The sequence below is a fragment of the Magallana gigas genome, chromosome 5 (assembly GCF_963853765.1).
Source record: "Magallana gigas chromosome 5, xbMagGiga1.1, whole genome shotgun sequence".
Classification (NCBI taxonomy): Eukaryota; Metazoa; Mollusca; class Bivalvia; order Ostreida; family Ostreidae; genus Magallana; species Magallana gigas.
In genome coordinates, this window is record NC_088857.1 from 52,736,546 (window position 1) to 53,024,903 (window position 288,358).

The 288,358-nt window shown below is 32.5% G+C and overlaps 11 protein-coding genes, 2 long non-coding RNA genes and 1 pseudogene across 25 annotated transcripts in view; 9 read left to right on the top strand and 5 right to left on the bottom strand.

The window, feature by feature from the left end:
• Nucleotides 1-6,923, top strand: part of LOC105327079 (uncharacterized) — a 19,478-nt gene extending 12,555 nt beyond the window's left edge. Inside the window, exons 9-18 of one of the 3 annotated variants that reach the window (XM_066086385.1) lie at nucleotides 244-322; nucleotides 409-530; nucleotides 1,660-1,732; nucleotides 1,877-2,043; nucleotides 2,335-2,407; nucleotides 2,627-2,782; nucleotides 4,092-4,184; nucleotides 5,424-5,477; nucleotides 6,320-6,396; nucleotides 6,513-6,662. In XM_066086385.1, the coding sequence (XP_065942457.1) occupies nucleotides 244-322; nucleotides 409-530; nucleotides 1,660-1,732; nucleotides 1,877-2,043; nucleotides 2,335-2,407; nucleotides 2,627-2,782; nucleotides 4,092-4,184; nucleotides 5,424-5,477; nucleotides 6,320-6,396; nucleotides 6,513-6,533 (915 nt within the window). In that variant the 3' untranslated portion in view covers nucleotides 6,534-6,662. Of the gene's footprint in view, nucleotides 1-243; nucleotides 323-408; nucleotides 531-1,659; nucleotides 1,733-1,876; nucleotides 2,044-2,334; nucleotides 2,408-2,626; nucleotides 2,783-4,091; nucleotides 4,185-5,423; nucleotides 5,478-6,319; nucleotides 6,420-6,512 lie in introns of all 3 variants that reach the window. The other 2 variants (XM_034447073.2, XM_034447081.2) reach the window with 2 other exon arrangements.
• A 7,851-nt stretch (nucleotides 6,924-14,774) lies between these two features.
• On the top strand, nucleotides 14,775-35,633 carry LOC105320569 (uncharacterized). Of its 5 annotated transcripts, XM_034447158.2 has the most exons (22): nucleotides 14,775-14,892; nucleotides 15,527-15,685; nucleotides 18,539-18,850; nucleotides 19,942-20,067; nucleotides 23,872-24,159; nucleotides 25,107-25,382; nucleotides 25,472-25,786; nucleotides 26,023-26,148; nucleotides 27,344-27,646; nucleotides 27,818-28,117; nucleotides 29,901-30,161; nucleotides 30,271-30,294; nucleotides 30,524-30,630; nucleotides 30,718-30,782; nucleotides 30,868-31,097; nucleotides 31,635-31,737; nucleotides 32,010-32,032; nucleotides 32,375-32,501; nucleotides 34,638-34,810; nucleotides 35,041-35,099; nucleotides 35,188-35,226; nucleotides 35,360-35,632. In XM_034447158.2, the coding sequence occupies exons 2-22, from the start codon at nucleotides 15,568-15,570 to the stop codon at nucleotides 35,375-35,377; spliced, it is 3,393 nt and encodes a 1,130-aa protein (XP_034303049.2). In that variant the 5' UTR covers nucleotides 14,775-14,892; nucleotides 15,527-15,567; the 3' UTR covers nucleotides 35,378-35,632. The 5 variants fall into 5 exon arrangements, 4 of the variants coding, with proteins under 4 accessions (XP_034303049.2, XP_065942458.1, XP_034303041.2 ...); XM_066086386.1 differs by having other exon boundaries at nucleotides 35,188-35,633; XM_034447150.2 differs by lacking the exons at nucleotides 35,188-35,226; nucleotides 35,360-35,632 and having other exon boundaries at nucleotides 34,986-35,057.
• An 11,281-nt stretch (nucleotides 35,634-46,914) lies between these two features.
• On the top strand, nucleotides 46,915-134,171 carry LOC105320587 (uncharacterized). 2 transcript variants are annotated; one of them, XM_066086388.1, is made up of 51 exons: nucleotides 46,915-47,065; nucleotides 47,201-47,512; nucleotides 47,820-47,945; nucleotides 48,188-48,475; nucleotides 48,600-48,875; nucleotides 49,051-49,365; nucleotides 49,913-50,038; nucleotides 50,733-51,035; nucleotides 51,358-51,654; nucleotides 51,780-51,922; nucleotides 55,017-55,180; nucleotides 55,299-55,449; nucleotides 56,480-56,675; nucleotides 57,490-57,740; nucleotides 57,865-58,090; nucleotides 58,294-58,536; nucleotides 58,657-58,785; nucleotides 58,944-59,147; nucleotides 59,236-59,484; nucleotides 59,591-59,792; nucleotides 59,876-60,039; nucleotides 60,131-60,292; nucleotides 60,390-60,515; nucleotides 60,663-60,791; nucleotides 60,908-61,030; nucleotides 61,556-61,678; nucleotides 106,826-107,077; nucleotides 107,279-107,407; nucleotides 107,601-107,726; nucleotides 109,018-109,143; nucleotides 117,256-117,375; nucleotides 119,086-119,334; nucleotides 119,461-119,694; nucleotides 120,054-120,176; nucleotides 120,462-120,722; nucleotides 121,216-121,464; nucleotides 125,274-125,396; nucleotides 125,651-125,911; nucleotides 126,429-126,677; nucleotides 127,233-127,493; nucleotides 127,606-127,629; nucleotides 127,719-127,825; nucleotides 128,151-128,212; nucleotides 131,001-131,191; nucleotides 131,310-131,409; nucleotides 131,733-131,749; nucleotides 131,873-131,999; nucleotides 132,365-132,480; nucleotides 133,323-133,387; nucleotides 133,684-133,725; nucleotides 133,842-134,171. In XM_066086388.1, the coding sequence occupies exons 1-51, from the start codon at nucleotides 46,957-46,959 to the stop codon at nucleotides 133,848-133,850; spliced, it is 8,760 nt and encodes a 2,919-aa protein (XP_065942460.1). In that variant the 5' UTR covers nucleotides 46,915-46,956; the 3' UTR covers nucleotides 133,851-134,171. The 2 variants fall into 2 exon arrangements, with proteins under 2 accessions (XP_065942460.1, XP_034303078.2); XM_034447187.2 differs by lacking the exons at nucleotides 106,826-107,077; nucleotides 107,279-107,407; nucleotides 107,601-107,726; ... (20 more) ...; nucleotides 133,684-133,725; nucleotides 133,842-134,171 and adding exons at nucleotides 62,236-62,487; nucleotides 62,865-62,993; nucleotides 63,121-63,246; ... (15 more) ...; nucleotides 71,603-71,644; nucleotides 71,804-72,156.
• Nucleotides 82,442-88,672, top strand: LOC136275336 (uncharacterized). The gene is made up of 7 exons (XM_066084162.1): nucleotides 82,442-82,688; nucleotides 82,918-83,229; nucleotides 84,552-84,677; nucleotides 86,719-87,006; nucleotides 87,144-87,416; nucleotides 87,525-87,839; nucleotides 88,668-88,672. The coding sequence occupies exons 1-7, from the start codon at nucleotides 82,541-82,543 to the stop codon at nucleotides 88,670-88,672; spliced, it is 1,467 nt and encodes a 488-aa protein (XP_065940234.1). The 5' UTR covers nucleotides 82,442-82,540.
• On the top strand, nucleotides 98,522-103,221 carry LOC136275337 (mucin-like protein). Its single transcript, XM_066084163.1, has 12 exons — nucleotides 98,522-98,816; nucleotides 98,933-99,075; nucleotides 99,534-99,697; nucleotides 99,828-99,978; nucleotides 100,108-100,303; nucleotides 100,544-100,794; nucleotides 100,889-101,114; nucleotides 101,277-101,519; nucleotides 101,601-101,729; nucleotides 101,923-102,126; nucleotides 102,220-102,468; nucleotides 103,178-103,221. Exons 1-12 carry the CDS (start codon nucleotides 98,804-98,806, stop codon nucleotides 103,219-103,221), a joined length of 2,013 nt encoding a protein of 670 aa, XP_065940235.1. The 5' UTR covers nucleotides 98,522-98,803.
• Nucleotides 134,172-134,845: 674 nt separating the features above from the next.
• On the bottom strand, nucleotides 134,846-147,365 carry LOC105341934 (tectonic-1). 3 transcript variants are annotated; one of them, XM_011448701.4, is made up of 16 exons: nucleotides 147,080-147,365; nucleotides 145,230-145,350; nucleotides 145,003-145,109; nucleotides 144,660-144,796; nucleotides 143,282-143,378; nucleotides 142,843-142,964; nucleotides 142,454-142,574; nucleotides 141,622-141,726; nucleotides 140,829-140,888; nucleotides 139,952-140,097; nucleotides 139,460-139,585; nucleotides 139,085-139,191; nucleotides 138,453-138,593; nucleotides 138,020-138,221; nucleotides 137,713-137,874; nucleotides 134,846-136,424 (listed from the first exon to the last, which is right to left on the bottom strand). In XM_011448701.4, exons 1-16 carry the CDS (start codon nucleotides 147,339-147,341, stop codon nucleotides 136,170-136,172), a joined length of 2,271 nt encoding a protein of 756 aa, XP_011447003.3. In that variant the 5' UTR covers nucleotides 147,342-147,365; the 3' UTR covers nucleotides 134,846-136,169. The 3 variants fall into 3 exon arrangements, with proteins under 3 accessions (XP_011447003.3, XP_011447004.3, XP_011447005.3); XM_011448702.4 differs by lacking the exon at nucleotides 140,829-140,888 and having other exon boundaries at nucleotides 147,080-147,364; XM_011448703.4 differs by lacking the exons at nucleotides 140,829-140,888; nucleotides 141,622-141,726.
• A 269-nt stretch (nucleotides 147,366-147,634) lies between these two features.
• Nucleotides 147,635-153,805, top strand: LOC105341933 (bromodomain-containing protein DDB_G0270170). Of its 4 annotated transcripts, XM_034447240.2 has the most exons (8): nucleotides 147,637-147,777; nucleotides 147,871-147,980; nucleotides 149,585-149,700; nucleotides 150,054-150,242; nucleotides 150,579-150,710; nucleotides 151,118-151,269; nucleotides 151,512-151,552; nucleotides 152,818-153,805. In XM_034447240.2, exons 3-7 carry the CDS (start codon nucleotides 149,590-149,592, stop codon nucleotides 151,516-151,518), a joined length of 591 nt encoding a protein of 196 aa, XP_034303131.1. In that variant the 5' UTR covers nucleotides 147,637-147,777; nucleotides 147,871-147,980; nucleotides 149,585-149,589; the 3' UTR covers nucleotides 151,519-151,552; nucleotides 152,818-153,805. The 4 variants fall into 4 exon arrangements, with proteins under 4 accessions (XP_034303120.1, XP_034303111.1, XP_034303131.1 ...); XM_034447229.2 differs by lacking the exon at nucleotides 151,512-151,552 and having other exon boundaries at nucleotides 147,635-147,777; nucleotides 150,057-150,242; XM_034447220.2 differs by lacking the exon at nucleotides 151,512-151,552 and having other exon boundaries at nucleotides 147,636-147,777.
• A 2,583-nt stretch (nucleotides 153,806-156,388) lies between these two features.
• On the top strand, nucleotides 156,389-160,075 carry LOC136275926 (ras-related protein Rab-11A-like). Its single transcript, XM_066086397.1, has 6 exons — nucleotides 156,389-156,647; nucleotides 157,364-157,475; nucleotides 157,829-157,912; nucleotides 158,798-158,991; nucleotides 159,133-159,213; nucleotides 159,650-160,075. The coding sequence occupies exons 1-6, from the start codon at nucleotides 156,548-156,550 to the stop codon at nucleotides 159,781-159,783; spliced, it is 705 nt and encodes a 234-aa protein (XP_065942469.1). The 5' UTR covers nucleotides 156,389-156,547; the 3' UTR covers nucleotides 159,784-160,075.
• Nucleotides 160,076-166,000: 5,925 nt separating this feature from the next.
• Nucleotides 166,001-173,363, bottom strand: LOC136275923 (uncharacterized). Its single transcript, XM_066086391.1, has 5 exons — nucleotides 173,231-173,363; nucleotides 169,204-170,308; nucleotides 168,902-169,007; nucleotides 168,633-168,818; nucleotides 166,001-168,228 (listed from the first exon to the last, which is right to left on the bottom strand). Exons 1-5 carry the CDS (start codon nucleotides 173,257-173,259, stop codon nucleotides 167,591-167,593), a joined length of 2,064 nt encoding a protein of 687 aa, XP_065942463.1. The 5' UTR covers nucleotides 173,260-173,363; the 3' UTR covers nucleotides 166,001-167,590.
• A 19,190-nt stretch (nucleotides 173,364-192,553) lies between these two features.
• LOC117689647 (uncharacterized) lies at nucleotides 192,554-193,461 on the top strand. Its single transcript, XR_004601851.2, has 2 exons — nucleotides 192,554-192,800; nucleotides 193,247-193,461. It is a non-coding gene; the product is annotated as an uncharacterized lncRNA (long non-coding RNA).
• Nucleotides 193,462-224,375: 30,914 nt separating this feature from the next.
• Nucleotides 224,376-229,788, top strand: LOC105341931 (ras-related protein Rab-11A). Its single transcript, XM_066086398.1, has 7 exons — nucleotides 224,376-224,510; nucleotides 226,096-226,344; nucleotides 227,067-227,178; nucleotides 227,528-227,611; nucleotides 228,492-228,685; nucleotides 228,827-228,907; nucleotides 229,345-229,788. Exons 2-7 carry the CDS (start codon nucleotides 226,245-226,247, stop codon nucleotides 229,476-229,478), a joined length of 705 nt encoding a protein of 234 aa, XP_065942470.1. The 5' UTR covers nucleotides 224,376-224,510; nucleotides 226,096-226,244; the 3' UTR covers nucleotides 229,479-229,788.
• Nucleotides 229,789-235,871: 6,083 nt separating this feature from the next.
• Nucleotides 235,872-258,487, bottom strand: LOC117692413 (uncharacterized). The gene is made up of 6 exons (XM_066086395.1): nucleotides 258,174-258,487; nucleotides 242,418-242,447; nucleotides 238,661-239,765; nucleotides 238,359-238,464; nucleotides 238,090-238,275; nucleotides 235,872-237,683 (listed from the first exon to the last, which is right to left on the bottom strand). The coding sequence occupies exons 1-6, from the start codon at nucleotides 258,200-258,202 to the stop codon at nucleotides 237,028-237,030; spliced, it is 2,112 nt and encodes a 703-aa protein (XP_065942467.1). The 5' UTR covers nucleotides 258,203-258,487; the 3' UTR covers nucleotides 235,872-237,027.
• LOC117681798 (uncharacterized) lies at nucleotides 249,010-251,074 on the bottom strand (annotated as a pseudogene).
• A 7,821-nt stretch (nucleotides 258,488-266,308) lies between the features above and the next one.
• LOC136275285 (uncharacterized) lies at nucleotides 266,309-280,152 on the bottom strand. Its single transcript, XR_010713840.1, has 4 exons — nucleotides 279,838-280,152; nucleotides 271,571-271,645; nucleotides 269,976-270,062; nucleotides 266,309-266,507 (listed from the first exon to the last, which is right to left on the bottom strand). It is a non-coding gene; the product is annotated as an uncharacterized lncRNA (long non-coding RNA).
• Between the last annotated feature and the right edge of the window lie 8,206 nt (nucleotides 280,153-288,358).

Sequence of the window (288,358 nt, forward strand, 5' to 3'; positions counted from 1 at the left end):
AATAAAGGGGTTTTCTAAATAAGGTTTGATTAAAAGCGTTTATAATGATCAAAATAGCATAGATTATTTGCTGTTCACCTTAACTAAAACAAATATTTATTCTGTTGTTTTCATATCATTCTAAAATATAAGTCAAGTTAATTTCATCAGATGTTGCTTAAAGAATTGTATAACTATGAAAAAACATTATTATTTTACGAAATATATACACTTTTTTATCGCCCGAATATTACCAAATTTCAGCTTATGTTTAAATTTGAAACGGGCGAAAACGAGACAGAAATTTCAATAGATGATGTCACAATGATTGCAGATTCCTGCAGTAAGTATCGGAAAATTTTGTTGATATTTGATTTGTTTTGTCCTTATGTGTTGAACTTTTCTACTGCAATTAAAAAACGTTTTTAGACAAAACAGTGTCAACTTTGTTGAACAAAGGGAATGGACTTCAGTGTACTTTTGGTGGAGAGTTTGATGTATGTTTTAGACAGGATGAATCAAATAATGACATTAACTGGAGTCTTTCAAACGTACGTATTGACACCATAGCTTAAAAATGTACATTTGTGCTAATTTAATGTTTTAAATTGTCGCATGACGTCATTGTGAGCATTCTAGAATATCTTATCGTTATCGGTTATACTATCGTTACACTATTAGTATTATTAAATGCATTGTTTTGTCAATTCTTGATTTAAATTGACTTTTGTTAAACACATTTCAAGCTATGTAAAGTGATATGATGCGATTGTTCAACAATTTATAGAGATTAGTTTGAGTTGAAATCGCTGAATTCAATGAAAAATTGATAAAACCGTACATAGGCAAATTGACAGAGACTACAATTTATAGTTTTTTTTCCCAACAAGGCAAACATTTCTGTGCAGATTTTGACAGGATACTAGTATATAATGAATTACAAATGTACCAATTTTCAGTGAGTTTGAAACATCATTACAAACGTTATACACGTTTTATGTCGCTAAACTGTACTTATTCATGGTTGAAAAATTGTAACAAAATTCACTCTTAATGTAAGGGCTTTCATACTGGCAAGTTTAAATGACCTATAAAAGTTAAATACATAAAAAAAATAGGATTGCAATTAATTTCTTTAAAAAATTGCTTTATTATATGGAAATCAGTAAAAATGAATTGGAGAGGAATTGTTGCTTTAATTGCTCTGAGAGTGAACCTGTGTTTGCTCCTACAGCATGAACAAAATGTTTGGAACATATCAATATCTAACTTTAATTTGAATGTTTACAGATTAATCTTCAAATGTAAACAAAAGTTACACGGATTAAATTTTAAAACATCAAGGGTGGAAAAACCTTAAAAATATTGATCGATCAAATTCAAATTAAGGCTTAATCTCTAAAACCCATGTTCTGTTTGCAATGACTTTTGAATGAAACACAGTATCAAATGGTGTGTTTTTCATTGTATTATAATCTGCAAATATAGTTAACTCTTTAGATGACAGGAATACGTAACAGTCGCTTAACAAAGCTAACAGAAGCTCTCGTAAAAATTAGTAAATGAACACTACACATCTTTTATGTTTCACAAAACATTAATGATTATAATGGTTAAAAGATCGAAAAAAATTAACAAATCATATGCCATAGTCAAAATATAAGAACATTGTATTTGTAGAATGAACGTTGGCTTTCCTCCTCAGTAGAAATTGAAAAAAGAGCCAGTTTGATATCCAAGTTTGAATTAAATGGTAAGTGTAACCCCTGTAATTTTTTTAATAATTGTTTTATTTATGGATAAAAAGATTAAAATATATTAAATGTTATTTATATATAGACAATATCTCTTAGTATTGATAAAATGAAACAATAATCTAAGTTTTTCTGTTTTCCAGATATAAGGATTAACATAACAATGAGATTTTCAAGAAAAAGTAATTTGAAATTGTATTGGAAAGACGAACAAGAAAATAAGAAATTTGTAAATATTAATACCAATGACAATACCAATGGTCCATTTGTGACCGATTCTAAAACGACATATGTCAATGCAAGATCAAATGTAAGTAAAAAAAAAATATATTAAATTTAAGACCATTCATTTTGACTCTTGTAAAAAACGTATCCATTTAAACTACTTTAGTTTTTACATACTCTTTTAACTACTACAAAATTGATATCATCTACATATCAATTCAATATTCTAGCCATATCAGCTCAAACAGTAAAAGTAGATTTTTAAGAAGTTTACTTTAAGCAATAACTTGTACGAATTGAATATACAAAAAACACATATTTAAGAATACTATTTATGCATGGCCACAAATATTAATTATTTTTTTCTCCATTTCAGCTTTATATTGATGGGATTACTACAAATGAAGAAATAAGGATAGCTTTCATCAAAATCAAGGTTATTAGTAATTGTAAGTTTATATATATATATAGAAAGGACTGATAAAAGGGATATTTTGTTAATTCCAGATAAAAATAGATTTCTACGTCAAATTAATAATAATGAGTGGTGTTTTTTTTTGTTTTCGTGTGTTCCTCAATATAACTTATTTTAACCTTCAGAGCAATATATATGAATAATGAACGTATTTATCCTCCTTTTCTGTATAATAATCTTTTTATAATCAAAGCTTACACCCAGGGTGAACGAGTAAATCGATCATTTCAAATCCCTGATCCATATGCCATGACAATATCTGACGTCACAAACTTGCGGTGTATAGACGGTGGAGGGATAAAGATGAGTAACGCTATAAAACTATCCGGAAAACCTCTGACTAAAAAAGGTAAAGTAGCATTAAAATTATTTTTGAGTTAAGTAAAGAAATGAAAAATATGTAAATGGTGAGAGCATAGAAATAAATCTAGTATGTATACCGGTAAAAATTTCTAACACCCCGCTTTTATTTTCTTATTATTTAGAAAACTTTAACATCAGTTTTTAAGTCGTTACCATTATCGACTGCTGTTTAAAATGCTAAACTATTCATGTCAAGGAAATTGTTTCAGGTAATTCAAGTAGGTAATCACTCGACCATGACCGTATTTATTGAAAAGCGTGGAGCGCATGTTCGATATGTTTTTCGGATGTGTTTTTCAAAGTAACTCGATTCGATCGATTTCTTTCTCTTAACTGCTTATGAAAAACGAAACCAATTGAGTACAATGCGGTGCATGTTTGCCCAAGAACCTTTAAGTGCAGTTTGCGTGGCCCAAGAAAATCGCGCTTCACGATAGGTTTGTTTTCTTTCACAGTATTTGTTTTATTTATCTTTTACCTTTAAAAAGATGTCCTAAACAATAAAACACAAATTCTAAATTAAAATTATTCATCACAGATCAACAGATTTTTTACAGACACCATGTAATCATTCTAAGGCTTGATCTGAAATCCAACGCAACCAGAAGTGTTGAAGATCTACCGTGAAGGCCAAAACGTCATGTAACGACACGTCAACATGACCGCTACATTAGGGTAACTCACCTTTCTGATACACACCGCACAGCACGCGCAACTGCACCGCATATTAGTTGCCTGTGTGTATAAGATTGGATAAATCTAAGAGTGAGACAGTTCCTCAGCATGAAGTAGGCCACAAAAACAAATGGAATAACCTTCCACAAATGTTTTTTACTCATTAGTGGGAAATCTATGACAAGTTGTTATTAGTGCGAATGGGAAACCTACAAGGTTCTAATATTGTTATTTTCATATCGTAGGGTACTTGAGCCCTCTTGATATTTTTATAAAGCCCTTTATTAAACTTAGAGTTTTATGAAAATTGGTTTGTTATTTTTTATTCTTAATATATAATCATTGCTATTGTTAAAATTATTTAAAATAAGGAACATTGTATTAAAAACTCTTGCCTGGGGCGTTAGAAATTTCGACTTGTATATATACAATATATACAGTGAATATGAATAAAATACTTCTTAAACTAAATAAATCTAATTACTATTTTTGTATATATGCAAAAACGTATTTCTATGTTAAAAATTATTGCTTATCTATATTTCTGTAGATTAAATGTTATGTTATTTAATATGTAATTAAATATTTGTGTCTTGTGTCATCAATTTTCGTTTTTAAAGGAATTCCAAGTGCTGTTCAAATATACAGGATGAATAACAGCTACTGGAAGACGTCTGACGCGAATACATTGCGAACATTTGTTTGTGAACAAGGTATAAAACTGTGGTAATGGGTTTTATTTATTAGAATATATCGTTTAACTTTCAGGCCAGAACTTTCTTTGATTAAATAAAAAGATTAAAAAATAATATCATAATACTATATGAAATATGTAATACACATTTTTGAATGCAGTAAGTTGATTACGAGTAATACGACTGACATACACGTTCCAATTAATACATTTCACTATTAATATCGTGATTTTAATAATTCAGTATTTCTCAGAATATTTAAAACTCAAATTTTTATTACAGACTAATGAAAAGATGTTTAATCAAACACAGATGTGTGTTAATGAAAACTTAGTATATAGTATATACAAACATAAAATCATATTCAAAATCACAGTTTTGTGCCATTGTGCATTGGGAATAATCCTATAATCCTCAAATCTAATAACTAGCAGTGACCGATAATCATCTCATATTATCCCTTATCATTTCTAGTTTTTATTGGGATCATAATGGTTAATCTTGTTGAAGAACCCGAACGCTTTTTAATCACACTGTACATTTAGTGTCGCTGACAATTGATGGTGGGTCCGGTATAAAATAATCTGTACTTTATATACCGGTATTATCTTATCTTTATAGCATTGAAGAAGTCTTATTTGTTTCTAATAAGTTGAATTGTATATTGAAAAAAATTGAATATCTGTTAAATGTAATGAAAACACTTGTTTGTAGATAGATTTTAAATCTTTTGATATAATCGACGAAAGAGTTTGTCACTTAAGGATAAAGATATTGTTAACATTAAAAAAATGCCGAAATAATTTCCAAAAAACTTAAAAAACATTGAATTACCTTTTTTCCAAAGTGGACATAGACTTGATATCTTTTAACTACTCTTGACATTATTGTGTCTTGTTTTTATCAATTTTGATAATATCATTCAACTTATCATTTTCCCAAAAATTATAAGATAAATAAGAAATTGAATCATACATTTTTAAAGTTTAAATGGCGGTTGTATGAAATCTCAAAAATATTTTGATCACAATTGAATTATTTGGATCCAAAGCATTAGTTTAAGGAAACGATGGCTTCAAACATTTTTATTCATCTGAATAAAACGTACCTTCATATTAATTACAATAAGTGAAAATATTGCATTTAAAATCTAAAGTTGAACAAAATGTTTTAATGTACCATTATTTTCTTACCAACAAAAAGATAATGAATATGTTTAAAAATCTTTTATTCTAGGAATATTTTTTTTATTATTAGATAATGAGTCAAACAATAGCTGTAAAATACTGGCTGATTTTGAACTACCAAGAGGTAAGGATACAAAAATGATTAATGCTACGCTCATTGAGGAAGTTTTCCGGTCAATTTTCCTTTGATACCTCGAACAATATAATCAAAGTACTGAACTACTGACGGGAGTTGATTTTATCGATTATTATTAATTTTAAAATCACAATATGTTCTTTTGCATGACAAGTAGTTTCTAATCTTTATTTGAATTACGCACATTTTTTAAATATGAATTCTCGAACTTTCGAGAAAACCCCATATGAATCAATTTGTGTAATATTTAAGGATATAATTAATTCCATCAAACTATGTATCAGTAATCGAAATATTTCTAAAAACTGTACACATGTCTGGATCCAAGCAATATTAATCTCCGACTACCAAGAGTAATACAGCCGAGCGTATGGTTGAACGAGACTAAATTTAACTCCGTCGTAGGAATACATACGACTACAAAAATATCTAGATTGTTCGTACTATTCAAAACCTGACTATTTTCAAGGTATTTATAAATACGTTACCTTGAAAATTAATGGTTCAGCATACAGTACGCCAAATTTATCTGTTATTTTTAAGATCTAAGTCTTGTAAGCGGTGATGATGTGTGCTTAGGTCCAAACACTGTTTCACTTTCGGTTTGATAGAGTAACTGCATAGGAGAGTTGATTAAAATCAACTCCCAAAAATTATAGAACTCATTTTTTAAGTCTATTAATTTTCAACGCCAGGTGAATTAATTTTGTACAAGTGTCATACTGTGATCCATGCGAGTTATGTTATACAAAACATGAATGTGTTGAGCCAATCAGAAAAGGTTGTACAATCAAAATTATATTTTTATTGACCGATTTTCCTTTGCTTAGAAGAGGTACAGAATACAAATGTAGGATGGATAGCTGCAGTCCTCGCAGGCTTGTTGGGTTTAATAATAGTCTGCATAGTAAGCATCATTTTTTACAAACGGTAAGGGAATTGGATAACATTGTTAAAATGTCGTTACAATTTGACAACTTTTAATGTCTATAGGAGTGATTTTTCTCTTTTTTTATAATTCAGAAGAATATATTCCAAAAATAATCAAAGAACAAAAGATTTTTCTACGGGTGAGCCAAATTCGATTAAATTAACAAATCAAAAAGTGGAGGGAACGAAAAATGACAATGTGGAAGAAGATTACGACCACCTTCATCAAAGTCAACCCAATGCCTGTGCATCGTCGTCAGAGAACGTGTATAGTCACACGACGGACAACCAGTACGGGCTACTCCCAGTCATCACTGATGATACGTACGACCATACTGTAGGAAGGGAAGGGGAGTATGGGACTACTCAAGTTTGTCAGGACAATGAAAATACCTATGACCACACATGAATACCTACAGTGGAAGGTGCTGCTAATTCACAACAAGATGCACTGTGAATACGATTTCAAAGGAGACAGCCAGTTTTTGAACTCAGGGTGTTTTTTGCATAAATGTCTAAATTGCGTATAATTACAAGCAAAACATGTAAAGAAGACACTGAACATCAATATTATAAAGCCCAATTAAAGTTATTCCTATATTTTGTCAAAAGTAAATGAAAATCATCTTAGCATTTTTCATATTCTTGCTTTAGGAAAAAAATCGTTTCTATTATCTTATATAATATATACATGTTATAGCAGTTTATTCATGTAAAGGAAAGAAAACCACAACACACCATTTTCTGTTATCCATATTTTGTACAAAATTAACAAATGAAGTGATGCTTGATAATATTATTTCTATCGATTGTTATTCCCCTCCATCTTCTACTTGCTTGCCACTGTCTGCAACCTCTACTGGTTCTGGACCACTTTTCGGCTAGGGCCGGTTATCTTCTAAATCGCGAATTCGGGTGTTTTGAACAAGTTTATCCAGGATATTCGGTATTTCAGTCGTCAGTTACTAGTAAATCAACTTTTACTCAATGTATAAAAACATAAGAATGTATGGTAAACATATAAGTAGAAATATTTTTATTTGTTAATCTTGCTCACTACACATTGAAAAGTTTCTAAAAAGAAACAGAAAATTACTTGATTATGATAAATAGCATGATGCATGAAAGTCAAATAGGTAAAAAAGGATGTAAAATTATGATCGGATTAAAATAATTGTAAAATTATTTCGTTTTATCTTACCAAGGGATATGATACAAATTATGATTAACTGAAGTTTATAAACCATAAAACAATGTATGTTGTCATTATAGTTACGAATTTTAATTTCATAATTAAAATATCAGGGGAAAAAGTTTTCATTGCACTTTCATCTTTTTTTACACTGGGAAGTGGTCAAGAAATGGACATTTGTTTATAAAAGAAAATCTCTTTTCTCCATTTACAACTACCCGAGACACCTTGAACGATTTTTGACGTTTTTAACCGGGTTCTTTTAAATCTGCTTCCATCTGCTTCTATAGCTCACCTGAGCTGACCACTTTATGTGGCGTCAATCTGTCTGTCCATTTGTCCGACTGTCTGTCTCTTCTTCTGTAAATGTTTACATTTTCGACCTCTTCTCATAAACCACTTGGCCAATTTCAACTAAAATTGGCACAAAGCATTACTAGTATTGACTAAAGGATAATTAAGATTGTGAAATAAAGGACCACATCATATTTTTAAAAAAGTAATAAAGAAATATTAATCTTCTGGTATTTTACAGAAATCTTTTTCTTAAAAAAGTATACATAAAGTGTGCAGCTTTCATAATGTGTCCATAATAAATGATTACATGTTTTTACATTGGTACGTCTTCAAAAGTAAGACATGCATAGCAAAATACCTTTATCATTCAAGTGTACATGTTAAAGGTAAGCGACAAGGAAAGAAAATTATTGCAGACAATGTTTTATTTATATTTGTCGTTTTAAGCCTTAAATAGTGTAGGTCTACCTCTAAAGTGCAACTATAGGGAATTAATGTCGAACCTGGGTATGGTCTTTGTAACAACTAAATTGTTCATCCCAATAAAAATCAAAGTACTGAAAGTACTGATAGCCAGAGGCTTCATTTTTGAGAAAATTAAACTTATGACAATATATAATTTTTTTTATTAAAGAAAAAAACAATGCGCTTACCGCTTATCATGTTAGAATATTCGCGAAGCGGTTTAATATTATGGTAATTTAAGGTCGCAAGGATATTTTCCAGGTTGACATCAGAGTTAGGTAGATACTATTAAAATAATTAGTGTTGTTCTCTTATTTTAACCTTATAAGCTTGTTATATTACTATATAAAGGTGTTTATTCTTTACAAAAAGGAAGTAGGAAATTATATTGCATCACAAAACAACATGGGAAACTGTACATGTTATTAAAGGCATACAACTCGAACTTGAAAAATACAATGCAAACTATTTACATGTATGTACACGTTTCTTACCATGTGTATATTTAGTTTAAGTCGATATAATAATTATTTTCCGTGTATAGTGATTTGCAAACCCAAGATAGAAAACGGCATGTTTCCACACCTGTTCAAGACAAATGATAACCTCTAAATTGCAAACAGCTTCGATTCACCATACAACCCCCCTATTCTATCTTACAGAAGGGGTTTCTTGATTAATGGGTGTCGTCGATCCAGATATTCTCTTATCATGACCATCATGAGAGAGAGAGAGAGAGAGAGAGAGAGAGAGAGAGAGAGAGAGAGAGAGAGAGAGAGAGAGAGAGAGCGTTTTAGGCGTAATTTTATGTACATTCATTTGAAATATTGAAATATACTAATATTATATATTCATAAAATTAGTATCCACAAAATAATATAGTACATTGTGATTCAATCCAGAATGCAGTTTCAGTCCGAGTCCACGTGTCACCCCTGTTAATCAAATCAACGCGTGAGGTGCTCCACTGTTCCTTCCAAGATAAGGGGGAAACAGTTTCGTTCTAATAGTTTTCATTTCAAGTAAGGAGAAAAGAAGTCTGCAGGCTAACAATAAAGTATTCTACACTGTTTGTGATGTTTTCAAGTTAAGAAGAAAGGAAGCATGCCTAACAATGAAGTGCATGTATTCTTTACTGTTTGTGATGTTTGATTCGTATACTTCTTTTTTCTCAACAGAAATCTCTCTCGTCTTATAAAAGATTTTTGTTATTTCTATCTATTTTTTTTCAAGCGCGACACTCTTATCAGCTTGTACGGACACACTGACTTCCCAAATCACTTGCAAGGGGGGGGGGGGGGTGCAGCTGTAAAGAAAGTTACTTCTCCGCGGGAGATTAATTGATAATACGCGAACGATATACAATAGAGACAAAGAAGCACACCATGTTTATTCATTGAATCTCATAATTATTCATTATTTCGTCCACCGCTAGATGGTGCTTAAGGAATCCTCATTATTTGACGTCACGGGCAAGACAATCACAATATACAGAGGCTGTTATACAGCCTCCGTCTAAAAATGACGTTGTAATAATGAAAATTCAAACCCTAGTTTCATTGTTCACCAAAATGAACATTTTTCATCGATCATAATAAAAAATTAACGACTGACTACAAAATTTGGTATTAAAATGCAATGTACAAGAAAATTCGAAATATAAATTGTAAATGAAAGCAAAATCATGGCATTTGCGATTTCACAAAAAATGTAGAAAAAAGAAAATAAAAAAATCAGTGCATCCAGACAACTACAAAAGAATAAACATGATTTAAAGTTTTTTATGAAAATTTTGGCATAGTTTTATTAGGGAGAAATGTTCGTTTTATAGTTTTCTTAGCATATGGAGACATGACTATTTAAGGCAATCGTAAGGTTTTAACAGACACAGTGTTAAAGTAAGTGTTTACATTTAGTTACTCTCCATAAGTAACATTATTGGTATTCCTTAGGTGACAAGAAAATCGAAGTTGTGCAGTCTTAAATGTTTAATGTGAATTTCTTATCAGTTATTGATTTTCGAATAAACTTGTCTTTAATAAATGCACGTGCTTCCTATTAAAAAAATAACTTTAGTTTGGTATATTCGTGAAGGTACGTTTTATGGCTGATAGCAACATTATATGTAAGCATATCTTATTTACTTTACAATAACACCTGTCAAACAATATTGACAATGCAGATGACATAGAGAATGCCATAGTTTGAATGCTTGATAAAAAGAGAAATGTAAATTTCGGCGATGAACTGTTTTAATTGATATCTTAAAATGGTGGTTAAATACCTTTAGAAGAAAATTAGGATTGCAATTTAATTTGGCCATACTAAATGTATAATTGCTGGGTAAAACGTACATCTGTATATAAATAAGAACAAAGCAATTTATGACAAGCTCCAAATTATTAATATTTCTAAAAAAAAATTTAAAGTTTTAATATCATTTGTTCACTGTTTGTTTTATCAAAGTCAAGTTGAGGAAATATTCTAGATCTATTTAATATTGCTTTAGATTGTCCCCAAGCTAAATAGAACAAGCTAACCGTAAACTTTTTTTCAGTTTTCTATGGACACTTAAATCTTGTTTCAATTTCAGATTATGCTTAAACTGTACAACACCAGAACATTTTAGTTTCGTTCATAATATAAGGCATTTAATTGGACTATACAACTTTAATTATGAACATAATAGTTAGTAGGAGTCACTTCAGTATTAAATTTCGCCATATAATCTTATGAAAACGCAATTTTAGATAAAGATATAAATTTGAAACAATCTCTTGGGAAAATTCATTCTGATATCGTTTAATAGAACACTTCATATAAGTTTTAGAAGCAAAAAACACAGGACCTTTCAACTAGGCCAGAGATTTTGTTTGAGTCGAAGTCCTGAAGAATAAATCCCGGGCCTTTTCACTACCTTCCTGAAACAACACGCATCAAAAGTTCAAAACACCTTGTTTATTTACAAATGTGGGACAGTCAGATATCATACCCGTTGTATTTTATCGTATAACAAATGAGCCCCTATCGCGGACGAAAACGACCCAAATTGAAAGAGAATTTGAGAATTGTTTGCCTCGGCCATGGTTGAATCTTTAAGTAAATACTGTTAAGACACCTGCACAGAGTGTTAACACATATTTCTTAACTAACTTAATGTCTTAACTAAGGTAGTTTTTATTTGGCAACTAATTTGTAAACTACAAACATGACACAAGTTTTGCTTTCAAACACATAGATGCACACTCATTATTTAGCTTACAGGGGATGTCCGGTCATCTTGAACATAAGTGTAACAAAAATGTGAATATTTAATAAACTATAACTGACCAGAACTGTTGTCAAAAGAACTTTTACATCTGAAGTTTTTAATGTTGTTTTGCATGCAATTTGTATACGCATAAATGAATGAATTGAAATACATGTATTCATATTGGATTATATAACAGCTTTAATGCAATACATAAATATGCGTTTGTCCTTCGATTAAAATTTTCCAACTATCTTTTGATATGAAGGATCCATAAGTAAATCAGCTATCTAATAAAATTCAGAATAAAATTTAAAGTGCAGAAAATATGACGTTGTTGGATTCTCCGGATTTGTTTTATTTTATCGATATTCAATGCATGTGTTTTTTTTTTCAAAACCTCTTTGGTTCTCTCTTTTTTTAAATCCGACAAAAAATCGATAAAGTCTGACAAAATGGAACACTTTAATCCTGAGTGATAAACCATGTTTGATAGCAATGTCTAATATATCTATAGAGTGCAGAGTGATGTGGTCTTTTGAATTTGATGCATGTTTTTATCATCGTCAGAACATTAATCGAATTTATTGTACTTTCATGACTACAAACAGTGATTTTTTACGATCCACATAGATACGCAAAAAGCATACATAGTAAATAAAAAAATCTTTTAATATTTTACAAAAATTATAACTAAGAGTGTTTTGAAAAAGGTGTATGAAATGAAACTTACATGTTTCTTCAAAATAAAACAGAGCTTTAAATAGCTTTAAATATTGATCCTTACTATCGGCCGTTATTAAGCTATGATTGATATCTCTAGGATCTATTTTTCTTATAATAAAATTAGTAACACAATGTTTCATAGTAAAAAAGGTTATTTTTCAAAAACAAATTCAGAAAAAGCTAATATTGTTGTTTTGAACTTTAAGTAAAGGATGAAAGCCAAACACTGTTCTTTCTCTCACAAAGTGTACAGTTTGAGGCTAATATTTAACTTATAAAATTACCTTATTTGTTTTAAAAATGGACAGTATTAGCTTAACTTGTGAACAATATTGAAAATTTTTTTTTTTCAACTCTGAACAATCAAACCAGTCTTTCATAGAGCTTTCTGTTGTTCAATTAATGGACAATTTCATGTATGTGCAAAGGGTTTATAAAGTATAAAGTTGTTCTGTGAAAATTTCAAAATCAATCACTTTTCTTCTAAGCAACACCATCTCATTCTCTTTTGGGGAAAGCATTTCTTATTTAACAATTTGTAAGGATGTAAAAGAGGTACTGCATATACTGACATTGTTCTAAGTGATATTCTATATATGGAGGGTGGGAACGCTGTGTTAAATTCTAATATGACTTACAAAATCATTAGATGAAATGATTCTCTCCAAAACAAAAAATGCATTGACCGGCCCAGACACAAAAACTTTTCCAGTGGTGTGGAGCAGGTTGACGGTGAAGGTTTAGTTTGATGAACTTTTTCTTTTTCAATTGCTTTCAATAGATTTAGAGAAATTTTAAGTGAGTTTTATCAATCAAGTTGAAGAATTTCAATTAGATTTTCTTAAAGACCAAGACAAGCCACTTCAATGTCGCCAAAATTTTTTTAAAAAAAATTCTACAACACTTCCTGTTTTAGATAAGGGAGTATTCAATATATGAGGGGAAATCAATGTATACTTTACAAACAAATCTGCTTCAGTCGCGTAACATTTTTTATTTTAGTAAAGAGTTTTTTTTTTTATATAAATGACATTAGATTGACCAATGTGTTTTACATATTCTACATGTTATATATTACAATGACGTAGAATCAGAACATAAAAGAACGGACATGTTTTTAGTTTTATATTCTGACATGCACAACACACATTCTGATCCCATTTGGTATGAAAAAATTAAGACTTCATATGTTTAAACGTTTTAGACGAATGCAGGAGTTGAGTCGAAAGTGTTCTACACATCTATTAAGTTAAATTATCCAGGGTACTGACTTCATAATAATCTTATATTTGTGCAATCAAACTACTTAATTCTAATTGATAATATAACAACTTCTCGTTTTAATTCATATGTATTTATTTCTATTTCCTCTATTTCAAAGTTTACAAAAAGTCTGTGATTGATTTTTGCATTCAAATAAATCCAATGCAAACCAATAAACATTCACTAAATTAAGTCAAAAATATTGTACACATTTACTTAGTTGATATATACGGGGTACTGATTTCATAGTTATATTAGTGCAATCAAACTAGTTGATAATATAATAGCTTCTCATTTTAATTTGTATTACTGTAGTAATTTGATATTGATATATCATCCATTTCAAAGTTTCCAAAAAGCTGTGACGGATTCCTGTTTTCAGATGTTTGATATTTTAATATATATGTAACTTTTGTATTTTAGATATTTCTATACACCGTGTGTATCTTTTGAGCAATATCGATTTAAAAAAGATATTTAAGATAACATACTTATGGCATACATGAGGAGCCTGCGTGCTCTGAAGATTAACATTTCAGAAAGGCTTCCGGGTTTAAAGACTTTAAATGAGGTAACTTTAAATGACAAAATAAACCCTTCTAACAATCTTATCAATACTTACTTTCCTAACTGCAAATAACGACTGTAACTAAGAGACGAAAACCAATCAGTATGTTTAATTTTCTGATCGATTACTCTGCAAATTTACTTTTTCGAACATAAATTTTTATTATAAAAACTTAATGCAACTCATGTTATCACTTTGAGTGAAAAAAAAATCAAAATTCACCCAAAATAAGTTTAGCTGCAACGAAAGTTTAACACATCTGAATGAAACGTTCCCAATTAGTAAAAAGAGCAATTTGAGTTCAATAAATTTTTTTATGAAGTATGAACGCAATGCAGTACTTTTATTTTCAGAAGAATATGATGTTGAGAGTTCATATATTAAAAATAATTAGTTAATTTTTTTCCAAATGCAATACAATACTGTATTAATAATGTAATCAGGTGTGTATACTCTCATAGAGGAAACTCAGATATATTTGCATGTATTCCAAATTATCTTAGGTGATTTCTTGGAACAAAAAAAAGTTCTTAAACTAAACTTCTCTTTGGTATCTTCCGCTTTCTTAACCCAACCTTCAAAGTGCTAGTGCCTGATTTCTGATAGGGTCTATCTTATCAGCTCTGCATTTATTGGCCAATCTTGTCAACATTGATTCTTAAAACGGACTATTTCTGTAGTTTTTATAGAGGAATTCAACTACACGATTAAGGTAGTTATTAGAGTTTATTAAATGATAGATATAGCAAAAACGTTATTCTAAAATGTAGAGTAAATTTAATTTTAAAATGATTATGATTTTTTTCAATCAGTGAATTTATTTATTATGATGAGCCGTTATGCGTTATTTTTATTTTACCGTCCTTTCAAGCATATCTTTTACAGTTTTATGCTTAATCATGATGATAAATTTAACAATATGGTAGGAGATTTCTATGCAATGCTGTGGGATTTGCACACGCAAAGTATTTTGAAATTAAGCATTCAAAATAACAAAGTTAAGTAGTAATCGGCAATTCAAATATTTTGTGGTCAGACATGAATATGTAAAATATAACTATCCATAAAGCTTGACAGATGTTTTATTGTAAACATTTCAGCACATGTTTCTAAATCTTTGAAAATGTGATTTTATTTTTATGAATGCCAACTCATTTATGATACAAATCGGTGAAATGTTGAAAAGATTATCCGTCCATTTAGCAATTGTTAAAATCAATTTAAAACTGAGTTGAAATAATATCGTTATATCATGTTATGCTAAGCTAAATATGCTTTGACGAATAAGATTTAAATGATTTCCTATGAGATTCCAAAAATGATAAACCATTTTTATTATTTATCAGATGTAAATAGATATAAATTTCATTCCACCTGGACAGCCAGAATGAATTATCATCGCATGTCAATTATATTTGTCCTCTTTGGAATTGTTTACCTTCTGAGTGTTAAAGTGACAAATGGACAGCAGACCAACTCGCAGGACTCAACAGGAAGCAATCATTGTACGATTTTTACATTTTGTTTTTTGATTTTGTTTTAATTATCAATAAATTTAGCTTACATAGTTAATTAGAAAAAAAATACATGGAACGTTATTGATTTCGCGTAACAAGGTATAAGGCTCATTATAAAAATGTGTTGTTAGCTTTTTTCTTTGAACAGTTTGATATTTCTTTCTCTATGTTATTAACATCAAACTCGTATTGCAAAATGTAAAAAAAGAAGAAATTAAATCAGGTATCATGATCAATAGTATGTCTCTATATTATGTGAAAGGAATGTTCATTTAACTAGATACGATCTCGTTACGAGTAACGAGTAGGTCTTCCGTTCAATTTTAAACGATACGATTAAAATATCAATGAAATTTCAGAATTTCACCTCAACCCCTCCCTTTCAGAAAATGTATACGATTGTCATTATCCTTTAAAATGCTTAACAAAGAGTTTTGCTTTTTTCATACAGCAAATTAAAGATGTAAGATTTTAGTCCCCTAAAATCCCTAATTACGTCATCAATGGGTTTGCCAATGAGTTTTACAAACTGATATTGCTACGATCAATAACTTTGTACAATGCATTACAAAATCTGTATCGTTTTTAAGTTAGCTGTAATAAAGTTTACGAGAGTCTTGGTCCCTAAATAAAGGGACCAGTCCCTTTTTCTTGAGTTCATTATAAAGGTCTTACGAGTAATAACATTTTTTGTTCTTACACTTATCTAGAATTGCTGTTCATTTTTTAGATGCAAATGATTGAATATTTTAGGGACCAGCCCTCTAGATCCTTAATGGGGACAGACATTGGTGTTTTGATTAATGGGGTCGATTAGAATCATCAATACAGATATTTTCTCTTCTACAATGCTTAACAAAATATGCCTCCTTCTCTAGATATATTGCGTCAAAGTTTAAGTACTCTGTCCCCTAAAAATCCCTAATTACGTATTAAATAAGCGTGACAATGATTTTTCTGATAGATATTGTAACGATCAACAACTTTGCTTCTATAATGCATTACAAAATCTGTATCATTTTTAAGTTATCTGTAATAGAGTTTACGAGAGTCTTGGCCCCAAAAAGTTTTAGTACTTTGGCCCCTAAAAATTCCTTATTACGTAATAAGTGGGCGTTGCAATGAGTTTCACAAACTGATATTGTTACGATCAATAACTTTGCTTCTATAATGCATTACAAAATCTCTATCGTTTTTAAGTTATCTGTAATAGAGTTTACGAGAGTCTTGGTCCCTAATAAAAGGGGCCAGCCCCATTTTCTTGATTTCATTCGAAAGGTCTCACGAATACTAACATTTTTTGTTCTTACACTTATCTAAAATTGTTGTTAATTTTTTTTAGATAAAAATGAATATTTTAGGGGCCAGCCCTCTAGATCCTTAATGGGGACATACATTGGTGTTTTGATTAGTGGAATCGATAAGAATCAATAATACAAACATTTTCTCTTCTATAATACTTAACAAAATATGTATTCTTTTTTAGATATATTGTGTCAAAGTTTAAGTACTTTGGCCACTAAAAATCCCTAATTACGTAATAAATGGGCGTGACAATGACTTTATCTGATAGATATTGTTACGATTAACAACTTTGATTCTATAATGCATTTAAAAATCTTTATTGTTTTAAAGTTATCTGTATTAGGGTTTACGAGTGCCTTGGCCCCTAATTAAAGGGGCCAGCCCCTTTTTCTTGATTTCGTTGGGAAAAAAAACTTTTGATTCTCTACCACTTTTGTTATATATGTTTTAACAAAATATCAACTGATAAAAAGATACAGATCAAAACGTATGAAAATTTTGAATGAAAATTCGTACCCAATTTTCGTGCCTAGGCGAGCTCCAAGATATGGCGCTACTTGCGTAAAGCAACATAATAGTGCACAACTTCAAACTATAGACTACTTATCCTGAAAGTTTCATAGTCATATATCTAATTGTTTCTGAGATCAACTCTGCACAAAATAGGTCGTAAAAATGTACAAAATGGCCGATAAATCGGTACAGGAAGTGACGACATAAAAAATCTCAATAATGTATAAAGTTTACATCAAGTCCCATCTTCTGTGAAAAAATGGTTGAAATCGGTCGAACACATTTCGAGAAAACGCGTGCACAAAATTTGTGGAAAAAAATAATAATAAGAAGAAATCGTACGAAAACTATAAGGTATAAGGTCTTCCGTTGGAAACGGAAGACCTTAATAAAAAAGAAGGGAAAACTGATTTTTCTTTTATAGGGACATCGACACAATTTGAGCTCAAAAATGTCAGATTCATTTTCAGTATTTAGAATAGTATATTTGGACATTTAAATGATTTGTCAAAATTTGAAAGTTAAATATTAAGTAATCAGCACAATACAGAGTTAGAAATTCTTTGTTATGTTAAAAATCTTAGGAACGAGTCTTTTAATTGTTTACATATGTGTGATATTGGTATGATTCAATCAAATGTTGCTTTTTTGTTCATAATATTATTTATAAACATATGGGGTCAGTTTATCTAGTTTGGCTTGAGTTATTTTGTCACAGAAAGGGTAGTTTCTGTAGTATTATTTGAAAACAAAACTCGAGGTATGTTTATATAACTATGATTTTTGACCTTTGCATCTCTCTTGTAACTTGGCTTCCAACATTCAAATATTAGTCAATTATTCAAAATGCACAAGTAAACAGTTTTAAATAAAAATATAATATGAAATTTCAATAAAAAATCGTGTGTAGGTCCCTTTACACCTAGTTCAATTTTAGCATGATATAATCAATTCTCGTTTGAATATATTATTAATCAACACTTTAAAATACGAGTATTTATGTTATATTCAATTTTTTTCTAGCGTGCCCTGTGTTGATACTTTATCCCAGTTTTCTATATGCCACCTTTGGGAAGAGAGTTAACTTTACAGGAATGGTAGAAGCAAAATTAGAATATCCCATAGAAGGACTATGGCAAAGACTGCAAAATGGCGTCCTTCTCAAAAACATAAACCCAAATGAAAAAAAGTATCAAGACACAAATGCATTGACTCCCTCCCAACTCGTTATAAACAACGTTGACTTTGATGACGTTGGAGAATACCGGCTACAAGTCAGGATATCTACCGGCTGGTGCTCAAGCAACACCGTTCGTCTGCAGCATGTCTATGGAAGTTAGTGTTATGTTTACTTACTACTACAGTTAACTCATCATAAAATAATAACACATAATGTCCTTTAAACTAAACTCATGCTTGAACAGACCAAACTTTTCAAAAAATGGTAAACTGGTACAAGGGGCAAACACTTGGTGCGGGTATTACTGTCTAATGACAGCATCTAGTATATTTTGTTAATCTTAAATTCCCTAAAATTTGAATGATGAAAGGGAACACAATAGCAAAAATTAATAGTTTACAAAAAAAACTTGGCCTGCGGATTTGAAATTGCAGTAAAGTGTGACTCAAACATTATAACCTGGGAATTAAAATAAAACTCACTTAACAGCGACCAGCCTTTTATTACTTAACACCAAGACACGACAGGGACTTTTTTCATTTTTTATGATGCAATTTCTAAGATTTCGATCCAAAAAGTCAAAGGTTTTTGAAAAGTTTAACAATATAACGCTTCTCCACATACTCCACACAATGTTTTTGATTTGATAGATGAACAGCAACTGAATGTACATCCATATTCACCATAAGCATCACAAAGTGATTCTGTACGATTCCTATTTACTCTATTGACGTCGTTTTCATTCCTCTTCTGGACACTATACAGAGTTGTAATGTTGCCCCTTAGTGAATACTGACGCGCACTCTAATGCTGTATAAGAATTTAGAATGTGTGGAAGTTAGGGGTCATATTTGTAGGAAATATAGATGGTGTTTAAATGATGTAAATGGAAATATAAATGGTGTTTTAAGAGATATTTGCGAAAATATGTCAAAAAATTCGTTTAATGGCCATGATTTAACCATTCTGACAACTTCATTTAAAATTTGTATTATTATTTATCGTTCTTGTCTTTGAAAAAAATATTCAAAATGAATAAAACAAGAGATTTACATAACTTATATAAATGTCAAATAATACAGTGTTGCAAATTGGGTGAAAGATTGATCATATAAAACTAATGGAAAATAGGATTGTATATTGAGTAATTAAGATCGATACGTTACATCCTTTTGAATAAAATGATAAACACTATATGTTTATTTTTTGCTTAGTCTTAAACAATATATATTTATTTTTTGTTTAGTTTTGGATTACAATGCCAGTTGCAACAAGACCAGGGAATGTGATGAAAGAAAACATTTACAGTGTTCACGCAAAACATGTCTATGCTATGATTCGTATTATCCATTCAACCAAGCATGTTTTCCAAGTAAGTTATAGAAACTGACTTAAGATTTATCAATCATGCATCTACTGATAAAAAAATGATAATACCAAAGACTGACTGTTAACGAAAATTCTATATTAGATTTTAAGTCTTTAAGAATATAAAAATATACTTTTACCTGTTCCATATATTCATCGGCATAGCTCGTTGGAGTCACATCTTTAATGTTTCTCTCTTATTCAATTCGATGCTTATTCTTATACGATAGATTTGATAATGATTGTATGTAAGAACACAGTAACCAATTTTGTTTATATTTCATACATGGAAACGCATCACAATACACTAAAAACTTAGGCTTAATATGGGAAAACACAACAAAGCATATATACATTGAAGTACTTCTATAATAATGTTTTCACCACTAATATTAGCTATCAAAGATGTATACCAACATTTGTTATTTGGTCATTCTTTCATTATCAGAATAAAAAAATGGTAATTTTATTGGTATGGAAACTGAGGAAAATTTTATTCGATTCTTTATCAGCTCAAATGAGTTGCTACTACAACTCTACATATATGTCGACATCATTACATCATATATCATGTTTATAATATATTACTAAAGTAACTAACCAATTAAAGAAGAAAAACCCCAAAATTAAAGGTGAATTTGATGTATGCATGCGTTATTGTGGATTTTTTTTAATATTTAGAATCAGTTTTTGTAATCAACGCACTAAACTATGCATTTATAAGATAATTAAGATAATAACACGATGGATTGGTAGCACAAACGTTTTGTTGCTGTGGAAATTCATATAATATAGACAATTATAGAAAAAGAGAGTCTTAAATTTTGAAAACTCAATAGAAACAGTTAAAATTTTAAGGAATATTAAAGTTCCTTTCTTAAGATGTTTTAAAGTTGAGCATACTTGGTTTTTCTTAAAAAAAAAGAAAATGATTAAGATCCATTTGAAAATGTCTCAAAATACTAGCAATTTCCTTTTTTCAGCTTGGTACCGTAGCAACGATTCTCATTTTGGTGTTTTAGCTCGCCTGAGCTGAACGCTCAAATGAGCTATTCTGATCACATTTTGTCCGTCGTCCGTCCGTCTGTCCGTCCGTCCTTCCATCTGTGAACTTTTTTACATTTTGAACTTTTTTTTCTCTAAAACCGCTCGTCTAATTTCAACCAAATTTGGCACAAAGCATCCTTATGGAATGTCAAATATAAATGGCAGATATGAAAGACCGATCTTAATTCAAAGTGGAGAAAACCTCAAAACAGTGGAAAAATGGGGTGCATTTTTAAAATTCTTCTTCTCAAGAACTGAGTCAAATTACGTAATTAAGCATACATAATCCTTATGGCAAAGAAAATATGAATTGCAAAAATGATGGGCTAATTCTGTTTCAAATCTGAGTTATTACGAAAATAAAAATAAAAGAAAAGCGTGTTTCAATCAGTTAATAACTTCGGGATCGGTATTCCATATTCTAAAACGAGGTGTTTGAGTCGATCTAACAAATATGAATTTGTTTTCTGTGCAACAGTTTGCGTGCGAATGAAACCTTTGAAACATGCAATATACATTGCTGCCGATTTTGTGAAGTAAATTCAGATTAAATATTTCAATGCGTTAACAGTTTTTACATTTGACGTTAGCTTGGTTTGTATTCCGTTTCATTTTCATGATTTATGCTTTTTAATATGAGGAACAATCGCCTGTAATTTTTGGGTATCAAATCAAACATAGATTTCGGTAAATCAGACAATCGACTGTTTACCGGCGCAAAACAATCTGATGCATTAACAGAGTACTAAAATACAATTTATTCTACTGGTAATTCAGTATGATCTTTTGCGTAGTGGTTGATTAATGCAATGTGTTTTGTCGAGATGATTAGCATTTTCTCGAGTTTATTCAGTTTAGGCAGACTTTAATATCGCTGAAGGAAATATGTAGGTATATATTATGGGATTCATTTTTAAAAATCAATAGTGTTCTTTATTTTTAGTGCATGTTTCTTCTATTAAATTGTTCACAATATCGGGATTCAGCTTGTGTCCACATTTCGAGGGTCCACAGCCCTGCTTGTGTTGTTTAGAAGAGGGGCGGTTCCGAAAGCATTGTGACAAATACTGTTTTCCTCGTTAAAAAAAAATGAGGGTGTCTTATGTAACAATCGACGTTCGATACAAAGTTTAGAATATTCCATTCAAACAAACATTTTTACCACTTCAATGTGCTTCATTGTAATATTACAGCGGAAAATCATCCTGGTATGTAGCGATTTGCTGTTTTTAAATAAAGATGAAAATAATGAATGGGCCTTATTAAAATAAAGTGATATGCCTGGCAATACATTGATGATAATACTTATTAGCTCTTTAATATGTTACGTAACACCAATATTCATAAATCAAGTGAGTAAGGTTATAAAACGAGTTTACGCCAGGCAAACAACAGTCGTTCATAAGGGGAGAGACCAATCAAATATTTTAAAGTTTTTAATCTGAGAAATTATGTCACGATCCAAAGAATTGGAAAGCAGGAAAGGGAGGGGGCAGGATAGAGAATTCTTAATTGATATCCTTCCGTTTATCATTCAGTATAACAAAATAAATAGTGCCTGTTTGGGAGGGTGTCAATTTCAGCTGTTACCCTCCCAAACAGGCACTATTTATTTTATTATACTGAATGTCTTAATATTAGAGAAAATTTTACTGCCTTTATATAAAAATGACGTGAATTATACAGCGAACCGTACGCGCATAATTTACGCGCATGTAACAATTCGTTGTGTTACCCGTTGCCAAGTGTGTTGCTAACGCTGAGAGTAATAGAACTGCTTCTAAACCAATCAGATTTCAGTATTTAACATTTAAGTATAATGATATTATTTCAAGCAAATAGAGATTGATTTTCATTTGTTAGAGTTAAAAAAATGCTAGAATGAAGCTGTTCCAGTTTATTCATTTCATAACACTGGGCAAAAGAAATAGTATATAGATTATAGAACTGCAAAAAATTGAATTTGGCTAAAACATTTTTTGAACATGTTGGTATTATCATACTGATAAGAATCTATTCAGAAAATAACCCGTTACCACATATATGTTTTAGGTTAATTGAACAAAATGTCATATAAATGATTTTAAAAGCAAAATATGGATTAAACCCAAAAATTGCTTGGTGAGGACTCGCCTTAATTTTGTAGATGTATACACATTATACACAAGTTTTATATACAGGCATTAAATAGTAACCCCAGTTACTTGTGTTAAGAGGTTGGAAAGACTTACATATTTTAAAGAGCTATATAGAAGCGATTCATTCTTAAGAAAATAAAGTCAATAAATCAAAAAATCAATATGATTAGTAGCTACAACACAAACTTCAAATTAGGTAAAACAATAACATTCGGACGTTAGAGGGGATTTGATTTGTTTAAACACATATCTTCTAGTAAAACCAATTCTTATAAGAACGTCCATCGTCGCGAATAATTGAGAAAAGACAAAACACTGACAACCACTTATCTCCTGACAGCCTACATTGTATACACATTTCCAAAACATAACTTATAGGTCGTCAAAAAATTTATTTCTGACTTATGTATTATAAAATAAAAAAAATAATTTCGCAATATGGACACAAAATTAAAAAATTAGCCGCCTTACTACTTAAATGATTAAAACTGGACAAAACTACGAAAACGTCCTCCGACTGTCGCGGGTAACACCCCATGCAAGCAGCCACCGGTCGGAGTTTGGAAACTGCGACAAAGGCATTATAATAACATAAGGCATAAACAATGTTTATTTTTATACAGAGTCAGACTTACGTGCACCAATTCACAATTACAACATTAGCGACTCTTCAGTCTACTTTGAATGGACACAGCCTTCGCATTCCCGTCTGATACAGAACTACACAGTCATTATTAGACACAACAACGGAACATCTATAACTAGTAAATCGGTCGGCAAACAGGCGAGCTTCACCTTCCCATATAACTTTATACCTGGTTACAGATATTATGTCAAGATTGCATCCAATGTACAGATCCATCAACCGAGTGAACAATTTACTGTGAACAGTGAACTGGGAATAGTTTTAGGTAAGATTTGTTTGAAAATATTGAGAACAAATTTTCAGAATAAAATTCGAGAACTTCAGAACAGTGGTTGAATATTGTCGAAAACACACGACAAGTCTTATATTCAATGACTGAATATGAGACACCTCCTATCAATTTAGTTCACAGATTATCAGATGTGGATACATAACAAAATTTTACCAAAATTAATAGCATCAAAGCGTACGACTTTTCTACACTTTATTTAACCATTCCCCACAATAAATTGATTAAAGTCCAGGCTCTTTGACATCATTGATAGCCGCCTCTTCAATACAAATGGATCTCGATACGCAAGGACATGCTCTACGTATAAACAATTTTAAAAAGCTACTGACAAATGAGTTGATAAAACAAGATTATCAATAGTGTCGATTGCAGTCATTAATTTTGTAAGTTCTATAGTCAATACAACGACATTGTCAGCAAATACAATCTTCCGCTACCTCGAATGCTGACTGACGTTTTTCAATTTTATTGTTAGGCCATTATTAATTACTGAGTTGCCTACGAATTTTTCATTTTTCCCGATTACGACAAAGATCACACAACGGATGTGACCGGTCAACCAAGGATGCCCACTCCTTCATGGCACCTGCTCCTACCTCTAATATTTATATCGGTCCATGTTTGCTTCGCTCCTGTATTGTGGTTTTCTTGCGGATTGTTGATTTTGAACACTGTTCGTTATCACCATATTTAATGTTTTATTTTGTTTTAAAGTGTATGTATTATACATATCTACAGATGACAAAAAGTTATAGGTTATCCAGGTATGAAGACAAAAACCATTTTAATTTATAAACATTTCCTGTTATTCATAGATACATTATGTAAGCCGCTGTTATTATTTTCATCTAGAAATTAGAATGTATGAGTGTATAACTGAATATAATATTTTATGCAGCATTTTCTTTTTCCCATCGTAGCTCCCTTACCCCCTGGTCCCATAGATAGAAACGTTAGTAACTTTCATCCAGAAAAGCTACGTCTGAAATGGGCTGTCCCTATAAACAACACAAGAGTTGATTTTTACTACATAACTATAAGTGATCAACATTCAACCATCATCACTTCCTACCCTTCATCCAATGATTTGGAGGTCTCCGGAAGATTTCAACCTGGTACAAACTACACGGTTACACTGTACGCAATAAGTTACGGAAGTTACAGTCCACAGTACACGGAGGAGATTCATACTCTGCGTAAGTATAATGCTTTTATATCTATACGTAACCTACTTGTTGATGAATGCCTAACCAATTTTAAGATGGCATATCTTTTTTGGCACAAGGTACCCCCCTACTGACAATTAGTCCTTCCGGTGCGCCTAACATACCTTATTTGTCGAACCTGGAGGTCAACTGTACAGTCAGGAATTATTCTAATTTCCCTCCAACTCTGGAAACCAAATGGCAGAGAAATCAACTTGACTTCAACATATCAGATGCAATGTACAAGGGCAGTTCTTTAGATCTGTTCAATCCTAAGCTTGTCATCAATCGAATAGACTTTGATCGAGATAATGGTGATCATTATCGATGTATGGCAAGGAATTCAGAGGGCTGGGGATCTAGTCTATCTAATATTCGTATTGATGTCATAGGAAGTATGTCATTTTGTATTAAATAAACAAGTTTTATCCATTAAAATCAGTGTATAATGTTATCTAAAATTGACATGCATAAAGAACAAAAGTTGTAAAAGCGTTATAAGTTAGACATGACCATAATTCACTAAACTGCTTTAAATTTGAAACAACCAATGGTTTTCAAATCTGAAATATTACGAATATTACTTACATTTGTATGAACGGATTACTGACATGCAGTTTTTTTCTGTCAGGTATAAAATTTCTGGAGTCCTGTAATTACAGCAGGGAATGTCGGTATGGTGCCTTCCTAACGTGTAGTAACAAACAGTGCTTATGCAGCTCCAGCTATTACCATAAAAATGAGGTGTGTTACCAAAGTGAGTATTTTCCATTTACATTGTAAGATTAAAATAAAGCACGAAACTAAACAATTTATTTTTCTGCATACCAATAATTGTAAAAAAATTTTTAATACTACTTCAACGTTTCTGTCACCAGTAACTTGGATTGTAAGCAAATACATAATTAAATCTATAATCTATGTTTCATTTAAATAAATGATACTTAAGGTATTCGTTTACTCAGAATAAAAATAAAACACTGATGATAATCAAAAACCTTCTATTATGTATTTTAGACCTATCATGGTAGTGCTATTTTTCACTTCCGAAACAGTAGGTCAATGACCTACTTTTTGAGTTAATGGTCATTGAATATTTTTTGAAAAAATAAGAAAAATCCCAAATTTTTTTACAGTGTTATTGAGATTGTCTTAATTGTAAAAATAATACAAATTGCTTAACTCTTTAAAAAATGAAAAACAGTTTATGAATGGCAGTGACACTAAATAAACTCAAAGCATTAAGTTTTCATTCGCAATTTTTATAGATATTCCAGTCCGAATTTCCTCTATCAGTTTTCAAATCTATACTCATTTTTATTCAATTTAACAAAAAACTAAATGATGATAATACTAAAACATTAATATTCATAGCATTAAACTAAGAATATTGACCTTACTCTGCAGGCATAAAACATATATATGATGTCAATGATCATAATTTTAAGATATGGTGTCTTTTATCGTTTTTAAGCATTTTTCAATATTTTTGTAGCGTGTGCCATTCGATTATTTAAATGAAAAAATGATTTCAAACCAACAGGAAGTATGCAAAATTATGTTGACTAACAAATAATATCTTCTTTTTTTTTAATATTACAGTACTACCAGGAATATTTTGGTGAAAAACAAAATCAGAAAATTTTAAATCTGAATTTCCGCTGTTTTTCTAAAAGTCCAACTTTGTTTGAGCCTAGTTCCATAATATAGTAAAAATATCGAACAGTTTGTCAATTATAATTCATTTTATAAATACTTTTAGTGTTTAGAATAAATTTTACTCATGACATTGAACTTTATAACCATCCAAACCTAAGAACTCAAATTCTGAGTGAACAACGTCCTTAACACTAGAAGTAAATATATAGACGACTCGTTATCTAATGGGGATTTTAATTTCAAATTGCATCTTATTACTATATCTTATCTCTTTGTTTCTTTTCCTTATACAGGGTATTATTTACGGGCACAAAGCATAGCCATCCAAAGTACAACATGTGATATTTCAATAACTTGGAACCATCCTTCTCGGAATGCAGATCTTGTGACCGGATACGAAGTTTATCTACAAGAGAGAACTGAACACGGTTGGAAGTCGTCAGAGAGGATTTATGCTGGAAACAGCACGTCATATAAATCACCGTGCACACTACAATCTGGACGACTGTACCGGATCTATATCCGTTCTGTAGTTCTACTTGGCAATCCAACACAAACAATAACCGTGGATACATCATTCTACGATACAATTTTAGGTATTTATACACATCTTGATTTCTATATTTATTCATTAATCTTTAAGAATATAAGAAGGTACACGTTTTAAAAACCAATTATAGAATCTCAAATAAATTTGTATATAGCATGATTTCCTTTATAACATTAACTAGTTATGCATTTGAATTAGATAAAGCTTTTACTTATAGAGCCACGTAAACCTGGTGCAATAGAAACCAATTTAAGTAACTTCTCTGCTGATGGAGTTCACCTCGTATGGGAAGAGTCTGATGGATTTGTCAACCGATATATAGTTAGAATTGATGATCACGAACAGGAAACATTAGATAAAAAACCTACGATAGACTGGGACCAACTTTTACTTCCGGACACACTCTACAATGTCACAATAACAGCGATCAGTTACGGGTTCAGTACGAACTATCATTCTTTCGGGCGAAGACTGAGTGTTCCAGCTATTTACTGGATAGAAATATCGAGTGTAATATGTAAGCTTGACTATACTTTTTTCAGTATTAAATCTTTAAGTCAGCTTTTTGGAAAACAATTAATTAGGTCACCTGAGTCACTCAGGTGACCTATTGCAAATGGTTTTCGTCCACCGTCGTGCGGTGTGCGTTAACAATTTGATATATTTAATTTCTTAAAAACTACAAGGTCAATTATTACCAGTTTGATGTGAAGCATTTCTATGGTAAGGGAAGTCTGAATTGTAAAATTCATGGCTCTACCAACCCTGGGGCTCCACAGGCGGGGTCAACCACGTCAAAAAAAGACTAATTTTCAAAGATCTTCTTCTCTATGAAGTCCTCTACCATAATTGTGAAATTCATGGCCCTGGGGTAAGTTGTCAGGCTCAAGGGTGAAACTAATATAGCCAAATAGTAAAAATGTATGTAAATATCAGGTAATCGTCTTCTCTACTCCCATATATATTTGTTAGAAATTCATTGCATTGTTATAATGTCCATGAAGAAGTGTTTTGCCTAAATTATGAAATTTATGATCCCTGGAACAGGGTTTAGGCCCTAGGGCGGGGCCAATATAACGAAAGAGTGAAAATGTATATCATCTTAGAAAACCGTTTTCTCTTCATCCTTTTTTCCCACACTGGGGGGAAACTGAATGCATGGTTATCATGTCCTCGAACTCGTCTACCCAGATTGTGAAATTCATGGCCCTTGGGTCAGGATTCAGGCAGTGGGGGTGGAGTGGGCAAAATGGTCATACAGTGTTAATTCCTACAATGTTAAAAAAAACTTATTCTTTACTCTCACAGATATATAAGGAAAACCGACTTCATGTAAACCAGGAAGTCCTCTACTAAAAGTGTTAATTTCATGGCCCCTAGAGTATGGGTTTTTACTCTAGGGTGGTACCAAAATGGATGAATAGCTGCTATGCATATAATATTTTAATATTGTCTTTTCTTCTCCAACACACCTGTGACGAAAACTAAATTTATTATTTTGTACACCAGGAAGTCCTCAACCAAATTATAAATTTAATGTCCCCGAGGTTGGGCTTCTGACTATAGGGTGGGGCCAAAAATATCATATAGTGTTAATGCATATATTATGTTTAAAAAATCGTTTTCTTTACTTCTGCTGACACTAAAAAATCTGAGTACAGATTAAGAAAGAAAATATATCTACCCATCAAAATTTTGAATGTCATGTCTCCCGATAGAGGGTTTTGAATATAGGATGAGACCAAAACACTTATATAGTGTATAGGGTAAGGTTCTTAGGGTGCGGCCAATATGATCATTTAGTGTTAATGTATATAAAATGTTTAAAAAATGTCTACTGACGCAAAATAAAAATTGACTGCATATTTAGAAAATAAAGCATTAATCTGTCATTTTTAATTATATTTCATTTCAACTACATGCAAGACAACGGTTATTGCTTGGAGGGGGTTATATATTGCACCTTTTCAATATCAGGTCATATCTTCTATTATAATCTTTAAATTTTCGCTAACATTATAGGTTTCACAGTTCTTTTTGAAAGATTTCAGGCAGAGAGCTGGTCGTCATTATATTATTGTAATTGTAATTATCGCTCGAGAATGAAACTTAATTAAATGCATATATGAGACTCCTCATCAAAATGGGTATGGGTATTCAGGTGACTGTTTAAGCATATTGCCTCTTGTTAGTTTAATACTTTCATATTTTTCTTATAATGACAATAGTTTGTCTTAATACTATTGATCAAACAAATGATAAGACATAACGGTTTATTCTTGAAATCAATTATACTTCAGCGTGTAATGGATTTATAACAGAAGACCAATGTAGAGAAGCATGTTCCTGCGATATGAACAATACCGATATATGTAATTCTGTGACGGGAGACTGTCAGTGTAAGACAGGATGGAAGGGACACAACTGTTCAGAAGACGTGGACGAATGCCAGGAAAACCTGAGAAGGTGTGACACTAGTTTGTATCAGGTGTGTGTCAACTCTCTTGGGTCATCACACTGTGAATGCTTGTACGGAGGACAGAACCTAACCCTGTGCAAACGTAAATAAGAATATTTACTTATCTTATTCACTTATTCCTGAAGATAAAAACAACCATATCTATTTATTATTTTATGACATTATTAAATGACATTTTCTTTAATTTAAAGAACCAAGACCTCCAAGTAAAACAAGTAAGATTTCAAAAATTGCATGTACCTTATCATAAAAGTGTTTCCGAGTTTTCTGTTATGAACATTGGGTGCTTTATTTTAAATAATGACACTTTCACTTTATATATATTCCTAGCAGACTTCAATCGCCTTATTAATTTATCGAATAATACGAATTCTTATTTCTAGTAAAACAAAATGGTTTGTCATGAACAATTTGCTATAATCATATATTTTTTTCTATTTCTAGACCTATCTGAAATAAAGATTAATACAGAAACTACATTTGACATTGACATAAGTCGAGAGGAGTTTTTAGAAAATAGCACTGAATGGCAAAACGAGTTCACGTCATCGGTAATGATAAGGTCGGGTTCGTGATGAAACTGCTAAATATTTTATCGTACATCTTTCTGCTTTGACACTGTTTTTTTTTCAACTTAGTTAAAAAAGTTCTACAAAGAAGAAAACGTGCGTGGGTTGATTGACATAATTATCCTGTCCATTCGGTAAGTTCTATAAAATTTCATACTTGTACATTTCATACCTTTGTTTTACAAACAATGTTGCTAATCTTTTCCATGTTAATTCTAGCCAGCTCATGCCTCTCGTTGGTGGTCAAATAAGTGGACCAGTCCATATAAAGGCACTCATCGTAAACTACGAAATTATCGGATCAAAAGGGAAATCAAGCACATTGAAAGCGGATTTAGCTACATCAATGAAAGTCCTGTTAACAGGAGAAAAGAGCATTACAGTTTTTGATAAAAAGCCAAAAGTTAACAGCATAGCAATAAAAGACCAAAATGGCAAAACGGTATCAAGTATGAATTTATGATCACGTGCTATTTTTTTTTACATGTATAATATCTTTTATATTTTAATTTACCTGTTCAAACGAACACAAACTATTAATCAACTAGAGCTCAAAACACCAGTATATAGGAACAGTTCGCCTGCGCGAGTGCTACAAACTTTATTAAATTATTAGTACAATCAACTCTTTTCGTTTTCCATCAACATTTCAAAATATAGAAAACATTTTATAAAGATCAATATCACCAATACAATAAATGGGGAGGGTCGGAGGGGTTCTGTTGCATTATAGACAGAGACTTATGTAATGACTTCTCCCACTTTAAGCACGCGCCCAGGTGACTTTCGATACGCCTGAGTAACTTAACCGACCAATTAGAGATATATCGCATAGCCCCCTACTTCCGTCACAAAACCAACTCTGTCACTTTTTGGAAACTCCTCGCCGTTTGAAATCAAGTGCGATTATAATTAAAATTATCTATGAATATTATATAGATCATATGATCTTAATTCCATGTTTGTGTTTATCATTATAATAATAGATATTACAAAATCGTCTACACCATGTGCATTATTGAAAGGCATTGGAGGTTCGTGTCCGAACGGAGAGATCTGTGACGATACCTATGGAATTGCCAAGTGTGTGTACGTATAAACATTTTAGTTTGAAAGTAATTTGTCAGCATTATTGATAAGTCATTTATTTAACTTGGTTAAATACCTTTTATTATAGCATTAATAATTAATAGCACTGATGACTTTCATTAGAAATCTGGAACTTTACTTTAAAAATTATCTTGGCTTATGATCTTAAAGTAATGTTCACTGGTAGTTAACATTACAGGATAGGTATATGCTAATTGAGCAATTATGTTTTATTTTCATTATACTAACATTATGTCAATGTTGCATTACAGCTTAGTCTCCCAAGCTTTGTCAGGTACTAGTTTAATTTTATTTCAAATTCTTTAATACTCTAAAGTAGGATTAGGACAGTATTCATTAAAAAAAAATGAATAAAAAAAATGTTTGAGCCTCTTGTATTTATATTATAATTTTTGTCAAAATAGTGAGGGTTTTTGTGTGTCTGCAATACATTGGAACACATTCTTATAAGCCCGGATTTACGGTGTATTTATTGTAGACATATTTCCTTCTTATATGTGTGGCATCTATTACAGTTCGTTGGTCATAAAAATGTGTCCTGAGATAAACCTTTTACTTAGCTGTTACAATTAAAATAACCATTTTCGAACTGACAAAAATTTTGCTTTTTTTTCAGACACATTAATCATTACCATTACGGTTGGAATTAGTGTACCAGTCTCAATAGCTGTATGTGCATTCTTAATGGTCTATCTATGTCGACAAAGAAAATCAAAGCAAACCGACGGTCATCTTACAGAAAGGTTAATATATTTTTACAGTACCTGACCATATTACACTATTTTTCTTGACAATACACGATCTTCCCCATCAGGTAACACCGATATTTTTCTTTCCGATCTTCCCATGTTTTTTATTGAATCTCACTTAGAGTTACGTTTCCACATCTTCTGTGTTTTGGTTTATTCCAATAGAAATTTTCGGCTACTAAGGTTATTCATATTGATACAATCGTTTCCTCTCTTGACAATTGTTCTATTTTCGTTCAATTTATATAACGTGTGATCTTTCCTAAGCATAAACCTATCACAGGGCGAAAAACCATCTTTAAGCAAGTCCTTAAAGGTGGCTTAAAGGTGACTTAAAGGAGCTTAAAGGCTATACAACCTTTAAGCCGCCTTTAAGTCACCTTTAAGCAAGTGCTTATAGGTCCTTAATGTCCAAACTTCTTTAAGCCACCTTTAAGCCACCTTTAAGCATCTTTAAGTGGCATTTACGCTCTCTTTACCAGGTCTAGGCAACCTCCGTTTTTGGAGGATAGATTTTATCCTCCGTTTTTGGAGGATAGATGTATGCGCCCCCTGGTGGATCTTTTCAGATGAAGGGCAATTAACTCTGTTTTTACAAAGGGAGTTAACTATGAATAAAATATAATTATTACACTATAAAAATATCACCTTATTTAGCTACTAATAATTATAATTATTGATAATATTTAATAAATATTTAAGTTTAAATAATTGCAGGGCTGATTTTAAAGAAAAATATCTTATGTGAAGACTCTCACATTTTTTTCTTCAATATTCTGGATAATTGATATCTATAAATGGTATCATTTTGATTAATAAAATTTAACAATGTCTTTTTGTGTGAAGGGATTAAATTTAAATGATACTTAATAACATGTGAATGAATTAGAATAAGAGCTACAAAGTTCCTAAGGTATATGCAAACATTTACTTTGTACATGTACAATATAGCAGATCAAGATATCTATTGTGTGTCTCTAAACGTGAATGAACTCATTAATGTTTTAATGAGTAATAAACATCACTATTTTGTGATTTTTATTAAATGAAACATGTAAATAGTCTATGTCATTTGTAAAACTGAACACAGGAAGTACACACTTTCAAAGCATATTGTGAAAATACTATACATAGAATTTCAAATCGCCGCATACAATCATTAGTTTATTCCCTTAACTTTAATTCCCATATGGTCTGGTGCTTGCATTTTCTCATTAAAGATATGCACGAAGCCTTTGAAATATACCCATGCTATCCTCCAAAAATGGAGGATAATTTCACCCACAATGCAAAGTGACTTTCCATATATGGTAAAAATCAGCAGCCATCTTGAAATTGAGCTATCCTCCAAAAACGGAGGTTGCCTAGACCTGTTAAAGGTGGCTTAAAGGTGGCTTAAAGAAGTTTGGACATTAAGGACCTATAAGTTGTTCTTAAAGGTGGCTTAAAGGTGGCTTAAAGATAGTCTTTAAGCTGCCTTTAAGCCATCTTTACGCTTTCTTTAAGCCACCTTTAAGCAATACATATAGCTTAAAGGTAGCTTAAAGGTGGCTTAAAGATCGTCTTTAAGCTACCTTTAAACACCTTTAAGCTATCTTTAAGGAGGACTTAAAGATGGTCATTCATCCTGTGTATGAACCTGTTTTTGCAAGAACCGAGAATTCGAGAAAAGAAATTCTTCATTATTTGTTTTTATACGGCCGCCAGGTTGCATACGATATTATAGACAAGTTCTGTGTATATATCGCTAAAATTGCTTTATTTCTTTAAAATCAACATGCATTTTGTCATGTGTAAGTCAATATGAGTCTGTAAGTAATTGAGTTAAGTACTTTTAAAATTAGATTCTAGTTTTGTTGTGCAATTAAATGAGACACATATACATGTAATACATGTTTAACTATATATAATGCTGAATTTAAGACAATTATTTCCAAACCTTTTCATAAGAGCCTGGTGAGAATTATCTGTCATGAAATCACAATACTTGTTTAGGTTTTCTGAAAACAATCTTTTTTTCTTTGTGCCAAAAGTCAATAGGGGCTCGTGAATAAAGCTTAAAAAATAATAATAACTAAGTTGTTTCTTATCACATGTAAGATTGATAGAATAATTTGTAATTTGTTTTAGAATTGAAAAATTGGAATCAAAATTGAGTAGTAATCCTTACTCAGCAGAGCCGAGATCGAACAACGACACTCAATCAGTTTATGAGTCCATAAACTCATGTGATCTGTACTCTAACGAGTATCTCGAGTTGGATGACGTTTCCCGCCATGTTTACAGCAATATGAAACATAATGGTAACGGAGAAAGATTTATTTCAAAGCATGTTTATTAATATTCAGAAACAAGTTTGTCAATAACAGTAACTAACTCAGAAAATTGACAGAACTTGAATCCTATTTTTACCTATTTCTTTAAGTCAACATAATCGTGTTCTAAATCAAAAAGTATAGTGATCTAAATCCTTTGCAGATTTGTCGAAATATAAAATTGATACAGTGTAAGTATATGTTTACGTATATTTTAGATATGGATTATGAGAATAACCTAAGTTATAATGTTCCTGTTAGAGAAACACAGTATCAGGTAATACAGAACATATCGTACCAAGTAAGATCACTTTTGTCTTGAAAATTATATTTAATTCCATCGTCTTTATTTACAATGAATGTAGAAACAGCAAAATGAGATGAGAAACGAAAGACCAACACGAGTATGTATGTTTACTTTAAAAATTATGTACGGACAATGAAAATTTACATTATAATTATTTGTTTATCATTAGATTTTACAATGTTATTCTGGTATATAAATTTTATACCGATAAGTTTATTTTACATCCCTAGCGTCATCAAGTGCATTAAAGAAAAACAAAGAGCAGAGAGTGTCATCAACGCAACAGTGTGTCTGCAGTATATCTACCTGTATATCCATTTTGTGTCTTATTTGCTTCTAGTATCTGATTAAACATAGATAGTCAATGAATATTGTTCTGCATTTTTGGGGGAATATATTTCAAAAATTCATGGACGTTAAAACTGCAGAATTGATGATCCAACTTTCACACAAACTGTTTATGACGATTTAGATTCTCAATTATACGCGTCTGTTGTATTAATCTTCATTATATAACATTTTAATAGATTTTATAATGAATACTTTTTGACTTTGTTGTCATTTTATTTAAAAACAATTCACTTGATAGAAAATTGTTTGCTTTCTGTTCCGTTCAGCGCATTACGTAATCAATAATCTTCAGTTATCTAAGAGATCGATTAGCAAATTAGCAATTCTAACCAATACTCACGATTTGCAACTGCTCAAAAGAAATTTGTAATATAATCTATTATAATTCTGATGTTTTATTTAGCATATGATACAAATGAAAAAATATGCATTTGATACCTGTATGTATATAATACGGAAAAAGCTGTTAAATATGATATCTGATGTACAGGCATGTTTATCCTGAAATGGGCATGGTCACGATTTTGGTCTAATTCTATTTTTCTGTTTTCATTATCTACAATGCTTTAGGAAAGCATTTCTAATGATCAGATGAAATTTGAAAAATGAAATTTATAAGCAAGACACAGGGCTCACAATTCTTTCTCATGTAAACAAGGCTCGTGCCCTGTTTTTGTTTACATAGGTTCAATATACCAGTAAAAATCTTTTTCAAGCTGATCTGTCTATCTTTTTTTTGCATTTTAAGCATAAATAATCGGTTTCTAACGTTTAAAATATTCATTTTAAGTCTAACATTGGCATTTTCACTTCAACAATCAACATTCAAAATGTAAACAAAAGCTTTGTTTACATAGCAAAGAATTGCAAGCTCTGTGACTTGCTTATAACTCAACTAATGACACTCACGTTTTGGTTGCCTATTAAAAATGCCTTTCTGAAGCATTGTAAACATTAAAATCAGAAAAATAGTATTTGACCTAAATCATGACTATGCCGCTTTAAACGAAACAAGTTATAGCTGTTCGCTTCTAATTCTTTCATTGAAAAGTTAAAGATTTGTAGTAATAAAAGATTTCGTCATCATTTTTGCTTTCGACCTCTACATATAACTTTTAACTCGACTGCGAAAGTATCTGTTTTCCTACAAAACACACCAGTCGTGCTGATTTTGTCAGATATTGGTAACTAGCTGCCGAACTGTAGCTCCGTGGGGAATTTGGGTTAACGGACCGTGGAGCTAGAGCATTTTCCTTCCAATTTCTAAAAAAAAAAGTTGCGCAAAAATGTTGCGCATGGTTTTGAATTTATTAACGTAATTAAGGGAAATATCATTTTAATACTAACAAAATTCGGACACATTTTATTTTAGAGTTATTTGCCTCTAAATTTATCTTTTAAGCACACCAACCAACTATGTAAAGTGAAACGGTTTGGTTTGTTTACAAGTAAAAAAAAAATGACTCTCGATCTTGAAGTTGATTAACAAACTTCTCATTCCGAGGTTTTGGTAGTGTGTAAGGAGAATGTTTGAGGCAAGTAAAGTGGTGATTCAGTAGTAAAACGCAAAATAAATTTATTGGTATGAAAATATGTACAGCACATGTTCCCAAAATTAGTATAATAAGTCCAGAACCGTGCGTAATAAATATGTGATTTTTTTGTATAGATGGAACTGTATCTCCAAGTTCCGTCAACCCGAATTTCCCGTAGAGAAACAGTTCCGTAGCTGACTGTTAAACAACTTTTATTCGCAAGAGGTCTGTTGTCGCGAATATTTCATGCCGCAAACAGGTCCTTAAATGTCTCTGGTGTGATATACTCAAAGTTATTGACTTTAAATAATGTTGAATGTACTATTTGTAGATTGTGAAAATTAGTCGCTGCGAACCAGATAATATCCGGTGAATAACGCAATAAGATCGTCGAAATTAAGGGTGGTTTACAGTATCGTTTATGAGCGTTGAAACGCCAATGACCCGTTATTATGCGTTATAGTTTCGTTTTATGTGACGATTACGTCTCATATCCCTCGAAGTTTGACTCAAAAGATGGATTATGAACATATGCCGCATAATTTAAACTTTTGTGTCCATTCACATAACGGTTACTGTAGTTTTGAATGTGTTTTGCTCAAAACTTATGCGCATTATAAAAATAGACTTTGATTTGATAAATAGATGTCACGAATGCATAATCTCTTGTTAGTTGGGACTGTGGCAGTGACGAAACAAACAAAAGTTAGATTTGGTGACATTTTTTGCGTTATGTCATAATGCCTGCAAATTTTACACAATACTTTTTCAACAAATTAAGTTGTGAAATATTAAAAAAACACCAACCTCCCCCCCCCCCCATTTAATGATATTTTTAAAAATGATATCGAAGATGGCCTTTTTGTTGTTTGTACTTGTTAGATTAATCTAAACTATGACTCAAATTGAGAGACAAAACTAACTGCAGAAGTTCAGACATTGGATACCAAAATATATACTTTGATAAGCAATGCGGCAATGTTAAAGTTTACTTTGTGGTCGTGCCGACCAAAAAGTATGGGAAATGTTAACTTAAGAAATGAAGATAATACTTTTTCTATTGATCGACGTATCAAAGAAAAAATTGGCCGGAAAACTTCATCAATGCGCGTAGCGCATTGATGAAAAAATAAAAATGTGAAGTGTCACTGATAAAAAATGTAAATAGGCCTAACGTAAATGAAGCGGCGCGTATGAATACAAAACAACAACAGCAACAATATTCAAAATGGATGCGCCTTTAGCTTATGCAGAGCTACTGAGCTGAATTTAATGGATTAAACACAAATAGTTAAGATCTGAACTGGCTGAATAGAAAACGAAAGGAAAATACATGCGATAGCTTATGATATCATTCACTGTGCAGAACGATTCGTTATAAAACTAGTTTTCATGTGAAATCGCTGGAATATGCAACTGGACATAACCATCCAAGGAAAGGCGATCGTGGGCGAAAATAGTTGATATGTCGACAAAGAATAGTATGTATAAGGGACTTTTGTAAACGTTGTGGTAACTAGATAGCCAGTGATGTACTTAAATGGTATATCTGCCGTTTGGAATGCCGAAGGAGTTGATGCGCGAAGCATTACTCATGGTATTGCTTTACGATGATTATTCTGATGACCGATCATTTACTTGTGTGTAAATTTGAAAATGATCGTTACCAAATTTGAACAGCAGTGTTACCGTGAAAGTGTATAGGCCTATATGTTTGTTATAATTATTCTGGAAAAGGAACAGCCAGCATCGCAGTAATGTTGATTGATCTCAAGCATACGAAATCGTGAGAAGACGCTGAATTTTCTATTTCATGAATCAAATAATGTGGGTTTTTTTAAGGTTAAACTTTCAGGTTTTTATGTTTATAAAGTTGTATTTTGTTTGCTGACAATAAAAAAGACTCAACTTTACATTTTGTTGACAGTGTTTATTTAGGAAATTCACGTTCTATAAATAGTGTTAGATCAGAACAGTTGAGAAAAGTAGATCTGGCAAAATTTTTATTGATGCAGGTATCAAAGAAATTTTTCGACCAATCAGAAGCGCCAATACCTCATCAAATAAATAAATGATTATGACATCACACAAAGCAACAAGTCAAACATGCTAATAAATTAAGTAATTACCGATTGTTATGGATACAAAAACATTAAACTACATTAAAAATTACCTATTCGTGCAACTTTGTAGTCAAGTCCAACAACAATAAATATAAACATCTGTCTGATCGCGGTGCTCTTGTCAATGTGACGTCGTATTATAAAATTTTGACGCATATTTTGTGTAGAAAGAGGCGGACAATAATTTTTTGAACATGAAAAAATGGATTTTATAAATGAACAGAAGATAATCTTAAAACAATTAGCATACCATTACATTGTAAATCCTATCTATTATGCTTGTTTTGATTCGGCATGTGATTATTTTTAGAGCGTGTATTATTTCATTTCTAGACTGTTAACTGTACAAGTTCGATGTGTTTGATATCGGGAAGCCTATCTATATCCGCTTTTTACAAAGGCATCGATCTTTTGTATATAAATTAAGGGAATGTTGAATTCATTAAAAAATTGCTGCTGCTTTGATGAATCAACAGAATGAATTAATAAATACGTAAAATATTTAGGGAAGGTCATGTAAATTCTAACCGGAGCTCATTTCTTTGATATTTATTCTAAAAAATGAAGAACTCTATACAAAGCAGCAGCACTTTTCAGAATCTATCAGAAAAGTAAAATTTTATTATCATTAAAATATTAAATTCAAATACTGTGGAATCATTAGAATTCGTGGTGGCTCAATTTTCGTGGTATTCGAGGGTAGCCCTCGCCCACGAATTTACATCCTCAAAGAAAATTTATTATAAAAGATTAAGTTTACCTACTTAAACTGAAAACTAACGCATCCATGAAATTTCATCCACACGAATAAGCAAAGCACCCACAATCCACGAAAATTGGCCCCCACGAAATAAAATGATTCCACAGTAAGGGTATGCCCTTGTTATATTAAAATTTGTTTATAACCTCCATTCGGAAGAATTATCAACATATGACACGTGACTATCAATTCAGGGGACCACATTAAGTGTCTTACAAAGTGGCATTTACTATAATGTTTCATTTTATATAACATTTCCATGACGATAAAATAACTTTACATTAATATTTTGTAATAACAGATGCATCGTTTTATGAACGTTTAAATCCACTGATATTTTCATAGTCTTAACAGTGCTGCAAAAGCAGTATCTGAGTAAACAGAATGTCATTTTAAGATATTTCTGATATTTACACACAGATAATCTATAAATGTTTGATGTTCATGATTTATTCGTACGAGTCTCATAATTTTTTTTGCGATTAGCTACGCGTGATGTTTAAATGGTCTTCCTGGTTCGTGCTAAAAGAAAATCGATATAGTCTGCCAACATAGAATTATTTAAGGCGGAATGGATCACTTACATGTTGTGACGTAATAATACCCAAATAAAACCCAGTGTAATTATATATATATAACATGTCTCCTTCTCAAAATTGTCATCCAACAGCCTAGCGCAGTGGGTTAGAGGGTTAACTACGAATATGATAGTCATGAGTTCGAATTATCAATTTATGAGTGTTTGTTCATAGCTTGTATCATCCTAGTGGCGTTAAGTGAATAGTATTTTAACGCTTGCTTTAAATTGTTATCAAGCAGCTAGGATAGAGCGAGCAAACCGGTAATCATATATTTTATTTTCAAATCTCTATTGTCACTTAAATTTGGTTTTTCTTTTTGAGGTAATGCATATTTTAAAAATTTGTTGTAAACATAGTTAAGCTCTACTAAACTTAAACATTTTGTTCCTTCCAAAATATACTGCATTTTATCGAAAAACACAGCTTTAGTTATAAACATTCAACAGTATATAGTGTTTTTTCAAATATTACATTGATTTATCTTTGTTTTTTTAATCAAGCAACTGATATGTAAACAACAAATGTGACACTATTTTTTATACATAATTATATGCTCAGCATTTAGTTTAAAACTTAAAAACTAACAGAAAAAATCTTGGTCGGTGTTTTCCAAACACGGTGGGGAAGGTAATGAATGCTTGTTTTTCAAATACTTTTTCTCATCAGCTAAATTTAAAATTCACTTAGTTAAACCCTTCCAACTGTATGAACATCAAAAGCTGTCATATAAATTGGTGGTAAAAATCCGCCGATATTGTTAAATCCATTATTTTTTAAAGCTTTACACTTCTTTAGAACAGTGTCATAAATCAGTCAACTCGCTTGAGCAGGTCAAATTGACAGTGAGAAAGTTACTATATATATATTTTTATTCCCTATAAATCTTCAATCAAAAAATGTAATGTTACACTCAAACTGGCTAAAAAGTCTTTTAACGTTTAATCAATGGCATTAGCAAACCTATGTTTCTCATTTTGTTTATGTCACAATTTGTGTTAAAAGGCCTGGAAATTCCCTCGTTTATAAACTGAACTTTGAAAAGATAAAGAGGCAGAACCGTGAAAATAACTTTATTTACAGTGTGAAGAAAAAATATCAAGCTAAAGCATACAATCCTCTCTAAACACACACTCAATTCACACACGCAAATAACTGAAAAATCACACAACGCATTCACACAAATAATATTAACAAAACATAACTAACCCCCTAAATACCCCCCAACATATATAAACAAAATAAATAACCCGACTTTGGCTGATGTCACTTATGAATACTAAGTCCGGACAATGCTTTTGAGAAGTTGTATTTTAATAAATAATTTCACCCGCAGCAGGTACGTGCATAGTTGAGACCACAATTCTTGTTCATCATTGGTGGTAAGGATACATCACACGTTCATTTATATCGCATAAACTGGTACACGTGCGTAGACACACTGTCATGTAAACCAAACCTTTCGTCACGGATGTTACTGGACTATATCACCAGCTCATATAGTGCCCGTGCGTCTGCGTGTGTCACATGTCCCACGTTGACTATGGGTCCACGATGGTTAGCTTGTCATTGTCCTGCATCTACGGATGATACCGTCATGTATATAACCGACCACACCCACTCAGCTAGTCACCTAAAATTCAATTCATTGTCGGGTCCTCAGTGAAAATTACACTACACTGTTCAAAACACACATTATATTCAACCGTCGGGCTACCATATTTTAAATTCTTATACAAACGAACAAAAATGTCATAAAACACTTAGCAAAGGACAATATAGATATATAGACAATATAGATACTTAAGTATGCGCATTCTAAATTGAAATGATAATGAAAAATACTTCTCACTTACTGCTGTTCTCTCTCAACACGGTTTATCGTACTTTCACCACACAGGAATTCTATTCAAACACTCCACACAGGATTAGACATAGGCCACACAGGTCCTAATACATATTGTCAAACTCCACGAAGGTTCATACAGAAGGACACACCTTCTCTCATCAACGACCTGGCCGGAACTATAAGATGATAAAAAAAATATATCAAATAAAAATATTAATTCATGTTTGTGATTGTGTCGAAACGTACAGAAACTTGTCATAGAAGCAAAAACTTTCAACTTTCATAGATATATACCTCAGCCACCATATAAAGTTTAAGTTTAAGGTAACTGTACATATGTGGCACAAAGCATTATCTATCAAGTTTTAACATAAAACATCTCAATTTTCAAAACATTTTCTACATTCAAGGTTTTCTAAACTGTCACAATTTTGTATATATGTTCAATTAAAGTTTTATTAGTCTATTAATTTTTGTGAGTAACGGCGCTCCATAGAGTGCCACGGTCAGCTAGTCATTGTTTGTTAGACCGGTTTTCGTGCATGAGTTACTAGTATATCAACAGCTAAATATTTGATAAATGTTAAAACCAAAAAAATATGCTTATTCTTTTATTTTAGATATGTAAAGTTTGATAATGCTTCTTTTACAGTAACAGAGACATGAGACAATCATCAATAATTTAGGCTGAGTGGCACATGTAAAATAATGAACGACACTCCTCTAAAAGTTAACTACATGTACTGTTTTTTTTCATTTTGAGATAGTTTAATTATAATTTCATTATTTAATGATTTATAAAATATTGCCACAAAAATCTGTATTAAGTTTAAATCTTATTTTTACTGGGGTCGTAATAGAATATTCCTATTCCGTTGCTACATGTACTTACTTTTCAAGCTCGTTGCATTTTTAGATAACTCTTTCTTGAATACTGTAAGTCGTTTTAATTTCACGGTGTTAAAATTTCACTATTTCTAATAAAGTTCCAATCGCGATGGTTTTAATTTCACGCTTTTTGAAAATCAATAAATCAGAATATAAGCATCGAAACGTTTTTGAAAACTAATGATAGCATTCACGATGGGTTTAATTTCGCGGGAAAATATTAAATCGCGAACATATTGAAATTAAAAGCATCGTGATTATTTGCCAATCTACATATTAAAAACAAAGTATTGGTATTCAGCATCCATTAAGACATGACTTTTTATTTATTTTTCCCTTTTATTGTTGCACTTAAAATAGGATGCACGGTGATTTTGAAAACACTGCAAAAATAATGTCTAAGATTATCTTTTATTTCAAAATATAAAACAACTTGATGTCCTTGTGCTAACAGAGTGTGTATTTTAAACTTCCTTCTAAAGATAAGGGAACACAGCCAATGAAAGTTTGGAATCAATTGATATTTAGTTGGCTTATTATTCACTCTACTGCTGGTCTCTTATAAAGTTTTTAAACAAAAGTGATTATTAAAATTATGATAAATCAATTGATTTAGTATTTATTTTGCTTGTATTTGACGATTAATTAATTCATTAAATTGGGTTGGATCAAAGAAAAAAGGACAAACGAAGTGACGAACTAATTTTGAAAGAAATAATGTGAGGGCTAGGTAAGTTACAGACCATTTGGTTTCTGGTATCAAATAGAGATATATTTAAACAATATTTACAATATTGTATATAAACTATGTTCCACAACTTTGCTCCGATTTTAGCATTGACAATTTAGCTGACCATTGTCAACCCTGCAATCCTGTATTACTTTATTAGGATCAACAGTTCGTTATATTATTCTCGTTTACATAAATGATAAAATCTTATTTAGTTGCCCTCCCGGTATTATCCCTTTCATAATAAATAACACAAGTATTCAACCCGACTTTTTCATTCTTAACAATACATATAATGATAACAATACTGTTTTGGAATAAACATTAAGCACAATTTTAAAAAAAGGCAAACAAACAAATGATTTTGATAAAAAGCTTATTGAACAAATAAAAAGACTATTTTAATTTAATTTTTCAAAGTCTAAATGAAGTTTAAGAAATCGTTATTAAAAAAAAAGAAATTACTATAAAATGTGTGATTGTTTATCAGTCAGAATTTCAATCTTTCATGTGGATACCAGATTCGAATATTTGATGATTTTAAATGAGTAGGACATGTACTTTAAAAAAAATAAATTTATATTTAAAAAAGTGCATTTGATTCGATTGACCTTTTTATTTTATTATTATGTAATCTAACTATATAATAGAAAATGCAACCCTTTCTCCTTACTTAACATGCCGATATTACCTAAAAAAATCTTCCCCTCTAAATAACTGATTTGTAACTAAAACTTACAGTAACTTTATTGTATATTATTTAGAAAAGGATTATACTCAATATTATGGAACTATACAGTATCACAAAAATTCATGAACCGAATTAATATTAAGGACAAACTATCTGACGACATACTCGTCTTTTCATTTACATTTTAAAAGTTTTTGGTCATATCAAAATCTTAAGAAAGCAAGTATGTAAACACTTCATTGGCATACATCACTCATTGGCACGTTTTATCGAACAGCTTTAGCACGACTTCCGGGTGAAATGGACATGTATATATTTGAAAACTTAGACGATAATTTACAGACTACTAAAGATTATCTTCTGGTAAAATAAACCCTTCTTATGTACATGGAAACAATCTTATCGCTGTCCCTCTGTTCCCCCATGCAAATATTGATTTTAACAGAATGACACAACATATGATTTATGCAAGATTCTGATGTTAACTATTGATTGATTTTTTAAAAAAAACTAATAAATTTTAGATCTCAAACTAAAAGTTATAATAAATCACATGAACGGTTAACAAGTACGATCAAATACATTGTCAAAATTTGAAATAAATTGATTCTCGGGGTTTTTAAAAGCTGTATTGCTCCTTTAATATAAAATTGATTAATCTTTAACAAAATGTACAATGGATCAATCCCATAATGCTATACTTTTAATTAGATCTAGGTTTATAGCTACATTGGAAATTTAAACGATGTGTCTGTACTTATATTTTTTAGATATTGATAACTTCAATCCTGGCAATATATTACATTTAAAAAATAATAATGAATAAATTAGGCAAAATGGGAATTTTGGAAAGTAAATAAAGTTTGGTAGTTAATAGTAACCGGATTTTCGAACATTGTCATTTTTTTCGAATCTTATGATATAAACTTTTAATTTGTTAGGTAACGGACAAATAACTGCATACATCAAAGATCTCGTTTTGGATATGTAGCCTATGTAAGTGAGAAACATAGGCATAGGGTTTACTGAGTGTAATTCGTTTGCTCTTTTAGATATCATGATCGCAGGCTTTGCTACGCTGGTGATTCAAACGTAACTTGAATCGGTGTATAGTTTACAAAATGAATTTGTCCAAAAAAAAGGAGTTAACATTCCGCGCGCTACTATTGTGATCTTTGATGCCGTCGTGTTATTCTTTATCAAGATATCAATTCTGTACACCACTTTATCTTTAAAATAGCGCTTGATAAACACAATCTACTGTAATATTTATAATCAAACACATCGTTTTTCAAAGTACATTGAATTCAATATAAAATTGGACAAAACAGCTTAATTGAATTCCAATGATATTTATACTTAACTTGAATTATAACACATTAAGGTCGTTTACAAGATCACATAGTGAATGGTAACATTAAGCTGCATTACAGGTAAAGTGTAATTTTTTCAAACGTTTAAATTTGAATAAAAATCTTAAATAATAAAATTTATAAGTAAATCATTTGTGGTACATTTAACAATTAATATATTGTCGGAACAATTTATGTTTGAATTTATTATGAAACAGTCATATTTAACTTCAATTTTAAATAGCATTTCATTATTTCTGAGGTAATGGGTTTCTTTTAATATGCGTTAATCTTTCAAGATTAAATCTAAAACTAGAAAATACATTTCATATGTGAAGTAAATTTCTAAAAAGATTTTAATAGTTTTTTGACCACAGCACTTACTTACTAAACTTTACTTATCTTCCGCTTTCTGAATCTTACCATCACTTAACCAATCTGATTTACTGATTTCTGATAGGTTTTGCCTTATCAGCTCTGCAATCATTGGCCAATGCTTCCAATATTAAATCTAAAAACTGCATATGTCCACAGTTTCTATTGAACTACGAGAAAAGTAAGTATGGTTGTTTTTTTCTATTCAAAAGAAAATTGCAGTGTCCATTTACTTATACATTACCGAAAAAAGGGAAACTTTTATCGGAATATCTAAAGGGTATTGGACAAAAAATCTTTTATCGGAATATCCAAAGGGTATTGGAAAAAATTTGAATCTTCTCTCGATTTTACGATGAATCTATAAGAAGTGGACATTTTGAACCAATATTTGTTAAAACTTAAAATTATTTAAGGTGCTATGAAACACCTTCATGTCATTACGTAGTATGTATGGAAATAAACAGAAAAATAAGTTTTTTTCTTCTCACACAACCTAGACAAAATGTAATCATTTTATATTTATTGCTAAAACTATGATTTGTAGAATTGCTCGTAGACATGGTGCAGATGATAACAAACTAAGGATTCCAGGATGAATGTTCATTATTTGTCACTTACTTCAATTATTCTTGGGGTTCTTTTCATTTTGAACGTAAAGTTTGTAAATGGACAGCAAACAACCTCATATGGCGCAAGATCAGGTGATATCTGAAAATAAAAACATATGTTCTCTTTTTTAGAAATAGAAAATTTAAATGATATAAAATTGGTATGTGAAATTTCAAACAGTATTATCTTTTTCAACAAACGTTATAATTGCGCTTTACTCTTTTAAGTGTGTCCCACTTTGATTCTATATCCGAGACAGCTCCGTGTAGATTTTGGGAAAAAAGTAACATTCAGAGCAACAATCGAAGCCTCATTGGAATATCCCACCGATGGACGATGGCAAAAACTTCAAAATGGCGTCGTTATAAAAACTATAGACCCCTATGAAGAGAAATATCTAGACACCGATGCGCTGTCCACTCCTCAACTCGTGATAAACAATGTAGACTTTGATGACGTAGGAGATTACCGGCTCTACGTCAGAATCTCCGACCGTTCGTGCCCAAGTTACACTGTTACGCTGGATAAAGTCTACGGGAGTAATTATATAAAACATTCTCATATCATCGCATCAATAAATAATTTTAAACTTTTTATCATTATTTTTATAGTTTAATTCATTTTTATAGTTTAATTCATTACATTATTGTTATTCAAAAAGCATAGATGTATTAAAACACCAAAACTGTCGTGTTTGTCTAGGTGGATCATAATCTGTGTATTTGCATAAACATGTATAGTGCACATATCAAAGACGTTTGATCTGAACATAAACAGACTATATGTTCATTTTCTTTCCACTTTTTTATTGGAAGTATTTGAACAGTGTTTTATTTATTCGAACAGTATTGAATTACAATGCCAGATGTAACCAGGACAGGGAATGTGACGACAGAAAATATTTACGGTGTACAAACCAAAATTGTCTGTGTGACAGTTCGTATTATCCTTACAATCAAGAGTGTTTTCCAAGTAAGTAAAGAAATCTAGATTTATAATATTGTATGATCTACACATATTAAAAAAAAAGAACTTGATTCATAACGATGATAGATTGATAAATCTATAGATAGATAGATGAATGTATAGATAAATGGATAGACAGATTAATGGATATATAAGATAGATAGACTGTATATTTTAGATGAATAAATAAAAATATCTTAGTTGTAAAAAATCAATAATTAACAAATGGTAATACAAATTATTTACAGAGTCGAACCAACGTGCATCAATTTTCAATAGAAACATTAATGGGACTTCAATCCACTTTGAGTGGAGGCATCCGACCCATTCTGATCTGATACAGCATTACTCAGTTACTGTTAGTCACAACAACAGAACGTCTATAACCAGCTCACTGGTCAGCAAACAGACAAGCTTCACCTTCCAGTACGAGTTTGTACCTGGAAACAGATATTATCTCAGGGTTACCTCTCACGTACGAATCAACAATCCAAGCGAAACATTTACTGTTTACAGAGAGCACGACATAGTTTTAGGTATGAGTATATATTTTAAAGTTTGTATTCCATATACTAAAATATCTAATTCGGAATCATTGCGCATACATAATTCTTAAGCTTAATACAACAAATACATGAGTTTTAATACTTGTACTCCTAGTTCCCTTATCCCCTGGTCCTATTGATAGACACCATAGCAGTTTTCACCCAGAGAGATTACATCTTAAATGGGCAGTGCCAAAAAACAACACAAGGGTCGATACCTACTCAATATCTATCAGTGATCGGCATTCATCATATTCTGTCTCCTCGTCGTCCAATAATTTGGAAATAACCTCAAGGAGGTTCGAACCTGGCACAAATTACACGATAACACTCTACGCAAGAAGCTACGGGTATAGTGGTCCACGACACACGGAGGAGATTGCGACGCTGCGTGAGTATATTGCTTTAGTGTTAATATGTACGATATTTATACCAAATTCAATGGGTAACGGATGGTAATATGCCTGTCCGAATTACGCTACTAATGTATTTATTTACACATTTATGTTTGCATAACTATGTGGCCTTATTGTTTTTTGAAATTGTCAATCTGTTTATACACATAGGTACACCTTATATAACAATCACTCCTTCCGGTTGGCCTAACATACTTTATCTCTCGAATTTGGAGGTTAAATGTACAATAAGGAACAGTTCTGGTTTTCCTTCGACATTGGAAACAAAATGGCAGAGAAATAAAGTTGACTTCAACATATCAGATGCAATGTACACAGGCAGTTCTCTAGATTTGTTTAATCCCAAACTAGTTATTAATCGGATTGACTTTGATCGGGATGATGATATTTATTATCGATGTATGGCAAAGAACTCGGAGGGTTGGGGTTCAAGTGTTTCCGACATTCGTATTGATGTCAAAGGAAGTAAGTTTTTTAATATATCATATACATGTATAACCAGAAAATTACTCTCTAAAAGGAGTATCGGTGTGAAATGATATGAATGAATGTATATATATATATATATATATATATATATATATATATATATATATATATATATATATATATATATATATATATATATATATATATATATATACTTAAATAAATAAAACAGAATGCGACAGTCCAAATTAAATGAATTGTTTACTGTTAGCGCTAACATTAAACAATTTATTTAATTTGGACTGTCGCATTCTGTTTTATTTATTTAAGTATTTTTTCGTGTACCAAGGCTTTATTTATCTACATATATATATATATATATATATATATATATATATATATATATATATATATATATATATATATATATATATATACTTAATAAATAGTTTAAATAAAAGTTTTGATATAAGCCAAACGACAATTAAACTTTGTCGCCATCTTCAAACCAACAACAGATCTATCACATGTTAAATAAGACTTAATTTGAATGAATTGCCGCAAGGATTTGTTTCTTTTTCAGGCATAAAATTTATGAAATCATGCAATTACAGCAGGGAATGTTTATATACTGCTCCTTTAACATGCAGAGATAAACTGTGCTTATGCAAATCCAGCCAATATCATAAAAATGAAGTGTGTTACGGAAGTAAGTTAATTAATTCTTGTTTGTTTAGGTTGTTTGTTTGATAGGGTCTAAATCACTCGTAAAAACTTGAAGATATCAAAATATATCACAAGACTTAAAATTGAGTACATTTTGATGTTAAAGGGATTAAATCTTCTAATCAAAAGTCTTTTTGTGAGCGGGATTAATACCCATTTTAGATCTACATAACAATTTGTTAAACTTTAAATAAAAAGATATTGAAGGTAATGTATGTTTATAAAGGCTTTTTTACGCATTCTGCACTGACAATTATGAAATGAGTCATTACATAACTTTAAAATAATTAAGGAGGTTGGATAATGAACAAATTACCCTAAAACTTAAAAAAAATAGTATTTTGCCAATTATAATTTGGTGGAAAAAAATCCAAATATTTCAGCTTTCATATTGGATTATTTTTTCTATATTTTTATAAAGAGCTCTCTTTCTTAAGGAGATTGTCATAGTAAAAAAAATAGTTACGACCATCTAGCCCTCTTTAAATGAAACTCAAAATTAATCACCTTATTAGTAAGGTAAATTTTTTGCAATAATAATTTCTGATGTCTAGGATTAGAGCTTTAGCTACTTATAACAAGATCTTAGCACTGAAAATGAGAACAACTTATTTTCTCGCTTTCAATGCCTTTTCTAATTTTAAAAATCTAAATTATTGTTTTTTATTTGTGTTCAGGAAATGAATTACAGGCACAAAACACACGTAAAGAAAGTACAACATGTGATATTTCCATAACCTGGAACCATCCTTCTCGGAATGCAGACCTTGTGACCGGATACGAAGTTTACCTACAAGAGAAAACTGGGAACAGTTGGAAGTCGTCAGAAAGAATTTATGCCGGAAGCAACACGGAATTTACCTCACCATGCTCCCTTCAATCCGGACGCTTATACCAATTTTTCATTCGTTCTCAAATTGTACTCAGCAATCCAGCACAAGCTATATCAGTGGATTCATCATACTTAAATACTATCCTAGGTTCTTATATCGATATGTGATATTTTAAAAAATCTAAACATTTTAAATTCCACTGTAAAGTTTAACAAACATCACGCAGTATAAATGTTGTTGAAAGCCTTTCAATACGTCTCATAAGAAACTATGTTTTCCATCTGGGTAAATTGCAAATTCGACATGAATAAGACAAACACATATGTCCATCTTCATGCATGATGGTTTCCTGAAAAGGGACAAACATTTCATCAGTGTATTACAAGTCTTAGCGTTTTGAGCAGTGATTTTCATATATGTTTTGCATTGACTACTTTTATTTGGTATTAATTTTATCAATATTTTTCAGAACCTCGGAAACCTGGTGCAATAATAGAAAATCTAAGTAATTTTTCTGCTGATGGTCTTCATCTAAAATGGGAAGAAAGTGATGCTTTTGTCAACCGGTACCGGGTGAAAATTGAAAACAAGGAGCAAGAAACAATAGACAGTAAACCAGAAATAAAATGGAACAAACTTTTACTTCCGGTCACACTGTACAATGTAACAATAACGGCGATCAGTTATGGATTTACTACAAATCATTATCATAGTTATGGGAAAAGAGAAAGTGCTCCAGCTACTTACTGGATAATGACTGCTGAATGTAGGTTTTTATTTTAAAAAACGTGTTACTCAAAATACACTTTTCTTTTAAGAAGAAGAATACTAAATAGTAATCGGTATTAAACAACGTGACAAAATAAAAAGTTTAACGATTATCATATTTAGCACAATACTCGGGAAAGGCGTACATGTCGTACGGAGATGGTGACTACGTCATTACAGGTGATGACGTCACAAGTCCTGCTCTTCCATCACCCACTACAGTCTATGTAGGAGATGGATCTAACGACGGTTTTAATTATGTTGTCGTAAGTAATATTTCAATACATATTTCACGCATGCCATATAGGTTTATTTAAAAAAAATTGTGAGTTTAAATTAGAGAGCAATGCATAGAAAATTCGTACATTGTACCCCGGGTCAAAGGGTAATTTACTTTACAGTAATTGCTACTCCCATAAAATCAAAACCTGAAGGCATTTTATTGCTTGACATTTTCTCTCCGATTTTATATTCAATCATCATCAGCTGAACACGTCGAATGATGATTGATTTCAACATTTTGTAAATGAAAGGTGCCTACAAGTTTATGAAATTCATATAAAATACATGGTTACTGTCTTGAAAGATAAGCTATATTTGGGAGTGGGGTAAGAAAATGTGACAAGCCTCGTTTTTGACGTGAGTCCAAATATCGTCTATATTTCAAGACAGTTATTATGTATTTTGTTTATCCTGCAACATAATATCATATTTTACGCCTCATACCAGGTTTTTTTCGACTCATTTCGCTGCATAATCTTATCTTTAGTTAAAACCATGACGCAGTTGCGTAAACGAAGCAAGAAAGATGACGTCACAATGCATTTAACCGTTGGATAAATGTACAAGGCTATATTGGGGTATGACCGAATATAGCTTTGGTTTATTGGGTTACCTTTGTTCTGTTAATTACACCCCCTGCAAACGAAGTTTGGGGGATATACAGGAATCATTTTCTCCGTCTGTCCGTCCGTCCGTCTGTCCGTCTGTCTGTGCAAATTCATGTCCGGTCCATATTTTTCTTATGGAGAAACATTGGAACTTCTTACTTTATACAAAGATTGTTTATGACCGAAGGGTGTGTTCTGATCTTGACCCAAGGTCATTTGGGCAAGGTCAAGGTCACTGATAGAAAAAGTGCAAAATTCGTGTCCGGTCCATATCTTTCATATGGAGAAACATTGGAAGTTCTTACTTCACACAAAGATTGCTAATCACCAAAGGATGTGTCCTGACCTTGACCCAAGGTCAATTGAGGAAGTTCAAGGTCATTGTTTAAAAAATGCTTAATTCTTGTCTGTGTCATGTCTTGTATTGATGGAAAGAATCAGAAGCTAAAATTTGACACAAAGCTTGCTTGTCTCAGGCCACATATAATTATTTTTTAGATTCTCATCTCCGTCTTTCTGAAAATGGCCTGCCCCAATGTTTTGTTTTTTTTTGAAAAAAAAATATGTCAAAAAAATTTCATAACAAATCGGGCTCTGTATACCAATAATTCAAAATGTTTATATTAAATGGCTGCTTGACATGCGAGTTTTCGTTTGATTCGAGTCATGTTTGTTGACATAAGGATGCAACTGTTCTTATGCATTAACAGTTAACTTAAAATAAAATAGAATTAAAAGAATAAAAATTGGTTTGTGTACTCATATTAGCATTAACAGTTTTAAAAAAATAGAGCAATTGTTATTTATAGAAAATGGAAGGTGAAATAGATTCATCCATTATTTTCTATAATAGCAAAAATACATGCGTTATGAATTCATGCGGTATCAATTGTGAGCTTACTCACAGTACCTCTAGTTAAGGAATAAATTTATTATTTATTTGTTTTATACGATATAAAATGGTTTGGGGCAGTTTACGCTCATAAACCGCGAAGCGGTTTATAAAAAAGCGTAAACTGTTTCAAACCATTTTTTAATGTATCTATACTACTATATTAAAATAATAGACTCGAATTTTTGGGCTTTAAAACAAAAATATCGGAAAAGTACTGTCATTTGTTTCATATATTTTAAACATTATTGGCACCTGAAAATTAATACCAATTTGTTTTTTTTGTTTTTTTAATCAAGCTTTGCTAATTAATAATCAACGAAAATCCCTTTAAAAAATCCAGAAATCATATGGATTTTTCATATTTTAGAATCTTGCGCATGCGCGTTGCATTCACGTTAAATTACGGAGGGCTCTTTAGTTTTTGTTTCTGCAATATCACATTTGCATGGATAAATTCAGAAACAATAAAACAAATACATGTAAATTTTCATTGAAAATTTGTTATATATATATATATATATATATATATATATATATATATATATATATATATATATATATATATATATATATATATATATATTCTCTGTTTATCAAAGGAAATACGGGAGATAACTCTAACTCAGTGCATCTAATATAAAAATTCCCGATAGTTCCGAATGTTAACTCGAAGCGAGTGAAAAACGTTGCTGGAGAAAGTGTTGAATTCTTCATTAATATGAATTAAATTTATAGATGAAAGGTATTTTCAGCCTCAAAATGATTTATTTTGAATAATTTGTTTGTTATTTTTAATGCAGCTTCGTTATTTTTCTCCAATCTTTTGCTACATGACGGGTATATGGGAGGCATTTTTACTGTAGTATAGGCCTGTCCCGAGACACAGTTAGATTATTCTAAGTTAGCAGAGTGTAGTGAAATTTATAGCATTATTGAACGCTTTAAGCTTGGTTATGTAAATGTCAACAATACGGTGTGTCGTTGTATCTATTTTTTAAATGTCAGATATCATATACAATGTCAACCCGTACACGCACGAGTCAAAGTCTAGTAAAACAAATAAATATTGAATTTATTGCTTATAATTTAATCTTTTTACACTTCATTGTAGATAAAAACGGTCATTTGACCCTTAAAATGACGTGAAATTGTACGAAATTCAAACGTAACGTCAGGCTTAATGATACATTTTTGACGTTAGTTTTACTATGACGTAGGCAACAATCTTTATACGATATAAAATAATTTGTTAGCCAATCAGAAAGCGCGTTACAACCAGCATCAAATTATTGCAAAATAAAAAGAAAAAAAGCTACGTTGAATAGAATAGCCTATATATTTATAAAAATAACGCTAATTAGTTTGACAGATATACTCATTTATGTTGTTTGATATGTATTGGCGTTTGAAATGATATCTCAACGTAAAAGTGACATCTGAAAAACAAAACCAATGTATTGACATTTTGAGTACCAGATACTCTTATATTTATCAATTTCTTTTGGGAGGGGGTTATTTTAATTTTTTAAATCAGTTTTTTTTTCTTTACGATGTTTTTAAACAACATATCACTAGATCGGAACAAACGGAGTGATTGGACTTGGGGAACGTTTCAACAGTGAATCTATATTTTCCATGGACTCAAAACACGTAAAACAAAGACAAATTTTCTGTCCATTTTGGACCGATTTGGCCTCGAAAGATGATGAGGGCAAAGTATATTACAACACGTATAGAAGGTAATAATTCTTTTCAAGTAAGAAATAGAAATCATTGATTATCTCTTTGGTAATGTTACTTTTGCATCGCAAAACTTATAGGAATTAGATATGTCTATGTTTTTTTTTATCGTTTTAGAGGGAAAGAAGGAGAGCATATAGATTCAATGTTTATGGAGAAGGCTGATGGTATAGTAAAGAAACATTTTAAAGATATGAGAGATTTTAAAGCTACTTGGCTTGTAAAAGTCACCTGGGAGAACATGACTTTGTATGGTCATAAGGACCAGGTAAAAATGTGTTTTATTCAATAAACGTTATAATAATTGTGTAACTTTAAAGCTTGATGATTTAATTATCATATAAATTGCAATGGGTTGTTGTTTGTTTTATTTCATTTATTTTGATTCTCAATTATTGAATTAATTCCGCTGTTAAGATCAAATTATGCAGGAATTCAGTCTTAGTTCCAGCACTTACGTATTTTTAATTTTTGTGATCGGCTTCGGCCGATCACTGTTGTGTCCATATGAGGCATCCGGCAAATGCTTCCACGTGCGCACACATTCCGCTTGCATAAGTAGTTCTTATAAAAACTTGAAGTTTGGCTTGGTATTTATATAACATTTTACCCAGTTTTATTTCAATTCATTTACCTTAAGAGATGCAAACATACATGTACATAAAATACAGTTCGACCTGTTAATTCAAGAATGCACATTTTGTCTCACGCGTAAGAATTTCGATCGAAAGATTCATTCAGTAATGCAGTTGACCTCGATGAACTGACCTCAATCATAAGAAGATGCTCCATGAACTGACCTCGATCTATTGATGTTGCATAATAGGAGCTAGGAAGATGGCTCGATTTATAAACAAGGTTACGGTATAATGCGACCTCAATAGAAGTTATGATGACATTCAATGTTTTTCAGTCGCATTAAATTATTTTAATACAACTCTTTCTTTGTATACGCGTTAATGCTCTTTGAAGAGCCCTACTCAGTATTCTGAAGAAGAAGAAGATGCATTAACATTTAATAATTACGTTAAGAATATAAAACTAGACCAGGATATTACGAACGGCTTTCCCCAAATTTATTTCAAAATTAAATTTTTTGACGGTTTATAATGATGAAATTATGGTATACAGATTCAAAATATTCTATATTTTGTTAAAATACAGTACTTTTTTAATTATTTTACATCAAACTGATCATGTTGATTGCTTCTAGATATTAATATATCATTATTGACGATCATTCCTTTAAAAGGAATACTTGTCAACAATGATCTTATCTTTGTATATTTGTATTTTAGAAAATCACGTTCCAGAGTTTCCTTATAACCGATGGAGAGAACACATTCGCTGTAATGAATTACATCGACGTCAATTTAAAAACGATAAAAAACCTTCCAATTTCCATAGGATACAGATACAAAGATTTCTTTGTGAAAAATTCATTTACAAACCAAAAAAATTCATTTAAGATGAGCCTCGTTCCTGGAAATCGAGGTAAAAATACAAATCATTTGGTTTGAAGTCAACAACATTTGGTTCTTGTATATAAATATATGAACCATACATTAGACTGAAACTTAAAAAAATATTAAAGAAACGGATGTTACATTTAAAAAAAATGGATATGTTTAGATACATTATTTAGCATTTTTTCCGAGCAGATCATATTAAGGTATCCGACCCATATTAGGACATAATTATTCCAACCTTGAATATCAGTCTTGTATTAAATACTCTTAAACATGTATTAATTCAAAGAATTTTAGAGTAGAAAAATATTAACCGAGAGAAATTTCAATAGAGAGAAATTAAAAACTAAGCAGTAATTAATTAATGAAGATTGCATAAAGGTCTATGGGGACAAGCACATTTTTTAAATATAAAAAAGTAAATACTAAGAGTATCAAAAAATACTCTGGTGGAAAAATGTATTTGATCATTATGAATAGTAAAAACTATTTAAAACAAATTTTATACCATATAGATTTTTTTAGAATTGAATTTTATATATCAAAAGCAAAAGGGACACCTCTTCGATAACAGGAAAAGGTCAATTATTAGGACAAATTCCACTCTTACATACTGATACTTAAACATTAAAAGTATGTCAAAATATACTGAGTTTTAGGCCCATACATATATGTTATGCGTCCCAATTCAGTGAGAAAGGGCTATTATGGATCGGATACCCTAAATACCACACCAGCAAAATAAAGTCATGCTCGTAGTACAAACGTATATATTAACAATGGTAAAGTTAACACTGTAGCTTATACATTCTATATAATTATATATAACTCATTTACAGGAGAACGGGGCTTTTGGATTTATAAAATGACAGACGGAATAAAATCAAAAAGAGAGGAGAGAGAATGTTTCTTCTGGTACTCATACAACATTGAAAAACAGATTCATCACGGTTTGTCTCAGGTTCTCAATGGCATACGATGCCCATGCGATCCACGTCTGCTCAGGTTTGATCCACGTTACACCATCAACAGATTCGACAAGTCCAGGCGACTGTTGTGTTTTGCCTCACTTACACTAGGCACTAATGTAGTATGTAAAAAAAAATTCAAATTCATAAATCTTTGCGAAAGAGAGAAATGTGTTTAGGTCAATATAATAATCAACATTATTTTCCTTCGATAATTTACTATTCATATTTGTCTTTATTGTACAGGAATGTTGTTATGACATGTATGCTGATGTCAATGACCTGGGACCTCTTAGGCGAGCGCCGCCCTTTGCAGGAACGGTTCTGCAGTATAACCCATTCTTCCAAAGATATCAGTACACGAATTATGACCAAAAGCCGAAGGAGCTTTGTTGCAAAACTGGGCACTGTAACTGGTATTACGAAGTTCGTCCGATTCCACAGTGCTATTGGAGGTCACCTTTTCAACCAGGTTAATCTCTCTCTCTCTCTCTCTCTCTCTCTCTCTCTCTCTCTCTCTCTCTCTCTCTCTCTCTCTCTCAGGATTCAGCAAAATGCTTATTTAACAAAAATAACTAATTTATACATTGCAAATAAAGTCAGCGTCAGTAAATAAGTTTGTTAGATAATAATAAAATTCTATTATGTATGTGATACTTTGCAATTTGCAACCAGGAATTAATTTTGGTGATCCTCATATTACGACTCTTGATGGCTTTGACTACACGTTCAATGGATATGGAGAATATACTATGATTAAGATAAACACAAGCACTGCATCATTTAACTTACAAGCAAGGACAGAGTTAGCTACAAACGAAAACGGAACAACTATTAACGCAACCATTTTTAGTGCGTTTGCAGCAAAAGACCAAACGGGATCCACAGTACAGATTGAAATGTCACGCGACAAAAAGGGTAAATCATATTCATCATTTTTTATATGTATTTTGCACTACCGAAATATATACCCTTTGAAAGATTTTATATTACTTTTAAATTATGTGTTATAGATTCCAATGCGTGATTTTTTTACAGGAATGGTTATTATTGGCAATGGCATCGACCTTACAAATAGGTTTAAAAAAGCAAATTACACATTCCTAAATGAAAACCTAACAATTTACTGGGAAAATCGCACAATAGCAGCAACATTTCTGAAGTCTTGTAAGTAGTTTAAAAGCTCTTTTCATCTATTTTATGATCATATTTTCGTAATTGTGGTTTGTATCTCAGAATAAATGTTGCCCACTGAGTCGTCCTTATGCTCATTCCTGGACTGAAAGTTTTATCAAGCCTGATAACTTGTTCACATTTTTTTTCAGTGCACACCATGAAAATCAGCCTTGGAAAACGTTTTCTGATTTGCGAAACTCTGATTAATGAAATATACAAAGGAATGACAGCAGGTTTGATGGGGAATTTTGACGGCAACAAAACTAATGATTTTGTATTACCAAATGGAACCATGCTACCACAAAATGCAACGAACAGCGAAAAGAAGATATTCTACAACTTTGGACAACAATGTAAGTTTTTGTGATCTAAGAAAAGTTTAGAAGTCAACATTTGTATGTTTTTTTTTCTGAATATATCGTATGAAATTTATTTTTATAGGGTCCATAACCAAAGAATCATTATTTCAATATGGAGACGAATTATCCTACTTAAACTACTCACATCCCGAGTTTGTTCCAATGTTTACGGATGAAGTGGAAAAAGGACGATTGATCGAGGCTATACAGAAATGCGGATCGAATTCTTCAAAAGCCTGCATAGCTGACTATCTAGCCACCGGAGACATTTCTTTGGCAAAAGTTTCGGGGGATAAAGAACATGATTCTAAATTAGATATTGAAACAATAGGTATTTATCAATGTTATATTCTAAAAATAACCCTGGTATATATAAAAATCATTTCCACAAAAATGTTACATATTTAAAATAATCCTGTTATAATTTTTTGTAATAGAAAACGAAACACCACAGATTTCGGGAAATACAACGTTGTACGTCGAGGCGAATAAAGAAGTAGAATTGAAATTCAATGTGTCAGACGATGGCAAGGAAAAGCCAACGTTAAAGCTTTTGAAGAAACCAGATGATTTCTACCTAAACGATGAAACAAACACGGCAAGATGGACTCCTAAACAATCCAGTATACCTGAAATAAGGTATGGTCAATATAAAAAGAAAAACTAATTAGCTAGCATATATTTTGAATGAATTACATATCTAATACATGTTGTCTTCATAGCATTGTAGCCATTGACGGTCAAGGGGCACAATCATCTGCTCTAGAGTTTAACATTGTGCAATGTGATGGATGTGGTATCCACGGAGAGTGTGACTTTGACAGCACAGTTGCAATAAGTGACCTAGCAAAGAGGGCTAGATGCAATTGTCAAACAGGATTTTCAGGTATCACAGTTAAATCCAAACATTCCAGCCCATTGATCAGGTTTATAGAGAATTCACTCAGTAACTGTTTTTTTCTATCTTTTTTAAACAGGTGATAAGTGTGATATTGACACAGATGGCTGCTCACAAAACCCTTGTCCACTAGATAGAAACTGCACAGACCTTCCACCCGAGGAAGAAACCATGTTTGGTCGAGGATATAACTGCTCGAGTTGTCCCCTTGGATATAAGGATGTTGAAAATAAATGTCAAGGTTTGAACATCATTTAACATTTAAAAAAAAAACGTATTATTGATTTGATGTTTTGGCAAGAACAATGGTTTTACAGAAAATCAAAATTTGATTCTAGATATTGACGAGTGTGAATCAAATGACAATTCCTGTGATAACTCTAAAGAAACTTGCGAGAACTCTGATGGTAGTTATATATGTAACTGTGTCGGCGGGTACCGGAAACTAAACCAACAATGCAATGGTAAGAATTGAAGAATGGTAAGAATGTTATATCTAGCTGAATGAAAGAAACAAATATCGATGGAGTCTATATTCAAACTCTTGAATGATAGTACGTATTTTATATATAGTTCTTCATGTTATGTTCACATTTATTATGATTAAATAGATATAGATGAATGCCTTGAGAAACGGTCTGGTTGTGAACAGCTCTGTCAAAACACCCCCGGATCTTTCTCGTGTTCCTGTCTCCCTGGATTTGGGTTGAACGCAGATAAAACAACTTGCAGTCAAACAGGTTCTTTTCAAATTTGCTATATTTGAGTTATTAATAGAGATTAATATTTTCAGATTGCTTTATCCTTTTTCAAAATGATATGTTTCAAAATACATAATATTTTATATAAATTTCAGATGCTGATATCTGTAAGAATTTTGAGAAAAAATGTGAATACTCATGCAGTAAAATAGACGGAGTGACCCAATGCATTTGCCCTTCCGGTTACACATTAACTGCCAATGGAATCAACTGTACAGGTCAATAACATATTTCACATTTTTTAAAACAAAAAGATTGTGTAACTAAAATATCACACACCGGTATATAATTAGAATTATGTGCGTGATAGGTTTTCATACGTACTCGAATAGGTTTCGGGTCACGTGATCAGGTAAAATAAGTAGTAGGACCATGCGATTGCGTGGCACTCTAAGCTCGCTTGCTAGTTGTGATCTAAGGTAAAATGGCAGATAATATGGAATGCACTGATTTGGGGCTGACAGATAATTGGTAATATGTGTTTATGTATAAAATAAATTAAATGCTATCGAGCAGCGAACCTATGTAATACTTATTGTTTTTATTCATTTAGTGCTTTATTGTTTTATATTCGGACGAACGTAGTAAGGGAGAATATAATGAAAAACTTCATGACGAAATTCATCCGGAAACAGTTGTGACCACACATAACATTATTTCGGGATGAATTTAAAAGTGTTGGATATTTTTGTTACCCCTTTTCAAAATTTGATTTTCATTAACGATGTCAATGAAATTTACAGATATTGATGAATGCAGTCTGGCTACGACTCCATGTGACCAGGAATGTACCAACCTTAACGGATCATTCCAATGTACTTGTCGTCCTGGATACTCTCTTGAGGAGGACAAAACAACGTGCTCCAGTATGTCTTCTGATTTTTTAGTTAATGTTAGGTTATATTCTTTTTCTAGCCATGACAGTGCATAAGGCGGGAGTTTATTTTCGGTTACCATGGTGCTAAGCAGATGAGAGTCATTTACTCCCCTTGGATGGAACACCAGTCTATGGCAGTTTAAATCCCAGCATAAGCCAGTACCCAAGCTGGACTGATACAATAAAAATAAAGTGCCTTTTCTTCTTGCACATCAAGTGACCACAGGTTTGAACAAGCAAGCTTTGGTTTACTGGCCTAAGTTCTATGACCACTGGGCCATGAACTCCACGTTATGTTTTTAGGTGGAATAAAAAAACACACATTTATTAGTTTTGTTTGTCATTATTGTTAAGTAAAGTTTATGTCCTATGACGTTTCTGATTACTTTAAAAATACAGTATATAATATATTTTTATCTGTATGTTTAAATAATATTTTTAAGACCTCTATTTTGTTCATAGAAAAATGAAAACTATTACATGTATTGTGCTGCAACATATTCTAATAATGATAGTGGTACCGGTTTTCGTCACATTGTATTGCAGGGTGTGAGTTGCCAAATTACGGAGTAAACTGTAGCCAGGTGTGTGAATGTGGCCCAGGTGTTGACAGGTGTGATTCCGTCAGTGGATGTGTCTGCCTGTCGGGGTGGACCGGGAAGAACTGTGACGAAGATATTGACGAGTGTCAGGAAAATCCCAATATATGTGGCATACAGAGGGTCTGTGTCAACAACGAGGGGTCCTATCGTTGTGTTTGTGGAGAAGGATTGCAACTTGTTGAGAATACCTGTGAAGGTGTCTTTTTCTCTAACTGATGACCTTCCAATTTCTAAAACTTTACACATAATAAAAATGATAAAATAAAAGTCGATTAACTTAAATATAAATCCTTATGTATCGATTTTGTTAAATATGTCTTAAATAACAGATTAAACCTTAACGATCTCCGATCCTCGGTGATGTTCTATAGCTATAAATAATCCTGACTTTTTTAAATTCGTACCATAAATCTGCCTTTTATTTAAAAAAAAAAAATAATAAGTCGTTAACTGTTAATATTACGCTAAGCTATTTAACACTTTTATGATGAAAAAAAAATACTTTGAGGCTGAGGATCGGAGAACCTTCAAAAGAGAATGAAGATAATAATTATTTTTCTATCATATGAAAAGATATCGATGAGTGCGGAGATGATGCCTTGAATAACTGTCCCCAAGAGACCACAGAGTGTGTGAATTCGTTCGGTAACTACAGTTGTGAGTGCAAACCAGGATTCCAAGGGCAGGGTTCACACTGTAAAGGTAATACTTTAACGATGCTATATAGAAAATTCAGTGTTTGTATACTAACCTTGATAAACATATTTCGTTATTTCAACATATTTCCGATCTATCACTCAATATCATTGTATGTCAATTTATTAAATAGATATAGACGAATGCCACCTTGGTATACATAAATGTTCCCAAGCCTGCCAAAATTTGCCTGGCAGTTACAATTGTCTGTGTTATTATGGATTTCTTCTGAAAGAAGATCGTATTACCTGTGAAATAGGTATTTAACCATTGTTTAATTTAACAATTTGTAATTTTTATGTGTAAATGGGAACTCTGTTTTCATCGCGTATGAATTAATATAAAACGTAACGCTGGATAAGACTATTTCATATTTATAAACACTTATCCTTCTTAAATGTTTGACTTGTTAACTAGACAAAAACTCCTGCTCTTCGTATCCAAACCTGAACTGTACGTATGGGTGTAAGAAGATCAACGACAATAAAGGAGTGTGTTTCTGTGAGAGTGGCTACGAAGTTCAAAGCGACGGGTCCTGTATAGGTATCATTTTTTCAATAAGTTTAATTTCATTGTTCCTAAAAAAGTATAAAAAATAATTCGTTATATATGAGATATTTAATGTCCCTAATCACTAAAACATATTAATTTTTAAATGAAGTATTTTTTTCATGTTTTTTCATGTTTAGAAACTTGTTTCAAAATTTCATTAGTAAATCAAAACCATACCTTATTGAACTTAGTGAAAAACTTTATATTTCTATAAATTTGATCAATTAAATCCGAATGAAAACTTAATTTTGAGTAAAACTTTTATTGAACTGAGAAATATTTGATTAAATCGTACATGCATTTGATTATAGACGTAAACGAATGCCTTAATACATCAACTTGTGACTATAACTGTACCAATAAGAAAGGTTCGTTTACTTGTTCATGCGATGTTGGATACCGACTGGGAAACGATGGCAAGAGTTGTACAGGTAAAAATTATGTTAATTCATTTTATTGTTAAACTAGCGCAGGATTTTCTTCATAATATTGAGTGATATATTTTATTGTTTTAAATGATTGTATAAACGGGCACTCAAACTTAATATTCTTTGATATGCAACATTCAGTATGTAACCCGGGGTTTTACGGAGAAAACTGTGAGACACAATGCAGATGTGGGCGAGGATCCAAGGAGTGTAACAACATCAAGGGGTGTGTCTGTAGTTCCGGTTGGAGGGGAGAGACGTGTGAGGAAGACATCAACGAGTGTAACAGCAGTCCGTGTACAGGGGAACACGAGGTCTGCCTCAACACACCAGGGTCCTTCCGGTGTAATTGTGTCCTAGGGTTCAAAAACAGTTCACGAAATTGTGAAGGTGTGTATGATAATACTTGGCTCTCATTAAAGAAAGAAATAAAGCACAGATGTATTTGATACTTTTTTAATAAGTTGTTTATGCCAATTGTTGAGTTGTAAAATGAATTGTTTGTCGTAAAATATTTCGAAATAAATTGAGAATGTTTATCTTTCTTAGGACCTCACGCTTTATCGTATAATTTCATACCAAATTTGTCTTCAATTTCATTTATCTTTTTTCTTTTTATGTAGATATTGATGAGTGTCAAGAACCACACATATGCCACCAGCTATGTAGTAATACAAACGGCAGTTACTTGTGTGGGTGTAAAGCTGGGTATGAACTGATTAATTCCAAGGACTGTGTTGATATTGATGAATGCGCTAAAGCTCGGTGCAGTAAATGTTCCAACTGGCCTGGAAGCTTCAAGTGTTCATGCAGTGACGGTTACCGATTGAACGCCACGACACTGAGAGATTGCGAGAGTGTGTAACGTTTATATGTTGAGCGAAATATATTATTACAATATGACACAAAATGTAAAAGAAGCAAATGTTTGAATATAAAGGACTTTACTTTTTACATTTATGTACCCCCCTTTCAAAGATAGAAGGGCATATCGCTATGTCTGTCGGTTGGTTGGTCGGTCCACCAACAGTTTCCGTTTATTTCTCTCGCCAAGGTTGGACATGCTGCAATAAAATTTAGTATTCATATTTATCATAAGGATATCTAGGTCAATGTCTGTTTTTGGTACTATCGAGCAGTTTTTGACAAAGTTCTGCACCTTGCACTGAAACAAATTCCGATTATTTGCAATTTTTCTTTCTTTTTTTTTCTTCGCATAAGTTGCACATAGTGAAATAAAATGTGTTATGTAAAATATCTTAGTCAAACTATGTTTTGGGTACGATAGAGCAATTTGTGACAGAGTTATGCCCCTTGGGATTAGAAAAATTCCAATTATTTGTTTTACGTTCATTACCTATGCAAAAAAGCCTGCACAAATTAATTACCGATATATCTTGAAAACAAAGAACGTGAGACAAAGAAGACTATTTATTGAATGCTCTTGATTTGAGTTACATGGGATTAATGTCAACAGTTCGTTAACTTGGACATATCATACTTGACAGGTTGATGCATCTCAGAAAGTAACGGTAGATGACCATGATCAATTTCATTTACATGCATACCACCCTAATGTAAACTGCCCATAAAAAATTTGTGCACCTTATAATGTATGTCAAAGAGAAGGGGACATTAGTCTTTCACAAAATCTCTTGTTTAGTTGTATTTACGAGCTTCTGTTTAATTCAATGTAGATTCAATGTGTCTGTGAAAAATATTAAAACAAATTACCTAAAAGTATTGTGCATCATCATGTTGATGAAATATTCAAACATTGCAGAACAAAATGCTAACTTGGTTGTTCGAGTGGAAATAAGAATGTTGCGATAATTTTACATTTTATTGCTTGATTTATATAATGTGTTTAAATTTTTATACTCATCCTCAAAATTTGAATCTTTCACTAGATATTGACGAATGTCACGAAAACACCCACAACTGTTCCCTGAACGCCACATGTACTGATACAGACGGGAGCTTCAGGTGTAGCTGTCATATAGGAACGTACGGAGACGGCTACGATTGTACAGGTTGTGTATTTTAATTTGACATTTCGTATTACATGTATGTTTATGTATATAAAGGCTTTGAAATACCACGCTTTAAGTAGCACTAGCAATTTGAGTTACTCATTGTCTTCCATGTATCAGTTAAAAGAGCGTTGATTTCTAAACCGAAGTGCTTTGAATATAAACCAATTTTTTTTTCATTGGTATTGGGTAAAAGTATCAAAGATACGATTGTTCAATAACGAAAATGATTTGCATTTAAAGTTGTTTTATCGATCACTGTAATTTCAACATGTTGTTTATTTTTCAGTCTGTCCTCCGTTTACCTATGGCGAGCAATGTTTTGAAGACTGTAAATGTGAAAAGAACAATAGTGACACATGTGACGCTGTTACCGGTAGTTGTCACTGTAAGACAGGATGGACCGGTGATACCTGTTCACAGGACGTGGACGAGTGTGAGGAGGGAATTAGAACGTGTAACACAAGTCTACATCAGGTCTGTGTCAACGACCCGGGCTCATCTCACTGCCAATGTCTTTACGGAGGAAACAATCTCACAAGCTGTATTCGTATGTACTTTTAGAAAGTCAATTTTTATTTATCTTATACAAATGTCCGTTTCGGATTATTTTGAATAAATGTATATCTTTATTAAGTAATAGTGAATCTTGAATAATATTGATGTTTACAGGTCCGCAACCACCGATTCATATCAGTAAGTAAACGAGTGGCGTACATATAATTATTCAATATATTTCTCACCACTTTTCTTAGCAATGATTACGAAAAAAGTAAAAGAAAACAAAAACTAATTTTTAATCGTATTCTGTATAGATGCGACAGATGTCAAAGTGAAAGTGGAGATAAGATTTGGCGTAAATGCTTCAAGAGAAGACTTCTTACAAAATAGTACAAAATGGCGAGGCGACATCGAAAAGACGGTAAACATTGACTATGAGGTGTATCAGATATAAAAACTGCCATTAAAAACAAGTTCTGTTAATGAAAACGTATATTTGTCAACAATTTTCATTTTAAAAACAGATAACGGAATTCCACAAAGGTTTTCCAGGATTTTCAACTCTCCGCGTGTTGTCAATTAGGTAAATATGTTGCTTTTTTCATTAGAGGAGATCGGAAGGTTAATTAATACACTATACAAAAGTAAAAATATTGAAAAAGTTGTTTAAGGTATTGTTGAATTGGGTTTGTTTAATATTGCTGTTCCCTTGGTAGATTAGGAAGTATTTTTGTGGACTATGAAATCGTAGGAGTCAAAACGAAATCGAACAAAATCAAGTTTGAAGTTGGCGTGGCAAACAGTATGTTGAAAATTCTAAAGGGGGAACACAACTTTAAGATTTTGCAGCAAGAAGCTCGTGTCATCGGAATAACTATGGTGGATAATAATGGATCATCAACTAGTGAGCAATCCAAATTCAATCCTTCAAATATTATTTAATAAGAGGTTCAATTCCGCCTTTTCATGGTAATGAGTTTTGCGTTTAATCGTGTTGTAATCCCACTAAAGTATGGTTAATTGTTTCCTTATACTGTAGCTTTTACAACCACTCCGTCGCCTTGTAATTTGCTGAATACATTTTACGAATGTCCTTCTGGGTACCACTGTAAAGACTCTTCAAACGAGGCAGAGTGTGTGTAAGTATTGTAGATTGAAAATGGGGTTGATTTTTTTTGTTGCTTTTCGTTACTTTCATTGTCTTTTAAGCATACATATGGGTATAGTCCACTAATGCATTTTCCGTAGGCGGCAATGTTAATGATAGGGTACATAGCCCCGGTCCTTTTTTCGTTTAGCAACGAGGGACCTCTTGAATGAAATGTCATCAAATTGTCTCTCTCCTGTAAAAATTTCGTAGCGTAAAGTCAGGTCGTTCTCCGGCAAATTTCGTCTGTATTGAAAAAATGAAAGTAAAATTAGAGAATTTCACAGTTTTGGAAAGGGTGTACATCAAACAATATCAATTCTTTCCTTCAAATGATAACTCAATTTTGACACTTGCTTTTAAAATTGCAAATCCATGTGTCAAGCATTCTGATTTTAAATGTCCCAACAAATGTATAAATACTACTCCGTGTGATGGTTTTAATTACGAAACGGGTCTAGATAAGGCTTGGTCTCGAAAATAGTCGTCAAAAGCCAGTTTATCTTCAGTAAATCGCGAAATAAAGTCGTCACAAATAAAAATTGGTTTATAGTAATACACAAGGCACAGATCACCACCATCTTGATTTCTTTAAAACTATCACATCAGTTTACGTATAAAACTCAATAATATTTTTCATCCACTCCGTCTTGCTTGTCGGTCATTTAATATTTTGGTTTCTACCAAGTCACCTAAAACACTCCGATGCTTAATTAATTTATGAAAATTGTCCCTTATTCTGTCGCTACTGCTTCAATTGTAAAAAGAATACCGGGGTTTACATCTCTATGTATATGACATTCCCCTGCATCGTGTGTTACTGTTAATATTTCACTTTATAACATGTTTATATAAATTTTGTGTGCTGAACGTTATATTTGAATTTTTGTATTGCCGACTTCTATGATTTTTATTTGTATGTTGATTTTAAACTCGACGCCTTTTGATTATCAGTATTGGTGCTACATATATATAGAATTAATTACTCAAAGTATGTCGCAAAAATGTAAACTTCCGTCCTCCCTTTAGCCATTTATCGCATATCAGGGGTGGTTCTTTTTATTAATGACAGATGTTATGCGCTATTTTAATTAATTCGGTAGTTAACTTAAATGCCGATCAGAAGAAAAGAGAGTAGCAAAATTATTTTACCAATGAGTTCTAAGCAAAATCACAACTGATTTGACTTTCCATTATAAATTTAGGATGGTGGCGATATGTACCTGGTGTATAGCTAAATAGAGGAATAAATTTGCACTGTATAAGTAATACATGAAATGTCACATGCCCATGATTTAGATAACCGTGAGAGTTCTGTTTGTGCCATCATTTCTTAGAAACGGATCTTTGAATTTTATTACCTTTATTAGTTGAAATAAAACTAAAATCAAATTAAAATTTAGATAAATCTTATCATAATACATCTTGTGCACAAAATTTAGTCTTATGTTTAGATTTTTTAAAACTATTTTTCTTCCTTTTTACAGATTGGATGACTCTTCCGGTAAATAGTTAATTTGTTGTTCCATTATTCACTGAACAATTTATTCATGATATTTAGAAATATTTCATCCATTTTTTAATTGACATTAATTTTTGCCATATCTTAAAAATTGCTGTTCTCGTTCAGATCTCGTTATCATCATAATCTCGGTTGGAGTGGGCGTTCCCCTTTTGATAGCGGCAATTGTGATTATCATTCTGTGGAAGCGGTACCAGAGGAAGGCTCGGAAACTCAAAGACAAATCCGGCCACGAGTTAGTAACCTATCAATAATACAAACAGTCTTATATGAATAGACTCATACCGCAGAAAAATATGCAAGAATATTAAAACAAAAAATTAAAAGAAAATAAAACCTATTTAGTCTACGAATTGCTCAAACCTCAGGATGACATTATGTCTACCAGTGTAATAAATAAAAGATTTTTTCTGAAAGTACGGTAGAGCTGTAGACTTAACGAATATATAATAAAAATAAACTGGCAGGTCATTTTATTATTTGAATGTATGCCAAAACAACAGTATGTAGATAGTGTATATACTCGTTACAGCGAAAAGCTCCCTGTGATGCTCGCAGGGAAGATTCCACGACCCAAACACTCACCTTCAAGTGAATATGACTTCATAGACTCACAATCAATGTATGATAGCCGCTACACTGATATGGGTAAGAACAATTTAATAGTTACATAAAAAGGTATGTACTTTGTATGGAGCTGTCGTTAAACATTTCAAGAAAAAATAAAGGTAAAAGAACTTGTAACTAATCAATTGCATGATCGATGTAACATTTTTCATACAATAGTTCCGGTGTTTATATTTTCACCCATACAACTATATTACATTAGTAAGGATACAGAAGGAAAGGGCATCCTAAAAATGAATTTTGAAATTTAAAGAGGTTTCACCCAGGGATGTGGTCGATTACTTTCGAAAGTAATTGATTAAACTAGAATTACTTTGGGGTTTAAACGTTATCGATTACAAGCTGATTACATATTATTTTAGAAGTAATCAATTACATTATATAATTTTCCCTTCTTTTAATCATGAGTACTTATGATTACTTTTGGTTACATTACCAGTATTAAGTGGGCCTTTTCTCTGGTTTTTATCTTGAGTTTAGATGTTTAATGTTATGGAAAGAAAATGCATTTTCGACACTAGTATCCATTCTGAAATTATTATCACTTTAGCATCATTTACCATCTTTTTGATTTGCGTAAATATCTCTGTGATCTAAAGAGAAAAGGACATTATTTATCCACCAAATAAGACACAATTTTAATTAAATATATTAAACAGAAAAAAATGTTTACACATAATTGAATGTATAATTTTAGGTGTGTTCCCGTTTAGGCACAAGACAATAGTTTGCTTTTTACCTGAAATTTGCAAATGCATTTCAAAGAAATTTTCAGTGTATAATACTGTATAGTTATTTAGTTCAATGATTTTTAAAATCTTAATTCTTTATACACTAATAATACAGTTTTGGTGTTATATTCAGCTACTGATATGAATTGTTTTTCACAATGTTTGAATTAAAAATGTGAACTTACTGACTCAAAACACTACACGTATTACAGACTGAACACAAACCTGAAACACGTACTTGCACTCATTCCTTACTGAAATAAATCATACCTAGAATTGAACCTTATTTACCTAACATTTCTTATGAATTATGATTTTGAGCATTTTTTTTTTATTGTTGTTATCATAAAAGTATTAAAGTAATCTAAAATAAATCATGATTACAGGTTTTTTATCATGATAATCGATTACTTGTTATAAGAAAAATGAACAATTACTGATTACTCATGATTACTCAGCAACTCGTAATCGATTACAGCTGATTTCGATTATTGATTATGAATACCCCATCCCTGGTTTCACCACATATTTTTTTTAAATTGTTGGTCCTTATTAAAGTACAGTTCATTGATGTATTTCAAAATCCTCTTGGTTTCAATTGATATAAAATCCTGTTGTTTTAAAGTAAAGGTTTCGAGATTATTTTGTTCATGTATTTGTTATTAATATATATGAAGCGTTTTTTCTTTACTGATGATTTTATATGGTAGGGCGTATGAATCCCAATTTTGCAGCGGACTATCACAAAGACAGGAGATTTGAAGCTGACGACGAGGTACACGTTTATCTAAAGTTAACAATCTATAACTTGAGCAACCATGATTCAGACAATTCTTAAAAAAAACTAAAGTGAATTAAAAAGGTCACAAGTGCCAAATCAATCTTGTGTGTTCTCAAAGTGAAAAATAACACCACAACTAAAAATTTTTAACATTCAAAATATAATTGTTTTTATCATTTGCGGAGTTTATTTTTATCCTAAGTAAATATATAAATATCCTTATGTTTCCCCTGTAATTGAATATATTTTGTTTTAATTCACTATTTATTTTTTATTTTTTATTTGTAATATAGTTCCCTGTCAAAAGACCGAATCTTGACCCTGGCATGTATCGTGTGAGTATTTATGTAAAAAAGGAAATGAATCATTCAGATATCATTGTATTTAACTTCACTGATTATTGGATAACATTCTACCTGAAGTTTGATTCAGTTCTTTTTGTTATTTAAAGCCATGATCAGATATTTCCATTTTACTTTTGTTTCTTCTTTTAGGCTTACTAAGAAGATTGGAACTGAATTTACTTTTGCTTTTATACTGTGCTAAAAATACAAGAAATGTGTTTAGCGTTAAACATTTTTTTCATTCTATGAAATTATATAAGGACAATGAATAAAAAAGATTAAATAAATAAATCTAGGAATAATCTTTATCAAATATCAATATTATTAACATAAAAAAGAAACGAAAATGTTATGAAGATTGCCAATAAGTGTTTAGTTATACTGTGATATAAAATAATTCTGTCAATGAACACTCCTTGGCGATTTCACAAACACTAACTTGGTATAATTGTTAATTATAATTATTATGTAATGATTTTTATAGTAAATAAATAAACTAATATAAATAGGTTCAAATTTTGTTTGTTTTAATATTTTTCTGCAATTTTTTCATAAGTTTTCATGTGGTTGTATTCCGTTATAAAAAAATTGCATATTATTTTCATAATGCACTGCCTCAGTGGTCACAAGCTAAGCTACAAACAATAGAATTATTTTTATTTCTTACTGTTTCGACCCATGCTGAAGACAGTTTTAAAAAAACCCCACATATTTGAATATTAAAAGATGAATTGTAAGTGACAAACAGAGCTTACAATTCTTTATTATGTAATCGAAGCATGTGACATGCAGTTTGCAGACGTTTATTCTTTGATTGATACCAATGAATTACAATATATAAACATTTGTAAAGTGACATCATGTAACATTAGACAATTTTAAACTGTGTTCGCAAGGAATTCAATATATATATATATATATATATTTATAGACAAGCGAAACTTTAAAAGTTACAATTGCAACCCTTCAAATAACAGCAAAATTTACATCAGTACTGCCCCTACTCGACACAGATTCAAACTATTTGCTGCTGTGTGCACGTAAAGGCTGGCTAAGGTCAAAACCATTTAAAACGCGTGGACTGCTGATGGCTGCATAAAAGCCAAACTTCTAGACAAAACCATCGTATCGATAACTCGTGTGAACGACATCGATCGTTTCATCCTGGAGCTTCCGATATGCAAATACTATCACGATATCTTTGGAATTTGACAATGATATTCCCACGGGTTTCCTCTCTGTGGCCCAACACGTAGGGACCTCTCAGTTGTGGACAGGTTTCACTTAATTTGTGCATCTTTAAGAATAAAGCCGTTTATGGCATTGTGTTCTGCTTTGTAAGTATTTTCGCCTTCGTTTTCCTGCAATTTTCAGACAATTTCTCCTTGAATACATCTTCGCTAGCCAAGGTTTTCTTGTACCGCATCTCACAAACCCTTGGCATATCTTGCTATCAATAGTCGGGATTTTTTTTCGTCACGTGATCTCCTATCCTATTTTTAAATCAGCCAAATCTGCAAATGATGAAAGATGCCGTAATTCAACGTACCTGGTGCAGAAATGGCAGTCTCTATAAACATTGATATTGACAAGTTGTAAGAACGTTTTAATGCCACGAGTATTCAATAAATAGGAATATTGTAAAATATGACATAAAGATTGAATTCATTCGAAAAATGAAAGACTGGAAGCGGTAAACAGTTGCCTTAATCTACGAGTACTTGCCTCTGTTGATAAACAATCTGGTGAACTGAACTTGTTATTGCACCATTGAATGATACATGCATCATGAAGGCTAGAAAAATAAGGATTTTGAGCTATTCGTGTTAGAGTCACTCGTGAATAAACAGTAGGAAAACATTCTTGACTGAATCAGATATGCTTTGCATTTTTTGATTGGTCGAACAGTTTTAATAAACCCCAATCAAAATTCAGGGGAAAAATCCCGATTTTTGATAGCACGATATACCAAGGGTTTGTGAGAAGCGGTGCGGATCAGGAAACCTTGGCTAGCGAAGATGCCTTGAATACTGTTCCATGTCATCTAGTCTTTTTTTAAGATCTTGGATTTCGTTATTCATTTGGGTTACTTTTGACTGGAAACTTTCAAGTACTAGATTTGATTGTCGAAAATAATTTTCACCGTTTTCTTCACTTTTTCCACATTCCCCGATTTTTCAATGGTTTTTAATATAGAGCTCAAATTGTTAAGTGATAGATCACTGTCATTGGAACTGGAAGTATCTAGCTTTTGTAGGGGATTCGGGACAATGGCGTTCTACACCATTACTATCAATCACAGATTTTCTTTTTCTTTTCCCAATTTCATCGTTTCTAATGTTTACCTAGGTTGATAAATATGTATTACTTTTCACAGACAATTTTGTTTCAAAATAGGGGAACTGAAAAATGCTTAGCCAATTTGTACTCCTATAAATTGTGTAGATATTTGATGAATTCCTTTATCAGTGACAACTATTCATCAGAAGCATAAAATGTCTGGCATACGTATTCCGGTATATAATCAAAGTACTGAAAGTACTGATAGACGGAAACATCATTTTGAGGGATAATAAATTAATAATCAAAGTTATGAAGTACTGATAGGAGTTGTTTTTATTTAACGAAATCAACGAATTATCAACGAAATGTAATTTTGCATGACAAGAGTTTATTATCCGTATTTGGATGACGCACATTTTTATACATTGTAATATGAATTTTCGGGGTTTTCCAACAACTTTAAGCTTTCCGGGAAACACCATATCAATAATATTGTTTAATATTCAAAGATAGAATAAATTCATTCAAACTAGGTATCAGTAATGGTCTGGCTGAACAAGACTTAATGAACTCTGGTGTAGAAAAACATAGTTCGACTACAAAAATTATCTAAATTACAAGTATGTACCATTTAAATCGATTATTTTGAAAGTATTTGTAAAAATGTTACCTTGAAAAACAGTGCTTCAGAATACGTACCATCGAATTTATCAATTTTTTTCGAAAACTAAATATTGTCAACGGCGATGATTTGTGCTAAACACAGTTTCACATCCGATTTGCCAGAGTAACTGCATAAGAGAGTTGGTTAAAATCAACTCCCCAATATATATATGTTGTTTTTTTTCTTCAAATTTTAAGCTATAGACGGTTTGGAGTATCAATTAAAAAGTTTACAATACTATACTAGAAGATAAAAACTAGTTTGTTTATATATTAGTGCTCTTTTTGGAATACACAAAAATAAATATTTAACAAAACAGAAAAAATATTTTGTTAGTTGCATCAACTAACAAAATATTTTTCTGTTATGTGAAATATTAATAATAAATGAAAATCACAATACATACTAACATTTATGATAAGTAATCAATAAAACTCTTGAACAGCGAACTTTTTTCATATGAAAAATACATTCCTGCTTGAAAACACCTAATGTTGGGTAGTACATGCATGATCTCAATCTCGCAAAGTTGTCGTTTTTTTCCTTTTGCAGAATGTATGATTCGATTGTAGAGAGTGATCAAATATATTTCTACTCGTTTCTAAAAATTATTGAGATGAAATATTTACATGTATATTAAAGAGATACCACATCTCATATTGCTCAAATGCCATTCAATGACAGTTTTCCCATACCTTACATGAATTGCAAATAATTCTTTGTAAAATTTGAAAATCACAATATACCGTTAAATTAATCATTTTAGACGGTCCAAACAGTAAATATTTCTAGCTCAGCCGTTTGATTAACAGTTTAGCGCATCGATTGTAAACATTTCAACGTGTCTCTCTGCAAGGGGGTGAAAAGATTACGAATTTCTAAAGACATTTGGTGTAAACAAAATTTTAAAGATATAAACTTTGAAATCCGGAAGAATCTTTAACACGCAATTGCAAGCTTTTATTGCAGTTAAAAGATTCAATTTTTCAGTACTTGCACGACTTCTATTCTTTTATCTAACTGTGTTTAAAAAGAGGAAATAACCAAGATGAGGAGAATTCATTTAGCCTTGGCGTCTCTTTAAGCTAATTTTAAAAAATAATATACCAGAGGATCTTGTAATAACCATGTATTTCACTTTTTAAAAAAAAACATGGCGTTAAACATTCTGTCAAATGTGTTTTACTCATTTTTTACGCGCAGCATTCTTATCAGCTTGCAAAAACACAGTGACTTCCCACAGCGGTGGCTAAACATGCAGGATTAATCGAGCCTCACCGCACGTGGCCTAGGTACTCTTCCTATGCACCCACTGACTGTGGGGTTTTGTGTCAAAGTGTGAAATCTGGATGTTTAATTTATTTGTTCCATTGTCATTATATTAGGTTTAGTAGGTATGCCAACGCTTTACATTAACGAAAGTAATCGTAAAAATTAAGTAAAGTAAAACTAAACGAAAATATGCCATACTGCGATCACGGTTGACAGTACACGGGGGAATATATTCCAGCTTCACATAGCAGTGGCTCAATTTGTTGAATGATCAGTTGATTGGATCGATGGCGGGGGGGGGGGGGGGGTAGTAGCTATACACAGGAAGAAAAGTCTCTGCGGGAGATTAATTGTTAATGTGCAAGTAATATACGAAACAGAAAAAAACCACGCCATGTTTATTCATTGAATCTCATATTTATTCAATATTTTGGTCAACACTCGATGCCTCATTATTTGACGTCAAGAACAGGAGGCAGTATAAAAAGTATAAATAGCCACTATATGATTACACACCATTGCTTGTGAACCAAAAACATCATCAATATTCTTAAACTCATGCATATTCATACTTGCTGGGAATTTAACGTATGGACCAAAAACTTACTAGAGAAATTATGTTTATTAATTGCCATATGTATAGTTCTGTTTAATGTATATTTTGTTTTCGCAAATAAGATATTCATTTCAATAATAATGTTGAAATATGAATCCTAAACAAACATTGCAAATTTTGCCGCTAGGTGGTGTCCGCCGAATCCACCAAGTTCATTATCGACGTCACATGCAAGCTGACCGGAAGCAATAGAGGAGGCTCATAGAGCCTCCGTCTAAAAGGTATCTTTATATACACACTTAAGACCTCCTGGTTTTATCTTTAGTCCTTCACCTCTTTGCAAAATAAACGTATTAAGTAAAGGAGCAGGGGCCTTTAACTATATCCTTGCACTGCCAGAAAAAATTGTCTTACACACTGTGATTCAGTTTTTTCTGATATATTAATATCTTACTTTCAATGAAAAGCTGAATTGTATGATTCAGAGATGGATGTAAATTAAATAATATACACAAAAAAAATGCTTTGTTAGTGTTTCACACATTTATGAATGTAATATTATAGCAGAGAAAATGACACATTTTTTGCGAGTTGATTTTTTAATCTACTCTCCTATACAGTTACTCTGGCAAACCGAAACTGAAACAGTGTTTGGACCTAAGCACAAATCATCGCCGCTGACAAGAGTTAGTTCTTGAAAATAATCGATAAATTCGAATGTAATGTACGCTGAAGCATTTTTTAAGGAAACTTATTTATAAATACCTTAGAAATAGTCAGATTTTAAATAGTACGAACAATTTAGAAGTTTTTTGCAGTCGTATGTATTCCTACGCCAGAGTTCAATATAGTCTCGTTCAACCATCGGCTGTCTCCGTACATCTCCGACAAGCAGAGAGTCAGTCTATATTTAGAGGTTGCATCATCAAGCTATCACGTGACCTGATATCTTACTTGTCGGAGATAAACGGAGACAGTCGAGCATCTGGTTGAACGAGACTAGAGTTCATTATTGGTTGGATCCATACACTTTTTGAAATATTTCGAATAACGATACATAGTTTGATGAAATCAAATCTATTTTTAAATATTACACAACATGATTCATAAGAGTTTTCTAGAAATTCTTGTCGGAAATGTGCGTAATTCAAATAGAGATTATAAACTACATGCCAAGCAAAATAACATATCGTTGATTTTAAGATAAATAATAATCGATAAAATCAACTCCCGTCAGTACTTCAGTACTTTGATTTCTGAAGAACACACTATATTTATACCTGCATGACAACAAAAAGCATTTATTGTTTAAGATAGCTTGTTTTCACAAATAAAATATTTGATAACAAATTGTTTGTTGTTGTTCAGTAACTTAATATTTGCTCTATATATGCAATACTCTAGTCGACTGATTTGTTTTTTATAAAGTATGTTGCACATGTATTTTGTTTTGTTAGTTTTTATTCTACGCAGCTTTTACCAGCAATTTTCGAAGTTCAGTAATGGATACTAAGATAACGCCAGTTCCCGATCACTTCCTGGTGCAGTTTCAATAATCTTATAATGCGTGGCCATTTATCAAGATAAGATTCAATGACAAAATAATCCTTCCCGTGTTTTGAAACAGTCTTATCAATGCTTTATCCTTGTTCTTGATTGTCTAGCAATATATCGATTTCTACATTTAAAGATTTATTCGTCCAGAAATACAAATAAAATGTGTAAATGATTTTATTCAAAACTCACGTACAGTTTCTACGAGGCACGTACATCTCATCACAAACAAGAAAGGGTGACTTTCAAAGGAGATTTTAATTAATTTTTTTATCTTTGTTTCAGCAAATATTTATATTTTGCAAAGCTTTACATGGTAAACTACAAATGAGTCAAAGCATTACTTAGTATGTAACATAGTATAGAATAACCATGAAAGCAGAGTATTAGAATACCTCCTAACTTATGAGCTAATTATTATTAAAATGACAATTGTCAGATTACGTTATTGTACTACAAACGCCGCAGCTATACGATATGTTTTGATAAGAAGGATACTGCTCACCCCATTTATTTTAAATTAACCTATCTATAATTATTGCGTAAGGTCTTTTTTAAATTTGTTAATATACACAAAAACCTGTCAAATATCAAATATGCATCAAACGCCGATACTTTGTCCTTTTAGATGATACTTAAAATAATGACTAGTATTTATCAAAACAAAACATTGATTTGGTTTAACTATAAGATTACGCCATTACAAATTCAATTGTGTAGATTCAGCCTTTCTGTCTTCTATCTGCATAATAAATAATCAGTTTCTTAATGCTTAGTTGATATGAATATTATGAAGATACAGCGTGTTACGGCAAAGTATCATCATGTCAAGGTATCAGCATAAATATTTTTATATTAATATATGGCAGTTGACGCGTTTCATATCAAATACATTTAAAGATCCATTTTTTGGGGGGGGGGGGGGGAGGGAGGGGTTATGGTTAACTATAACTTTTCAAATGGAACAACGTTGTTAAAAAAAGCGTGGTAGTAAGCATAACAAGATTAAATGAAATATGCTAAATTAAAGAATATGCTATACGTATTGAATAGACAAGAACACTATAACACTGTATTTTGGAATATAAAATTAAAACCCTTTTTGATTTTTCAAATTCGTCCTCACTGACTTGTCCGTGTAAAAGAACTAAGTCCAAGGTTTCGTTTTCCTTACCTAATTGCGATAGGTACGATTCTCTCATAGGTGCCTTTATCAGCTCTCCAGCGATTGGTTACTTTGCGCAATATCGCCTCGTAAAATGAGATAGTATGTCATTTTAAGGGAAGTCAAACTAGAGAGAACATTCAAAAGGTTTGTTAAGTAATACAATGTTTTGAATGATATTTTTATTCATATATGATTGCATGCATTATTCTTGAGTCCCAATAATATGAAAATATATAGAGTCTTATGAATATCATTTTTGTTATGACAGCTAAAGCGCAGGTAATGTTAGTTGATGTTTCCTCGTTACTTATTTTTTCTTCTTTATGGTTTCTTACCAAAAAACTTGATTTAATTGATTTTTGGGTGTTTGGAAAGGACAATTTTGAAAGAGAGCAGACTGTGTTGTACTACTTGTTATTTTTAGACAAATATCAAGCAAAATTGTGTTTTTATATCAGTTTTTTTTAGGCTGGAACTATATTTAAATGTATTTCGTTTGCATCGTGTCGATACTTTAACAGTTTTAACAGCTGATTGTAGTTGTAATTGGTAAACTGCACATTAGTTATACTTTTATCTTTAAATACTTTACATATTTTATTAACCTACGTTTATTTGATCTGCTTCTTTTTTTTTTATCAAATATTACACTTACCAAGCAACAATCTATACTTATAAATTAAGACAATTTGCAAATGAACTAAAAAAAACTGCCTGCACCAGAGTACTTGCTTATTACACCTTTGGTGTTTCTACACGTGTGATGATGTCCGTAAGCTATAATTGATTTTTACCTGATAAATAATTATTCTAAAATAAATTGAAAACCTACATGCATTTTCGATAAACCAACCAGAAATTACAACGCTGAGAGTAAGGTGGTGGACACGCTTTGGCTGATCCAATTAACAATCAGTGGGAGTTTGCATCAAAATATATGCTTGCAATGAAAAAAATATTTTATGATTACGTAAAGAGTATATATTTTCTGGAAACTTACTAAAAGTACACATACAAGTTTAGATTTGACAAACGTTAAATAAAAAAGATAAGGTAAATGGTTTATTGAATGCGCGATTTTAGTTTTGATGTATAGAACGCCTGCAAAGCAAAACCTCTCGTGAGATATTGAGATAGAACTTTTAAGAGCGGGGTAACCAAGAACGCGGGTTGACTAATAGATCATGGCGAACAGTTTAGGACGAGCAGATAGTTTAGAGAGGACTTATTTGGTTCATACAAAAAAGTTAGTAATAAAATGGAACAATTCTATAGTATGCGATTTCAGTTTTGATGCGCAGAACATTCCAGTACAGGTGTCGATGAACGCGGTTTGACTAAGGTAGCAAGGGACAATTTCGGATAAAGTACCCAGTCAAAATTTTTGTAAAATTGAGAGTTGCTCTACTTGAAGGCTTTTGAGTGTTGCTAAAATTCATGAAATGATTTTTAATGATAATCATTAGTTAGAAGGGTGTCTCTTGTTGAAATTGATATACAATATGTAGGCCCCATATGTTAGGTACATGAGAATCAGAAGTAAAATGCAAAACCTACGGCTATGACTGTTGTGTTGACTTTACACAGTGAAATTGCAAGTTACAGACGGAAGGTAAAATAACACGAAAAGTACGTAGATGGGACATTATAAACTATACACCGGTAAGTTTCTGATATGTGATAGTACAACATGCACGCAGTACGGATATGGGAAGGTCAATCCTCTGCAGGGAATTAGCTGAGGGAGGTTTAAAAAGCTAAAAAAAAATCATGAAAAATTAGCAAAATATGATAGGGTAAACATCTCATATAAACGAGTATGTAGAGAATTTTACAGGTTTTGACTAGTAATTTTCTTCAGAATTGGTGATTGGCCTTATAAAGAGTGAATTAAAGGTATTTGTGCTGAATGGGAACTGAGGAAATTCTAGTTACAGAGTTCCGAAGACATGCATCCCTTGGCTACAATGAATTGTATAAAAAAAAATGTACCGTGCCAACCAATTAACGTCATGGCGGAAAGTCTATGGCGAGTCAACCAGATACTATGGGTCTTACAACTTTAATTTAAAATATGCAAAAAAATATGCATACAATAAAGCTGCTTTGTCCAATTTTATATCAAATTTTGTGCACGCTTTTAAACGATGGTTATGCTAAGTTTATGTATAATAATACACATTTGCAGTAGTTTTTTTCAGTCAATTAAGCCAAATTTCAAGGAAAAAAATTATGTACAAAATGTGTTAAGAAAACAAACGACATAGTAGATTATTGCGTTACTTCGCCTCAGGATAAAATTCACCCCTGACGTCGAGACGGGTATGGCTGTGTTAGAACTTTTGACATCGCTATAAATAAAGGGGTAATGTTCAGGCAAATTACAAATAAAGATGTGTACGTTTTGTTCGCTAATATTTCTGAAGTTTGCTTTGTTTACAATCGATGCATAGCATGCGGGTTGAATCACCCCAATCATTCGAGGGACGAAACTATACGGTTCCTTTAACTAAACATTCCCATGATGCATTTTGGTTTGTTTTTTCGTTTGCCCAAAAAGAATTATTTTTATTTACTTTGAATATTTCCAACTTTGAAAGGGGACCGATTTTGCTGGTAGGGAAAAGTCATCAATAACTTTTTAAGATATATGGTTTGTATGGAAAATTATTTGATACTGTAATAACAAAAAAATCGGACCAAGCAGCTTTAACGTTTTTTAATTTCATAAATGTTTATACCCGAACAGATTAGTAGGAAACCTTATACATTAGTTTGTAAACAATAAACAAATTGTGTCCTGCGGCTATATGAAAAATGATGTATTGATGTATAAATAAATCTTATTTGGAACAGTGATGAAAATTATCATAGTACAAATTGACATAAAGAACAAAATTTAGAAATACGACGCACTAATACCCACGCACTGATTTGGAATAAAATACAAGTTTGTATTTTTTTGAATTCCCTACTTCAACAGAAAGTCCACGTACATGTATGTATCATCTAATTGAGTTTTTTTTTTTTGGGGGGGGGGGGGTCCGACGGTTATTTGACTCTGCCGGGAGGGGGGTCTAAGGCTCTTTTGGGATATTTTAAATTTTACGTTCAAGAAATTCTCAACTCTGGACCCCCCCCCCCCCCTCCTCTCGACCCGTTTTACCGAAAAAATGAACAAAATATATTGTTAAACATATTAAGCATTGTTTCATATTAATGTGCAAAGACTAAGTGTTCATTCCCGCGCTTGCACGGAATATTATCTAGCCAATTATATATTTCAGCTTTACCTCGTTTTTACTGTTCAAAAGTATACGTTTTGGAAAGTTGCTTTAAGCGTCTACAACACAGTGCAGATGAGAAATAGAATGTAAAAAAGATACCAATATGTCTCTACATTGCGAGAGGTCAACATATGGACTGACTGGATTCATATTCCTTCTGCCAATTTGTATCAAAGGTACAACAGGACGGCAAGACATTACACCCGGTGTGACAACAACTCTAGAGCCTTATATAACAGCAAGTGCTCTTTGTAAGAAATATGAAAATTATGTCTTTTTTTTAGCACATATACATTTTATTTGTTAATTCTGTCTTCAAATTCATTTCTATAATTTTCTTTATTAACATTTTTGTTTTGAAATGAATGATATTTTTAACAGACAAATCTGAATTGCATTATAATTAATATTAAGTGCAAAAATTTGAAAACCCTGTGTTGGATAAAGCTAACCCTGTTCACACTAGAGATGTCTTTCTAGCTTGCCCGGTCATCATACTTGTTCCAGAAATCCTTTACGCAGATTATGGGAAGAAAGTTCAATTTCAAGGGTCAGTTGAAGCCAAATTGGAATACCCAACTGATGGACGTTGGCAAAAAATAAGTAACGGTGTTGTACTGAAAAGTATTGACACTAATACAGCCAAATATCGAAATACAAGTACGTTGCCTCCTATTCAACTTGTGATAAACAATGCAGACTACGATGACGTAGGAGAGTACCGTCTACAAGTCAGAATTTCTAACGGCTGGTGTTCAAGCACTACGTTCCAACTTCAGCATATATACGGAGGTATGCTTTATTTTTATCAAAGAAAAATAATTAATGGAATTCAATGGTTGTTGACCACAATTTATACTGATGCAGATCGACCTTTAATTTGATAAAGAAAAGTTTGTTGAGCGAGGAGTGACACTTAAAAAGCAATGTTTAAATATCATAGAATAGTAAAAACTATGCTAGGGAGCCATTTTTCAGGCTTGATATTCTAAAGTTTTGAAGTACCACCTTAACCCTGTTTTAGCGTAGAGCTGAGTATTTACGTTATGATCCAGGGCGTTGAATCATAGTAAAATATCGAGGGAGATTAATGTAGTCAAGTATCAGTAATCAGTAGTCTTGAAAACGTCAGATCATATTTATACGGCAATATACATGATGATCGCTCTTAATGCGACTGTAGTCTAGAAACTGTATACACTTTTGACAAAAAGAATGAACGAGATTTATGAAATAGGGATGATCCACACGTTTCTGTTTTATAAGCTCTTGGGTATCAGAAATTGAGGGGAAAAGTTGCTGTCAAATTGGTTTGATAAATGATAATAAAGCACAGAAGATTAAAGTATTCTGAATCTATCGTAAAAGACAGTTACGTTGTCAATCAAGAAGAATAAAAGGCATTTGGTACACCTGAATGATATGTTCTTTTAGATTGAACCAATGATATCATAGGTGATATTTGTATTTATAAAATCAAATCTTGCCTTTTTGGTAGGATTTTCAAATCTCTAAGAAACAGATCTAAAGTTTGTATTGATATATCTAAAATTTTCATCTTTATTTCGGGTATTTATTTCATTGTCCTAACCTTGTCTGGATCTAGAATAATTAAAGTGCCAATAATTCAAAGAGTTGTATATAAATGTTAAAGAGAAAAGCCTATCCCTTGAATTTATGATAGAACCAGTTTAACAAAAGCTTGGACTTTGGGTAGTTGGTGTCAAACAGCAATGTGACGTAGGCATGTCTACTTCATTGCTGGCCACTCAGCCATGGCTCTTTGAAATCAACACGATTTGTCTGGGTTTTGAGCTAAGACTTCGCAGTCGGTGTATATTTCATTTGAAATCAGCCTAATTTTTCACTTGTTTTGACGCAAGAATTAGATTCTAGTAGTTTGTCCTACTGAAAGTCCAAGGCCTTGTTAAAATGGTTCTGATATATGAACTAAGCAAGAGGGATGAGACAACAGATTAGTTATTAACTACCACCGTGAACTCCCCGTTCTCGAACCCCTCTAAGTTATGCGGCAATAGACACATCAAATATTGCAACATTTTCAATGCCATGCAGTGTTTAGAAAAAATTACGTTTGTCTTCTATTTATATAGTTCTAGGGTACAATGAGAGCTGCAATCATACTAGAGAATGTGATGAAAGAAAACTACTACAATGTGAAAGCAGTGCATGTTTGTGTAATGATTTGTATTATCCCTATGGTCAAACTTGTTATCCAAGTAAGTAAGACTACAGTTTTTATGATTATGTTATATTAAGCTTAAATATGACACGAAGTCGGTGAATAATTTGATCGTCGTAATAATTTTCATGTTCTTTCAAATGTTATTTGATATGTATTGACATCCACTCAAAATGTTTTCTTTTCTTTTCATTTTTTTAAAGAAAATAGATTTTAATATATTTGAAACTAACAGGGCTTAACTCTAAACCATCCGATTCTTTATAGTTTAAAAACATGAATTAACAGAAAAAATGCTTTTAAATGCATGGTTCAGCTTAATAAATAGAGAAAAGTTCAAATAACAATAAGAGATAATGCAAAATAATGACATTGATGTCTTGATGTCTTTCTACACTGTTTGGGATAGTTTTTTCATTAATAAGTTTGAGATTCACTGATAACACGGTCAACTTCTTGCACGGGTGGTCCATACACTTCATGGTATATAATGATTGACTTTTTGTGCTAATTGACAGGAGCTAGTATCATAGACCCACTTTTATTCGCTTTTTATGAATAAGATTCAACCTATTCACCTGTAAACAATGTACAGATATAGCCAGACGATATCCAAAAAAGACATATCCAATTCATTCATGGCAAAAACACGTGTTTCCGTGATTGTTATGGATATTTATGTACATACCAGGTATGGTTTTATATGAAGTCACTACATAGATGCACAACGTTAACCGGTTATTTTGCAAAGAAGTAGTATGTAACGTAAAAGTACACGCAAAAGCAAATAATTCCATAAATAATATATACATGTAATTAGCCTCCTTTATGTTCACATATGTTTTAAGTCGGAACAAGATAATTTCAACTATAAGCTGTAAGCTCAAGTGATCCTTAAATGTCGGCCCTGTGCCAATCTGCCCTTCTGTCCATCTTTATTTATGTAGACTTTTTAGATTTTCAAATTCTTCCCAAGTCCCATTTGGCCAATTTCATCTAAGCTTAGCACAATGCATCCTTGTGTAAAGGGGATTCAGATTCATTGAAATTATATGTCCCTTCTCAAAAGGAGATATGAGTGGGAGCAATCTCAGGTGCATGTAGATTAAAATCAAACCTGTTCAAATAATGATCCCCGGAGGTATGGTGAGGCCATAGTGGGAGAACGGAGTACATGTTTTACATTAGAATATACACGTACATGTATAAAGAAAAATCTGTTAAATCTTGTTTTAAATAAACCAAAACGAAATGCCGGAAATGCTGTTAATTGTGTAGATGCATCCTCAGGTAGGAAAAATTACGGTTTGTTATTTTGATCCACACACACACACACACACACACACACACACACACACACACACACACACACACACACACACACATATATATATATATATATATATATATATATATATATATATATATATATATATATATATATATATATATATGTATATATATCTTCATCTTAAAAATTAAAAAATACCAAAAAGTTGAGAGAAGTTGTAACATGTGTGAAAGCTACTTCAAATAGTGTAGATTCAAGAGATCACACAAGAGAATTGAATTTTTACCTCAAAAATGCAAATGTTATTTTTTTTATGATATTTAATGTACTTGTTTTATTGTAAAGAAAACCCTTAGGTTAAATTTTACTAGGCGTACATGTAATCGTATCTAAACGTGCAATGAGATCATGTCAGGTCGTGTCGTCTAACATATGTTTATCGTGCCTTACCGTAACAATGATCAACGTATCGCAGACAATGTATTTACTCGCATCACTTCTTAAAAATTTAATGATATTATGTAGAAGTTCTACGATCAGCTTTGATATAAATGTAAATATATTTATGAGGTGAATTAAGTTGGAAATACGCGTTTAAAACTGGATATTATTTATATCTTGATTCTAGTTTAAGAAATGTTTTTTACATAGCCTTTCTGGTGGAAGATATAGTAAGCATTACAGTGATTAGATTAAAAGTTTTTTTAACGGATTACCGACTGTAAAATTTTTTAAATCAAACTTTTGCAATAAAACTCTCTAAACGCTTACTATTTTATTTTTTCAGGAAATCATTTAGAGGCAAATATTGTAAACTCTATCATTAATGCGTCATCGATTCATTTTGAATGGAAAAATTCGTCGCACTCTGATTTGATACAGGAGTACATCGTAAGTATAATCGACGGCAACGGAACAACCATAACGAATACATCGGTAGGCAAACAGACACGCTTCAACCTCCAATATGAATTCATCCATGGAAACATATATTATTGTATATTTTCAACTAATGTGAAAATCGGACACACAGGGGAGTTGTTTACTGTCATTAAGGAAAAACAAATGGTCTTAGGTATGAGCTAACATTCATTTAGTATATCTGTAACAAAGTAGCATAAATATTATTATTATGATACGTTTTACAGTAAGCTAACTCGAGTGAAAATGCTTCCTAGTTATTAATTTTTGATACGATGATTGTATTTCTAGCTCCCTTACCCCCCGGTCAAATAGACAAACATAACAGCAGCTTCCATCCAGAAAAGTTACATCTGAAATGGACTGTGCCAATTAACAACACAAGGGTTGATTCCTACTCCGTCATTATTCTTTATGAATACGGGGAACGATTCTCTTCCTCCTGGTCGAATGAAGTTACTCTCCCCTATAGATTCCAACCTGACAAAAACTACACAGTAACACTATATGCAATCAGTTATGGAAGCTACAGTCCAAACTACACGGAGGTGATTCATACATTGCGTGAGTAAAAATCGTTCTGTCTTATAAATTTTCTTCTCTTTAAATTGTCCTTGTAACTAAAATACATTGTATACCGATTACTTATGCAGTCTCTTCATTTACAATTAGGTACTCCTGTTTTGACGATTACTCCTTCCGGTTACCAAAGCATACCTTATCTATCGAACCTGGAAATCAAATGTACAATAAGGAACCATTCTGGTTTTCCTCCAATATTGGAAACAAAATGGCAGAGAAACAAACAGGATTTGAACATTTCAGATTTATTGTACAAAGGCAGTTCTCTGGATCTGATGAACCCCAAACTTGTCATCAATCGGATAGATTTTGATATAAATTATTATGTGCAATATCAATGTATGGCAAGGAACTCGGAGGGCTGGGGATCAAGTACCTACGATATTCATATTGCTGTTATTGGAAGTAAGTGTTCATCATTACATATCATACAATAAATACAAATTGAAGGGCTAGGTTCAAGTCTTTTCAACTAGTTTATATATAATTTATACTTTTTTTATGACATAAAGTATTTGGTTTAGATTCTAAATTGTTAAAACCGTCATCTTAGGACTAATACATAGAAATGCATAGGGAAAATGTTAAAAATGCTTCTCCTTTAAAACTATTATGCTGCGATTTGTCAGATTACTAATCCCAGGATAATAGTGAACATTATTATACCTTTGTGGATATTTTCGCATAAAATTTCAATAAATGAATTACTTTTTACTATTTATTACGAATAAACACGGTATTCTATCTAACCGTGAACTAGTTTCCGTGCTATCTGCCCATGATGAATAACCATCCTCTCGACCCTGCTCACTGGCAGTTTTGATTTCCCTCGTTTGATAACTCAGAGCACCTTAGATGTAATCCTAGTTGCTACCTTAAATTCAAAGTCTGAAAACTTAAATTGTTTAACCATTAAGAGGGCTTAATTATCGTAGTAGTTTTTAGATTGTGTTGATCTTCTTTAAAAGGGAATTCTATATAATAATAAAGAAAATGCCAAAATTAAAATAATAAAATATATGGACTTTTTCTTTATTCAATAATAGTTATTAGTCCCCCTCGACAATAACTATTTCACTCGGCTTTGCCTCGTGAAATAGTTGCTGTCTTCAGAGACTATGAACCTGCTATTGTCCTCTTTGCCAGAAAATAAGTAACGTTATATGCTGGCTCCCAAAAGGGCTTCAAAATTCAACATAAAAAATATAATGTTTAATTTCGTTGTCAATATAGGATAACGATTTTAAGAAATACTCCTAGTAAAGCATCGTCGGAAACCCATGGCGCATACGCTTACTGAGCGTATGCGAGACTGGCCGTGAGTTTCCGACGATGCTAGTAAAGTAACCTTTTTCGTTGATTTAAATAATATCATTTTCCAGCTTTATTTTAACTTCGGGACATCTTAAAGCTGACATGAATTCATGAAAGCATTTGGTCGCCACATTAGTTACGATCGCTCCTAAACTTCGACTGGGATACAAATACCAGCCGAGAAAGTTACGGTCGGTTGCTTTTCGATCGAGACATTTAGGTTGCATGGACGTCTGAATGATAGAACTACATAATATCGCAATATGTTTGTAATATGATTAAGGAAACTACAAATCATAAAATATAAAAGATGGTTTATTCTTAGATAGAAATTCCAATTTATCCACATTATCTTGCACAGACAGTGATGTGCTGTCTTACTTCGCATGCACACTCAACACGTGTGTTGTTCATATAGAGTACATAATGCCCACGTCTTATATCGGACACGGCCGCACTACTTCCAACCAGTAGATAAGTGATGGCAAATCCAAGAATGTATAAACAACGTTAACATCGCCTCTATCAGTTTTTAACTCCTATTTCTAAAGGCCCTGTCCACAGGGGCCAAGCCCGTTTTACATTAATTTCAATGTAACCATAAATAAAGAAAGGGTCGAACTCTGACCCAGATAAAAAACTACCAGCTCGCTTCAAAAGCCAAATAAATCAATTAATGTTTGAAACACTAGCAATATGCATGTATTATTCAGAAAAATAGTCTGATATACACTCATGCCGAATTTCAAGTTGATGGGTCTTAAAATAGTGGAGATATACGTCATTATTCTCTCGAAGTCGCCAGTTTATTTTTACTCGGACATTTATCGGTCCAGGGGTCACGATAGGATTTTGCCTATGACAACAGCAGTGTTGCAACAAGTCGAGAAACATTCGCACTATTTTTTTAAAATCTCACATCAAACGTATGCTACTTACATCTTAAATTCCGATGAAATTCCTTAAATACTCTCCAAACTGAACTTTTATTCTGCAGCCATAGACCAGGGGCCCGTTTCACTAAAAGGCGTAAGATACGAGGAAACTTAAGTTAGGCCCTAGGGCGTACGCCAAAATTTAGTCCGGCGTAAATTGCGTTTCACTAAGAGGCGTACGCCTGGCCGTAAATACTGGTATCGGACTAAGTTGAGGCCAGACTTACGTCCTTAACAACGAGCTTCTGCACATGCGCATACAGATAGATAGATAGATAGATAGATACTTTTTATATAGATAGAAAGATAAAAACCTGTCAATTGTGTTTGCGTGAGAGAGAGAGATTACTTTTGGTTACTTTTGATTCAGTACATTGTTGTTAAAAATTAATCCTGTTAATTAAGTGACAAAATCACACGGCAAAACTTGCTGAAATGTTTTATTTGAAGGATATATTTGATGAAGCATATAGGATTTATTAACTCAACAGAACTATTTTGTTATCGATGTCTACGGTGATTTGACCATACTTCGAACACTCTTGGAATTTTTCTTTTGATCACGCATCAATTATGGCCCGAGAATAAATATGTTTCATTAAATTTTCTGGTTTTCTCTTGCTTAATCATTGAAAGAAAAAATTAGTGAATTTGTTTAAACATAGAAAATTAACGAATTAATGCAGTAATGAGCTATTTAACCATGGATTGGACAATACTAAGCAAGCATTGGGACAACCATACAGTAAATATTAAAAATAACATAATTTTCATATTTCATGAAAAACCCCCAAGAGTTTCGGATAAATATATTTATTACTTTCATATTTAGATTTGTGTCTCTGTAAAATGTGGAGCAAACAATGACAGAGGAAATAATTGATGAATTCCGAGGCTCATTTTTTTTTCACAATTTGTTTCAGAAGTTAGTTTTTTTTCGAATTATTTAAGTGAAAGGATACATTTTCACTTGTTTCTTTCAAATGCCGAATATTACAATTACCTTTGTGTAAAATGTGTGTTACAAAGTTTCTAATGATGGCGTATTTTACGATACCTATATTGCTATTTCTTTGACAATGTGATAGTCAAATTCTTGATAAATAAAGTTCATCAGTTCTAATTCAGGAAAACATTAAACACACCATAAGTACATGCATTCTTTAATTTGTAAATGTTTTTCCAAAGTTATCCGATCCAAGGTAAAGATGTATGTGTCCGATATATGATGAACTAATCATAAACTAACCATGTACACTTACAAGTGTAATTAGTATATTGAACGAGGCTTGATATAAATTTAAAGTTAATATAGAGTAGGTGTATGTAACCTACGAAATAAAATCTATTTAATCTGGAGTCAGTGTTTTGCATCGGTTGTATGATATATTTTAAAAAAAATTAAGGACTTTTGACGACTCTAAAATACAGTTGGAGCTTTCATCATATTTTAGTATTTACATTTTTACAATATTGAAGATACTTTTGTGATCAACCTTATTTTAACTACCTAAGCATGACTCCTTTTACTCACCAAAAGTGACATAAAAAAGAGGAAAAAATTAAGGTCAATTCACTTATAGACTTTTAAATTTCAAAATATCCTGCTCACACATATTTTGCGTGGAAGTTGGGGGGGAAATGAAATGCATGAAATGCTACTCATTTCTTTAACAAATATACCTTTGTACTACACGTGCATCGTGTATGTATATTTTCAGCATTATTAATTGCCAAATCTACTAAAATATATGAAACGTAAATCAAATTATTGAATAAAAATAATCGAATGAAAACTATCTATCGATTGTCTAAATATGTCGTTTTAAGATGTAAACGGCAAGTGCAAATATAAAGAATGTGCATAAAACATAGTAAGACAATTTCTATTCGAGCATTGGTACCACCTATCAAAACTCTCTTTTTTCTTAAATTCATATGAAATTGATAAAATTAAATGACAAATTGTACAATTTAACATTACGGTCAGCACTGATATTCTCAGCAACAGAATTAGCAATCATTTCATGTTTACGCCATAAGTTACGACTACCCTTGGCTAGGCGTAGATTTTTGGCTTAACTTTCAGGCCGGGCGCAAAGTTACGCCTTTTAGTGAAACGGACCTTAGTCCAAATATTTGACTTAAGTCCGGACTTACGCCAGGCGTGAGGTTACGCCGGGCGTACGCCTTTTAGTGAAACGGGCCCCAGACCGGCCATTGTGATAGCTAATGTTAAACTCAGTTTCATTGGTTAATGTTCCTGATGGTCCAATCAGAATTAGTCTTTCTCGAAGACGTCAAAATGGCTGGCCCTGTCAGAATTCGAAGTCAATGTTGTTGCAGAATAAAAGTTCAGTATGGAGAGTATTTAAGGAATTTTTTCGGAGTTTTTGTATGTAAGTAGCTTGCGTTTGATTTTAAAAGATTAGTGCGAATGTTTCTTGACTTGTTGCAATACTGCTGTTGTCATAGGCAAAATCCCATCGTGAGCCCTGGAGCCCGTTTCACTTAAAGGCGTACGCCCGGCGTAACTTTACGCCTGTCGTAAGTCCGGGCTTAAGTCAAATATTTGGACTAAGGTCCGTTTCACTAAAAGGCGTAACTTTGCGTCCGCCTTAAGTTAAGACAAAAATCTACGCCTAGCCAAGGGTAGTCGTAACTTATGGCGTAAACAGGAATTGACCGCTAATTCTGTTGCTGAGAATATCGGTGCTGACCGTAATGTTAAATTGTACAATTTGTCATGTAAATTTTATTAATTTCATATGAAATTAAGAAAATAGAGAGTTTTGATAAGTGGTACCAATTCTCAAATAGAAACTTACTTACCATGTTTAATGCACACTCATTATATTTGCACTTGCCGTTTACATGTCAAAATGACATATTTAGACAATCGATATATAGTTTTCATTCTATTATTTTTATTCAATAATTTGATTTACGTTTCATATATTTTTGTATAAATTGGGCAATGAATGACGCATAAAATATACATACATGATGCACATGTAGTACAAAGGTATATTTGTATAAGAAATGTCTAGCATTTCAAGCATTTCAATCCCCCTCCCCCCAACTTCCACACAAAATATGTGTGAGCGGGATATTTTGAAATTTAAATTGAATAATTGACTTTTATATACTAGTATTCCTATTTTTAAATTTCATTTTTGGTGAGTAAAATAATTTTTTAAAAATATTAGATAATTTATTTATCATACAACTGATGCAAAACACTGACTCCAGATTAAATAGATTTTATTTTGTAGGTTACATACACCTACTCTTTATTAACTTTAAATTTATATGAAGCCTCGTTCAATATACTTAATACACATATAAGAGTACTTGGGTAGTTTATGTTGAGTCCACCATACGTTCGACACATACATCTTTACCTTGGATCTGATAATTTTGGTGAAACATTTACAAATAAACGTGCATACACTTATGGTTTGTATGTACCCTTTCACTTAAGGTATCCCACTCCTCAATGTTGTTGTATCAAGATTTTCTTGAGAAGTATATCATTGAAATCTGTAGACAAAACAAACTTAAAAAATACAAAGATAATGGGGGATCAGTATCCATCCCTCTAAGTTATGGCCAATTTAATTTGACCTTTTTGCACCTAAAATGCAATTTCATCCTGATTAGGATTTGTTGTCAGTATTTTTGATTAAGCAAACTTATTTCTTCAAATATTGTTTTTAATTATGCACAATGGTCACACTGAATAGAGGGATTACGAAAAAAAATTGTATAAAGCTGCATAATTTTTTGTGTGACCTTTTTGCACTTAAAATAGACAATTTCTTTAATAGTTACAATTTGATTTGAAATAAAAACTTTTTAAATATCAAGAATTTTATAAGATTAATCCAGTTTGCCTAAATATGTATTCAGTATCATTTTGACATAATATAACATGGGGGTCAGTGATGTCAAATTTTAGATATAGGGCTTCAAAGGTAAAATTCTCGCAAAATTTGGCTTAAAAAATTCAGACATGTTCTATATATATGCATGATTTTATGCTAAACGGCTATCACATTCACAAGATTTGATTTTGTACATGTCACACAGAACCTATAAAATATGTTACAAACCTATCAAATGATAAAAATGTGAATGATGATTAAAGTATAATAAAAAGAAAAGTATATTGAAAACTCATAAAATTGCTTGTTTCTGTCATTTTCGTCTAAAAAACCTTCCGCACGAAAAAATAGTTCCCCAAAAAACTTGTTTGTTTCTTGAATTCAAATGGATTTTCTTTATGAATGTTGTGTAATTATGAAATAATAATCTATCTGTGATGATTAAATAAATAAAATCATATTCATTTTAAATATAATGATCATCTGCGCAATGAAGTCAAAACATGAGGAGTAAATACCTTAAATAATTCGAAAAAAAACTAACTTCGGAAACAAATTGTGTAAAAAAAAATTAGACTTGAAATTCATCAATTATTTCCTAGGTCATTTTTGCTCCACATTTTACATTGACACAAACCTTAATATGAAAGTAATAAATATACAATCCGAGCCTCTTCTCTTTTTTTTGGGTTTTTTTTTTGCATGAAATGTTAAAATTTCGTTATTTTTAGCATCTGTTGTATGGTTGTTCGATGCATGCTTAATATTGTGCAATCCATGGACAAAAAGCTCATTACTGCATTAATTCGCTATATTTTCTATTTTTTAACAAATTCACTGATTTTTTTTCAATGATATAATGCAAGAGGAAACCAGAAAATTTAATAAAAAAATATTTATACTCGAGCCATAATTGACGCATGATCAAAAGAGAAATTCCAAGGGTGTTCGAAGCATGGTTAAATCACCGTAGATATCGATAACAAAATAGTTCTGTTGAGTTAATAAATTTGGATGAACATATCCTGTATGCTTCACCAAATATATTTTTCAAATAAAACATTTCAGCAAGTTTTGCTGTGTGATTTTGTCACTTAACAGGATTAATATGCCTTAATACTTTACGGTTCTCTCTCTCTCTCTCTCTCTCTCTGTCTCTCTCTCTCTCTCTCTCTCTCTCTCTCTCTCTCTCTTATTATCCAATTATCCTTTGTTTTGTATACAAATATATCAATAATATGCCACTCTGTAAACTGGTAAATTATACTTCATACTATAAACTATATTCTATGATTATTTTATAACATCACTTCTCGACTTGGTAAAAGAAAAAAAGAAAAGAAACTATATATCGATTGTCTAAATATGTCATTTTTTAAAAATGTAGACAGGAAGTGCAAATTTAAAGAGAATGTGCATAAATCACGGTAAGAAAGTTTCTATTCGAGAATTGGTACCACCTATCAAAAACTCTCTTTTTTCTTAATTTCATATGAAATTAATAAAATTTACATGACAAATTGTACAATTTAACATTACGGTCAGCACCGATATTCTCAGTAACAGAATGAGCAGTTAATTCCTGTTTACGCCATAAGTTACGACTACCCATGGTTAGGCGTAGATTTTTGTCTTAACTTTAGGCGGGCGCAAAGTTACGCCTTTTAGTGAAACGGACCTTACGAAAATTGGACTTACGACGGGGGTAAGGTTACGCCGGGCGTACGCCTTTTAGTGAAACGGGCCCCAGGTCTACAAAAAGACCTGTTATTAGTTGTTAAAAAACACAGAAAAGATGTTTCTTTCCATGGTGAACACTCTTTACTTTTTCTTTTATGTCAGTTCCTATAACTTGTACTTAAAAAGCTAATATTTATAGTCACGTCATAGATGTACAATGTCGACTTTTATCTATCAATCAACAGTCATTTATTTTTTTTTGGTGAAATTAGAATATGTTTTATTGATTGTTTTGTTTATTATCCCGGTAATTTACAAAAGTGCGCAACTAATGCGCTAAAAACCCAAAGTCGTCCACATTTCAGTAGAGACGCTTAGTTACAACTTTAAATCATCTAGCATTTTATAAAAAGAAAGTGTTTTTTTCAGGTATCAAATTTCAGCAATCCTGTAATTACAGTAAAGAATGTTTGCATTATTCATATGTAATGTGCATCAGCAATGAATGCTTATGTTCTAACAATTACTACCACAAAGAGAAGGTTTGCTACCGTAGTAAGTATACTTACTTTATCTCTGTTTTGTTTTGACGCCACGAATAATACAAAACTTTAATCATTGGTTACACATAAAAGATAAATTATTTTAAAATAGAATTTTTTATTATTTGGAAAAAATACAATTTAAAAGCTCAATCAGAATGAAGTATTTATTTTCCCAGATAAACAAATAATATGTAAAACCATTTGTTATCATATTAGTATTTGTTCAACCAGACAAATAGTTGTTACATCAGAGCAAAAATAATATACGTATGTTTTAATACATTCATTCAAATATATGACCATTTTTTGTAAACAGGATACAATTTATGGGCACAGAGTATCAACATCAGAAGCTCTTTTTGTAATATTTCAATGACTTGGAAACATCCTCGGGACGCAGATCTAATAACCGGATACGAAGTTTTCATAGAAGAAAAAACCGGATACAGCTGGAAGAAGTTTGACAGAATTAATGTTGGAAACAACACGAATTTTACATCTCCGTGCACACTACAATCTGGACGGTTATACCGAACCTACATCCGATCTCAAATTGCATTAAGGAACCCATCACAAAACATATCTGTAGACTCTTACCAAAACTACATGAACTTTTCCAGAACATACGAGGAGACCATACTAGGTACTTGAACTTTCTTCGATATATACCAGTGTAGCAATCAAACATAATTCCTATACATTTTCGAATACGTTTTGGTCAATAATCTTGTAATGATATTTTGAAAAATCTATGAATAAATCGATGTATAGTTTGTTACCAGAAAATATTTAATTTAGCGGAGCTAAACACATTTACACGAACCAGTGCTTTGTATATATAGTTTGTGTTTGTTTGCCGTAAGAATTCCACAGTTTACTTTTAAGTTAGACTAATTAGTATTTAAACTTTAAACGTTTATTAAAATAACAGAGTCAATTTAAATTGCATTACTGTAAAAACTTTTACAGTTTCGGCCATCGCTCCAAGATTTTGTTGATTGGTACATTTTTCATTAGACCTTATTTGGACTATGACAAAAATATGGAACATAGACAAAAAAAAAAAAAAACAACAGAAAAGTTCTAAAAAAAAATAATGGCACTATTTGGAGGTTTTAATCTGATAAGCATCAATCAGTTTGAATCAACATGTTCCAAGTATTGAACGAATTTAAGGGTAACCCTCGATGTTATAGTGGATTTACAATGTTTTGTGCAATCCTTTTTACGCTGTTTTTTTCACTATTCCTAATGGAATGACTTGTATATTATGATTCGTGATAGGAATTATCCGTGTGATACTTTTTGCATTATGAATTCTTGGTCAACATCTTAATTTCGTTCTGATTTAGCACTCTGTACTTTTCTACAAACTTATCTTCTAAAAAAAAATGTAGCACTGTAGTCATCTTAATACACACAGAGGAGGGTTCGTGTTCAACTGAGTTATTTTGCCAAAGTTTTCCCGTGAATGTCGGGGTTTTTTTTGCCTGGATTTTTCCGCATGATATATTCATTCCAATTTGATCAATGAAAATTATCTTTTTTTGACATAAAATTGTCCCGCTTGCAGGTCATTTCTTTGTTTATAACAATCAGGCTTTCCATTCAAAAAGGTAAAATGAATAAAATAAAGCTGACATGAATTCATAATACGAATTATTTCCCTTTTATTTCCGACTACCGCCATGTAATAAATTAATTATGTCGATTTCTATTGTTACGCTCATAGCTATACAACCCTATATAAGGCCGAGAGCACTAGTCATGCTTCACAGCACTCAGGAAATATATATTCATCTGTACAAAAGACTTCATATAATGTGTTACTCACTGCACTTTTAAGGAATATCTAGTAAACGGCAAAACAAAACAGACTAAAATTTAGGCACACATATTTCAAAAGTCAACGATAATTGTAAAACGTTTTCTTCTGTCTATTATAACATAGCACATGCGCAAACCACACAATGTAGCAGATTGTGCTATGTCTGCATGGATGTGAGAAACTAGGTGTTTTGGTAGAAACTAATGAAAACGATGTTACGTCGTTACTTTCATCTTCTGTATTGGATTTAATACCACCGGGGTCTTCAAAAAGATGCAGACGTTTTGCACTTTGTTTGAAGGACACATGTGTCCAGTGTGCATGCGAAGTAAGGCAGCACTATCTGTGCCAAAAATACAGAAACCTTGGAAATTCTTTCAAAGAATAAATTCTACTTTGTGTTTAGTGATTGTACTTTCCTTTTTTTTTTTTTTACAAACATTTTACTATATGTAGTTAATGTATTGGCAGTTGAGGGATCGAAACTAATATGCCGACCAAATGCCTTTATCCATGTATGAATTCATGCCAGCTTTAAAGAAATATATCAGTGTGGTACTGCATTGTATGTAAGACGAATCAATGTAAAACTGTAAGGAAAGCTAGGTTTTACAAATTAATATCTAAATCTTGGCCTTTTATGACCTAAGCTTTTCTTAGAAACTTCAGAAATCGGACCATAATTTTTTATGATAAAACGGCGAAATTGTCATTAGTATACAGGTGTTTTTCCCGAATACCCAAACTTGAAGTTGAGCATGCGTATTACATGAATGTGAACTAACATAGTTGCTTGCGCTCGAAAGGGCTAGCAATAATTCTGCTCATATGCATAATCTGGACTGCATTATTGTTTTGAGGTAACATTGAAGACAAATATCCTCTTTATTAAATTTCAGAACCACGTAAACCAGGAGCAATATTAAATAATATAAGTATTTTTTCTGCTGATGGACTTCACCTCGAATGGGAAAAAACTGACGGTTTTGTCAACCGATACAGAGTTAAAATTGATGACAATGAGCAAGAAACACTTGACAGTAAACCACATATAGACTGGAACAAACTTCTGCTCCCTGGCACTTTGTACAACGCCACAATAACGGCGATCAGCTACGGATTTACTACAAATTATCATACTTACGGGAAAAGAGAAAGCGCACCAGCTTCTTACTGGATAATGACTGTTGATTGTACGTAATGTTGAAATGTTTTTAAAAATCTTAATCTACTAGAATAAAAATGAATTTTTTTAGTAAACACAATGATACTGTAATAAAAAATGTGTTGGTCTCATTTGCAATTGAAGCAAAAAATACCGGGAAGGCGTTCATGTCGTATGGGGATGGCGACTACGTTCTAACAGGCGATTATGTTACAACCCCTCCCCTTACATCCCCCACCAGAGTCCATGTAGGAAGTGAACCAGATGCAGGATTCAACTTTGTGGTTGTAAGTCTCGTTTTGCTTAGATCAAAATGGTGTATAATCTACAGTTGGCCTCACTAAAGCTTTTCCTGTGTAAGGTTCCAAACACAGTCTTGAAACAAGTCTGGCATAAACGTGTTTAAGAATTAGCAAAGACTGAATACTATCATTTGTACATTCAACTAGCACAGCCAGGCATTAGTATGTGTTATTTAGTAACGGATAATAAAATAGTTTGTCCAAAAGATTACAATTTTTGTAACGATTTCACGATATACAACTGAAATTAATGCGAATTTACCCTTCATTTACCAATTGTTTGTAAGTGAGACCAATTACTGTGAAAAAGTTGCCTTTGAAAGGTTATGTTTTAGTTTTTATTGTGTTGTTGCTTGAGTTGAGAAAGACAAATCATTTATTAATTAGTACACGTAGAAGCAATCATTTTGATCGTCCAGTATATGTATATTTAAATTTCATAGATTGGGACTAATGGTATAATTGGACTAGGCGAAACGTTTAACAGTGAGTCCATATTTGCCATGGACTCTAAAGATATCAAAGAAAGACAGATTCTTTGTCCATTTTGGACTGATTTACAATCAAAGAATGATGAGGGAAAAGTTTACTACAGAACATACAGCCGGTAAAAGCGTTTTAAAGTTGTCGTATTTCTACACGTTAATCTTTTATAGATGCATGTCATTGTGTATCATTTAATATGTAGATTTATATTGTGAATGTAAATATTAAAATATTGTGCTTTGCTTGTCAAGAGAGAAGAAAGTAACGAACGTAGATTCAATTTTTATGGATATGGCCGATGACATAGTAAGGAAACATTTCAAAGATTTGCAAGATTTTAAAGCTACATGGCTTGTTAAAGTCACATGGGAAAATATGACACTTTTTGGACAAGATGACCAGGTATAGTTATTGTGTTCATTGGAATAATCAAACCTTAAACTATTGACACTTTATGTAAAGACACACTGTACATCTCGTTTTGGCTACTCTTGACCTTCAGCCATATTCATTTTGATTTTTGTGATGCAGAAAACAACGTTCCAATGTTTCCTGATCACAGATGGCGGGAACACATTCGCTGTTATAAACTACATTGATATTAATCTAAAACCAATTAGAAATCTTCCAATCTCAATAGGATATAGATATAAGGATGCCTTTGTGAAAAACTCGTTTACCAACCAAAAAGGAGCGTTCAAAATGAGTTTCATTCCCGGAAATGGGGGTAATATATTTACATCAATGTTAATAAAAGAAAGGGCGATTTTTGGAACTTTATTTAATAAGGGTTAACACGATTTATACCTGTTAAACGCAGGGGTCACAATATTTTAGCATTGGTTCTCCTCGCCCTTTTTCAATGAATTAAATAAAAAAAAAACAATTTTTTTTACACTCAAAGATTTTATCATGATCATCTTTATTTGACATATCATGAAACGATGTATCATTCTATGTGTTATAGGAGTACGTGGCTTCTGGATTTACAAAATGACAACAGGAAGAAATGCAAGAAGAGAGGAACACGATTGTTTAGCTTGGCATTTATCAAACAAGAAAAATAAGACAGACCAAACTTTGTCCCACGTTCTTGTTGAAATCGAGTGTCCTTGTGATCCACGTCTTCTCAGATTTGATCCACGTTACGCCCTAAACAGATTTGACAAAACCAATCGCCTAGCGTGTTATGCTTCTTTAACCGAGGGCAACAATGTCGTATGTATACACTAAATTTCAAAAAGCGTTGCATTTGATTCTTTTAGAATGTTAATATATCTGAGGCATTGACAACCTAGTCTTTTCTCAACAGGAGTGCTGTTATGACATGTATGCTGACGTTCAGCAACTGGGACCTCTGCGGGTTTCGGCGCCTTTTGCAGGAACAGTTTTGCAGTACAATCCATTTTTTCAAAGGTATCACTACAACAACCATGATAAAAAACCGAAGGACCTTTGCTGCAGTTCGGGACATTGTGATTGGTATTACGACGTTCGTCCTATTCCTAATTGCTATATTTGGTCACCTTTCAAACCAGGTAATTTCTCAGTCTATCTAAAATTTTGTAAATCCGATGAACTAAAGAGTATTGAACAAACCTTTGCCGTACTAAACATTCAATAATTCACGTTATTTGACAAAACATAAAGGAAATAATAAACATCTCATACTTCTATTGTTTTACTTATTCTGTTTACAGCAATTAATTTCGGAGATCCCCATATAACGACATTTGACGGTTTGGACTACACCTTTAATGGGTATGGAGAATATACTATGATTAAGATAAACACAAGCACTGTATCATTTATCTTACAAGCAAGAACGGAGTTAGCGACAACAGAAAACGGAACAACTATAAATGCAACCATTTTCAGTGCGTTTGCAGCAAAAGACCAAACAGGATCAACAGTACAAATTGAAATGTCACGTGACAAAAAAGGTATCATTTTTAACCTTTTCATTGTTGCAGAAAAACCCTGAACACACCTTTTATAAAATCTAATATATTTTTTGGCATTAGGAATGGTGATCATTGGCAATGGAATCGACATTACAAATAGGTTAAAAAACGCTAGTTACAAATTCCTGGAAAGAAACCTAACAATATCCTTCCAAAATCGCACAATTGTAGCAACATTTTTAAAATCAGGCAAGTATTTTTCAATATACTCTACATATTGTTTTCAGATTTTATTGAATTAGGAGCTTTTATGTGTTCTTTAAACAAGAAAAATAAGTCTGCCACGTCATCAAACTATTACTGAACTTGCACATATTCTACCTATTAAACATCAATAATCAAGTAACTAATGTTTAGTTTCTAACAAACATTTGTCATTTAGCAAACACAATGAAAATCAGCCTTGGAAAACGCTTTCTGATCTGTGAAACTCTGATCAACGTGAAATACAAAGGAATGACAACAGGTTTAATGGGGAACTTTGATGGCAACAACACTAATGAATTTATATTACCGAATGGAACCATGCTACCACAAAATGCAACGAACAGCGAAAGGAAAATATTTTACAACTTTGGAAGACTTTGTAAGCTTTGTAACTCAATTTTAATATAGATTTTGAATGCAAATGTTTGTAAACGAAACGACATGTTTAACTTATACATATATATTTTAATAGGGTCTGTTGGCAACGAATCTTTATTTCAATATGGTGACGAACTATCTTACTTAAACTACTCACATCCCGGGTTTGTTCCAATGTTTACGGATGAAGTGGATACAGGACGATTGGAAGAGGCTAAAATGAAATGTGAATCGAACGCTTCGAAGGCCTGCATAGCTGACTACCTCGCCACTGGAGACATTGCGTTGGCAAAAGTTTCAGGGAATAAGGAACATGATTCTAAGTCTGATATTGCAACAATAGGTATTTCGTTTTCGTTAATAAATCGGTCCAGTGAATTGATAACTGTAATAAATGTATTTATAATAATAATGATAATAATAATAATAATAATAATAATAATTTTATTTTAGAACATTATATAATTGCAAATTTGAAAGGTCGTGCATGTTTTTAAAGAAACTTCTGTTACAGAAAATGAAATACCACAGATTATTTCGGGAAACACAACACTATATGTTGAACTGAACAAAAAAGTGGAATTTAAATTTAATGTATCAGATGATGGCCAAAAAAATCCAACAATAATTTTTTTAAAGAAACCAGACAATTTTGAACTTGACGATGAAACAAACACCGTCATTTGGACCCCAAAGAATTTCAGTAATCCTGACATAAGGTATAACAACCCAAACGATCAATGAATACATGATAAAATAAAAATCATATGAGTTGTATATTTTCATTGCAATCTGCATTTAAATCTGAGGTAAAAACATATTCAAAGAAACACCATACGTATATTTCTCGTTGCTGTTTCTAAAGAAAGAAAGTCACCGTAGCTTGAAGTGTTCTCATATTTGCAATAAAACAAAGCTTATAAAAGTTAGTAAACTACTTAAATTGAAAATGACATTTATGAATTAAAGTAAATAACAAAAGTGGATTTTACAAAACAGGGTGGAATTGAGCAAACTCGATGCTTTATATACCGTATGTGTTGTCTATTTAGCATCGTGGCCACCGACAGTCAAGGAGCACAGTCTGCCGCTTTAGAGTATAACATATTAATGTGCAGTGGATGTGGTCACAATGGAGAGTGCGACTATGAAAACACATTAGAAATAAGTAACCATGCTAAAAGGGTTGTGTGTAAATGTCAAACAGGATACACAGGTACGCTAGTAGAGCTATCTATCTATCTATCTATCTATCTATCTATCTATCTATCTATCTATCTATCTATCTATCTATCTATCTATCTATCTATCTATATTGCTATCTATCAGTCTTAATTTTTAAAAACTTCAATGATGGCACCCATTTTGATTAGTCAATGTATATTTTGCTGTAGGTTTTGGATATATAGATATCGAATTATCTTACAGTTTGATGTTTAATATCTATCCGCCCATCAGTTGGACATTCAAATGTCCACCAGTGCATAAAACAAAGCAAAAAACAAAACTAAAAAAAAACACAAGATAATATGGAAACATGTTTTTTAACACCAACAATAATCAAAATACAACTATAATATTGTATTCTCTACACATATCCACTAGAATAGAAGTTCAACATAACGGTCTCTTTTTAAAATATTGATAGATTTGAAATCGCAGGCACAAATTAGGTTTTCTATTTCTCAACCACTAGTTGAATAAAATAACAACCCATCAAGATTTTAATTGCGTTTGTCGCACAAGGCTTGACTTGAATATGTCTTAACGTTCAAAATCTAAAAAAGGTCGCGTACATCATTTATAACCTTTTTCGTCTGTTTTAACAATATCGGGAATGTTCTCCTTCTTGAACTCCATAAGAATCCTATGAGATTTTTTTTTTTTACAAATTACCATTTGATACATCGCTTAAACATCTGGGTCTTTTTCTAAGTTGGTACTCTCTCGATTTTCATCTATATGCAAGTCTGATTAGATTTGAACATATTTTACTATGCAAATATATATTTACATAAATGGATTAGGCAGCAGGCAATGCCTATGAAGCCTTTTCCATAAATATCCAAGTCTGCTCAGTACAACTGAAAAGTAAAAAATGACATGAACACCTGTTTCCAATATTCACTGGTCCATGAATAAAAGAGGTGCTTGATTAGGCTATTTTGGTACGGCACTGTTGAATATGAATGGATCAAAGTTTCTTTGAGGCCCAATAAAGGGAATATTGAACCATTACGTATCAGGCTATCTGTCTTTCTATCTATGTTTAATGTTTTCCTATACGTCTCTTAGAAAGGATAGACCAACAATAATGCTTAACGTTAAATGCAGCAACTGGGAACATTTTTTTTTTGGGCATATTTTTTTGTCTATATTTATAGACAATTCACATATTTAAATGTCACATACTGCTTTTAGAGTATTTTGTTATTTTGTTTGGAAAATCACAACAGAGCAGAGTAGATGGGTAGAAAAAGCAAGGATATATTTGAAGAAACCAACATAATGGTTTAAATAACTATTTTCTTGGTTTATTGATTTTAAAATAGGGGAAAGGTGTGATATTAACACAGATGGCTGCTCACAAAACCCTTGTCCACTTAATAGAAACTGTACGGACCTCTCACCCGAGGAAGAGGTCAAGTTTGGTCGAGGATATAACTGCTCGAGTTGTCCCCCTGGGTTCAACGAAGTCGGAAATAAATGTATAGGTAGTAACATATTAAGTGCAATGCTAGTTCGATTTTTGAACTTTTCCACCTTACCTATGTTAAAAATATTTTGAAATCGGATTGATGTTTTTCAATGCATAATATTAAAGCAAAATTTTAAAATTTATATATTCTTGATATTTCGATGAAAACTTACATATACAATTTTTTTTATTTAAGATATTAACGAGTGTACGTCAGATGCCAATACTTGTGACAAGGATAAATCAAAGTGTGAAAATAGTAATGGTGGCTATATTTGCAACTGTTTAAGCGGGTATAGGAAACTGAACGAACAATGCAGTGGTAGGTTTGCCTTGTTTTATCAAAAAAATCAACCAAACAGCGGTCGAGGAGAAAACAATCAGATTATTTACTTTAGGTAATGACTATTCCTGAAGTTTTTAAATAGCTTTAAGCTGTATGGTTTATCTTCAGATATAGATGAATGCCTTGAGAAACGGTCTGGCTGTGAACAACTCTGTCAAAACACCCCCGGATCTTTCTCATGTTCTTGCTTTCCTGGATTTGGTTTAAATGATGATAATACCACTTGCAGCCAAAAGGGTAATTGTAGGTTATCGTGACAAAATATTCAATCTACATGTACATATTAACCTGCTCGAATTTCAACTATTTCATATCTTTAATGTTTTAAGAACCACCTTCTTCAAATCACATAATTATATTTTACTAATTTTTCAGATAATGATATCTGTAAGCACTTAAACAAACAATGTCAATACGCATGCAGTAAAATAGAGGGAAATGCACAGTGTATTTGTCCAACTGGTTATACACTAACCAACAATGGAATAAACTGCACAGGTAAATAAATTGTTTCACTTCATTTGATTTTTCATTCACTCATAGTTCTTCCTTGTATAATTGTTAGTAATAATTGTTTTCCACGTTTAGAACATTCAATGTAGTATTTGTTTTAAAAAAATGCTGACAAAGCTGCTAAACGTCTATGTCCGTCAGTGAAATGTAATTTGTAATTTGAGAAAAAAAATGAATAATAAATTGTTACGATTATTCATAATGCCGATTTGGTTCATATGGATGTACAGATATCGATGAATGCAGTCTTGCAAAGACTCCATGTGACCAGGAATGCACCAACCTTAACGGATCTTTCCAATGTACATGTCGTCCTGGATACTCTCTTGAGGAGGACAAAACAACGTGCTTGAGTATGTTTACATTTCTGCTATTTGTAAAGTTGTGCTCAAGATACATGCATGATTAAAGATCAAGAAAATAATAAATTGATTTACAAAATAAATACCAAAAGATTTATAAATAACGTTCGGTTTTGAGGTTTATTTAAGTAAGGACACTTAATTATCAACAACATTATCATCTTTTTTGGAGGATGTTTATAACTAACAGTATTTATTTAGTTCATTTGCTGTCAATAACTATTTATTAATAAAAGTAATAAAGTACCGAACAAGGTGGCTCTTTTGGTGTGTCTTTATGTATATTGTAAACTAAAGACTGCCAACCCCTCTCCTCTCTCTTTGTCTGTCTGTCTGTCTCTCTCTCTCTCTCTCTCTCTCTCTCTCTCTCTCTCTCTCTCTGTAAAGTAGTACAATATGTACATAGAAACCCATGCGTATTGAGTGTGTCCAAAGTGTAAAGTCTTGTTTTTAAAACACGTTATTAATTAGAAAACACAAAAAAAACACACCTCTCTAAATTTATTCATACAAAAAAGACTTATACAGTTGACAAAACATGTCTCTTTTTTAAACTATATGGTGTAGCAGTCGCCGTAGGGTTCTTTTTTGTTTACCTTTGAAAATGTGATATTTGTGGTAACATTGGCGATTGGTCCGCCTACTGCCAAAACTCTTTTTTCAGCGAAGCCAGGCTCAAAATAATATAATATTAAATATCAAGCTATGGTCATGATTTTTGGACTTTGATCATCATTCAAAAAAATAGAAGTACCAACTCCCATGCTTTTTACCGTTACAGGATGTGAATTGCCGAATTACGGAGTAAACTGTAGCCAGGTGTGTGAGTGTGGCGCAGGTGTAGACAGGTGTGATTCCGTCAGTGGATGTGTTTGTCTGTCAGGATGGACTGGGAGGAGCTGTGACGTAGATATTGACGAATGTCAGGAAAATCCAAACATATGTGGTATAAAAATGGTTTGCGTAAACAAGGAGGGCTCATATCGATGTGATTGTGGGAAGGGATTGCAACGAGTGGAGAATAGCTGTGAAGGTAACTTATTATCTTATTTGGTTTTTTTCTGATATAGGACTTGGTGCATAAAACTATTACAAAAGTAACATTGCTTACTGATTACATCAGCAAACCTATATCGATTATGTCACAGCTAATTATATACTGCAATAACGAATTAAACCTTGGAGGGGGAAATGTCACTACATGTAATAAGATTTCTCCATTTGATATGTAAAGACATCGATGAGTGCGCAGATGAATCCCTGAATGACTGTCCCCCTGAAACCACACATTGTGTGAATTCGTTCGGTAATTACAGTTGTGAGTGCAGACCAGGATTCCAAGGGCAGGGATCGGACTGTAATGGTAATAAATTAAACTGCGTGTTTTAACCTAAAAAATAAATGTACAAAAACAAGCTTAAATACAATGCTTACCTATTTATGAAAATTGTGATTCTCTTGCGAAAAATTTGCATGATTATTCATGCGAATTTCATATGAGATTCATGCGAGCGACTTTTGCCAAGCAGAGTCATTTTCATTTCAATCTATTTCAGATATAGACGAATGCAAGCTTGGTACTCATCCATGTTCCCAAGCATGCTTAAACACACCTGGCAGTTACAACTGCCTCTGTTTTTTTGGATTTGACCTGGGAAACGATCGTCAAACTTGTGAAAAAAGTATCATACATATGTTATTTTCTATAATTAGTATTTGTTTTAAGGACAACTTGATTCTCAATGTGTTGATAGTTATTGACATTTTATGTATAAAATAATTATTTATATGATTATTCATACGGCGGCGTGGTGAGAGAGAGAGAGAAAGAGAGAGAGAGAGAGAGAGAGATAGAGAGAGCCTCATAATCATAGATACGCAAATGTAAAAAGTCTAAATCAATTTACAAGATCATGCGCATCCCGTTGGGGGAGGGTGAAAGATAATATTGATTCCCGCACTACCCCCCTTCCCCCTCCCCGACCCCTGTTTAGATGCCCATGGTAATGGCCATTCTAAACAACGCAGATTTTTTTTTTTGAGTTTTGAGACTTGAGCTTATATTCTGGCAAAATATGTCAGATATTGTTTAAATACAGGGCCGTCGAAAAATTTCATATTGGGTCGGCGAATTTGATCGATAAGTTGGGGGGATTGTTATTCTACAGTGTGTCAAATTATTCTTGAATTTGATAAATTTTACTGTTGTCGTCATCTTATTTGATAGTCCTGTATAAGAAACCAAGCAAAGTTGTACATTATCTTTGATCTTATCTTGATCTTACCTTGACACCATAAAATGTGTATTAAGATAGCGTAACTTACATCTATATTAAAGAAGTTGTTTTTAACTTACAACTTGTAATTGATCATCAAAGCTGGAAAATGATTTCTTTCCTTAATGTCAAACTTATCTAATTAATGTCACTGTTCATTGTCAAAACACGCCAGAAACATGTACATATACACCCCACGTTTGACTGTGTAAACAATAAAGTTAAAACTCCTTAAATTTCAATTCTTAATTTCTTTTAAATTCGATCATTTTATGGCAAAATTATTGGGGCGGCAACCGCCTCTGCCATCCCTGTTCCAACACCCTTGAAATATCAGTGAATAGTACATGTATAACATGTAGGTGTTATCATTTGAAGGAAAAACAACATTCCAGGAAAGGGATTGCTCGATCGATCGATCACAGAACCTCTCCACTTTCATCATCTACATCATTGCCCTTATAAATTACTCATCAAAAATGATGTATTTATATACAATTATAACTTATTCGTCCGAACAAATAATTTATTATTCCGAACAAGTTGTAATTCTTCCGAACAAATAGCTTATTTGTCCGAACAAATCCTAATTCGTCCGAGAAAAATAAGATTTATTTATTTTTTCAACTGGCCCTTCCACGCCACTGTATATTCATTCTTCTTTCTTGTAATTGAAAATGTCTGACTTGTTAACTAGCCAAAGACTCCTGCTCTATATATCCAAACCTGAACTGTACGTATGGGTGTAGGAAGATCAACGAGAAAGAAGGAATATGTTTCTGTGAGAGTGGCTACCAAGTTCAAAGCGACGGGTCTTGTGAAGGTATCAATTTCTAACAATTTGTTTATTTTCATTGTCCGTTAAAAGAGATCAAATGTTCTATGGAATTTTACTCAGTTCTATATATTCCTTTGTAATAAACGAAAATTAACTTCAAATCTGATATAATCTTATTAGGGATCCGCTCTGCTGGCGCCCTATAGTGATCAGTCTGTCTGTCTGTCATTCCGTCCGTCCGTTTGTCCGTCCGAGATCACTTGTCCAGAGGATATCTTCTCTCCCCTTGGCCCAATCTGGCTTATACTTCACCCAGCGAGTGCCTTTGGTAAAAGGGTGTGCAGTGATCTTGAACCATGTTTCTAAGTGAAGGTCAAAGCAGAATTATAAATAAAATCCTTGTCCAGAGCATTTCTTTTCTCTGGTCAATTCTAGCCCATACTTCATCCACATAGTGTCTATGGTCATAGAGTGTGCAGTGACCTTGAATACATTTTGTAGGTAAAAAAAATCAAGGTAAAATCGGACAATTTTAAAATCCTTTTTTTCAGAGCATATGTTATTTCTACTTAAAGCCCTTTTTGGACCATTCTTCAAATAAACAGAGCTTATGCATAACGGGTGTGTAGTGACCTTGAACCATTTTTAAGGTCAAAAGTGAAGGTCATAGCAGAATTGTATGTAAAATCTGCTGTTGATGAGGTTTATATCTCAGCTTATTCGTTATGCAAGAACATACTCCACATACGAACAGTTTCTTAAACGAGGCATGCTTCTAACAAAAACACTGTTGGAACAAGGATATAAAGAAACTCGATTAAACCATCTTTACGGAAGTTCTATGGTCGATACAATGACCTTGTCAGCAAGTACAGTATTTCATTAAGACACATGCTGACTGACGATTTCCACATTTGTTAAGTTAAAACATTATTTATACTCCGGACTGACCGGTTTCTTCCGTTTTTAGCTCATTTCAGGTTCAATTGCAAGTGAACTTTTCTGATCACCTATTGTCCGTCGTCCGTCTGTCCGTCCGTCTTTAAACTTTTCACATTTTTGACTTCTTCTCTAGAACCAATGGGCCAAATTTAACCAAACTTGGTACAAAGCATCCTTATGAGAAGGGGATTCTAAAGTGTTAAAATAAAGGGCACAGCCCTTTTTAAAAGGGAGATAATTGCGAAACTGTGAAAATTGGTTGGGTGTCTTAGAAAATCTTCTTGTCAAGAACCACTGCACCAGATATGCCAATATTTACACCAAATAGTACATATAGTAAATATTCTAAGTTGTAAAACTTGTGATTCCCGGGTTAATACTGGGGTCCCAAGAGTGGTTCAAAGTTTATTTATTGAAAGATGAAATTAACATAAAAAGATATAGGGAAAAGGATTTTTAAATATATATTCTCATGGACTACACTGCTACAATTAATGAGATTACTATACAAGTACCCTTAGATAGTGTAGATTCTAAATTGTGAAAAGTTTTACCCCCCCCCCCCTGGACTAATACTACGGCACCAAAAGATGCTCAAAGTTTAACATATGCTTATATAATAGGAAAATGTTTTTAAACTCTTCTTCTCAAGAATTACAATGCTACAGTTTGTGAGATTACTATGCAATTATTCTAAGACAGTGTAGATTCTAAATTGTCAAAATAATTTTTCATTAAAAGAAGTATTCAAAAATAAAAAAAGAAATTCCATAATAAGTTTATTATAGTTTAATTATTTGGAAATATGTTTATCGACTATTTTTTTTTTTTTTTGATTTTTGGAATTTCGATCCCCACATCAATTAATACATGTAACATATCGGGATTCAAGTGTTTGGGATCAAAGATCATAAATTTAAACAACTCTAAAAGGTGTGGATGTTAGTTCTTACGGAAGTTTTGATTCACAAACATAAAGGTGGGAAAGATAAAGAAAAAAAAGATAATAAAGATTATGGAAAGAAAAGTAGGAATCATTGATAGACAATATCAACTATATATAGACTTTCCATGTTTTTTGAGTTCAGTCTAAAAGACGAAAATGCAAAGTCTAACATGTATAATGTCCTCATCACACCTGCAATATTTTATTTACTGAATCTATAAAGAATCTTTAATGATTGAAATACAAAACAGAGGCTAATATCATCTTTCAAATATTTAATGAATATTTTCATTTTTTTTCAGTGAAATGGGAATTTTACGTTAGAGCTAAAAATTCAGTCTCAATTAATGTGTAAAATATTTATGTATACAAACATGCCATGATTTTTTCTCCTTTTTATGTATTGTTTAATGTATGGCAAAATCTTGAACTATATGAGAGTTTTACATTTTTTCAGAGTTCATTACATACTAACCTCTTTTGAAATAAAATGATACAAGAACTATTGTTCAGGTGAGCGATATGTGGCCCATGGGCCTCTTGTTCATGATCATGACAATGAGCACACGGCGGGTGCGACCGGTCGGCAGGGGATACTTACTTCTCCTAGGCACCTGATCCCACCTCTATCTTTTTAGAGGTCCATGTTTGCTCTGCTTTTAATTTGTATTTCGCAATATGGATTTTTAGATGGTTGTCAGTTTGTTATTGTCATTTTTCATTCTAATTGTAGGATTCCAAGATTCTGTTGTGTGTAAATTGGGTACCTGTAAAGTGCGAAACGAAATAGAAAGGAAACGAAATATCCCGATACGAAACGAAATATACAGAAACGAAAAGAAATCAAAACGAAACCTACCAAAACGAACCGAAACAAAACGAAATCGAGCAAAATGAAACCGAAATATATATAAATCTAATGTATATTTTAGAAGAAACAAGTCTCTTTTGAAACGCAGCGAGGGGAAAAAATAATTGTGGATATGTAAAGGTGCGCATTTGTAAATATGGATTATCCTTTTAAATAGATATTGCTCATTTTAGTTTAAAACAACACTTTTCAATGTGCCTATATATTTAACTTAAATTATTACTTTCTTGTAAATATAATCCATTTGTATGTATGTATACTTGTATGAACAAAATCGGATTTTTTCCTGGTGATTCCTGGTCTGCGTTTGTCCGACACCAGACAATGTAATAGATCATATTAAGAAAAATTTACGTGATTAAAGGGGCATGGTCACGATTTTGGTCAAATTCTATTTTTTTATTTACAATGCTTTAAAAATGCATTTCTAATGATCAAATAAAATTTGAGAATCATTCGTAAAGTTATAAGCAAGATACAATTCTTACAATTCTTTGTCACGTAAACAAGGCTCGTGCCTTGTTTTTGTTAACATAGGTTCAATATAGCAGTAAAATAACTTTTTCCAGCTTATTTGTCTATCGTTTGATTTATTTTAAGCATAGATAAGCAGATCGAAACGTTTAACACATTCGTTTTCGGTTTAAAACTGAAAGTTTTACTTCAACGTTCAAAATGTAAACAAACGCTTTGTTTACATAGTTTAGAATTTCAAGCTTTGTAACTTGCATATAACTCAACAAATGACACTCAAATAACGGTCGCCTATATACTCGGCACTAAATGGGCTCAATCATTAAAAGCTTAGCTTGAAATGATAAATATACATTCTAGCAATACATATACAAAAGAAAATATGTATGTTTACATGCTAGTTTATTTGTTATCACCTCTCAGACGGGTGTACCCCCTTGAGAAAATTATTGACAATTATGAAATTTGCCAGACGTCCGTTTTTCCTAAAAATAATCACCAATTTTGGGAAAATTAGAACTGAATATACAAAATAGAGTGTAAATATTTATTTAAGCCATATCTCATCAAAATTTTTGCGCAAATTTTTGTAAGTAAGTACGCTTTATATACCTGATGTATCAAAATAGAATACAAAAAATGCAGTGCTATTATCGCGTTTGGTAATTTTTTTACTATTTTATGGACTCAAACTTAAATTCATGGTGTTTATTCTATAGATTGACATCTTAGAAAAAAGATTTGGTAAAATGAATTATATGTTGACGGATTACGCTTTAAGCTCTAAACCAAGTAGACCCTGACGAAAAAATCCGTAAAAATCACATTTTGCTACAGTTTTCTGCTTAGATCTGTCAACAATGTTAGATATCATTTAAACGTTAATTAATTGACGATTGATAAAATTCGAAATAGCTTCTGTCTCTAAATTTAAACCGGTTTTAGTAAAAGAAAAAGAAAAATTCGGGGGGGGGGTATCAAAACAAAGAAGATTTAAGCATACCTGAGATCATGGTTAATCAGAAACTTCGTTTTTCATTTTACTTTAACAGAATGGAGTTTCTCAACATTAATCATTTCTATCTCTCATAGAATACATATATTACCCTTTTAAGGTAGCTCCATACTCGTAAAGTTCTCTGAGGAAAGTTGAAAAACCGAACTGATTTCTACTTAATAGACTCAAATGTCATCAATTGTTAGAAAAAATATACATGTCATCACACTTTTTGAGATGCCAGATAAACATGAACTAAAGCATATTTTAGCATTAGAAAAATGTATTTTTTTTTTTGTTAAAAGGAAAATCTTGTAGGCAGAAATTTGTTTTTCTTGTTTAATTTTAATGTCAACTTTATCAGAAAACTAAAATTACAAAAATATTTTAAAATTAATCGTTGGAATAAGAAAAATTATAGCATTTAAACATACAACTGAGAGAAAAGTCAGAAAAAGAGTTATTTCCCCTTTGCATAGATAAGATATATAAAAATTTGGAAATTTAGTATAAAATTAAGTGCGAAAATATCTTGAACCTACCAATAATTCTAATTACATCCATGTGATTATATTCACATAAAATAAATATAACTATCTTGCACAATTTATAAAGAATTCAAAGTTTTACAAAAAAGTGTGACATCACAGAACACTGGATCTACTTTAATTGCTTATTATTGCCATTGTTTACAACAGCGATGTATAGCAAAATCAATACCGGGTATAAAAAACGCTTTGTAAAAGTCGAACCAATATTGTAAAATCCGTATTATGACGTAGTGCGATACTCGGACTACTTTAACCTTATATAAATCAAAACCAGATAAAACACATCAGCATGTTTACCAGTCGTCTTTTTCAGCAGCCATGACAGTTCTCGCGTGATTTTATGGGATGTACGCTTGGAGTTTTGATGGGCTTGATAACGTGAATGTCAGTGTAAATAATCGATCTTACCTCGGTATATCACTAAAACATCCTTTAAAGAAATGGTACACTAAAGAATAATGGAAAATTCATATTTACCGCGTTAATTATGTTTAAAATAGGGGAATTCCTATATTCAGTTCAAGATCCGCTCCTGAATTCTCATTGGCTGTGTCAAAATAAAACCGGTCAAGGTCAGTAAACATGGCGGACAAATTCAACTTTCGTTGTTGACATACACGAAAAATAACCGATATATGGATTATACTTGATATTATTGGATTGATTTATGCCATAGACATCTACAACGTTTGAGTTCAGGAAAGAAATGCAAATGTTATTGTCATTTTATATAAACGATCTGAGACGAAATCATTGCGGGAGTCAATCACTCCCGCACTTGCACCATAACGATTTCGAAGATCCTATGGAGTTGTAGCCCTCTCCCAAAAAAAAAAAATCGGGAGAGGGCAACATTATTGCAGCTACTTTTTAATATGTAATGTAAGAAAAATGGTCGCTGCGAGAGAAAGTTGGGGCGGGGGAAGAAGCCACCCCCGACCCCTCTGATGCTACGTGCCTGCTTTCATAAACAGTAAATAAGACTTTCAGATGACCGATTTATTGCATAATTTTATCTCTCTCTCTCTCTCTCTCTATCTCTCTCTCTCTCTCTCTTGACTAGTAAGTATTTAAATTTCAATGTAAGGAAAAATAGCTATTGATCCTTTTTCTAAATTCATCATCATTTTACCAAAAAAGAAGTAACAAAGCGATAACGTTCTTGAATTTTAATATTTCCTGCTTAAACATCAATTCCAATGTAGAGCAACTTTGCTTTTACATTTTCCAGTATAATTGATATCGACTCGTTAGAAATAACTAGCGCATCATTTTAAAATCTGGGTATTTTTGTTAAACAGACATTTAGCAAATGAAAATAGGCATGTTGCCACTTCCCCCCCCCCTTTTTTCTCCCATATACGCGTTCGCGATTTTATATTCTTGTGGTTTAATGCAAAACTGTTGAATCGCAGTATTTAATAAGTACTTACCTAAATATAAGGAATCTACATTAATACACCAACAAAAACATATGCCTTGAAAAAGGAAGGGGGGCCTTCTCAAAACTACCTCTCAAAAAGCTGGACCCGACAATGATCTAAAGTATGATAAATGGGCTTTGTATAATTGATAACATAATGACATGTATATTAATAGTAATACGCTTTATTTTTTTAACTCAATGTGTACAGTTATATGGGTTTCATTCGCAAATTATGTTTATAGACACTCGCAGTACAACAGTATAGTAAATTTATTTCGATCCGTAAATAATAAAAGCTTTTACATGTGACACATTAATTTTGAGAAATTTGTTGTATCTAGGTGATTAAGGAATAAAAATAAGAGTTAGACATAATCAAAAAGAATACTACGCATATTTTGAAATAAGTATTTTGAAGTTAAATAGTACGAACAAGCATATTTGCAGCTGGCAGCTGATTTACAGTATGAACGTATAAATAAAATACGTCAATAGAGAAGGGAGCCTTTATCCGTGACAAATTTTAAATAACGAGTGCTTGAACTAAGTAAATTTTATATGAAGTAAAGATTAATCCTTAAACATTATATATATTTTTTTGTATACCCTTCATGATTTCAAAAATATTCTGATAGTTTCGTTTCAACAGGTTTCGTTTCGGTAAATTTCGTTTCGTTTCGATGGATTTCGTATCGTTTCGGTAGATTTCGTTTCTTTTCTATTTTTGTTTTGCACTTTACATGTACCCATGTAAACTCGATATTGAACTGACGATAATTTGATTTATTATACCCCCCGCAAACGAAGTTTGAGGGGGGGGGGGGGGACTAGTATATGGGAATCACCTTGTCCGTCCGTCCGTCTGTCCATCTGTCTGTGCAATCGTGTCAGGTCCATATCTTTCTTATGGAGAAACATTGGAAGTTCCTACTTCACACAAAGATTGCTTATGACCTAAGGGTGTGTCATGACCCTGACCCAAGGTCATTTGTGCAAGGTCAAGGTCACTGGCAGAAAAAATACAAAATTCGTGCCCGGTCCATATCTTTCTTATGGAGAAACATTGGAAGTTCTTACTTCACACAAAAATTGCTTATGACCAAAGAGTTGGTCATGATCTTGACCCAAGGTCATTTGGGCAAGGTCACTGGCAGAAAAGTGCAATTTTCGTGTCCGGTCATTATCTTTCTAATGGAGAAGTATTGAATGTTCTCCTAAATTCATAATCATTTTACCAAAAAGAAGTAACAAAGCGATAGCGTTCTGAAATTTTAATATTTCCTGCTTAAACATCAATTCCAATGTAGAGCAACTTTGCTTTTACATTTTCCAGTATACTTGATATCGACTCGTTGGAAATAACTAGCGCATCATTTTTAAATCTGGGTATTTTTGTTAAACAGACATTTAGCAAATGAAAATAGGCATGTTGCCACTTTTTTCCCTTTTTTTCTCCCATATTCGCGTTCGCAATTTTATATTCTTGTGGTTTGATGCAAAACCGTTGAGTCGCAGTATTAAGTACTCGCCTAAAAATAAGGAATCTACATTAATACACCAACAAAAACTTATGCCTTGAAAAACAAATGTGTGGAAAAAAATGTCGGTAAAGGCCGCGCTCAGTATACCAATAATTTAAAATGTTTAAATATTAAATCTTGACATGTGGATTTTGTTTGATTCGAGTCATGTTTGTTAACGTAAGGATGCAAATGTCCACAGTTAACTTTAAAAAATGGAATTAAAGGATAGAAATTGGTTTGTTTACTCATATTAGCATTAACAGTTTTAAGAAATAGAGCAGTTGTTATTTATAGCAAATGGACGGTGAAATAGATTCATCCAATATTTTCTATAAATGCAAAAATACACGTATTATGATTTTTATCTTAGCGGGGGGTATCAATTGTGAGCTTGCTCACAGTACCTCTAGTTTTAATATGTTTATAGACATAAATGAGTGCCTTATTTCATCAACTTGTGACCACAACTGTACCAACGAGAATGGGTCGTTTACTTGTTCATGCGCTGTTGGATACCGACTAGGAAACGACGGCAAGAGTTGTAGAGGTACAATCTATCTATCTATCTATCTATCTATCTATCTATCTATCTATCTATCTATCTATCTATCTATCTATCAATCTAAAGCACAGAGAAATTCACCTTATGGAGCTACAATTTCTCTGTGCTTTATGTATTTATACTACTATATTAAAATAATAGACTCGAATTTTAGTTTTTAAAACCGAGAAATCGGAAGAATACTGTCTTTTGTTTTATATATTTTAAACATCTTTGGTACTTGAAGATTACCAATTTGTTTTTATTTTTTCTCAGTTAAGCTTTGCTAATTATTAATCAACGAAAATTCCTCAAAAAATCCCGGAAATCACCTGGATTTTTTGGATTTTACAATCTTGCGCTTGCGCAATACATTCACGCTAACAGGAGCTTTAGTTTATATTTGTTTCCACAATATCACCTCTCCCTGAATAAACTCAGAAATGATTATACAAATACGGGTAAATTTTCATTGGACTTTTGCTATATATTCTGTTCATATAAATTAATGATTTCTTACGAGAAAAAGTATAAAATAACAAATATACATTTCAACTAAGCACTTACGTCATCTTCGTGATGACAAAAAATATTTGATTACATGCAAAAATGTTACATTATATTTGTTAGGAGAGTGAAGATAGAATATGTTTTATCGTAAAAATGAATAATGTCCTACAGACCCAGTTTTACAAAGAATATACGTGTACGTTGGTGAAAAGGTGTTGAGTTCTATCTATCTATCTATCTATCTATCTATCTATCTATCTATCTAAAGCACAGAGAAATTCACCTTGTGGAGCTACAATTTCTCTGTGCTTTATGTATATCTCTAAAATTCCCTATGGGCAGGTATATGTCAATTGAAGAGTTATTGCAATGTCTGTGCTTTTATATATATATATATATATATAGATAAATCCAAGAAAAACCTCAGTGGTCGGTGAAATATATATAAAACTTAAATAAATGAATGAAAACACAAAGACTTGTATTACATTGACAACTTCCGGTAACAGCATCACATCTGTCACTGTTGTTCTTTTTACATTTGCAGTGATCTAAACATTGCTCGCCATAGGTAAACGGAGGGCATGCTAAAACGTAATGTTTTTAATGAAAGTGTCTTCAGTTCGTGTCTCTTTGACACCATCAGTATGGTCGAAATATTTTTGTCACATCGAGATTATGTAAAACAATGAAAGATAATTAAACAATTGAAATCAAACCTTTTGTAGATATATGAGTACAAGTCTTTGTGTTTTCATTTATTTAAGTTTTATATATATATATATATATATATATATATATATATATATATATATATATATATATATATATATATATATATATATATATATATATATATATATATATAAAACAAGCGTTTATTAGTTGAAATTCAGTATTAATTTTGTCCTTAAATTGATTCAAATATTCTATGTTGATTATTGTAAAACTTGTCCGATATTCATTTTGAGATACATAATTTAATAGCTGACGCTTTACAAAATTGCACTACATTGCAACACAACTTTGTGAAGGAGAAAACATAAAAGTAAACCTTTCTTTAATTGGGAGAGAGTGAGTTATAAATTAAAAGGAGTTTCTGTAAACCCTCTTGTGTCATCATTAGTGTACCCAATCTTTTGTCAAGATAATAAATTAATATAAATGGCTGTTTAAATTGACTATTGTTTAAATGGCAACATTCAGTATGTAAGCCGGGATTTTACGGAAAAAACTGTGAGAGACCATGTAGATGTGGGCGAGGATCAAAGGAGTGTAACAACATCAATGGGTGTGTCTGTTACCCCGGCTGGAGGGGGGAGACGTGTGAGGAAGACATCAACGAGTGTGGCAGCAGTCCGTGTACAGGGGAACACGAGGTTTGCTTCAACACACCAGGGTCCTTCCGGTGTAATTGTGTTCCAGGGTTCAAAAACAGTTCCGGAACATGTGACGGTGTGTATAATGATATAAGATATATCCTGAAATGAAAATAATGCTTATACCTGACGGGTTCAGAAGACAAAGACATACAGTATTATGTAATTTTAATCTCATTTATCTTTTTTTCTTTTTATCTAGATATTGATGAGTGTCAAGAACCACACATATGCCACCAGCTATGTAGTAATACAAACGGCAGTTACTTGTGTGGGTGTAAGGCTGGGTATGAACTGATTAATTCCAAGGACTGTGTTGATATTGATGAATGCGCTAAAGCTCGGTGCAGTAAATGTTCCAACTGGCCTGGAAGCTTCAAGTGTTCCTGTAGTGACGGTTACCGGCTGAACGCAACGACACTGAGAGATTGCGAGAGTATGTAACGTTTATATGTTGAGCTGTATCCATAGCGATAAATTGTATGATATAAAAATGAAGAAAGCAATTTTTGAAAGATTAGATTAATGCGTTTATATGTTATACGAAAAAAGTACTCATCAATTCAATTTAATTTAGATACAAATTACGTTAAAATGTAGAAATGCAAGCAAATAATCCTTTTGCATGTGCATACTGATAAATATTCGAAGATAAAATAACAAAAAACTGTTTTGGGTATTTCAACCGGAAAGAAAGATGATGTGCATGCAATTACTCTCTGGTTTCTTTCAGTCTGTTGTCTGGGTTTTAAATAAGTGAATGTATTCATTTTGCAAATTTAAAATTTTTTTAAGATGTCGACGAATGTCACGAAAACACTCACAACTGTTCCCTGAACGCAACCTGTACTGATACACACGGGAGCTTCAAGTGTAGCTGTCATATAGGGACGCACGGAGACGGCTTTAACTGTACAGGTTGTGTATAAATTTGACACATTTGATATTGCGATAGAGTGTGAGTTACTACTAGGACATCCTACTGTAACCAGCAAGTAGCTAAATTTTTCATTTTAAACGGTAACGCGTTGGTTTTTAATGAAAGTGTCTTCAGTTCGTGTCTCTTTGACACCATCAGTATGGTCGAAATATTTTTGTCACATCGAGATTATGTAAAACAATGAAAGATAATTAAACAATTGAAATCAAACCTTTTGTAGATATATGAATAAGTGTGATATTGAGGTCAAGCGTTTTTTTTAGCATGCCCTCCGTTTACCTATGGCGAGCAATGTTTAGATCACTGCAAATGTAAAAAGAACAACAGTGACAGATGTGATGCTGTTACCGGAAGTTGTCAATGTAAGACAGGATGGACCGGTGATACCTGTTCACAGGACGTGGACGAGTGTAAGGAGGGAATCAGAACGTGTAATACAAGTCTACATCAGGTCTGTGTCAACGACCCGGGCTCATCTCACTGCCAATGTCATTATGGTGGGAAGGATCTTGCAAACTGTAACAGTAAGTAATGGTTTAAATGTTTTAAAATGTGACGTGTTGCAAGCGGTGCAGGATAACCTGTAATTTCCCATTCATTAAAATTTTGAATATTTAAAACCCCTACCTCATCTCGACCCATTATATCAACATGCTTTCATGTCAAATCGATTCAACTGAAAATGAAAAAGAGATATTACAGAGATAGTTTAAAAACAAATACATGTTGGTTGTAATTCAGATTATTGGCAGCTTAAATAACTGAATACTTACTTTAGATTTTAGATAAATCATAGTGATTATTCTACAATATCAATAAATAATTCCTTGTTAATCAGTGTTATTTATATTGTGGAAGAAAGTGTTAATTAAATAAGTTTTTCTTTATTAGGGGAAACAGAATGTTGTAAATATGCAGGCGCCTCATTTATTCTTTTTATACGTTCATAAGTCTACAATATCAAAACTTAAATAAATGGTTATTGAAACTGATTATTGTTTAAATGGCAACGTTCAGTATGTAACCCGGGGTTCTACGGAGAAAACTGTGAGACACAGTGTAGATGTGGGCGAGGATCCAAGGAGTGTGACAACATAAAGGGGTGTGTCTGTAACCCTGGGTGGAGGGGAGAGACGTGTGAGGAAGACATCAACGAGTGTAACAGCAGTCCGTGTACAGGGGAACACGAGGTCTGCCTCAACACACCAGGGTCCTTCCGGTGTAATTGTGTTCCAGGGTTCAAAAACAGTTCCGGAACGTGTGAAGGTGTGTATGATAATACAAGATATATAATATAATAAGAAGTTACGTATACTTGACAGGAGCAGAAGACAACATACATAGTTATGTAATTATACCCCCGTTCCGAAGGAGAGGGAGTATACTGTTTTTCCCTTGTGTGTCTGTCTGTCTGTATGTCCATCCATAACAAAAGTTTCTGTCGCATTTATCTCGGCAAAAATTTATCGCAGATGCTTAAAATTTTTATACAGTGTTTGTTAAGGCATGCCATATCGTGGGATATATTTTTGTACCAATTGGACGTCAACTTCTTGTTAAATGACGACTTTGCTTATTTTTTAACCAAAATTTTAAAACACATTTTCGTCCAAGTTTTCTCAGCAACTATTTATCACAGATGCTTGAAATTTTTACACAATATTTGTATAGGCATGTCATATCGTGGGATATATTTTTATACCAATCAAACGTCAACTTCTTGTTAAATGACGACTTTGTTTATTTTTAGCAAAAATTTTTTAACAAATTATTGTTAAAGAATTCTCAGCAACTGTTTATCGCAGATGCTTGAAATTTTTACACAGTATTTGTATAGGCTTGCCATATCGTGGGATATATTTTTGTACCAATCAAACGTCAACTTCCTGTTGAATGACGACTTTGTTTATTTTTAGCAAACATTTTCAAACAAATTATCGTCAAAGATTTCTCAGCAGCTATTTATCGCAGTTGCTTGAAATTTTAACACACTGTTTGTTTAGGCATGCCTTACTGTGGGATACATTTCTGTACCAATCGGATGCCAGCTTTCTGTTAAATGTCGTCTTTGGTTATTTTGCATATTCACATCAGAACGGGGGTATCACTAGTGAGCATTGGCTCACAGATATCTTGTTTTATATGATTTTAAGCTCATCGAGACGAAGTCAGGGGGAGCTTATGCTATACCCTTGGCGTCGGCGTCCGGACTTGGTTTAAGTTTTTGTTGCAGGTCCTGTATCTAAGTTATTACTTGTCCTATCTTCACCAAACATTCATGGATGATGCATCATGACCTACTTATTGACTTGGATTCTGAATCTGGGCCATGAATTTCAGATGCTGCAGGAGGTTAAGTTTTTTAGAACAGGTTAAAGTTTTTGGAGCAGATGCCCTTTGACAGTTATTTTTAAGTTACTACTGGTCGAACTTCACCAAACTTGCAAGGATTGCGCTTCTTATGTTACTCATGCACTTGACAGGCCTGGATGCTAATTCTGGGCCATAGGATTTGCATTTAAAGCTGTTTTTAGAGCAGGTTTGATAAAGAAATCCTACTTGTTATTGGTTCAATCTTAATCAAATTTAAATAGATTATGCATCTTGTGATTCTGGTGCACTCCATGAGCTTGGATGCTCAGAGCCATAGGTTTTGGATGCCGGAGAAGGTTTAGATTTTTTAGGAACAGGTCACATGTGATAGATAATAGTACTATTTTAAACTTGCATAGTTGATTTTATTATTATATAAATGCAGAGGTAGCTTCAGATACAGAGCTTGATTTCAATTATCAAGTATGCTGGAAAACAAACCTCCTTCATGTACCACTCAAACTTGCTTGATAGATATGTTTGTCGTCAAATGATATAACATGATTCATATGATATAGTATTGTATGATATGATACCCTGTTGTATTATGTAATACAATAATATATTGTATTATATTATATTGTAAACAAAACATTTGACACCTAATTTTATCAAATATTTTGTATATATGGGGAAATAATATTGTATTATATAATATTAATAGATAAAATATTGTATCATATGATACGATATTATATAATATGATATGCATTTTATGTTTTTGTAATCATATTATATTGTGTTTTATTATATATGATATTGTATCCTATGATATCAAACTTTAATATATTAAAAATTATATTGTATCATATATATGATATGATATTTTATATGATTTTGTATAATATGATTGACTATTAAATCACATGAAATTGTATCATATGAGATTGTAATAAATAATATGTTTGATATTGTATAATATGATATTGTATATTATTATTTTGGAGTATTGTATAGTATGATATTGCATTATGAAAAAATGACAATCACAAACTGTCAACCATCTCAAAAATCCATAAAACGAAATACAAATTCAAAGCAGAGCAGCACGGACCTTCAAATAGATAGAGGTAGGATCAGGTGCCTAGGAGGAGTGAGCATCCTCTGCTGACAGGTCACACCCGCCGTGTGCTCTTTGTCGTAATCGGGGAAAAAACTGAAAAATTCCGTAGACAATTTGGTGATTAATTATGGTCTAACAATTAATATTATATGATACTAAATTGTATATTATTATGCCTCCTGTCAGTTTGTCGCTAAATATTCAATACTCTATTTTTGCATTGTATACAAAGGGTTTATATAGCGTAACTGTACGCTGCCGAAATAGAGCACGGGAAATGTTTTCAACGAAAATCTTATAAGCGCGGACTGCGGGATTCGAATTCCTGACACTAAAATCATTACGTCTTGAAGTCGAACGCGTTACCATTACGCTTCATATGCCGGTGATGTATATGAAGGTATTTATATATATAAAACATAGAAACATACGATTGATATCAAGCAATTGAAATTATTAATCTTTCCAAAAACACCTCATTATTGACGGTAATTTTATAAGTTAAAGTTTTGATAAATTTTTGAAGAGATCGATGAAAGATTTTTCAAAGAAATTCTACACGAGAATCACAAAAATGCTTTTTTAATGACGCTTGATAAAGAATGTACAAGAATAAAATTCATTGAGATTTCATCTGCTAAAAATTTTGTATCTCATTTCCTGAAAAGAACATAAACTTTGTTAATTTCTTATTCTACAACAACTTGATTAATTTGAAAAAACAAAGGCTAGCTTTTCCGGTGATTATTTTTATGGACAAGACTACATTCAAACGCCACAGCTATTTATAGCAAAGCACGTCAGTATATACAACAATCGGCATGATAATAACAATAGTGTGCACCATTTATCAAACCCTGACTACTATTTAGGCATACTACATGCACAACACAACACTATTATATAGATATATTATGTTATGATATTGAGTTATGTAACGAAATGCAATAATGTATAACATGATACAATGCTGTATCATATTATTTGATATAATGGTATATATTGATACAATGTCATATCATATGTTACAATATTACATTGCATCATTATATATTACAGTATTATATTATATCATATCATATATTATATGACGCAATATTGTATAGTATCATTAGATGCAATACTGCAGTATCGTATTTTATTTTTGTGTATTGATAAACATTGTATCTTACAATAGTGTATGAAATGAACATATGATTATCAAACAATTTTCTAACATATGAAATACAACATTGTGTCAAACCACACTACAATATCCATAAATATGCCAAATCATTAGCTATTATTTTCATATAATATGATAAAGGCTGTGTCATAAAGGTAATGCCTCGTATCGGTGAGCTTTGTAATCTGTGATTACCTATGTTTTTTTAAAAATTTTTTCTAGATATAAATGAGTGCCAAGAGCCACACACATGCCACCAGCTACAACTACTAACGGAAATTACACATATATACATTTCAATGTAGAACTGCAAGCATATAATTTATTTGCATGTGCATACTAATAAATAGTGGGTATTTCAAACGGAAAGAAAGATGTTGCACATGCAGATACTCTCTGGTTTCTTTCAGCAATTGTTGTTTGGGTTTAAAATAAGTTACTTTATTCATATTTTAAATCTAAATATTTTACAAGATCTTGACGAATGTCACGAAAACACCCACAACTGTTCCCTGAACGCCACATGTACTGATACAGACGGGAGCTTCAGGTGTAGCTGTCATATAGGAACGCACGGAGACGGCTACAACTGTACAGGTTGTGTATCAATTTGACACATTTTATATCGCTCTAAAGCATGAGTTACTACTGCGATCTCCAACTGGAACCATCTTATATCTAAACTTTTCATATTAAACGGTAACGCATTGGTTTTTAATTAAAGTGTCCTCAGTTCGAATCTAGTTGTGACCATCATTATAGTTGAAACACTTTTTTTATCTCAAGATTATGAGTACACCTTTTGTAGATTTATAAATAAGTGTGATATTGACGTCAAGCGTATTTTGTAGTATGTCCTCCGTTTACCTATGGCGAGCAATGTTTTGAAGAATGTAAATGTGAAAAGAACAACAGTGACACATGTGATGCTGTTATCGGGAGTTGTCACTGTAAGACAGGATGGACCGGTGATACCTGTTCACATGATGTAGACGAGTGTAAGGAGGGAATCAGAACGTGTAACACAAGTCTACATCAGGTCTGTGTCGACGACGAGGGTTCATCTCACTGTGAATGTCTTTATGGTGGGAAGGATCTTGCAAACTGTAATAGTAAGTAGTAATGGTTTAAATATTTTAAAATGTGACGTGTTGTGAGCGGTGCAGGATAACCTATAATTTCCCAGTGTCAAAAAGACTTGTACCCAGAAATGTTTTCTTTCTAATACTTTATTTAGATTTAAGACATTTAAATGCCATCCTCATCTCGAACATTGGAACTACAAACATTATTATGCATCCACGTCAGCATGATTCTACTGAAATTAAAAAGGAGATATAACAGAGATATTTTAAATGCAAATACTTGTTTGTAATGAATTACATATTTGGCAGCTTGTTTTAGGTTTTAGATCAAGCATAGGGAATATTCGACGATATCAATAAATGATTCATTGCTTATCTTATTTATATTGTGGAAGAAAGTGTAAAAAAGGTACTTTTTTATTAGAAAGACAGCATGTTGTAAGTATGCAGGCGTCACATATATTCCTTTTGTACATTCATACGTCTACAATATCATAAAGAAATGATTGATTTAATTGATTATTGTTTGAATGGTAACTTTCAGTATGTAACCCGGGGTTTCATGGAGAAAACTGTAAGACACGGTGTAGATGTGGGCGAGGATCCAAGGAGTGTGACAACATCAAGGGGTGTGTCTGTTACCCCGGCTGGAGGGGAGAGACGTGTGATGACGACATCAACGAGTGTGACAGCAGTCCGTGTACAGGGGACCACGAGATCTGCTTCAACACACCAGGGTCCTTCCGGTGTGATTGTGTTCCAGGGTTCAAAAACAGTTCTGGAACGTGTGAAGGTTTGGATGATAATTCTCGTTTTACCACAAAGACGCAGTGATATTCAACTATTACTATTTCTTTTTACGAAGATTATAATTTAGCTTTCTAAGTGCAGCATAAATAAATGTAAAATTCCGAAGAGAAAATAAGCATGTTAACCATCCAATTGCAAAGATACCTCGGTATTATGATAAATGTAACTTTAATTTTCAGAACAAAAACCTAACACTACGTATGGAAGGATAAAAACAATTACAAAACTTAAAGTTTTGAAAGTTCTGGTTTCTGACAAGAACCTTAAAATCTGTTCATAATTTCAATAGAAAAATATCACTTTTAACCAATCAACTGCTGAGTAAGGACCAATCTCAATGGTATTGATAGTAATATCAGTCTCTAACCAAAGTATTTTCAATACGAGCCTAGTAATAATCTTTGATCCTTAATTAATTATGGTCAAAAGACATTATGTCGTATGAAGCGTACCAAAGCCCCAACGATACGATTCTTTACATTTCTTAAAAAATTTTCTATTTCAATGTGTGATTACAGCATCAAATGTATTTTTTCAGTCTGTTCTCCGTTCACTTATGGCACAGAATGTTCAGAGGACTGTAAATGTGAAAAAACAAAGAGTGAGAAATGTGACGCTGTCACTGGAAATTGTCACTGTCAGACAGGATGGACCGGTAATACCTGTTCACAGGACGTGGACGAGTGTAAGGAGGGAACCAGAACGTGTAACAGAAGTCTACATCAGGTCTGTGTCAACAACCCGGGCTCATCTAACTGCCAATGTCTTTATGGAGGAAACAATCTCACAAGCTGTATTCGTATGTACTTCTTTCAGCACCTTTAAATAAAACTGCATATAGGTCAGTTTTGATTTAATTTGGATAGAAATATGCGAGTTATAAAATGAGTCATTCATATTGTTGTTAACAGGTCCCAAGCCAACAATTCATATCAGTAAGTAAAGGAGTGAAATAACAAAATATTTTCATGAACCACCATTTTTAAATATATCATAAAAATATTTTCAATTATATTTTCTTAAGATACATCACAGGTCAAAGTAAAAGCGGAAGTAAGATTTGACATAAATGCTAGTAGAGAGGACTTCGTGAAACATAGTGAGGAATGGCGAAAACAGATCGAAGAGACGGTAAAAATTGAGTATTTTATCAAAATCAGACTTTATACAATATATTTTTCACATATTTGCTAGCATAATAATTTTCAGGTTAACATGGTTTAATTATTTTTTTCTTGCTTTGCTGCGTAACTTCGTGGTACTATAAAACCAACACAGCAGTTTATAATTTCATATTCAACGAAAGGAATCTTTTGGTTCCTGCATGTATAAAATGAATGTTATAATGAATGCAACTATATTGTAAATTGAATAAATCGAGGCGTGTTGGCTTTGTTGATAAAATTCATATATCAATAAACACATGTTCTGAAGACAATTTTCGTTACAAAAATAGCTGATGAAATTCCACCGGGACACTGTTCCAGGATTTTCAACTCTCGTCGTATTGTCAATAAGGTAAATGCAGTTGATGTGTCGGTAGAGGCAGTCGGGGGGGGGGGGTCGTTTCCGCCTCCTTGGTAGACGGTATAATAGTGTAGTGACAATACTATCAAAATTTAGATTTTAATGTACCACCCTACCTCACGGCAATTTTGTCCTTTTTGAAAGACATAATATCAAGTCAATTTCATATCACTCGTTCGTAGAAATGTCTATGGTCAACATTCAAGAAAATAAAAGATCAAAGATAAATGACTGAAATATAACCAAAAATATACAAACTAAAATAATTTGTAAATATTCACAGATAATATATCAATTTTGAATATTTTATAAGACTTTTGTTTTTGTTAGTTGATTTTATTGATATGAAACAAAAACATTTGCCTATATTGTCTGTCTGCCAAACACGCATGGTTAAGCATGATTAAGCGTATTCTTCAAATAATTATACTTTTGAAGTTTGAAATTCCACATAAATTAGAAATATATACAACAAAAATTAAAATAACAAGAAAAGCAATGAAGTTAAATAACTTAACATGTTTATATATTAAGTAATAATTAATTATCACTTCAAATTCATCGAGATTTTTAAAAAGTGATCCATGTATATAAGAATAGTTTATGTCAGGTAGAAGAAATGACATGTTCTATATTTTTTCATCTGATCGCCTTTGTGTATGACCTCGTTGGAAGTAGTATGACTTCAAATGTCAATAGAATAGAACAAGTTATCAGTTTTCTTGACGTTTAACTATTGAGACTCAGAGAAAAGCTGTAAACAAGTAATGAATGCCTGAAACTTTAATATGCAATGACTTATTTAGAGCCTCAATGTGTAATTTTGAAATAAGCTAGAAATAAGATAAGTTTTTAATATTGAAATGTCAAAGCTTTTTCTAATGCATTTATTCATTATCATTGAATTGAAAATCACAAATGACATTATCTGTACAAAATAAACATACTAGTATACGTATCAACACGCATTATACGTATTAAGTAATTAAGTATGCCATTTTAATACAATATCATATAGGCCTATTGTCCTTAAAATTAGTCTCAAACCGTTATTTAAGCTCTGTAATATACACAGTTTAATTCTAATAAAAACTGAGTTTTCTTCACTGGAACAAGCACAATTTATTAAGAAAAGGTTGTGCCACTGAGATTTTTTTCCTCATATTTGTAAATCATACTTTTGAGCAATTAGCTTAGTGCAGTATCCGTAACAACAGATAAAGATTAGCTGAAATGCAAATTTTCTAAATGTTAAAGAACTCCATAAAAATGGAACAAATCAAAATCAACGTATCAGACTAGTTAAATTTTTTTCATTTTTTATTGATGAAATGTAGTCACAAACCAAGAGTACAGTATTGTTCGCTTTTCTTCTTCGTATCTGATAAGAAATATCTGACACACAGATTTACCGATTTCAGGAATTATAACTTTTATTAGATTGTATTCCTAGACATCTTCAACTATTTCGTGAAAAAGTCATAAAGACAAGTAAATAAAATTTATTTTAAAAACATCTTGACAAACAATCTCACATACGCAATCTGCTTAATATTTCTTCACTTAGTCTAAATAAAAAGCTGATTTTCTAAAATCGGACAAAACTGTTCAATTAAGGAAAATACGTCCTATCACCGAGTATGTAGATTTACGAAACTAGAAATATTTTTCATTTGTTTGTCATCACTTCACTGTGTAAATTGTCTACACAAGGCGTGTAACACTATCGCATACATAATCATTCTTGTGTTCAACAGTTTATTAATACCAGACTTTGAGTGGATATATGTTTGTTTTATTCACAAGACAAATATAAATACTAGTACTCGCATCGGACTTTTAGGTAAACATTACTATTATATCAAGAAAATATCGTAATTCAAAGTTTGAATGATGAAGAACAGCAATGGTTGACAACATTAGACAACGCCAAATTTTCATTTTTCCCATTAATAATATATTTGACTTGAGAAACATTACCTACGACGGGACAAAAATGTTTAAAGAGGGTCATATCTTTATGAAAAAATGACTTTCAGCAATGAGGTATGCCGGTCCTCTCTCTTCTTTGTGATTGGTAGAAAATACATGATGTGAAAATTTACATTTATTTCATTATAGTTGAAATATTATTGGGAGCAAGGAAGATACTTTTCTGGTTATCTTTTTACGTATGACACAGTTTTCGTAGATTTCAAAACTTAAAAAGTGGGGAAACGAAAACACAATTAAAATTTTCATTAATGAAATTCATGCTTTTATTCATTAGTACAACTACTTGAAAGCAATATTCTATAATATATTGAAATTATTTTCTTCTTTCTTTGTGTATCAATGCTACCAATTGTACCGTTTTGTAGCAATCGTATCTTCTTGGGCCTTTCCGCCAAGCTCGAAAACATATCCGAGCTTAACGGAAAGATCAAGGAATGTATTTAAGATAAAATAGCTATTTATTATAATTTTAGAAATAACTTGGCATTTTACGCCTAGGCTACTCTTAATTTTAGTCGCACGCTTAAAGAACACATATAAAAAAAATTCCACGCGCCCTGGCATATAGAGAAAGGGCGTATTTATATAAAAAAGGGAATAACATTTTCTTTTATAACTAATTGCTGTTAAAGAGTTTGCTCTCAAGAGGGTAAGCTTTTTAAAAAAGCTAAACTTGTGAATCCAATAACTGTTGAAAAAAAGTTGAGTGCTAGTTTGATGTGAAAGAGTTGAGATACCATGTCGTTTGAAAAACAACCATTCATTATTGATATTACGTTGATAGGTTAGGAAGTCTCTGGGCGGACTATGAAATCATTGGAACAAAAACACAATTGAACAAAAATAAGTTCGAAGCTGGCGTGGCAAGCAGTATGTCGAAAATTCTTAAAGGTGAACACACGTTTAATATATTGAAGCAAGAAACTCGTATCATCGGAGTTACCATGAAGGATAATAATGGATCAACAACAATGAGTGAGCAATCTAAATTTTGCCCTACAGTTATTATTTTAAAATAACAAATTAATGTTTGAAATTCCATTTTGTTCCATCATGCTTATGAGCTGTGCGTTTAAACTTGCTTCCATTGTAGCTTTTACAACCCCTACGTCGCCTTGCTATTTGCTGAAAGCGTTTTACGAATGTCCTTCTGGGTACCATTGTGACGACTCCTTAAATAAAGCAGAGTGTGTGTAAGTATTTATGTTGTTTTCTTAATTTGTTGTGTTTCTGTAGCTATATGAAATGTAAACATTTTCTCATCTATACAGTCTTTGTTTTGCATTCATTATGATTATGTATCGTTCATCATCTCTTTGGACATTTTGTACGTTTAATGCGATCAAATTTGACTCCTCTTGTTAACATAAAATGCATCATTTTGTTGCATAAAAGCAATGGTGTCTTTCAAAAGAAAATGTTTATGTTTCTCATAAAAATGTAGGTTTTACACATTATGATAAGGGGGCGTTGATTATGTTAAGAGTTTTTTAAGTTCCTATTCTTTTTTTTACAGATTAAATGACTTCTCAGGTAAACGGATTACTTGTTCTTTTTTCACCAAAATTCATACATACAGAAACAGAGGCATTTTAGAATATTCGTTTCTCTGACAATGGTTTTTGCTAAGTCTCAAGAAATGCCGTTCTCGTTCAGATCTCGCTATCATCACAATCTCGGTTGGAGTAGGCGTTCCCGTTCTGATAGCGGCAATTGTGATTATCATTCTGTGGAAGCGGTACCAGAGGAAGGCTCGGAAACTGAAAGAAAAATCTGGCCACGAGTTAGTAACATACAATGTACCATTGGTTAATAACAAATAGTCGTATTGTCAATGCTTGAATAGAGATTCAACAGTTTCCTATAATGCAGAAAAATATGAAATGATATAAGAACAAGAAAGAATTTTGTAAAATAGGAAATAACACACTCATTGTATGTTAAGTTTAAGATATCTAACCTGAGGATCATTAAATGTCAAGAAATGAAATAATACTTTTGGGAAATCATTGGTGATAGTTCTTTAAAGTATGTTGCGATAACAGTTGCTGACAAAATAAAACGTGCTTAAAAACTAGCACGTCATTGTATATTTTGTATGTGCCAATACATTGTCAGGTATTTTATCGTGATCAATACTTGTTACAGCGAAACTATCCCTGTGACGCTTGCAGGGAAGATTCCACGACCCAAACACTCGCCTTCAAGTGAATATGACTTCATAGACTCGCGGTCTTTGTATGATGGCAGGTACACTGACTTGGGTAAGAAGTTGTGTAATGGCCGGTACACTAACATTAATTACATGTAGCACAAGGGTCATCTGATGTCCATTTCTGCATAATTTATTATTCCTAGCGTACGTAAGATCTTGTGTGCTAATAAGTAGATCGACATTGGTAAAAACTTTACGATGACCGGTACACGCCGACATAAGTAAGAAGTTTTGTTGTAGCCGGTACGCTAACATAGGTGAGAATTTGTATATAACAGGTACATTGAAATGTCTAAAAAAAACTTATATGATAACTGGTACACTTACAAGGGGAGGAACTTGTATGATAACCGGAAAATTGGCATGAATAAGAACTTGTATAGTAATCGGTTAACTGATACAGGTACGAACTTCCATGATAGCCTGTAAACCGACATGATAAGAAATTCTAGGATAACCGGTTCAATGACATACATGTAAGGACATAATCTAACTTTAATAAAGTTAGTCTGATAATATTCAATTTGGTTTTTCATTGACATAATTCAAGAGAGATAACAAGAGGAGAACATGCACCTTACAAGTAGCATGAGTGATTTAACAATTATATAAGTATGAATATTTTAATGTATATTATGTGTATTAATCATTATAACAATGTTGTATTGATTAAGAATGAAAGCCAGGACATCGTCAGATAATTCTTTTTATTTTCACCTCAATAATTTACAAATTGTTCAGTCTTAGCAAAGTGTGGTTATTGGTCCTCTCCGTAGTTCCTTACTGTTTCTACCAATGTTTGAAATAGTTGTTACGGTTGTCAATATGGTTTAGGGTTTTCTTTTAATATTCATGGATCTAATTTTGGTGACTGTTGGTTTTACTTCGTAGGGTGTATTAATCCCAACTATTCCGAGGACTCTCACAGAGAAAGGAGATACCAGGTTGATGACCAGGTACTACACTTCAGTCAACCTTAATCACTGCCATGTGGTCTATTTCTTTTATTACAAGTAGCCATCGTGAGCCAAATAGTTAATTTATATTTCAATTTTTGGAAAATTGATGCTTAAAAATACGTCATATAACATTGATAATTTGGTATTGGAAGTTTATTAGGAAAGCGCTTTCCAAAAAGATCAAAAGAATTTGATGGGTAAACAATGAAACAAATATTCTGCAATTGTGACGATTCTGGCATTATTTTTCACTCGTTTGTGATTATTTTCTTTTCTTTTCTTTGATAATACAGTTCGCTATCAAAAGACCAAATGTCGGCCCCGACATGACCCGTGTGAGTATTTCTGTTAAAACAATGAAACGATGTTTTTTTAATGCTGTAATAGGCTTTCTTATCAATTGAATGACAATGACACAGAAACTTTTATACTGTTTATTCTCTTCCTCCAGGAATACTGAGAAGACTGGAAATGAAATAACCATGAACTTATACATTGTGCTAGGCTAGGCGTGTTTATAATTATTAGAGTTTGATTATAAATTGCTTTTTATGTGTGTAGCGCAAAATATTATTAATAAAGTGATTATCTTCTACCCAGCTAATGAAATTATGTACAAAACCCGTTTATGTAGAGGTGAAGAATATTTTATAAAATAACAAAAATTGTTTTAATTAGAGTGAATATATAAAATGTACAAAAAGGATGTTGTATCTGAATGGTAAGCATAAGATACTTTTGTTAATGACCACTAGCAGATGATTTTATATTATTGTTTTAGTGTTTTATATAAGGAATATTATAAATGAAATTTATGCAATGTCCTCTCAATATTGCTTGTTATTACAACGTATATTGACTTTTGATGCAAATAAAATCCTAACGTAAGTAACATATTGTGTTCTTATATTTTGTTGCAAGTTAAATTAATTAACTAAGTTGTACATTTCATTCCGATATATTAAAGGGTCATTGCCGCAATTTAAACTAATGCACTTCACTTGATTTGAGCTTCTAATTTTTTGTAACATAAATTGTATTAATGCTCTAAAAAAGGTATTTTAAAACACAAACCTTATTTCAATGTCATGATTAAAAGTAAGCAATGCTTATGTTGCGTTTTAATTTATAATACAAATTGCTGTGTAGAAAATATATCTGGGCATTTAAAACAATGAAATGTGAATACCTGATAACTATTGTTATAATTAATTTGAATATTCATTTGAAGTTAAAAGGTTTTAATCAATATGCCACATATTCAATAAAAACATTGCACGACCCTTGATTAAATAAATGTTATAGCCTCAGTATTGTATCTTGCTAGAATGGAATGGGGATATTAAGAAAATTTTCTGTTCAGCTCAAATCGTTACCATAAGCCTTTAAAGAACTTATTAAAGCACATTGTAAGTGCTGAGTCTTATGATCAAAAAGAAAAAAACAAAACCTACAAAATTTTCCTGTACTTTTATTTCTAGTTTGAAATATTTTTTTTAAAAATCAGCATAATGATATACTAATTAACTTTCACGTTTTGCCATTCACATACCATTCATAATTACAAAAAAATAAAATATATATAACTTGCGTGCACACATAACAAAAGAGTGCTCTGCATAGTATATATATATAACTATATGCAACACAACTTTCAACACTAACATGTAGTTCTTGGACAGAATAAAAGGAAAACATAAAACACAGTTACTTCTATGGACGGAAGAAGACAGTCACACAGTTTCTTACATAAGTTGAAAAGCATACATCATTCATTCTGAGATTGTTTCCATTCATAAAATGAGATTACATTTAATATCATTTTCAAAGGTTTCTGATTATTTAAACTGGAGATATCATTCATTCTGAGATTGTTTCCATTCATAAAATGAGATTACATTTAATATCATTTAAACGGATTTTCAAAGGTTTTTGATTATTTAAACCCGAGATATATGTACATGGCCAAATCATCACACTAATTTATCCAAAAACTACCAGAACTTGCAACGTAAAACATCCACATTCTGGAAGCATTCTGTCTGTAATAGTATTTTTGAAACTAATTTGAACAGTAAAAGTATTTTTGATATGAACATTTCAGGAAACAAATAGAAGTAGTCTGAAGCAATTAAACCCTCATAATCTACAGTCATTTCAATATCAAAATCTAGCACTATCTAACTTTCAATGTCTTTCACACTTCACCTCCATCTGCTTAACTTGCACACATGATTACTCAATGCTATAAATAATTATCATCCTATGTTTCTTGTAAAAATATTAAAAATTCTGCAATTATAAATCAATATCACAAAAATACAACCAGTATTTTCCACCCCATGTGTAAATAAATTAAATGCAGGTACAGACCATTTCTATGGATCAGTGAATATAGAGATGGATGAACATGTTGGTGTACATGCCCATTTACTACTGACCAAATGGTCTATATTAGGGCAAAACAATCTGTTTCATATTTATTTCCATGAATCAAATCTGCAAATTCATCCGAAACGAAATAAATTCTGGTAAATAAATTATTCTTTCCCTTTTTTTGCACAAGTATATATTATACAGATACTGTAGAATGTACAGAGGGACTTCTTTGTAATTTAAACAATTATTACTAAAACAACTGGTACGCTTCATACATGTGTTAGTGAATTTGGGAAATTTTTCACAAAAAAACTGTATCATTTATCAATGTTAAATTTTCACACACTGCAAGTAGATCCCGACATTGAATGCATATTCACTGATTATAAATATCTATAAATCACAACCACTTTGATAAAAAGTTGCTACATAAGAAGATGAATATTACCAGGTAAAGATAACTTGAGAGTCCTGTTCGTGTAGAGCTGCTGATAAAGGGATAAAAAAAATCATATGGCACTTTGGCCAGGAAGACCGGTGGCTCCCCTACATATCCTGTGGCAGGCTGGGAGGCGTCAATAAAGGTCACAGAGTGTCGGACTTCATACGACTGGTCAACGTCAGTGTTTCCTGCCGTACAGCGCGTTCCTGCACACTAAAATGTAAGGGGATCCTTTGTTAATACTCTCTTGTTTAACTTATTCTATTTGTTTACTAAATTAAAAAAAAACATGTGCTTACTGTGGTATTTAGACATTTCTGACAGTTTATGAAAACTGCAAATTATTGTAATCAATGTGTTGTGGCAAACATTTATTTTGACATATACTTGTGGTTAAAGGGACATTTCCTGTAGTTGTCATTTTGGACTACGACAATTGCTCAAGATCATAGCTATTATGACAACAGTATTTCATGATTTCAAACATTTTGTATATGCATAAAATGTGCATACAATTGGCTTTCAGATGAAAAATTGTTCTGTTTTAAAACTTTATTCAACGTACACAAAGTATAGTAAGGCTTCTCTCCCTTTTTCCACAAAATGAATGGTTTCATTAGTCATCAATATATTTTCAAATGCAATTGAGAGATTTTTTAAAAAACAATTTACCTGATATCCCTTTAGGTCTAAGTTTAAGATGTGATATATAGATTAACATAATGTATCATTACTGAGTCTATTCTTTATATACTTTGAAATTAAATCATACAGATTCCTCTATAAGTATATTCATTGATAAATCAAACATGTCAGATTAATTCCTCTATAAGTATTCATTTTCTCGAATATAGGCTGATTTGTGTTCAAAAATCATTAAACAAAGGCATTTCTTCTATATAAATTCAGATACCCTAAAACTTGAAATTTAGTCAGTTTTGAAAATAAGTCACCTATTTCTGGCATTGAAAATTACTCGAAAATAAGACTGTTGTAAAGATAATCCACTCATGACAATGCTATTTAGGAAACGGCACACATTGCTTATGTCAATTCCATAATACTTTTTAGATTTGATAAATGTTTTTTTACATTGCCAAATGAAAGTTCTTTATAATGCTCTACAACCTTAAGTTTAAATTCTCTGTTAAAACTTTAACTTGGAGTAGGAGTGCATCTAGTAGTCGCCATTGCTAAAAGCTCACTGTTAAAAATGGGCACCAAGAATTAAAGAAACTTGAACACTTTTCATTTAACTCTAACAAATGTGTATCTGCATATCTTATTTTTTAGAAAAAACAGGTAGTTCACAATCAATCCATCACAATTTATTGTTTTGATAATTCTGTGAATATGCCTACCAGTATTTTTTGGTTGGATAATAAGCAGCGATTTGAAAATAAGCCCCTACTTTCCTACCAGTGGCTTATTTTCAAGGTTTTAGAGTATATACACTGTATAAATACTACTAGATAAACAAATAACTCAGATAGCTTCATACCGTGTAGATGATATCTTGTTTGGGCTCGTATTTAAATGAGACCCCAATTATCTTGGGCTGGGGGTTGGCTAGTGCCCCAGTGTTGGCATACAGTATTTCTGTGTGCATTCCCATAGAAATGGTGCACTTTGGGCCTTCTTGTGTAACAGTTGTGTCCTGTGCCTGAAGCAAATGAACATTCAAAATTTGTTTTAGTTTTGTCAAGTTTACCAAAATAACAATGGAAGACAAATATTAAGAGTAAGTGATAAGAACTGCACTACTTCAGTCCAAATACTTTTCTGTGTGAAATTCTGTCTGCACTTACAGTTGTTGGAGTGGGTGCGTTTCTGAGAATCTGGACCCAATCTCCTGGTACCAGTGGGTTAGAGTTTCCGTAGGTGGCGACCCGTCTCTGTATGGTGGGGTCATCACGGGTCAGTGTGTCAACCACCCCTTCCATAGCATCAATGACCGTGTCCTGCATGGCACTACAGTACTGGTCAGCTGACACATTGAACAAGTTAAATCTGGAAGATTTACAACCAAGAAAGATTTAAAATGGCGAAATTTCCAAAATCAAGTCCAAAACTGTCCCATTTAAGCATATCATGTGTGTATCAATCCACTGATAGTCATAATACATGTTATTTTTTCATGTTTTGTGCTTAATTTATTTTGATGGTATACAGTATAAATTTCAAGTTGTACTGTAATGATTTTTTTCTGTATTGTGAAAGCAAGGAGCTGAACCACACTACCTGATCAGACAGCCAGACACCATGTTGATACCAAAGTTAATCTGCTCCCTGTTGGCCGAGTCAGTGAGACAGGTTCCTGTGGCGGACCCCCTGATGATGGTCAGATTATACATGTCCTCCACGATAGCATAGCGGTCCCCTCTGTCAGATACAAAAACATGTATTTACTTATTTAGTTCTGAAAATTCCTAACTGAACATGTTGATTGGTGTAAAACTGTTTGAGGCATGTCACTTCACAGACATTGAAACTTTATGACAGACGTAAACTATATAACAGAGTATTACTTGAATTTGGAATTATTTTGATTCTTGGAATTAAGGGCTTTTAAGAAAATTGCCCTTAGTTAGACTAACTTAGACAAGTAACATGAATTTTTATTGTTTGATGTGTTAATTTTAACTAACTTGGTCAACTAACATGAATTTTCCTTATGAATAGTCTAACTAAGGGCAATTTTCTTAAAAGGCCAAAATTCCAAGAATCAAAATAATCCCAAACTCAAATAATACTCTGATTTATGAACTATATTAATCAAAATAAAATAAGAATTGGAGTTGTGTATATTCTAAGTAAAAAATTACAATCAAATGCCTTATGGAACCAACACATCATCTTTTATTTTTACTTACAATGCCAGCGTAGAGTTCTGGACTAACACTCCTGCACGGACAGGTTTCCCGACGATGTAACCAGGGTTACCACTCCTCTCAGTGATTGTCTTATTCACCTCATTGACCTGAAAGAAGACATTGAGCTGACTGATTATCTGGTAGTACCAATGTTTAGCCAATGTTTAAATGTAGCTATGTAATTATAAAGTTAAAATCCAGACTATTTTTATGGCCAGGTCCTTAGCATACTTTAAAAGACTATCAGAACTGAGGTAATGAATTGAGTTAACAATGTTCAGCCATTTATCACAATAAAAGTCAAAGTCTAACCAAGATTTTCTACAAAACTGTTAAATGCTTTCTTTTCTCATTATAACAATACAGCATTCTTACTGAGGTGAAACTTGAGCCGTAGGTCTGGGTGAGGGGTAGATCTGATGCCTGTATGGACCCTAACAACAGTCTCACACCGGCCCTTGTGATCCCATTTGATCCGTCATGCGTAATATGGTATTCCACCTGAAATAAATCTCATTCAACTTAATATGAGCATATATCTAAATTTCCACAAAATTTCAAAAAGTGTGCATTCAACGAAGTCAAAATGCATAAAAGTGCTCTTTAAATACAGTTCAATCAATTCAGGTTTTCATTCTTTCTTAATTTACAGGGTAAAAATGTGAAAATATATTTACTGAGAATTGCAAGGGAAAACCAATATTCAATATATTAGATATATTATTTGCTATACCTAATATGAGAAGTTTATATTAAATTACTTGTACATTTCAAGACTTTTGGGAAGAAAATTGACCTGGTTGTAAACCTGAATTCATTATATTAAAGCTGTTTTGCTGTGTTTTTAAACAAGTGTGGCACACTCACTCCTAGAACCGCGTTATTACAGTGGGAGGTGTTGAATGACGGGGCGTTGAAGGAACAGTCCACCACCAGTCCGTTTCCATCCACACACTCCACTCGCTCCATCTCAAACTCCATCGTGTAGGAGTTATTGTACAGGGAGCGCTGCTCTGTCAATCATACAAGTCAGTCAGTACGCTGATCAAAGTAAGTCAATCAGGCAAGGATGTTTATAGTTATGATGCAGATTATAAAGTTATTGGTTTTGTATGCAGTATATACTTTAATAGATCATGCATGTATGCATTGTTTAAGCAATCTTAGGGTTAAAAATTAATATGGTTTCATGCAATTGCATTCCATTATTGATTTTATGAAAGACTGACTAATTTTCAAATACTAGTAGCGATAAAATCATATATTACCACATTTGATAAAAACAGCCATCAAAGTTAACATATATATATGATATATATGAAATACACAGTGGTATATGTAGTCAGGAGAATGGTGATTACAGACACAAATTGCTGATCTAGAAAAACATATTTCTAAAAAGCTGTCGGCAAAAATTAACTGAGAGAATGAAAGTGAACACAGAGAAATAAGCATGGAATGGATCCAGATGAAGACACTGGTATACACAGGAACCTGCAAATGTAGGCTAGGGTGACAAAAAAGACAGATTTCTGAAAGCCTTGCTACCCATCCCATGGTGCTATGTATTAAAGTTTGTGCAATGGAGAAGTTGTGTATTTCAGTTCTTGCTTGCTATTTCTGATTAAATGTATATACACAATGTTTAAAGCTTAAATAATGCATAGGTCTTCCATGTACAGCACAAATATTGACAAAAGCTTGTTCCATTTCAAACTTAAATGAACACTCTATCAATATGAACCTCTTTCATCTGTCACCATGGTAACATTATCCACAAGTGTTACGTTATCAACAGCAGGACCTGTTTCAAGATTCATTAAGTTAACAATGTGATGTCAACCAGTCATATCCACCAATAATTCTACTGTGGTTTCATTAATATTCAAGGGTATCAATTTTCGTGGATAAAGTGAAAATCACAGTTTCAAGGATACGTAAATTCGTTGCCAATGACCCTTTCAGTATGAAATGTAGAAATTGCGTTTTAATGAACATTTAATTTCATGGATCAACTTAACAACAAAATCCACGAAAATAGGTATTCAACAAATATTGATGAAACCACAGTATATAAGTTTACATAAAGCTCTACAAATCTTACAATATACATTGCGTATAAAAATGACATCCAAGGGTAGTGTAAGATTTGTCAGGCATTCATTTTTCACCAATAATGATGATATATGTCATTATATCCTATATCAAATAAACATTTAATATTGTAAACCAGATTTTTGGCTGCCCTTGTTAATCTTCTATGACTAAAATGAACATAAAAGGTATGAATAACTTTTTCAATAATGCTTTTCCTAATATTATGTTTTGCACCAATCCTTGCTTTATAAATACATGTATATTTAATTCTCTATGCTCTCTGCATCTCTCTTGTTCTTATTGCATAAAAGATGAGCTGTTTGAACATTACCAGCACAATGTCATTTATAAAAAGAAAAGAAGATGGTCGTATTGTTTAAGACTAGACTTTTTGAGGTACTATCAAGTGTTTAGCAGAACCCTGAGAGGGGAGGGAATACCTGTTGTCACCACAACGGTGGTGGTAATTGGAACTGTAGTTGTCGTCGTTGGTGTCGTAGTTGTTGTCGTTGTTGTAGTTGTTGTTTCAGCTGTTGAATTAGTGTCTGAAAACCAGGGCAATCGAAGAAAAACAGATGATAATAAGAGTGAAAAAAAAAAAATTGAAATCACAACAAACCAAAACAAATGTACCAACTGAATGTACAGCACCTAGTGAGATCATCTTTTACAAATCGTGCAGTATAATGAACATATCACTGAATCAAACTATACAGTATGTATAAACTTGAAAGGCAGATAAGGGTTGAGGGTGTTGCAGAAAAAAATTATAATACTCAGCCAGTTAGTTTTTTTTCTTGCAATTCCCAAAACAGATTACACATAAATAAGTGCATTATTGTTTAAATAAAAAGGTTCAAGTCATTGACAATGGCTAGCCAATGAGATGCATATAAATAAAAAAATCATGTTAATAAATTCAAGCATATAAATATATTTGTTATGTAGTTTTTTCAGCCACAGCTTTAAATTATTTGTTTATTTCAACATGACTGAAATAGCTGATATATTGAGTTAATAACACAACATGCATGCACCTTGTTCAACATTTTCTATTTCAAATAAAAACAGCTACCAGAAACTAAATCCTTCATAATTTATCAGATTTACTGTAGAAAGTAAAATATTTTTTGTAAACAAAATATTCAAACTTAAAGTTACATAGAAATCACAAGACTACCACTACAGTCCTGTACATTAATCAGAAATTACAAAGTCTACTAGGAGAAATATCTAAACATTCTAAAATATAGTGCAATAAAAGTTGGATACCATTGGATGTTGTTACGGTAACTGTGGTTGGTGCTGGAGTTGTTGTTCTAGTCGTTGTTGTCGTTGGTATCGGTGTCGTTACCTCTGTTCCATTAATTATCCAAGTAAAAAGATATGGTGTCTTCAAAATAAAATAAAATATTTAATTATCACTGAGCATCAAAATATATTTCTGATACCTAATATAAGTATCCCCTGAGATTTTAACAGATAAATCTAAATGACAAACAGTGAAAATGAGGTACATCTATTAGAGATGTCAAAAATGGATCAAGCGATCAATTTAACAGGAGTCTATGATCATTTAGGGTATTTTCAAAGAAACAAAAGATAACCTATATCTGAAGCTTTACGAACAAAAAGACTGTGAAGTGAGATGTTTTATATACCTTCACTATTCGAACACTTGTCAGGTAACTGGATGCGTTCAGGTATGGAGTATTCTCACAGCTGTTTGCATTCAGCGTCCTCATCTGTCGCGTACACTTAAAACTTTGGTCCACCAAGTATGCTGAAAAATATCAAACATTGCATGTCTATTGGACTTTACCAAAATATCTTGAAAGACAAAAATTTAAAGACATTTAATAAATGAAAATAATTTGTATGCTAAAGTATGCTTTTGTAAATACATGTAACTTGTATGATACTGGATATAAATATAGCAATCAGAATATATAGGATATTAAAACTTCAACTGCAATAATAATACACCCATGAAGATAAAGCCTGGAACAGAAGAGATTGACATTTTTACATCAATACTATTCCTTTTTTCATGCTATAAAGATAACTGAATTAGATTGTACCTAACACTTATTGACTTACAGACTGGGTTGTTGCTCTGACAGTTGGGTTCTCCCTGTGGGATGGTCAGGTACCCAGAGGTTAAGTCCTCATACACCACAAACACAGGATCACCAACCTAAATACATACAGGCGGTAGTACAAGGATAGCAATAGAATACTGCATACATGTTGTTGAAAGAAAAACGGTCTTCTCACCCCATTCCAGTAACAGTGAGCGAAAACAGAGCAGGTGAGTCATAATGATTGAATTAACGAGGCCAGGTCTAATTTTATCTGCCCTAGATTTTTGAATGTATTTTTTACATGAATTTCTACTGATATAATGATTATTTTAAGATAAAAAAATAAGACATTTACCACACCGTTTGTTTAAGGGGTCATCTCAAAGTTGGTTAATTTTTAACAGAGGACCTTATGGGATTTTGCTTGAAATGTATCAATTTTGCACATTTTTTACATTTTTTTTTTAAACTTCTGCCCTAGAGATTTCTTTTTCTGTTCTACATATCAAAGTTATTGCTAAAAGGCATCAAATGGTCAAATAAAAAACCTTTTACCTCCTGGTTTGTTCCAGGGATCTTATCAAAGTTGTTTTTTTGTATACCCAACTTCCCAGTTTGTCAGATAATGGCTATTTTTTACTTGACAAAATCGAAAATGGTGATCTTTATAGTCTTATTAAAACATTCAGACATATTTAAGTAATAAATAAATATATAACATCACATATTAAGGGTCATTAATATAAAATACATGGTTACTGTCTTGAAATATATGAGTTAAGCTATATTTAGGCGGGTTAAGAAAACGTGAGAGGGCTAGGCTTGCTGAACCCTCTTCACGTTTTCGACCCGAGCCCAAATATAGCTTATACTTCGAGACATTTATGTTTATTCCACAATATAAAATCAATTTTACGCATCAAACGAGCTATTTTCAACAAATTTTCTCTAAAAATCTGCAGTTGAAACTATCACGCCATGGCGACAACAACGCAAAAAGATGACGTCACAATACAAATGAAACGCTGCGTGAAAGCTTGCGTACTCGTTCTATACTCGGCCTCGTTAAAAACAGAAAAGAAAAATGCTAAAATGACTTTAATTCATTCAGGTATTGGCCAGAGGAAGCAAATCATATTAGTCAGAATACTCAGGGATGCTGGTTTCAACATCCAATCACAGTTTACATACAGCATATCTTATTTTATTGTTAAATAAATACACATTCAGTGGGAGCATGAAGAATAAATTTCATACATTTATAACATACATATATTTTTTTTTTATTTAGATAGAAAAGAACTATTGCTGGTCCCCTGACTATGGCTCCAGATAATTATAAAAGATCATTATAAGAAGAATACACAAAAAACAAAAATTTGACTAACATATACCTTATAAAATTGTGCGTATGTTGTGTCAGCTGATACTGTCGGGGAATAAGTAAAGGATGCATATCTGTCTCTGTAAAAATTGAATGTGTCCAATGAGTTGATCATATCAGGGATGGAATAGTAGTTTCTGGCTTGGTCTGCAATACAAAAACATAAATCCACTGCATGATTAAATTTTCATAGATGAGGGGTTTACGCAATTAGCATATACTGATCAAATTTTGTCATAAGGAAAGAAATTATGTATAACTTTTACAAGAAGGCCTCGAAAACATCTTCAACACTCTTAAGTTCAAATTTGATTCCATTCCATTTGAAAAGAAGGCACTGTAAGGGTACTTACTGTTATCTTTGTAAATACAAAACAGTCCATCTTGTGTTTTCTGTGACGTGTAGACTGAATTATCTGTCAGAATCACCTCCTCCTGTACACAATACTGGGAGTCCACACTGTAGACACAAAACATTAACAGGTCATGTATCTCTGGTTTCTTTGAACATTCTTATATTTCAACCATAGTATAAGGTCTAAAGTTATTTTGAAGGAGAAGACATATCAAGTGGAAGTACCTGATAGGTGACTCTTTACACCTGTCGAAGGAAGTAATGTCTGCCTGGTCACAGTCAGTGTCACAACAACAATTAATGTCGCATGCATTTCCAGTGACATCACACCAACATCGACCTAAATCTAAAATGAAAATGTAATACCATAAAGTTTAAGATGGAAAAACTTTTTATTCTTCATGTATTGATCAATACCATGAGAAAATTAATTTCAAAATGCATTTTAGTGAATAATTTCATACTATGAAAGCCTACAAACCAGTGGATTCACTTTAAGTGTACAGTAAAACATGCTTATAACGAAGTACCAGGGAAGGGCAATTTCGCTTGGCTAATGAGCTTAATTCATTATATCTGTAATTAAGTCACAGACAATAAAAAATTTCTGCGCTGCAAGCGTCAATTCATTACAAGTATGTTTGTTATAACCGTGTTTTACTGTATATGTATCAAACTATCAATACTTTTACCACTGATATGTTGAAATTGGTTTGTATATATTCATTTATATGCACAGCTTTTCAATAGGAATTCAATAGGAATCGAAAAATTCTACTCCTACAGTACTATACATATAGTGTATTTATATATAGTAGGAGTAGAATTTTTCGATATATGACTTATTAAGCGACTGATAGATAAAAATTCAGGTGCCTGTGATCTAATATCCAAAACATATAAGTTTTACATTGAACAAAGTAAATAAATAAAGATTATAAATTTGTATTTCCCAGTATTTTCCAGTTTAGTTAAAAATAGTAGTATTTACCGGGACGGGAAATACCGGTATTTCACACCGGTAATTCCCAGCACTGGTATTTCCCGGCCAACCCTGATTTATGCAGCATATTTTTTAAAAATAATTTGATAATCATAAAAATCTCTGGTTAAAAACAATATTTATACTTTACAATAAAAAAATTTATAACATTTCTTCTTTGAAAAGCTTTAACTTCCTGTGATTGTTGAATGCATGACAAATCATGGAATGTGTTACTGTCAGTAAATTTGCTAGACTTTCTTCTTCTCTTTAGTTCTTTTACTTTATTTTTGAAAGACACTGATTTGGAAATATATCAATTAAATCACTAATATCTCTGTAAATCTTGCTCAAGTGCATAAGCTGGCCCCGAAGTAAAAAATGCTAACTCCTGTGCTTTGATCTTCGCTCTGTATTTTTAAAGTCTTTTAAGATGTTTTTTTTTTTTATCTTATTAAAAATTCTAAATTTGTAAAAAGATACAGTAATAAACTTGAAACTTATATGTTTAGGGGCATTATATGATTTTCTTTTGGTGATTTTTTAATACTTAGAATTCCCTTTTTGAACAGCAGCACTGAAAGCGTCATTCTGTAACGTAATATACACTATTAAACATTATTTTGTTTAAGAATGGATTCGGCTGAAGCATTCGAGTTGCATGCCTTCTCTTGTTTTAAGTTTCAAAGATATTTCTGAAAAAAAAAGAGAAGGGGTAGGCCTATGTGTCAATGAAGAATTTTATTTTTTCCCTTACATTGGTTTCAACTTCTTTGACAAGTCGGTGTATTTTTAATTGTTACATGAAAGAAATATGTATCTTGGAAAGTCAGGACAGACCATAACTGCATTTACACAAATGGTAGCGTCATGTGAGGATCTGTGATAGTCAGTGAGGTATTAATATAATTTTGACAGCTAAACATCATAATCATTTGTTAAAACGCATGAAACCACAAGGGACGTTTAAACCCGGGTCGAAACGACCCGATTACACTGGAAAGTGATGAATGGTTAATAAGTGTTCAAGAGGTTCAAATGTGTTTATCAATATTTTAATGGATGAAATAGCATGAAATCAGTTGACGTCTACCTATGTTAGCTGCGACTGAGGACGGGTCAAACGTCAGTATAGGCGGCGTTGTGGTTGGAGGCTCTGTCGGGGCTTGTGTTGTTGTGGGTTCAGTTGTAGTTGTCGCTTCTGTGGTTGTTGTTTCGGCTGCTGTTGTAAAATTTGCTGTTGATGTAGTTGACTCAACAGTAGTAGATGCTTTTACAGTAGTAAATGCCGTTATGAAAATTATAACACAAAAAAATCGTGTTCCTACAAGAAACATTTTTCCTTTTGCCGCCATGATGTAAACAAAATCATGCGCAATGAGAATTTGTACAAATTAAGAAGGTAAAATAAAAAAAATTGATTGACATGCAACAAAATTCAATAAAAAATCGTTTTATAGTTATTTTATTATAAAATATAAATGTTATTTTAAAAATATGAACAATGACACAAAACATTATGATTCGGATAAATTTGAATTAATATTGAAATTTTGAAAATGAAACTTTTTATGTACGGAGATGTAAACATAACATGACTACAATTATGAAAACGTATTAATTCTTGTTTATATACATATAATCTGATATTGCAAACAAGCAAAAACAAAATATGCAGACGAATAAAACTCAACCATAACAAGAATTCCAATTATGTCCGATGTTACTTTTTTTTTTAAACCACTTGCTTTGAACTTCTTGGCCAGCGGAAAAATTGAACAAAGCTACAAGGTAAAGAAGGTACCGATTTTGTTATCCTTTGCCAGTTAGTCTATACATCCGAATGGTAGAATTTACAAATTACTTTACATTTATGTTTTCTAGCGTAGAAGACAATCGGACTGTGTGTTTTAGTTTTCCACCTTAAATTTGTAAACAGCCGGTAGATTGGAAATTTGCACACTGGATTCTTGTTGACATCCCGATTTTTCAAGGTAAATTTGATTGACAAGATATTTTAAAGAAGACATTCTCAAAATGCGTCTCTTAGGATTATCATTTGATGCCTGAAATGTCAATAGTCCTGTAGGTCAGTAGTTCTCGGTTAGCATGGATAGTAAATTGCATGACGAATTTAATGGTGCAGATTTTTCCCACAGAATTTGTCGGAAAATAAGATTAATCAAATCAAAACTAGCGCAATGTTTTCTGTGTCAAAAATTAAAGGTTTTTTTTTATTGTGGGATGCACTGTAGCTCTCAGGTCATCCATCCGAAGTTTTTCAGACTGAGAGCTACAGACTTGTAGAAAGAATAATCTTACCGTGACCAGGATATGCTCAGGTCACAGTAAGAATTTGTCCCATATACTTTCAATGTAGCAGCCGCGAAGTTGATCAGCTTTGGGTCGATTTTCAGTCTGTTAAAAATAACCTGCAGGCGGGAAACACATTTTTATACATTACAAACCTTTTTGAACATGCATATGTAGTTTAGTCCACAAAATATCCATTTAATGAGTCATACCAATGCATTTTGTTAGAATACACATTTGAATTTGCCTGCCATTTTATTGGAAATGGCACTCGGAATGTCTCTGATTTTATCATTAACATGGCAACCATAAACAGCAAATTTTCATATGTGATGTTAAAAGTGGCATCCCTGCTCAGTGTCTCATGATGATCAAGTATTGGTGGTGGTTGCGGTAGAGCATTAAAATTAGTGTGTGTGGTCAGTCTCTACTGATGTTCTGGCCTTTTGCGCAAGTGTGCGGCACTCTCGGCTTGCGTTAGGTTTGCATTGTTGACGCTTGCATTAACGTTGTACCTAGTTATACATTGGCTCATCTCTCAGACTCTGACTACACAACGTACCTGAAGAGTCCCTGTATAAGTGCAGGTGCAGTGAGCGAAGTCTGCACCTGTAAGTATAGGCAGCAATCAGAGCTATCTTTCTCTATCTTGGATACTGGCCTGCAGGGGAACACAGGCAGTGACCTCTTTGCACATTACTTAAGATGTGATCAGTACATGTTATTGCCTTAGATCTAAAATTCAAAATTGGCATCAATGCCAGGTAATGATTACTGATCAATTACTTTTGAAGAATTGCTATTCTATCGTAAAATGTTCAGTATTAAACAAAATAATTGGTCAGTGTAGTAACTAATGTTTCGAAATGCCTGCTGCTCAGGTTAAGAGATTTATTGAAAACAAATATTTGTACTGAAGTCTCTTTGCAACATTTAAGATGTCAAAACAAAATATTGTGTCTTATTGAATCTCCCAGAGATGAGCTGCACTGTTTGTTTAAACTGCATGGTCTGGTTATCTATATTGTATTTTATAGCTGCTGTAAAATTTGACTTCATATATGTTTATAAAAAGCAGCTTTAATATTATTAAGAATTTTCCAATGCAACAACATGCACAAGGCTGTTGGCTTGATAATTCCAGCTGACCAAATCAGAGCAGAAACTAGGTCTAAATTCTTGATCATTCATCACTGACTTTTATATCTAATCTTCCAATACATGATACATTTTACTTTTTACTAAAAGTTTACTTAAGTGTCATTGTTTTGACTCTTTTTCGTAGAGAGAATGCCAGCTTCAGACTTTTCCTGGTCCCCTCACAGACAACCCTTGTGTCATGGCATCAAGAGGAAACTCTCAGTGTTTGCACAGAGCACAGAGAGTGAAATGGAGGAAGAGGTAGTGCTGGTTGATATCTTGAGTCTTATTGCACCACCTGAAATACTACTGTCATTTTTACTCCATATTTTAAAACTACTTGTAGCTGTAGAATCTAGATCAGATCAGCTATTCCAGGATTGTTTATTTATCAAAGTTAATGTATTATTGGACTGTATATCTTTATTTTGCTTTGATCTAAAAAGTTTGATATTGAATTCTTTGGTCCATCAGAAAGAAAGACATAAATGTGAATCTTTTGTATTTCTAGTCAACAGACATTGAGTCAACTTAGTAACTTATGCTAACATTGGTAGTGCTTGACTTTGACTGTTTGGGTTTTCACTTTTGCATTTACTTGATAATATTATTAGCAGGCTGGGGGAGATGCTGTTTCTATAAAGAGACGCTGTATCACTCTTTCCACTGACATCAGCCATGACATGAACAACATGTTTGAAATCAACCACAATGATGAACAAGCCTATGATCTCAACAACTTCAATGACAACAACAACTCCAACACCCCCAACAGAAACTCTCTTCATGTTCATAATCAGCAGGTAAGAACAAGGACAGAAATGTTGTTCAGTCAATGGAATGGTTTTATATTTGATATATTTAAAGAAAGTGTTTTCAATTTTTTCATTTTTATTTTCTCTTGCATTGAACATATTGAAGCAATTGACTATGGAAGGGCAGATCACTCTTACTGCATTGGAGTACCAAGATTTTTTTAAATTCTTCAGGGTGCAGTTTTGATGTGGTCTAAACACTCCCTAATTTAAGATATCAAATAAAAAGCATATCTTATATATAAAAAAAATGATTCTTGATGTGTTGTTACTATTGTGAAAAATAGTTGTTGGGTAAAATTGGAGAGTAACGCTGTGTTTCAGACCAGTCAGCCTCAGCCTCCCGTGCAGCCTGCTATGCCAAGGTATATTACCAGCCAGCTAACTAACGTGTTTGTCCAGCAAACCCAGCTCACTTGTACAGTCATATCACACAACCAGCAGCCATCTCCTCAGGTAAATCAGACGAAGTACACCTATTCCATCATATCTCATAACAAGCAGCCCTCTCCTCAGGAAAATCAGACCTAGCTCTCCTGTACCATCATAACTCACACCCAGCAGCCCCACTTCTAAAGTTAATCAGACCTAGCTCACCTGTTTAGTCATATTTCACAACCAGCAGCCCTATCCTCAAATAAACCAGACATGTGCCATCCACAAGAGTCATACTCGTAGCAATATATCTAGGGTTGCTACACACAGTCTTGTCTAAATATTAGTTATCGATTGAGATTTATGTGCTTTTTTCATTGAATCATAGTTATTGTGACAATTCTCTCTCTCTCTCTCTCTCTCTCTCTCTCTCTCTCTCTCTCTCTCCTTTGCTGACTGCCATGTAATATCTAGAACATTTATAACAGGGAGACATGATCATGGACCTGAATGATGAGACCTACTCCAACTCTCAGATAGACATCTGTAGCCCCCCGGAACCCTCCCATTCTGCCATGGACTCAGACTATGTACCTGACCCCGAGCAGTATCAGCTCAACAAGTCAACTAACTCATTTGGGTAAGTTTGTGCATCATATTACCTAATTATTGTATAACCTTGAAGGACTGATGCAGAATTGATCAATAATTATCATTGGAAAAGCATGCATTTCTGCCATCTAATTACCATTAGAAATGTATTTGCTGTAATGAATTGTATTCAATTTATTTATCAAAATATGTCAAGAATTACTTTCAAATTATCTGGAGGAAAACTACCATTTCTTGATGTGATATATTTGTATTTCCTGGCTGTTACAGATGCTAACTTGTAGAGTAACAGACTCAATAGGCACCCCTAGGCAAGTGGTATAATTAATCCAGCATCTATCGGACTTGGTTTGGGTTCATTTCATCTAATCTCACCTTGTCAGTCATGCTACTATTCTGTACATGAGTATGAACCATGTGACTGTGTGAGCCTTTACATTGAGCTAGCTGTACATTAGCTGATTTGATTTTCTTATATTTTGCTAATCAAGGGAGGTAAAAATTTAAATTCTCTGGAATGTATTTTTATAGTTGACACTATTACTTAACCACCGTTTCTCCAATTAATAATTTGAAGTTTGAAAAATGATATATTGCACACTTTTAAAGAGTACGTCTTCAATAATCTTTTCAGCTTGATTTCCAAAGTATGAGAAATGAATTTAAACCCTTTCATTGGGGGGTCCAAAGGGGAAACCTATAATATACTTCTGTATTATGTAGAACATGTAGTGATCTGAGATTGTAATGTGGATACATTTTAGTTTATCGATGAGATTTTGAATGTGTTTTCCCTTTTGAATTCACAACTTCCTAAATGCATGCCAAGGATAGGAGTTTGACTTCAATATCCTTAGTGTTGGAATGTTTGTGGATATCTATACCATTAAGTGCTGCTTAATACATGAAATTTTGATAATTTTCCATTGGGAGGTCAATGTAATGTGTCAAAATCCCAGACTGCCAGTTAGATATAAAGGATTTGAGTTTTACCCCATTGTTAATTATTGTTCTGACTTAAAGGGACCAGTGGTCAAAGATTGATGGGATATTACTTAATAATTTGAATTCTCTTTAAGTTCTGACATCAAAACCATTGTTATTTTTTGTCACAGCATTTATTAATCAGAAATTACTATTAGACCAGGCACATACCCTTTTAACAAGTTATTTGTGAATGGATTAACTAGATGTTTTGTAATGAATATTCATTATTATAATCAATTTTTTATATTTATATATTATGATACTGCTTATATGAATTATTAATAACAGCTAGTTCTGATGTAGATTTTATACAAATCTGTACTTGATGTAGATATTTGTACTTGAAGTTTATATGTACTATACACATCTTATGCTCAAAATTTTTTCTCAAATAAAGTTAAATCAATTTCTTTGTCTAAATTTTACTTAATGATTGAATCAATTCATACCAATTTTTTGTTTGTTTGGAGGTTCAAATATGAAGAAATCATAAGATCTACTGTTTTTGAATTTATGAAAACTTTTAATTCTTTTGATAGTATTCATGTTTGTAAAATGTAGTTGTTAAATATTCTAAACGTTTCTCTAGTTGCAGGGATGGTAGCTCTCCCAATAACTACAGTACAAACAGTCCAGTGAAGAGTTACTGTCGCCCGTACTGGGACAATCAGGACCTCCGGCCATACATATCGGACTACTACTAGAATCTCACACACAGTGCTGAATCTCTCAAAGAATGCCCATCGATCAAGCCAAATGCATCTTGCTACTTATCAAAATAGTTTTTATCTACTTTTAGTATTTTTTATTGTAATTCTTGCAGGTTTTTTGTTGACTTGTTTTGTATTTTTTTAAATTAAAAAAGACATTATTTTTTATCTACCCTGTAAAATGTAAATAACACATTTGTATATAAATCATTAGCCTGAATATGAATGTGTTTTGAGGTGTTCGATACCATGTATAAATGTGTCCTAATAATCTGGAGTAACATATATCAGTGTCGGTCAGGCAGTTGGGTATAACTTAGGTAGAACTTGATGTACACCATTTATCGGTGTATTTATTTGCTGTCTCTGTGTCTCTACATACATGTACAATAGTTTATTACGAGAAGTAACCCAAAGATCCTCTAGGGTTTTTGTAAAGACAGATACATGTACATGACTTCACTGTACTATATTTTACAATATGTCTACATTTTATTTTGTTGTTGTTTACAATCTTGTTAAGAATCATTTCATCGTAACTTACAGGTCTGATTTAAAACTGTACTGCAATCAACTTATTGAACAAGATGTGTTGTGTACAGACTGTGCAGGGTTTGTTGCTGGACTGTACAGGGACAGGGTAACACCGTGTGCAGGAACTATATGTATGATATAAAGGGTATTTATATGTGACATCTCAATAGAAAAAGGAAAAAGTTCAGTTTGTACTTGTTAATTTAGATAAACTTGCCTACATAATGATCTGATCAACAGATTTTGGTTTACTTTTGTTTTAATTTGATTGGTTGTATAAAAGTAAGTTATCATAACTTTTCTACAATATTAATAAAATGCAATATTTTGCAATTGATGTTGTTTCCTTCATTTTTTAAGAAAATAAATTATGTAGTTTTCTTTCTGTAGAAAACTGTGGCCCTGCTCTCTCTGAGGTACTTAAATATTAATAATTTTGGATACCTTTTAACTTGATAGTGTTACCAGTTTATCACAACCGTCACACTAGAGAGGTTGGTAATTGAAGATGTATAGCCCCTTGCTTCAAATGGAAAGTAATATTTTTTTAAACATGTCAAATGAAAGGCAAAGCTTTAATTATTCAGCTTGGAACAAAATCCTGGACAATATGGCCATGTACTCAAGAAATGCTTAAATGCAGAATTCTGTAAATGCATGTTTAAAAAAATTTAAGGCTCCGAAAAAAAAAAATTCACACAAAAATAAATTTTATAAGGTAATAATTCATACTTTCTGTATTTATATTTCGACCACAAAATAAAAAAAACACATCTGCGTTAACAAGAAACAGTTTTCTCATTTGTCTCGTCAGTAAATGAGACGATGTAAAAAATAAAATGTTATATATAAAACAATTTTGCTGAATTTACATGTATGACAACTCATTTTACAAAAAAAAATCTCGTCTATCTCATTAAAATCATTTTTGAGCGAATAGGAAGGGCATGAAAGCTAAAGTTAAAAGAAAAAACGAAAACGCGGGAAGTTGGCCATGCGCACAGGAAACGACCCTTCTTGCAATCCTAGCGAATTTTACAAATATTAGCGTCATATGATAAGTGGTTTTTATTATCATACAAAATTCCTGTATTATCCCCTTTGTTTATCCTCATTACTCAAACACTAAATGGGTAGGTATGAATACATCAGTGACTTATGATATGGTTAACAAATCTATAAATAGACCTGACGATCTGAGTCAATGTTTGTAAACATTCACTTTCAAGTTTGAACATGAACACAGCCATACTATCATGTTTTATTAGAGTTCCCATCTTCCAAGCGTTCACGATCCACTCTGCTCCTCTACACCCTCGGCTTGCGAAGATGAACTCTTATTAATTCATCCAGTCTTCTTTAGGTCACGATCCTTCAAGATTTCCTAAACTATCAATGCATCGATATTTTTCCAATGAGCAAATATGAATAATTAAACCGGTATATACAAGTACAGGTACAGAGCATTATTAATTAAACGAGGAAAACTTCGGTGTGTGTTGATAAGACTTGTATCTCTGTAAAAACCTTTCATATCTTCTGATGTATTCTGAAGAAGGATACATATACAACTCCCCTGGTAAAGAATTAAAGATAAAATATATAGTTTACACGTGCGTACATCCAGTGATGTGACATTAGATCGATTAACGTGATATAAGTGCACGTTAACACTTAAACTTGTTTATTTTAAAGTTTTAGCAATGTCAAAGAATTGTGTTATTTGGGGAAAAATATATAGAATGTCCTTACATTTAGATGTATGTCTTCAACTGTGATTTTGAAAAAAAAAATTCCTTTTTCCATTTTTTTTTTTTGGGTGCTAATTTCATTCTCTGTTAAAAGGAGCGTCAAATATATTATATTTTTCATTTTGTAATAACTATTATATATTTTTATAATACAATATGAACGCGCGGATCCAGAATTCTGTCTACAGCATATTTTAGATAATTTTAATAGTGTAAAGATCCGATCCTCGCTTGACATGAACCATTTTATATCAAATATCTTATTGAATTAAAACAATTTAAATTGACTGAACGCGCTCTTTCTTTGTTTATTAAATACGTTAAAGAAAAATGTTAACAATCTATTTGATAATACACTTGTACATGTTTTAATTGTTTGATTTTGCCACGTAAAAAGTAAAGAAACCACACATGTATGCCAACGAAGTAAGCAATGTCAAATTTTATTTTTTGATCCTACATGATATAATACGTTTAAAATATTTTGATACCACTTTTATGCTTTAATTTGAGGGAAATGTGTTTCCTGTTATAACGTATATTACCGGTACAATGTAACTTAACCGTGATATACATATAGTTTTATTAATGATTGTGGACATTGAACGCTGCCATTTACTCGTGTGTACATTGAACTAGCTGTTAACGGTTCAGCATGGACCATCCCTTAAGTATATTACTAAATAGGCGTCGAATATTTAAACACCGTTAGTAAAAACCTCATTAATTAAAAATACAAACATGATCTTTATTTGTTTTAACCATTAATCACTTGAATAATTGCATAAAAAAAAGAAGTAAAAAAGAGAAATAAAACAATCCTTCGGGAAGTTTTGGTGATGTATTTTTCCACGTGATCCTTTCATGTAGAAAAAGGCATGGTTTGCGAATTTAGTATTACAATTATTAGTAAATAATCTATACGAAATCAAGTATTTTTTCCTTTTATTTACCTTATTTTAGAATATTCCCATTACCAGACACAAAGTGAATAGATATAAATATATCAGGGACTTATTATTTGGTTATAAAATTTATAAATATAGACCTGACTAGATGAGTCATTGTTTGTAAACATTGGGTTTTAAACGTGAACATTGCCAGGCTGTAATATTGTCGATCATGGTTTTAAATAGTTCTACCATTGACTCATGCTGTTTTACTTACATAAGGTTTCTTAACGCATAGAACAACTTATTCGGTTTCTAAACTATCAGTGCAGCGGTATTTCCTTCAGTGAGCTAGATTAACCTGTCCGTCGGCTATTTACACCGGTATATATAAACAAAGACATTGCATCACATTTGGAGTGTACAATAAAGCGATGAAAACTTCAAAGTGCACTCATAAAACTTGTGATCACTGTAAAAACCTCTCCAATCCTCCAAATTATTCGGAAGACGAATACGATTACTTAGCAAAAGGTAGGTTTAATTGTAGATGAAAAATATTTTTTATTCGCGTGTCCAGTGTAAATACAACGCGATAAAATCTTTTATTGCTATATTTTGAAGTGTTTTCAAACAATTGTGTAACTTAGAAACTTCAAATGAATTGAAATTCTAAGATATTTGTATTCCATTTGTTTTTTTTTTATGTTGTTTTTAAAATACAATTCTTTACAATACTTGTATTGCTTTTCAAGATGTGCATCTTTTTGTTTTCATTTTTTTCTACTTTAATTTTTTACTTTTTTAAATAAGTTGACATGTGTTAATAAAATGTAAGATTAGCTAAGTATGCGCGAAAGAGAATTTCATTATTGCAAATAAAAGTCTCTTTTTATTAAATTTCTGTTTCACATTGAAATTCAAATATAGATTATCATTATATGTGGTTGCAAGAATATGTTTGTTTTTACATGCAACCAGCATTACAATATTGTGCAGTTTGTACATAAAACAAGACTTTCAATTGTTACTAATCTTTCTGTTAAAAGTACAAAGTTATCAGATTCATTAGAAACATTCTTCAAATTTGCACCATAATTATTTTACAAACTAACATTAAAAATAATGACCAATTGTTTAAACGTCTGCTTTACAGAAAGAGCATGACAACGAATCGATTAATTTTATCTTAAATAGGCATTGATTAGTTAATAAATTTAATTAATTTTGTAATTTTTATCATTATGCAGTTGTGTTGACTGGGGACAGCGGTGTAGGAAAAACCAATCTTCTGTCCAGGTTCACCCGGAATGAGTTTAGCTTGGAGAGCAGAAGTACAATTGGGGTGGAATTTGCTACCAGGTAAATCTGAATACTATTGAGATATAAAGTTAACAATGGATCGTCTTTTCTAATGCTGCGGAATATGCCGTTTCTGATGCTGGTTTGTTTTCTGGCTAAGGTCAAGCGACGCAAATAATGTAAACTTAAAAGGTTAAAATACGGATTATGTTTTACTAAAATAAAGTGACGCAATATGCTTACGGAAAACAAAGAACCCAATGGCATTTATATACATGTAAAATTTCACGCCATTGTTTCCCTGATTCTCAGATGATCTAAGTGGAATCTTTGTTCTTTACGAAAAAAGAAGTCTGAAATTCAACTATAGGCAATTGGTTGCTTAAAGTTCTTTATTTCCTCCTAATTTACAGAAGCGTTCATATAGACGGAAAGACATTGAAGGCTCAGATCTGGGACACAGCAGGTCAAGACCGCTACAGAGCTATCACTAATGCGTAAGTTTCATCCAATAATAAGTCTCATCCGGCAATAAGTCTCATCCAGCAAAAAGTCTCATCCAGCAATAAGTCTCATCCAGCAATAAGTCTCATCAAGCAATAAGTCTCATCCAACTATAAGTCTCATCAAACAATAAGTCTCATCCAACAATAAGTCTCATCCAACAATAAGTCTCATCCAGCAATAAGTCTCATCCAACTATAAGTCTCATCAAACAATAAGTCTCATCCAGCAATACGCGTAAGTCTCATCCAGCAATAAGTTACCAAACAATAAGTCTCATCAAACAATAATTTGTAACACTCATCAAACAATGCATGCCTCTTTAAAAGATTCGTAAGTTTTGCCAAACAGTTCGTAAGTCTCACTCAACAGTTTAAGACTGATCAAACAGTGTCTTATGAAACAAGTGTAAGTCTAATCAACCGATCCGTCTAACCAAACATTGTACTTGTATGGAGGAGCCACTGCTCCGGACACACATTATCTTTATCATATAGTGCTTATTTAAAATTGTTATTAAGGTCAAGATCTTATAATGAAATTGCCTACAAGTTTATATAATTCAAGATAAAAATTATTTCAAGAATGCCTACAGTCTCTCCCAAAACGGCCTTAAAACAAGCTTTTGACGTCCTCTTTAAGACGGTATCTAATTGAATATAGGTATCGGAATTATTTTCCCCGTGATTTGATATAGAATATCAAGAAACTGTTTTATTTTCAATCCCTTTAAAGTTGTAAAGTACGGGATAAAGATTATTCGAATCAATTATGACGTCGTAATGATTCAAGGTACAAAAGACACCCAGTAGTCATTCACTAGATCTTGACCATAATTTTGTGCAGTAAATTAACCTATGCATCTACGACTCCTATAGATATTACAGAAAAGCTGTGGGTGTCATCTTCGTCTATGATATTGCAAAACGACCAACTTTCGACAACCTAGATAAATGGTTGAAAGAGGCACGCAACTTTACGGACGATGACGTCATTTTGATGTTAGTCGGAAATAAAACCGATCTACGTCACTTGCGAGCCGTGTCATCACAGGAAGCCCGGAGTTACGCAGGTATACTTTGGGTACATGTATATCATTGTTTATGAGTGTTGAGATTGAATTTATATGTGTAGAATTCAAGGATGTAACATTCTTTATTAGTCAGATATATATCTTTGTTCTTGTTATTTTAACGTTTTATAAATTTTGTAGAGAAAAACAACATGTCGTATATCGAGACATCGGCACTGGACTGTACCCACGTTGACCTGGCATTTCAGAGTATTCTAAAAGGTCAGTGTTTGATTACATGTATTTAAAAACTTATTAGCTAGAAACGTCATCGTAAAATAAAAGACCCATCTCCTTAATATCGTTCCAACTTTAGAAAACGTTGTTTGTCATTAATATGCATTTTTAAAAAAAATACTTTGCAATCAATTTACATTACAGGCAATTTATTCTACCAATAAAACCATATTTTTATATACTTTTTGGTGATATAATGATATTAAGGTAGAGAGTGACTTGTGATCATACAGTTATACTACTATATACTGTTTATCATTGATCAGATAAAAATAAAACAAAGGGAGACATTTTATTGTTGAAGCTCTATGCATTGCTTATTATATAATAGCGTTTGCAACATAGAATGTGACAAGCGTTGGTGAGCCGAAGGATATTGTGTTATTTGAATCTGCTCTGATAAATGTCATTTTACTTCCAGAAATTTACTCGACGATTTCACAGAAGGGACTTAAAGATGATACAGGTGGATTTAATCTGCCCAGTGTTGTGGATTCCATGGACATAGGAATCACAGAAACTGAAGAGAAGCGGAAGTGTTGTGTTGTCATGTGATCAAATAACCGCCATTACCGTCAACATCATTATTATCACCGTCATCATCATCCACATCATCATCTTTGCATTCCAATTTAATTTGTTTTCATAATATAGATATGATTTGAAGCTTGTTGTTGTGTTTTTAGATGATCATTACATTATACAGGTTATGATCTGCATGTACATGTATCTTTAAAGTTTTGAATGAAACATTCATGTTGACTTATTGTTATTTCGTAGTTGTGTTTGTGATGTTTCGAAAGGAAATATCTTCTTTGCTAATAAAAGGCTTTATCAAGACGGATAACGTTTGTTGTGATTCTTAAAAAACAAAACAAAACAAAAACCCGGAAAGAAAATTAAAGAAAAAACCCGAAACAATCAAATCGTAAGATGGAAAGATATGACCATAGTACACAGATCGTTTCAACAAGAGGCCCATGGGCCACATCGCTCACCTTAGGAACAATAGGTATGGTAAAATCATCGTAATGCAGTCATTATGCAAACTATCTGGACAATGCAGTATATTACATGTAGATCCTGTGGAAATAAAAATCCATTTCCCCCCTGAATATTCTTATGATTTTATTAAAGTCCTTTTTTTTAATTGGATGATTTTAAAGTGATATCACATGTTGAGCTTTGCAGTTCTATAAAGATTTTGCACAATTGTCTATATATGGAATATAAACCTACATCACACTTTGAACCCCTTGTGAGGCCCAAAAATCATCCAGGGACCAAAGTCTTAACAATTTTAAAGAATCAGCAATATGTCAAAATGCTTGCATATAAGGAAAACCATATATTAAAACGTTTATGTTTTTGTAAATAAAATATTTTCCTTTGTTAAAGTGGATCCCCAATGTGGCTGCGCCCTACTCCTCAGAATTTTGATTTGAAATTGTCTAGGATGCTTTCACTAAAGTTACAGCTTTTTTTAAGCAAGTAGAAGCTAACGGCCAGTAAGAAAAAAATGTCAAAGTCCTGAGAGTACTCGATCAGTAAATATATTTACGTAATTATCGTCGACATACTTAAATTAATACCAAAGTTATTAATGCATCAATAGTTTGTAAGGGGCATTGAAAACTTCGGAGGCAGTAAAGATCGTGTGATTTAAATCAAGGGAGATATAAACCCCTCCGAACCACCTGATGGTACCCGAACAGACCCCATTTGAGACCTGAAAATGATAGCCCTATATGTCTAATCAAGCAATAAGTCTCATCAAACAATAAGTCTCATCAATATATCAGTCTCATCCAACAATACGTCTCCTCAATCAATATGTCTCATCCAGCAATAAGTCTCATAAAGCAATAAGTCTCATCCAGCAATAAGTCTCATCCAGCAATAAGTCTCATCCAACTATAAGTCTCATCAAACAATAAGTCTCATCCAGCAATAAGTCTCATCAAGGAATAAGTCTCATCCAACCATAAGTCTCATCCAGCAATAAGTCTCATGCAGCAATAAGTCTCATCCAGCAATAAGTCTCATCAAACAATAAAGCTCATCAAGCAATAAGTCTCCTCAATCAATATGTCTCATAAAGCAATAAGTCTCATCCAGCAATAAGTCTCATCAAGGAATAAGTCTCATCAAACAGTAAGTATGCCTCATCAAACAATAACTACACTGGCACTGTACCAGTTATCGGCTAAAATTTAACGTTTTCGTTTTGTATTTCCTTATTTCTTGATATTTTTGGATAAAACTTAACACACTTTAAATGGCGAAGTCCTTGTTAATCTATCTGTTAAATTATATCACTATTTTGAACCCAAAGCATCTTGTTTTGTGCTTTTTAGCCCGCCCCGAATTTCCTGCGTTTTTACGATTTACTGTACCAGTTTTCGGCTTCGTGATAAAAACATAGTAAAATCCATGTACATGTTGATTTTATACTCTGCTAAATGTAATTTGAATTATGTCCCTTGTGGGGTCAGACTTAGGTCGTCGGGATTATGATATATTAAAACCAAAACTCATAAAATCATACGACAATATACAAATTCGTAGACTATTCAATACATAATTGTGCAATCAGGCGTTCAACTGCGTTATGAATCTCTCTGAAATTAGTGAATTCCTTTTGTTTATACATGTTATATGTATTGATATTATATGTCAAATCAAAGAAGGGATAAAAAAGATGATACAGGTGGATTTAATCTGCCCAGTGTTGTGGATTCCATGGACATAGGAAACACAGAAACTAAAGAGAAGCGGAAGTGTTGTGTTGTCATGTGATCAAATACATCGTACTTTACTTAACCGAATTAACCGCACATTACCGTCATTATCATCATCATCATCATTATTGCATTTTGATATGATTTATTTTCATTTGATTTGAAGCTTATTGTTATCTTTTATATAATTGACACTTTTATACAGTTTATGATATGCATGTAGCTTTAAAGTTTTGAATGAAACATTCATGTTGACTAATTGTTATTTCGTAGTTGTGTTTGTGATATTTCGAAAGGAAATATCTTCTTTGCTAATAAAAGGCTTTATCAAGACTGATTACGTTTGTTGTGAACAGAGGAAAACAAAAAGAGAATTGTATGATGGAAAGAAGTGATCATAATACACAGTTCATTTAAACAAAGACATTTTTCATGTAAAGTTTCAGCTGTCCTCCCGTTTGTACGAGGGTCAATAAAACAAATACGAAGACTTTTACCGAAGCCGTGTTACTTAACGTCATATTTTTATTAAATTTAGCAATAGTTTCAAAGAATTTGAAATCCCAAAAGTAAGTTAATATATACCTTTATTTCGAAGAATTTCTGCAAAAATGAGGTCAAGTCGCACGGTCAAAATTTGTGTTATGTCAAGAATAAACCATATTATGTTGAACGTAATATCTCTAGAAATTGGCCTAAAATCCAAATGATATTGATACCTCGAATTAAGAATTGTCATAATATTTTATGTACAGATATCAGTAATTAAAGACAGATAGTCCTCTTTAAAATTTACTAAAAACCTTGACGTCGCCGGAAAGCCGCATTGTAATTTACCCTCGTATTAAGCAAGCGTGAGAAGAACGGCGAAAAAATATTTAAAACTGAAAAGATCGAATTTTTGCAGGAAATGAAAATTGTATGGATATAGTTGTGTTTACCAGCCTATTGATTTTTGAAAACGATTATACACAATGCCTTTATTTCACAAATTACTTTTTATCAAATGTTGACGTTGCTGCAAGTTCCCTGTCCACTTCAATCCCAACAAGTACTCCAACTTCCTCAACATCATCGGTGGCTATGCGTCCGTCAGTTTCTGAAAGTAAGCATAACCATACAGATTCCCAGGCCGAATTTCCTCCGCTGCGCTCAAGCAAATCGCCAAAATTACATGAACTAGACCGACACTTTCAAACATGGCCATCCACTCCAACGCACCTCACACCTCAGGCTTTTCAATAAACTCAAATGCACAATATCAAAGCTCAACAACACCCAATATGGATGGAGGCACCTCCATTTTTTAACTTTAACCCAGTGGCCAGCAGCAGAACACCTTTACCGGCACATAGTGGCATGCAGATCCCTGCACCGTGGTTATCTGACATAACAAATCGCCTCATCATTATAGACGAGAAACTTGATAAGATAGACAATTAAGAACAAAGCGTTAAATATCTGCACACAAGTTTAGCAGACCTGGAGAAGCGAGTCAAAACCATTAAAACTGTTAAGGAAGATCAACAGACAGCATCTGTTGTGAATCCTCCAAAGATAATAAGCGAAGTTGAGCGATTGAAGAAGATGAATAAAGATCTTGTTGAACAGATGTCTGATTTAAAACTCAGGAACATGAGGGACAACTTGTTATTCTTTGGACTGAAGGAACCAAGTGATACCACAAATGAAGACTGCATTTCCAAGATAGTACAGTTCTGTGAAAATGAGCTTGGTATTTGCAATGTTGATGAAAAAATTGACAAAGCACATAGACTTGGTAAACGGGACCAAGGGTCAAGTAAAGTTCGGCCCATTGTTGTCAAATTTATTAACTATCAGACAAGGGAATCCATTCGCCGAAAAGCATATACGCTCAAAACACCCCGTTTGGTATTGATGAACAATATCCCAGAGACGTGTTGGAAAAAAGAAAGAAACTTATCCCAATAATAGAAGCAGCAAGAAAAGATGGGAAGCGAGCAAAGCTAGTCAAGGACAAATTAATTATAGGTGGAGTATTGTACAATCCACCCCCTACATGCCCCGACACATAGGAACGCGAGGAGAATAACATTAGTGGAAACACACTCAACGTTATATTCTGGAATATTAATGGTGGCTTTTTAAGAAAATTTCAATAAAAATCCTTCTGTTAACCTATGGCATCATATTGTTAACTGAGTGTTGGCTCCAAAATGAGGCAGAACTATCGGTCAGCGGGTATGTAGTGAGACTTCTACCAAGGAAGAAAGCTAGATGCACCCAAGGTGGAGGCATTGCAGTGTTAATTAGAGAAGAAATATGTTATTTTGTTAGAATCTGTTAAGTTTGTGAAGATACTTTTCTCTGGTTGAAAATTTCATCTGTAAACAATGAAGATAATTACATCTGCCGTTTCTATATACCTCCATCTTGCTCATCTTATTATCACTTATATGACTGTGATTTATTTAGTGACATCGAACAACAGATATCTAAGTACAGTGATTTAGGAAGGATTTTCCTCATCGGGGATTCTAATGCCCGCACCGGGGATAAAAATGATTTCATTAGTGATGATACCTTGCATAACTCTCTGAACGAAAAACTTAGTAACTTACTTGACTACAGCAGTGATCAAAACGAACTTCTCCCACCCAGAATCAACCCTGACACCGAGGTGAATGATTTAGGCTACAAGCTTATCAACCTGTGCAAATCAAGTGGAGTATGCATAGTCAATGGTCGACATCCAGATGGTTACTCGGACAGTTTTACGTTTCATAATAGAAGAGGAATGACATGTATTGACTATCTATGAACTGGAAGTGATATGTTTAAGTTTGTCCAAAAATTTATTGCTTGTAATTTCAACCAATTCTCAGACCATGCTCCATTACACCTTCAAATACGTTTACCTGGACAGCAGTGCGAAAAACTCGTTTAGCACTTGAGCAAAATAACCAGCCACATCTTCTCCTGTCCCTACGACACGGCAGAAAATCTTGACTTATGTGTTAAACTCTTTACTAATGATTTACAGAAAGTTTTGACTCCACATCTAGAATTTAAAGTCTGACATCCAACCAGACCGCCCCAGCGTAGACGTAACACTCCAGCATCAGATATCCATAGGATCTATACAGAAGATAAACTCTGGTTCACAAACACATGTATACGAAAATACCAAGATTATATTTGCGCTCAATTCAATAAGAACAAATCTGATTATAATAGGTTTAACCTCCATGCTGTTAAACATATCTACAAAAAGTACAAGACCCGCGCAAAACGTCAATATTTACAACAGGAGGGAGACATGCTTTGTGCTCTAAGAAAATCAAACCCAAAACTGTTTTACAAAACGTTTCCCAAACACAAATCATTGAGACCCGCTGTGACGGCTAACAACTTTCTTGAGTACTTCAAAACCCTAGAGGGAACCACTTTACCAGAAGACCCGTACCGGAACTGGATGAAGAATCAATATTTGAAGAGCTGGGCAATGAAATCGTATTCGAGGAAATTCGAAGCGCAGTCAAAACACGAAAAACGAAAAGTCTTGTGGCCCTGACTTGATGTTAAATGAAACTTTTAAATATTACATACATCTGCTGTTGCCATCTCTACATTTTTTATTCAACAACATTTTAAACAATGGTTTTCTTCCCCATCTCTGTGGTCCAGAGCTTTCATCGTACTGATCCATGAAAAGGGCGACATCTCCGATCCGAACAACTATCGTGGTATCAGCCTGATCAGCAACCTTGGAAAATTTTTCTCGTCTATTCTGAACTCTAGATTATTAAAATGGTTTTGTGAAAATAATGTTATATCTGATGCTCAACTTGGCTTTAAACCCATGTCAGGGACAGCAGGTGCTATTTTTAGTCTATACTCAATTATTAATTCTACCCTAAGCCAAAGAAAAAGGTTATATTGTTGTTTTATTATCATCAGAAAGCGTTTGACTCGGTAAATAGATATTATTTGTGGTACAAACTTTCAAAACTTGGAATATATACGTGGTAAACTGCTGTCAGTAATTAAATCTATGTATGCTAATATCAGAGCATCAGTGCTTGTTAATGGTTTTATTACAGAAGACTTTGAAAAAATGTAGGTTTGATGCAAGGCGGTCCGGAAGTTCTTTCACCTATTTTGTTTTCTCTTTATGTCAATGATTTTGAAAATGAATTTTTCTGTAGTGACACTATCCCAAAGGAAATTCAAGATTTAAACCTGTTTGTACTACTATATGCAGATGACATGGTTATTTTCTCAGAATCTGTAGATGGTTTACAAAACATGTTAGATATTTTATATGAATACACTACTAAGTGGCATCTTACTGTAAATGTGGCAAAAACTAAAATTGTTGTTTTCAGAAAGGGGGGAAAACTACACACAAATGAACAATGGACATACAACGGACAGTAACTAGATATTGTCGATAGCTTTACTTACCTTGGTGTCATATTTAAGTACAATTGTAAATTCTTAGAAACTGAAAAAAAGTTGGCTGAACAAGGACAAAAGTGTCTTAATACCATGCTTTCTAGAACAAAATATTTGTACATATGTATTTGAATAACGAAACAATGTTGGCATTGTTCGAAATATACGTAAAAAACGTTTTATGTTATGGTTGTGAAGTCTGGGGATCACACAAGACAAACGATATTGACAAAGTTTTTATGAAGTTTTGTAAGCGTTTATTAGGAGTGAAATCAAATTGTAATAATGCTATGGTTTACATTGAATTGGGATGTCTCCCATTAAGGTGTGTGAGAAAGAATTATTAGAATGATAAAGTACTGGTTTAAACTACTTGGAACCACAAACTGTATATTAAAATCCTGTTATGTAAATCTTACCATAGACTGTAAAGCCAAAAGGTCATGCTCCAATTGGGCAGCATTTATTAGATCAGAATTGTATAGTATTGGTCTTGGTGAGTTATGAGAACACCAAGAATACCTTGTGTTCCAAAAACATTTTCCAATTATAAAGAAAAGAATAATATATGTTCATTGTCAGGAATTGGATGCTGTTAGCAATAACTCTCCAAAATGTTATATTTTTTCACATTTGATAGATAATTTTTGCATGCAGTCTTATTTACTCAAACCTATACCTAAGAAATTTAGAAGATGCATTACAAAGTATAGATTAGAATCTCTTTAATTAGCAGTTGAGTCTGGAAGGTATAAAAACATTGCCAGAAATGAAAGAAAATGTATTTTTCACTTAGATTTTGTGAGGTTAAGAACGATGTAGCGACCTTGACCTCTTGTTGCGACCGACACATTGCCCGTTGCTAGATATCACGTACATATTTGTTAAATATAATGTTGAAAATTTCACATTATTTTATGTCATTATTTTCGAATAACTAGTTTACTATTTACCAAGGTAAACACTTTCATGAGTTTCGTTGTTGTTGTTGTTATAAAAAAGTGGATCAGTCATAATCTTGGAACCAATATTTAAACTTGCAGATAAATGATATGAGTATAAACGTTTTGCCAATTTAGTTCGGTGAGGTGAACATAAGGTAAATGTGTGTACATCGTCTTGACATGAAGAGCTTTTAATGTACATGTTTAAAAAAGCAAGTAGAGTGAGTGTTTAGTTTGTTACAGATCATAATTACTTTCTTCCTTTATAGAATTTGAAAGTCTTTTCATCTCTACAGCTTCTTTAACTTCATATAACAAGACAGTCCCGTCCATACAAGCCACTACAATCCGTCCTTGTTTATCAACAGATATAGCCACAGGTTTGCTGACATCCTCCATACTGTATTCTCTGTGGCTTATTTGTCTGGGCTTAAAATTGACAAGGTGGATCTTTCTGCCAGCGCTGTTACCAACAAATACCTCACGACTCCCTTCCTGTTTGGTAATGGCACATTTTGATGGTGTAAAAGATTTTTCGTTGCTGACTGCCCAACCAGGACTGTCTGACCCACTTTCCCCCTTTTCCAGTCGCTTCAAACCCATCTCTTTGTCTGAGATTATCAAAAATATCTTGCCGCTTAGAATTTGAGCTGATACATACATAGGTTCTTTGTATATTTTGACTATTTTCCCTTTGAAGTCTTTACATATCTGATACTCTGTCATTCTATGACTTTGGGGCTCACATACGTACACTTTTCCAGCATACACACACACACCTCGGGGTTGTACACACTCATTCGTAAACCGGGTTAAATGTGTGTATCTGTCGTTCTTCTTCCGCAAGTAAACCATCACTGTGCTTTTGGAATCATCTACCCCAAAATAAAAAAAAAACAATACCCACACGTAAGTTAGTTCATTATTAGCATAAACGTATAAAAATTATCAAATTGTCTTTTAATTTCAATACTTTGAAAGGTCTTAACGATACATCTTAAAAAAAAAAATATGTAAAAAAATAAAAAAGGAAATGTCTGGCAACTTTGTTCATGGTAACACCGGCACTTTATCTTGCAATTTGATTAAAAACAATCAATTTCTTTAAATTAAACTATATTATGTCTTTAAAAAAAACCCAAACAAACAAACGTAAATCTATTTGAAAATTGAAATAAATTTGGTTTTTTAACCAAAATAGCCTCCAAATGACGTAAACAGTAGCAAGCTGTTTAAGATTAAATGATAAACAGCTTTTTATGATAACGTTTTAACTCACCTGTTTTGCCAGGGTCTGTGATGAATAATAATTGTTCCCCATTGTCAGATCGATATGAATCCAAATCGAAAGGACCGTTCAATTTATCAGTTATTGTCCATTTCCGTTGTCCAGAAAGCTCATACCCTGCACACAACCCCGCACTTCGGCTTGTTATCATTATTGTATCATCCAACAAAGTCATTCCTGAAATATTCCAGTTAAGGTAAGGCATCATTTGTATTAATGAAGATGATGAATTAGTTTACATGATTAACTTTCCTTTTTACCTGTTATTCGGATTTCCGTATCAAACTCACGGAACTTCTCGGTTATTTCCATAGAGGTGTCATTAAGTGGTTTTCTCAGTTGTACTTCTATTTCATCATACGGTAGCTGCAATATTTTGTAGTTAATGAAAACATTGTTTCAAATCCTAAAACTTTAGGAGTATATGTACAGTTTTTTAAACTGCCCATTTCGAATTTCAATTGTTTTATCTACTTTTGATTAGTATTCCATGAATGATTGGTTTTTGACTTAAATCTTAATCTCAAATTGTTTTTTAATATGTTCCAACAAATACACCTACCTCGTTCATGTATATGTTTTCCTCATTTTGTGGTATCACTACAGCCTCTCTCTTCTTTTTTTGTGATCCAACATCGAACATTTCATTTTGATAATCTAGCGCAACTGCTGTATCTATTGAATTGTCTGAGGCTACACTCTGTCTTTCATCCAAAACCGATGAATGAGGATATGAGCTGGAAGATCGATCGCTGGAAATTGAGGATTGTGGTCTTGGTTCAATACTTTTCAGCGCTTTTCGAAGGTTTTCATGTTGAATAACGAAAAATTTTATAGCCGTGAGCAGTTCAATATCTCCCCAAAATGCAAGTATTTTCTTTATTTCATCACGAAGGTACAGACATTGGAGATAAACATCGTCGACCGAGCCTTTCATGACGTTGAATCTTAGTGCTGCAGATGCAAAACTTGAAAAATAGTCGTCATCATTCTGAGATTTTATTTTCTTCTCACTTTCATTTATAATCTTTAGTTGAAATTCTATATCTGGCAGACTATTTTCGATCTCTCTTTGCAATTCTCTGATTTTGTCTTCTTCAACCTTTGCAGCTTTTGAAACGTCAACAAGACGATGGTCACATGGGCAACAGTCTGTACACGCTGGAAGTTTGCTTTCGGAACACCAAAATATGATTCTCTTGCCATCATGATATTTACAAATGTTTTCCATATCAATAATAATTTTTTCTTGTTCTCCATTATTTGACAAATACAGTTCATGCTTTTTAGCCCCTGAAACTTTATCATGTAACGATTTGCATCTTTCACAAAGTTGCAATTTACACATAGCACATATAGCTGATGCTACAACAGCAACCCTGTGCTCATCAAAATTACACGAAGGATTAGATAGCAGCTTAGCAGTGAATTTGCGACATCGAGCAACATCTGCTAATCTTTGTAGAAATGAATTTTCAGGAAATGATTGTGCCTGTCCATTGAAATACTGTTTACAGACTGGACATTTTCCAAACGGTTTTTGTTTGTGTACACATCGTTTATCAATTGTATGACCACACGGGAGATACACAGGGTTAACCAATCTTTTATTACAGCAATGACACATAAGTTCCAAAATTGGTTCTTTTAATATCCCTGTCTTGTTTCTGTAAATACAAAATAAAATATAATTGCATTTAATACACGTAAAGAAATAAAGAAATGCTGACATTTAAATACAAAATCAGTTTATATTTACATCTACAAAGTATTAGTCCCACAATTTCTTACGGAAACTTTTAGCTAATTTATAGCTCTATAGAAACAGCCAGACTGAAATCTACACGGCTCGTTTATCGATTAATCGAAATCTACAGCTGCTGAAACTGACAAGAAAGTGACTGAAATTGACACTCTGTTTATCGATTAGTCGAGATATACAGCGAACTAAGAAAAATCATGGATTGCACGAAAAAATCATGATGATGTCAGACACAAAGACTCACACGAGATAATTTGGCTGTTTCTTTTATCTAACGTACTTATGTACATTAACAGTTATTTAGTGAATTTTACTTACTTTTACAATTACCGTTAGAAATGCTTACAGCACTGGCGTCGGAAGCAAATTGAAAGTGTATGGGGGGGGGGGGGGGCTAGACTGATCCTCAGAATTATTGAGAGAAAAAAACTAATTCCAAAAATCATGAAAATCCTAATCTGTAGGGGGGGGGGCCTATACCTTCAAAACAAAAAATCTTTCCGGCCATAACAATTTCCCCAAATCATGAAAATCCTAATCCGGGGGGGGGGGGGGGGTATACATATAGTTCCAGTAAAAAAATATATCAAAATTCCTAATCCGTGGGGGAGGGGGGGGGGGCTGGGGGTGGGTAGGTATGCCTTTGACTCCAACTTTTCAATCTTTTAAACGTTTATTACGGAACAATTATGTTTCCTGTGAAAAAAAAGTGTGTGAGGGGGGGGGGTGAATCCTCTATTCTGCTATATGCCTAATGGTTAGGTCTAACTTAGCCTAGCCCCCCCCCCCCCCCCACCCGGTTCCGACGCCTATGTACAGTAACAAACTCCAATCTTAATAATAACAATAAAATTTTAAACTTCAAAATGTTGCTGAAAATATATCAAAATTAGCCATCAAAATTAGTTTAACCAACTCGTTATTTTCTTTTTTGTGGTGTGTTTTTTTTCATGTAAACAACCAATAATGATTCATACAGCAATCATATTTTTGCGGCCCATTTGACGCTTGCGTCAAAATGTTTTTTCTTGTTGTTAAAATGAAACATAGTAGAGAGAGAGAGAGAGAGAGAGAGAGAGAGAGAGAGAGAGAGAGAGAGAGAGAGAGAGAGAGAGAGAGAGAGAGAGAGAGTCTGCAAAAATAACAAATTAGCCGATCACCCAATGAATAATCAGTATGTTTTTCAAAACCCATTGATAGAGTCCAAAAATTAATTTTATGAAAATAGTTTGCTTATCAACGCTATTTTGTATATTTCAAAAATTGGTAGTGACGACAGGTGTATCAAGTTGATTAAAAGCATAATTAAGAAATTGAAACATTTAACTAGAAATACGCATGCATAGAATAAAGGTTGTTGAATTATGTGAAATAAAAAACTTGGTAGTTACTAAAAAATAACAAAAAAATGTAGAATGAAATGTGGTGATCACGAATATTTTTATACTTGGCTTTCTTCCTAAACTATAAAACTTAATTAATGAAATGTCAAAACCCGGAAGTTTGAAACATTTATTATGTTTTATAATAAAACCATGAATGATTTACGGTGGTCTAGGTCACTGTAAAGGACCATTAAGTTCATTATAAAGGATAAGTATACAAAATGTTAAGGAGGAATAAACACATAAACCTTGTGGCTTGTTATACATATATGTATATTAAAAGTTTTCTCTAAAGTAATTCAAATTGTGAAAAAAAATTTCAAGCACATGCCATATGAATAATTGCTAGATGATTGTATGTTTGTCATCGATCTAAATATAGCCAAGGATATTCCAGTGTTAATTGATTTGACGCGCAGCAATATCACATTACTAGGGACATATGGAATGAGATTTAAATAAATCATAGATTGACCAGTGGCTTTCATGAATTTTTTATGCAATTACATAATTGCATGTTTGAAGTTTTAGCATTTTGAATAAGTTTATTAATATGAAAACCAAATAGACCCATAGATATATATAAAACATAGATTTTGAGAATCTATTTTTGTTACAATTCTGAAAGCAGAGGTGAATAATTAGTGAATAATTAAAAGAATGGATTCTATTCATCCAGATAAATTTATAAAGTACAAAGTTAAACGTATAGTCAATCAACATTTCCATATTCATTTTGTTATTTAAAACAACTAATATTATAATTTCATGTTAAATATTAAAATATGATTGGCTTAGACGCAGTTTATATTCCGTTCTACATGTATTACCCTCAGCGTTAGCAACACACTTGGCAACGGGTAACACAACGAATTGTTACCGCGTAAAATTCACGTCATTCCTATGTAAAAGCTGTAGAGTTTTGTTTAAAATCAAGACATTAAGTATTTTAACATTAAATATGAATCTATATAGTTGTCTATCAATACCTCAGTACAGATATCTCCCAGATCTACCATTTACCGTCACTTACACTTAAAAATTTCGCCCTCGTGAACACGAAAAACGCACTCATTGATTTGTTTTGCACATATTTTACTGTGTAAATTACACACGAGGATTGAAAATAAGTTCTTGCAATATACATGTTACAGAGTATTTAATTGATTATTAATTCGACCGAAACCTACCCGTCGCCCATTCAAAGAAGCTATGCAATGAAATGAAATGCAATGAAAGAGAATAGCACCTAGATTTATATGGTTGGAGTTTGGACCATAAACAAGGTTGCAAACGAAATTTATGACAGTTTAGTTCATTATGCTGTAGTACAAATTCAATTTCTTTTGGATATTCGGTGCAACTAAGAATTGATATTTGTTAATTGTAACGATAAAGTAATCATGATGATTATAGTTATTTTTGATAAATTCGCATCCTACCTTTTCACTGGTGGTTTTTCTTCCGCCATCTTAAAACATTAAAAGTAACAGGTTAAGTGTAAGTCACGCATTAAACTTTCTTGTAAACATAATAAAGCAACGTGTGTAAATTTAAATGGCATCTAGAAGATTGTTTTAGAACATATTATGCAGTGACACATTTTATTAAGGTCTTCCGTTTCCAACGGAAGACCTTTCTATTATTGTGCGGGTTAAGATTATTCTTATTAGGGTCTTCCGTCTTCAGCGGAAGACCCTTCTATTATTCTTCGGTTTCTTTTTCACTTTTCTTATTATTATTATTATTAGGGTCTTCCGTCTTCAGCGGAAGACCCTTCTATTATTCTTCGGTTTCTTTTTCACTTTTCTTATTATTATTAAGGTCTTCCGTTTCCAACGGAAGACCTTATTGTTATTGCTTTGTTTCTTTTTCCCTTTTATTATTTTTTTTTTTTCTTACGCTTTTTTGTACAAGCGATTTCCTGAAAACGGCTTGACCGATTTTCGTGAAAATTTCAGATCTTGTAGATATTGATAAAAACCTTATATATAATTTTTTATTTTAATGACGTCATTTCCGTTTGGGAGATATTGACGTTTTAGTGATTTTTAGAGGGTCATTTTGTCCTGCTATCTCCTCCTAAACGAAAAAAGATATTGAATTAAAATTTTCAGGGATTGTAGACAAAAGATTGTAGATGTGTTTAAAGGCATTTATGGTTGTCTGGCTTCAAAGGCGTCGAAGCTCGCCTGGACCCGAAAATCGAGTTTGAAAAAACGACGTAATTTTTAATGGTTTTCGTTCTTTATCTCCTTTCCTGAAAATATTTTACTATAACATATAGAGCAAATAAAATTTATATTTACAAGAGCTTTCGTTTGATAACAAGAAAAAGGGGCTGGTCCCTCAATTTAGGGGCCAAAAGGGCTCTAAAGTCTTTCTTCCATACCCCTTTACTGAGAAATATTTTGTAATATGTTAAAGAAGTAAAAATGTTTATCTTTCACTAAAAAAACTATACATCATAAAAATTTTATTCTGCGTTACGTAATTAGGGGTTTTAAGGGGCCAGAAGTCCAAAACTTCGATCGAATATATCTCAAAAAGGACAAATATTTTGAAAAGCAATATAGAATAAAAGATGCTTAGAATGATGTTTTAAACAATATTCAATCATAAAAGTTTCGTTATCTGGCCCCATTGAGGAGATTAGGGGTCGGCCCCTAAAACGTCCTATCCCAGATAGCTCAAAAACGGCAAAGAATTTCTAAACACTTGTTGAACAAAATATGTTTAATATCAAAAGAACTTTCGTATGATGCCAAGAAAAAGGGGCCAGCACTTCAATTTAGGGGCCAAAAGGGCTCTAAAGTCTTTCTTCCATAGCACTTTACAGAGAAATGTTTTGTAATATGTTTAAGAAGCAAAAATGTTCATCTTTCACTAATAAAACTATACATTATAAAATTTGTATCATGCGTTACGTAATTAGGGGTTTTAAGGGGCCAGAAGTCCAAAACTTCGATCGAATATATCTCAAAAAGGACAAATATTTTGAAAAGCAATATAGAATAAAAGATGCTTAGAATGATGTTTTAAACAATATTCAATCATAAAAGTTTCGTTATCTGGCCCCATTAAGGAGATTAGGGGTCGGCCCCTAAAACGTCCTATCCCAGATAGCTCAAAAACGGCAAAGAATTTCTAAACACTTGTTGAACAAAATATGTTTAATATCAAAAGAACTTTCGTATGATGCCTAGAAAAAGGGGCTGGCCCTTCAATTTAGGGACCAAAAGGGCTCTAAAGTCTTCCTTCCATAGCACTTTACTGAAAAGTATTTCGTTATATGTTTAGGAAGCAATATATTCATCTCACATTTATTTAACAATATATTATAATTATTTTATCATGTGCTCCGTATTAAGGGGTTTTTAATGGGTTTTAAGGGGCCAGAAGTACAAAACGTTGATAACATACCTCAAACAGAACAAATATTTTAAAAAGCATCATTGTGAAAATCAATATAGAATAAAATGCTGAGAATGATGTTCCTAACAAAATTCAACCATCAATTTTTTTTATCGTGGCCCGATAAGGAGATAAAGGGTCAAATATCAAAGTCAAGGTCATATAACCTTCAAAAAATCGCACGGAAGACCTCCTCGTTGCTCGCAACGAGATCGTGTCTAGTTAGGGTCTTCCGTCTTCAGCGGAAGACCCTTCTATTATTCTTCGGTTTCTTTTTCACTTTTCTTATTATTAAGGTCTTCCGTTTCCAACGGAAGACCTTATTGTTATTGCTTTGTTTCTTTTTCCCTATTCTTATTATTATTATTTTTTTTCTCCCTATTTTTGTGCACGCGATTTCTCAGAAACGGCTCGGCTGATCTCAATGAAAGTTTTAGATATGATAGATATTGGTCTGAACCTGATTTAAAAAAATTTGTGTTGATGACGTCACATCCGTTTTTGAGATATTGAGATTTTTCTAATTTTTATATGGGTATTTTGTCTTCTGTTGTTCTCCTAAACTATAAGAGATATTAAGCTAAAATTTCTACGGTAGGTAAAGGAAAGATTGAAGTTTTGCATGCTTGTTGTTTTGTATGTTTAGCACTACTGGCGCCAAAGCTCGCTACGGCTCGAAAATTGACATTAAAAAAGCGTCGTGAATTTTTGTGCTTTTCTCTCTTTATCTCTTTTCTGGAAAATATTTTTTTAAAACATGTAACGTAAAAAAAGTTTATATTTACAAGACCTTTCAGCTGATATCAAGAAAAAGGGGCTGGCCCCTAAAATTAGGGACCTAGAGGGCTCTAAAGTCTTTTAACCATAACTCTTTACCGAGGGATATTTTGTAATAAATTATAGAAGCAAATATGTTTATTATACAGTTATGAAGCCAAGCAGTATAAGGATTTTCTCATATGTTACGTAATTAGGGGTTTTTAGGGGCCAAAAGTCAAATATTTCGATCACCCATGTCTCACTAAGGAAAAATATTTTGTAATGCAGTACAGAAGAAAAGTTGTTCAAAATTATGTTCCTAACAAAACGCAACCGTCAAAATTTCGTTAAACGGCCCCTAAAAGGAGAAAAGGGACCGGCCCCTAAAACCTTCTTTCTCATATATCTCCAAAACGGTAACGAATTTCTAAACACTTGTTGATTAAAATTTGTGTAGAATTAAATGACCTTTTATTTGATATCAAGGAAAAGGGGCTGGCCCCTCAAATTAGGGGACCAAAGGGCTCTAAAATCTTTAATCTGTAGCCCTTTACTGAGAGATATTTTGTGAAATATTATAGAATCAAATATGTTTATCTTATAGTTCTGTATTCAAGCAATGTAATGATTTTATCATGTGTTACGTAATTAAGGGTTTTTAGGGGCCAAAAGTCAAAAAATTTGATCACCCTTATCTCACAAAGGAAAAATATTTTGTAATGCAGTATAAAAGAAAAGTTGTTCAAAATGTATTCTCAACAAATTGCAACCGTCAAAATTTTGTTGAACGGCCCCTAAAAGGAGATAAGGGACCGGCCCCTAAAACCTTCTTTCTCATCTATCTCCAAAACGGTAACGAATTACTAAACATGTGTTGAACAAAATTTGTTTAGAATTTAATGACCTTTCATTCCATATCAAGAAAAAGGGGCTGGCCCCTAATAAAAGGGGACCAAAGGGCTCTAAAATCTTTAATCTGTAGCCCTTTACTGAGAAATATTTTGTGAAATGTTATAGAAGCAAATGTGTTTATCTTATAGTTATATATTCAAGCAATGTAATGATTTTATCATGTGTTACGTAATTAAGGGTTTTTAGGGGCCAAAAATTTTCTAAACACTTGCTGACAAAATGTGTTCAGAATTAAATGTCCTTTCATTTGAATCCAAGAAAAAGGGACTTGCCCCTTAAATTAGGGGATCAAAGAGCTCTAAAATCTTTTATCTATAGCCCTATAATGAGAGCCATTTTGTGAAAGGATATTAAAGCTAGATTAGGTTAAAAAAGCAAGAGAACTTATACAAAAACAATACAATAAAGCAGCAATTTAGTACTTCACTCCTTTTCCATAACATGTTTGCTGTCGAAAATCAAACTCGATGATATCATATTTCATTCTAAAAATCCAACGGAAGACCTCCTCGTTGCTCGCAACGAGATCGTGTCTAGTTATTAGGGTCTTCCGTCTTCAGCGGAAGACCCTTCTATTATTCTATTGTTTCTTTTTCACTTTTCTTATTATTCTTTTTTTTTTTCTTACAAATTTTGTGCAGGCGATTTCTCGGAGATGGCCCGCTCGATTTGGGTCAAATTTTCAGGGATGATGCCACGTCATCTGAAGTTTGTACCGCAGCGACAATTTTTAAAAATTTACTTCCGGTCGGAAGTTCTCGTCGTTTTACGATTTTTTAAAAGCCAATTTTGTCGGTCGGGTTTCACAAAAACGAGTAAAGATAGAGAACTGAAATTTTCAGAGATGATAGAACTACCGTTTTTCTGGTGCACCTCGGTATAGAGAATGTCCGCCGTCACTTCCGGTCGTCACCGGAAAGAAATTTCAAAAATTGAATTTTTCGACTTTTTTATTTTTAAATACATTTCTTTGAAATTTTTACACCTTATAGTGACCCTTTCACTGATTCAAAATATGTTATTAGTTTTAAAATCGATCCAGGCATTCTCGAGAAATTAAGCGTCAAAGTTCTGAAGCGAGAGTCCGAGTAGCTCAGTCGATAGAGTCGTGGACATGGCCAAGGCGACCCGGGTTCAAGCCTCGAGTGCCGCAAATTTTTTTTAACTATTTTTCGCTTAGATTTACGTTTTTATCTTTGAATTGATAATTTTGATCTAATCTATTCAATAATCGAACGGAAGACCCACTCGTTGCTCGCAACGAGATCGAATCTAGTTATTATTATTAGGGTTTTCCGTTTTTCAACGGAAAACCCTTCTGTTATTCTACTGTTTCTTATTATTATTTTTTTTTTTTTCCCGCAAATTTTGTGCACGAGATTTCTCGAACATTTTTTGTCTGATTGCTAAGAAACTTTCAGGGTATGTAGATGATATTAATATCTCTAGACGTTTTTTTCAAATTTTTAAAATTCACTTCCGGTTATGAGTTATTGCCCTTTAATTGAAAATTGGGGGGTCTTTTGTCCAGAGTTGATCTGGGGAACTACAGGTGAGAGATGCATGAAATTTGGCGAAATTGTCGGTAACATTTTATAATTTTGCTGGCATGAAAATTTTGGTAATTTCTTTGTTAGTTTTTGAGCTATTTGTCGCCAAAGTTTAAGATTTTTTCGGGCCTGAAATTTTGTTGCTTTTTGTATTATAACCTTTAAACTAAAAATATTTTGTTAATACATATAGAACAAAAGTTGTTTAGAATAACGAGAGCTTTCATTTAAAATTAAGAAAAAAGGGCTGGCCCCTATAATTAGGGGTTAGCAGCTCATACACGTATTTTTCTGATAGCAAAAATCGTTATCATTTTATGAAAAAAAATTAATTTAGTTATTGTTAATATATTAAATAATGTCATTTGGTATCAAATTAAACAAGTTCTGTCCTATATTTTTTTTCAAATTTCATAAAACAAATATGTGAGAATCGTACATGAACGAGTTAATATGTCTACATAGACACACAAGCGAACAAATGCCACATTAAGGCCCAGGCATTTACTGCATTACGTTGTGTTGCGTCTTAGATAAATTGTTGTGATTCAATTTCATTTTTTTCATCTATATCATTTATGAATTCAATGAACACACATTATTTAAACGTTCTATGTGCAACTATTTGTCGGGGCGCCCCTGTTTGTGACCCCCGCGCGCGCGCGCCGAATGTAAACAGTAACGAACGGCATTGTAGAAAAGAGAGAGCCGTAATGCAGAAGAGAAGTTGTGTATTCTTTCGGTGTACACATGCATTTTCAATTTGCTGTGAAACATATGAACATGCACAGGGAACAATACTACATATTTGTTTAAGGAGGATATTTTTCTCGTGTGAATCGTTTACGAGGAAATTCTGACAGCCACACTTCTGTCGACGATCAGCCGTTGATAAGCTACGAGTAATAAAGGAGAAAAGATGGACATTAAAGTGTGTGATTTATGTGGATGTTACTGAAGAAGGTGAGGCTTTTACTCCTTTTAAAGTTTCTTGTTAACTGGTTAAAATTTAGTATATAGTATAGATGTACATATAAGTACGTGCACACGGTAAGATGTTTTTGTTATGGTGTGGGTGTTTGTTTACTAACGTGTAATTTTTACATGTTTCATGGGTGTTTAGACTCGCTCGAGGTTCATGGGGGACTGGAAAGGGTAACTGAATTTATCTATTTAATAAAATAACAGATTGTGAATTTTCAACTCAAAATTCAAAGCAGGGTCTAATTAGAAACATATCATATATTCTTGTGCAGAGGACTCCAATTGTAGTCATGAATACCCTGTAGACATAACTTCAAGTAAATAAAATTGTATACTTCAGACTTCAGAGTTAAAACATGACTTTAATATCTTTATGATGCCGATCATTGTATCATTAAAGAGGTATAGCAGACCAACGGGTACCCGGTACATGTACTTGTACATGTAGGTTACAAGTTAGAACTATGCCTACCATTCTACCAGTTCACATAATTTTTCTTGTTTAGCAGTTATGATGTGTACTTAAATTGTCCTTGTTAATGTTTTAAATGTAATTTTTTATTCTCTTTTTTTAATCTGACTACTGGCAGTACTGCGATCAGTTCTCGCCGAGGACCATTTCTCGCTGGTGCACTGTTATATCATATTTTCGTATATAATTTTATGTGTTGATAAAATGACGTAACAATGCACTGGTGAGAAATGGTACTCGGCGAGAACTGATCGCACGCCAATATTGATTAATTACAGACAAAAACTGAAGGTTGCGAGTCTTATTTTTAATTGAACAACATTGTTTAAAATAATTCTTTATATATGTGACGATCAGACCGGTTTGAATACCAGTGCCAGATAGCTCAGTTGGTAGAGCACCTGACTAGAGATTCAGGGGGCCCAGGTTCAAATCCCTTCATTATTTCTCCCATCCTGTTACAATATTGGTGTTGTGACCAACCCCTGGAACTAACAGGTTAACTCGATCCTGCCAGGGATGATCTTCGAGGGTGAAGATCATTTAAGGGGGAGGAATGTGACGGTCAGACTGGTTTGAATACCGGTGCCAGATACATGTAGCTCAGTTGGTAGAGCACTTGACTAGAGATTCAGAGGGCCAGGTTCGAATCCCACTTTGTTCCGTCGTTATTTCTCCCATCTTTTACATATACATGTATATCAGATATATGACAGATGATTAAGGTCATCACATGTTTTGCAAGATGCAATAAGTGTTAAAAACCTTTACTTTACAACAGAATACATTTAACGAGGCCGAGTACAGAACGAGTACGCACGCTTTCGCGCAGCGTTTCATTTGTATTGTGACGTCATCTTTTTGCTAGGTTGACGCCATGGCGTGATAGTTTCAACTGCAGATATTCAGCGAAAATTGTTGAAAATATCTCGTTTGATGCGTAAAAATAATGTTATTTAGTGGAATAAACATAAATGTCTCGAAGTATAAGCTATATTTGGGCTCGGGTCGAAAACGTGAAGAGGGTTCAACAAGCCTAGCCTTCTGTCACGTTTTCTTAACCCGCCTAAATATAGCTAAATTCATATATTTCAGACAGTAACCATGTATTTTATATCAATGACCCTTAATATGTGATGTTATATATTTTTTTATTACTTAAATATGTCTGAATGTTTTAATAATACTATTTAGATCACCTTCTCCGCTTTTGTCAAATAAAAAATAGCCATTATCTGACGAATCTGGAAAATTGGGCATACAAAAATCAACTTTGATAAGACCCCTGGAACAAACCAGGAGGTAAAAGGGTTTTTTTATTTGACCATTAGATGCCTTTTAGCAATAACTTTAATATGTAGAACAGAAAAAGAAATCCCTAGGGCAGAAGTTTTGAAAAAATGTAAAAAATATGCAAAATTGATACATTTCAAGCAAAATCCCATAGGGTCCTATGTTAAAGATTAACACACTTTGAGATGACCCCCTTAACAAACGGTGTGGTAAATGTCTTTTTTTTTAATCTCAAAATAATAATTATATCAGTAGAAATTCATGTAAAAAGTTTCATCCAAAAATCTAGGGCAGAACAAATTAGACCCGGCCTCGTTAAGTGAATATTTATGTTTCTTGTTATTATTTGGTGTGGTTTTCTTGACAGTGTCGCATAAACAATTTACCCGCTCCTAAAACACAAACTTTCTTTTTGTGGATTCAGCTTACCGCTGATTGGCTGCTGGTGCAGCAGACAAATAAGATATGCAAGCACAAAACACAATGAACTTATCAGAGAATGAGTTGAGTTTATTTAAACTGTTGGAATTTGGGTATTTTTTTTAAAATGTATACTTGTGACAAAACATATACCGGTATGTGGTACATACAGCTGTAGCTTTATGAAGAAAATTTTGGTTAGACCATATATACCTATCATGCAAGTAAATGATATTTACAAAAAACTTGCAATTTATGGCGCACGAAATATACGCTAGTTTTATAAAGATTGACATACATGTAATGTACCACATTCTTTGAAAAATAATCTATTAAAAATTCTTCATCAAGTTTACTCATACATGTTTTATGCTTATTACACGTAGTATTGTTTTTAAAACATGTAATTTATAAGAAAATAAACAAAAACCCTCGCTAAATTTATTTGCAAAACAAAAAATACACAGTAGAATTGATAAAAAATGGTATACCAGAAGCTAATACCAGTACATGTACTTTGACGCTGTTCGGTGGGTAGTATTTGTTTGTAATTTACGAATTGAAATATTGACTGTTGCACTACAAGTATGGTAATAAACTCTCTCTCTCTCAAACTCTCTCTCTTTCTCAATTTGATAAGTGTTTATACCTATGAAAATTTTTTAATATTATATTATGACTTGATATGCAAATTTTTGATCTTGTACTGCCTAAATGTTATGTCGTGTATTGGGATATGTCATACTTATAACACTGCATGGTCAGTGTATTTTTTACAGAAATACTATGCATATGTTAATGTAAACACAGCTATTACTAGTACATGTATGTAAACACAGCTAATTATTTTTTTTATTTATTTCAGCTCAAAACAGACTCTTGTTACCACATGGCTTTTACCGGTACCTGTTGATTCTTGTGGGTCAGCTCCTGAGATTAACCTGTCACCTCTATCCACATGCATATTCCTTGTGTTCTACAGACTATTTACCGGTAATTCAAATTAAATCCAATAATGCATGAACAATAATGGAACTTGAAGAAAGCATCATGCCATGTTGTAGTTTGTGTTTGATAAGAAATTATGAAAACAAAATTAAGGCTGTTTAAAGAAATTCATAATTGCTGTGAAAATTTGTTTTTCAATAAAAGTATACAATTATGTTTCCTTTATTTTTTATTTCATAAAGATATTTAGATGTGTTTACATAATTGAAAAATCCCCCCCCCCCCCTCTATTTAATTGTCTGCATTAAGATTACATGTAGGATATGTAAATGTACATTTGACTTTGAAATAACATCTGCTATGATAATTACTTTTGAAATGAACAAGAAACAACCTATTTCTACCTTTCTAAGGTATATATGCATAAAAAAGTAGAAAAACATGTCAAATTTGAACATTTTTCATTGAAATCAACTCTGTCTCCAGCTACCTGGGTGTGTTTGAATTTAATTCTAATTTAAGGCAGATGTCTAACTTGTAGGTTGTAACTTACTGTTTTAGCATGGTTAGAAGGAGACTAGAAATCAGAATAGATTAGATATTCACTAAATATGATTGTTAGCTTACTTTTTTCATGAAAACAAGAAATCACAAGCAGGACAGCTGTCTATTTGTTAATTGAAATGGTACAAACCATACAATAAACAAATAAAGAGCACATTTTAGAATCATTGATGATTGTTTTCAAATATGTGTGAGAAATGACTCAAGGAAATTGCCACATGTTTCATAAAATTAGGTAAAACATTTCAAACCATGACTTTTTATGAAAATCAAAAGATTGGGGGGTGGGGGTATACATGTAAGGGTATTTCTAAGTGATGTGAAGCTTTTATCATGATTATATCATGTAGGCATATGTTGTATTGAATAAGGTTTCTTTTTAAAGGTGGTTGAACAAAAGTTGACCTCTAAAAGGTCAGATAAAGATGTTTTACTATGGAGAACCCTGTAAATCTGTGTTTACTAAAGGAAATTGGAAATGGTGGGTTCACTTAAATGGCCATATTTTTATTAAACCTCAATGGAATTGGCAATATGTGGTATTCTTTTTCTCAGAATTGCATTAGCTTTCTTATTCTAAGACAAACCGTCTTTTCATAAAATGTTAGTGTACTAAGTTAAAGGTACAAGGAACAGTTTTGGATAAAGAACCATCAATATTTTTGTAAAATTGATAGTGACTGTACTTGAAGATTTACCAGTGTTGCGTAGATTCATGAAATGAATTTTAATGTTTATCGATAGTTAATGGAATGTCTCTTATTGGAATTGGTAAGCAATATTTAGGCCCCTAATTTTAAGTACATGAGAAGCAGAAATAAATTGTGAAACTTGCCGCTATGACAGATGTGTTGACTTTACAGTGAAATTGAAGGTTACAAACGGGAGGTTATATAACATGAAATGTAGGTGGATGGGATATTATATGCCTATTTAGTATTTACTGGGTATGAGGAAAATAGCAAGTTTATTGTCCCCCAAGACAGCAACTATTTAATGAGGCAAAGCCAAGGGAAATAGTTGCTGTGGAGTGGGACAATAAACTTGCTATTGTCCGAATAGTCAGTTAAGGAGGCTGGGGGGTCAAAATATAATATAATATAAAACCATCACATTTATTTGAAAATTTTATATGTGATTTCTGAAGCTATCAACTACTATTTGATAAAGAAAAATTTCATGTATTTTAATATGAAATTTTATAATTTTCCATTATTTTTATATGGAGCTCTTCTTTTAAAGGAGATCAATATTGTCTAAAATGGCAGCCACCCCCCAGCCCCCTTAATTGGTATTTCATTATACAGAAGAAAACTTTATTTGTCAGCGATGCAGAATTTCTTGATGATAAACAAATTAGAGTTAAATCAAACTTTGTATTTAATGCCGCCATCTTATTAGGTCAGAGGTGTTCCGAGTTTAAGGTGATATGGGACACTTCCATGTTGTGACGTATTGCTTATCGAAATAAACAATAAAATAAAGTGTAATTATATAAGTACATGTAGTTTCTTTTCAAAAATGGTCACCTAACTCCTTAGCGCAGTGGGTTAGAGGGTTTACTAGAAACCTGTAAGTCATTAGTTCGAATCCCGCTGGGGTTTTTACAATTTTTACCTTTTCGAATATTTTTAAAAGCTATTTTTTGGTTAAATATTGTAAAATTTGAAAATTCTAAACCATTGAAAATTTTTCAATTATATAGTACTTTAATCCACATTAATATCGACAAATGTCCCATACAACCTTAAAAAGGAGGGAAATCAAATTCTGCTGATGAATGGTTTTGATGACTATTCACCATGGGCAGATAGCATGGATACTATTAATATTTCAAATTAGATAGAAAAGCAAGTTTGTGTGGGCGCCTTCTAGTGATCAGGTTGTCCGTCTGTCCATCCGAGATCGCTTGACCGGAGCATAGCTTCTCTCCCCTTGGCCCAATCTGGCTCATACCTCATCCACAGGGTTCCTTTGGGTTAAGGATGTGCAGTGACCTTGAACCATGTTGTTAGGTATAAGGTTAAGGTCATAGTAGAATTACATATATAAAATCCTTGTCTGGGGCATATTTTCTCTCCCTTTGGTCCAATCTGACCAATTATCTCACAGACTGTCTCTATCGTTAATCGATGTGCAGTGACCTTGCATGAAATTTCTAGGTAAAGGGTGAAATATCATATCGGATCATGCAAAAATCCTTTTTTTAGAGCATATATAATTTTTGCTAACCCCTATTTGGCTCAGACTTCACATAAGCAGAGCTTTTGAGTAAAGGGTGAAAGGGTGTGTAGTGACCTTGAACCTATTTTCAGTGAAAAGAAACTGTGAAGGTCATAGCAGAATTATATTTTTAAAAATCCTTGTCCGGAGTATATCTTCTCTCCCTTTGCTCCATTCAGCCTCATACTTCACCCACATGATGCCTTTGATCAAAATATATGCAATGACCTCGAAGGATATTTGTAGATGAAGAGTCAAGGTCATATCAGATCACACAAAAATCCATATTTTAAGAGCATAGATATACTCTCCTTTTAGCCCCTATTTGGCTAATATTTTACCTTTACAGAGTTTATTGGTTAATGGCGTGCAGTGACCTTGAACCAAGTCTGTCAATGTGAAGGTCACAGCAGATCTTTTTAAAATTAGTTTTAGACTGTAGATTATTTTTAAAATATGCTTAATCTTGGTCAGATTGAATAAAAATGTATGTATGTTAGGGGGAATGAAATTGAATTAAAAGTTCTATGTCAGCTGGAAAAATTTCAAGTTATAGGTCAAGGTCAAAGCAGAATTCTCTTAAATAACCTAAGCGGGGCCCTTTGAAATGTTCACCGTTTCAATGTTGTCTGGTTCATAGTAATTTTACAAAGGAAATATTCACAGAGGTACAGTAAAGTAAACTTTACATCGATAAGTTTCTGACAATTAATGACGCAACGAGCACACCGTACGAAAGGTCAACCCTTTGAAAAGCAGTGAAGAGGAAAAGTTGCTGAGAATTATGTTTTAAACAAAATTGATTTTTTACGTAAATTTTAATTTCACATTCTGGATTAAGAAAAAAGATGTTAGTTCAAGGTAAAGTAAACTTGTACCCAAAATGAAGTCAAATTTGTTTAGTCGTACTTAAACACATTGTTTTTTTTTGTTAAGTCGTTCTTGAAATGGTTAAAGGTTTTTGGTTAAGTTGTACTTAAAACCATTCGGATTATGTTAAGTTGTACCAAGAATCATTCGATCTTTTTTTATCTTTTTGTACTTAGGTTTCTTTGTTACTAGATTAAGAACTCTGCTTCTTGGACGTACTTCTAGCGTTGCTTTCGACATTAGCGGAAAACCCACTCGTTGCTTTGCAACGAGCTTTGCTCTAGTTATTATTATTAGGGTCTTCCGTTTCCAACGGAAGACCCTCTTGTTTTTCTTCGGTTTCTTTTTATTATTATTTTATTTTTTATTTTTTTTCTGACTCCTTCTCGGCTTTATATCTCAAAAAGTTTTCATCCGATTTCAATGAAATTTTCAGAGCTTTTGTAAAGTTACCGTGCCTCAAAGATGGTAAAGTTTCAGCATTTACGTCACTTCCGTTCAAATTTGGCGGCCATTTTTAAATTAAAAAAAAGTGATTTTGTCCGGAAGAAATCTCCGTTAACTTTAAAGATATCGCTTTGAAATTTTTACTGATGATAGATGTATCAATTCTATAATGTACTGGGGGGTTTAAAAATTTCTTCATCAATTTTGCTCAAAACCGGAAGCAGTTCCAATTTTTGGAAATTTTCATTTTTTTAAACAAAATAAGACAATACTACAGTCTTATAGAACTTGCCATGGTGAATTCAAATCTGAAATCCGTTTAAAAATCGAACGATGCATTACAGAGATATCGGGGTTTAAAAATTGATTTTTCCGGAAATTTTGATTCCGCGTCCTTGGTTTAAAAAATAGTGTAATGTTCAAAGTAAAATTAACTCGTACCAAAAATAATTGTTAAGTCGTACTTGAACACATTCGGATTTTTTTTAATTAAGTCGTTCTTGAAATCGGAAAGGTTTTGTTAATTCGTACTCAAAATCATTCGGATTTTGTTAAGTCGTACCAGGAATAATTCGATTTTTTCATCTTTTTATTTTAGTTACTCTTGTTATTGGTTTTAGAGCTCTGCTTCTTACAGGAACTTCCAGCTTAACTTCCGACATTAACGGAAGACCCACTCGTTGCTTTGCAACGAGCTTTGCTCTAGTTATTATTCTTTTTTTGTCTTACAAATTTTGTGCAGGCGATTTCTCAGAGATGGAACGATCGATTTCTCTCAAATTTTCAGGACTGAAGCCTCGTTATCTAAAATTTATACCGCTGAAACAGATTTTGAAAATTCACTTCCGGTCGGAAGTTATCGTCAAAAAACGATTTTTAAAAGTCAATTTTGTCTCTCAGGTTTTTAAAAAACGAGCAAAGATAGAGAGCTGAGAATTTCAGAGATGATAGATCTATCGATTTCCTGGTGCACCTCGGTAAAGGGAATGTCCGCCGTCACTTCCGGTCGTCACCGGAAGAAATTTTGAAAAATTGAATTTTTCGACTTTTTTATTTTTTAATATTTTTCTTTGAAAGTTTTACACTTGATAGTGACCCTTTCGCTGATTCAGAATATGTATTTTGTTTTAAAATCGATTGGAGCATTCTCGAGAAATTAAGCGTCAAAGTCTTGAAGCGAGAGTCCGAGTAGCTCAGTCGATATAGTCGTGGACATGGCCCAGGCGACCCGGGTTCAAGCCTGGAGTGCCGCAAATTTTTTTTTCATTTTTTTCGCTTAGATCTACGATTTTATCTTTGAATTGATAAGTTTAATCTAATCTATTCAAAAATTGGACGGAAGACCCACTCGTTGCTCGCAACGAGATCGAATCTAGTTTTTCTTTTTTTTTTTTTTCTTCCTAGACGCGAACTTTGAGGCTTCATATCTTGCTCATTTCTGAACGGATTTTGCTCAAATTTTCAGGGCTAATGGACTTTACAAAACACTATCTTCATCAATTCATAAAAGTTAGAATTCCCTTTCCGTTAACGAGTTATTCCCCTTTTAAATTTTTTTAGGGCCTTTGGTTTCCAGACAAAGGCTCCGAGACTATGATAGCAGGGAATGGGAATCCAACGAATTTGAATAACAAAGACATTGAAGTTGTATACATCGGTTTTTGTTTTTGGATTACGTTCCTTATTTAGGAAAAGGTAGGGGGTCAAAAAACAGGATTCCAAAAAGTGCAAAAATTTAGACATATTTTCCTTTATATCTTTTTAACGAAAAATATTTTGTTAAGACATGTAGAATAAAAGTTGTGCAGAATATCAAGGGCTTTCATTTGACACCAATAAAAAAGGGCTGGCCCCTTAAATTAAGGGCCAATAGCCCCTAAAAGTGTTTGCTTAATAACTCAAAAACGGTTTGGATTTTGATATGGATGTCGCTGGAAAAGTTGTTTGTTGGGATCTCATAAAGGTCGTAACAATATTTTTTTGTAAGTGATTTGTGTAGTATGAGTGTAAAAAGCTTTACATGTTCACATGTACCTGTTTTCATTTGACAAGTTAACGAAAGTCTTCGTGCGTACAACTGGCATAAAGTTGCCGCAGAAAGTATGCTGGTTTATACAGGAGGCATTAATTTATAAGAATTTTTTTTTTTGTTGGAGTACATGCTTTTTTTTTAGGAGTTTAAGTCATTGTTGTTAAGTTCTTATAGTGCACAATCATTAAAAACGGCATTTGGAAAACAAAACATTCTTTTTCTTTTCTTTTTAACCACAAAATATGGAATTAAAAAACTCTATGCATTACATTTTATTTATTAACTCCATGCATTTAAAATCTACCTTGAATCAGAGCTGTGTGTGTGTGTACCATTACGTAAGCTCTCCCTCGCTCGCGGCCGAGAAAATCGGTCACCATGCTCGCGGCTGGACTACCTAGCGGTCAGCGGTTACCTAATACACGAGAGTTGCGTCTCTCATATTTGAGTTTATTTAGCCGCGAACTCAAGAATTGTTTTAGTTTTGATTACACAAAATCTTTTGTTGATTAAACGATTGGATGTCAAGTAAGAAATAGTTCATTTAATTAATAAAAGCAATGTCATTCTCTAAAGCAATAATAGACAAAGATCAATTGTGAGGTTTAAGTTTAAAATATATAACTTCTATTTGATAGAGTAAGGTCATTATATTGCGTTTCTGTGCGTTGTACCTTTACGAAATATGGCTGCATTACCTAGCGGTAAGCGGTTATTTAATACACAAGATTCGCACACCGCGACTTACACTTACATGCATATGAACGTGTTTGAGTTAATATAGCCGTATATACAAGAACTGTTTTAATTTTATGTTATAAAAGTTTGTCCTACTTGTATATATTTAATTAAATATTTGAGTGTAAATGAATATTAATGAACGATATTACTCCAAATCGGAAAAATCGTTAGACATAAACTAATGGTTGGTTTGTTTATGTAAACTACTTTAAAAACTGTACAATTAATGTTTTAAATCAACAATCCCCCCCTCAAATATTAAACATTTAAATGATGATAATCCCTCGCACATGGCTGAGGAGATCCGGCGCGAGTGGATAAGTGATCCGCGGTCGGTTCGTGTTCTTCTACATGTACATTATGACGCGTTTATGTTTCATATTTTGCACGGACACAACTATATTTTATTATGTTTTCAACTATTATATTGGTTTAAGATGAAAAAATAAATTTATTTTACTTGTACAGTTGATTAAGCATTGGTTAATACGATAGCGTATAAGGTAGTTTAAAAATCAAATCAAATTGTAATCAAAGTTCCATGTTACATGTTTGCGGTAGGTGCTAGCACGATAAAGGAATGCCCTGAATTGAGGCATTCGATGATTATTTAAAAATATATTCACATGAGTTTAAACGACTTTAGATTAGATTCTATCGGTCACATATTAATCACTACTGTAGTTTCATTGTGGAAGCGAACTCATTGCTGCACCCCCCCCCCCCTCCTCCCGCCCCGCTGACTGGTGCTCGCGCTGGATTTTTTTTTTAATTGGAGAAAAGATAGCAAGATCTGTCGAAAATCATTTTTGGTGGTTTCTTATGTGTAACATTTTGTTTCACTTTCCCACCCCTTTGTTTATTCGGCCAGTCTGTGTTAATTCAATTGCCGCATGCGACCGAGAATCTTGTGTCGCTTCAGCGCACACAGCTCAGAACATTTATAGCCCCAGGTCATCAATTGTTATGTAATTGAGTAACAGTTGGAAGGGTGATTTTACTACATAAAATAATAAAATCATAATATAATCTATTTGAATTGAGTACCATGCGTATAGATTCCCATAATAATTAATTTTTTTATTACCTTTCTATGTTTACATTTAATTTTGTTCAAATAATTAATAAATTTTCTATCATTTAAATTGTGTGCTTCATCAAATACGTATTCCGATTACCTTGAAGTCATTAATTTTCCATTGGCTTTTGACAAAAGAGAGACGCCTGACCATCCAATGAAAACAAATACACAGAGTTTGATTGACAGGTTTAGCCAGGTGCAGGTCTCACCCGATGTCCGAGGTTATGTGTGCTGCTTGTACACAGCCGAATGGTCTCAGTAAGAGTTATCGATGTAAATAAATAATAAAAATACATGCTTATCAAAACATGATCGTGCAAGTTAAAGTTGATTTAGGTTTGTTCCAATAGAAATCATGTTTCACTAACTGTATTTAATATTTTTTATATATAGCGAATTTTAATATTGTTTCAGTACTGAAACATCGCATGAAAACGTTAAATATACATGTAATTATCTGTTACTAGTCGTCTTTTAATATATATATACCTTTCTTTTGTTTGTTAAAAATTCGCTCAATTTTGTTAAAGTAATGTAAAACACGGGCGCCATTTTGAAACAATTAACTTGTCAGAGAGTTCCGAATGAAATCTGATGAACGTTTCACACGGTTCTCGCACGCTTTGCTCGAAACGATTTACACGCTTTGCCAGAAACGATAAACGGTTTACATGAAACTCTAAAAGGTTTACACGAAACGTTTCTCGCATGTAGGCCGCACGCTTTTTTGGTGTAGTAGTACGTTTTAGGGTCTGTAAATTTTGTCAACACGCAATTCTAAACTTGCACATAGTCTTCAAAAATTTAGAAATATTTTAATATAGAAGTTATCTTTGAGAAAGGTTTACGTGTTTTGTAGGCGGGTTCAGTTTAAAAAAGAAATACAATTCCTGACATGAATCATGAGTACATACTGTTTATAACAATGCTTGCTACCCTTGAAAATTTAACTCGCCATTAAACATCTCACTTTTTAAAGAATGTTTGAAACGATTACATAAACTCTGCTCGACAAATAGTTTTCCTAAAATATTTTCTTCCTTTCTTTGTTTCAAAACACGTTTTATATACAGGCTTTCAATCACAACACGTTTTTATAACAAAAGCAGAACTGAAAGTATAGTCATTATAATCGTTTGACACCATATAACATATATTTTGAACTCGCAGCAACAACGGAAGACCTACTCGGGGCTTTGCCACGAGCTCTGCTCTAGTTAGATACTACAATTTTTATCGATATATATATACATATATGAATGCACTTGCATAGTTTACTTATGTAGGCCATGATGCGTCAACTTAATTTCCTTGTATGACGTTGCACGTTCATCCAACATTATTACACTCAGTATCAAGTGGGTTTTTTGAAACTTTCTAAATTGCTCGTTGTTTTTTATAATCATCTGTATATTATACCTTGAGTCAGTGTAAAAGTACTTAAAAATTGTATGAGTGTTAATATATTGATTGACATTCGAAAATACAATGTCTCTCCGTGCAGATAAATGACTGGAAAGTAGCAAAGACTATACCAATTGATCTTAAAATAGGTCACCCAAGATTACCTCAAATAAATAAAAGGACTATATTTGATATGGTAAAAAATCTGCCTATTTTTTTTTTTTACCAATTTTTAGTTAAAACTGAAACAGTGCGTCTATCTTGATCCTCCATCTACAAAATCTGAGAGGGAAATACACGTGTAACCACCAACTTTTTTCACACTTAAACACACAAGTACCAATGAGGGGTGTCCAAAATCTCTATAAATGAAAACACTTCATTAATCATATTTTTGTTTGGTACATACGAGGCAGAATCAACTCAGTAATAAATAGAAAAGTTTCTAATCTCAACCTGCAGGCATGTTCACGAAGCTATCTTAGGACTACGGTGTATCCTAAGTACATCTTAGGATACGTCTTAGTCTTAAGTCTGTTTCTCGAAGCTCTCCTAAATTTAGGAACCGCCATAACTTGTCCTAACTTTAGGACATCATTTACCTTGTCCTAAGACCATCCTAAGGCTGTAACATCACATTTTAGGTGTCACATTTAATGTCCAAACTGTTTACCATAGTTTTTACCTGTATATATATTTTTAATCACATCAGGTGTCCATAGATTTATTTTTAGTACATTAAACTCACTCAACTGGTTAGGCATTTAAATACCCGTGCTAGTGTAGTCAGTTTGGGCGTAGCAGGCACCTGAGAAGGACATGCTGTCCTGTAATAGAGTTTGTCCAACAAAATATTTACATCTGAATATTTTCTAACCAGGTTCTTCTCACTTCTGAGGTACGGAGTTTTATTTTAAAGTTTGTTTATTGTTAATTTCAGTTGCAATGACAGCCAAGTTCCTTTTTTTGTGTTTTTGTTCATTTGTTCCATAAAGTTGTGTTAAACTTACCATATTGTTTAAGTACATAAAAACTGGTAATGTTTATAACGTAAACAAAGTAACTGTAAAGTAACAATGCTCCGTAAACATTGTAAAAAGTGTGTATTGTAATTGCGTGAATTCAGTGGATAAGTAAACATGCTATTTGTATAATATATATAGTATGTGTAAAGTACAAGTATAAATTATATAAGTAAAACATGAGTAAAAGTATGCATGTATAATATAAGTAAATACATGCAAAGTATATGTGTAAAGTAATGTATATGTATGTGGAAAAACGTGCATAGAATATAACCCCAATGTATGGTATATACAATTATGAAATGTATACTATTAATAGATCCCAGTATCCCAGTATTCCAGTATTGCAGTATTGCAGTATTGCAGTATTCAGTATTCAAGGGAGTCAGCCTTTAGAAAAATGGAACCACCATAATTAGTCACCATTCAACTATTCAACAGTCAAGATTCACCAACTTTGGCCTGTCTTACACGGATACACGGACGGATGGTTTTGTGAGCCCACCGAGGCCGCCATTACGGACCAGCCAATAAGTGATATACAAAAACTTAAATATAATTCTATGTAAAAAACTGAATTACAAGTATAACCAAATATATTGAACAGTATTAAAATGTAGTTAATTATTCAACTAGTTATTCTTTCTGACAACCAGCACGGCCAATCTGTGACATTAGGAATATTGGGAATGTTGTGAAGATTTTTCTTTTGACCGGTTGCATAAAGCAATATTTTTTACAGTTCTAGCATTTCCGACAAACATCAAACTCCGAATCCGGGAGGGGGTCGGGCGGCGTAGTCATTTATTCTATCATTAAGTTCATTTTAACAAAATTATGTGGAGAGAAATACCCCCACACTCTCACCCCCTTCCACGTTGCTACATACCTGCCTTGAAGCAATATTTTTAACGCAAATACTGTCTCTGTTTGCCGAATGAAAATTATTCACTTATTTTTAATATCTACAATATCTTAGGACCACCACTTAGGACAATGAACACTACGTGAGGTACATTTTGTTTTGATTCTTTGTGAATTTTTCGAATATCCTTGGCTAAAAAAGTAAATTTACATGGCCTAATTTTTATCACTTCATTCTGAAAAAAAAATAATCTTGAAAAAAATCGTAATGTCGAACTGTATTTATGTATTTTCGAGATATGTTATGACTTATTTCTTATTTAATATGTTCGTGTATTCTATATTTTGCAGATTAAAAGAAAAAAAAATTGGTTTGTAGATGTGTTTATTCTACATGTTACGTTAAATTCTTAAACAAGCGCGTGTTTATATTATTATTACATGTACTTAAATGTCAAGATTATCAAATATTAATTTACACTCAAAGAATGCACACGTGTTGTTTAAATTATTTGCTTTGTAAGCTTATTCTGTCCTGATACATATTTTCTTTTAAAAAAGCAGTCATTTGGATTTCGGGGGAGGGTGGTACTTTATTTTGTCTTTTTGTTTATTAAGGTCTTCCGTTTCCAACGGAAGACCTTATTGTTATTGCTTTGTTTCTTTTTCCCTATTATTATTCTTGTTTTTTTTTCTTACGCATTTTTGTGCAGGCGATTTCTTAAAAATGGCTCAAGCGATTTTCATGAAACTTTCAGATCTGATAGATATTCATCTGAACTAAATACAGATTTTTTTAGATTGTCTATAAGAGATTGTAGATGTGCTATTTGGCATTCATATTTGTTATGCTCTAAGGGCGTTAAAGCTCACCTGGTCCCGAAAATTCCGACTAAAAAATCGTCGTAATTTTTCATGGTTTTCTTTGTTTATCTCTTTTCTGAAAAATATTTTGTTAACACATGTAATGTAAAAAAGGTTTATATTTACTAGACCTTTCATTTGATATCAAGTAAACGGGGCTGGACCCTCAAATTAGGGTAATAAAGGGCTTGAAATTTTTTTAACTGTAGCCCTTTACTGAGGGATATTTTGTGAAAAGTTATAAAACCAAATATGTTTATCTTACAGTTATGTATCCAAGCAATGTTACGATTATATCATGTGTTACGCAATTAGGGGTTTTTAGGGGCCAAAAGTCCAAAATTTCGAACACCTATATCTCAGAAAGGTAAAATATTTTGAAATGCAGTAAAGAAGAGAAGATGCTCAAAATGATGTGCTAAAAAATATTCAATCTTCAAATTTTCGTTAAACGGCCCCTATATGGAGATAAGGGATCGGCCCCTAAACATTTTTTCCCAAATATCTCAAGAACAGTAATGAATTTCTAAACATTTGTTGAACAAAATGTGTTAAGAATTAAAAGACCTTTCATTTGATGTCAATAAAAAGGGGCTGGCCCTTCAAATTAGAGACCAAGAAGGGTCTTAAAGTTTTCAACCAAAGCTCTTACAAATGAAACAAAGTAGTATCTGGCCCTTAAAATGTAGACCCGGTGCTTCTATTTTAAATCATGTTTAGCTGTTAAATAACAAAATAAAGATCAAACATATACTACTCAAATTCTAAAATCAGACGGAAGACCTCCTCGTTGCTCGCAACGAGATCGTGTCTAGTTTTTATTCTTTTTTTTTTCTGTCACGTTTTCTCAAAAATGCTTTAGCCGATTTTCATGAAACTTTCAGATCTTATTTATGTCAAAATTTGTAAGAAAATTACGAGAGCTTTTTTTGGTCCTCACTTCCCGTACCGAGATATTAAAGATTTTACGTTTTTGCTTGTTCACGACTTTTCTCAAAAAGTATTTAAGATAGAACCTTCAAATTTTCAGAGATGGTAGAGAGTGAATGGCCGCAGTGCCCTTCGCACATCCGAACGTCCTCCGTCACTTCCGGTTGTCATCGGAAGGAAATGAAAAACCTTAATTTTTCAATTTTTTAAACTTGAATTTTATTTATGTTTTTATTCGATAGAGACGTCTAAAACACTTCAGAATATAAAATTCGTTCTAAAATCGATCAAAGCATTCCTGAGATTTTGAGCTCAAAAGTTCTGAAGCGAGAGTCTGCGTAGCTCAGTCGTTAGAGTGTTGGACTTGTGCCCAGGCGACCCGGGTTCCGTCCCCGAGTGCCGATTATTTTTTCTTCCCTCATTTTGTTTTCTTTAACGATTTTATCTTTAAAATGGTGGTTTTTATTGTTTTCCGTTTTATTTTTATCAGAAATAAAAATAATAACAGCTTTTTTAGTACAAATATAGTTCTCGTTTCTGTCAGCAGGTTGCTTAATTCAGACGCTCGTGGCATCGCCGGCATCAAAGACATGCCGCCGAAGCGCCCCTGCAGTACGACCGCATTAGAGTTCACTGGGTCGCTTTGCCGGCATCAAAGAAATGCCGCAATATCGTATGCACACAACATTTAGCAATACACCAACGATATTCTACATGGCTTTAAAAGGAGGACTGATAAGTATTTATTCACATAACTATATAGATACACGCATGCATGTATACCTGCGTTTATTGACATAAGTTGCTTATATATTGATTTCCTGAACACTATAAAACACTATGAAATCTCTCTCTCTCTCTCTCTCTTTCTCTCTCTCACCCTGATAACCGGGTGACTGCGATACGGTGTGAAAACTGACCACCCTTGTATCTGTGTTTGGGTCTATGTATTAACAGATGTAAACACTGATCGTTGATATACACTGTTGAAACAAAGAGTCTGATTATTCACTTTTGATTTATAAAAATCATTACGGCAGGGTGGATTGGGATTATTATCATTTACAATTAGTCTTATAAAGTTTAGATTTATTTACAAAAGTCTATAAACATGTACATGATGTCTTATTCTTGTCATAAATTAAAAACAATAGCGGCTTTTTCAGTACAAATATAGAGCTCTATATAGAACACTATGTAATCTCTCTCTCTCTCTCTCTCTCTCTCTCTCTCTCTCTCTAACCCTGACGACCGGGTGACTGCGATACGGTGTGAAAACTGACCACTAGTGTATGTGTGTTTGGGCTTTGGTATAAACAGATGTAAACATTGATCGTGGAGATACACTATTAAAACAAAGAGTCTGATTATTCACTTTGAATTAAATAAAAGATCATTAAAGCAGGGTGGATCGGGATTATAATCATTTGATATTAGTCTTATAAAGTTTATAATTATTTACTAAGGTCTACAGATATGTACATGTTCGCCCAAAAGCGGGATTAGTGATTAAGCATCGGGGTCAAAAATTCTTAAATATCCTATCTTATTAACCGATTGCTTAACACTGATCGTTTAGACATAAAACTGGGGTATCGAGTGGATTTGGGAGAAGGGGGGGGGGGTAATTAATCATGCTACATTTGTAAGATGTATTTTATTTTATTTTCCGACTTAGCAGAATTTTTTATCACCCAGTGTTAGTCTGCAAAGATAAACATGAGACAAAAAGAAAAATAATCGATTTATCAAAGAAGCAGATAAAAAAATTAACAATTTCTTTACCGAATCGATTTTTGATTTACTCATCTCTCTCTCTCTCTCTCTCTCTCTCTCTCTCTCTCTCTCTCTCTCTCTCTCTCTTAAGCACAAATGTTTGAGCTTTGGAATAAGAACTAGTACAGGTAACATGCAGTAAATTGGATAGATGCTAAATGTACATTGGCGTCCAAAAATTATACATGTATTTATTTTAAGTTACGGGATGACGTTTATGGATTCAAATAATTTGAAATTCATTGTTTAATGATTGTCTTCTTACTGATTGGAAGACAACGCTAAAAAGTCATTTTTATTAAAGATGGTGTACTTTTTCCTTTTTTGTGCATATCTATATACTGATACAAATCTGTTGCCTGTCTGGGATTAAGAAAAACCTCCGAAGTTTATACACGTAACTATACAAACAAACGGATGACTGCGACAAGGTTTAAAAACTGACCACGCGTTTATGAGTGTTTGAGCCTAAGAATAAATAGATGTAAAAAAAAAAAAAAATCAATAGTTACATCTTTCAAACAACGCTTATACATTGTTCTAACATATGTATTTTATTTAGAAATTGTGTAATATGTGATATTTAGAATTTAGAATTCTATTTTTAATATAGAAGTCACCGACCGACCCACCCCCTCCCAATTCATAAAATCATTTAGTTTTTTCTGGCCCGATTTTACTTGATCTTTGATCTTGGGCCTTTAATTTCAACTAAGTACCATTCTAGATTACTGTACAAATTACCAGACCAATTCGTTCATTATGAATAGAGTTATGAAGTTTTTGGCATTTGAGTTTCAATTGTCGTGTTTGACATGTACTGTAAAAAAAATTATAAATCCCAAGCCCTTCACTCAATCCTAATGAAAATTCGTGAAAATGAACCTCGGACCCAATTCTTATTGTCTGTCAAATATGCAGCGGATTGAACAATTAAGACGAAATTCCTGAGATTAAACGGCGCCTTATTGCCTATACGTAAAAATTAAATTTACAGAGTACACGCACCGACCCCCCCCCCCACCCACCCCTCGTTCCTATTCACAAAATCAGTTAGTTTTTCTGACCTGATTTTACTGGATCTTTCATCTTGAACCTTTATTTTCAACCTAGTACAATTCTAGACTACTGTTCTAATGACCAGACCTATTTGTTTATTTTTAAGAGAGTTTAATTTTTGGACATTTGAGTTTCGATTGGCGTGCTTGACATGTACTGTAAAAAAAAATTCTAACTCCCGAGCCCCTAACTCAATCCTGATGAAATTTTGTGTAAATGTACCTCGGACCCCATTCTTATTGTCTGCCAAATATGCAGCGGATTGAACAATTAAGAAGAAATTCCTGAGATCAAACTGCGAGTATAGCCTGTGCGGGGACTTAAAATTTACACAGTACAAGTTTCACACAGAGACTTTCTCTGTTTGTGAATATGATTAAGTTGGGGAATAGCTTGGTAGGATGCCACTCGGCTTTCTACTGGTTGCTAATGGAAAAGAGAAACAATTCCGTAAAATTAAAACAAGTTCTTTATTCTTTAAACGTCGGATGGAAAGTGTATTAAAACAAAAACATATTTCGAAACACCCTGTAGTAAAACACCGCAATGCGAGAAAGCGAGATCGTTTTTACGCTTATAATCTAAGGATCGATAAATCCGCATAAGTATGAAAATGCATAACGCTTATAAAATGCAAGAAAACTAGAAAACAAAATATAAACTGTTGTCATTAAATAATTAAAGAGGAAATAACTTACAAATATTACTTAGCTGACGAATTTCTACCGATTCTTAAATTCACCTTCTCGCACTGAAGAGTTCACTACAGGTTTACAATAATTACGCGGCGAATTCAAACTTTATAAAAACAGCATTTAACAGCATAGAAATTCAATAATAAAAATCACACATTTAAACGAAATGAAGCAAAATTATGTATCATGGCGTAATAAACAATGACGCGAAATATCTTTTATAGAAATGAAAACTAAAATTCTGAAATGACAAATTCATAGTTCCGCCGAATAATAAGAAATATATAGTAAATCATTGTTCTTAAGTATTTTAAACAAAACAAACTAAAATTTATCAAAATTAGCAACAGAAAAAAAATATAATAAAATACTGTAATGAAAACCTAAATTACTGAAAATAGAACATTTCATTCAAGCTTACCTAATGGAAAAGAGAAACAATTCCGTAAAATTAAAACAAGTTCTTTATTCTTTAAACGTCGGATGGAAAGTGAATTAAGTAAATTCACCAACCATCCGGTTTAATTTGGAATTGCTGTCATTGACCAATCAGGATACTTGATTTAAATGCTAGCGGGCTAATTTCACAGAATTTCTTCTACGAGCTGACACTGATTACTAAAGGCCAAAAAGGTGATAAAGTCAATTAGATGAATTTCGATGTACGTATGTTAACAAAGAGAAGATTAAGTAAAGCCGAAATGAGTAAATAAGTTTTCTGACGTAATGAAAATAGAATAATCTTCGCGAGTTGCTAAAGTGTCGCTCTGATAACACAAAGAATTTATCTTCAAAGGTATGCCTGAACGAGGAATTTGTCAGTTTATTTAACAAATTAACTTATTGTCCGACAATCTGTCGTAACTAAATAATTTCCAGAAAAGTGTCAAATTGTTTAGATGCCATGGTTATACAATTAAAAAGTAAAACACTACCAATAAATTTTCTCGATTAAGAAATAAAGTAAAACTTTTAACAGTGAGAAAAAATACAAAGCATTTAAAATAAGTAAAATTTAAATGATTTTGAAATGAAAATTGTAACTCTAAAATGCTAAAAATAGAAATATTAACTTGTGCTGAGTTCACACTCTTGTTATAGATAGTTTTAAATTCTCTGAATTTTAAAACTTTAATGTAACACAAGGGATGTAAGCAGCCGCGTAATATTTCTGTTGCATGAATATTTCTTGTTTTCCGTTTAGTCTGTATCTACGATAGCGCGTGAACTACTTATGAATGTTTGAACTGTGGAAATTACTGTCATCAAATTTTCACCGAATAAATTTACGTGTTACTGATCTCGTTATTTCTACATTTATAAAGATTTTATCAATCCTGCTGAAATAAAACAGTCAAACATAATAGTAAACGACACGAAAAAAAAAATTCTTAACACTGAAATGCATGGGTAAAATGTATCAGTCATTGTTTAAGGACTTGCCCTAATTGTTGTTAGCCGAATCCGAGATCCACACCTCAAAATTCTATTTTCGATTTATTTACGCCGAAAATCAAGCACGGGTCTTTTCACCCCCCTCCAGACACAAACACGCATCAATATTTCAAATGACCTCGCACTGTTACCAAACCTGAATAGTCAGACATCTTACACGTTGTTTTTCATCTCATACAAAAACTCAGCTCTTCTCCCGGGCGGAAATCCCCCAAAGTCAAAGACAAATTCGGGAATTATTTCGCGTCAGCCATGTTTTGAGACACCTGCAAAGGCTGTGTGTTCTAAACTCGCCGGAGCCGAGATTTGTTCTTTCTCTCTATTTCTTTCTCTCCTTTTAATTTAAATTTCTAACTAAAATATTCAACATAAAAGGGTTGTTGGACTGTAGTACAAGTTGAAAAACACTCTTCAGTTAAGATTTAGACAAAAACAGTCTTTTATTATTAGGGTCTTCCGTCTTCAGCGGAAGACCCTTTTATTCTTATTGTTAAAAGGGTCTTCCGTTTACAAAGGAAGACCCTCTTTTTTTTCTTCGGTTTCTTTTTATTACTGGTCATTAGACCTGTTATTAGGTCAAAAGACCTCTTATTTAATATAAAATAAAAATGGGGCTGGTCCTTCAAATTAGGGATCCAACAGGGTGTATAATCCTTCATCCATCGCTCTTTTAGATCACATCTGCATTTCCTGATATGTTTCGTTGATGATGATAAAAGGCAAGGTCATTTCCTCTTCTAAAAATCGGACGGAAGACCTCCTCGTTGCTCGCAACGAGATCGTGTCTAGTTTTTATTCTTTTTTTTTCTGTCACGTTTTCTCAAAAATGCTATAGCCGATTTTCATGAAACTTTCAGATCTTATTCATGACAAAATTTGTAAGAAAATTACGAGAGCTTTTTCTGGTCGTCACTTCCTGTACCGAGATATTAAAGATTTTACGTTTTTGCTCGTTCACGACTTTTCTCAAAAAGTATTTAAGATAGAACCTTCAAATTTTCAGAGATGGTAGAAAGTGAACAGCCGCAGTGCCCTTTGCACATCCGAACGTCCTCCGTCACTTCCGGTTGTCATCGGAAGGAAATGAAAAACCTTAATTTTTCAATTTTTTAAACTTGAATTTTATTTATGTTTTTATTCGATAGAGACGTCTAAAACACTTCAGAATATAGAATTCGTTTTAAAATCGATCAAAGCATTCCTGAGATTTTGAGCTCAAAAGTTCTGAAGCGAGAGTCCGCGTAGCTCAGTCGTTAGAGTGTTGGACTTGTGCCCAGGCGACCCGGGTTCCGTCCCCGAGTGCCGATTATTTTTTCTTCCCTCATTTTGTTTTCTTTAACGATTTTTTCTTTAAAATGGTGGTTTTTATTGTTTTCCGTTTTATTTTTTTAATAAAAAAAAATAATAACAGCTTTTTTAGTACAAATATAGTTCTCGTTTCTGTCAGCAGTTTGCTTAATTCAGACGCTCGTGGCATCGCCGGCATCAAAGACATGCCGCCGAAGCGCCCCTGCAGTACGACCGCATTAGAGTTCACTGGGTCGCTTTGCCGGCATCAAAGAAATGCCGCAATCTCCATGATTGTATGCACACACCATTAAGCAATGCACCAACGATATTTTACATGGATTAAAAAGGAGGACTGATAAGTATTTTTTCACATAATTGTATAGATACACGCATGCATGTATACCTGCGTTTATTGACATAAGTTGCTTATATATTGATTTCCTGAACACTATAAACACTATGAAATATCTCTCTCTCTCTCTCTCTCTCTCTCTCTCTCTCTCTTTCTTTCTCTCTCACCCTGACAACCGGGTGACTGCGATACGGTGTGAAAACTGACCACCCTTGTATCTGTGTTTGGGCCTATGTATTAACAAATGTAAACACTGATCGTTGAAATACACTGTTGAAACAAAGAGTCTGATTATTCACTTTTGATTTATAAAAATCATTACGGCAGGGTGGATTGGGATTATAATCATTTACAATCAGTCTTATAAAGTTTAAATTTATTTACAAAAGTCTATAAACATGTACATGTTCGCCCAAAAGCGGGATTAGTGATGCAGCGGGGTCAATAATTCTCTCTCTCTCTCTCTCTCTCTCTCTCTCTCTCTCTCTCTCTCTCTCTCTCTCTCTCTCTCTCTCTCTCTCATTATAGCTAGATAAACAATGAATGTGCATATCCGTATAAATTAGCCTAGCAAACATTTTTATATGGGTATAATATATGTATTAATTTATTAAATCGGAATTTGAATTAATTATTCTACCCTGTGAATAAACCCCGTTTCAAAATCGCCCTCACTTGGTTTCAGACTTTTGACGAGTCATCGGACAATATGCTTTGCCCTGCGTATAATCTCTCTCGGATGGGGATGTTTTTCTATAAACTTATATAGCAAATTAAAAATGTTGAGGTGGATTGAAAATACGCTTCATATAACAACAGTTTCAATCCAGTGTTTTCTCAGACGTCCGCGTCAATTTGTTCCCGCCAATTTCAAACGTTTTGACCTGTTGCATTCATCTCCATTCATCTCCATGTACCTAATATTAATGCTATAAATATATTAGAATAAAAGTAAATATCAAAGAAAAAATCATAATTAAGATTTTGAAATTTCAAATCAATGGTACAGTGGCTTATACAGCGCTTATACATTGTTCTAACATATGTATTTTGTTTAGAAATTGTGTAATATGTGATATTTAGAATTTAATATTCTACGTTTAATACAGAAGTCACAGACCAACCCCCCCCCCCCCCCAATTCATAAAATCATTTAGTTTTCTGGCCCGATTTACTTGATCTTTGATCTTGGGTCTTTAATTTCAACTAAGTACCGTTCTAGATTACTGTACTACTAATTACCAGACCAATTCGTTCATTATTATTTAACAGAGTTAAGAAGTTTTTGGCATTTGAGTTTCAATTGTCGTGTTTGACATGCACTGTGAAAAAAATTCTAACTCCCAAGCCCTTCACTCAATCCTAATGAAAATTCGTGAAAATGAACCTCGGACTCCATTCTTATTGTCTGCCAAATATGCAGCGGATTGAACAATTAAGAAGAAATTCCTGAGATCAAACGGCGAGTATAGCCTGTACGGGGACTTAAAATTTACACAGTACAAGGGATGTAAGCAGCCGCGTAATATTTCTGTTGTATGTATATTTTTTGTTTTCCGTTTAGTCTGTATCTACGATAGTGTGTTAACTACTTATGAATGTTAGAACAATGGAAATTACTGTCTTCAAATTTTTACGTGTTACTGATTTCATTATTTCTTCATTTATAAAGATTTTATTAATCATGCTAAATTAAAACAGTCAAAAATAAAAGTAAACGTCACGAAAAACTGAAATACATGGGTAAAATGCATGTCATTGTTTTAGGACTTCCCCAAATTGTTGTTAACCGAATCCGAGATCCACACCTCAAAATTCTATTTTCGATTTATTTACGACGAAAATCAAGCTCGGGTCTTTTCACCCCCCTCCAGACACAAACACGCATCAATATTTCAAATGACCTCACACTGTTACCAAACCTGAATAGTCAGACATCTTACACTTTGTTTTTCATCTCATACAAAAACTCAGCTCTTCTCCCGGGCGGAAATCCCCCAAAGTCAAAGACAAATTCGGGAATTATTTCGCGTCAGCCATGTTTTGAGACACCTGCAAAGGCTGTGTACATGTGTTCTAATCTCGCCGGAGCCAAGATTTGTTCTTTCTCTCTATTTCTTTCTCTCCTTTTTTTTTTATAATTTTCTAACTAAAATAATCAACATAAAAGGGTTTTTGGACTGCAGTACAAGTTGAAAAACACTCTTCAGTTAAGATTTAGACAAAAACTTTTATTTTTAGGGTCTTCCCTCTTCAGCGGAAGACCCTTCTATTCTGATTGTTATTAGGGTCTTCCGTTTACAAAGGAAGACCCTCTTTTTTTCTTCGGTTTCTTTTTATTACAGGTTATTAGACCTGTTATTAAGTCAAAAGACCTATTATCTAATATGAAATAAAATGGGACTGGTCCTTAAAATTAAGGATCCTACAGGGTGGATAATCCTTCATCCATCGCTCTTTTAGTTCACATCTGCATTTCCTGATATGTTTTGTTGATGAAGATAATAGGCAAGGTCATTTCCTCTTCTAAAAATCGGACGGAAGACCTCCTCGTTGCTCGCAACGAGATCGTGTCTAGTTATTATTATTATTATTTATTTTTTTTTTTTGGTTATTTTTTCTTTTAACTTAATTGTTATTTGAAACTGATAAAATTATCTTTAATTATTTGAAAATTTTTAACTAGATGCTGTCATTAGACAGTAATGCCCGCACCAAGTGTTTGCCCCTAAATAACACTGTTTTATACCAGTTTCATTAAAAATGAAGGCCACATGCAAGCTCCGGTAATACATTTAAAAATTATATTTTTCATAACTGAAGGATGAGATCCCTTCCCATATGATAATACACATGAGCAGCACTTAATTTGCATTTTGGGGTTGAACTGTTTGCAGTGAATATTCAGTTAATCAATAATCTTAACATTTCATGTCATAGAAAGTATAATGGTCTATTTAATTATTGCAAAAAAAATTAAAAATTAAATTATGCCCCCTCCCCGTGGCGGTTGCCGGCTTTAGATTTGCTTCTGTGTGCCTACATGTACATCATCGTGTGCACAGAATTAGAGAAGGGGTTGGAGTGAGGGGTCCAGACCCCCTCCCCCCTTCCCCATGAAAATTCATTTATCAATAGTAAAATTACCAAAAATACACCTTGGACCCCAATGCTCTTACAGACATGTAAACGATCTAAACGATTGCGCTTCAGTGTTAGGTAACAGTATTTTTGGGGAAAATATTATATTTATACTCTATTGTTTATTTCAAAAGGAAGTATACATCACGATATACAGGTGTCCTTTACCACCATAAAGCTGTTATTTACCTAATAAAATAGTGCAAGGGGTTTTGAAGAATAGGTCATAAAAATACATGCATGTTACAAATAACTGATCTTTGTCTGAAGTTACGTACACAACACAGGTCTGCAGGGCTCTTTAGCGGGTACTAGTTTTACTCAGCTCTTCGATTAGATTGGTTTCACGTGGTTTATACATACATGTATGTGTTTTCATAATTCAGGATTAGTTAACATGCATTAACATTTCTTTTGTGATGATTAGCTAAAGGAATTCATTATTGTGCTTTAATTGGATTATCATTATGATGTTGACAAATATAGGAAAGCATAATACATGTAGTAGTACAATATAATGAGACACCAGCATATATAAGCATTACTTCCACTTTCGAAATATGTGATCTTCCTTTGACAGCATACTGTATCATCATCTTTTAATATATAAATAAGCTTATCATCGTTACATATCCTATAGCATTTGTAAAGTTTCTCTCATTTTCATTGCAAAAGTTATTTTTTTATTTTTCAGACTTACACTATTGAATTGACCCCATATTGACCCTGTATATAACAATTTCGTATTAAATGTGTGTATTACATGTAAGTAGGTGTAGACACTTATCATTTTTATATGAGTTATAATAGGAAGGAAGGAGTTATTGTATTTCTTTCTTAATGTATTATAATGCATCACATACAATGTAGGTCATGACCTTATGGGACTGTTCTGACTCCATGAAACAGGAAAATACTAAATATCTTTTGTCATTATGATGCATCAGATGGTGTTAAGTACATGACCCCCATGTGTTGTATTTAACCACTCCCCCCTTTATGAAATAGGAAATGATGATACACTGTATATTTTGTTAACTTCTGAGATCCTCATCCCTATACCATATAATTTATTCTTGCTCTTTTTGTCATTAACATTAAAATTGTATATAGGTTATGCCCCCTTGGAAACACCCTGACATTCTAGAACTAGAAATAATGAATTATTTTATCTTATTCATATGTAGCCTAATGATGGCACAACTTTGTTTAGGAGACTTTACAATTGCCCCAAATAGGCGAAAACACATGCATATAACATTTTGTTTATAAATCTTAAAAAATGAATTAAGCAATTTCCAAAATGTTAATGTGCATTAGGAGAGAAAAAGCAATCAAGATATGATTTAAATTTGCTACTGTACCCATGTAAGAATGTAAGAAGACTGAATATTTAGAACCAGGTTTGATTGGGGGGGGGGGGGGGGGTGGATGTGGAGTATATAAACGTTTTTAATTTGAATCATTTATTGTTATAAATTTTAACTTGTCAATGAATATTAGTTCTTGATCCCAAGGTAGAAATATGACTTCTGATCATATCTCAATAGATCGATCATTTGTCAGTTTTGCAAGGTGTAATGTAATTTGTTTTTAAGAATAGCATATTTTACCAGTTTATAAAACTTTTTAGACCTTAAATTATATTTTGATTTTAATGGAACATTCGACAATTTAGGGGGGGGGGGAGGGAACAGTTTATATTTGAGTTTGTTTGGGGGTGGGGGTTCCAAGTCATAATATATTTGACAATTTTTTAATGTAATTTAAAATAAGACTCAGCCATACTGCAGTCATGAACATGAATAGTGTAGAACAAAACACAAACTAATACATGTGTATACACATAGGAAATATTACAAAACATAGATAATTGATCTATATCTGGGTTCTAAAATTGAATCATATCATGTACATATATTTTTGTTTCTTTGTTCAAGGCATTTCAGGTGGTATGTAGGTCATGATCCCAAGTGCTTTCCTGAAATTATCAAATATCATAAAAACCATTGAGATCCCCACCTTAATCCAAAGATATTATTCCTCCTTAGGTCATGGCCCATCAGATCATTATGGCATGTAAGTCATGACTCTAAGGGGTCATCCTGACCCCCTTAGAATTATAAATTGTTAATCATCTTTAAATTATTGATGTTTGATGATTCTATTTCTATTTAATCTTTATTATTAAGTCTCCCGAATGAAATTGGAGACTGATTGTTTTTGTACGGTTCTTATTACACGTATTATTATATTTCGTCTTCTTCTTTTTCTTCTTTCCCGCTCTGAACTTGTTTCTCAGAGATGGCTGAACAGAATTGTACAAAACTTTAGGATACGATAAGCTTGCATATCTAGGTTTGCACCATGGTTTGATTTTTCTCCTTTTGGGTTAGACAACCACTTTTCTGGGGGGGGGGGTGTCAAAAGGGTGTGGGGTCTATCATTGAACCTTGTAGGAAGAATTGTAGACTCTTTTGTAACTGGTAACTTCAAAAATGGACAAAGATAATAATATAGGGTTTTCATTATCATATATTGACTGCTACTTGCAATATATAGGGGTTATTAGATCTGACCCCTGGGGTCATCCCCACCCACCCCCAGGAATTTGAAATTACCATATATCCCAGATACTGTTATAATCATGACCCTAAAACCATAGATATTCTTGTTTCTGATGTCAAGGGGCATCAAATGTTATGTAGGTTATGGGCCCTGTGGGTGGTCCTGACCCCCCTCGAACAGCAGGTCCCTTAATATCTTCAAAACAGTTGAGATCCCCACCCTTAAACCATATATGTTCTTGTTCCTTGTGTCAAGGGGCATCAAACGGTATGTAGGTTATGGGCCCCGGGGGTTGTCGAGACCCCCCTCGAACAGGTAGTGCAGGAATATCTCGAAAACGGTTGAGATTCCCGACCCTTAACCATATATATATTCTGGATCCTTAAAGGACATCAAACGGTATGTAGGTAATGGGTCTCAGGGTTAAAGGACGAGTGCACTTATGGGCCCCTGTAAAAAGTGAAAAAATGAAGATTCAAATTAAGCATATTTTTCCCCTAACATTATCTATTGATATCTATTCCATAAGAGTTAGCGAGTTTTAGCGTTGAATTTATTGTTTATAAAAAGCACGAAGCTTTACAACATAGTAGGGGTCAGCCGACATTCGTGATTTTATATAGTAAATCGAGTACGGGCATTCGTTTCAAAGCCCTTGTTTACTGTCAGCCTAACCGAGTACAAACTTGTGGAAAAGACCAAATACGCATAATACATTTAGAAAACTCCTGTGAAAGTAAGAAGTTTGTACTTCATTAGGCTGGTACATACAAAATGAAAAACGTATGAAAATTTCAAGGTTTTTCCTATAGCAAGCGAAAGCTATTACCTGCGTCACCCATGTTTGAACCCACGCATGGAATAAATTATTTCAAACAATCACGTGGCTTCTATCCAGGTAAACGTTTGTCAAACGTGCTCACTGTCAAAAATTGACACGTTTTAAATCGCTTTCCATTATCTTTGTATGGTCAGGGATGTTTGTTTGGTCACTATGGTAATATGCAACTTCAAAGCTTTATTCGATTTTTTTTAAACGTAAAATAATAGCGCATTGATGAAAAAGTTTTCCGGTCAATTTTTTCTTTGATACGTCGATCAATAGAAAAAATATTATCTTCATTTCTTATCATTTAATAAAACATTTTCAAATCAAAAAATAGGAAGTGTCATTGATCGAAAATGTAAATAATGTAAATGAAGCGAAGCGTATGAATACAAAACAACAACAGCAACAATATTCAAAATGGATGCGCCTTCAGCTGATGCAGAGTTATTGAGCTGAATTTAATGGATTACACAAATAGTGAGTTAAAATCCGAACCGGCTGAATTGAAAACGAAAGGAAAATACATGCGATAGATTGTGATATACTATTCACTGTGCAGAAATATTCGTTAAAACTGGTTTTCATGGGAGATCACTGGAATATGCAACTGGACATAACCATGCAAAGAGAGGCGATCGTGGGCAAAACTAGTTGATATGTCGACAAAGAATAGTATGTATAATCAACTTTTGTAAACTTTGTGGTAACTAGATAGCAAGTAATGTAATTAATGGTATATTTGCCGCTTGGAATTCGCCGAAAAAGTTCACTTGATGCACTACCCATAGCTTTGTTTTACGATGCTTATTCTGATGACTGATCATGTAAGTGTGTTAATTTAAAACTCATCGTTACCAAATTTGAACTGCAGTGTTACCGTGAAAGTGTATACACGTATGCCTATATGTTCGTTATTATCATTCCTGGAGGAATAGCCAGCTTCGCCGTAAATGTTGATCGTTGATCTCAAGCAGACGAAATCGTGAAAAGACGCTTCATTTTCTATTTCGTGAATTAAATAATGTGTATTTGTTTATTTTTGAAAGTTAAACTTTCAATTTTTACATTTATAAAGTTGTATTTTGTTTGCTGACAATTAAACAGACACAACTTTACATTGTGTTGACTGTGTTTATCTTGGAAATTCCTGTTCTATAAATAGTGTTATATCAGAACAGTTAAGAAAAGTAGATCCGGCAAATGTTTTTATTGATACAGGTATAAAAGAAATTTTTCGACCAATCAAAAGCGCTGATATCTCATCAAACGATTTAATGATTTAAATGTCTCCTCCCTATGATATAAATAGACACAATTCAAGTAGGTTCGGTTCGATTTTTCCGCATTTAGATTATTTATAGGCTTTTAAAAATCCTCAATTTTTTAAACTGTATCCTAATTTTGGTAAATTTAAGCGTGCATATAAATCAGAAATATCCAGCAGTGCTTAACTATTACGGGAAAAAAGCAATCTGTTGATATTTTCTACATAAAAGGGCCCATTCTCTATAGCTTTAGTGCACTTGTTCTTTTATTTTCAAAACCGTAATGTACATCTATAGAACAGTTCCTATCATATCCCTAGATATGATGTGTCTATCCATTAAATCATAAAAGGAGTACTTGGATTATGTTTTTTTTGAGTGATAAACGTCAATTTTCGGTTACTATTTGACTCCCTGGATGAAATTTAAATTTTAAAACCTTATTGCACATCTGCTGGACAGCCCCAATTATATCCCAAGAGATGACGTGGCTACTCCAAAAGTTGTAAGAGGAGTTCTGGGAACCATTCTTTTTTTTGGCAAAAAACGTCTTTTTTGTTGCCCACTGATCCCCTTTATGAAAAAATTCTGGAACCGGATCACACTTTAATATGACACCCCAGTCATATTCTAGAAGATCATTTGGCTACTGCAAAAAAATGACGTTTTTGAAACCAGTTTTTTTTGTTTAAAAATCCGTCATTTTACAGCCATTAAATGACCCCAAGGACAAAATTGAAAATTCCGAAACCTTATTGCAAATCTATAGAATACCCTAAAACATATTCTAGGAGATGATTTGTCTACTGTTGAAAATGTAGGAGGAGTTCGAGGAAGAATGTTTTTTGTGAAAAAACGTCATTTTTTACCAATTATTTGACCCCCAGGACTACCAGAGAATTCTTGAAAACTTTTTACAAAACAACATGACACCCAAAATCAAACCCCAAGAGTTCAGGTTGCTGGTTTATAAGATGTAAATATGAAAATTAAAAATAGTTGCAGAAGGTTAGGATATCCTAACTTAAGATGTTCCTAAGTTGCCGTCGAGCTACATCTTACAGACGTGTCCTAAGTTGATCTTAGGGTGTTCTTAACTTTATTCCTGAGTCACATCTTAGGAACACACTTGAAGTACATCACTACACCTAGACATCTTACAGACGTGTTCTATGTTGATCTTAGGATGTTTTTAACTGTTTCCCAAGTCATATCTTAGGAACACACAAAGGTCATATCTTAGGAAAGTTTCGTGAACATGCCTGCTGGTATTTCCATTTATAGAATAACTTCTGTCAATATTGCAAAATGTACGTTTGAAATGATGTAATATTGCAAATCCAATCATATTTTTTCAAAAAATGAATAGCTAAATCAGGAGAAGTGTAAAAAAAATTAAATTTAAAAAAAGATAAAAAGGGTGCAGTAATAACACTTGATTTGAAATAAAAATAATATCGAACTTTTTATAAATGCAGCGCAGTTTGTCTAAATGTTTCCTGGTTGTGTATTTGACAAAATAAAACAGGAACGTCAGTGATGTTTTTTATTTTGAAATAAAGCTTTTCAGATAAAATTCATACAAAATTTGTAAAAATTACAAAAATTAAAACGTTTTCTATACATTTGCACAATCGAATTCTTTAGTATTGATTTACAAATATCCAACTGGTTCGATATTGTATGTTTAAAAAAATCATATCAAAAATTTTCGTACATGAAAATATAATATGAAATACGGTATTTTTGTTAAATAATTTTCTCAGAGCAGTTTAATATTATTGTCTTTAATGTAGTCATTGGTGAGTGGATGATTCAGGGTTAAAAAACTTGTAAATTTGTAAGTCATCAACAAGTCAATTTTAAACTTCCTGCTAAAACGATTGTAAAAATGAAATTGTTTATTTCATCATAATATCATTTTACCAAGTCTAATTATATAAACAGAAGGTTTGTGAGTTAGCATTTGGAAAACAATCATTTCTATCTTCATATCGATACATTATCATAGCAAGCTCAATCGCTTTATTTCCCGGTACAGACTCTTTATTTGTTATGACAAATACGACATATCTGTAATTCAGCAATGTACGAAGTCCTTGACTTCCTTGACTAATAATCGTCTTATAACAAGCATGGACAAACCAATAATGAACTATCTTATTGGTCATGACTCATCTGAAAATGTTAAGTTTACACATGACATCAAGAAATAAAGCGATTCATATGGATGTGATTAAGGGAGAGGTGTATGATGTTAATTCAGATGTACTGTATAAGATTTAATTTGAATGTAGATTTTGCATGTAACATTAAGTCGGTTATCCTTCAAGTTATGGTGTTATTTCTTTGTAATGATAACTGTTATATACATGTTTAATTATCAAATATTAATGCATATGTAAATAAAACATGTCTGGGTTGTCTACTTCACTTGGATATTTGTTTAGGTAAACAAACCAACCAAGTTCATAGCTTATAAAGATGGAACCATTATCATTTTCTTAAACTTATCTTGTATTTTTTATTTTTTGAGAATACGATTATTTAAAATTAAAAGCATAACCTTGTGTTTATTGAACACATACATTGCATATAAGCCGGTGTAATTGATACAATAAAAGCTCATACAGAACTGAAATATTTTGTACTTATACGTTCATACAGGGACAGATATTCGCAAATGTAAGGCCACTGCGCACGGTCAAACTTTGTGTTGTGTCAACAATTCATTACATTATATTCAAGGTAATATCTCCATAAATTGGGTTTAAAGCCAACTACTAATGAAACCTTAAATCAAAAATTGTCATGATATTATATGTATCAAATAATGACTTGATATATCGATTTGTTGAACCAAAATTGTCATGATATTATATGTATCAAATAATGACTTGATATATCGATTTGTTGAACATATATCAGTAACGAAAAACATATAGTCCTCTTTAAAATTGGCTAAAAACATTGACGTCGCTGGACGTCACGGCGCAACGAAAATATAAACAGTATAGATTTAACTCGGGGAAAAAGCCCTTACTTACTGTTAAAATGCTCAATGGTGGAAAAAAAGTCAAAAATTATTTGCACATTTGTGTTTAACTCGCACACATTTTGTGAGGTTGTGGTAAATGTATTATGAACATCAAACAATACGAAAGAGAGTAGAATATCTGTAAATATTTGATTAAAAAATAAACAACGTCATCAGACATTTAGGGAATTCTTTACTGTCAACGAAGAGACATAAGGAAAAAGAAAATAAAACTTCGCGGAACTAACTTATGATTTTCGGAAAAAAGTAAACAAATTAGATGTCAAGTGAAATATTGCCGATTTAAATTGTATGGTGAAAAGCGCAAAAGACTCAGAGTGATATAAAGATTGGATATATGTTTTTTCTATTAACTGCGCGTGCGTCATCTTCACTGTTTGTTTTCAACGTTACCGTGCGCCGAGTTGACAAAACATGCTGAATATAAAATCGGATAACAAAGATATCCTTTCAATCTAATGGAACGAAACTTCGTATATCAATAAAATTAGTATTGTTGCACAAGTTAATCTGTTAGTTAAGACTTTACTGAAAATATATGATAAACAGCCACATTGTCTTCGTATTTTTTGATTGACCCTCGTAGTACGAGTTTGAGTACGAGTATGAAAAAAGTTTTATAACCTCTAGGACTGATCCTACCTCTAATTTTTGTAGAGATCCGTGTTTGCACGGCTCCTGTTTTGTATTTTTCCTTTGAACTATTGATTTTGAATACTGTTAGTTATAAATAATTATATTTAACAGCCGTTTTATTCAAATAATGATTAATAAGCATTCGTGAATATAGTCACAAGTCGTAAGCTCTTCTGTAAGACGCGGCCCAGAAATACCTAACTTTGTTATTAAGGAAGGTGTTTTTTCTGATTTTCGACTTGTAAAACGTAAATTTGAATCAAGATGAAAGGAAATTGAAATAGTATATTTTTCTTTCTTTTTTACTATCATACAAATTGGCATAGAAAAAGTAATCAATGTTTAGAATCTAACAAGGACTATATTTTTGGCGTAATATTGGCGTAGGAAAATAACACATGTTTCGCAATTCAGAATTGCTTCAGATTAATGAGTCTGTTTTAACATTTTAAAAACAATAACATTAATGTTGGATATTTTACTAATGTGAACTAATGATATGATACTTGGGTTTCAGAATATGTTTTTAAAATATGATTTGCCTATCAAATTACATTTTTATAAGCTATTTAATGCGCCCAATCTATGCATTGATTTTTGTGAAAAAATCACTAAAATCAGTTTTTCTCTCTTTTTAAATGGTCAATATATTAGCTCTTCTGTAAATTTATATCATTATATAAAGTCTTCATAATACATAAAAATCCGAAATATTTTATTATTGGAAGCATAAAAAAATAATCAAAATTTCTTCAAATTTTAAGAAAATTAGAGGAAATGCGGGCTAAGCAATATCAATTTTAGTATGAATATTTATGCCAATTTAGTAGTATAAGCTGACAGACATTCTAATATTCAATCATTTCATTGAAGAATAGAATCTTCAAATTTTAAACAAATGTCTACAAAACTACAAAGAACTACACTTATTTTTATCATCCTTTGCATTGAGGAAAAAGGTAGTGACCTTGACTTGACCTTTATGCGAAAACAAAAAGGTCAAATTGACTAAACTGATAGAATCATTTGGTAATATGATACGTTTGACTGTGTTGAAATTTCATGAATTTCTTATTATAAGAAGTATGTTTGATAACGAGAAGACTCCTTCCTTAAAGCTGAAATACTATTTATGCACGGAATATGCTCGCAAATGTAATAACACTAGAGTTGTCGTTCCTGCCCCGAAATTCCTGCTACAAATTCAAGACAAAGGAAATTAACTGTAACTATTAGGCCATTTCCACTGTCGAAAAAAACCTTTTGCCAGAGGAAATGGCCAAGTAGTTACGATTGATAAGAAACGCGAAAACCAAAGTAAAATTCTGCCGTCAAATAGCGTGCCAGGCTTTATATTTAGCATTTTAAAACATTTCATTTAAAAGATTTTAGACATTTTTATTTTAACTGGACTTTGATCTTGAACTTTGATACGTACAGTAACATTTAACATTCTCTGTATTCTTAAAGGTCTTGAATACGCTTTAGTTATGGTCATCGTTCTACAGCATCATAATGTTTTGATCACTTTACTTATTGAACGCATATAGGACACTTAGACTTTACTAAGGCTAATGAGACTTTCAATCTACCTTGTTTCCGAAATGTGGGACATCAATCAATGCTTGTACACACAGACACCTAACGTTTTATTTTTTTCACATTAAAAAAATATATGTACCCACTACCTAAACCATGTACTCATCGCCGCCATCTTGGAATAATCTTAACGATGCGTTACACCTGTTATTTAAAACACTCACCCCTACATCGGCATATACTGCCTTAGATTTGCGATGAAAGGCTAAAGGGAGGGGGACGAAAGGTGTTATATTTATGTAATTAAGGTTTCCCTGCGTCGTGTGTTTGTGTCAAAATTTCATGTTAATTTAAAATTTGTATAATGAAAGTTATGATTGACTGTACATGTATATATTATCCACTTTCACCTGTTTAACGTGTTTGTAGATCGAAATAAAAATGTATGCCTTTTGCAGGCACGTCTTTTTTGAAAGTTGGGAGGGGGGCATACTCATAAAAAAAATCGTGACAAGCGAAAAAACAAACAAACAAACAAACAAACTAAAACAAAAAGGTATACTTTTCACTTCAATTTCACTGTTTATTTCTTTATTTTAAAATTCAATTTTTACATGGTCACAGAAAAGTGGGGGGGGGGGGGGGGGAAGGGGGGCAACTCTATGTTTATTCAATTTTTTGTACGCAATTTAAAGAAAATTCTTTGATGCGCAAAAAAGTTAGGGGGGGGGGCTGGCCCTCCCTGATGCTACGTGCATGGGGGGGGGGGACTGGCCCTCCCTGATGCTACGTGCCTGTTCTGAATATGCATATGACTGCTAAATACCCGACCTGTGACGCTACAATGTCATCTTCCGTACAAAAAATATATATACATGTAACGTTAGGTGCCTGAGCTTGTAATAATCTAAAACATATATAACAATTAGATTTCTGTGGGAAGATTAAAACTCTGATTGAAATCGAAAGTTCCGTTCAATAAAGGTTGATTAATTAACATTTTAAGACAATTATACCCAGTAGGCGTTACAATATTTGGATAAGACAAATCTCAAATATCCTACCTTTTCAAATTTGATATTCCTTCCGCCATGTCAAAACGTAAGTAAACAGGAAAAATGTCTTTAAAAACTTCCTTATTTAGATACAATTTCGAAAAAAGTGTCGTTAGGTACAAAGCGTCATATTACACTATCATTTTCATCGAAGCATGAAAGCATTGATTCTGTAAGATTTGTCAGTGTTAACTTTGGTAAATTCATCCAGCTTGCGGGATATATTTCCTTGGACGTCATTGAAGTAGCTCGCTATATATTTGTTGCATGTACTTAAACGTGTGTCCTACTTAAAAAGACACGGTAGCAATTTGCGCTGAATATTTTATATTTTATTGTTAACAATTGACGGGGGTTTGCGCCAATCATGTATATTTAAGAATCAAAATGTAACAATTTCTTCCTCTCATATTTATTAAATCTAAGATAATTCAAAACAAGCATGATTGATTAAGGTGAATCAATTAAATGTGCAATTAAATTTTGGGTGCACGGATGAAAAAGTGTGTTATAATCGTATGCGAAAACAACTGTTACATTTTCAACAGTTTTTTCATGTCTAACAGATGAAAGATATTCAGAATGCTTCCATGCTCTGGCAAATATGTACTCATATGATCTTGAACATTTAAAAAAAACACTTTCATCGTTATAGGTATCCCTGTAACTTTTCATTTTATTTTAAATGAAATGCCATTTAATATTTATTTGTTTGATACGATATTGGCGCTTTTGATTGGTCAAAAAATTTCTTTGATAGCTGCATCAATAAAATTTTGCCAGATCTACTTTTTTCATCTGTTCTGATTTAACACTATTTATAGAACTGGAATTTCCAAAACAAACGCTGTCAAAAAATGGAAAGTTGTGTCTGTTTTATTGTCAGCAATCAAAATACAACTTTATAAATATAAAAATTAAAAGTTCAACCTTCAAAAATAAACAGATCAAAAAAAACCCAAAACACATTATTTAATTTATTAAATAGAAAATAAAGCGTCTTCTCACGATTTCGTCGCGTCTGTTTGAGATCGACGATCAACATTTACGGCGATGACGGTTGTTCCTTTTCCAGGAATAATTATAACGAACATAAGCAATGCTGTTCAAATATTAATTATAGTTTCATAAAAAAAAAAAAAAAAAAAAAAAAAGATGGATCGCTACATCATCACAACATATCTGGTATCCATTTGAAACGCCAATTTGTTCTGAATTGATAACATTTGGTCATGATACAATATAGCCATAAACAGTTTAATTAAACTGTCTTGAACTGTCTTGACAGAGGATATGAGATAAGAATAAAATCTCGAAAAACATGCTTTGAAAATGTGTTCGTGTATCAGGCCCTTAACTAACATAGATTATCAGCTGTTTTGAATTCTAAATAATAAAGTGGTTTCCTGCTATTGGCAATACATTTTATAATTTCATCTGCAGCATTAATATTTTTTTTTTAATTCAAAAAGTTATCGGTAGCAATAGCAGTGGAATATTTGCTAGCTAAATCGGGGAACGACAGAATTCTGAAAAGAGTATTTTTTGTTACCAAACGTACATGTGTATAACTATGGACAAATAAAATATGCGCATGATTGTTGTTTAAAATTGCTCTAGGGAGAGAAACGAATGTGCATGATTTCGCGAGATTGCCTCTTGTAGGTATTATTTAGGAACCAGCGATAGAGAAATTAATGGATTGAAATATCAAGTCTCTGAACACATTATAGGCTGTGCATATCGTTCACCAAATTCTAGAAGTATTTTTGTGACAAAAATGTTCATGGTTCATTGAAAAAGCTAACGATATTTTTTTAACATTATTATTCTTGGCGATTTAAATGGTATAAATACTGCAACAAACAGATTTACAAATTAATATATGTCTTCTATACGCAAATGTTTGACCAAAAGACCAAGGATAAATCCTAGATGGATTCACTGTTGCGTAAAACTATACATATATTTTATTTTATTCCTATTTTAGGTATGCAAGAAAAAACAATCGAAAGCTATATTTGAAGTTAAGAAAAATATTTTTACACCAAATCTACAACTAAATTACCACCAATTCATTACGCAGACATTATATGCACTAATAATTTTTCATTTTCAGATACCGACTAGATTGAATTTTAAATACAAATTTCACTTCAATTCTTAATCAAGATAATACCAATAAGGAACTACCTGTTTTGCAACTCAAGACTACAGACATTTCTTCAAACCTTGTTATTAAAGAACAAGACGTTTTCAAGATCTGTCAATAGGTGCTGACAGTATGAGCCACAAAATGCTTAAATCATGCCAAAAAAAAAACTATTTCATAATCTTTTCTCTACTATTCAACAAATCCTCTATCATTTGAGATTTTTCATGACTGCTGAAAATTGGCACATTCCATTTTTTAAGAAAGATGAACAATTTTATTTACTCCAACAACTTATTTTATAAATATCAGGCTGGTAGTTTGCCTTGGAATTTTTACTTACTTTTAGAAACGTATCAATCTATTGTTAATAGTTTTTGTTGATGAACATTACGTTGTCACAATCAATATTGAATTTTTTAAAATGGTTTATCCCGTTTTGAGCCTCGTTGTTGTACAGGTAGAGTTGTATACATTACCCTGAAGGGAGCCCCATTGTTCCGGGCATATAAACCAGTGTTGGTATATAAGGGGTGTAGAACTTGTCTCCTCGGGTAGCGCACGTTTTACAGGTACAAGGTGTGGCACAGTCTGTTAGACCAACGAAGGAGTAGTTTTAAAGGAGGATTTGCGGCCATATAGTACATTTGAGGATAAGAAGGTAAACATTTCTTGAGCTGGCTTTTTTCTGTCCGAAACTGGCCAAACTGATGCAAAAAATATAAAAGCAATAATTATAAAGTCCTACATGTCATTTTATTCATATGATCAGGACAATGCCTTTTTATGACTCAGAACAACTGTCAAACTGTGAAGATAAAAAATAATTTTTTAAGATTTAAAAATCTGAAAAAATATTAAGGGGGTACACATGTATATTGGTGTCCTCTCTACAACCATTTGTTGAGAAAAAGTTTGAAACTTTGCCTCAAAATAGGGTACCCCATTTATATCAGTCGGCATGGGATCTAATTTTAGAACAAGAAAAATCCAGTCTATACTTAGAACTCCTGAGTTTATTGAGACACATTGACAAAATAGAAAAAAAGTCAATTCAAAGCAATCCGTTTTGAATTTGATATATATATATACCTCCCCCATGTTTGTTTTATGGGGATTTTTTAGTTCTATGAGTATAAAATAAAGTATATTCATTTAAGAAGAAGGTAAAAGTCGAAAAAGTGATTGCCTAAAATTAAAAAAAGTATACATCATATTTCAATGAAAATATATCTGCAATGTACCTCCATAGACACAGACAAATATATCTTTTGGTTTTTGAAGCCCACTTTAAGAATAGGGTACCTTACTTTGAGACGAAGTTACAAATAAAATAACCAAGCTTGGACATTTTTCTCAACAAATTGACTCCTTTAATATTTTTTCAGATTTTTAAAATCTTTAAAAAAGGTCTGTACCTACGCAGTTCGACAGCTGTTCTGAGTGATTAAAAGGGCATTGTTCTGTTCTTGCATGCAAACTTTTCATACAAAATGACATGTAGGACTTCGTATTTATTGCTTTTATATATTTTTGCAACAGTTTTGGCCAGTTTCGGACAGAAGCAAGCCAGTTCAAAAAATGTTTACATTCTTATCCTCAAATGTACAAATTGGCCTCACATCCCCCTTAAGTTCATGGTAACTGAATCTCCAGTCAGGGTTTTTTTTCCCGGGATTTCCCAGTGTAGCTCTTTGTGGCGATAGAATTTTATTGACGGTCGGGGAGGACTTCCCGAGGCCTAGAGTGTGGGCGAGTCAGAGTGACACCTGAAGCATGATGCTTTGATGACTGGATGGCGGGCCAACAGTGTATATTACTTATGCCGACGCACTTAGTGGGCACTGATTATATCGTGAATTACCGTGGTCCGAGGGCGGATTCCACCAAAGATACCGATAACGGGATCTGGGCAGCGGGATCTCTCTTTCATTTCACTTTATTTTGGATATATATATATATATATATATATATATATATATATATATATATATATATATATATATATATATATATATATATATATATATATATATATATATACATGTTTTGTTTTATATAAAATTGTAAAATTCTTGTCTTTTACTGATCAAGCATAAGGGTGTCGTAACATACTTATGTTTGTTTTTTGATCCTTCTAAAGCCTTAGATCTGGCAATAAGATCTCATTCATACAACTAAATGCAAATGGAATCTTACTTAAGCAAAAGACAAGAAAAAATTATGTATAAAAACAAACTTTCTTCTACACGAAGAATTTATGCAGGTGTTCCTCAAGACCCAGTTCTAGGGCCATCATTGTTTTACTCTATGTTAATGATGTGCCTGAAAAAATGAGATCAATTTTAGGCTAAATGCTTATGAAAGTACATTACAACAATGTTCAAATAATATTTCTGCGAAGATTATCTTAATTGTAATCTTCGTCTACTTAAGGAATAGTCAAACAATGGCTGCTACAGTTAACTCAACAATAATCAAATCTTGTAATTTTTAGCTAAAAAAGAGTCAAATAAATGGTAATGTGTGTATAACAGTTTATATCTTAATGTAAGAAATTGCACACTTTTATTAATTACGTTTATTTAAAGTTTGAAGGCTGCATTCACACAGAAGAAAAAACTAAGATAAACATACATAAATATTCAAAATTATCTCGGTGTAATTTAACATAACGCTGGAGCCCGCCTTAATGGTCCTTTTCGCACATTTAAGGTCAAACTCCATGGGTTTAGACTTTCTAATTGACCATCTTTATCGTTCACTCTCTACAAAAGATACCATACACACGACATGAATTTATGTTAAAAATATACAAACATATGTTTTTGTTGTTTTTTTTATTTCATAATGTATTTTTTATGGAACAACTGTTGAGACAACGACGCTTATTTTACATTGTACATTTATTCAAATCATATCGAAATATTGAGATTCAACCAATTAGATTAATAGACAATGCATTAATGTCATACTATTTTTATTCTAGTTATAATGTGCTATATTTGATCTATTTGATCTGAAGTTGATATTGTATAAAAGGATGCAAATGTAACAGTCACCATGGACTGGTGCCACAATAAAATTGTTTTAATTTGCTTGACGTTACATTTGAATCAGGTAAAATGAAAGTTTTCTAAAGCTATGAACTATTTGTAAAAATAACCGGCAAAACTGACGAAGCTTACTTTATATGAAATATAGATTTTGTAATATTGAATCTGTCAGTGTGAAATAAAAATTACGTTTTCACAATTCAACGTACCGTCATACAGATTACCACAGTTTTAACCCTGGTCTTTAGACGTAATCTTAAATTTTAGACCTATAGATAGATAGATAGATAGATAGATAGATAGATAGATAGATATATATATATATATATATATATATATATATATATATATATATATATATATATATATATATATATATATATATATATATATATATATATATATATATATATATATATATACATACACCGACTGATGAAGACCGGTAACACGGTCGAAATATTTTGAAACAGTGTTTTAAAGTTTTTTAATTATTCATTGAAAAAGAGACTTTATAAGTCTTATTAATTTATTAATCAGAAATTACTATTAGACCAGGCACATACCCTTTTAACAAGTTATTTGTAAATGGATTAACTAGATGTTTTGTAATGAATATTCATTATTATAATCAATTTTTTATATTTATATATTATGATACTGCTTATATGAATTATTAATAACAGCTAGTTCTGATGTAGATGTTATACAAATCTGTACTTGATGTAGATATTTGTACTTGAAGTTTATATGTACTATACACATCTTATGCTCAAAATTTTTTCTCAAATAAAGTTAAATCAATTTCTTTGTCTAAATTTTACTTTATGATTGAATCAATTCATACCAATTTTTTGTTTGTTTGGAGGTTTAAATATGAAGAAATCATAAGATCTACTGTTTTTGAATTTATGAAAACTTTTAATTCTTTTGATAGTATTCATGTTTGTAAAATGTAGTTGTTAAATATTCTGAACATTTCTCTAGTTGCAGGGATGGTAGCTCTCCCAATAACTACAGTACAAACAGTCCAGTCAAGAGTTACTGTCGCCCGTACTGGGACAATCAGGACCTCCGGCCATACATATCGGACTACTACTAGAATCTCACACACAGTGCTGAATCTCTCAAAGAATGCCCATCGATCAAGCCAAATGCATCTTGCTACTTATCAAGAAAGTTTTTATCTACTTTTAGTATTTTTATTGTAATTCTTGCAGGTTTTTTGTTGACTTGTTTTGTATTTTTTTTAAATTAAAAAAGACTTTGATTTTTATCTACTCTGATGTAAATAACACATTTGTACATAAATCATTAGCCTGAATATGAATGTGTTTTGAGGTGTTCAATATGTATAATTGTGTCCTAATAATCTGGAGTAACATATATCAGTGTCGGTCAGGCAGTTGGGTATAACTTAGGTAGAACTTGATGTACACCATGTATCGGTGTATTTATTTGCTGTCTCTGTGTCTCTACATACATGTACAATGTACATGTACAATAGTTTATTATGAGAAGTAACCCAAAGATTGTGTTTGTAAAGACAGATACATGTACATGACTTCACTGTACTATATTTTACAATATGTCTACATTTTATTTTGTTGTTGTTTACAATCTAGTTAAGAATCTTTTCATCGTAACTTACAGGTCTGATTTAAAACTGTACTGCAATCAATTTATTAAACAAGATGTGTTGTGCACAGACTGTGCAGGGTTTGTTGCTGGACTGGACAGGTACAGGGTAACACCGTGTGCATGAACTATATGTATGATATAAAGGGTATTTATATGTGACATCTGAATAGAAAAAGGAAAAAGTTCAGTTTGTACTTGTTAATTTAGATAAACTTGCCTACATAATGATCTGATCGACAGATTTTGGTTTACTTTTGTTTTAATTTGATTGGTTGTATAAAAGTAAGTTATCATAACTTTTCTACAATATTAATAAAATGCAATATTTTGCAATTGATGTTGTTTCCTTCATTTTTTAAGAAGATAAATTACCCGGTATGTAGTTTTCTTTCTGTAGAAAACTGTGGCCCTGCTCTCTCTGAGGTACTTATTTATTAATAATTTTGGATACCTTTTAAATGAATTCACATCTTGATTGTGTTTCCAGTTTATCACAGCCGTCACACCACAGAGGTTGGTAATTAAAGATGTATAGCCCCTTACTTTAAGGGGAAAGTCATTTTTTGAAACATGTCAAATGAAAGGCAAAGCTTTAATTATTGAGCTTGGAATAAAATCTTGGACAATGGGGCCATGTACTCAAGAAATACTTAAATGCAGAATTCTGTAAATTAATGCATGCTTAAAAAAATTAAAGGCTCCGAAATTTTTTTTTCAGACAAAAATAAATTTCATAAGGTAATAATCCATACTTTCTGTATTTATATTTCGACCACAGAATTAAAAAAAAAAAACACATCTGCGTTAACAAGAAACAGTTTTCTCAATTTTCTCGTCAGTAAATGAGACGATGTAAAAATAAAATGTTATATATAAAACAATTTTTCTGAATTTACATGTATGACAACTCATTTTACAAAAAAATCTCATTTATCTCATTAAAATCATTTTTGAGCGAATAGGAATGGCTTGAAAGCTAAAGTTAAAAGAAAAAAACAAAAACGCGCAATAAATCTTGCAATCCTAGCGAATTAAATTTATTAGCGTCTTACGATAAGTGGTTTTTATTATCATACAAAATCCCTGTATTATCCCCTTTGTTTATCTTTATTACTCAAACATTAAATGGTTAGATATGAATACATCAGTGACTTATGATATGGTCAACAAATCTATAAAGAGACCTGACGATCTGAGTCAGTGTTTGTAAACATTCACTTTCAAGTTTGAACATGAACACAGCCATACTATCATGTTTTAAAGAGTTCCCATCTTAAAAGGGTTAACGATCCACTCTGCTCCTCTACACCCTCAGCTTGCGAAGATGAATTCTTATTAATTCATCCAGTCTTCTTTAGGTCACGATCTTTCAAGATTTCCAAACTATCAATGCATTGATATTTTTCCAATGAGTAAATATGAATAATTAAACCGGTATATACAAGTACAGGTATAGAGCATTATTAATTAAACGAGGAAAACTTCGGTGTGTGTTGATAAGACTTGTATCTCTGTAAAAACCTTTCATATCTTCTGATGTATTCTGAAGAATATCATACATGTACAACTCCCTTGGTAAAGAATTAAATAATTATATATTTTACACTTCCGTACATCCAGTGATGTGACATTAGATCGATAAATTTTAACGTACATGTAATATAAGTGCACGTTAACACTTAAACTTGTTTATTAAGTTTAAGCAATGTCAAAGAATTGTGTTATTTGGGGAAAAATATATAGAATGTCCTTACATTTATATATATGTCTTTAACTGTGATTTTGAAAAAAAAAAAAATTCCTTTTTCCATTTGTTTGGTGCTAATTTCATTCTCTGTTAAAAGGAGCGTCAAATATATTATATCTTTTTATTTTGTAATAACTATTATATATTTATATAATACAATATGCATGCGCGGATTCAGAATTCTGTCTGCAGCATATTTTAGATAATTTTAATAGTGTAAAGATCCGATCCGCGCTTGACATGAACCATTTTATAACAAATATCTTATTGAATTAAAACAATTTAAATTGACTGAACACGCTCTTTCTTTGTTTATTAAATACGTTAAAGAAAAATGTTAACAATCTATTTGATAAGACACTTGTACATGTTTTAATTGTTTGATTTTGCCACGTAAAAAGTAAAGAAACCACACATGTATGCCAACGAAGTAAGCAATGTCAAATTTTATTTTTTTATCCTACATGATTTAATACGTTTAAAATATTTTGATACTACTTTTATGCTTTAATTTGCGGGAAACGTGTTTCCTGTTATAATGTAAATTACCGGTACAATGTAATTTAACCTTGGTATACATGTAGTGTTATTAATGACTGTGGACATTGAACGCTACCATTTACTCGTTTTTACATTGAAGTAGCTGTTAACGGTTCAGCATGGACCATCCCTTAAGTTTTCTCCTTTGATTATATTACGAAATAGGCGTCGAATATTTAAAAACCGTTAGTAAAAACATCATTTATTAAAAATACAGACAGGATCTTTATTTGTTTTAACCATTAATCACTTGAATAAATGCACAAAAAAAGAAGAAAAAAAGTAAAACAATAAAACAATCCTTCGGGAAGTTTTGGTGATGAATTTTTCCACGTGATCCTTTCATGTAGAAAAAGGCATGGTTAATTTGCGAATTTAGTATTACAAATATTAGTAAATAATCTATACGAAATCCAGTATTTTTTCCTTTTATTTACCTTATTTTAGAATATTCCCATTACCAGACACAAAGTGAATAGATATAAATATATAAGGGACTTATTATTTGGTTATAAAATTTATAAATATAGACCTGACTAGATGAGTCATTGTTTGTAAACATTGGGTTTTAAACGTGAACACTGCCAGGCTGTAATATTGTCGATCATGGTTTTAAATAGTTCTACCATTGACTCATGCTGTTTTACCTACATAAGGTTTCTTCACTCATAGAACAACTAATTCGGTTCCTGTACTATCAATACAGCGGTATTTCCTTCAGTGAGCTAGATCAACCTGTCCGTCGGTTATTTACACCGGTATATAAACAAAACATTGCATCACATTTGGAGTGTGCAATACAGCGATGAAAACTTCAAAGTGCACTCATAAAACTTGTGATCACTGTAAAAACCTCTCCAATCCTCCAAATTATTCGGAAGACGAATACGATTATTTAGCAAAAGGTAGGTTATGTTGAATTGTAGAATACTTTACATTCGTGTGTCCAGTGTAAATACAATGCGATAACATCTTTTATAGCTATATTTTAAAGTGTTTTCAATGTCAGACAATTGTGTAACTTAGAAACTCTTCAAATGAGTTGAAATTCTAAGATATTTGTATTCCATTTGTTTATTTTATGTTCTTTTTAAAATGCAATTCTTTTAAAATACTTGTATTGCTTTTAAATATATGCATCTTTTTGGTTTAATTTTTTTCTACTTTAATTTTTTACTTTTTTAAATAAGTTGACATGTGTTATTAAAATGTTAGATTGGCTAAGTAAGCGCGAAAGTGAATTTCATTATTACAAATAAAAATCTCTCTTTATCAAATTTCTGTATCACATTGAAATTCAAATAATGATTATCATTTTATTTGGTTGCAAAAATATATTGGTTTTTACATGCAACCAGCATTACAATATTGTGCAGTTTGTATATAAAACAAGACTTTCAATTATTACTAATGTTTTTGTCAAAAGTATAAAGATATCAAATTCATTAGAAATATTCTTCAAATTCGCACCATAATTATTTTACAAATTAACATAAAGAATAATGACCAATTGCTTAAACCTCTGCTTTACAGAAAGGGCATGACAACGAATCGATTAAATTTATCTTAAATAGGCATTGATTAGTTAATAAATTTGATTAATTTTGTAATTTTTATCATTATGCAGTTGTGTTGACTGGGGACAGCGGTGTAGGAAAAACCAATCTTCTGTCGAGGTTCACCCGGAATGAGTTTAGTTTGGAGAGCAGAAGTACAATTGGGGTGGAATTTGCTACCAGGTAAATCTGAATACTATTGAGATATAAAATTAATAATGAATCGTCTTTTCTAATGCTGCGGAATATGCCGTTTCTGATGCTGGTTTGTTTTCTGGCTAAGGTCAAGCGACGCAGATAATGTAAACATAAAAGGTTAAGATACGGATTATGTTTTACTAATATAAAGTGACGCAATATGCTCACGGAAAACAAAGAACCCAATGACATTTATATACATGTAAAATGTCACGTCATTGTTTCCCTGACTCTCAGATATTCTAAGTGGAGCCTTTGTTCTTTACGACAAAAGAAGTCCGAAATTCAACTTGAAGCATATGGTTGCTTAACTATATATCCTCCTAATTTACAGAAGCGTTCATATAGACGGAAAGACATTGAAGGCCCAGATCTGGGACACAGCAGGTCAAGACCGGTACAGAGCTATCACTAATGCGTAAGTCTCATTCAATAATTAAGACTCATCCAACAATAAGTCTCATCCAGCAATATGTCTCATCCAGCAATAAGTCTCATCCAACAATAAGTCTCATCCAACAATAAGTCTCATCCAACAATAAGTCTCAACCAACAATAAGACTCATCCAGCAATAAGTCTCATCCAGCAATAAGTCTCATCCAACAATAAGTCTCATCCAGCAATAAGTCTCATCCAACAATAAGTCTCATCCAACAATAAGTCTCATCCAACAATAAGACTCATCCAGCAATAAGTCTCATCCAGCAATAAGTCTCATCCAACAATAAGTCTCATCCAGCAATAAGTCTCATCCAACAATAAGTCTCATCAAACAATAAGACTCATCAAACCATAAGTCTCATCAAACAATAAGTCTCATCAAACAAAAAGTTATCAAGCAATAAGTCGCATCAAACAATAAGTTATCAAACAATAAGTCTCATCAAACAATAAGTCTCATCAAACAATAAGTGTAATGAAATTGCCTACAAGTTTATATAATTCAAGATAAAAATTATTTCAATGATGCTTCATAACAACAGCTCTGTTTTAAATGGTGTACAGGGGCTTAATTGCGGGTAAACATAAAACAAGCTTTTGACGTCCTCTTTAAGACGGTATCTGATTGAATATAGCTATCGGAATTATTTTCCCCGTGATTTGATATAGAATATCAAGAAACTGTTTTATTTTCAATCCCTTTAAAATTGTAAAGAACGAGATAAAGATTATTCGAATCAATTATGACGTCGTAATGATTCTAGGTACAAAAGACACCCAGTAGTCATTTACTAGATCTTGACCATAATTTTGTGCAGTAAATTAACCTAATAGTATGCATCTACGACTCCTACAGCTATTACAGAAAAGCTGTGGGTGTGGTCTTCGTCTATGATATTGCAAAACGACCAACTTTCGACAACCTAGATAAATGGTTGAAAGAGGCACGCAACTTTACGGACGATGACGTCATTTTGATGTTAGTCGGAAATAAAACCGATCTACGTCACTTGCGAGCCGTGTCATCACAGGAAGCCCGGAGTTACGCAGGTATACTTTGGGTACATGTTTATCATTGTTTATGAGTGTTGAGATTGAATTTATATGTATGGAATTCAAAGATGTAACATTCCCTATTATTCAGATATATATCTTTGTTCTTGTTATTTTTACGTTTTATAAATTTTGTAGAGAAAAACAACATGTCGTTTATCGAGACATCGGCACTGGACTGTACCCACGTTGACCTGGCTTTTCAGAGTATTCTAAAAGGTCAGTGTTTGATTACATGTATTTAAAAACTTTTTAGCTAGAAATGTCATCGTAAAATAAAAGACACATTTCTATTTATATCACTCCAAGTCTAGAAAACGTTGAATGCCATTAATATGCGTTTTTAAAAACAATACTTTACAATCAATTTACATTGCATGCAATTTAATTATTCTACCATTAATCATATTTTTGTATACTTTTTGGTGATACAATGATATAAAGGTAGAGAGTGACTTGTGATCATACAGTTATACTACTATATACTGTTTATCATTGATCAGATTAAAATAAAATAAAGGGAGACATTTTATTGTTGAAGCTCTATGAATTGCTTATTATATAATAGCGATCAACATAGAATGTGACAAGCGTTGGTGAGCTGAAGGATATTGTGTTATTTGAATCTGCTCTGATAAATGTCATTTTTCTTCCAGAAATTTACTCGACGATTTCACGGAAGGGACTAAAAGATGATACAGGTGGATTTAATCTGCCCAGTGTTGTGGATTCCATGGACATAGGAATCACAGAAACTGAAGAGAAGCGGAAGTGTTGTGTTGTCATGTGATCAAATACATCGTACTTTACTTAACCGACATAACCGCCATTACCGTCAACATCATTATTATCACTGTCATCATCATCCACATCATCATCTTTGCATTCCAATTTAATTTGTTTTCATTATATAGATATGATTTGAAGCTTATTGTTGTGTTTTTAGATGATCATTACATTATACAGTTTATGATCTGCATGTACATGTAGCTTTAAAGTTTTGAATGAAACATTCATGTTGACTTATTGTTATTTCGTAGTTGTGTTTGTGATACTTCGAAAGGAAATATCTTCTTTGCTAATAAAAGGCTTTATCAAGACTGATAACGTTTGTTGTGATTCTTAAAAAACAGAACAAAACAAAAACCCGGAAAGAAAAGTAAAGAGAAAACCCGAAACAATCAAATCGTAAGATGGAAAGATATGACCATAGTACACAGATCGTTTCAACAAGAGGCCCATGGGCCACATCGCTCTCCTGAGGAACAATAGGTATGGTAAAATCATCGTAATGCAGTCATAATGCAAACTATCTGGACAATGCAGTATAATACATGTAGATCATGTAGAAATAAAAATCCATTTTCCCCCTGAATATTCTTATGATTTTATTAAAGTCCTTTTTTAACTGGATGATTTTAAAGTGATATCTTATGTTGAGCTTTGCAGTTCTATAAAGATTTTGCACAATTGTCTATATATGGAATATAAACCTACATCACACTCTGAACCCCTTGTGAGACCCAAAAATCGTCCAGAGACCAAAGTCTTAACAATTTTAAAGAATCAGCAATATATCAAAATGCTTGCATGTAAGTAAAACCATATATTAAAACGTTTATGTTTTTGTAAATGAAATATTTTCCTTTGATAAAGTGGATCCCCAATGTGGCCGCGCCCTACTCCTCAGAATTTTGATTTGAAATTTTCTAGGATGCTTTCACTAAAGTTACAGCATTTTTAAGCAAGTAGAAGCTAACGGCCAGTAAGAAAAAAATGTCAAAGTACTGAGAGTACTCGATCAGAAAATATATTTTACGTAATTATCGTCGACATACTTTAATTAATACCAAAGTTATTAATGCATCAATAGTTTGTAGGTGCATTGAAAACTTCGGAGGCAGTAAAGATCGTGTGATTTAAATCAAGGGAGATATAAACCCCTCGGAACCACCTGATGGTACCCGTACAGACCACATTGAAGACCTGGAAATGATAGTCCTATATGTCTAATCAAGCAATAAGTCTCATCAAACAATAAGTCTCATCAATATATAAGTCTCATCCAACAATAAGTCTCCTCAATCAATATGTCTCATAAAGCAATAAGTCTCATCCAGCAATAAGTCTCATCAAGGAATACGTCCCATCAAGCAATAATTATGCCTCATCAAACAATAACTACACTGGCACTGTACCAGTTATTGGCTAAAATTTAACGTTTTCGTTTTGTATTTCCTTATTTCTTGATAGTTTTGGATAAAACTTAACACACTTTAAATGGTGAAGTCCTTGTTTATCTATCTGTTAAATTATATCACTATTTTGACCCAAAGCATCTTGTTTTGTGCTTTTTAGCCCGCCCCGAATTTCCTGCATTTTTACGATTTACTGTACCAGTTTTCGGCTTTGTGATAAAAACATAGTAAACTCCATGTACATGTTGATTTTATACTCTGCTAAATGTAATTTGAATTATGTCCCTTGTGGGGTCAGACTTAGGTCGTCGGGGTTATGATATATTATAACCAATATTATATGTCAAATCAAAGAGGGGATAAAATGATGATACAGGTGGATTTAATCTGCCCAGTGTTGTGGATTCCATGGACATAGGAAACACAGACACTAAAGAGAAGCGGAAGTGTTGTGTTGTCATGTGATCAAATACATCGTACTTTACTTAACCGACATAACCGCACATTACCGTCATTATCATCATCATCATCATCATTGCATTTTGATATGATTTATTTTCATTTGATTTGAAGCTTATTGATATCTTTTATATAATTGACACTTTTATACAGTTTATGATCTGCATGTAGCTTTAAAGTTTTGAATGAAACATTCATATTGACTAATTGTTATTTCGTAGTTGTGTTTGTGATATTTCGAAAGGAAATATCTTCTTTGCTAATAAAAGGCTTTATCAAGACTGATTACGTTTGTTGTGAACAGAGGAAAACAAAAAGAAAAAGACAATCAAATTGTATGGTGGAAAGAAATGATCATAATACACAGTTCATTTAAACAAAGACATTTTTCATGTAAAGTTTCTGCTGTCCTCCCGTTTGTAAGAGGGTCAATAAAACAAATACGAAGACTTTTACCGAGGCCGTGTTACTTAACGTCATATTTTTATTAAATTTAGCAATAGTTTCATAGAATTTGAAATCCCAAAAGTAAGTTAATATATACCTTTATTTCAAAGAATTCCTGTAAAAATGAGGTCAAGTCGCACGGTCAATTTTTGTGTTATGTCAACAATAAACCATATTATGTTGAACGTAATATCTCTAGAAATTGGGCTAAAATCCAAATGATATTGATACCTCGAATAAAGAATTGTCATAATATTTTATGTACCAAATAACGACGGGATATACAGTGTTGTTTAACAGATATCAGTAATTAAAGACAGATAGTCCTCTTTAAAATTTACTAAAAACATTGACGTCGCCGGAAAGCTGCATTGTAATTTACCCTCGTATTAAGCAAGCGTGAGAAGAACGGCGAAAAGAATATTTAAAACTGAAAAGATCGAATTTTTGCAGGAAATGAAAATTGTATGGACATAGTTGTGTTCACCAGCCTATTGATTTTTGAAAACGATTATACACAATGCCTTTATTTCACAAATTACTTTTTATTAAATGTTGACGTCAAGTCAGATAAGAAAGATGAGAAAACTATAAATAGCCCCGTTGCTGCAAGTTCCATGTCCACTTCAATCCCAACAAGTACTCCAACTTCCTCAACATCATCGGTGGCTATGCGTACGTCAGTTTCTGAAAGTAAGCATATCCATACAGATTCCCAGGCCGAATTTCCTCCGCTGCGCTCAAGCCAATCGCCAAAATTACATGAACTAGACCGACACTTTCAAACATGGCCATTCACTCCAACGCACCTCACACCTCAGGCTTTTCAATCAACTCAAATGTACAATATCAAAGCTCAACAACACCCAATATGGATGAAGGCACCTCCATGTATTAACTTTAACCCAGTGGCCAGCAGCAGAACACCTTTACCGGCACACAGTGGCATGCAGATCCCTGCACCGTGATTATCTGTCATAACAAATGGCCTCATCATTATAGACGAGAAACTTGATAAGATAGACAATTACGAACAAAGCGTTAAATATCTGCACACAAGTTTAGCAGACCTGGAGAAGCGAGTCAAAACCATTGAAACTGTTAAGGAAGATCAACAGACAGCATCTGTTGTGAATCCTCCAAAGATAATCAGCGAAGTTGAGCGATTGAATAAGATGAATAAAGATCTTGTTGAACAGATGTCTGATTTAAAACTCAGGAACATGAGGGACAACTTGTTATTCTTTGGACTGAAGGAACCAAGTGATACCACAAATGAAGACTGCGTTTCCAAGATAGTACAGTTCTGTGAAAATGAGCTTGGTATTTGCAATGTTGATGAAAAAATTGACAGAGCACATAGACTTGGTAAACGGGACCAAGGGTCAAGTAAAGTTCGGCCCATTGTTGTCAAATTTATTGACTATCAGACAAGGGAATCCATTCGCCGAAAAGCATATAGGCTCAAAACACCCCGTTTGGTATTGGTGAACAATATCCCAGAGACGTGCTGGAAAAAAGAAAGAAACTTATCCCAATAATAGAAGCAGCAAGAAAAGATGTGAAGCGAGCAAAGCTAGTCAAGGACAAATTAATTATAGATGGAGTATTGTACAATCCACCCCTACATGCCCTGACACATAGGAACGCGAGGAGAATAACATTAGTGGAAACACACTCAAAGTTATATTTTGGAATTTTAATGGTGTCTTTTTAAGAAAAAATCAAGAAAAATCCTTTCTGTTAACCTATGGCATCATATTGTTAACTGAGTGTTGGCTCCAAAATGAGGCAGAACTTTTGGTCAGCGGGTATGTAGTGAGACTTCTACCAAGGAAGAAAGCTAGATGCACCCAAGGTGGAGGCATTGTAGTGTTAATTAGAGAAGAAATATGTCATTTTTTAGTATCTGTGAAGTTTGTGAAGATACTGTTCTCTGGTTGAAAATTTCATCTGTAAACAATGAAGATACTTACATTTGCCGTTTCTATATACCTCCATCTTGCTCATCTTATTATCACTTATATGACTGTGATTTATTTAGTGACATCGAACAACAGATATCTAAGTACAGTGATTTAAGAAGGATTTTCCTCATCGGGGATTCTAATGCCCGCACCGGGGATAAAAATGATTTCATTAGTGATGATACCTTGCATAACGACTACAGCAGTGATCAAAACGAACTTCTCCCACCCAGAATCAACCCTGACACCGAGGTGAATGATTTAGACTACAAGCTTATCAACCTGTGCAAATCAAGTGGAGTACGCATAGTCAATGGTCGACATCCAGATGGTTACTCGGACAGTTTTACGTTTCATAATAGAAGAGAAATGACATGTATTGACTATCTATTAACTAGCAGTGATATGTTTAAGTTTGTCCAAAAATGTATTGTTTGTAATTTCAACCAATTCTCAGACCATGCTCCATTACACCTTCAAATACGTTTACCTGGACAGCAGTGCGAAAAACTCGGACAAGATGCCTCAAGTGGAAGTTTATGCGCACCACCCCCTAAGTGGAACATTGAAAAGATTCATGAGGGTCGTTTAGCACTTGAGCAAAATTACCAGCCACATCTTCTCCTGTCCCTACGATACGGCAGAAAATCTTGACTTATGTGTTAAACTCTTTACTAATGATTTACAGAAAGTTTTGACTCCACATCAAGAATTTAAAGTCTGACATCCAACCAGACCGCCCCAGCGTAGACGTAACACTCCAGCATCAGATATCCATAGGATCTATACAGAAGATAAACTCTAGTTCACAAACACATGTATACGAAAATACCAAGATTGTATTTGCGCTCAATTCAATAAGAACAAATCTGATTATAATAGGTTTAACCTCCATGCTGTTAAACATATCTACAAAAAGTACGAGACCCGCGCAAAACGTCAATATTTACAACAAGAGGGAGACATGCTTTGTACTCTAAGAAAATCAAACCCAAAACTGTTTTACAAAACGTTTCCCAAACACAAATCATTGAGACCCGCTGTGACGGCTAACAACTTTCTTGAGTAGTTCAAAACCCTAGAGGGAACCACTTTACCAGACCCGTACCCGGAACTGGATGAAGAATCAATATTTGAAGAGCTGGGCAATGAAATCGTATTCGAGGAAATTCGAAGCGCAGTCAAAACACGAAAAACGAAAAGTCTTGTGGCCCTGACTTGATGTTAAATGAAACTTTTAAATATTACATAGATCTGCTGTTGCCATCTCTACATTTTTTATTCAACAACATTTTTTTTTTCTTCCCCATCTCTGTGGTCCAGAGCTTTCATCGTACTGATCCATGAAAAGGGCGACATCTCCGATACGAACAATTATCGTGGTATCAACCTCATCAGCAACCTTGGAAAATTTTTCTCGTCTATTCTGAACTCTAGATTATTAAAATGGTTTCGTGAAAATAATGTTATATCTGATGCTCAACTTGGCTTTAAACCCATGTCAGGGACAGCAGGTGCTATTTTTAGTCTATACTCAATTATTAATTCTACCCTAAGCCAAAGAAAAAGGTTATATTGTTGTTTTATTATCATCAGAAAGCGTTTGACTCGGTAGATAGGTATTATTTGTGGTACAAACTTTCAAAACTTGGATTACGTGGTAAACTGCTGTCAGTAATTAAATCAATGTATGCTAATGTCAGAGCATCAGTACTTGTTAATGGTTTTATTACAGAAGACTTTGAAAAAATGTAGGTTTGATGCAAGGCGGTCCGGAAGTTCTTTCACCTATTTTGTTTTCTCTTAATGTCAATGATTTTGAAACTGAATTTTTCTGTAGTGACACTATCCCAAAGGAAATTCAAGATTTAAACCTGTTTGTACTACTATATGCAGATGACATGGTTATTTTCTCAGAATCTGTAGATGGTTTACAAAACATGTTAGATATTTTATATGAATACCTACTAAGTGGCATCTTACTGTAAATGTGGCAAAAACTAAAATTGTTGTTTTCAGAAAGGGGGGAAAACTACACACAAATGAACACAAATGAACAATGGACATACAACGAACAGTAACTAGATATTGTCGATAGCTTTATTTACCTTGGTGTCATATTTAAGTATAATTGTAAATTCTTAGAAACTGAAAAAAAGTTAGCTGAACAAGGACAAAAGTGTCTTTATACCATGCTTTCTAGAACAAAATATTTGTATTTGAATAACGAAACAATGTTGGCATTGTTCGAAACATACGTAAAAAACATTTTATGTTATGGTTGTGAAGTCTGGGGATCACACAAGACAAACGATATTGACAAAGTTTTTATGAAGTTTTGTAAGCGTTTATTAGGAGTGAAATCAAATTGTAATAATGCTATGGTTTACATTGAATTGGGATGTCTCCCATTAAGGTGTGTGAGAATTATTAGAACGATTAAGTACTGGTTTAAACTACTTGGAACCACAAACTGTATATTAAAATCCTGTTATGTAAATCTTACCATAGACTGTAAAGCCAAAAGGTCATGCTCCAATTGGGCAGCATTTATTAGATCAGAATTGTATAGTATTGGTCTTGGTGAATTATGAGAACACCAAGAATACCTTGTGTTCCAAAAACATTTTCCAATTATAAAGAAAAGAATAATATATGTTCATTGTCAGGAATTGGATGCAGTTATCAATAACTCTCCAAAATGTTATATTTTTTTACATTTGATAGATAATTTTTGCATGCAGTCTTATTTACTCAAACCTATACCTAAGAAATTTAGAAGATGCATTACAAAGTATAGATTAGAATCTCATTAATTAGCAGTTGAGTCTGGAAGGTATAAAAACATTGCCAGAAATGAAAGAAAATGTATTTTTCACTTAGATTTTGTGAGGTTAAGAACGATGTAGCGACCTTGACCTCTTGTTGCGACCGACACATTGCCCGTTGCTAGATATCACGTACATATTGGTTAAATATAATGTTGAAAATTTCACATTATTTAATGTCATTATTTTCGAATAACTAGTTTACTATTTACCAAGGTAAACACTTTCATGAGTTTTGTTGTTGTTGTTGTTATAAAAAAGTGGATCAGTCATAATCTTGGAACCAATATTTAAACTTGCAGATAAATGATATGAGTATAAACGTTTTGCCAATTTAGTTGGGTGAGGTGAACATAAGGTAAATGTGTGTACATCGTCTTGACATGAAGAGCTTTTAATGTACATGTTTAAAAAAGCAATTAGAGTGAGTGTTTTGTTTGTTACAGATCATAATTACTTTCTTTCTTTATAGAATTTGAAAGTCTTTTCATCTCTACAGCTTCTTTAACTTCATATAACAAGACAGTCCCGTCCATACAAGCCACTACAATCCGTCCTTGCTTATCAACAGATATAGCCACAGGTTTGCTGACATCCTCCATACTGTATTCTCTGTGGCTTATTTGTCTGGGCTTAAAATTGACAAGGTGGATCTTTCTGCCAGCGCTGTTACCAACAAATACCTCACGACTCCCTTCCGGTTTGGTAATGGCACATTTTGATGGTGTAAAAGATTTTTCGTTGCTGACTGCCCAACCAGGACTGTCGGAACCACTTTCCCCCTTTTCCAGTCGCTTCAAACCCATCTCTTTGTCTGAGATTATCAAAAATATCTTGCCGCTTAGAATTTGAGCTGATACATACATAGGTTCTTTGAGAACATTTTGTTCTTTGTATATTTTGACTATTTTCCCTTTGAAGTCTTTACATATCTGATACTCTGTCATTCTATGACTTTGGGGCTCACATACGTACACTTTTCCAGCATACACACACACACCTCGGGGTTGTACACACTCATTCGTAAACCGGGTTAAATGTGTGTATCTGTCGTTCTTCTTCCGCAAGTAAACCATCACTGTGCTTTTGGAATCATCTACCCCAAAATAAAAAAAAAAACAATACCCACACGTAAGTTAGTTCATTATTAGCATAAACGTAGAAAAATTATTAAATTGTCTTTTAATTTCAATACTTTGAAAGGTCTTAACGATACATCTAAAAAAAAAACATATGTAAAAAAATAAAAAAGGAAATGTCTGGCAACTTTGTTCATGGTAACACCGGCACTTTATCTTGCAATTTGATTAAAAACAATCAATTTCTTTAAATTAAACTATATTATGTCTTTAAAAAAAACCCCAAACAAACAAACGTAAATCTATTTGAAAATTGAAATAAATTTGGTTTTTTAACCAAAATAGCATCCAAATGACATAAACAGTAGCAAGCTGTTTAAGATTAAATGATAAAAAGCTTTATATGATAACGTTTTAACTCACCTGTTTTGCCAGGGTCTGTGATGAATAATAATTGTTCCCCATTGTCAGATCGATATGAATCCAAATCGAAAGGACCGTTCAATTTATCAGTTATTGTCCATTTCCGTTGTCCAGAAAGCTCATACCCTGCACACAACCCCGCACTTCGGCTTGTTATCATTATTGTATCATCCAACAAAGTCATTCCTGAAATATTCCAGTTAAGGTAAGGCATCATTTGTATTAATGAAGAAGATGAATTAGTTTACATGATTAACTTTCCTTTTTACCTGTTATTCGGATTTCCGTATCAAACTCACGGAACTTCTCGGTTATTTCCATAGAGGTGTCATTAAGTGGTTTTCTCAGTTGTACTTCTATTTCATCATACGGTAGCTGCAATATTTTGTAGTTAATGAAAACATTGTTTCAAATCCTAAAACTCTAGGAGTATATGTACAGTTTTTTGAACTGCCCATTTCGAATTTCAATTGTTTTATCTACTTTTGATTAGTATTCCATGAATGATTGGTTTTTGACTTAAATCTTAATCTCAAATTGTTTTTTAATATGTTCCAACAAATACACCTACCTCGTTCATGTATATGTTTTCCTCATTTTGTGGTATCACTACAGCCTCTCTTCTTTTTTTTTGGGATCCAACATCGAACATTTCATTTTGATAATCTAGCGCAACTGCTGTATCTATTGAATTGTCTGAGGCTAAACTCTGTCTTTCATCCAAAAGCGATGAATGAGGATTTGAACTGGAAGATCGATCGCTGGAAATTGAGGATTGTGGTCTTTGTTCAATACTTTTCAGCGTTTTACGAAGGTTTTCATGTTGAATAACGAAAAATTTTATAGCCGTGAGCAGTTCAATATCTCCCCCAAATGCAAGTATTTTCTTTATTTCATCACGAAGGTACAGACATTGGAGATAAACATCCTCGACCGAGCCTTTCATGACGTTGAATCTTAGTGCTGCAGATGCAAAACTTGAAAAATGGTCGTCATCATTCTGAGATTTTATTTTCTTCTCACTTTCATTTATAATCTTTAGTTGAAATTCTATATCTGGCAGACTATTTTCGATCTCTCTTTGCAATCCTCTGATTTTGTCTTCTTCAACCTTTGCAGCTTTTGAAACGTCAACAAGACAATGATCACATGGGCAACAGTCAGTACACGCTGGAAGTTTGCATTCGGAACACCAAAATATGATTCTCTTGCCATCATGATATTTACAAATGTTTTCCATATCAATAATTATTTTTTCTTGTCCTCCATTATTTGACAAATACAGTTCATGCTTTTTAGCCCCTGAAACTTTATCATGTAACGATTTGCATCTTTCACAAAGTTGCAATTTACACATAGCACATATAGCTGATGCTACAACAGCAACTCTGTGCTCATCAAAATTACAAGAAGGATTAGATAGCAGCTTAGCAGTGAATTTGCGACATCGAGCGACATCCGCTAATCTTTGTAGAAATGAATTTTCAGGAAATGATTGTGCCTGTCCATTGAAATACTGTTTACAGACTGGACATTTTCCAAACGGGTTTTGTTTGTGTACACATCGTTTATCAATTGTATGACCACACGGGAGATACACAGGGTTAACCAATCTTTTATTACAGCAATGACACATAAGTTCCAAAATTGGTTCTTTTAATATCCCTGTCTTGTTTCTGTAAATACAGAATAAAATATAATTGCATTTAATACACGTAAAGAAATAAAGAAATGCTGACATTTAAATACAAAATCAGTTTATATTTACATCTACCAAGTATTAGTCCCACAATTTTTTACGGAAACTTCTAGCTAATTTATAGCTCTATAGAAACAGCCAGACTGAAATCTACACGGCTCGTTTATCGATTAATCGAAATCTACAGCTGCTGAAACTGACAAGAAAGTGACAGGACTGAAATTGACACTCTGTTTATCGATTAGTCGAAATATACAGCGAACTAAGAAAAATCATGGATTGCACGAAAAAATCATATTGATGTCAGACACAAAGACTCACACGAGATAATTTGGCTGTTTCTTTTATCTAACGTACTTATGTACATTAACAGTTATTTAGTGAATTTTACTTACTTTTACAAATACCGTTAGAAATGCTTACAGCACTGGCGTCGGAAGCAAATTGAAAGTGTATGGGGAGGGGGGGGGGGCTAGACTGATCCTCAGAAATATTGAGAGAAGAAAACTAATTCCAAAAATCATGAAAATCCTAATCCGTGGGGGGGAAGAGACCTATACTTCCAAAACAAAAAATCTTTCCGGCCATAACAATTTCCCCAAATCATGAAAATCCTAATCTGTGGGGGGGGGGGGGGGGGGGGGGGATATACATATAGTTCCAGTTAAAAAATCTTACCTACCAAATTTTATTTTTCAAAAATAACAAAATTCCTATTCCGTGGGGGAGGGGGGGGGGGGGTTTGGGGGTGGGCTAGTATGCCTTTGACTCCAACTTCTCTTTAAACGTATATTACGGAACAATTTTGTTTCCTGCGAAAAAAAAGTGTGTGGGGGTGGGGGTGAATCCTCTATTCTGCTATATGCCTAATGGTTATGTCTAACTTAGCCTAGCCCCCCCCCCCGGTTCCGACGCCTATGTACAGTAACAAACTTCAATCTAAATAATAACAATAAAATTTTAAACTTCAAAATGTTGCTGAAAATATATCAAAATTAACCATCAAAATTAGTTTAACCAACTCGTTATTTTTTTTTTTGTGGTGTGTTTTTTTTATGTAAACAACCAATGATGATTCATACAGCAATCATATTTTTTTTCTTGCTGTTGAAATGAAACATAGTAGAGAGAGAGAGAGAGAGAGAGAGAGAGAGAGAGAGAGAGAGAGAGAGAGAGAGAGAGTCTGCAAAAATAACAAATTAGCCGATCACCCAATGAATAATCAGTATGTTTTTCAAAACCCATTGATAGAATCAAAAAATTAATTTCATGAAAATATTTGCTTATCAACGCTATTTTGTATATTTCAAAAATAGGTAGTGACGACAGGTGTATCAAGTTGATTAAAAGCATAATTAAGAATTTGAAACATTTAACTAGAAATACGCATGCATAGAATCAAGGTTGTTGAATTATGTGAAATAAAAAACTTGGTAGTTGCTAAAAAATAACAAAAAAATGTAGAATGAAATGTGGTGATCACGAATATTTTTTTTTACTTGGCTTTCTTCCTAAACTATAAAACTTAATTAATGAAATGTCAAAACTCGGAAGTTTGAAACATTTATTATGTTTTATAACAAAACCATTAAGTGAATGATTTACGGTGGTCTAGGTCACTGTAAAGGACCATTAAGTTCATTATAAAGGATAAGTATACAAAATGTTAAGGAGGAATAAACACATAAACCTTGTGGCTTGTTATACATGTATGTTTATTAAAAGTTTTCTCTAAAGTAATTCAAATTGTGAAAAAAAAATTTCAAGCACATGCCATATAAATAATTTCTAGATGATTGTGTTTGTCATCGATCTAAATATAGTCAAGGATATCACATTACTAGGGATATATGGAATGAGATTTAAATAAATCATAGATTGACCAGTGGCTTTCATGAATTTTTTATGCAATTACATAATTGCATGTATGAAGTTTAAGCAATTTGAATAAGTTTATTAATATGAAAACCAAAAAGACCCATAGATATATATAAAACATAGATTTTGAGAATCTATTTTTGTTACAAAGAACACTTCTGAAAGCAGAGGTGAATAATTAAAAGAATGGATTCTATTCATCCAGTTGAATTAATAAAGTACAAAGTTAAACGTATAGTCAATCAACATTCCCAAGTTCATTTTGTTATTTAAAACAACTAATATTATTAAAAATTCATGTTAAATATTAAAATCTGATTGGTTTAGACGCAGTTTATATTCCGTTTCATTACCCTCAGCGTTAGCAACACACTTGGCAACGGGTAACACAACGAATTGTTACCGCGTAAAATTCACCTCATTCCTTTATAAAAGCAGCAAAGTTTTGTTTAAAATCAAGACATTCAGTGTTTCAACATTGAATATGAATCTATGTAGTTGTCTATCAATACCTCAGTACAGATATCTCCCAGATCTACCATATACCGTCACTTACACAAATTTCGCCCTCGTGAACACGAAAAACGCATTCATTGATTTGATTTGCACATATTTTATTGTGTAAATTACACACGAGGATTGGAAACAAGTTCTTTTAGATATTTGGTGCAATTAAGAATTGATATTTGTTAATTGTAACGATAAAGTAATTATGATAATCATAGTTATTTTTGATAAATTAGCATCCTACCTTTTCACTGGTGGTTTTTCTTCCGCCATCCTAAAACGTAAGTTAACAGGTAAAGTGTAAGTCACGCGTTAAACTTCCTTGTAAACATAATAAAGCAACGGGTGTGACTTTAAATCGTATTGAAAAGATTGTTATAGATATATAGACCTACTCAAACAAGTTTGTACTACGTATGTTATTACACTTAGTATCAAGTGGTGTTTTGAAACGTTCTGAATTGCTCGTTTTTTTATTATCATCTGTATATCATACCTTTAGTCAGTGTAAAAGTACTTAAAAATTGTACGAATGTTAATATATTGAGTGGCATTCTAAAATAAGATGTCTGTCCGTGCAGATAAATGACTTGAAAGTAGCAAAGACTATACCAATTGATCTTAAAATAGGTCACCCAAGATAACCTCAAATAAATAAAAGGACTATATTTAATATGGTACAAAATCTGCCTATATTTTTTTTAACAATGTTTAGTTAAAACTGAAACAGTGCCTCTATCTTGATCATCCAACTACAAAATCTGACAGGGAATTACATGTATAACCCCAAACGTATTTCACACTTAAACACACAAGCACCAATTACGGCTGTCCAAAATCTCTATAAATGAAAACACTTCATTAATCATATTTTTTGTTTGGTACATACGAGGCAGAATCAACTCAGTAATAAATAGAAGCTATCTTAGGACTACGGTGTGTCCTAAGTACATCTTAGGATACGTCTTAGTCTTAAGTCTGTTTATCGAAGCTCTCCTGAATTTAGGAACCGCCATAACTTGTCCTAACTTTAGGACACCATTTACCTTGTCCTAAGACCACCCTAAGGCTGTAAAATCACATTTTTGGGAATAATGGGAATGTTGTGAAGACTTTTCTTTAGACCGGTAGAATAAAGCAATATTTTCTACAGTTCCAGCATTTCCGACAAACCTGAAATTCCCAATCCGGGAGGAGGGGCGGCATAGTCATTTATTCTATCATTAAGTTCATTTTAACAAAATTATGTGGAGAGAGAGACCCCAAACTCTCACCCCCTTCCCCGTTGCTACATGCCTGCCTTTAAGCAATATTTTTTAACGCAAATACTGTCTCTGTTTGGCGAATGAAAACTATTCACTTACAGTAAAACTCGTTTAGTACGAACACGGATATAGCGAATTCTCGGATATAGCGAAGGTTTTTTTAGTCCCCGGTAAAATTCTTAACAAATGTTTGCAAAATTTTACGGTTATAACGAATTCGGATATAACGAATTTACGGATAAAGCGAACTGATTTTGAGTCCCGTACAAGTTAATAATAACAAAATGTAACACTTTTATAACGAATTTCTTTCAGTTTAAGAAAGTTTGCAATACTATTTAACATAATATTTTGAATATATTTCTTTTCATATAAATTTTTCGACTGAAAATCCGATTATTATAGGTATCAAAGTAACATATTTTTATTTTAAGCCTTAAGTAGTAAAATTACAGTCTAGTGAAAGAAAACATGCATATAGTAAATTCGCTATTTCTATTATAACGAATTCGTTATATGGATATAACGAATTACGGATATAACGAAGTAAATCAATTGGTCCCTAGGACTTCGCTATAACCGAGTTTTACTGTATTTTTTTTATATCTACACTATCTTAGGACGATATACACTACGTGAGGTACATTTTTTGTTTTGATTCTTTGTAAATTTTTCAAATATCCTTGGCTAAAAAGTGAATTTACATTGGCTAATTTTTATCACTTTATTCTGAAAAAAAATAATCTTGAAAAAATTCGTAATGTCGAATTAACTGTATTTATGTATTTTCGAGATATATTATGACTTATTTCTTATTTAATATGTTCGTGTATTGTATATTTTGCAGATTAAAGGGGGAAAGGTTGTGTTTGTACGTGTGTTTATTCTACATGTAACGTTAAATTCTTAAATAAGCGCGTGTTTATGTATTACATGTACTTGAATGACAAGATTATCAAATGTTAATTTACACTCAAAGAATGCACACGTGTTGTTTAAAATCAATTCTATGTAAGAATCAAAGATTTATAAAAGGGTCTGGCCACGCATAGTCACCAATTTTTCTTATATTTCATACATGGACACACCTAGGTTTAAAACGCAAAAAACACTAAAAGTTAGTTGCTAGGGTTAACCGTTGCCATTGTAATTGAGGCAAAAGATGAAAAAATAGCAAAACTTCCCTACTTTGAAGCCATATTAGAAGGTTATGCCGACTAATGTAAACTATCAAAGACATAAAACAGCCTTTGTCCTATCTTCAATTATTAAACTTTTATAGAAAATTGATGGAGAAACCAATACTTTTAAGATGTTACCATGGCAACCTTTACAAATTTTTGAAATAAGTTTTTTGCGGTTTTTTTAAAAGCCGAAATGGGAAACTGTTAAATTTTTACATCCATATCAATATCCATGCTATATATATATATTATTATGAATATTGACATCCGTTGCTATGGCAACAAGGCCAAAAAAAAATAGGAAAAACTGAGAAATTTTGATAAACTTTTATTCCCGATTTTAGAACTTTTTTTGTAATGTTATTGTTGGAACTTGTAAAAGTATATCAAATTTTTCAATTTATACCATAAAAAGCTTTGCTATGCAAAGGGGAAGTGTTGTTGCTATGGAAAAGTAAGTTGCGTAAAAAATCACACAGAAATTCTAACTTAATGAAAAGTCCATAGCAACGGCAGTTATTTTTAGAAAATTTCAGATTTTTTTCAAGTGTCTTTAAAGTTAAGTACATAGTTCATTTTTTCTCACCATTTGATTTTATATATTTATTCATTATAAATGAATGATATCCATTCAAAAATGCCTATAATTTTTTAAAAAATTCTTTTTTTAAGATTATTACCATAGCAACGGTTCTCATTTTCATATTATAATTCTTAATTGCACAATCATAATAATGTTAACCAAAAAATACAAGATTTGCACTTTTTATTCAAATTAAATGAAGAAAACAGATTTTAAAATTTCTGTTTAGTAACCATGGAAACGCTCTAAAAATATGCGTTTCTCCACGAATTATTTTCTTTCCTTTGAAAAATGACAACTATTTTTAATAAAATATTCTACCCTGGAAACCCAAAGTTCTGCACATTACTCACAATATGTTCTTAAATATGCATTAAAATGCCATTTTTACACCTTTACCCTCGGTTACCATGGCAACGGGACAGCATAGCAACAAACAAATGGTATTAGGCTTTTTTGCTCACCAAAGTCTATCAAATTGTCAAGAATGAAGAAAATCCGTGACAATGCGTGGCCACCGAATTTTGATTCTTACATAGAATTGGTCTTAAATTATTTGCTTTGTAAGCTAATTCTGTCCTGATACATATTTTCTTTTATAAAAGGCAGTCATTTGGATTTCGGGGGGTGGGGGTGCTTTATTTTTTGTTTATTATTATTATTATTATTTTTGGTTTTGTTTTGTTTTTTTAAACTAAATTGTTATTTGAAACTGATATAATTATATTTAAGTATTTGTAAATTTTTAACTAGATGCTGTCATTAGACAGTAATACCCGCACCAAGTGTTTGCCCCTAAATAACACTGTTTTGTACCTGTTTGATTAAACATGAAGGCCACATGCAAGCTCCGGTAATACATTTAAAAATTATAATTTTCATAACTGAAGAATGAAATCCCTTCCCATATAATAATATCACATGAGCAGCACTTTATGTGCAATTAGGGGTTGAACTGTTTGCAGTGAATTTTCAGTTAATCAATAATCTTAACATTTCATATCATAGAAAGTATAATGGTCTATATAATTATTACAAACAAAATTAAAAATTAAATTATGTCCCCTCCCCGTGGCGATTGCCGGCTTTAGATTTGCTTCTGTGGGCCTACATGTACATCATCGTGTGCACATAATTAGAGAAGGGGTGGGAGTGAGGGGTCCAGACCCCCTCTCCCCATGAAAATTAATTTATATCAATAGTAAACTTACCAAAAATACACCTTGGACCCCAATTCTCTTACAGACATGTAAACGCTCTAACCCATTGCACTTCAATGTTAGGTAACATTATTTTGGGGGTAAATATTATATTTATACTTTATTGTTTATTTCAATAGGAAGTATACATCACAATATGCAGGTGTCCTTTACCATCATAAAGCTCTTATTTACCTAAAAAAAATAGTGCAAGGGGTTTTGAAGAATAGGTTATAAAAATACATGCATGTTACAAATAACTGATCTTTGTCTGAAGTTACGTACACAACACAGGTCTGCAGGTCCCATTAGCGGGTACTAGTTTTACCCAGCTCTTCGATTAGATTGGTTTCACGTGGTGTATACATACATATATGTGTTTCCCATATGCAGAAAAGGATTAGTTAACATGCATAAACATTTCTTTTGTGATGATCAGCTAAAGGAATTCATAATTGTGCTTTAATTGGATTATCATTATGATGTTGACCGATATAGGTAAGCATAATACATGTAGTAGCACAATATAATGAGACACCAGCATACATAAGCATTACTTTCACTTTCTAGATAAGTGATCCCCCTTTGACAGCATACTGTATCATCATCTTTTAATATTTAAATAAGCTTATCATCGTTACCTATCCTATCGCAATTGTAAAGTTTCTGTCATTTTCATTGCAAAAGTTATTTTTTCATTTTTCAGACATACACTATTGAGTTGACCCCATATTGATCCTGTATATAACAATTTTGCATTAAATTTGTGTATTACATGTAAGTAAGTGTAGAGACTTATCATGTTTATATGAGTAATAATAGGAAGGAAGGAATTACTGTATTTCTTTCTTAATGTATTATAATGCATCAAATACAATGTAGACCATGACCTTATGTGACTGTTCTGACTCCATGAAGCAGGAAAATACAAAATATCTTCTGTCATTATGATGCATCAAATGGTGTAAAGTACATGACCCCCAGGTGTTGTCTTTAACCCCCCCCCCCCCTTATGAAATAGGAAATGATGATACACTGTATATTTTGTTAACTTCTGAGATCCTCATCCTACACCATATAATTTATTCTTGCTCTTTGTGTCATTGCTCATCAAATTGTATATAGGTTATACCCCCTTGGAGACACCCTGACATTCTAGAACTAGAAATAATGAAGTATTTTATCTTATTCTTATGTAGTGTTTGATCCATGTGGGTAATTCCTAGCCTAATTATGACACTACTTTGTTTAGGAGACTTTACAATTGCCCCAAATAGGCGAATACACATGCATATAACATTTTGTCTATAAATCTTAAAAATTGAATTAAGCAATTTCCAAAATGTTAGTGTGCATTAGGAGAGAAAAAGCAATCAAGAAATGATTTAAAATTTGCTACTGTACCCATGTAAGAATGTAAAAAGACTGAATCTTTAGAACCAGGTTTGATTGGGGGGTGAGGGGAATGGATGTGGAGTATAAACATTTATAATCCGATTTGAATCATTTATTGTTATTAATTTTAACTTGTCAATGAATATTAGTTATTGATACCAAAGTGGAAATATGACTTCTGATCATATCTCAATAGATCATTTATCAGTATTGCAAGGTGTAATGTAATTTTTTTTAAGAATAACATTTTTACCAGTTTAAAAAACTTTTTAGACCTTAAATTATATTTTGATTTTAATAGATCTTTCAACAATTAAGGGAGGGGGGGGGGGGGGAGAACAGTTTATATTTGAGTTTGTTTGGGGGTGAGGGTTAAAAGTCATATATTTGACAATCTTTTTATGTAATTTAAAATAAGACTAAGCCATACTACAGTCATGAACATGAACAGTATAAACAAAACACAAACTAATACATGTATATATACATAGAAAGTATTACAAAACATAGATGATTGATCTATATCTGGGTTTTTAAATTGAATCATATATCATGTACATATATTATTGTTTCTTTGTTCAAGGCATTTCAGATGGTATGTAGGTCATGATCCCAAGTGCTTTTCCTGAAATTATCAAATAGCATAAAAACCATTCAGATCCCCACCTTAATCCAAAGATAGTATTCCTCCTTATGTCATGGCCCATCAGATCATTATGGCATGTTAATAATGACTCAAAGGGGTCATCCTGACCCCCTTAGAATCAGAAATTGTCAATTATCTTTAAATTATTGATGGTTGATGATCCTATCTCTATTTAATCTTTATGAAATGAAATTTGGAGACTTATTGTTTTTGTACTGTTCTTATTACATGTATTATTATTTTTCGTCTTCTTCTTTTTCCTCTTTCCCGCTCTGAACTTGTTTCTTAGAAATGGCTGAACAGAATTGTGTAGGATACGATAGGCTTGTATATCTAGTTGTGCACCCTGGTTTGATTTTTCTCATTTTGGGTAAGACAACCACTTTTCTGGGGGGGGGGGGGTCAAAATGGTGTGGGGTCTAACATTGAACCTTGTAGGAAGAATCGAAGTTATTGTACAGGTAGCTGTACAAAAAAAAGAAAAAAAAAAGAAACGAATTTTTAAAAATTAAGAGAATGTACAATTTCTCAGACTTTTTGAAAATTGAAAGAAATATTACAGTTTTGGAAATACTGTCCATTTTTGCAATTATTTATGTCAGAACCAAAGAAGCGTAATGTTTTCGTTGGATGACACGGCAGGTCGGCAGCTTTTCTCTAAGGATTTTGCCACCCCAGGAATAGGTTCCAATACTGCAGACACCTTCTTAAGAATATCGTCGCACGGTTGTTTGTATTTTCTTACTGCCTTTTCTGAGAGATGACCCGTCCTCCTCATTATCTCTTGTTGATCCACCCCTGCCATGTATAATTGTATTACGCAGGTGCGTTTACCGGAGTGGTTACTGTAATTTCCCACCAATCCAGCCTTTTTGCAGATCACTTTCATCATTGATTTCAGTTTGTTCACACCGACGAGTTGGTTTCCATATTTTGGCGGGCTTCCTTGCAACGGGCGTCGATAGAATGACCCCCATTATCCAGACCATCCAAATACATTTTATAGTAGTCCGCGATACAACGCTCACCTAAGATTGAAGAAAAAACAAAATTCTTTGAAACATAATCAAAATAAGTAACATGTAATATCGATAAATGAGTTGATAGTTAATCAGATCTTTACACAATCTTTCAACACGTGCAGATAAACAAACCCCCCGGGGTTGGTGTCCCATACTAGATAATTGTTTTTGTGTGTGTGTGTGGGGGGGGGGGGGGAGGGGGGTCGATGCCTTCTCTTTGCAACTTCTACTGTCAATTTTAAAATTTAAAATTCTCTAGGGGGTAGAGGGTGGGGTCAAAACAAAAATAGGGCATTCACCACTAAACAACTATTTTACAATTTATATGTGAGTCATTGATTTACTTAGAAAACGTTAAATGGATTATCTTTAATGTTAACTTACCAGCTGAACTGTGATGTCGTATGCGCTTATTTGTGAGCTGCATTTGCGCCAAACCGCCCTTGTACGTCTTGCTGGCACGCCCGATGAATTCTACATATTTTCCGGAGTTGTCAGTCCCAAAAACAAACTGACTACACTCAAGTTCGTGGTGTTCGTCTTGCCACGTAAACCAAAGAGTTTGCAGTTGTAATAGAACATGGTATGCTGAAGAGTTTCCGAATCTTTATCGCCGAATATTCCTTTGTTCCACATGCTTTCTTCATCCTGCGGCATGATAGACTCCGCTTGTTTTATCGATGTTCCAAAACCGCGCTTCAAGAGGTCTTTCATCTTGCTATCGAGAATTTTCCGGAACTCACTAAATCTACAGTCATTGTTGTCCATGATGTTTTTGTCAAAGATGTTTTTATCCACAGGTAATAAGGTATAGGGATCGAGGTGGGTATTCGACGCCGTCTTTCCTACGGGTTTCCATGATGAACCGTCCAAGGTAAAAGTTCAGCTGCTCTGCAGTCATCACGTGCAAAAACGGAATTTTAGCATCAGAATTGCGAAGTCGCTGGTTTCGCCATTCTTCAAAGACCCTCAAAGCCCATGTAGTATTTTTTTTGGTGTTTGCATTTTCAGTTCATGCGATTAGCTTGGAAATGTCCTCATCCGTCGCAGGTTCTCCGAAACGGGTATCGTCATTCTCATTGGGTTCCAATTTTGGAGCTGGTAGTTTCGTGGCAGAATCCGTCGTTTCTGGGCAAGCATTATGATAATCCATTTCATATGAACCGAACTCAGCACCCCCTTTTGTGTTTGTATTCACATCACCATCGAGGCTTAATATTTGGCACAAACCTTCGGAAATATCATGTTCCTGCTCTATTTGTTCACAAACTTGTGATAGTTGAATGTCTTCATCTGTTATAATATCCCCGCATAAAAAGTCGAGATCGCCCAGGTTTATCGTCAACAAGCTCTGTTGATCCTCCATGTCCATCTTCGTCCCGTTTTAGGCTAATAATGACTCAAATTGATCGGGATTTGATGCAGTTATCTGCCGAAAATGATACATTTGGTAACATTTTAGTCACGGAATATTCCGAAGGTATTCGGCTACAATGAATTAACTAGATGCTGAGGCAAGAAAATTCACCGGAATCAAACGAATGTTGTCGATCATTTTGCCGGCAATGTTACGGATATTTTTTTTCGCGGGCATATAATTCAAAAGATTTGATTGGTACAGGCCAGTTAAAGTACATTTCATTTACATTTCATCTCTTAAATCATGGATACCCAAGAGGGCGGAGACTCGTTTGCTGCGCAAACTCGTCACCGTCCTCTTGGGTATCCATGATATACTCGATATAATGTACTTTAACTATAACATATTCTTGTTTCTGATGTCAAGGGGCATGTAGGTTCAGGGCCCTGTGGGTGGTCCTGCCCCCCTCGAACAGCAAGTCCCTTAATATCTTCAAAACAGTTGAGATCCCCACCCTTAAACCATATATATTCTTGGTCCTTGTGTCAAGGGGCATATACGGTATGTAGGTCATGGGCCCCGGGGATGGTCGTGGCCCCCCTCGAACAGGAAGTGCAGGAATATCTCGAAAATGGTTGAGATCCCCACCCCTTAGCCATATATATATTCTTAAAGGGTATCAAACAGTATGAAGGTAATGGGCCTCAGGGTTAAATTTTATTTTTCAAAACCGTAATGCACATCTATAGAACAGTTCCTATCATATCCCAAGACAACATGTGTCTATCCATTAAATCATAAGACGAGTTCTAGGATCTATGTTCATTTTGGTGGGATAAACGTCAATTTTCTGCTACTATTTGACTCCCTGGATGAAATTTAAATTTTTGAAACCTTACTCTAGAACAGTCCCTATCATATCCCATTTTGAAACCAGTTTTTTTTACAACGTCATTTTTCAGCCTTCAAATAACCCCCCAAGACTAAATTGAAAATTCCGAAACCTTATTGCGCATCTATAGGATACCCTAAAACATATTCCAAGAGATGATTTGTCTACTGTTGAAAATGTAGGAGGAGTTCGGGGAAGAAGGTTTTTTGTGAAAAAAAACCCCGTCATTTTTTACCAATTATTTGACCCCCAGGACTACCAGAGAATTTTTGAAACCTTTTTACAAAACAACATGACACCCCAAATCAAAGTCCAAGAGTTCAGGTTGCTGGTTAATAAGATGTAAGAGCAGTCTGAGAAAGTAAAACGTGACGGACGGACGGACCGAACAGGGTAACAACAATATACCCGAACTTTCTTTAGAAAGTGCGGGTATAAAAATGTATATTACATTAAAATTACTGGTTTTAGGCATATTGTGTAAACTACCGACACGTACACTTTTCTCTGACAAACTGTTTAATGATTTATCACCACAAAAGTCTCTCAAAATCGATCTGTATGAATAAATATGAAAATTAAAAAACAGTTGTGGAAGGTTAGGATATCCTAACTTAAGATGTTCCTAAGTTACCGTCGAGCTACATCTTAAGACGTGTTCTATGTTGATCTTAGGATGTAACGTCCTAACTGTTTCCAAAGTCATATCTTAGGAACACACATAGGTCATATCTAGGGAAAGTTTCGTCAACATGCCTGCTGGTATTTCCATTTCAGTGAATAACTTCTATCAATATTGCAAAATATACGTTTGAAATGATATAATATTGCAAATCCCATCATATTTTCAAAAAATAAATAGCTTAATCAGGAGAAGTGTAAAAAAAACCATAAAAAGAGTGCAGAAATAACACTAGATTTGAAAAAAAAATAATATCGAACTTTTTATAAATACAGCGCAGTTTGTCTAAATGTTTCCTGGTTGTGTATTTGACAAAATAAAACATGAACTTCAGTGATGTTTTTTATTTTGAAATAAAGCTTTTCAGATAAAATTCATACAAAATTTGTTAAAATTACAAAAATTAAAACGTTTTCTACACATTTGCACAACCGAATTCTTTACTATTGATTAACAAATATCCAACTGGTTCGATATTGTATGTTTAAAAAAAATCATATCAAAAATTTGCGTACATGAACATATAGTATGAAATACGGTATTTTTGTTAAATAATTTTCTCAGAGCAAGCACGTAGGATTGGGGTGGCCAAGAGGCCTGCCCCCCCCCCCGCTACTTTTTTTGCGCCGAAGAATTTTTGTTAAATTAAAGAATTAAAGAAACAGTTCAAAGTATACTCGCCCCCCCCCCCCCCCCCCCACATGGATTAGGATTTACAGGATTTTGGAAAGTAACTTTTTCTTTGCTTGTCAAGATTTTTTGGATGACCCTCCCCCTTTCAAAAACGATGCTTCGTGCCTGCAGAGTGCATTATTTATATTATTGTTCTATGAAAAACCTTCCGTGCGAAGAGTTCGATCTCGATAGGACTTACCTGTTTATTATATTTGATTAATTCATGAACATTGTTTAATAATGAAGTAAAAATCATTCTTTGCTAAATCTAAAAAATATATTTAGACTTATTTTAAAAAAGGATCGTGTGCGTTTTGAATTTATACGTCAGGAATAAACAACTTCAATAAATTATTAAAGTAAAAAACATTTTACATTTTAGACTGGATAGTGTCAATCACTTTCAATTAAGCGTGGTCGGGTTTTTTTCTTTAATTTTTTAAAATTTCTTTTAAAACCAAACCAAAAAAAAATGCAATGTTTAAGATCATAGTCGTTAGTGTAGTCATTAATGAGTGGGTGATTCAGGGTTAAAAAACTTCTAAATTTGCAAGTCATCAACAAGACAATTTCAAACTTCCTGCTAAAACGATTGTACAAAATAAAATTGTTCATTTCATCATAATATCATTTTACCAAGTCTAATTATAAACAGGAGGTTTGTGAGTTAGCATTTGGAAAACAATCATTTCTATATTTATATCGATACATTATCATAGAAAACTCACTCGTTTTATTTCCGGGCAGAAACTTTTATTTGGTATGACAAATACGACATATCTGTAATTAAGCTATGTACGAAGTCCTCGATTTCCTTGACTAATAACCGTCCTATAACAAGCATGAAAAAACCCATTATGAAATATCTTATTAGTCATGACTCATGTGACAATATGTTACACATGTAATCAAGAAATAAAGCGATTCATATGAATATGATTAAGGGAGAAGTGTATGATGTAAATTCAGATGTACTGTATAAGATTTAATATAATGTATATTTTGTTATATTGTTATATATATTGTTATATACATGTTTAATTATCAAATATTAACGCATATGTAAATAAAACACGTCTGGGTTGTCTACTTCACTTGGATATTTGTTTAGGTAAACAAATCAACCAAGTTCATAGCTTATAAAGATGGAACCATTATAATTTTCTTAAACTTCTAGTAATTTTTATTTTTTGAGAGTACGATCATTTGAAATTAAAAGCATAACCATGTGTTTATTGAACATATACATAGCATATAAGCTGGTGTAATTGATACGTTAAAAACTCATACAGAACTGAAATATGTTGTAGTTATACGTTCATTCAGGGACAGATATTCTCAAATGTAAAATCTAAAATCAGTATTAGTCACCGGAAAAATAAGTATAAAATATGATCAGGTAATTCTCCCGATTAAGACAAAGAGCACACGGAAGGTGCTCACTCTTCCATGGTACGGTATCGAGGTTATAAACACTTTTTCATACTCATACTCTACTACGGTTGAGTACAAAACGGCGATTTTCTGAGTAAGATATGGAACTTTCTCAAAGTCGTACTAAAAACATATAATCGAATAAAATGTAGTGCAAGCATATTATAATGCTCCACACTGTAACATTGTTGTGTTTTACAGTATAATCAAAGAATAATTTCGTGTAAATAAATTAAAAAGGAAAGTGTTTACTATTTTATCAATTGAATTCATGTTTCTATATTCATGACGTGAATTTATGAGTACGTAAGAACTGCAAGCAAATTATCAAAATAACTTTTGGATATTTCGCTTGCCTTCATTGGTTAATGTACATATATTAATGTACGCACAGAAAACCTCTCTTGTAATAGCCTGACTTTGTAAGAAGTCAGTATTTACCTTTACTATCCATTATTTAAAATCACAAAATCAACGTATCTCTATTGATTGGCTTGCAGGGTCCCATCTTTGAATTCAGTGAGGATATAATAGTGCAGGTTATAGTTCTAAACATTACAAGGGATGAGGGCATACAAAAGCAAAACACTTTTATTTCTTCTTAATCATTTACAAGTATGCTAACCTTGGAAAGCGGTGAGTATTTCAAGGAGGAGTTTCTGGGGGAGGGGTAAGTTGGCAAACCACTTTCTGTATTACAACTATATAAATTTTTCAATTTCATAAATATTTTTTATAGTTCTCGCAGAGCAGCTATCATTTGCTTTTGAAATTCCCTTTTTCTCCTCAGTGTCAATAATGCTTTGATATATTATGATTTAAAATAATTTTCCACGACGCTCATTTCATTTTGGTGAAATATCTAAACTGTTAAAAATATAAACTGGAACAAAAAAAGACTAATAAGGAATTAACATGAAGTAAACAAAAGAAGCTAAGCATGTTAGAGGACATAAGATGTAAACTTAAATAAATGTTGCAATATTTTTAACTAACACGGTTTATGTTAATTTTTCTGCATTGATCGATAACTTTATAACCTGCATGATCATTAAAGAAAGCATTGTCTTATTTATATTTATATCTTCTTTTCACAAAGTAATAAATTGATTGTAAATTTAAAATTACGGTTATTATACACCAGTACATTAGATAAAGAAACAGCCAAATGGTTTACTATGAGAATTTAAGTCTGACATCATCATGATTAATTCGTGCAGTCCGTGATTTTTCTTAGGGCGCTGTGAGAGAGAGAATTCCACAGACATTGTTACTTCTTTCCTATAAACATCTACGCCCTAGCATTGTTCTTTTTAAAATATTTTTAAGTACGATTATGAAAAAAGTTTTATAACCTCGGGGCCTGAATCTATAGTGTTTGAATTATAATTCAGAGGCAACAAAGACTATAAATTATTATTTTAACAATTATTTTGTTAAAAACCATTCTGATTCCACACATAAGTACTCTGAAGTTAACATTAAACATATGCTTGAATTTCTGATATTGATAGACATGTTGTCTATCGATATCAGAAATTCAAGCATATGTGTAGTTTTTGGAATTCAAGTCATAGAAGCAGATTTCTAAAACATTTGTTTAAATTTCTGAATCAATTAATTAACAATAGGAAGGCACAGTGGTGTACTGGAATTGTGCTGGAGTGGGGTCTCAATTGAGAATTGTGAATCTAGAGTGAGCTTCACAGCTCATTGACTGTGCCTTTAATGTATCTCCTGTAATTTCAATTTCGAAGAACCATTGGTACTGCCCTGCAGCAATCATATCTTCTCGGGCCTTTCCGCCAAGCTCGGAAAACATATCGGAGGTTGTTTTCCGACCTTGAAGAAATTTTAAGATAAAGCTAGTTATTTATTATAATATTTAAAACAACTTTGCATTATAAGACCTAAGCTACTGTTACTTTTTTACATTTACAATAAGACACAAAACTTCATGTGAAAATTATGAAACGAAATTCAAATGGTACAGTTTATCTACAGTAGTACAGTAATCCCAGAATCACCTACAATGGAGTCGAGCATTCGTACTCAAGTGAAAAGGACTAACGTAGTTGCTAGCGCTTGAGCGCTAGCAATTAACAATTGTTATTTCATACGACTCGATATATCCCAGTGAACTTGAATTAAAAAATACCACAGAGTCTGCGTCATCTGTTTCATATTTGGATATTTTACTGGAATCGGACATTGATGGTAACCCAACAACAAAACTTTATGATAAAGGCGATGATTTCAATTTTTCTATCGTCAACTTTCCTTACTTATGTAGCAATATACCTTCATCACCTGCATATGGTGTTTTTGTCTCTCAGTTAATTCGATACACACGGTTATGCTCTTCGTATGAACAGTTTCTAAGGCGAGGCAAGCTACTGACAAACAAGTTGATAAAACAGGACTATCAACAGTCTCGTTTGAAGTCATCTTTTCGTAAGTTCTATGGTCGATACAACGACCTTGTCAGCAAATACAATCTTCCACTGGGTCGCATGCTGACTGACGTTTTTAAAACTAATTTTTTCCTCAGACGTAAAAAATCAGAATACTTTAAAACTTTTATAACCTCGGATTTTAAAGTCGTACTTAGTGGAGCACATATTCGGAGGAAGTAGTACGAGTTTGAGTATGAGTATGAATTTTTTTTTTAAAACCTCGGTGACTGATCCTACCTGTAATTTTTGTAGAGGTTCGTGTTTGCAATGCTCATGTTTTGTATATTTCCTTTGAACATCTGATTTTGAATACTGTTAGTTATAAATAATTATATTTAACAGCCGTTTTATTAAAATAATGATTAATAAGCATTTGTGCCCAGAAATACATAACTTTGTTATACAAGCTGAAATACTATTTATGCACGAAATATGCTCGCAAATGTAATATCCCTAGAGTTGTCGTTCCTGCCCCGAAAGCTACAAATTCTAGACATAGGTACTCGGCCATTTCCACTGTCGAAAACAAACTTTTTGCCAGCGGAAATGGCCAAGTGGTTACGATTGATAAGAAACGCGAAAACCAAAGTAAAATTATGCCGTCAAATAGCGTGACAGGCTTTATATTTAGCGTTTTAAAACAATTCATTTAATAGATTTTGGACATTTTTATTTTAACTTGACTTTGATCCATTACCTACACAAGGTAACCATCGCCGCCATCTTAGAGTTATCTAAACGATGCATTACACCTGCCATTTATAAAACCCACCCCATACATCGGCATTTACCGATGTGCGACTAGATGTGCGACGAAAGGCTAGAGGGAGAGGAACGAAAGGTGTTATATTTATGTACATAAGGTTTCCCTGCATCGTGTGTTTGTGTCTAAATTTCATGATAATATAAACTTTGTGTAATGAAAGTTATAATTGACCGTATATATCATCTACTTTCACCTGTTTAACGTGTTTGTAGATCGAATTCAAAACTAATGCCTTTTGAATATGCATATCACTGCTAAATACCCGACCTGTGACGCGTAACAATGTCAACTTCCGTACAACAAATATTCTGTGAGAAGATTGAAAACTCTGATTGAAGTCGAAAGTTCCGTTCAAAAAAGGTCGATGAATTAACATTTTTAAGACAATTATACTAAGTAAGCTTTACAATATTTTGATAAAACAAATCTCAAATATCCTACCTTCTCAAATTGGATATTCCTTCCGCCATGTCAAAACGTAAGTAAACAGGAGAAATGTCTAATAAAACTTAGATACAATTTCGAATCAAAGTGTCGTTAAGTACAAACCTTCATATGACACTATCATTTTTATCGAAGCATGGATGCAGTGATTCTGTAAGATTTGTCAGTGTTAACTTTGGAAAATTCATCCAGCTTGCGTGTTATATTTCCTTGGACATCATTGAAGTAGTTCGCTATGTATTTGTTGCATGTACTTAATCGTGTGTCCTATTTAAAGGGACACGGTAGCAATTTGTGCTGAATACTTTGTATTTTATTGTTAACAATTGACGGGGGTGTGCACCAATGTTGTATATTTAAGAATCAAAATGTAACAATTTCCTCATTTCATATTTATTAAATTTAAGATAATTCTTAATTTGTTTGATGCTTGTAATTAAAAACCAGCATAATTGAATACGATGAATCAATTAAATGAGCAATTAAATTTTGGGTGCATGGATGAAAAAGTGTGTTCTAACTGTATGCAAAAACAAATGTTACATTTTCAAAAGTTTGTTCATGTCTAACAAATGAAAGATATTCAGAATCTTTACATGCTCTGGCAAATACATACTCATATGACCTTGAACATTAAAAAAATCATTAATCTTTATAGATATCCCTGTAACTTTTCATTTTATTTTAAATGAAATATCATTTAATATTTATTTGTTTGATAAGATATTGGCGCTTTCGCTTGGTCGAAAAATTTATTTGATACCTGCAGTAATAAAATTTTGCCAGATCTACTTTTCTCATCTGTTCAGATTTAACACTATTTATAGAACGGGAATTTTCAAAACAAAGGCTGTCAACAAAATTGAAAATTGTGTCTGTTTTATTGTCAGCATATAAAAATACAACTTTATCAATATAAAACTTTAAAGTTTAGCCTTCAAAAATATACAAAACACATCATTTAATTCACGAAATAGAAAATAAAGCGTCTTCTCACAATTTTGTTGCGTCTATTTGAGATCGACAATCAACATTTACGGCGATGATGGCTGTTGCTTTTCCAGGAATAATTATAACGAACATATAGGCCTATACACTTTCACGGTAAAACTGCTGTTTAAAAATGATTATAATGTCATCAAATTTTTTATAAAAAACCCCAACAAGATGAATCGCTACATCGTCGCAACATATCTGGTATCCGTTTGAAACGCCAATTCATTCTGAATTGATAAGATTTTGTCATGATACAAAATAGCCATAAATCGTTTAATTGAACTGTCTTGACAGAGGATATGAGATAAGAATGAAATCTCGAAAAAACACGCTTTGAAAATGTGTTCGTGTATCAGGCCCTTTACTTACATTGATTATCAGCTGTTTTGAATTCTAAATAATAAACTGGTTTCTTGCTATTGGCAATACATTTTTATAATGTCATCTGTAGCATTAATATTTTTTTTAATTCAACAAGTTATAGGTAGCAATAACAGTGAAATATTTGCTAATTAAATCGGGGAACGACAGAATTCTGAAAAGAGTATTTTTTGTTTCCGAACGTACATGTGTATAACTATTGACAAATAAAATATGCGTATGGTTGTTGTTTAAAATTGCTATAGGGAGAAAAAGCGGACGTGCAAGATTTCGCAAGATTGCCTCTTGCAGGTATGATTTAGGAACCAGCGATAAAGAAATTTATGGATTGAAATATCAAGTCCCTGAACACCTTATAAGCTGTGAATGTCGTTCACTAAATTCTAGAAGTACTTTGTGGCAAAAATGTTCATGGTTCATTGAGAAAGCTAACGATATATTTTTAACATCATTATTCTTGGCGGTGTAAATTGTATAAATATTGCAAAAACAGATTTACAAATTAATATAGGTCTTTTATACGCAAATGTTTGCCATATGAAACTATTTCTATAAGAGCAAGAATAAATCCTAGATGGATTTACTGTTGTCTCAAACTATACACATATTATACTTTATTCCTGTTTTAGGTATGCAAGTAAAAACAATCGAAAGCTATATTGGAAGTTAAGAAAAATATTTTTACACCAAATCTACAACTAAAATACCACCAATTCATTACGCAGACATTAATGGCACTAATAATTTTGCATTTTCAGATACTGACTAGATTGACTTACAATACAAAATACAAATTTCACTTCAATTCCCAATCAAGATAATACCAATAATGAACTTCCTGTTTTGCAACTCAGGTGTACAGACAATTCTTCAAACCTTGTTATTAAAGAACAAGACGTTTTGAGATTTTATCTGTAGTACCTGTCAATAAAGCAGTAGGTCCTGACAGTATGAGCCACAAAATGCTTAAGGAAGGAGTCTTTTCTGGTTTTCGACTTGTTAAACGTAAATTTGATTAAATGTTCATTAAATCAAGATAAAAGAAAATTAAAATATTATATTTTTCTTCCTTTTTTTTTTACTTTCATTCAAATAGGCATAGAAAAAGTAATCAATATTTAGAATCTAACAAGGACTATATTTTTGGCGTAATATTGGCGTAGGAAAATATCACATGTTTCGCAATTCAGAATTGCTGCAGATTAATGAGTCTGTTTTAGCATTTTAAAAACAATAACATTGATGGTGGATTTTTTTACTAATGTGATCTTATGATATGATATTTGGGTTTCCAAATATGTTTTTAAAATATAATTTGCCAATCAAATTACATTTTTATAAGCTTTCCAAAGCGCCCATTCTATACATTGATTTTTGTGAAAAAATCACTAAAATCAGTTTTTCTCTGTTATCAAATTGTCAATATATCAGCCTTTCTGTCAATTCATATCCTTATATAAAGTCTTCTTAATACATAAAAATAAGAAATATTTTATTATTGGAAGCATAGAAAATAATCAAAATTTCTTCAAAATTTAAGAAAATTAGAGGAAATGCGGGCTAAACAATATCAATTTTCGTATAAACATTTATTCTAATTGAGTAGTATAAGCTGATATACATTTTGATATTCTGTTATTTCATTGAAGAATAAAATCCGATATTCTATCATTTCATTGAAGAGTAGAATCTTCAAATCTTAAATAAATGTGTACAGAACTAGAAAAAGCTTCACTTGTTTTCATCATCCTGAACGTTGAGGAAAACGGTAGTCACCTTGACCTGACCTTTATGCGAAAACAAAAAGGTCAAATTTGATAAAACTGATAGAATCATCTGGTAATATGATCCGTTTGACTGTGTCAACATTTCATGAATTTCTTATTGTAAGAAGTATGTTTGATAACGAGAATACTCCTTCCTTAAATCCTGCAAAAAATATTTCGTAATCTTTTCTCTACTATTCAACAAATCCTCTACGATTTAAGATTTTTCATGACTGCTGGAAATTGGCACATTCTATTTTTTAAGAAAGATGAACAATTTTATTTACTCCAACAGCTCATTTTACAAATATCAGGCTGGTAGTTTGCCTTGGCATTTTTACTTACTTTTAGAAACGTATCAATCTATAGTTAATAGTATTGTTGATGGAAATTACTTTGTCACTATCAATATTGATTTTTAAACAAGAGGCCCATGGGGCCACATCGCTCACCTGAGCAACAATGGGCGTTCAAAAGATATTGTGCTATATGGTCCATCGGTAGAATAACAAAAAATAAATATTGTAAAGTATTCGAATTTTACACTTATTTTTGCATACACGTAATCTTTGACATTGAACCTTCATGAAATACTATTTTTTTTTTACCAGAATAAGAAAATCCTACGCAAGATATAAAACTTAACATTTGGTAGGGGTACACTGTTAAGTTGTTAACTTCCAATTCCCTATATTTTCGTTCTGCCCCCCCCCCCCACTTTATAAAGCGATCAAAATATATGCGAGCATATAGGTACATTTTTTTCACCAACTACTTACTAGTTATTGTATTTTAAAAAATATATATATAATAGTTATTGTTTTTTATTTAAAAAATCCTACATGTATAGATGTGAAGAAGAAAATTGTACCTCAATGTGCTCAATTCCTTAAATTAAAAACATCCAAAAATTGTATTTGTCTTCTACATTATAATTTAATGACTGTTATTTACTTTGCGTACAAACCAGGATAATTTTCCGCTGTGATATTTTTCTTAGGAATAGCGATAATTACTTTATCCCCGCAACAGAAATGTGTCCGAACTATGGAAACTGTTTTAAAGATGTCGTTTTTATTTACTCGTGTCTGAAAAACTACCAAAATTGATGTAGATTTCACATTATTTATTGTATAAAGAGAGGGCCCCAAAGAGTAGGTATATACAGAATATCATTCTTTTATTTTGTTTGTACAAGTATTTAACATACTCTAATTCATATAGAATTTCTAATGTTCAACCAAAATTTCAGCGTCAATCGTAGAATTATAAGCAAGATACAGAGCTCACAGTTCGCCTAGGTTTGAGTCATATTTTGTTCACATGAGTTTATTACATTCAGCTTAAGATTTTTAACTTGGTATTTCCTATTCAGCATTTAAAATCGAAAAAAAGAATGGCCTAAGATTTTCAATTCTTTTATTCACTCAAGACCATTTCACTGGTATTTGAGGTTCAAAATCAGTTTATACCAATGAACACAGTCAAGGATCACATGTACAGTAGGAGTAAAAATGACGAAAAAGGTTAAGTTTACAATAAAATAAGTTTTTAAAGTTGGTTTCTGGAAGAACAGACTTTGAAAATTTTCTTAATAAATATTGACCAATTTTTTTACTTTTTTAATCTTTAGTTTTTAAGATCTGTGTAGAAACATAGAATTGTGGGCAAATCTCTGTATCTTGCTTATAATTCGAAGCTTAACACTCAAATATGGTTAGTAAATAGAAATTGTAAACAATTCAACACAAGAAACATGCACTATAACAAATAAAGAACACAATTTATTTTTTCGAAATGCATCATAGATAGAATGAATTGTATTTCAGTACTTTTTTGATACATCAGATTTTGCTTTTTTTGCGCAGGTTAACAGTTAACTGTTTGATTTACCGAAGTCTCTGTTTGATTTGATACGTAAAAATCACGAAATACAGACGATAGTTTCCAGGTTACAAAGCATAAATAATGAAAACGAAACGAAAATCAGAACAAGCTAACACCAACGTCATGTGTGAAAACTGTCAACGCATTGAAATATTTAGCCTCAATTTACTTCACAAAATCGGCACCAATATATTTTGCATGTTTCAAAAATTTCCCTTCATACGCGAACTGTTGCATAGCAAGCAAATTCATCATAGTCAGATCGACCCTTTTTCGTATAATGTCATGGCTGCTTTAAACTAAGAACCTCGATTTAGAAGTATGGAATACGAGTCTTGGTAAAATGGGTATGCAAACCCGGGCCGTGGCAAAATAAAAGCCGGGGCAGATCGGCAATCGTCAAATCCAAATACGCATTATTTTGCAGCAATATTTACAGCGAATACAAATATACTGGTTCATCAAATATCCTGAAATTTTAATGAGATTGGCAGATAAATACCTGCCAATCTTTTGTTTTGCTCAGCTCAGGCCAAGTCTTGCTTACCCATTTTACTGTATGCCGAACCCGATTATAACACGCCTTTCCTTTATTATTATTTTCGTAATAACTCAGATTTGAAACAGATTTAGCACTTAATTTTTGCAATTTATATTTTCCTTCCCATAAGGATAATTTATGCTAAACTACGTTGAATTAGACTCGGTAGTTCTTGAGAAGAAGATTTTTAAAAATGCACCCCCTTTTTCTACAGTTTCAAGGTTTTCTCCGCTTTGAATACAGATCGGACTTTTATTTCTGCAATTTATATTTGCCCTCCCATAAGGATGCTGTGTGCCAAATTTGGTTGAAATTGGATAAGCGGTTTTAGAGAAGAAGTTCAAAATGTAAAAAGTTTACAGACGGACAGACAGACGGACGGACAGACGGACGGACAGACGGACGACGGACGACGGACGACATGTAATCAGAATAGCTCACTTGAGCTTTCAGCTCAGGTGAGCTAAAAATGGTTTATCCCGTTTTGAGCCTCGATGTTGTACAGGTTGAGTTGTATACATTACCCTGAAGGGAGCCCCATTGTTCCGGGCATTTAAATCAGTGTTGCTATTAAAGGGGTCTAGAACTTGTCTCCTCGGGTAGCGCACATTTTCCAGGTACCAGGTGTGGCACAGTCTGTTAGACCCATGAAAAAGTAGTTTTAAAGGGGGATGTACGGCAATATTGTACAATTGAGGATAAGAAGGTAAACATTTCTTGAGCTGGCTTTTTTTTCTGTCCGAAACTGGCCAAAACTGTTGCCAAAAATATAAAGGCAATAATTACAAAGTCCTACATGTCATTTTAGTTAAAAAGCATGCATACAAGATCAGGACAATGCCTTTTAATAACTCAGAACAGCTGTCAAACTGTGAAGATACAAACTTATTTGTAAGATTTAAAAATCGGAAAAAATATTAAGGGGGTATATTTGTGTCCTCTCTACAACCATTTATTGAGAAAAAATTTGAATTTTGCTCATTCAAGTTGTAACTTTGCCTAATCAATCGGCATGGGATCTAATTTTAGAACAAGAAAAATCCAGTCTAAACTTAGAACTCCTGAGTTTATTAAGACACATTGACAAAATAGAAAAAAAGTCAATTCAAAGCAATCCGTTTTGAATTTGATATATATACCCTCCCTGTTTGTTTTATTGGGGATTTTTTGGTTCTATAAGTATAAAATAATGTATATTCATTTTACAAGAAGGATAGAAGTCGAAAAAAGTGTTTGCCTAAAATTAAAAAAGTATACATAATATTTCAATGAAAACATATCTACTATGTACCTCCACAGACACAGACAAATATATCTTGTAGTTTTTTAAGCCCACTTTAAGAATAGGATACCTTACTTTGAGATATAGTTACAACTTAAATAACCAAGCTTGGACATTTTTCTCAACAAATGGTTGTAGAGAGGACACAAATTGACTCCTTTAATATTTTTTCAGATTTTTAAAATGTTTAAAAAATTCTGTACCTACGCGTTCGACAGCTGTTCTGAGTGATTAAAAGGGCATTGTTTTGTTCTTGCATGCAAACTTTTCAAACAAAATGACATGTAGGACTTCGTATTTATTGCTTTTATATATTTTTGCAACAGTTTTGGCCAGTTTCGGACAGAAGCAAGCCAGTTCAAAAAATGTTTACATTCTTATCTTCAAATGTACAAGATGGCCGCACAATTGCCTTAAGTTCGCGGTAACTGAATCTCCAGTCAGGGTTTTTTTCCCGGGGTTTCCCAGTGTAGCTCTATGGGGCGATAGAGTTTTGACGGTCGGGGAGGACTTCCCGAGGCCTAGAGTGTGGGCGAGTCAGAGTGACACCTGAAGCATGATGCTTTGAGGACTGGATGGCGGGCCAACAGTATACATTACGAATGCGGACGCACTTAGTGGGCACTGAGTATATAAGAAATTACCGTAGTCCGAGGGCGGATTTCACCAAAGATACCGATAACGGGATCTGGGCAGCGGGATCTCTCTTTCATTTAACTTTATTTTGTATATATATATACATTTTTTGTTTTATATAAAACTGTAAAATTCATAAACATTCTTGTGTTTTACTGATCAAGGCAAAGGGTGTCGTGACATATTTATGTTTGTTTTTTAATCCTTCTTAAGCCTTAGAACTGGCAATAAGATCTCATTCATAAAACTTAATGCAAATGGAATCTTACTTAAGCAATAGACCACAGAAGATTATGTATCAAACCAAATTTTCTTCTATATGAATAATAAATGCAGGTGTTCCTCAAGACCCATTTCTTGGGCCATCATTGTTTTACTCTATGTTAATGATGTGGCTGAAAAAATGAGATCAATTAATAGGTTAAATGCTTATGAAAGTACATTACAATAATGTTCAAATAATATTTCTGCGAAGATAATCTTAATTGTGATCTTCATATACTTAAGGACTAGTCAAACAATAGCTGCTACAGTTAACTCAACAAAAATCAAATCTTGTAATTTTTAGCTAAAAAAAGAGTCAAATGAATGGTAATGTGTGTATAACAGTTGATATCTCAATCTAAGAAATTGCACACTTTTGTTAATTACGTTTATTTAAAGTTTGGAGGCTGCATTCACACAGAAGAAGAAAAAAACTAAGATTAACATACGTATACAAAATTATCTTATTATATTATTTAACATAACGCTGGAGCCCGCCTTACTGGTCCCTTTCGCACATTTAAGATCAAACTCCATGGGTTTAGACTTTCAAATTGCCCATCTTTATCATTCACTCTCTACAAAAGATACCATACACACGACATGAATTTCTGTTAAAAATATACAAAAATATGTTTTTTTTAAATTTCATGATGTATTTTTGATGTTACAACTGTTGAAACAATGACGCTTATATTACATTTATTCAAATCAATCGAAATATTGAGTTTCAACAAATTAGATTAATGGACAATGCATTGATGTCACACTATTTATAATGTGCTATATTTGATTTGAAGAATAGAAAGTTGATATTGTATAAAAATATTGCAAATGTAACGGTCACCATAGACTGGTGCCACAAAAAATTGTTTTAATTTGCTTGACGTTACATTTGAATCAGGTAAAACGAACGCTTTATAAAGCTATGAACAATTTGTAAAAATAATCGGGTAAACTGACAAAGCTTACTTAATATGAACTATATATTTTGTACAATTGAATCTGTCAGTGTGAAATAAAAAAAAATAACGTTTTTACAATTCAACGTACCGTCATACATATTACCACATTTTTAGCCCTGGTCTCTAGACGCAACCTTAAATTTTAGACCAATATATATATATATATATATATATATATATATATATATATATATATATATATATATATATATATATATATATATATATATATATATATATACTTTTGAAAAAACCTATAAGATAACTCGCTAATAACATATATTGAACTATCATTAATGAAGAAATATTGATGTTTAACGTAAGCAGTTATTTTTCTTTTTTCTTTTCTTGAATTTGTAAAATGATGACAAAACTAAGATAAAACAAATTGTGCCTAGTTTAATTGAAATTGGCACAGAGGTTTCAAATAAGATTGGTATATGAAAAATTTAACGACAACTACACAAACAACGAAGACAGAGAGGAATTTTGATCAGAAAAGTTAACTGAAGCCTCTGGCTCGGTGAGCTTTAAGTTGAAGATATGATTTATAAGGCTACATTTATTTCTAAAATTATATATAGGCAAATAATCGAATTGAAAGTTATGCATGCTACTTTTGCATTGCTTCGACAACAATTTAAAGTTTACATGTCAAAAGTAGACTTGATGAAATGTTTATTGAATCGAGATTAAAGGAAATGAAAGTATCACAATAAATGCATATTCTTTTTTTTTTTTCACTATTAAGCAACTTGGCATAGAAAGAGGAATCAAAGATTAGAATTTAACAAGGACTATATTTTTGGCGCAACATTGGCGTAAGAAAATAGCACGTTTTTCAGAATTGCTGTAGATTTATGAGTTCATTTAGAATATTAAAAACAACAACAATAATGTCGTATTTTTTTTTTCAACTAATGTAAACTAATAGCAGACTACTTGAATCTCAAAATAAGTTTTTAAAACATAATTTTTATATAAAATCACATATTATTAAGCTGTTTGAAGCACTCATTCTATGAATAGATTTAGGTAAAAAAAATCACAAGTGGGGTTTTCTTAAAATGGTCAATATATTAGCATTGTGTCAATTTATATTTTTTATGTAAAGTCTTGAAAATATGTAAAAATCTGAAATATTTTGATATTGAAAGCATACAAATAATAAAAATATCTTCATTATTTAAGAAAATATTAGGAAATGAAGGCTAAGCAATATCCATTTTAGTTCAAATATTTATTTCAATTTCGTAATATAGGCTGATAGACATTCTGATAATCTATCATTTCACTGAAGAATAGAAACATCTAATCTTAAAAAGATGTCTTTATAATTGCAAATATCTACATTCATATTTATCATCCTTTCACTTGAAAAAAGGTAGTTACCTTGACCTGACCTCGATGGGGAAACAAAATGTTCAAATTTGATTAAATTGATACAATTATTTGGTTATATGTTATGTTTGTCTGAGTTAAATTTAATTTTCTTCCTGAATATTAGAAGAATATCTCATAAAGAGAAGAATCCTTCCTTAACTCTATACATTTTACTTCTGGTCTAAAGATCAAATTCATCTAATTTATTTCTCAAACACGATAACAAACCTATTATTTTAATAGTTTCATTGCAAATATTTCTGCATCGAGTTTCGTGAAAAATATATGTTTAATAACTTAGATTGTAGTGTTTTTTTTTCATTTAAAAAAGAGGTCAAATGTTGGCCATTGTATATTTTTTTAAAAATTAAGAAAAAGTCCTTAAAATTGTACACTATGATGGAAATTTTCTCTCCTGAGAAAACATTTTAAATAATAAAACTCTTAGAAGATACAATTCAGTATCAATGGCAGTGGCACTTAGAGATACAAAGCATTTTTCATTAACAGTTTCTAAAAAATTGCAGTCCAAAAATATATGAGTGTTGATGATACTAAACATTAAGAGTATTATCTTACTTATAATTACCTTAATCCGCTGGTGTGAAGTTTATTTTCAGTCATAGATCAAACTTTTGAAATATAGTCTTATCGTTTTTATGCATTTTTCATTATCTTTGTATTGCATACCATACGATGATATTAACTATGAGATAATACCAACAGAAAATATGCAAAACCATATTGAAAACAAATGAAATCAAAAGTTTTAAAATTATGGTACTGCCAACATTTTTTTGCGGAAAACAAAATCTGAAAGATGCAGTCCGAATTTCCTATGGTTTGCTTTAAGTCCATATTTTAGCCTTATTCTATAATACAGTAAGAATATCGAATGTTATGTAAATAATAATTCATTTATATACATTGGTTGTGTTTAGAGCAATTTTTATTCACGATATTAAACAATCTGAATTTGAGATCTAAAACCCCGAATAAACAACATCCTTAAAAACTTAAAAGTTCTAACATGTGTTGAAATTAATGAAATTTCATTGTTTGGTTCGGACTCGTGCAATTGTATACTGTAAGGTAATTACAAAAATATATGGCTTAGTAAAATCTTTTAAAACTCAAAAGTTGTTTTTGCAAAAGAAAAAAGGGCAAATCTTTTTTTTTTTTATAAATTGTAAAAAATTATGGCATAGTGAAATCTTTTTAGAACTTAAAAGTTGTTTTTGCCAAAAAATGAACACATTGTTCACTTTTTAAAAACATTAATTGAATTGTAATTATCGCCTTTTATCGTTGAGCAAAATTAAAAATGTCCGATTCGTTTAAATTTTTGAATAATATACTTTAGAATTGCTTTTACTGACAAAAATGTTAAATAATTCATTGAAATATCGTCGCTTAATTTGATAAATGTGCTGTTTTTAAAACGATAAAATTTGACCACAGTGACTAATCTCAAATTAATTTTAAAAATAAAACTTAAAAAAGGCTTATAAACAAGCGATGAAAATCAAAGTATGTCATCTCACAGGTAGTAAACCCGCAGTTTTCCTATACTTTGTTTCACACAATTACAATATGTTACTCGATGTAAAAAAAAATTAGATAACAATACTTTTTGTTTACATCATTGAGTTTTCTATGTTTTAATGTTGATGTTTTGAAATATTATTTATACATTACCCCAATGTGCCTTCTTTTTTTGAATTCCCAATTCCTCATTTTAATACACGAGCTGTATATATTAGACTTACGCTTCTCGTTCGTATTCTGCAAAAGATGAATGATTAAAAGTAATATACAGAAAGTTTTTGATGTGTCAAATAAGTATTTAAGATAAAATTCTGAATTTTACTTTTTTGCAAGGATAAAAGTTGTATCGAGATTACTTTTACAACAATATTTTTTTCCCATGTATCATAAACCTTTATGTTTGAATTATTTTAGTAATTTAAGAAGGAAAATGAAAAATAGCCCAATTTGAAATAAGCATTTCTAGGGTATGCGTCCTATAAAAAAAAATATAAAAAAATTCTTGCTTAAAGCTGCATACTTCTCGTAAAAGATGCTGTCCATCTTTTAAAATTGCCGTATTATTCATTTGCAATGTAATGCATATGTTATTTCTTTTTCAAACCAAGTAAATATTATATAAATAGTGCCTGTTTTGGAGGGTAACAGTTGAAATTGACACCCCGAGAAAACCATTGTCAACCGACGCGAAGCGGAGGTTGACAATGGTTTTCGAGGGGTGTCAATTTCAACTGTTATCCTCCCAAACAGGCACTATTTATTTTGTTATACTGAATGTCTTTTTTAAAATCTTTAAGAAAATTTTACTGCTTTTATATAGGAATAACGTGAATTCTACAGCGAACCGTACGCGCATAATTTTCGCGCATGTAACATTTTTTAATGTTACCCGTTGCCAAGTGCGTTGGTAACGCTGAGGGTAATAGTAAATATTATTAACTGCGTCTTAACCAATCAGATTTCAGTATTTAACATGAAAGTATAACAATAACACTTATTGTACAAGTAAATGCATTTTAACAAACAGAAAAAACCCGCATATAATTTAGGAAGACATACTGCACGTCGGCCACGACTTTCAGGTGTACGATTAGTAATAACAAAATTGATAGAATTATTAAAGCATTGAATGATTTATTTTTGACGTCGTCAAAAATAAATCATTTAATGCTTATATTTACATTCCCTTACTAAAGAAATCAATTGTTAACTTTAATAAATCGATATAAAGTGCAGATCACGGAGGGAGTGAATAAGTAACAGCACGAACAGCTGTTTTGTAAAACCGGTTTAAACTGGTTTTCACATAGACTGTTGAGATGAGATCGACGAGCAAGAAAATATAATTCATGATAAATAACTCTTGAAATGTTGCTTTTAACAATAAAGTCAACTTTTTTGTTGAATAATTATAAAACATGGTGTTTTGACAACATTCATGGAATGCATTTTTTAACCGATAACATAGAAATCACTGTTTGAGAACTACTTATGTAAATTACTCATAAATTCATAAGCAGTGAATTGGTGTTGCATTTAGAGGCATTTAAACATCACGGAATGTAATGGAAAAACACAGTAGAATGTAAATATATACCTGTATCCGTGTGACAGTGTTTATTTATGAGATGATCATCGAAATTTCAGTTTAACATGTCAATTTTCTCGTGTAGCAATTTACATATTTGAATGAACACCAGATCGAAAGACTTGGAATATAGAAAACGTATAGTGTAAATACGTACCCGTTTATTGTTCGGCAAAGTGTTTGCAAAGTTGATTAAGCCGACAATAATAAGAAGCAGAATCATAAACTTCATCTACAAAGGACATTACAATAGTTAATAAACTGTACCTTACCGTAACACTTTACAACAACCATACGATCAACATACTTTTAAATTCACATTCAATATAAGCAAATTTGCTTATCACAATATTTTGATTCAAATTAAGAATCCTCGACAACCCTTGACTTCTTTTTATGACAATGCGATTTCAACGCATTATGAAACAGTTTATACCACCATTATTTATTGGCTATCTCTGTGGCGCAATGGGTGTTCCTTCAGTTTACCCACTCGGAGGTCCCGAGTTCGAATACTGCAGGGGTTTTTATTTTCATGAACAGCGGTAAAATTTAAAAAATTGATTTTTTTTAACAAAAAAGGAGATTTTGGGGTCATTTTCAAGTCGAACAAATGCTACCAATCCATATCTTTAAGTAATTAAGATAAATGGGCTTGTTGGCAGTACTTTTCCCAAGAGTAAGGAGGACCCTTAAACAATCATATAATTTTATTAAAAAAATGGTATCATGCATATAATCTAAAATAACAATCAAAAAGACTCAGTACACTATATGCCAGGTTGTAAATGTTGTATTTACTGCAACTCGTTAAGTTAAAATTTATCAACTATGTAAATAATGATATATAAGTTATATACATGTAGTTCATAAATTTGGAAGAGAATGCATTCTAAATATTTTTTTTTAAGAATTAAAGAAAAAAAAAGCATATCGATATGCGTAAATTTGATTTTAAAATAGATCGGGTAGATTATTGACTTGTTAATTTACCTCTTAATACAATTTTTTTTTCAAAAGAAAAAATGAGAAAGTCTAACTAATCATCATCAAAGTATATTAAAAACAAATTGGTAATCTATTCCGATTTCTCCGTATTTTGGACCCAAAATTCGACTCTATTATTTTCATATTGTAGTGTAGATGTATTTTGCGTGCTTAACATACATGTAGGAGTTAACTACAACCTATATTCTTTTTTGTAAGTGAGGCCCCTTGTGGGTTTTTTGACATATTTATGTCTCTTCATTTTAAGGTGGTATGGGACACTTCCATGTTGTGACGTATTGTTTATCGAAATAAACAATAAAATTAAGTGCAGTTATATAAGTAGTCTCTTTCCCAATATTGTCATCTAGCAGCGTAGCGCAGTGAGTTAGAGGGTTTACTACGAATATGTAAGTCATGAGTTCGAATCCACTGTGGGTTTTACAATTTTTACCTTTCAAAATTTATTTTTAAAATCTTTTTTTGGTTAGATATTGTAAAATTTGAAAATTCTATACAGGTGAACGTATTTTTATTATAATGTACTTAAATCCACATTAATGTCGACAGATGTCCCATACCACCTTAAAATGAACGAAAATTAGAAAACCTTTAATAGATTATCGACAGAAAGATGATTTCTTCGATCCAGGTCTATGCGGGATAACATCCTGATACACAATTTCAAGTATACCCCTAACGAGGACTTAGCTGCCAGCATGCCGGCGCTCATAAAACAAACACTTGGGGTAGATGTCAGCTTCGTCAGAATTCACAGAAATGGAGTTCTTCATAAGAAGTCTGATCGACCTGTAACAATCACAGCCAAGTTGACTGACCGTAACAAAAAAGACGAAATTCTAAATGCGCAAAAAAGTAAAAAAATTGCAAGAGTCTCCCTTCCATTTTATATCACTCCCCAGCAGCCTCCCGCACTTGTATCCGCAAGAAACAAACTCTTTGACAAATCAGACTCACTTAAAAAACAAAACATCTCTGTCAAGATATCTAGAAATAGCATTGTTCTGCCAAACGGATCAAAATATAGTGAGGAGGTACCATTACTTTCCAATGCAGCTGTTCTGAAAATTGATCAGACCGAGAGTGAGCAACTGGATGACATCGTCACGATGAACACCGAACCCATACAAAAGAATGGATCGGAATTCTACGCAACTGGAACCAAAGTTGGGTCTGTAAACCAGGCCCAAAATTTCTACAAAAAAGTCTGCATTGATCCATATGTCGCCAGTGTAGACAGTAGAATACTCATCTACCGTTTCATGGAACAAGGGAAATTAATTGAAAACTATCATGACGATGGCGAGCATGGAGCGGGTCGTCGTTTACTCAAATGCATGCGAGAAAATCAAATCATGGACGTTGCCATAGTTGTTACGAGGTGGATGGGGGAGCACATTGGGCCTCAACGCTTTACCATCATGGAGGGTCTTGTGAACGAGGTCGCCAACCTGATCCTTGAGTAAAACATTCTACATTCCGTAAAAGTGTTAAAGTGAACATCTTTTTAATATAAACTTTTGCTTTCACGCAACCGTTTATTATTACGGAAATAAGAATGCCGCCTGAAGCTTCCGTATACTGTGGTTTCATTAATATTCAAGGGTATCAATTTTCGTGGATAAAGGGAAAATCACAGTTTTAAGGATACGTAAAATCGTGGCCAATGACCCTATCAATACAAAATGTTGATAGAAATTGCATTTCAATGAACATTTAATTTCATGGATCAACTTAACAACGAAATCCACGAAAATTGGTATTCAACGAATATTGATGAAACCACAGTATTATAATCCGTAACCGGAATTATAAACTCTGTATTGACATATTTTGTAATTAGCATTCGGGTGGCATATCCGATGTAAACTTATAAATTGTAAATAACCAAACACCTAAGTACTCTCTCTTAACGATGCACAGATCTCTATATCTAATCAGTATGCACTCTCTATCTACTCTCCCTATCAATCTATTCTTACTTTCTAGTTGTGAACATGAGGACGACTCAACAAGACATACAGCTAAGGTAAAATATTCTCATCGTTATATTCCACCCTAAATGTCTGAGCTTAAAATAATATCAGCAAATTGTCAGGGTCTGCATAATTTTAAGAAAAGGAAAGATGTTTTACAATACTATAAACAATTAGAATGTAATATTTTATGCTTACAAGATACTCACTTTACTATTGATATGGAAACAGACATACGTAATGAATGGGGATACGATGTTTATTTTGATTCATTTACCTCTCAGTCTAGAGGTATAGCAATATTTATAAATAATAATTTTGAGCACAAAGTCCATAATACAGTAAATGACAATTCTGGTAATTTCCTTGCCCTTGATATTGAATTGAGTAATATACGTGTAAGTTTAGCGGTTATATATGGCCCTAATGAAGATAATCCTGGTTTTTATAACATGGTATCAGAAGCTATAAATAATTTTAAGAATGATAATATCATTTTAGTTGGGGATTTTAATCTTGTATTAAACCCAGACAAAGACTATCACAACTATAAGCATATCAATAATGCCAAAGCTAGGGACAAACTGTTGGAAATAAACTCTCACCACAACCTATCAGATATATTCAGAGAACTTCACCCTGAAAAACTAAGATATACATGGCGCAAACCTCGCCCATTCAAACAGGCACGTTTAGATTTTTTTTTGGTTTCAAATTCTCTACTAAATATGGTACAAGAAAGTGATATTTTATCAAGTTACAAGTCTGACCATTCTCCAGTTTTATTAACTCTCAAAATTGGAAACTTTACTCATGGAAAAGGTCTATGGAAATTTAATAATTCCTTGTTGCATGATTCAGATTACATCAAAACCATTAATACCATAATCATGCAAATCAAAGAAAATTATGCATTGCCCGTATATAGTAGAAATGGCATTTCCACTATATCTGACTCTGAAATACAATTTACAATTAATGATCAGCTTTTCCTTGAAACTCTTTTAATGGAAATTAGGGGCAAAACCATATCTTATTCAAGCTTTATAAAAAAAAGAAATAATGAAAAAGAAAAAAAAATAGTAACAGAAATGAATAGATTAGAAGAAAACTATGAACAAAATATAGGTCTGATTAATGAAAAAAAAAAGGAATTGGAAAATTTAAGAAATCATAGGCTTATAGGCAGTATGGTGAGATCAAGAGCTAAATGGGCAGATGAAGGAGAAAAACCTACAAATTATTTTCTGAATTTAGAAAATCGACATTATACAAATAAAATAATACCAAAACTAATAATAGAGGAAGAGAATTTGAAAGAAATAACAAACCAAAGGGAAATTTTGAATGAAATTGAAAGTTTTTATAAGAATTTATATAATAAAAATGATGAAAACTTTGACTATAATCTAAATGAAATTTTAACAAACATTGAAATAAAAACACTTAATAATAAACAAAGAGACTCCTTAGAAGGTGAAATTTCCTTTAAAGAAGCTACAACAGTTGTGAAAAATATGGCAAATAATAAGAGTCCAGGTAGTGATGGATTTACAACAGAATTCTATAAAGTTTTTTGGAACAAGATAGGACATTTCGTGGTTCGATCTCTAAATTATGGGTACAAAGTTCGGGAACTCTCAGTCACACAGAAACAAGGAATTATTACCTGTATCCCAAAAGATGGTAAAAGTAAATTTTTTTTAAAAAATTGGAGACCAATAACACTATTAAACGTTGCTTATAAAATAGGTTCTGGATGTATTGCTCAGAGAATTAAAAATATGCTTGATACTATTATTAGTCCCGATCAAACAGGTTTCATACCAGGGAGATATATTGGTGAAAATACTAGACTGATATATGATCTTATGCAATATACAGAGGAAAATGACATCCCTGGTGTATTGTTAATGATTGATTTTGAAAAAGCCTTTGATACTGTTTCCTGGAAATTTATTCACAAATGTTTAGATTTTTTAAACTTTGGAGTATCCATTCAATCTTGGATATCTACTTTTCAATGTAATATAGAATCATCGGTCACACAAGCTGGATATCTTTCAAAATTTTTCAAACCTAGCAGAGGATGTCGCCAAGGCGACCCGATCTCTCCTTATTTATTCCTACTGTGTGCAGAAATTTTGGCCTATAAGATAAAAAGTAATAAGAATATACAAGGAATAGTAATAGATGATACTGAATATCTTATATCTCAATATGCTGACGACACTGTACTAATTTTAAATGGCTCAGAAAAATCCCTCAAAACAACTATTGATGAATTGAATAATTTTAATACAATCTCTGGACTCAAGATTAATTTATCGAAAACACAATTAGTCTGGATAGGCAGCAAAAAATATTCTACTGAAAAATTATGTCATGAAATGAATTTTCATTGGACAACACAATTTAAATTACTAGGCATCCAATTTGACGTAGATCTAGCAAATATTCCAAAACTCAATTATGATAAAAAGTTAGTTAAAATTAAAGAAATCATCAATCAGTGGAACAAAAGACATACAACTCCTATTGGTAGGATTACTTTGATCAAATCTCTTATTATATCACAAATGAATCATTTGTTTATTTCACTTCCAACACCATCAAATAAATTTATTAAAGACTTAAATGAAATATTGTTTAATTTTCTTTGGAAATCTAAGGTGGACAAAATAAAAAGAAAACAAATTACACAAGAATACTCAGATGGTGGTCTCAAAATGATTGAAATAAATAATTACATCCAAAGTTTAAAGTCATCCTGGATCAGAAGATTGATAAATAGCCCAAATTCAAAATGGAATATATTATTAAATAAATCAATTAATACGGACATAGTGCTGAAGACTGGGCCAGACTTCATATCCTGTATATTAACTAATTTAGTTAGAAACTCCTTTTGGAAGGATACATTTATTGCTTTTAAAAATATACAAGATAGAATGAAATTACTTACATGGCATGAATTTATTACACAACCCATATGGTACAATAAGAATATTGCAATGGGGGGGAAATCAATTTTCTTTATTGATTGGTTCAATAAGAATATTGTTTATATCAATGATTTGCTGGATGAAAATGGGTCCTTTTTAAGTTTACAAGACCTTCAAAGTAAGTTTGATGTCAAGTTAAACTTCCTTACTTATCTTGGTTTACAAAAATCTATTTTAACTAGTTTACATTATCATGGAATCTCAAAAGAAGATGATAACCCAAGGCCTTTTATACCTTTCCACATTAAATTATTTTGCTCACCTCGAAAAGGATCTAAGATTATGTATAATATTCTAAACATGGAAAATGTCACATCTTTCAATAAATCAAAATGGGGATTATTTTTTATGTTGTCAGACTTACAGTGGAAAACCATATACCAGTTACCTTTTGTCAACATTAAAAGTACCAAATTACAATGGCTGCAATTTAGAATTAATCACCACATTCTAACAACTAATAAATATCTATTTAAAATAGGAAAGGAATGTAGTAAGTTGTGTAACTTTTGTAAACAACATGATGAAACAATTTTTCATGTACTATGGGAGTGTCCTAATGTTCAAGAACTCTTTCAGCAATTTTTTGAATTCTGTCAATCAAAGAGAATTACAATCCAAAGAGATCCTTTAATTTTTATATTCGGGCTACACTCTGACCCTATTTCTACAGACATTTATTCTATCTTCTTGGTTATGAAATCCTATATCTATAGGAAAAGATGTCTTAATGAAGCACTAACAATTCATGAATTACTTATAGATATTAAAACACATATATCAACTCTAAGATATATAGCTATCCGAAATTGCAGATTAGATGATTTTTATAAGAGATGGGAAACTTGGCTTTTTCTTCTTAATAGACTTCACTAAACAATTATAGCAGACTCTGACTATATAGAGATGATATAAAACTATAAATCAATTACTTACTCATGTTCAACAACCAATTCTCTCTCTCTCTCTCTCTCTCTCTCTCTCTTTCTCTCTCTCTCTCTCTCGGAAAAATTTTGTTTTGAAATAAATTTTCTCAAAGCTGTTATCACTTTATTGTATACAAATGCATTTGATTGTTCAACTTCAAATAAAAAAAAAAAAAAAAAAAAAAAAAAAAGATGATTTGTTCCGCTTAGAGAGTCCGTTTTACCTCGTCTACCTTGATTATCGTAGTCGGGCGAAGATCTTGTAGTTTTCAGCACGTGTCAACTACTGTAAATCAAATCCACGTGGTAGAAATACACGATATAAGATTATTTCGTTTTTTACGACTCTTAAATTTCCGAAAGCTCATAATTATATTTATTAAGTTACGTGAAAGGGATTTTGTATCTATTTAAACCGTTACAATCAACGTTATTTCTTATTTCCTAACGATACAACGGGTAAATCTGAAGTTATTCACACAATAAAAGTCATGTGTTTTCAGCTGCACTATCTCTTTAACCGGATTTGTTCCCCCAAAAACCCCTGAAAATATGATTTGGGGGTTTTCTGAATAAACGGGTGTCATTTTTGTTTGTTTAACTCCCGCAAAAATGTGTACAGTTAGAGAAAATGTTTTAAAATAACATTAAATTATATTAAAACGGACCTAATTCGCTTTACGCAGGTATATTGCGCACCTTAAATAAGTGATTGTGACGAACATCAAATTCTCAACATTATGTCACAATAACTGAAAGTTAATGAAAAATCGCTTATGAAGAAATATTATTAATAGCTGTTCTGCTTTATCAATAAACACTTTATATAAAAACAAGTAGTGGCTGACTTTGCCGAAATTTAACAAGCTAAAATACGCTTTTCAACATTATCAAACCCGCATAGATTGGTTACGGAGATGTCACAATGCGATAGTGAATTTATATTGGCTGAAGGTTATTATAACCATCTACAATGATTAGTTTACAAAACTTGAGCCAGTAAACAAATCATTTACATTCCGATTTACTTCAATACTCGTATTGAAAATAGTTATAAACAAACCTCTTAAATATGTACTTTGCGCATTATTCTTTTTGAAAAATTGAAGATAAATAACGACACATCGGCATGCACTTTGGCATGCACCCCCGTTAAAATGAAGTAAATTTTGGTACAAAATCTATTGCAGATCTTTTTAAAATTACTTTTCTCTTATAAGATAGGCTTCAAACATCATGTTCAGTTAAAAAAGAGAAGTATATACACATTTCTGAATTGGTCCAAACCAAAGATATAATTCGCTTTTATAATATATTTCGATTGATTTTGATAGAATATATTTAGTAAGTCTAACTCATATACATTTTCTGAAGGTGTATTTGTTGGCTTTTGAGTCTGGTTGATTTAAAAAGACATTTAATACAGGTAAATACAAAAATATATATATATAAGGAAGTACCGTAATGAAAATCTCAAAATTATTAATTTAGGTTTTCAAAGAATATTACCTTTTTGAGAGATATGCAACAAGCCACTACAAATGTTCTGCCCTCGACAACTGCGATATCAGATGATGAGATGGAACAGAAAACACAATGGATTAAATAACCATAAGAACTAATAGTTAAATTTAAACAAGAGGTTATATATAACTGTATTGTATTAAAGAATAAAAACATCTACTCCGATTTCATTTGGTTTTGTTGTGAAAGCCATCTGTGCAGATCAAAAAATTGTAAAGCTGGAAGTTTATTGATTCAAACGTATCACGACTAGTTTAGTAAAGTATATTTGTAATTTATGTACATTTGCAATGGAAATAGGCATGCTTAAAAGTTCACAACAGCAGCATGATTTGAAACCCAATCTAAAATTTGTTTTTGTGTCATAGCTATTTTAGTTAAAGTTGTATAATTATCAAATTCGTAAAACCCAATAAAGCAAAAGTTTCAAATAATATGACACCCAAAAAATCAAATATATATTCCTATATTTTTAAGAATTATGTAAAATTTGGTTCTGAATAGATAAAGTAACGGCGCGGTCAAAATTTGTTACGTCAACAATAATCCAAATGTTGTCTAAAGTAATGCTTCTATTATTTGGGGAAAAAAATAAACCTTAGAAAAAAGGAGGATATGTGGTAAACAAACTAGCCATCAGATCGTCCTTAATTTTTAATATATGAGATCTCTTAGGCTAAAAAATATTATGTAAAAAAAAGGTTATATATTTACCCTTTAAATTTGGGCATTTTCTTTTCCTATATTCTTACATAGAGCTCTCCTTTTAAAGGAGATCAACAAGTCTATAAAATCTATAAATAGCCACGACAATCGAGCCCTCTCAGGTGTTGTCGTGATATTCTATGTACCAAATAATGACGGGATATACTGTCTTAGATACTTGAATCTCATCAATCGTAGTGAACTTTAATGCACATTACACAACGCTTATTTAAGATGGAAATACCTTTCAATTTCATATGAAGGGAAAGGAATATCCCCTTAAATTATGAACCCAGAGGGGTCTAAAGCCTTTCATCCAAAGCTCTGAGGAATATTAGTAGGAGAATTTTTTCAAAAGCATTATTAAAGAGCTTTTAGATCCCAACCCCTTTTCATAGATGAAACAATGCAAAAAAGGTGAAGTCATTATGCTTTGTTTTTTAGAAAGCTGTAAGTTATATTATTTTCTCCAGAGGAGACAGTACACCACTATTCAGACACTGGAATCATGAAAGGTAGGATGTCATTTATTGTAATTTAGTTAATAATTTAATAAAAATAATTACTTATAGCTGGTCAACATAAGGCCTATTCGACTGGTACTTTTTCGATGAGTTAAATTAAGCTCCGCCCACCTGCGCAGAAAGAAAATAATAAGAAACGGAGATGTACCAGTCGAACGAGTATTTGAATAATCGTGGAGCATCTTTAAAATGAAAGTAAATACGTCATTTCCGCTTCAAAGAGTGATGGATACTGCAGAAAAGATAGGATCTTTTTTAATCGTTGAAGACCTTGACAGCAGCGATGGAGAAGATAGTGACGACGAAAGCATTGAATCTATGTTATTGCTACTTTTGTAAGTATTGCATGCGCAGCCTTGTGATTATGTCACAGCTAAATCATGTTATTCCGAAATTCTTCCGACTCACCCCCTAAAGCCAATAACGGTGAACAGATGAAGCTGTATACGTATATATAATTGAGTTATGTATGCAGTTAACCATATATTTGAAGCTGTTCATTCATTTTCAAACCACTATGTTTAATTAAACAGTATTTAATTTTCTTGCACTTTTAGCTCATCACCAAAGAAGTTTATCCCCTAGAAGAGACACAGACAAACAAATTACACAGGCAGTGTTGCGTTGCACTTTCGTGTTGACGAATTTAAGACTTTTTTTATAGTTTCCAGAGTTAGTGTTGAATGTCTCAGAGGTAAAATTTCTGAAATATGTGCTGAACAGGATGTTTCAGGAATTCTAAGCAGATGTTCTACAGGAGGATCTCCACAAATACCTTTAGAAGAACGCCTTTTAATATTTTTGTGGTACATGGCTAGCCTGGATAAATATGCAGCTATAGCTGACAGATTTGGTGTGAGCGAAAGTACGGCCTCCTATGCAATACGCAATTTGATATCATTTATACATGATTACCTATTAAGTATAATTATTTCATGGCCAACACCTCAAGAGCAACAAGAAATGAAGGACATGTACATGGATTTAAAAAAATTTCCAGGTGTTGTTGGAATGATTGATGGAACACATATTTCCATAAAGAAACCATCGATCAGAGGGATAGACTACTATAATCGTAAGGATTATTATTCCATTATTCTGCAAGCAGTAGTTCGAGAGGATTTAAGATTTACAAACATATTTGCTGGATTTTCTGGGAAGGTGCATGATGCTCGAGTTCTACGGCAATCACCACTCTTTCAGAATGGTTCAGCATTGTGTAACGAGGAACATTTATTAGGGGACTCTGCATACCCTAACATGTCATGGTTATTAACTCCCTTCAGAGACAATGGTCGTCTTACTAATGTGCAGCTGCATTACAATTATACACAAAGAAGTATACGCAGCACTGTTGAAAGGGCTTTTGGTCTCTTGAAAGGACGCTTTTCTAGGCTGCAACATATCAATCAAAATGAAATGGAGGGCATCGTACAGACAGTTGTTACTGGATGTATTCTCCACAATATTTGCATAATAAACAATGATAACTTTCAAGAACTTTTGAACGAAGACCCGGTGCCGCAACTGGCAGGGGCAGAAAATTTTGACGAAAATCAAATACTTCAAGGATCTGTGAAAAGACTTCAGATAGCAAGAGCTTTGTAATACATGAATATAATGAGTATAAAATTGACAAAATTTGTCCTACCAAACCTATTGGTTTTTTAAGTGTAATTTTTTTTTGTTGAAACATGTTGAACAACCAAAGTTTAATAAATAATAATAAAACCTTAAATACTTGTTTGAATCTGTTAGTTTATCCTGGTTCATATGATGGGGCAAAGATCTCGAGTTCACTTTGATATATTATACATTTACACCTGTAAGTTCTTTTGTGTGTCACTGTCAGAAAATAACACTTGACCAAGGTTTATGCAGTTTCATCAAAGACCTTTTTCATAATTCTTTACATCACAATGAATTTATAAATAACTTTTGGTTTTTTGTTTTGCCATGCAGGCAGTATTATCAAAGCCTTTGCAAGTACATGTCCATGTACAACATCAGCATTCAGAAATAATGAATTACATTAGCTTTGGTCAAACCAACAGTTGATGAGCATAAAACTTAATTTAGACTATCGGGACTTTTTTTCATGCATTTGTTATGAGCAATTAAAAGTCTGAAAATGTCATAATAAAGTAATCCTTTTATTAAGAAATAAACTTAAAAAATGGCACAAGAAAATGTAAACTCTGTTTGAGCAAAAACAAACTGTAAAGAAGAATTGTTTTTAAAAAATGTACATTTGAATAATCTTATTCATATATAATGTTAAAATAATACACACAACTGAATACTGTATACAAAACATCAGAGAAATACGAAAAAAAATTACTTTTAAGATGCTTAACAACATAAAACGTCCAAGTAAAAAACACAAATGACCCTAATAGTAAGGGAATTTTTTGGGACTAGAGTTCATAGCAAATATTTCACTGGTTCAATAGTATGGCTGTTAAAATCTAGTAAAAATTCAACCTTTGAAACAACTGCCCTGTTGGCCACTTAGCTCTGTACTCTGCTCGTGTGTGTCTTAGTAGACATGATGGGACCATTTCCAATGTATCAAGATTTAAGTTAACCTGACCCACTGATTCATTTGCTATTTCTGCAAAAACATGATAGTCCAAAACAGTTTCCAAATTGCACTCAACATCACAAAATTTGAGTTGGAATATTTTTTAGAACACATTTCAGTTCTCCAACAGTTCTGTTATCACAAAACACAAGTTTCAAAACCATCAACTTTGCATGTGACAAAGAATCCAGTAATTGAAAAAAAATTCTTCCTTAAACAAAATCCTTTCAGAACAAGATTTTCAATATTTTGAGAGTTCAAATCAAATAGGTCGATAACTGGCTGTACATCACTTGTTTTCTGTCCACCACATAGTCAACTTCATTCCACATTCATTCGTAAGTGCACTGATGTGAATAATCATTTCAGTTCTTGAAAGATAAACTACATTTCTGAATTTTTTGCAAACTAAATGCAATTTACAATTAGGATCGCCCATTTGAACAAATTCAAAAACAGTCTTTAGAATGTGCAGAGGCAATTCACATATGTCATGAAAAAATAAAAGATAATTTTGATGAAGTCCTTTTCTAAACATTTATTACATCCTATTTGTTTTTCAAAATTTCCAAAAATTGTCTAATGAGGTCATTTTTTCTTTAGCTCTCTCATCTCGTCTTTTCTCTCTCTCCTCCCTCTTTGTTTTGCGCTGTTTTTCCAATTGAAGAACAAGTTCTACTAATTTTGTACCTGATTCTGATGCATCCAACTTTCTTTTTTCCCGTCGTCTGTATGCAGATGCAGAGAAGCTTTTTCTGCCATTTACGTTACCAGTTTCAGTGGCTTTCGTTTCCGTGTCTTAAGTGCTAAACTCCGTATCTGGCTTGAGCTCTTGAAATGTACACACATCAGTGCCCGAGAGAAATGATGGATTAATATCATGACGTTTGGACAAAATATCACTAATTCTTTCATAATATTGGAATGTTTTCCGCTTTTGGCCAGTTTTTGTTTTATTATCCCGCAGTGCTTTGTGGGATGCAATTAGACTTCTCCATTTACCTTCAACCTGGTTCTGAGAGAATTTAAACCCAGCGATGTTTAAACCCTCTGTGATTATTTTCCAAACATCCTTTTTCTTTCTTCTGGGGTGTTCCATTTTCTCTTCATATAGGCCAATAAGATGGTCTGTGGCTTCTCTACTCCAACTCATAGAGGTGGAGGTGGAGGTGGAGGCAAATGTATCTTCAATATCACCTGAAAAGATATATTTACCTGTGTAAACGTTTACTTTCATGATTTTGTCTGTTCTTTGCATCAATTAATTTTAATCCACTATAGGAAAATACCAAGTAATTAAAAATAGGGATCATAATTATGTGTATTTCAAGATTATTATTAAAATTCAGCAAATTCTAAAATTATGCTTTCAGTTTGGACTTTTATACAGGCACATATCTACATGGATCAAGAAAATTATTGAATATCAACTCTCTCTTTTTTGAAAATTTCAAATAAATATAGTGCCTAAGCAATAAAATGGATTTGCCCCTTTACTTACTTGCTTTCATCCTCCGGAAAATATGTACATTCTGTTGCAATCTGGCTCTCCTCATAATTTTTTCTTATTTCTGCTAGTAATTCTTCATCTGGGGAGAGTGAATTATGATAAATAAATTTATGCAATGAATAAAAGTCCTAGTATTATATTGATTTAAAATTTATAAAGTGGGATTCTTTATGAAGTAAAATACAATTTAGGCTCTAGATTTTTTATTTGGATTATATCATCAAAGTTATAAGTTTTATTTGTCCTTTTTCAGTTAACGGTATCTATCATATTTCCATTTATTTTTAATTTCATTAATTTATAAAAATTTACCCCCATTCTCTAATCTGTTCATTATGTTTCTATCCAAAAATTGTGTAAACGTTAATCCATCTGGATAACTCGGCTGAACTTCTTGCCAGAATCTACAACTAAATGCTATGCAGTGAAGAGAACAATATAATTTGATTTCAAAAACTAGCTTTTATATCATAAGGCACCCCATCCCTTCATCTTTCAAAGCCGATTTTTTTTTCAGTTATGTGTGGTACTTTCATTTCTTAAGTATGTATTTGATTTATAATTTAGCACTGCAACGATGGCAACGCTTTCTTGATAAAATACATGTTTCATTTTCACAGCATTTTCAAATATGCCAATAATCTGTACTTCACCTCAGGGTCAGACTCTATAATTATCTAACCTACATCTATAAATCTGTCGACATGTTAAACTGTAATCATCTGCTGTTTCTGTCAAATGTACCCTGTCCATATAAATTGACAAATTCTTTCGTTCATGGTTTTGGTTTTTGAGTGTGTTAATTTATAAATTTAATGACGAGTGTACATAGTGCATTATAAAATGAACTTTGAACAGGTTGGGACCAATCTCCCATATGAGACATAATAGCCTGTTTGGGATAGAATGGCCTAAATGGGATATAATTTTAAAGTGCCAAAATTAAAAATTTTTGATTTTAATTTTTTTTAATATAAATCCGCATTAGAATAGATAAAATACAACTTTTGGTAAACAACTTTTTGTGTAGCTGTACTATTGCGGAGATTGATCCCCAGTATATCCAAAACTTCTTAGGGATCAATCTTGCAAACTGTAGACATATAGAAAAACTTCTTAACCAAAAGTTGTTGCATTTTATTCACATTGATGCGGATTTATATCAAAAATTCTAAAATAAAAAAAAATATTTTTGCACTTTCAATTTATATCCTATTTGGGCTATTCTATCCCAAACGGGCTATTATATCCCATTTGGGAGATGGGTCCCAACCTGTTGAAGTTGGAGGAATTTCGGGCTAAAACAAACCATGCCGTTCAGATTAAAATTTCAAAACGTCTGTGTTACGCAAAAAACTTAAAAAATCATAATTTATTTCCTTGCTACAAATAAATATACTTTATCTGCATATATATTTAAAATATCGTCAAAATAAGAAAGTTCAAAATACTCACGAATTGTTAGGTTCTTTCTCCGCCATTTTTTTTCATCACGTGATCTTACTCATCGCGCTATTTTCACCGATGAGATTCGTACTCCACGAATTTTTGTTACTCAACACAAGGTACCAGTCGAATAAAAAATTATCTAAACAATTTTCCGTTACTTCACATAAACGACCAGTCGAAAATGCCAATTATCTCAAAATGATCATCCATAATACATTTATCTTGAAAAATGACAATAACAAACCGTCAACCATCTCAAAAATCCATAAAAAGAAATTCAAATTCAAAGCAGAGGAACAAGGACCTCAAAAAAGATAGATGTAGGAGCAGATGTCTAGGAAGAGAGAGCATCCTCTGCTGACCGGTCACACCCATCGTGTGCTTTTTGTCGTAATCGGGAAAAAAGAAAAAGTCCGTAGACAATTTGGTGATTAATTATGGTCTAAAAACTAGTATGTAAAACGTCAGTCAGCATGCGACCCAGTGGAAGATTGTATTTGCTGAAAAGGTCGTTGTATCGACCATAGAACTTACAAAAAGATGACTTCAAACGAGACTGTTGATAGTCCTGTTTTATCAACTTATTTGTCAGTGGCTTGCCTCGCCTTAGAAACTGTTCATACCAAGAGCATACCATTGCGTATCGAATTAACTGAGAGACAAAAACGCCATGTGCAGGTGATGAAGGTATATTGCTACATAAGTAAGGAAAGTTGACAATTGAAAAATTGAAATCATCGCGTTTATCATAAAGTTTTGTTGTTAGGTTACCATTAATGTCAATTTCCAGTAAAACATCTAAAATATGAAACAGATTACGCAGACTGTGGTATCTTTAATTACAAGTTCACTGGGATATATCAAGTCAACATAAGAAATGAAATAAAAATTGTTAATTAATAATACGTCGTCGATGTACTTGAATGTTGAGTTGAAGGCCACAGCGAGTGATTTATTTATTATTATTCAAGTACAAGTTTTGGAATAATTTCTGCTTCATAAGAATACAAAAATTGGTTTGCTAATAATGGGGCACAACTGGTACCCATGGGAATTCCAACAGATAGTTGGAATACTTGATTTCCAAAACTTACATAGATGTTGTCTATCAGAAACTCAAGAATCTTTTTAATGTCAACTTCAGAGCACTTGTGTGTGTAATCAGAATGGTTTTTAACAAATAATAATTTAGATCTCTAATGACAAGGTAAGCATATTTACGACTTCCATTTTTATTGAAGACACAATTGTTGATGATATTAAAGAGTCTAGATTTTAATTTGTCATGGGGAATGGTTGTATAAAGCGTTGAAAAATCGTACCTTTTGATGCTATTGATTTTGGTAAGATTTTGTGACCTCAAAGTTTCTAATAATTCTCTAGACTTTTTTAGTGTCCACATCTGATTCACACTACTACTGGAGTTTATTGTTGTACAGTACCCTTGACGTTTCTCCTTCACTACTGTAAGAAGTTAAGTAGGGAGTAAAGAGAGAGGTTTCGTAGAATATTTACTGGAACCTGCTATATATCTCTGTTTGTAAGGACTTTTGTGAATCTTTGGAATCCAGTATCGGATGATAATATACAGTTCACTATAAGCGACCAATTGTTTTTAGATACCCTGCTCATGGAAATAAGAGGGAAAACTATCTCGTACTCAACTTAAATTAAAAAAAAAACTCTTGAAAGAGAAGATATGCTTAAAAAGGAAATTTTAAATCTAGAACAGAA

Excerpts from the sequence above, each read along its gene's own strand:
- LOC105320569 (XM_066086386.1), top strand. The coding sequence starts at position 15,568 with ATGAATTATCATCGCATGTCAATTATATTTGTCCTCTTTGGAATTGTT. Across the intron at positions 30,631-30,717 it reads AAAACGAGTTCACGTCATCG|TTAAAAAAGTTCTACAAAGA; the intron begins GTAATGATAAGG and ends TTTTCAACTTAG. Across the intron at positions 31,738-32,009 it reads TATGGAATTGCCAAGTGTGT|CTTAGTCTCCCAAGCTTTGT; the intron begins GTACGTATAAAC and ends GTTGCATTACAG.
- LOC105320587 (XM_066086388.1), top strand. The coding sequence starts at position 46,957 with ATGAATGTTCATTATTTGTCACTTACTTCAATTATTCTTGGGGTTCTT. Across the intron at positions 120,723-121,215 it reads GGATCTTGCAAACTGTAACA|TATGTAACCCGGGGTTCTAC; the intron begins GTAAGTAATGGT and ends GGCAACGTTCAG. Across the intron at positions 127,826-128,150 it reads GAAAACAGATCGAAGAGACG|CTGATGAAATTCCACCGGGA; the intron begins GTAAAAATTGAG and ends TTACAAAAATAG.
- LOC136275336 (XM_066084162.1), top strand. The coding sequence starts at position 82,541 with ATGTCTCTACATTGCGAGAGGTCAACATATGGACTGACTGGATTCATA. Across the intron at positions 82,689-82,917 it reads TATAACAGCAAGTGCTCTTT|CTTGCCCGGTCATCATACTT; the intron begins GTAAGAAATATG and ends ATGTCTTTCTAG. Across the intron at positions 84,678-86,718 it reads TGGTCAAACTTGTTATCCAA|GAAATCATTTAGAGGCAAAT; the intron begins GTAAGTAAGACT and ends TTATTTTTTCAG.
- LOC136275337 (XM_066084163.1), top strand. Across the intron at positions 99,979-100,107 it reads TTTTTGGACAAGATGACCAG|AAAACAACGTTCCAATGTTT; the intron begins GTATAGTTATTG and ends TTTGTGATGCAG. Across the intron at positions 100,795-100,888 it reads TAACCGAGGGCAACAATGTC|GAGTGCTGTTATGACATGTA; the intron begins GTATGTATACAC and ends TTTTCTCAACAG.
- LOC105341934 (XM_011448701.4), bottom strand. The coding sequence starts at position 147,341 with ATGGCGGCAAAAGGAAAAATGTTTCTTGTAGGAACACGATTTTTTTGT. Across the intron at positions 145,351-147,079 it reads CTCAGTCGCAGCTAACATAG|ATTTAGGTCGATGTTGGTGT; the intron begins GTAGACGTCAAC and ends TTTTCATTTTAG. Across the intron at positions 139,586-139,951 it reads GTAATAACGCGGTTCTAGGA|GTGGAATACCATATTACGCA; the intron begins GTGAGTGTGCCA and ends GATTTATTTCAG.
- LOC105341933 (XM_034447220.2), top strand. The coding sequence starts at position 149,590 with ATGCCAGCTTCAGACTTTTCCTGGTCCCCTCACAGACAACCCTTGTGT. Across the intron at positions 149,701-150,053 it reads AGAGTGAAATGGAGGAAGAG|CAGGCTGGGGGAGATGCTGT; the intron begins GTAGTGCTGGTT and ends TAATATTATTAG. Across the intron at positions 150,243-150,578 it reads TTCATGTTCATAATCAGCAG|ACCAGTCAGCCTCAGCCTCC; the intron begins GTAAGAACAAGG and ends GCTGTGTTTCAG.
- LOC136275926 (XM_066086397.1), top strand. The coding sequence starts at position 156,548 with ATGAAAACTTCAAAGTGCACTCATAAAACTTGTGATCACTGTAAAAAC. Across the intron at positions 156,648-157,363 it reads ATACGATTACTTAGCAAAAG|TTGTGTTGACTGGGGACAGC; the intron begins GTAGGTTTAATT and ends ATCATTATGCAG. Across the intron at positions 159,214-159,649 it reads ATTTCAGAGTATTCTAAAAG|AAATTTACTCGACGATTTCA; the intron begins GTCAGTGTTTGA and ends TTTTACTTCCAG.
- LOC136275923 (XM_066086391.1), bottom strand. The coding sequence starts at position 173,259 with ATGGCGGAAGAAAAACCACCAGTGAAAAG. Across the intron at positions 169,008-169,203 it reads AAAACATATACATGAACGAG|CTACCGTATGATGAAATAGA; the intron begins GTAGGTGTATTT and ends AAAATATTGCAG. Across the intron at positions 168,819-168,901 it reads TACGGAAATCCGAATAACAG|GAATGACTTTGTTGGATGAT; the intron begins GTAAAAAGGAAA and ends GGAATATTTCAG.
- LOC105341931 (XM_066086398.1), top strand. The coding sequence starts at position 226,245 with ATGAAAACTTCAAAGTGCACTCATAAAACTTGTGATCACTGTAAAAAC. Across the intron at positions 226,345-227,066 it reads ATACGATTATTTAGCAAAAG|TTGTGTTGACTGGGGACAGC; the intron begins GTAGGTTATGTT and ends ATCATTATGCAG. Across the intron at positions 227,179-227,527 it reads GGGGTGGAATTTGCTACCAG|AAGCGTTCATATAGACGGAA; the intron begins GTAAATCTGAAT and ends CCTAATTTACAG.
- LOC117692413 (XM_066086395.1), bottom strand. The coding sequence starts at position 258,202 with ATGGCGGAAGGAATATCCAATTTGAGAAG. Across the intron at positions 242,448-258,173 it reads GGAATATCCAATTTGAGAAG|GATGGCGGAAGAAAAACCAC; the intron begins GTAGGATATTTG and ends CTTACGTTTTAG. Across the intron at positions 239,766-242,417 it reads GAAAAACCACCAGTGAAAAG|AAACAAGACAGGGATATTAA; the intron begins GTAGGATGCTAA and ends CTGTATTTACAG.